The 242,026-nt window shown below is 46.5% G+C and overlaps 1 protein-coding gene across 1 annotated transcript; it reads left to right on the forward strand.

The window, feature by feature from the left end:
* Positions 1-12,934: 12,934 nt before the first annotated feature.
* cep72 (centrosomal protein 72) lies at positions 12,935-229,080 on the forward strand. The gene is made up of 16 exons (XM_038796786.1): positions 12,935-13,115; positions 21,090-21,268; positions 32,447-32,574; positions 57,070-57,262; positions 73,965-74,073; positions 82,158-82,316; positions 97,007-97,185; positions 138,839-138,933; positions 141,792-141,825; positions 180,833-181,036; positions 187,194-187,507; positions 191,412-191,569; positions 193,600-193,801; positions 200,127-200,247; positions 200,987-201,098; positions 228,693-229,080. The coding sequence occupies exons 2-16, from the start codon at positions 21,205-21,207 to the stop codon at positions 228,910-228,912; spliced, it is 2,292 nt and encodes a 763-aa protein (XP_038652714.1). The 5' UTR covers positions 12,935-13,115; positions 21,090-21,204; the 3' UTR covers positions 228,913-229,080.
* Positions 229,081-242,026: the final 12,946 nt, after the last annotated feature.

Genomic DNA, 242,026 nt, shown 5'->3' on the forward strand with positions numbered 1-242,026 from the left:
GTGGGGGTTAGTTTAGTTTAGAGTAGGGGGTTAATGAAGGTGAGACCTGTAAGGAAGGGAGACGTCTTTTTCACTATGTTTATAGATTCATGTACATTGTTTATTTTGTTGTTGTTGTAATATCAAAAATACCTCAATAAAATGTTTATTAAAAAAAAAGAGGGGACAGAAACAAAAGCTAGTAAGGAGAAAAATGGAAGGCAGAGAAACAGATTGAACTGCCTAGTATGGCAGGGGGTGGGAACCAGAGCTGTAGTTCAGCGGGAGAAATAACTGAGGGACAGCTACGGGCAGTAAGATTAAGAGGAAGAGCAGGCAGGGAGTGGTTGGACAGTGCAGCGGAGCTGGTGGGTGGAAGTGCATTAGTCTCAATGCAAGGAGTATTTCAGGTAAAACTGATGAATTTAGAGCTTGGATTAGTGTGTGGATTAATGATGTTGCTTTACAGAAACTTGGTTGAAAGAGGGACAGGATTGGCGACTAAACATTCCAGGATTTAGATGCATCAGGCAGGATAGAGGGGGATGCAAAAGGGGTGGGGGTGTAGCATTATTGGTTTAAGAGAATATCACAGCTGTGCTGAGGGAGGACACCTTGGAGGGTTCAGGCAACGAGGCAATAAGGGTAGAGCTCAGGAATAGGAAAGGTGCTGTCACAATGTTGGGGGTTTACTACAGACCTCCTTAACAGTCAGCGGGAGATAGAGGAGCAGCTATGCAGACAGATCTTGGAAAGATGCATAAACAATAGGGTTGTTGTGGTGAGTGATTTTAACTTTCCCTATATTAACTGGGACACATTTACTGCTAGATACATGGATGGAGCAGAATTGGAAAAGAGCGTGCAGGAGGGTTTCTTGAAACAATATGTAAATAGCCCAACTGGGGAAGGGGCCATATTCGACCTGGTGCTGGGGAATGAGCCTGGCCAGGTGATCCAAGTTTCAGTAGGAGATCATTTTGGGAACAGTGATCATAATTCTGTAAGTTTTAAGCTGCTTATGGATAAGGACAAGAGTGGTCCTGAGGTGAAGGTGTTAGACTGGGGGAAGGCTAATTACAACAGCATTAGGCAGGATTTGGACAGTGTTGACTGGGTGAGGCTGTTTGATGGAAAATCAGCATCCGGCATGTGGGAGGCTTTCAAATGTCAGTGGGTTAGAATTCAGGACCGACATGTACCTGTGAGGATGAAAGATTACCGTGGCAGGTATAGGGAACCCTGGATAACAAGGGATATTATGAATCTTGTCAAAAAGAAAAAGGAAGCACTTGTAAGATCTAAAACTCTTAGGACAGATGAAGCCCTTGAAGAATGTAAAGCAAGTAGTAAGGAACTTAAGGTAAGAGTTAGGAAGGCTAAAATGGGTCGTGAAATGTCATTGGCAAACAGGATTAAGGAAAATCCTAAAGTGTTTTATACATATGTAAAGAGCAAGAGGGTAGCCACAGAAAGGGTTGGTCCATTTAAGGACATTAGAGGGAATCAATGTATGGAACCAGAGGAAATGGGAGAGATACTAAATGAATACTTTGCTCAGTATTCACCAAAGGGAAGGACTCAGTGGATGAGGAGTGTAGGGTAGAGTGTATAGATATTCTGAGTCATGTTGATATTAATAAAGAGGTGTTGGGCATCTTAAAAAGCATTAAAGTAGATAAGTCCCCAGGGCCTGATGGGATCTACCCCAGAATACTGAGGGAGGCAAGGGAGGAAATTGGTGGGCCTTGATAGTAATCTTTGTATCCTCATTGGCTACAGGTGAAGTTCCAGAGGACTGGAGAGTAGCTAATGTTGTTTCATTGTTTAAGAAGGACAGCAAGGATAATCCAGGAAATTATAGGTCGGTGAGCCTTACGTCAGTGGTAGGGAAATTATTGGAAAAGATTCTTAGAGATAGGATTTAGTCACATTAGGAAACAAATGGATTTATTAGTGATGGACAGTATGGTTTTGTGAAGGGGAGGTCGTGTCTCACTAATTTGATCGGGTTTTTTGAGGAAGTGACAAAGGTGATAGAAAGGCAATATGTGTTGTATACATCGACTTCTGTAAAGCCTTTGACAAGGGACCTCATTGCAGACTAGTGCAAAAGGTGAAGTCACATGGGAGCAGAGGAGAGCTGGCAAGTTGGATACAGAACTGGCTTGGGCACAGAAGACAGAGGATAGCAGTAGAAGGGTGCTTTTCTGAATGGAGTGCTGTGACTAGCGGCATTCCATAGGGATCAGTTCTGGGGCCTTTGTTGTTTGTGGTGTATATAAATGATGTGGAAGAAAATGTAGCTGGTCTGATTAGTAAGTTGTTGGTGGAGTTGCGGATAGTGAAGAGGATTGTCAGAGGTTACAGCAGGATATAAATTGGTTGGAGTCTTGGGCGGAGAAATGGTAGATTAAGTTTAATCCGGACAAGTGTGAGGTAATGCACTTTGGAAGGTCCAATGCATGCAGGAATTACACAATAAATGATAGAACTCTTGCAAGTACTGACAGGCAGAGAGATCTGGGCGTGCATGTCCACTGATCACTGAAAGTGGCAACGCATGTGGGTAAGGTGGTCAAGATGGCATACGGCAGGCTGGCCTTCATCGGTTGGGGCATTGAATATAAAAATTGGCAAGTCATGTTGCAGCCGTACAGGACCTTATTCAGGCCTCATTTGGAATATTGTGTACAATTCTGGCCGCCACACTACCAGAAGGATGTGGATGCTTTGGAGAGGGTACAGAAGCGGTTTACTAGGATGTTCCCTGGTATGCAGGGCATTAGCTATGAGGAGAGTCTAGATAAACTTGGTCTGTTCTCACTGGAATGACAGAGGTTGAGAGGCGTCCTGATAGAGATCTACAAGATTATGAGTGGCATGGACAGAGTAGATAGTCAGATGCTCTTTCCTTAGGTCGGAGAGTCAAGTACTAGGGGACGTAAGTTTAAAGTGCGTGGGGAAAAGTTTAGAACTGTTGTGCGAGGCAAGTGTTTTTACACAAGAGGGTGGTGAATATATGGAACGCACTGCCTGGGGAGGCGGTGGGAGCAGGTACGATAGCGGCATTTAATGGGCATCTAGAAAAATAAATGAATAGGGTGGGAATGGAAAGATACGGATTCTGTAAGTGCATACGGCTTTAGTTTAGGCAGGTACCATGATCGGCGCAGGCTTGGAGGGCCGAAGGGCCTGTTCCTGTGCTGTACTGTTCTTTGTATAATTGTTTGAATACACCTTTCCTAAAACCGCACTTGTGAAAATGAAAATCTCTTATTGTCACAAGTAGGCTTCAATGAAGTTACTGTGAAAAGCCCCTAGTCGCCACATTCTGGCGCCTGTTCGGGGAGGCTGTTACGGGGGGGCTGTTACGGCTGTCCTGTACATGCTCCCTGAAATCATCCTGTGGTGTATGGTTGACAAATATGGCATCAATAGGAAAGAAAACTTATTTAGCACCTTGCACAACTTCAGAAAGTCCTAAAGTGCCTCACAGTCAGTGAAGTGCTTTTGGAATGAAAACATCATTGCAGCCTATTCACAAGTATTGTAGTATCACAAACAGCTGTTTGGCGATGTTGCCTGAGATATAAATATTGACCAGGACATTAGGAAGAACGCCCAGATTTTCTGAGAAGCAGGTAGGAATTTGGTTTAACATCCCATTCAAGAGACTGTGTAGCACTCCCTTAGTATTGCAGCATCGGCCTAGATTTTGTGCTCTCGTCTCTGGATTGGGGCCTCAACCCACAATCCTTTACTCAGAGATTAATGTACTACAACTAAGTTGCTGCTAACACTTATAAGAAGTGGGTTCTATAAACAGGAAATAATGTACAATTAGGGGATTAAAGGGTTATCCACGTGCTTTTCTTCAGCAGGGATCTTTCTGCTGAGCGTATTATTTTGTCAGATAAAATAAGTGGTTTCCCACAGCATCTTAAGCTGAAATCACATGTCTGGTTTGGAGCTAGGCAGTTTTGTTTTCAGAGAGGGCACTGAATAACTAGACGATGAGCAACCCGAAGGGAAAGGTGTGGTTTACTGATACTGCATTTAATATTGTGTGACATAAGTAGGCCGAATTTGCAATTGATGAGAATAACAGAATAATTATCTTTACTATTGTCACAAGTAAGACGCTGCAATGAAGTTACTGTGAAAATTCCCTAGTCGCCACATTCCAGTGCCTGCTCGGGTACAAAGAGGGAGAATTCAGGATGCCCAATTCACCTAACAAGCATGTCTTTCGGCACTTGTGGGAGGAAACCGGAACACCCGGAGGAAACCCACGCAGACACGGGGAGACCGAGTAGACTCTACGCAGACAGTGCACATGAGCATTTGCATGATGTCTCGTAAACTCACCTTTGGGATAATATGCAGTGTCAACTGTGCATTTCTAACTGATGGAATGTGTAGCAATAATTATGGATGGGGGTTAGTCAGCATATATGAATTCAGAGAGAATCTTATTGTAGTGGGTACTTTTACCCTAAAGTCACTTTAGGGGTTTTCCCTATGTTCTTTGTGAGAAGAAGAAATGACCTGATATCAGTCCTAAATTTCCTTTACCTAGCGACCCAATTTCCATTCCTGCTATTTAAATTAAAGTAATATGGTGGGTTAGCTCTTTCTACAACCCAACAATCTTATGGAGGGATTGCGGTGCAGTAGGTAAGATTCCTGCCTCTGAGCCAGAAGCTTTTGGTTCAAGTCACACTCCAGGACTTCATGGGGAAGGAAGGTGTGTTCACAATGAGACCAGACTTGCTGGCCATCAACTCGTAAATCCTTCCAACATCCGCCAATGACAAGCGGTAAGTGCGGGAGAGATTTCTGGTCAGCCATGTTGGCAGAAGAAACTGGACCCTCAACCATCACTATCCTTAGCCCAAGGCTCCATTATGCATGTGAAAATGTATGTTGCCACAATAACGTGGACTTCTTGGGGGCGGCAGTTGGCTGGATGGCTGGTGTGGGTCAGATTGGCAACAGCATGATGTTCAATCCCCATTCTGGCTGGGGTGGATTTTGGAATTGCCTCCTTGCTCTACCGATGATGCAGATGCGATGCTATGGGTCATACCTGCCTTCAGGCAGATAATTTCAGAAGAAGAAGAATAATCTTTATTAGTGTCACAAGTAGGCTTACACAAGCAGGCCTACACTGCAATGAAGTCACTGTGAAAATCCCCTCGGGCAATCTTATACATCTATAAGGTCAATTCTACTGACGTTTGGTTGAACAATCTCCTTCAAATAATTTGTTTTAGTTATTCTCTTTATTCCATCGAACGTCATTCGACAGCCTTCTCAGGTTAGGCACTTCTGGAGTCCCAGACTATCAATCTGTGGTCACCTTTGTGTTCACTGATTTATGCTAGTTCGTGATCCTGCAGAGCTTCAATTTTAATATTCTCATTTTCAAAGTCATCCAAGGTCCAACCTTGCCCTCTCTCTGTAACATGCTCCAGTCCTGGAGCTCTCTGAAACTTCCACACTCTTCCAATGCTGGCCTCTTGCGCATCCCAATTTTAAACTTTTAGCTGTTCAATTCCTAAACATTGGAATTGTTTCCTTAAATCTCTATCCCCTCTCCCTCCAAATTTGAGAGTTTCCTTAAGGTGCTCCGGTTTCCTCCCACAAGTCCTGAAGGTCGTGCGAGAAGGTAATTCGGACATTCTGAATTCTCCCTCTGTGTACCCGAAGAGGCGCCGGAATGTGGTGACTAGGGGATTTTCACAGTAACTTCATTGCAGTGTTAATATAAGCCTACTTGTGACGATAAAGATTATTATTATTATAAAACCCACCTCTGCACAAGCTTTTGGTCAGCTGTCCTGATACTTCCTTATGTGTCTTGGTGTCGGTGTTGTTTGATAATTTGCTCCGTGAAATACCTTGGGGTTTTTACTTAAAGGCACTTGTAAATGCAAGTCATTGTTGTTCCCTGGGGTAGTATAATTTTAATATCTAAATGCTGGAAATATTAGATCAAGGTGAGCACCAGCTCTCATGATTTACCAAAGGGAAAATACTACAGATGCTCAAAATCTGAAACAACACTAGAAAATGCTGGAAATATTCAGCAGGTTGTTGGGCAGCATCTGCAGAGGAGAGAGAAACAGAGTTAACATTTCAATTTTGTGACATTTCTTTGGAAAGCAGGTAATTTGGATGGTATGCTTCATGTGTTTTTGAATTTATTACTGGTTATCTAATATACACTCTGAAACAGATAATTACTGTACATGACAAACAGAAAACAAGATGACACAGGGTGACACAGGAGGATGTTGCAACTGTGGAAGGTATGGACAAGGAAGCTCATTTGGTGCTTCCCAGTATTACTTAGATCAGATTCTTCCAGATAGTTATCTTTGCAAGAATCATATAGCATCCATGACTCACATTTAAACTTTAAGATCAAATTCCATCTAATTCATATCGCTAATAGTAGATGTGAACACATTTTGCCGGGAATCTAGGCCGAAACAGGAAATAAATAAAACTGAAGCAACAATAAATAACAAGAAAAGAGAAAGACTTGCAATTATACACACACCTTTTATGACCACAAAACATTCCAAAGCAACTCACAGTGAATTAAGTACTTTTGAAGTCTTGTCATTGCCTCATTTCCTATATCGCAACAGATAATTTGCCCACAGCAAATTCCTGCAATCAGCAATGAGGTAAATGAACATAATACCTGCTTTTTTCCTTTTGATGTTAGTTGAAGGGCAAATATTGGCTAGGATAGCAGGAACACGCCCTCTTCTTCAAATAGCGCAATGGACTCTTTCATGTCCACCTGAGGAGATAGACAGGACCTTGCTTTTATGTCTTTCATAGAAACCCTACAGTCTAGAAGGAAGCCATTTGGCCCATCAAGTCTGCACCACCCATCTGAAAGAGCACCCTACCTAAGCCCACTCGTCTGCCCTATTGCCATAACCCCACCTAACCTCATCAGACACTAAGGGGCAATTTAGCACAGCAATTTAAATCCATCTAACTGCACACTTTTGGACTGTGGGAGGAAACTGGAGCTTCCGGAGGAAACCAACACGGGGAGAATGTGCAGACTCCACACAGTCACCCAAGGCTGGAATCAAACTGGGTCCCTGGCGCTGTGAGCAACAGTGTTTTTTTTTAAATTTAGGTTACCCAATTATTTTTTCCAATTAAGGGGCAATTTAGCGTGGCCAATCCACCTACTCTGCACATTTTTGGGCTGTGGGGGCGAAACCCACGCAAACACGGGGAGAATGTGCGAACTCCACATGGACAGTGACCCAGAGCCGGGATCGAACCTGGGACCTCAGCGCCGTGAGGCAGCTGTGCTAACCACTAGGCCACCGTGCTGCCCGAGTGAGCAGCAGTGTTAACCACTGTGCCACCGTGCCACCCTTACATAAAAATGACACCTCCAGTTACGCAACAAACGCTCCCTCAGTACCGCAACAATGCGTCAGCCTCAATGTGTGTTCAAGTATCCAGAGGAGGGACTGAACTCACTGAGCTTTTGACTCAGTTGTGAGTGCGACTACTAAGGCAGGGCAGACACAGAGAGGCCTACAGCCATATCACCCTCAGGGACTTTAAAGAGAACAAAGAACAATACAGCACAGGAACAGGCAGTTACAGCCTGTACTGGTCATGATATGAAATGAAAATGAAAATCGCTTATTGCCACAAGTAGGCTTCAAATGAAGTTACTGTGAAAAGCCCCTCGTCGTCACATTCCGGCGCCTGTTCAGGGAGGCTGATACGGGAATTGAACCATGCTGCTAGCCTGCTTTCAAAGGCAGCAATTTAGTCCTGTGCTAAACCAGCCTCTTCAACCTTGGATAGCAACCTTTGCCAAAATCCTCAGCACTTGCTTGTGCTGTATCCCTCTATACCCACCCTATTCATGTGCCAGATGTAAATGCCACCATTGAGAGAGAATATCTCGCACCAAACAAAAATAATTATAACATACATTGTGGCAATTACTTACCAATCAACTGATAGACTCAATTCCTGAATTGTCATTTTCTGCAGGGTGAGGGTGGCATTTTCTTTGCGAGAATCTGAGCCCTGCCATGATTGAGATGGTAAGAAGTCTTACAACACCAGGTTAAAGTCCAACAGGTTTGTTTCAAACACGAGCTTTCGGAGCACGGCTCCTTCTTCAGGTGAATGGAAAGGCTTGTTCCAGAAATGTTTATATAGACACAGTCAGAGATGCCCCGGAATGCGAGCACCTGCAGGCAATCAAATCATCAAAGATGCAGAGAGAGAGGTAACTCCAGGTTAAAGAGGTGTGAATTGTCCCAAGCCAGTTCAGTCGGTAGGCCTCTGCAAGTCCAGGCTTGTTGGTGGGGGCCGAATGTAATGCGACATGAATCCCAGATCCCGGTTGAGTCCGCATTCATGCGTGCGCAACTTAGCTATAAGTTTTTGCTCAGCAATTTTGCGTTGTCGCGTCTCCTGAAGGCCTCCTTGTAGAATGCTGACCCGGAGATCAGAGGCTGAATGTCCTTGACTGCTGAAGTGTTCCCCAACTGGAAGGGAACAGTCCTGCCTGTTGATAGTCGCACGATGCCCGTTTATTCGTTGTCGCAGTGTCTGCATGGTCTCGCCAATGTACCACGCTTCGGGACATCCTTTCCTGCAGCGTATGAGGTAGACTACATTGGTCGAGTCGCACGAGTATGCGCCGCGTACCTGGTGGGTGGTGTTTCCACGTGTAATGGTGGTGTCCATGTCGATGATCTGGCATGTCTTGCAGAGATTACCCTGGCAGGGTTTTGTGGTGTTGTGGTTGCTGTTCTGAAGGCTGGGTAATTTGCTGCAAACAATGGTTTGTTTGAGGTTGCGCGGTTGTTTGAAGGCCAGTAGTGGGGGTGTGGGGATGACCTTGGCAAGATGTCCATCCTCGCTGATGATGTGTTGGAGGCTGCGAAGAAGATGTCGTAGTTTCTCCGCCCCAGGAAAGTACTGGACGACGAAGGGTACTCTGTCAGTGGTGTCCCGTGTTTGTCTTCTGAGGAGGTCGGTGCGGTTTTTTGCTGTGGCGCGGTGGAACTGTCGATCAATGAGTCGAGCGCCATATCCCGTTCGTACGAGGGCATCTTTCAGCATCTGTAGGTGTCTGTTGCGCTCCTCCTTGTCTGAGCAGATCCTGTGTATACGGAGGGCTTGTCCATAGGGGATGGCTTCTTTAATGTGTTTCGGGTGAAAGCTGGAGAAGTGGAGCATCGTGAGATTATCTGTGGGCTTGCGGTAAAGCGAGGTGCTGAGGTGACCGTCCTTGATGGAGACGAGTGTGTCCAAGAATGGAACTGAATTTGGAGAATAGTCCATGGTGAGTTTGATGGTGGGATGGAACTTATTGATGTCATCGTGTAGTCGTTTCAGTGATGTCTCGCCGTGGGTCCAAAGGAAAAAAATGTCATCGATGTATCTGGTGTATAGCATCGGTTGAAAGTCATGTGTGGTGAGGAAGTCCTGTTCAAACTTGTGCATGAAGATGTTGGCATATTGAGGTGCAAATTTGGTCCCCATGGCTGTTCCGTGCGTCTGGATGAAGAATTTGTTGTCGAAGGTGAAGACGTTGTGGTCTAGAATGAAACGGATGAGTTGCAGAATTGCGTCTGGAGATTGGCAGTTGTCGGTGTTGAGGACTGAGGCTGTTGCAGCAATGCCGTCGTCATGGGGGATGCTGGTGTAGAGTGCCGAGACATCCATTGTGACGAGGAATGTTCCTGGTTCAACTGGTCCATGGGTGCTGAGTTTCTGTAGGAAGTCCGTCGTGTCGCGACAGAAGCTGGGTGTACCTTGTACGATGGGTTTCAAGATGCCCTCGATGTGGCCAGAGAGGTTCTCACACAGGGTCCCATTGCCTGAAACGATAGGACGGCCTGGTGTGTTGGCCTTGTGTATTTTCGGGAGGCAGTAGAGATCTCCAATGCGGGGATTACGTGGGATGAGAGCACGTAGGGTGTTCTGAAGGTCTGGATCTAAGGTCTTGATCAGTCTGCTGAGTTGGCGGATGTGTTCCTTGGTTGGATCTGCGGGTAACTGCCTGTAGTGTTCCTGGTTGTCGAGTTGTCGGTATACTTCTTTGCAGTAGTCTGTTCTGTTCAGTATGACGGTGGCCCCTCCTTTGTCTGCTGGTTTGATGACGATGTTGCGGTTGGTCTTGAGAGTGCGGATGGTGTTGCGTTGTGCTTGGGTGACGTTTGAGGCTGCCTTGTGATTGCGAGTGATGAATCTGGCATTGACACGACTTCTGACGGCTTGAGCATACATGTCGAGTCTAGGGCAGCGGCCTTCCGGAGGGGTCCAATTTGACTCTTTCCTTTTCGGTTGCTGCACTGCAGATCTCGCGGTCTGCTGTTCCGGTTCATTGGTCGTGTCCCTGGGTTCGCTGTCGGCCTCTTGGGGTCTGTGGAAGAATTCCCGGAGCCTCATTCGCCTGATGAATTCCTCCGTATCTGCCGCGAGACTGATGGGGTCCATTTTGGTGGTGGTGCAGAAATTGAGCCCTCTGCTGAGGACTTCGATTTCGTCTGGTTGAAGGGTGTAGTCTGACAAGTTGACAATGGATTTCCCTGTATTGTTTTCGACTGTTGTACCGGGAGAAGCTTGATTGCTGCTGGTGGTGATGCCAAGTTTCTCAAGCTTCCTGTTCTTGGTGTGCATGTAGGTGGCATAGTATTGCTGTCTCATCTGTTTGGCGGTGTTCCGCAGCTGGTCTGCTGTGTCCTGAGCGCAAGTTGAGAATATGGCCTCTCTCTTGGTTTCCAGGTTGCGTCGACTGCTGTAGAGTTGGTGTACGAGGTGTTTGAGGAGTGTGACAGAGGTGCGGTGGCAGAGTCTTTCAGCGTAGTCTGTGTTGTAAGTCGACTTGAGTGGGTTTTTGATCTGTAGTCCTTTCGGGATCTTGTCTGCTTTTTTGCATCTTTGTAGAAACTGAATGTCAGTGTCTATATGCGCGATCTTCCTGGAGATCCTCTCCACTTTGAGCCGGCAGTTTGCGGTGTCAATGGTAGCCATGATGTGGAGATGCCGGCGTTGGACTGGGGTGAGCACAGTAAGAAGTCTTACAACACCAGGTTAAAGTCCAACAGGTTTGTTTCAAACACGAGCTTTCGGAGCACGGCTCCTTCTTCAGGTGAATGGAAAGGCTTGTTCCAGAAATGTTTATATAGACACAGTCAGAGATGCCCCGGAATGCGAGCACCTGCAGGCAATCAAATCATCAAAGATGCAGAGAGAGAGGTAACTCCAGGTTAAAGAGGTGTGAATTGTCCCAAGCCAGTTCAGTTGGTAGGCCTCTGCAAGTCCAGGCTTGTTGGTGGGGGCCGAATGTAATGCGACATGAATCCCAGATCCCGGTTGAGTCCGCATTCATGCGTGCGCAACTTAGCTATAAGTTTTTGCTCAGCAATTTTGCGTTGTCGCGTCTCCTGAAGGCCTCCTTGTAGAATGCTGACCCGGAGATCAGAGGCTGAATGTCCTTGACTGCTGAAGTGTTCCCCAACTGGAAGGGAACAGTCCTGCCTGTTGATAGTCGCACGATGCCCGTTTATTCGTTGTCGCAGTGTCTGCATGGTCTCGCCAATGTACCACGCTTCGGGACATCCTTTCCTGCAGCGTATGAGGTAGACTACATTGGTCGAGTCGCACGAGTATGCGCCGCGTACCTGGTGGGTGGTGTTTCCACGTGTAATGGTGGTGTCCATGTCGATGATCTGGCATGTCTTGCAGAGATTACCCTGGCAGGTAACTGTGCTCACCCCAGTCCAACGCCGGCATCTCCACATCATGATTGAGATGCAGAGCACAGTCCTTCTATTGCCTTTTCTCTTCCGCCTTCATCATTTTGAATTGCCCTTTCCCTTCATTGATGTGTAACTCTTTACTCTGGTGGGCAGCGCTGATTCGCAAATGAAAATCGGGTGATGAGCTCTTTGAGAAATGCATTAACTGTAAATGTTTTGTCTTCTAGCTGGGTTTCGTTCATTGAGCCAATGATGTATTATCTCAAAGCATTCACCTGATGCCGATTTTAAGCAATATCTGGGGATCAGTCCATTCAAATTGAACACAATCTACTCATAGTAACACCAGACCTGGATCTAACAGCCCATACATTGAGGCAAAATAATATTGCCATGGAAATATGAAATGCTATTAAATTGCCCATGGTATTGCCCACCTCCCGTTGGTGATATTTTTAAAATTAAGGGGCAATTTAGCATGGCCAATCCACCTACCCCGAACATCTTTGGGTTGTGAGGGTGAGAAACACGCAGACACGGGGAGAATGTGCAAACTCCACAGGGACCGTGACCCGGGGCCGGGTCGAACCCCGATCCTCAGCGCCGTGAGGCAACAGTGCTAACCACCGCGTCACCGCACCAGCCCACCGTTGGTGACTATTAAAGGAGAACTAGCCTTTCACATTGTGTCTTTCATGAACACGGGCTTGGGAGATTGCTGTATACAAACTGGCTCATGTGGCAGTGCCTTCAACTGGGGCTGGTTTAGCACAGTGGGCTAAACAGCTGGCTTGTAACGCAGCGCGAGTTCAATTCCTTTACCGGCCTCCCCGAACAGGCGCTGGAATGTGGCGACTAGGGGCTTTTCACAGTAACTTCATTGAAGCCTACTTGTGACAATAAGCGATTTATTATTATTAAATACTTAATTGGCTGAAAATGGCTTTCAGATGTCCCAGGCAATCCCCCCCATCGGTGTGTCCTTTTCCGGTGGTCTGTGCTGCTCCTCTGGGCGCCTTTCCCCTGATGTGGGGCTACGTTTGGGGCGGGAGAGGAGGCCGTGTGCTGGCTTGAAAGCTGGTGGTTTGGTTTTCTTGTCGATAATACATTGGTTTCTGTTTTGGGGGATATTGTTTTTAGTGCATTGCTGATTATTTTGTATTCAGCTGCGCTCTTTTGTATCGTGGAGCTGGTCATAGAGTAAAATATCTGCGGAAGACGCAAGTTTGTTTTCAAATGAAGTGTTTAATCGCCGACATTCCACACGTTTGGAGGAACCTCTCCAAAACCTTGTTCAGAGACCCTGAGGCAGTTGATGCGACAATCGCCAAGGTGTAGGTTCCTTGTTGAGGGGTAGGTTTTATTGACACCGCTCTCCAGCTGGTTTCTGACACGCATTCCCTGTCAGGGCTGCACTTGGTGGCAGCATCTTTCCCGCTGCTCGCAGGCTCCTTTAGCGCCTCAGCCCAGCCGCCAACAATGAACAAACCGCTGCCGGCAGAACCAGCTCGGGTCCCGCGCAGATCCCAGGGCGGGTGGAAGCTCTCTTGGGGCTGGCGATCCACGTTGAGAGCAATGTAAGTACCTCGGTGACGGGGGTGGGTGGGTGGCGAGACACGGCTGCAAAATAAGAAGCATTTGCAGCTTCCCAAACCGATAAGGAATGGCGAGGGAAACGACTTAATTCCGGCACAGGCAGCCACTATTGCAGGCTGAACACGGGGAGGCTGTTTGCAGCCTCAGCGCCCTCTTTGTTATTGGGCTGAACTGCTGACCCGTGTCCTCTTTGTCATTAAGAGTGTCTCCTCTCAACCTCCACAATACTGTCACCAGCCTTACCTCAGAGCCTCTGCTACTGAAAATCTCAGCTATGCTTTTGTTACCTCCAGACTCGGCTATTCCAATGCTCTCCTTTCTTAAAATTAATTTTTTCAGGGGATGTGGGCTTCAGCTGGTTAGGCCAGCATTTGTTGACCATCCCAAATTGCCCTTGGCGGTCGTGAGCTGCCTTCTTGAACCGCTGCGGTCCGTGTGGTGTAGGTACACCCACTGCGCTGTTAGGGAAGGAGTTAAAGCATTTTGACCCAGTGACAGTGAAGGAACGGTGATAAATTTCCAAGTCAGGATGGTGAGTGACTTGGAGGGGTACCTCCAGGGGGTAGGGCATCTATGTATCTGCTGTCCTTGTACTTTGAGACGGTAGTGGTTGTGGGTTTGGAAGGTGCTGCCTAAGGAGACTTGATGAGTTCATGCAGTGCACCTTGTGGATTGTGCACACCAGCTGCTATTGTGCGTCAGTGTTGCAGTAAGTGAATGTTTGTGGAAGGGGGTGCCAATCAAGTGGGCTGCTCTATCCTGGATGTTGTTGAGCTTCTTGAGTGTTGCACTCATCCAGACAAGCGGAAAGTATTCTACTACACTCTTGCCTTGTACCTTGTTACTCACAGATTCCTAGCCTCTGACCTGCTCTTGTAGCCACAGTATTTATATGGCTAGTACAGTTTAGTTTCTGACCTACATTACAAGTTAGCCCTTTTATCATCCAAAAGCATTCTAGCTTCAGGCAGGACAAAACATACGAACATGGTTCGCTCACAGACATCCTCCACCTCCTCAAACAGCTGGCTCAACTTGATTTTGTGAGGTGTGTCCTGTACACTACCTTCAGCTATATCAGCCCCAACCTCACACATGAAATCGAGGCCTTCATCCTCTGCAGCACCTCAGATCATAATCCCTCTTCCAGCACCCTCTCATCACCCCAGCTCTTTCTCCCACTTCGCCTTAGTCCCCTCCATGGACCCCTTATCCTCCTCCAGAATTCTCCCGTAGATCACCGAGACGACCCTGCCTCCTCAATCCCTCTAGCTGACAGCACCGCCTCCAGCAACAAGGAAGCCGGTGCTATCGGGAAGGTAGGGAAAACCTTCCTTACAAAGTCCCACTCCTGCATATACCTAAACTCTCCCCCCTACGCCAACCCATCTCTCCCAACTCCTCTGAACTTGCAAATCGCCCCCAAAGAAATAATTCCTTCATCCTTAATTCCCCTTTCATACCATCCCCCAAATTTCGGTTACATCCTCCCCAACTCAAACCAATGATTCCCCCTAATCGGCATCCCCCGACCCAGCTCCCAGTTTAAGGTGCTGCCTAAACTGCCTCCAAATCTTCACTGTGGCCACCACCACCGGACTCAAGAGTATTTTCCTGGGGCAATCGGGAGCGGAACTGTTGCGAGCGCCCGCAACCCCAACAAGAGCCTGCCTCCATCTGTACCCACAGAGCCCACCCTTCTTCCTCCAACCCCATACCTTCTCCGCATTCTCTGCCCAATAATAACACAGCAAGATTGGGAGGCCTCACCCCCCCCCCCCCCTTCACCTGCCTGTTGTCCCCTCTGCAATATCACCCCCCCCTAATCCTGGCTACCTCCCCACCCCAAATGAACGAGGAGTTCAACTTGTCACCCCCCCCCCTTGAAGAAGGACTTGGGTAAAAAGACGAGCAGACATTGAAATAAAAACAGAAATGGCAGCAAAAATTCATTTAAACCTCCAACAACAGAGGAAGATTGCCCCACCTTGACAAATCGGCCTTCACCTTCCCCACCTACCTAGTGAAATTAAACTTCCAAAGCCCTGCCCAATCTCGGGCCACCTGCAACCACAAATACCTAAACTGTGTGGCCGCCAAGCAGAATGGCAGCCCCCCCCCCCCCCCCCCCCTACTCCTACATCCCTGTGGGGAGACCACTTTTTCCTCGATTCAATTTACACCTGAGAACGTCCCGAATCTCTGGAGCAGCTCTCCACCAATGCGTCGGTTTCTAGATATACAGCAGATCATTGGCATATAGGGACACCCTATGCTCCACCCCCTCTCACTATCCCCTTCCACAACCCGGAGCTCCTTAGCACAATGGCCAAGTGCTCTATAGCCAATGCAAACAGTAGGAGGGACATAGGACACCCCTGCCTCGTGCCCTAGTGGGGTGCGAAATACCCTGAATTTATGCTGTTAGTGCGTACACTCGCCACCGATTCCTTCTGCAGCAGCCGCACCCACGCCACAAACTTTGGCCCAATTCCAAATCTCTTCAGTACCGTCATCAAATAATTCCACTCTACACCTTCAAACGCCTTCTCTGTGTCCAATGCCATCACCACTTCCATCTCCCTTCCCTCCACCGGAGAAAGGACCACATTCAGCAACCTCCTTGTGTTCGAGAACAATTGCCTTCCCTTCACAAACCCCGTCTGGTCCTCCTCAATCACTTCGGGAGACACCCTTCCAACCTTGGCGCCAACACCTTTGCCAGTATCTTGGCATCTACATTCAGCAGAGATATGGGCCAATATGACCCACACTCCACCGGTTCCTTGTCCTTCTTTAGTAGCAACAAGATGGAAGCTTGTCCCATCGTTGCGGCAAGACAGCATTACCCTTCGCATCTTCAAACATTCCCACCATCAAGCGTGCCAACCTGTCGTTAAATATCTTAGAAATTTCAACCGGGAACACACCGGGTCCTGCCGCCTTCCCTGCCTACATCCTCCCAATCGCCTCCTGCTCCCTCACCCGCTCCTCCAATGTTGCTTTATCCTCCTCTCCCAGCCTCGGAAACTCTAGCCCATCCAGAAATTCCCTCTTCCCTCGCTCCTCCTTCGGTGGCTCCCTATACTATCTATAATCGTAGGTCCCTATAAAATTCCTCACTTTATTAATCTGCTCTGGAGCCACCACAAACTTCCCCGTCCTATCCCATACATGAACTATCTCCCTCCCTCTGGAGCTGGCTGGCCAGCATACGGTCCTGCCTTCTCCCCGTACTCGTAGACAGCCTTCCTCGCCCTTCTCAACTGCGCACTGCTTTCACCATGGATAATTGGTTGAACGTCGCCTGCAACTCCTTTCTCTTGGCCAGGAGACCTGGGTTCGGGGCCCCCGCATACCTCCAATCCATCTCCGAAATATCCTCTATCAGTCTTCGACGTTTCTCCCTCTCCTCCCTATCCACCTCAGCCTTGAAAGAGATCACTTCCCCCTTCATTACTGACTTCAGAGCCTCCCAGACCACCGACTGCGAGACCTCCCCTGTGTAAATAAACCCGACATACTCCTTGATCAACTTCCCTCTCTTGTCACAGAAGCCCCAGTCTGCTAACAATCTCCATTCTCTACCCCAGCCTCTGGGCTACCCTTCCTCCAAAACCACATCCATCCAATGCAGAGCATGATCCAAAATCACGATTGCTGAGTACTCCGACCTCCTAACCCCAGCCAATAACGCCTTTCCCACCACAAAAAAAATCAATCCTCAAATGCACCTTGTCTACCCGAGAAAAAAACTAATATTCCCCTTCCCTCGGATGCAAGAACCTCCATGGGTTCACTCCTCCCATCTCCCTGATGAGCCCAGCCAACGCTTTCACCCCCCCTCCCTCACAGAATCCCCCATCCACATCCTCTTGCAAGCACTTCTCCCCGTATTGATCCCATCCCCCCACCTTTCACACCTTCCAGGCCCATCAAAACCTGTTTGACCAGGCTCCAATGACCATGGCCCTGCCCCCACCACACTCCCTTTCACTAGCCAACCTTCACTTGCTAATGCAGAGGCCCCTGCCCAGGACCCCCTCTTCCAAACCCCTCCTCCATAACCCAGTCTCAGAAAAACAAACCAAACCAGTGCAATACTGCACCCCCAGAAAACCGACATAACCCCAAAGCCCAATATAATTGTAATCAACTATAAACAAAGGTCAACTACCCTCCCCCATTCAACCAACCCAAAACCCATACGTTCCACCATCAAATACAAAATGAGAAACAACAAAAAAGAGAGATTAAAAACAAAGCACAGTCCCCAACCCCTCAGTCTAAGTCCCAGTCCCTGCTCTCATTTCAATCCCAATCCTTTGGCCTTCACAAACGCCTCCGCCACCTCCACCGTCTCGAAGTAGAAATCCGTCGAGTTGTGCGTCACTCTCAGCTTCGCCGGGTAGACCATTCCAAACCTCACTCCTTTGCTGTACAGTGCCTCCTTCACCCGTCCGAAGGCCGCCGCCTTCTCGCCAGTTCCACTGTAAAACCTTGGTATAAGCGAATACCAACGCTAGCAAATTGCAACTATCCTTGGTGGCCTGTTTGCTTTTGGCTTTGGTCTGAGTGACTGATGTGCCCTGGGCAGCTCATATCGGGAGTGTCTTCCCCCTTCCCCAACAACTCTGCCAGCATCTTCGCAAAGTACCCGGTTGGCCTCGGGCTCTACACCCCCTCAGGCAGGCCCACGATCCATAGATTTTGCCACCTTTACCCTTCTCCAAGTCCTCCACCTTGGCTCGGAGCCCTTTGTTAGCCTCCACCACCTTCCGCAGCTCCTCACCCATTGAGGTGAACTGGTCACTGTGCTGTGTCAGAGCCTCCTCCACCCCCTATAACGTCTCTCCTTGCTCCTGTACCTCGGCCGATGTCTTCGACACTGGTGCCTTCACCCGGACAATCGCCTCCTCCACCCATTCTTTCACTGCTGCCATCAACCTCCTCCGCAGCACCTCCATGTGTTTGGCGAACTGCCTCTCAAAGTCTCTGGCCATCACCTCGGTCAGAGTTTCCACTGTGAGGGGGTGGCCCCACCCAGCAATCGAACCTCCGCCATCGTTCTTCCCGCCAGACTCACCAACTCACTCAACGGCAGACTTTGGCCCGCCCCCTTCTTTCTAGTGAACTTCTTCTGGGTCTTCGACATCTCCCACCTTCCTTATACCTTCCTGCACCAGTGCATTCAAAGACTGCCCCTGAAACCAGGCATTAAATTCCAAAAACCTGAGCCTCGAGCAGGAACGACCTAACGTGCCGCCTCCACCTACATGCCATCTCCGGAAGTCCTCATTTATCATAAATTTAAGCACAGTGAATGCTTTGTTAATTGCATCTTAACTCACACGAGGATTCACCCATTAACCCTTTGCTCGCTGAAATGCCTCAATTTAATGTCATCCTCATGTTCAAATCCTTTCATGTCCTCATCCCTCCATATCACTGACAACCCTCCAAGTGTTCCTCATACTGTAACCTCTTTTACATGCGCTACTCCCTTTGACACAGCATTGTAAACTACGCATCAATTGCACTAAATCCTAAGCTCGAGAATTGATTTCCTAATCCTCCCTGCAACTTTAATTCTCTCCCCTCACAACCTATCTCTTTGAGCAAAGAGTCAAATCAGATATTAAGTCAGTGGACTGAAAGCTTTGTCTAGACCATACGCAGATTCACAAGAATTATTATTTTCTTCATTTAAACATTGTGAAGACAAAGGCCATTGTCTTCGGCTCCATGCAAATTCTGTCTGATTACATACTTGTTACAGCTGCTATGTAAGTACACATTGTCATTGTTGATACTAGGGTTTAAAGGGTTAAAGTAAGAGGACATCTAAGCTTGGTTTGTAATCCTTGAATTTAGAAGTTTCAGGGTGTTCGAACCGAGGCATATGAAATGATAAAAAGAACTTGCTCTCTGTTCTCTTTCCTCTCTAGCCGCGTTATTGGAATTTTCTCACCCCCTCTCTCAGCATCGCTTTCTCCATCTACAGTATTACTGTTTACTTAGAACTTTGCAGAATTTGGGCATTTAGAAAGAGGCCATTTGGCTCAATTAATCTATGTCCGTGATATAGCCGACAGTTCCCCTCTCCAAATCTATCAACAACATCATTTTCAGCATATCTTTCTACTCCTTTTGCACTCGTGGACTCTTCTAATTTCCCTTTGAAAACTAAGCTTCTTCATCAACCTTCCTCGCCAGCTGCCCTCGCTCTCTCTCCAGCTGCAGTAATACTGTGTTCCCTCTCTCCAGCTACAGTAATTCTTTGTATTCCCACTCTCTCCAGCTGCAGTAATACTCTGTTCCCTCTCTCCAGCTACAGTAATTCTTTGTATTCCCACTCTCTCCAGCTGTAGTAATACTCTGTTCCCTCTCTCCAGCTGCAGTACTAATGTTTCCTTTCTTTCCAAATACATTAATACTATGTTCCCTTTCTCCAGCTATAGTAATTCTCTATGTTCCCTCTCTCCAGCTGCAGTACTACTGTGTTCCCTTTCTTTTCAACTGCATTAATACTCTCTATGTTCCCTCTCTCCAGCGACAGTAATTTTCTGTGTTCTCTCTCTCTAGCTACAGTAATTTTCTGTGTTCTTACTTTATCCAGCTACAGTAATTCTTTGTGTTCTCTCTCTTCAGCTACAGTAATTCTCTGTGTTCCCACTCTCCAGCTACAGGAACTCTGTGTTCCCGCTCTCTTCAGCTACAGTGATTCTCTGTGTTCACTCCCCAGCTACAGTAATAATCTGTGTTCTCTCACTCTCTTTCTCCAGCTACAATAATTCTATGTGATCCCATTATCTCCAACTGCAATAATTCTGTGTTCCCTATCTCCAGCTACGGTAATTTTCTGTGTTCCCACTCTCTCCAGCTACAGTAATTGCTCGTGTTCCATCCCTCTAGCTACAGTAATTCCCTGTGTTCCATCTTTCTCCAGCTACAGTATTTGTGTTCTCTCTCCAGCTAGAGTAATGCCCCATGTTCCCTCTCTCTAGCTACAGTAGAGGGGCTGGTTTAGCACACTGGGCTAAATCGCTGGCTTTTAAAGCAGACCAAGGCAGGCCAACAGCATGGTTCAATTCCCGTACCAGCCTTCCCGAACAGGCGCTGGAATGGGGCTTTTCACAGTAACTTCATTGAAGCCTACTCGTGACAATAAGCGATTTTCATATTTCGTTTTCAGTAATACTGTGTTCCACTCTCTCCAGCTACAGTAATTTTCTGTGTTCCCTCTTTCTCCAGCTACAGTAATTCTGTGTTCCCTCTCTCCAGCTAGCAATTCTCTGTATTCTCTCTCAGCTACAGTAATTCTGTGTGTTCTCTCTCTCCAGCTACAGTAATTTTGTGTTCTCTTTCTCCATGTACAGTAATTCTCTGCATTCTCTATCCAGCTACAGTAATTCCCTGTGTTCTCTCTCTCCAGCTACAATAATTCTGTGTCCTCTCTCTCTCTCTCCAGTTACACTAATTCTGTGTCCTCTCTCTCTCCAGCTACAGTAATTCCATGTGTTTCCACTCTCTCCAGCTATACTCCATGTGTTCCCTCTTTCCAGCTGCAATCATGCTCTCTGTGTTCCCTCCCTCCAGATACAGTAATACTATATTTCCTGTCTCCAGCCACGGCAATTCTGTGTTCCCTCTCTCCAGTTGCAGTAATACTGTGTTCCCTTTCTTTCCAGCCACATTCATGCTCTCTGTGTTCCCTCTCTCCGGCTACAGGAACACGCTTCGCTCTCGCTCTCTCCCGTGGGCGGGGTTTACCGGTCGGGCCCCGCCCCCGGGCTCTGAGTGACAGGGGAGAGGACGCCTGCGCAGTGAGCCCCGGTTTGAAAGGATGGCGCTGCTGGTGACAGAGGAGTGGATCCGGCGGCGAGTGGAGCTGAAGGAGCAGCGGTTGGGTAAGGGAGGGAAGGTAATGTGGAGGGTCTGGCCGTCAGGACCGGGGTAATTCCCAGCCCCCTCCCCAACTCGCCTCTTGTGGCCCTTTCAGCTGGGGGGGGTCACTCCCAGACCCTGCTGAGCTGTTCACAGGAATGACCTGAGGGTCAGGGTCCCTATTGTCAATGCCCTGGTCTCCCCACACGCCCATTCTGCATGCAACATCAAGTAAATATGTCACTCCAAGCTGAACCCTTTCATTTATATAACACCTTTCATGACCACCCGACATCTCGGAAGCTTTGCAACCCAATGAGGTGCAGTCACTGTTGCAATGTAGGGAACATAGTAGCCTATTAGTGCACAGCAAGCTCCCACCAACCGCAGTGCCACACAGCGCCTGGTTTTTGTGATGTTGGCTAGGAGATAAATATTGGGAAGGACTTTGGAGAGAACTCCCAACTCCTCGTCAAATTATTCTTTAAAAAAAAATATTTACAATTAAGGGGTAATTTAGCCTGGCCAATCCACCTAACCTGCACATCTTTGGGTTGTGGGGGTGAGACCCACGCAGACATGGGAAAATATGCAAACTCCATTCGGACAGTGACCTGGGGCCGGGATCGAACCCGGGATGCCATTCTGCAGTGATATTTGGTATCAGTACAGGTAACTAGATACATGCAATCAGGCCGGGAGTACCAGTCTTAACTCAGTGCTCACACTCTTGCATCAGAGTCAAATAGTTGTGGGGTTCAAGTCCCACTCCAGAAACGTGGTCACAAAGGTGTTCTAGGTGCCAACCAAATTGTCAGATGTGCCCTATTTCAGATAAAGTGCTAAATCACAGCCCTGATTGCCTTTACAATTGGACAAAAACAGACCCCAAAGCAACAATATTAGGCGAGTTTTCCTGGCCTTACCCAATTTTGTATTTGTATTTGATTTATTGTCACGTGCACTGAGGTATGGTGAAAAGTATTGTTCTGCGTACAGTCCAGATAAATCGTTCCATACATGAAAAAACATAGGACATACATAAATACACAATGCAAATACAAAGACACAGATAATTTTTGTCCTTCAACAAACATAATCATTATGACCAGACTTCAGATCATTATTACATTGCTGTGAGCCATGTGGGACTTTGCTATGTGCAAATTTGTTGCTGAGTTTATCTATGTAATAATCACAAAGTACTTAATTGGCATAAAACATTTTCGGACATCATAAGGTTGTGAAAGGTACTATATAAATTCAAAGCCTTTTTCAGCATAAATAATGGGAAATACCTGTAATTTCAAAAAATTGTTTCCGTGTTGTGGTTGAGACCACAAAGAGGATAGTTGAATGGTTTGTTTAAAAGAAGGAACTTGTTTATATAAATAAGTAATGAAGTTCAACAATAACAGTAACTCAGCAGAGCAACAATAACCATGAAAACAGGAGCAGTAATAAAACAGGCCTAACTTACAGGCATTCTCTTGCAGACTGAAAACGCCCACCCAAAGCTCGGACATGCTCAGAACTCTCAGCAGACCTCACTAAAACAATTACAAAGGAGAAAAGCAATAAGAACCTTTAATAAGAACAGGGTCACTGTCCGTATGGAGTTTGCACATTCTACCTGTGTCTGTGTAGGTCTTCCCCCCCCCCCCCCCCCCCCCCCCCCCAAAAAACCTAAAACGATGTGCAGGGTAGGTGGATTGGCCATGCTAAATTGTCTCTTGATTGGGAAAAAAATTGGGTGCTCTAAATTTTAAAATAACAATTATGGCAAGAGGAATGAATTGGGAAATTAAATGAACCCCAGGAATGTCTTGCCCTGGGCAGCACGGTGGCGCAGTGGGTTAGCCTTGCTGCCTCACGGCGCCGAGGTCCCAGGTTCGATCCCGGCTCTGGGTCACTGTCCGTGTGGAGTTTGCACATTCTCCCCATGTCTGTGTGGGTTTCGCCCCCACAACCCAAAGATGTGCAGGGTAGGTGGATTGGTCATGCTAAATTGCCCCTTAATTGGAAAAAAATGAATTGGGTACTCTAAAATTAAAAAAAAGGAATGTCTTGCCCTGAATGTGGACAAGGTGTAGCGGTGGTGGGAAGGAGAAGGGGTAGGGTGGGTTAGGATGGAGGAGGAATCTTGTTTGAGGGCTATGGTGACAGCAGCATTGCCAGTGGCTCCGAGTAGGTATTCAGGGAGCCCAGTGGTGCAGTCCATGGTGAATATATGGAATCGGCTGAGGAGGCATTTTAGGGTGGAAGGGATGTCAGTGCTTAGGCTGCTGTGCAAGAATCATGGGTTTGAGCCTGGGGGGGGGGGGGGGGGATGGATAGTGTATACAAGAGGTGGAGGGAAGTGGGGCTGGCCAAGGTGAGGGATTTGTATTTGGAGGAAATGTTCGCCAGTCTGGAGGAGCTCGGGGAGAGGGTAGAACTGCCGAGGGGTAGTGAGTTCAGGTATCTACAGGTTAGGAACTTTGCACAAAAGGTCTGGAAGGGGTTTCCTAGACTTGTATGACTTCCTGCAGTTAGAGAAGATAAAGTATGAGTTAAGGGGCTCAGCAGGGGAGTTTGAGAAAAGGTGGGGGATGTTTGTGACCGTGTTTGAGGAGCTGTTCATCGCAGGAGGGTGGGGGAGTGGGTGATGGAAAGGGGGGGGGGGTGAAAACGGAGAAAAATCTGTACAAACTGTATAGCTGATTGTTGGGAAGTATGTTTCCCGGGGTGTTTATTTGCTGTAACCTACTTTGATACAAGTTTATAATAAAATGCGTTTTTAAAAAAATGAAACGTCTTGCCCTTGGGGCGGCATGTGGCGCAGTGGATAGCACTGGGACTGCGGCACTGAGGATCTGGGTTCGAATCCCGGCCCTGGGTCACTGTCTGTGTGGAGTTTGCACATTCTCCCCGTGTTTGCATGGGTTTCACCCCCACAACCCAAAGTTGTGCAGGATAGGTGGATTGCCCCTTAATTGCATTAAATTGCTCCTTAATTGAAAAAAAAAGAATTGGGTACGTCTGGAGAGTCTGGAAAAGGCGTCCTCGCAGTCAGCGTCGCAGTGAAGCAGCCTGGGAACTGTATTCTCGCAGTCAGCATCGCAGTGAAGCAGTCTGGGAACTGTATTCTCGCAGTCAGCATCGCAGTGAAGCAGTCTGGGAACGGTGTCCACGTAGTCAGTGTTGCAGTGAAGCGGTCTGGGAACGGTGTCCTCGCAGTCCGTGTTGCAGTGAAGCGGTCTGGGAACGGTGTCCTCGTAGTCAGTGTTGCAGTGAAGCAGTCTGGGAACGGTGTCCTCGTAGTCAGTGTTGCAGTGAAGCAGTCTGGGAACGGTGTTCTTGCAGTCAGCATCGCAGAGAGGCATTCTGGTAATGGTGCCCTAGCAGTCGGTGTCACAGTGAAGCGATCTGGGAATGGTGCCCTCGCAGTCGGTGTCACGGTGAAGCAGTCTGGGAACAATGTTCTCGCAGTCAGCGTCACAGTGAAGTGGTTTGGGAACCGTATCCTCGCAGTCGGTGTCGCGGTGAAGCAGTCTGGGAACAATGTTCTCTCAGTCAGCGTCACAGCGAAGTGGTTTGGGAACAGTGTCCTCGCAGTTGGTATTGCAGTGAAGTGGTCTGGAAATTGTTCTTGCAGCCAGTGCCGCAGAGAAGTATTCTGGGACGGTTGCCCTCACAGTTGGCGTCGCAGTGAAGCTGCCTGGGACCGTTGCCCTCACAGTTGGCGTCACAGTGAAGCGGTCTTGGTGCTTTCGCAATCAGCATCACAGAGAAGCAGTCTGTGACTGGTGCCCTCGCAGACGGCATCGCAGTGAAGCAGTCTGGGAACGGTGTCCTCAAAGTTGGCATTGCAGTGAAGTGGTCTGGAAACTGTTCTCAAAGCGCCGCAGAGAAGCTGTCTGGGAACTGTGTCCTTGCAGTTAGCATTGGCGGAAAGTAGTCTGGAAACTGTTCTCGCAGTCAGCGCCGCAGAGAAGCAGCCTGTGACCGGTGCCCTCACAGACGGCATTGTGGTGAAGCAGTGGGTGGGTCTGCTGCACTAGAGGGAGGAGGAAGAACAGCAAAGCTATAGTGGTAGTGGGTTCAATTGGAAGCGGAACAGGCAGGCGTTTCTGCAACCGCATAAGAGACTCCAGGATGATATGTTGCATCCCTCCTGCCAGGGTCAGTGATGTCACTGAACGGCTTCCCGGCGTTCTGAAAGGGGAGGACAAACACAGGTATTGCGGTACACGTTAGTATCAATGATATAGGCAGAAAAAGCGAAGAGGTCCTGCAAGCACAATGTAGAGAGCTAGGAAGTAGATTAAAAAACAGGGCCCAGAAGGTAGTAAAGACATGATGGAGAATGGGGCAGGACTGACAGCTCAGTATTCCAGGATATAGGATCTTCAGATGAGATGGGAGGAGGTAAAAGAGGAAGGGGGTGTCACAGTTTGTTCAGGGAATCAATTACAGCGGTAATGGAGGACGCCCTCTCAAAAGGCTTTTCAAATGAAGTCTTATAGGTTGAACTTTAAAACCAAAAAGGAACAATCACATTGCTGGGAGTGTACGCCACATCAGATAGTTTGAGATGCACTGCTCTAAGCCACCTAACAGTCCGAGAGAAATAGAAGAACAGAGATGTAAGCAAATTTCAGAGAAGTGTAAAAGTAATAGGGTAATGATAATTGGGATCTCAACTTCCCCAACATTAATTGGGGTAGTCATAATGTGAAAGATTTAGAGAGACCAGAATTCTTAAAATGCGCCAGGAGAACTTTTTAAGCCAGTACGTAGAACGTCCTACGTGAGCTTTGGATCCTGAACTTATTCGGTAATGAAGCTGGGCAAGTGGTTGAATTATCAGTGGGGGAGCGGAGCATTTTGCAGACAGCGATCATAACTCCGTTAAATTCATGATTGTTATGGAAAAGGACAAGGATAATAATAATCGCTTATTGTCACAAGTAGGCTTCAATGAAGTTACTGTGAAAAGCCCCTAGTCGCTACACTCCGGCGCCTGTTCGGGGAGGCCGGTACAGGAATTGAACCCGCGCTGCTGCCGTTGTTCTGTGATGGGCCTGAAATCCTAAACTGGGGAAAGACTGATTGTAATAAGATCAGATATGATTTGGCCAGAGTAGACTGGGAGCAGACACTTTTAGGTAAATCTGTGACAACAGTGGAACGCGTTCAAGAAGGAAATAGGGGAGAGTACAGGACCAACATGTACCGATCAAGAAATATGGTGGGACCAACAAATCCAGTGCACTCTTTGATCTGAAGGATATCCAGCATTGGATGAAGAGAAAAAGGGAGGCTTCTGGCAGATATCGAGGGCTCAAAACAGCAGAAGCCCAAGAGGTGTATAGAATGTGCAAAAGAGAACTTGGGAAAAATAAATTAGGAGAGCAAAAAGGGAACAGGGAAGGATGCTGGCAGGTAAAATAATGGAAAATCTTAAGTTGTTTTACAAGTACATTCAGAGTAAAAGGATAACTAGGGAAAGAGTAGGGCTCATTAAGGACCACCTTGGTAATTTGTGTGGAGCCGAAGTTCATAGGTAGGGTTCTAAATGAATGCTTTGTGCTGCTTCACGAGAAGGATGGTGTGGGGATAGAAATCGGGGAGAAGCACTGTGATAAAATTAAAGAAATTAACATAGACTGAGAGGAGGTTCTGAGTGGTCTGGCAGCCTTAAAAGTAGACTAATCTCCAGGGCCAGATGAAATGTATCCCAGGCTGCTGAGTGAGGCAAGGAAGGGGCGCTGGCAATAGTTTTCGTTTCCTCTCTGGCCACAGGAGATGTGCCAGGGGACTGGAGGATAGCGAATGTGGTACCGTTCTTCAAGAAGGGAGGAAGAGATAAACCATTAAAAACAGGCCAGTCAGCCTAACTTCCGTGGTGGGGAAACTTGGAAGCAATTCTGAGGGACAGAATTAAGCTGCATTTGGCGAAGCAGGGATTAATCAAGAACAGTCAGCATGTTTTTGTTAAGGGAGGGCCATGACTGACCAACTTGATTGAATTTTTTGAAAAGGTGATCAGGTGTGCGTATTTGAGGGCAATGCATTTGACGTAATCCACTTTGACTTAAAGACGTTTGATAAGATCCCACATGGGAGACTGATAGCCAAGGTAAGAGCCCTGGGATCCTTAAAATGGAATTCCGAATTGGCTGGGTGGCAGGAAGCAGAGGGTGATGTTCGGCAGATGTTTTTCTGACTGATCAATGTCGGGTCTTTTGCTGTTTGTGGTTTATATAAATGATTTAGACATGAATGTAGGAGAGTTGATCAGTAGGTTTAGAGAGGATGTGAGGATAACCATTTTCACCTAGAGGGTGGTGGGAGTCTGGAACTTACTGTCTGAAAGGGTGGTGGAGATAGAGACCCTCATAACATGTAAGAAGTATTTAGATGTGCACTTGCGATGCCAGGGCATACAAGGCTATGGGCCAAGTGCTGGGAAATGGGATTAGAATAGTTTGGTGGTTGTTTTTGACTGGCGCAGATGCGATGGGTCGAGGAGTCTTTTCTGTGCTGTAGGCCTCTTTGTCTCTATCCTGAATGGTCTTGATGAGGTTGGGATAGAAAGGATGAGTGGGTGAGTCCAGAACTAAAAATTACGGGTTGCTCTTCTAAGACAGAGATAAGGAGAGTTTTGTTTCTCTGAGGGTTGTGTAACTTTGGAACTCTCTGCGTTAGAAGCCGGTGGAACCACTGAATATTTTGAAGGTGGCGATAGATAAATTCTTGTTAGGGGAGGTTATTGGATAGCTGGGAATGCAGAACTTCAAACACAAACTACTGGGGGCTGCACGGTGGCACAATGGTTAGCACTGCTGCCTCACACTGCCAGGGATCCGGGTTCTATTCTGGCCTCGGATGACTGCGTGGAGTTTGTACGTTCTCCCTGTGTCTGCGTGGGTTTTGTCCGGGTGCCCCGGTTTCCTCCCGCTGTCCAAAGATGCGTGGGATAGGTGGATTGGTCTTGCTAAATTGCCCCTTAATGTCCAAAAGGTTAGGCGGGGTTACGTTTTGACAAGAGATGGGGTGGGGGAGTGGGCCTAGTTAGGGTGCTTTTTCAGAGGGTTGGTGCAGCCTCGATGGGCCGAATGGCCTCCTTCTGCACTATAAATTCTGAGATCAGCCATGATCCTGTTGAATGGCAGAACAGATGTGAGGGGCTGTATGCCTACTTCTGCTCCTATTTTGTATGCTCGTATGTACTTCCTTCCCGAAAGGATATTAATGAACTACATGGGTCTTCATGGTAGGGCAGCACAGTAGCACAGTGGTTAGCACAGTTGCTTCACAGCTCCAAGGTCCCAGGTTCGATTCCCAGCCTGGGTCACTGTCTGTGCGCAGTCTGCACGTTCGCCCCGTGTCTGCGTGGGTTTTCTCCGGCTGTTCCGGCTTCCTTCCACAGTCCAAAGATTTGCAGGTTAGGTAGATTGGCCATAATAAATTGCCATTGGTGTCCAAAAAGATTAGTTGGGGTTACTGGGTTACGGGGATAGGGTAGAGGTGTAGGTTTAAGTAGGGTGCTCTTTCCAAGGGCCTGTGCAAACTAGATGGGCCGAATGGCCTCCTTCTGCATGTATATTCTATGATTCATGATAATTGATGCTTTTGACCAACATATCTTTATATTCCAGATGTATTAATTGAATAAGAATTCTACCAGCTGCCATGGTAGGATTTGAACTCGTGTCCCCAGGGCATTAGCCGGGCCTCTGGATTCCTAATGCAGTAGCACTATAACTATACCACCACCTTTCAACATGAAAAATGTATGTTTGGGGTGTTTTGGGAGGGAATGGGCTAAACACGAAAAGGTATGGGCAGTGAGCTGTAGACAAGACGGCCAAAAATAGAGATTGAGTTTTCTGACAGTGGAGGGAAGTTGTAGGGAATGCCACTTTGGGAGTCGTGTCTCTGCAATCACTGTTGGAGCAGAGGCAGAATTGGGATGGACGGGAGCCCAGAGCTGGAGAAAAAAAGTGAGATGAAATATGAGTGGAAGTTGGCATGGGCACTGAATGGGTGGAAGTGTGGGCACAGTTGTGTGGACTGGGTGGGCAGATGTTGCAGCAGTAGGATGGATTGTCACACATGGGCATGTTAGGATATAGCCAGAATAGAATTTATGATGAGTGGGAGATAGAGAGCAGCAGGAAGAACACAGAAAAATGTAAACCTAAAAGTCACAAATGCACTGTCCTCGGCACCAGAGCAGGAGGAACATTGCTGTGGAATTAGGAGGTGCTGATGGGCAGGATGTGGAATTTGAAGCTCATCCTTGGGTTGAATAGGATTCCAAAGTTTTACATTGTGAAAACATGACAACTGTTGAAACTAAGCCATACGTGGCACATACAGGTTTACAAGCTTCAGTCCAGTGGACACTGAGATCTGTTAATGAAAAGGCTTCTTGCAGTGAATGGATAAAAAAAAAGAATGTGAGAAAACATGGAATGTAGCTTTTTTGCTCAAGTGAAAATGAAATGCAGATTTGGAATAAAACCAAATCTGAGTAGGAATGCAGGAGGGAATCAAGTTGGAAAAACCTCAGGGTGATACAGTTAAGAATATGTGAACATCAGAAAATGAAAACTTGCAGATTGTTCCTTTTATGTGCAAAGTTTAAACCAACCATGACCTGTATCCATGTTGTATCAAGAATATCAAACTTCCAACTTGGATGAATACAGGAACATACCAGACTATGTTGAAAGAGTGGTCAGACGAGTAAAGAGAGTGTTAGAAAAAAAGTTTAGAACTTCTGGAAAAAACCTAGTGGTAAGAAGCTCATTCAGTGGTCAAGGTGTTGCCTACAGTGTGGAACTGTTGGCTTCCAAGGATCCCAGGTAATTCAAATAAGTGCAAAGCTTGAACCTATTCCTTTTATTTGCAGAGGACAGGACCTTGCAATTGAATGCATGTTGGCTTTAGCAAGGGTAAGTGAGCCATGATACAAGATCAACTGGTTATCTTAAATTGATTGTTATATAGCGATGAGTACTCTCTGGGTTTTTTTCAGTCAGGGCTGTCCAATGTCAGGATCAGTAGATGTTTGATTTTGAGTTTTGCAAATGTGAAGCAACTCCTCGGATAGACAGAGTCGACTTGTCAGCCCATCAGCAAACTTTTCTCCTGTAGTGTAAATTGTTGTGCTGGTTTGAAATTTGGCATTCTTACGTTTTGTCCTGATGAGTGTAAGATGAAACATTTCAGCAGCATGTCTCTCTTTGCAGCAATATTCAAGTTCTGTATTACAAGTGACTGGCATATTGTCACTCTTCTAATGTCAACTGACTCTGTCCTAATAAATGTCACTGCTGTAGAAGCTCATTCAATCTCTCAGCACTCTGGGATTAGTACCATCATTGTCTGAAGATTTATTTATTTCAAGTCCAAATAGCGTTTCAGCTTATTCATAGAAAAGTCATTGATTGTATTTGAGATATCTTGTTGCACGTCACTCATGACTCGTTACTACTTTTTGCCTATCAGTTTCAAAGCTAATTTACATCTTCTATGTCCTTGCTTTGTCTAACTGGCCTTCTTCTGTGGTACTGAATTATTTTACTATTGCGACTAGCTACAACTATGATGCTTTTCCCCAGCAATTCTTTGCATCTCCGTTCATGTCACTTTTTTAATGTGGTTTTGCAACTTCTTGTATTCATTTCAGTGAGCTGCGTAATTGGAATTAACCAAGTCAAGAGTTACTGGAAAATTAGAGTTTGGTGTTTTATAAACATCCAAATAATTAGAATTACGGGGGGAAAAGTGATATTAGTAGGACAAGGGTGCTGCTGGGTCCAAGAACTGATAGGCAATCCATGACAGATATTACAAAATGCATGAGTCATCAACACATGGCACAGGCCTCTGGGTTGGATGACGGAAATTATCTGAAACAATTTGGTACTGTGATGGGTGGGTCTTTGGTTTGGGAATAAACATTTTGTCACAGTTAAATGGTCTAAAATTACTATAGAGAACTGCCAAAACATTTAGAGCTTTTATTGGCTTATAATTGCAAAATCACTCAGTGTTTCAATCTAGTCGTGCTTCTGTTGCTTGCTGAAAACAAGTCGGCAGTTTCTCGCCTAAGCCTATGCTGCCTTAGCAAGGTGATTTTCATCAGTTGAGAACACAAATGTTCACCCGTACCTAGCTGGGGAACCTCATTCCATCTACAACCCTCTGCACACCTCCAATTCTGACCTCTTGTGCACCCTGATTTTCATTGCTCCATCATTGGCAGCAGACTCCAGCTACCTACAGACTCAGCTCTGGAATTTACGCCCTTAAACATCTGTGTCTTTCTACCTCTTACTCCATTGAGACACTTCTTCAAACCTACTTCTTTAACAAAGCTTTTGGTCACCTATCCTAATGTCTTTTTGATGTGACTCAGCACCACACTATGACAACGTTGCCTGAAAGCACCTCGGAACAATTTACTTCTTTAAAGGTGCTGCATAAATGTCATCGGTGAGTGACCAATGTCCCCCCTTTTTTTTCTGTCGAGTGCACTTTTTCATTTCAATGCCGGTCCCGTTTAAATTTTGTTGTGTGACTACATGCAAAGACAATTGTTCAACTGGGCAACTTATGTGTGACCTGCATGAAACATTCCCATGTTTCTGTGCAGATATGCATCTCAGAGGGAACATTGAGGGTGACCATTCTGACTGCGCTCGGCCACGATTCAGTTCATTGAAAGTGCTTGCCAGCCACGGAGGTTGACTTTTCTTTTGAGCTAGGTCAAAGGGTGTGAGGGCTTTAACAAGCACAAATGTGAACTTTTACTCCTTGGGAAATAAGACCCCAGGTCTCAGTAAGAGGGTGAGGGTGGGGGGGGGAGGGGGGAGGGGGGGGGGGGACAGACTCTTGCTCCCAATAGTTAGCCAGTGAACTGTAACATCTGCAGATATCGAGTGAGAACAAGATGGGGCTCAGCTGTGAGGTCTGCGAATGCGCCTCATCTTCCTGTTCACTGTCAAGAGTAACATGAGGGCTGGGGTGCTGTGGGTGCTGATGGCACGTTCCCTAGCATTTTCAGAAATGAATTGTCCTGTTCCAATTATGCACTAAATAGAAACAGCAAAGTAAAAATCATGAATTATTTATGATGAATTGTTAAATTATGATTGCACTTTGATTACAATAAATGTTAACTTTTTTTGTCTGTCTTTCAGCGGATGTGCGTTCTTTGTTTCTGCCTGGAAGCTATGAAGAAAAGATCACCCATCTTGGAAAGTCCCTTGAGAACTTTACCCGTCTTAAAACACTAGACCTATCTCGTAATTCTTTGGTTACATCAGAGGTCAGTTTCTTACTTGTTTTTGTTAATCTCTAACCCATTTGCCTGTGTATTATAACTGTTAAATATTTTAAATTAGCAGTTGTTATTATCCAACAAATGTTAATTGCCGAGCAAACTAAAGTTCCTGTGGCAAGAAAACAAAAGTCTACAGAATTCAGAAGCCACAAATCCCAATAGCATTTTGGGGATTTTAAACATTAAATTAAAACATTTATTAACAAAAGAAAAGACAACTTAAGCACACAAAATTACAGTTACACAGTTAAAATTAGCTTCATAGAACATCCCTGAAAAGAACTTGACTTGGGTAGACACACAGGTAAACATCATTTAGGCAACACTCCCTTATAGATGTTTAACTACAAAATTTCAATAATTATACCACAATCCGCTGTTTCTGTAGGAAAGGTACACCAAGGACATCATAACCTCACTCTGCTGTGGAAATTCAAGAAACCACAAAAACAAAACCCTACTTTCTGAAAAGCAGACACTTTTCTTTACTCTTCATAGCTTTTCCTCCCCCATAGAAACCCTCTGGAGGTCCCACATAGCCAACACAGCTCAAAATGTCTCCTTTTTAAAAGAAATTAAATAAATTAGAGTACCCAATTCTTTTTTTCCAGTTATGGGCCAATTTAGCATTGCCAGTTCACCTTTCCTGCACATCATTGGGTTGTGGTCACGGGGTTAAATTGCCTACTCCTGCTCTTATTTCTTATACAAACAAACAAACATACAAACCTAGAAGCTCAGAACAGGAACAGGCCATTCAGCCTTTCGAGCCTGCTCCGCCATTCATTATGTTCATGGCTGATCATTCAACTCTATCCCACTTTCCCCCAATACCCTTTGATCCCTTTTGTCCTAGGCACTGTATCGAAGTACTTCTTGAAAACATAAAATGTTTTTGTCTTAACTTCTTCCTCAACGAATTCCACAGGCCTACCAGATTATTAATTACATTTAAATTCCACCAGCTACCATGTTGGGGTATGAACCCGTGCCCCCAGAGCATTCTCCTAGGCCCTTGTGTCCGCGACATTACCATTAAACCGCCATCTGCCCTTTTATGGACTACAGATCACCTCAGCCAAGCATGCTTGAATTTGAATCAATATTGTTCCATTATAAACTGGGATTTTTTCCTCCCTTTCCTTTTCAAGTCATGATTGATTAAAAAACACAATCCAATCGGGGAATTCATGAGGAGAAAGCTGCCCCTCACTCAGGATGCTCTCAATAACAAAAGGGTGCACACTGGGCAAATGCTGGCTGTCAAGTACAGAAACATTTACAGTTACATTTTTCTTATGATAAAATGAGACAGCACAGAAAGGCTGTGGCCCTGTGCCAGCTCTTCGTAAAAGCTATCCAATTAGTTTCACTTCACTACCTTTTCGCCACTGCTCTGAAAATGTTTCCTCTTCAAGCACACAAAATTAAACTTCAAGAAAGAACTATTCTGTCTAATTCCACCTTCCACCTATTGTCCTGTAGCCTTCAGGTAACAGCACCCCACGCACTAATCTGGTGTTCTTGATTAATAATGGAATTTCTTGATTAATATGGGTATCAGAGGTTACGGGGAGAAGGATGAGGAACATACCAGCCATGATTGAATGGCAGAGCAGACATGAGGGCCGAATGGCCTTATTCTGCTCCTATATCTTATGGCTTTAATAGCCCCCAAAAATATTGACAATAATAACATCTGTCATCACATAGTTCATTCATGCAGACTCTTGCTAATTGTCCTTGCATGTCGAACTAATAGCCTTCTATGATAGACTTAAATGCATATGATCAAAGGATGTCCTGTACTAGACTCATAGAGTCATACAGTACGGAAGAGGCCCTTTGGCTCATCGAACCTGCACCGATAAAACTACATCCACTTTCTAGCACTGGCCCATAGCCTTGAATGTTATGACAGTTCAAGTGCTCATCCATGTATTTTTTAAAGGTCGTGCGGTTTCCCGCCTCTACTACCTTTCTCCAGGCAGTGCATTTCAGACTTCCAACACCCAATGGGTGAAAAGCCTCTGGCCCCTCACCTTAAAATTGTTGCCCCCTCATTATTGCCCCTTCAATTAAGGGGAGTAGCTGCTTCCTATCCACCCTGTCCTTACTCCTCATAATTTTATACTCCTCAATCAGGTCCCCCCTCAGCTTTCTCTACTCTAAAGAAAACAACCTGAGTCTATCCAGCCTCTCTTCATAGCTCAAATGCACCATCCAGGCAATATCGTGGTGAATCTCCAATGCAATCGCATCTTTCCTATAGTGAGGCAACCAGAAGTGCACACAGTACTCCAGCTGTGGCCTAACCAAAGTTTTTTGGACAACGCCAACATAACCTCCTTACTTTTGTAATCTACGCCACGACTGATAAAGGCATGTCCTGTGTGCCTTCTTACCTACTCTATTAACCTGCCCTGCTGCCTTCACGGATCTGTGGACAAGCACCCCAAGATCCCTCTGTTCCTCTGCATTCCCTAGTGTTCTATTCATTGTCTTGTTAGTCTTTCTAAAGTGCATTACTTGACATTTTTCAGGGGTAAATTCCATCCACCACTGATCTGCCCATCTACCCAACCTATCGAAATCTTCCTGCCCAAGATCATCTTCCTCACCAATCTTTGTGTGATCTGCAAACTTACTTATCATCCTCCCCACATTCTCATCTATGTTGTTTATATTTATATAATAAACAATAAAGGACCACCAATCCAGTCACACAAACAGCCTTCTATCATCCTCTGTCTCCTACCACTAAGGCAATTTTGGATCCAACTTATCAAGTTACCCTGGATCCCATGTGTTATTCAGTCTCCTACAGTGGGACCATGCCAAAGGCTTTGCTGAAATCCATATGAACTACATCTACTGCAGTACCCTAATCTATACACCCGATCACCTCCTCGAAAAACTAAATCAAATTTGTTAAGCATAGCCCTCCTCTGACAAAGCCATGCTGACTATTCCTGATCAACCTTTCCTTGCTAAATGGAGATTAATTCTCTCCTTCAGAATTTTCTCTAGTAGTTTCCCGACCACTGAGACTCGCTGGTCTGTAATCCCCTGGTTTATCTCCACCACCTTTCATGAAATGTGGAACCACATTAGCTGTCCTCCAATTCTTTGGCACCTCCCCTGTCGCCAAAGAAGAATTAAAAATTTGGGCCTGGGCCCCTGTAATTTCCTCCCTTTCCTCCCATTGGAGCCTGGGATATGTTGGAGGGAAGTAAAGCTTAGAGTCTGTTCTCGACTGCGTGGATTTGTAAAAGTTGCGTTTATTCGGAATTGCTGTGTGCACACACAGGAGAGGCTGTTCTGCTGCTAGCCTTAGCTTGCAAAAGTCAGCTCTGATCATAGAAGCGAGCACTTTTCCAGGAGGCACATCCGGAGTGAGACTCATACAGAGTGAGAGATTTAAACTTGGTAATTTGGTGCAGTGAGGTAAATCAGCAAAGGTAAGTGGAAAATCTAATTCTGCTGTTTTTCAGTTAAAAGTGCAGTGTGGAGCTTAGTGTCTGATTGGTTGAAGCTGCCCCCACCCTAATTGCTGAGAGGCAGTTATCTGTCAATCACCTGAGGCCTGTTGAGGCCTGTTTAGGGGCACATTGTATTATTCTCTTTGAAGGTAAGGTTTTTTTTGAGTCATCGGTTAGCTGAGGTCTGTATAAAAGACAGACAGAGAGCGCACACAGTAAGCAAGCACTTTTCCAGGAGACACATCCGGAGTGAGACTCATACAGAGTGGGAGATTTAAACTTGGTAATTTGGTGCAGTGAGGTAATTCGGTGCAGAGTGTGAGGAGGTGCTTTTTAACCCTGGTAAGTGACTGGTAAGTAGTCTCTCTTTTTCTTTTCATTGTCTAATTTATTTATTTTTATTTTGAAATTCTAGTTGTTTAAGTTTACCAAGGGTTTAAGACATGGCAGGAGATCCCAGACCCGTGTCATGCTCCTCGTGTGCGATGTGGGAGCTCAGGGACACGTCCACTGTCCCTGGCTCCTTCACGTGCAAGAAGTGTGTTCAGTTGCAGCTCTTGTTAGACCGCTTGACGGCTCTGGAGCTGCGGATGGACTCACTTTGGAGCATCCGCGATGCTGAGGAGGTCGTGGATAGCACGTTTAGCGAGTTGGTCACACCGCAGGTGAAGGTTACTGAGGGAGATAGAAAATGGGTGACCAAAAGAAAGAGCAAGAGTAGGAAGGCAGTGCAGGTGTCCCCTGCGGTCATCTCCCTGCAAAACAGATATACCGCTTTGGATACTGTTGAGGGAGATGGCTCACCAGGGGAAGGCAGCAGCAGCCAGGTTCATGGCACCGTGGCTGGCTCTGCTGCACAGCAGGGCAGGAAGAAAAATGGCAGGGCTATAGTGATAGGGGACTCGATCGTAAGGGGAATAGACAGGCGGTTCTGTGGACGCAATCGAGACTCCAGGATGGTATGTTGCCTCCCTGGTGCAAGGGTCAAGGATGTCTCGGAGCGGCTGCAGGACATTCTGGGAGGGGAGGGTGAACAGCCAGCTGTCGTGGTGCACATAGGCACCAACGATATAGGTAAAAAACGGGATGAGGTCCTACAAGCGGAATTCGGGGAGTTAGGAGTTAAACTAAAAAGTAGGACCTCAAAGGTAGTAATCTCAGGATTGCTACCAGTGCCACGAGCTAGTCAGAGTAGGAATGTCAGGATAGATAGGATGAATGCGTGGCTCGAGAGATGGTGCAAGAGGGAGGGATTCAAATTCCTGGGGCATTGGGACCGGTTCTGGGGGAGGTGGGACCAGTACAAACCGGACGGTCTGCACTTGGGCAGGACTGGAACCGATGTCCTAGGGGGGGTGTTTGCTAGAGCTGTTGGGGAGTGTTTAAACTAATGTGGCAGGGGGATGGGAACCAATGCTGGAAGTTGGAAGGTAGTAAAACAGGGACAGAAACAAAAGGAAGCAAGGGGAAAAGTGCAAGGCAGAGAAGACATAGTCAGAAATCCATAAGGGCGACAGTACAAGGTACAGTGACTGAGGGGAGCACAGTGAATAGGCCCAGTAATAACAAAAGGAATAAAACTGGAGATGTTAAGATTCAAAACAGAGGTAAAAAAACCAACATAAGTGTACTTTACCTGAATGCTCGTAGTATTCGGAATAAAGTAAATGAGTTGGTGGCACAAATCATCGTAAATGACTATGATTTAGTGGCCATTACTGAAACATGGTTAAAGGATGGTCACGACTGGGAGTTAAATATCCGAGGGTATCAAACTATTCGGAAGGACAGAGTGGATGGTAAGGGAGGTGGTGTTGCTCTGTTATTTAAGGATGACATCCGGGCAATAGTAAGGGATGACATCGGTGCTATGGAGGATAAGGTTGAATCCATTTGGGTGGAAATCAGGAATAGTAAGGCGAAAAAGTCACTGATAGGAGTAGTCTATCGGCCACCAAATAGTAACGATATGGTGGGGCAGGCAATAAACAAAGAAATAACTGATGCATGTAGAAATGGTACAGCAGTTATCATGGGGGATTTTAATCTACATGTCGATTGGTTTAACCAGGTCGGTCAAGGCAACCGTGAGGAGGAGTTTATAGAATGTATCCGCGATAGTTTCCTAGAACAGTATGTAATGGAACCTACGAGGGAACAAGCGGTCCTAGATCTTGTCCTGTGTAATGAGACAGGATTGATTCATGATCTCATAGTTAGGGATCCTCTCGGAAGGAGCGATCACAATATGGTGGAATTTAAAATACAGATGGAGGGTGAGAAAGTAAAATCAAGTACTAGTGTTTTGTGTTTAAACAAAGGAGATTACAAGGGGATGAGAGAAGAACTAGCTAAGGTAGACTGGGAGCTAAGACTTTATGGTGGAACAGTTGAGGAACAGTGGAGAACCTTCCAAGCGATTTTTCACAGTGCTCAGCAAAGGTTTATACCAACAAAACGGAAGGACGGAAGAAAGAGGGAAAATCGACCGTGGATATCAGTTGTACAAAACTCTAGTACGGCCGCATTTGGAGTATTGCGTACAGTTCTGGTCGCCTCATTATAGGAAGGACGTGGAAGCTTTGGAACGGGTGCAGAGGAGATTTACCAGGATGTTGCCTGGTATGGAGGGAAAATCTTATGAGGAAAGGCTGATGGACTTGAGGTTGTTTTCGTTAGAGAGAAGAAGGTTAAGAGGTGACTTAATAGAGGCATACAAAATGATCAGAGGGTTAGATAGGGTGGACAGCGAGAGCCTTCTCCCGCGGATGGAGGTGGCTAGCACGAGGGGACATAGCCTTAAATTGAGGGGTAATAGATATAGGACAGAGGTCAGAGGTGGGTTTTTTACGCAAAGAGTGGTGAGGCCGTGGAATGCCCTACCTGCAACAGTAGTGAACACGCCAACATTGAGGGCATTTAAAAATTTATTGGATAAGCATATGGATGATAAGGGCATAGTGTAGGTTAGATGGCCTTTAGTTTTTTTTCCATGTCGGTGCAACATCGAGGGCCGAAGGGCCTGTACTGCGCTGTATCGTTCTATGTTCTATGTTCTATGTTCTATGATATCTAAGGAAATAAGGGAGAGTATCAAATTGAAGGAAAAAGCATATAAAGTGGCAAAGATTGCTGGGAGATTAGAGGACTGGGAAATCTTTAGGGGGCAACAGAAAGCTACTAAAAAAGCTATAAAGAAGAGTAAGATAGAGTATGAGAGTAAACTTGCTCAGAATATAAAAACAGACAGTAAAAGTTTTTACAAATATATAAGACAAAAAAGAGTGGCTAAGGTAAATATTGGTCCTTTAGAGGATGAGAAGGGAGTTTTAATAATGGGAAATGAGGAAATGGCTGAGGAACTGAACAGGTTTTTTGGGTCAGTCTTCACAGTGGAAGACACAAATAACATGCCAGCGACTGATAGAAATGAGGCTATGACAGGTGAGGACCTTGAGAGGATTGTTATCACTAAGGAGGGAGTGATGGGCAAGCTAATGGGGCTAAAGGTAGACAAGTCTCCTGGCCCTGATGGAATGCATCCCAGAGTGCTAAAAGAGATGGCTAGGGAAATTGCAGATGCACTAGTGATAATTTACCGAAATTCACTAGACTCTGGGGTGGTCCCGGTGGATTGGAAATTAGCAAACGTGACGCCACTGTTTAAAAAAGGAGGTAGGCAGAAAGCAGGAAATTATAGGCCAGTGAGTTTAACTTCGGTAATAGGGAAGATGCTGGAATCTATCATCAAGGAAGAAATTGCGAGGCATCTGGATAGAAATTGTCCCATTGGGCAGACGCAGCATGGGTTCGTTAAAGGCAGGTCATGCCTAACTAATTTAGTGGAATTTTTTGAGGACATTACCAGTGCAGTAGATAACGGGGAGCCGATGGATGTGGTATATCTGGATTTCCAGAAAGCCTTTGACAAGGTGCCACACAAAAGGTTGCTGCATAAGATAAAGATGCATGGCATTAAGGGTAATGTAGTAGCATGGATAGAGGATTGGTTAATTAATAGAAAGCAAAGAGTTGGGATAAATGGGTGTTTCTCTGGTTGGCAATCAGTAGCTAGTGGTGTCCCTCAGGGATCCGTGTTGGGCCCACAATTGTTCACAATTTACATTGATGATTTGGAGTTGGGGACCAAGGGCAATGTGTCCAAGTTTGCAGATGACACTAAGATGAGTGGTAAAGCGAAAAGTGCAGAGGATACTGGAAGTCTGCAGAGGGATTTGGATAGGTTAAGTGAATGGGCTCGGGTCTGGCAGATGGAATACAATGTTGACAAATGTGAGGTTATCCATTTTGGTAGGAATAACAGCAAACGGGATTATTATTTAAATGATAAAATATTAAAGCATGCCGCTGTTCAGAGAGACTTGGGTGTGCTAGTGCATGAGTCACAGAAGGTTGGTTTACAAGTGCAACAGGTGATTAAGAAGGCAAATGGAATTTTGTCCTTCATTGCTAGAGGGATGGAGTTTAAGACTAGGGAGGTTATGTTGCAATTGTATAAGGTGTTAGTGCGGCCACACCTGGAGTATTGTGTTCAGTTTTGGTCTCCTTACTTGAGAAAGGACGTACTGGCACTGGAGGGTGTGCAGAGGAGATTCACTAGGTTAATCCCAGAGCTGAAGGGGTTGGATTATGAGGAGAGGTTGAGTAGACTGGGACTGTACTCGTTGGAATTTAGAAGGATGAGGGGGGATCTTATAGAAACATTTAAAATTATGAAGGGAATAGATAGGATAGATGCGGGCAGGTTGTTTCCACTGGCGGGTGACAGCAGAACTAGGGGGCATAGCCTCAAAATAAGGGGAAGTAGATTTAGGACTGAGTTTAGGAGGAACTTCTTCACCCAAAGGGTTGTGAATCTATGGCATTCCTTGCCCAGTGAAGCAGTTGAGGCTCCTTCATTACATGTTTTTAAGGTAAAGATAGATAGTTTTTTGAAGAATAAAGGGATTAAGGGTTATGGTGTTCGGGCCGGAAAGTGGAGCTGAGTCCACAAAAGATCAGCCATGATCTAATTGAATGGCGGAGCAGGCTCGAGGGGCCAGATGGCCTACTCCTGCTCCTAGTTCTTATGTTCTTAGACAGAATTATATACATATATATTTAAGATTCTTTCAGATTTACAATTGGGCATTGACGTCATCAATTCAGTCGGAACATTACAAGGTGATCAGTATGCATATTTTCTGGGAAAACGATCAACTAATACAATGCTTGTTTACAATCTCCTGGATTCTGTTCAATATATTTCCTTTACCCTGAACTTCTGGATGGGGTGTTAGTGTGTTTTTATCCCCTGCACTGGGCTAGACAGTGAATCCCTTACACAGGCTGGAGCTATGATTTTTGTGACGTGTGACCCCTTTCTTATCCTCATGCCCTGTGAGATGATTGAATTATCTCCAGTGCAGGTCACTTTTCTTTAAGATCCAACATTATTAACCCCTTGTCTACTGGTTTTCCCCTTTGACTTGTGTTGTTATACTACTTGAGACATCTTTATTATTACATATATCAATTCTGACACACATTTAGCAATTTTTTCCGCTAACAGGATATAACTCAGTGGTATTTGCTAACTTTTAAGTCTGCAAAAGACTCGAATACCACGTCATTCCTTTTGTCAAACTGTTCAAGAAAGTCACAGTTCCTCTGCTCCTTCTCCTGAGGGAAGACAGATGGGAAGTATGCTTTTAACATTTTGACACCCTAACAAAGTCCTCTGACTCCCTTGGTCCCTAATAGGCCCTACTCTCTCCCTGGTTATCCTCTTTCCCCTTAATATACTGATAGAATAGCTCGGGATTTTCCCTGATCTTATCGCCAGTGCTTTTTCATGCCCCTTCCTTGGTATTCCCACAAATGTGGGCTTGTTATTCCCACATTTCACCCTAATGGAAACATGTTGGGCCTGTATGTTCTCCATTTCCTTTTTGAATGTTTTCCACTGCTCTGCTGTAGAGTTTCCCACAAGAAGCTGTACTACCCCCCCCCCCCCCCCCCCCCCCCCTGCCCCACTGCCACCTTGAACTCATGTCTGGCTTCATTCCCAGAATTAGATCCAGCACTGCACCGTCCGTTATTGGACCTACATATTGACAGAAAAAGCTCTCCTGAATACATTTCAAGAAAACCACCCCTTTCCTCTGTGACTATCCCAGGGAGGTTATTCATGAAAGCCCTGCCTTCTCAACCTTAATAATTGACTCCTTAATTAGTAATGCAACGCCACCTCTTCTTTTGCACCCTCCAGTGTCTCGCATGAAGATCCTATAGCCCAGAATGTTGAGTTGCCAGTCCTGCCCCTCCCTCAACCGCGTCTCTAACAACAAGATCTCAATTCCACCTGTTAATCCACGCCCTTAACTCATCAGTCAGACCTATAATGCTCCTATCATTAAAGTGGAGGCCATCCAGCCTCACCTTTCTCTTTTGGAATTCAACATGGTTGTGCACTGTAAATTCTATGATAATTCTATGATAACTCCCCGTGTCTTAGTTCCTTTACTATAGTATGCTGTGTCCCTATTGCACTAACTCCTCCCAACAGCACTAGCAAACTCACCCGCAAGTATGGAGATCCCATTTTGGTTCAGATGCAGACCATTCTGCTTGTACATGTCCCACCATCCCCACAAACGGTCACTGCGATCCAGGAATCTAAAAGCCTCCTTGCTGGAGTCACGCCTGCGGCCACAGAAATGTCTGTCTATTCCCCTAACTAATGAATCCCCGATCACTATCGCTCCTCTTCCTTCTCCCTCCCATCCAGTACACCAGGCTACTTGTGATTCCAGAATCTTTGCTCTGACTGCACTCCCTTTAGGAACCAACTTCCAATATGGAAAACCAATTTGAGTGTGGGACCCCAGCCTACACTACCTTCCAGTTTAGCTCAGTTGGCTGGACAGCTGGTTCGTGATGAATAGCAAGGCCAACAGCGGGGGTTCAATTCTCATACCGGCTGAGGTTATTCAAAATTGCCCCTCTCTGACGTGTGGTGATCCTCAGGTTAAATCACCACTAGTCAGCTCTCCCCCTCAAAGTCCCTCTGGTCCCTCTTGGTCATCAGGCACTATGGTTACTTTACTTTATTGTAATAATAATCTTTATTATTGCCACAAGAAGGCTTATATTAACACTGCAATGATGTTACTGTGAAAAATCCCCTACTATGATTACTTATGTCAAGTAGAAAATTATATTTAAGTTATTTATTTGAAAAAGTTAAAACTCTTACCTTTCCTTAAGTAGCTTTAAATTGGAGAGAAACAAATTACCCATTACTGACCAATCAACCCTTTCCCTTGTAGCCTCTACTCCTGCAGCAGGGCAAGACCACTCTCACCCAGTAAATTTATAGCTTTCCTGTCATGTCACTGCTCACTTCGTTTTCCAACTCCACGCCTTCCTGGACTCTTGCGAGCTCCTGTCTTTGTTCCCGTGCCTGTCTCCCGCAGGTCCGCCTCTCCACTCCTCATTTAGGTGGGTGATGCAGGCCGTGCTCCCCGGGCTGTATTTACCCTCGCTCCGCTCCCGTGAGCATCTCCCTCAGGTCCACCTCTCCGTTCCTCCTCCTGAAGTTGAGTGATGTAGGCCGTGCTCCCCAGGCTGTATCTATGCTCGCTATGCTCCCCTGAGTTTCTACCGCAGGTCCACCGTGCTGCTCCTCCTCCTGAAGGTGAGTGATGATATATATATATATATATATATATATACATGTGTAATATATTTTGTCATGGTGTGCCATTTCTGAATATTTGTTTGTGCTGTTTATTGAACTCCAAACAAGTCTTTTATAAAACCTTGTATTACCAGATTCGCTGTATATTCAATCAGGAGAGTTTCCTGAAACCCAATTTATTTAAATTAACTGCTTGGTTTGCCACGTTGGAGCAACTCTGGTGTTATGAAAATCCCACAGATTCCCTGTAACACAAAATGTGTTTTTTTTGTACAAATTGTCTCGGTGCTGCTCACTGTCACTATGCTGTGGTTACAGCCCCTCTCCCAGCACTGCAAAAATGCATGTCCCCACGCCACGTCCATTCCGCTCTCTCTTTCCCTCTACGTGAGCCCCAGTCATCTGACCACCCAATCTTTCTCTTTTCTCCACAACCCGTACCTCCCTTGTCGACTTTCCTCGTACATCAACCAGGCCTTGTAATCCTCTGCGATGGAGGCCAACGCTGGATGTGAGCAATCAGTTCTGCCTGTGATGCTGTCCTTGGTAGAGCAAGATGCGTAAATTAAAGTTGGGTTGTGCTGGGTATCCCATGACCCAAAAATAATGTCTACTCAGTGGCCTGTGCCTGCCCTGCATCATCGCTCTCGACCCACAGATATTTAGACACATGGAGCAGTACGCCTCGTGAGGTTATGCGATCTGGAGCGGAGGTTTTATTTCCTTTCCTCTGCAGCTGCTCTGCCTCATCATTAAAACTCAAGTGTGATGCAGCTTGTTGGACAAGCTGTCACCATTTTGAACAACTGGTAGCAAGCTCCTCCCTGTCATTAATCCCACTGTTGCCAGGCTTCAAAGAGAGCTTAGTGTCTTTGAAGTGTTTCCCTGCCCTTTCCTGGAAAGATGACCATTTGAGAGTTATGAGACAAGGCAGGAAAGATGGTTTACGTCTTCCCCGTACACAATGTCCAGTCCATCAAAGTTGATTTTGCAGATGTTTTGCCTGAATGCATATTGAGCTGGCAAGAAGGCCATTAGCGTTTTCCCAATGGTCCTTCCATTGAATCCAGAAGACGCAGTGGAAACGTTGTTGGTGGAATTTTTCTAGTTGTCTTATGTGTGGCTGATACATAGTCCAGGTCTCATTGCAGGACATCAATGTTGGGATAGCAACTGATGCGTACGCTAGGACTTTTGTTGACTTGCAAGAGGTTTTTGTTGTCAAATGTTCGCTGTCGTAGTTTGGACAAGGATGTTGGAAGATTTATGGAACTACTTGACAACTTCCTGACACTTTTGGAGTAGGAGGTTCCTTGGGGGGGGGGGGGCTCACCTCTGCTCTCCAGCATGGATGCGATGAGACATCATCGAGCGACCTTTCCTTGTAACCAACAATACAATGTGTCTCAATACTTTGAAATCAGCAGGACAGATATTGTGGGAGGAGGAATAGTTGTAAATTAGTGGAGAATACAGGTGGGCGGCACAGTGGGTCAGCCCTGCTGTCTCACGGCGCCGAGGTCCCAGGTTCGATCACGGCTCTGGGTTACTGTCCGTGTGGAGGTTGCACATTCTCCCCGTGTTTGCGTGGGTTTTGCCCCCACAACCCAAAGATGTGCAGGGTAGGTGGATTGGTCACGCTAAAAAATGAATTGGGTACTCTAAATTTAAAAAAAAAGAGAATACAGGCATGCTCTCTCAAAACCAGCTGTCTGAAAACTGGACTTGTCTGAAAACTGCACATTTAAAAAATGAGCCGTAGCAAGCTCTGGCAAAATCCAAAATCCGGCGCAGCCTCGGTCCTGAGGTTGCTGGTTTTGAGACAGTGTACCTGTATTTACTGGTAGTAAGTTTCAATCCTCATATTTACTCATGTTGCCTTACTTTACATTTCTGCCTGGGCAAAGGCAGCAACTCACTACTTGACCCCAGCAGCTCCTGTAGCTGCTGCCTATTTCCATGTCCCCGTTTCATTTAATTGACAACCATGATTACACAAGTAACAAAAACAGGACAAAAATAATTCCGATTGAAATGGAGCTGGCCTAGGTGCACGCGCACACACACACACGCACAGACACACACCGACTATGTGCTGATCTCAATAGCCAGGCTATTCTAGTTCTCAATTCTGCACAACACCAGCGGCAACTGGTGTATCGCAATTCTGTCACTGTCGCTGGGTCAAAGCCCTGGAGCTCCCTCCCTAACAGCACTGTGGGTGTACCTACACCGCATGGCCTGTAGCAGTTCAAGAAGGCAGCTCACCACCACCACCTTCTCACGGGCAATTAGGACTGGGCAGTGAATGTTGGCCTAGCCAGGAAAGCCTATATTCTGTGAATGAATTAAAAACAAAGTTTGCTACTGAGAGGATTCGGGGAACAAGGACTGAGAGTGGAAGAACCAACTACCCCATTTAATCTTGGTGGGGGAAAGAGAAACAACAACTTGCAGTTTGGTGTGGGAGGCGGGGGGGAACAGAAATATCCACAGTCATTGCACAGGCTCTCAGGCGCAGAGGTGTGAATTTGGGTATGTGCTTCCAGCTTGCTGAATTCAATCGGACCTGAATTTTTTTTAGCTTCAATTTTTAAAAATGCTGGACAATATTTATGGTGGACTCCTTGAAACCGTCTCGCAATTCCCAAAGAGGATACGGACCCTTGCTCAGGACCTACTGCCATATCTCACTGGGGCAGTCACAGTATTTACTTAGACCGAGCAAAAATTGGTCAGTTCGTAGTTACATGAGGCGTGGATTGGAGGCAAAACAATGTTTTGCCGATATAAACTCCAGTAGAGTCTGCACTGTATCAGTGTGACATGTTTATTTCTTTGAATGATACTTCTACCTCTTTTGAGTGAGGCTGCTTTGGTTCTCTTGTCAGAGATTTGTTGCAAGGTATGGTTCACAGCTGACAAAATCCCATCATGTTGTGAATCACATTCTCTAACCGACAGCAGAGATATCTGTGCATGTTTAGGAACCCTCATGTGCAGAGCTTTGCTCCCAGGGCGGCAACCTTTTGCAATATTTTAAGCACGCGAGCAGGAAGGTCACTTTGTCACAACATTTTAAAAATAATATGCAGAAGGAGTCTAGAAGGAGCTGTGGATCTTTGAATAGCCTTCAGACTCTGCTTGCAGCCTCACTGGCTTAACCCTCGACAAGTTGTGAAACTGGGTTCATTTTAGGATATCTTCCCACACACGCATTTTTCCCTCTTTGGGTAATAGTGAGGAAGAGTTGGAAGGATTCGTAGGCTGATTATCAGCCTGTTCGATAGACCATGTCATGAATGCTCCTTCTGTGGCCAACAAGTCCTGGCAAGGATCTTCAACCCGGAGCTTCCGAGATAGGGATGTTACCCCTGATGCCACAAGACCTCCTGTGAAACTCGGTGAATTGTGGGGTATAATAGTTTAGTGGCTATGATACTGGACTAATAATTTGGTGAATAGGAATCCAAATTCTTTTAGTGGCACATTGAGAATTTAAGGTCAGTTTGAAAAGAATTGTAAACTTGAATACCATGACCTTGAATTTGTCCGATATTGTAAAAACCCAACTCATTCACTAATGTCCTTCAGGGAAGAAATCTGCTGTTATCTAATTGGGCTTGTCTCTAAAGTTGACTCTGACCTCTGAAATGGCCCAGCAAGTCACTCAGTTGTATCAAACCATTAAAGCAGTTCAAATCGAAGGCCAGGCCCCCACCAGCTCCTCAGGAAAATTAGTGCAATAAATCCTGCTCATGCCAGTGAGGCCTATATCCAGGGAATGAATTGGAAATAAATTGATTGTCTTCATGCTGCTGTGTTCTAGAATTGGATCAGGAGTTATACTGCCACTTGTCTGGAAAAAGCCATACCTCTATCTATCCAGTGGTGGATGGAGATACCTAAATTAATTCCACTTGGGACAAGTCAGCAGAAAGGAGTTTCCCCTGGAAGTGAGTGGGTAGAAGCAGAATATTTGAATATTTTTAAGGCAAAGTGAGATTTTTGATCAGCTGGTGAGTGGTGGGAGGGCGGCTGTGTGGGGAGGGTGAAAGGTTATCAGGGGTAGGTGGGAATGCGTGGAGTTGAGGTTACAGTCAGATCAGACATGGTTAATTGAGTGGCAGAGCAGGCTTGAGGGGCTGAATGGCCTACTCCGCCTAATTCATATGTTCATAAATTTTGCAGGTCCAATTTTAGAGACTTGGCACAAGATGCGACATAAAACTCCAGCCCAATGCAGTATTGAGGAAATAATATACTGTCTTTTAGATTAGATGTTAAACCGAGACCTATCCACCCCTCAGGTGGACCTAAAAGATCCCATGGCATTGTTCAAAGAATTCTCCCTTGTGCCCAAGCTATGTGATGTTTCCTGAACAGATTGTCACTATTGCATTGCTGTTTGTGGGATCTTGCTGTTTGCAGATTGGCTGCCATTTTTCCTACGGTACAACAGTGAATAACTTCACAAAGTAATTAATTGGCTGTAAAGTGCTTTGGGCCTTCCTGAGGACATAAAAAGTGGCACAAGAATGCAAGTCTTGTTAATGGTGTCTTATGTGAAAAGTCAGCTTCTAGATGCTAATGACAGAATACTTTGTTCCAAGGACGTGGTTAGGTAATAATTGTTTTCTCTTTAATATAAGCTAAAATGGTGAAGGTATCAAATTGCTTGTAATGTGCAAAGTGTTATCATTTGTTAATTTTTACAAATACAGAGCCCAGTTAACTACTTTGTCCAATAGCAAAAATGACCTTGGACAAGGAATTTCTTGATTATCAGGGTATTTAATCACAGTAGGGTGTGTTTCGACAGACAACTTTCAGGCATCTTTTTCAAGTGCCATTCTTTTGTACGTAAGCCTAAGTAGTGAGTTATGGCAGGCTGTATAACCAGAAGGCATCACAGCAATGCTCACTCACTTCCCTCATTATCACATCTACAGCATGCACTGTTTTCAACAGGGGTAGTTGCAATCTCGATGGGAAGCTCCAGCTTTTGTCCCCCGCTTTAACAAGCGTTGGAGCACTGAGGCAAATGATAGCTTCTCCTCTCCCTGCTACTAACTTGACTGAGGCCTAAACAACATCACTTAGGGTCTTTGTAGACATTTGTTCACTGTAAAGTTTCAGGCAAGCGACTACTCGGAAGCGACGGCTGTAGCAAAACCGTTGGTTGTATTCATGTTACTATACACTGCGCCTACTACCCGAAGGGTCGCCCACCTGGCCCTCACCTGGGTCGGGGTATTTGTATCCCAGCAGTCCTTTGAACAGAGAGGTTAGCCCCGCTCCCTCATCTGGGTAGATCATATTCGGGTGAGGCTGCAGGGACTCTGATGTTTGATCTCTCGGGCCTCCTGTAGGGTTTTAACACCCCTCCCTCTCAAGTCCAAAACATCGTCCATGTTTATTGAAGGGGGGAAATCCTTTGCCCTCTTCACTAAAGGTTGATTCCGGCACTGGCCGCTCGGGTTACGGGTATCACTGGGTATCACTGCCAATTGCTCCGGAAGGAGGGACACCACTCGGTTCGGGATCCATGGCCGGTCCTCGGGTATCATAAAATCGTAGAATTTACAGTGCAGAAGGAGGCCATTCAGCCCATCAGGTCTGCACCAGCCCTTGGAAAGAGCACCGTACTGAAGCTCACACCTCCACCCTATCCCCGTAACTCCACCCAACCTTTTGTTTTGGACACGAAGGGCAATTTAGCATGGCCAGTCCACTTAACCTGCACATCTTTGGACTGTGGGAGGAAACCAGAGCACCCGGAGGAAACCTATGCAGACATGGGGAGAATGTGCAGACTCCTCACAGACAGCGACCCAAACCGGGAATCGAACCTGGGACCCTGGAGCTGTGAAGCAACTGTGCTACACTCTACTACCGTGCTGCCCACCGGGCAGATACCAGGTGATACCTGTTCCACCTGGCTCCGGAGATAGTCCACGTATCGATTTCAGTCCTTTTCTTGCATCTGCATTATGTACGTGACTGGCCCAGTGCGTTGAATGACTTTCCCTGAATTCATAATGCCCCATCAGTAAAATTCCGGAAGTAAACGGAGTCGCCAGCAGCGAATACTCTCACGGGGTTTGCTACGCACCGGTCCATTCCTGCTGGTCACGGACCTTATCCCCGATGTCTGGTTAAACAAGACCTCCTGTAGGGTTATAACATTCACTAACTCATCAAGGTGTCCCTCATTACCTTTTAACACTGATTGCTATCACATTTTTGATCTCCATTATGTTGAGTGTGTTACTCCTGTCTTTACTTCAGTACAATCTGTAAAGGATGCATTTATTACTTTTTTGTGCCATGGATTATTTATTTTAAATGTCTATTTATTGGAATTTTCAATATTTTACAAAGATTTGCATGAAACAAGCAAAAGCAAAAAAGACAGCTGCAGGTGTCTTTGTTCAGCAGGAACAGCACCAAAGAACGGTCATTACAAAGTTAGGAACAAAAGTCAGGGAAAAAAATCCCCAACAACTTCCCTCCATGGATAAATGACCTGTCTGCACCCAAACAGGACACAGGCAACAATTCAGACCCACATCTCACCTATAGCTACAAAACAGAATGACAATGACAAAAATAATACCCCGAGAACCCCAGTACTAAGGGGAAATCAACTAACTCTTACAGCGCAATTTAAACTCTTCTCCAGATCCAGACTAGAACAGGCAGCCATCCTATACCTTCAGAAGGCAAAAGACCAAGTCAAAGTCAAAGAGAGGACAGGGCACAACCAGCCCTATATTGTCAGCCAGGGTCTCTCGTAGAAGAAGTAAAAAGAGAGCAAGAATAAGAAACCAAACCTCCATAGACCCATCTCCCAGGTCCAAGGACAAAACATAATCGAAACTCCAGGACCCGAAAGGGATATGGTGGGAGTGAAAGGAATTAAGTCTGGTCATAGTCAAAAAACAGGGAGGAACCCACTCAAGGATGGGAGGGCCATCAGAGCGGCCCCCAAACTGTGGAGCGCCCTGGGAGGGAGGGCCGACCCACCCTTCTCCCGGAACAACGTAACCCCCCTCTCAACCAAGACTGTCCAAAAAGGATTCGGCCACCCAAAAGCCAACATCAATCCGTATCTGTTTGCCCATGCCTCCAAGGCTCGTATTCCAACACCACCACGGTTAGCCCACAAGGGCAGACATAAGAGAAATAATAGCAATGCCCTAAACATCTCTCAAAGTCAGAAAAGAGCGAGAACTGCCAGAGCTAACCCCTTGGATCCACAATATTACGACTAGACGAGAAGCGGCCAATCAACCATCATGTGGGTTCCTTCCCACTCCCAACAGGAATTGACCAAGGATGAACACTGGGCACTACATTCAGACCTACCCCAATTCCTCACCTCTCCAAATATGGGTCACCCACATCAAAACACCCCTACGGCACCCCCAAGGAGCAACAGGGCACTGACTGTGACACCGGGCCAAGCCTAGCCCAACACCATCACAAGAAAAAAAAACAAAGATCAGAGAACTGGCACCGAGGACTACCATACACCCCTCCGAAACTAAGCCAGTCTGGTCCCGTACAAGACATGGCACCCAAGGAAAGCCTCCTGAGGGGACACTCCACTAGACGCACAACCTAGTACCAAAACTAAAGGATATTTAGACCGATTCACTCCTAAAAGCTCTGACAGAAATAGAACAGTCAAAGAGAGAGACCCAAATCAGGAGAAACGATCGACTCTCCCTCTAAAGGGGAGTCCAACAAACTCTAGTCCGCATTGGATAATACACCGTCTACCTGGGCCTGAAGAAGAAAAAGGCCCTTCACAAAAAATATATTTGGTTTTTCTACGGGGGACCTTCCTCAAACATGGCGAGGAGAGAATTAGCCCTACCGCCCACACCCTCTCCACCCTTCACTTCACTCCGCTCTGGTCACCCTCTTTCCCAAGGATATACCAGGATAAAAAATATGTGCAATCCCACAATTGATTTTTGGCTTACCATGATAAAACCGTATTAAATTAGGATAATTAATGGTGCAGGACATCACCCCCGAGATATTTACTTCCCTGCAAGCAGATAAAGTGTCACCATTACTCCCTGATAATCTTGTTGTCTGTTAAAGTCCGGGATAGCAACTGAGGACCAAGGTCGTCAAGGGAATGCAGAATCTCTACAGTGCAGAAGGAGGCCATTCAGCCCTTTCGAGTCTGCATCGACCTTTGGAAAGAGTACCCCACCTAACCTTTTTGACAGTAAGGGGCAATTTAACTTGGCCAATCCACCTAACCTGCACATCTTTGGGCTGTGGTTGGAAACCGGAGCACTCGGAGGAAACCCACGCAGACACGGGGAGAAAGTGCCAACTCCACACAGTCCGTGGCCGGAGTTGAACCTAGGGCCCTGGCGCTGTGAGGAAGCAGTGCTAACCACTGCCACTGTGCCATCAGGATAAAGACCACTCCACCTGCACATGATGAAATTAGATATCAAGGATAAAGCAAGATCTGAAACAGTGAGCGCACATCTGGATTCTGAGGACCGGAGCACGAGCCTCATTACTTCCAACATGATGGCTCGACCCAGCCCAGGTGATCTCCATTAATTTTGTTTTGCATCTGGTTTAGCACAAGGGGCTGGTTTAGCACACTGGGCTAAATCGCAGGCTTTTAAAGCAGACCAAGGCAGGCCAGCAGCACGGTTCAATTCCCGTACCAGCCTCTCCGAACAGGCGCCGGAATGTGGCGACTACGGGCTTTTCACAGTAACTTAATTGAAGTCTACTTGTGACAATAAGCGATTTTCATTTAATTTACATTTCATTTAATTTTAATCGGGTTACAGCCTAAGAGCCCGCTCTAAAGTGATTTATTCAGGATAATGTTGGGAAATAATGAGCTGATTTAGGCAAGGACTCTCATATTTTTAATAATCTTTATTAGTGTCTCAAGTAGGCTTACATGAACACTGCAATGAAGTTACTGTGAAAATCCCCCAGTCGCCACACTCCGGTGCCTGTTCGGGTACACTGAGGGAGAATTGAGAATGTCCAATTCACCCAGCCGCACGTCTTTTGGGACTTGTGGGAGGAAACCGGGACACCCGGAGGAAACCCACGCAGACGCAGGGAGAATGTGCAGACTTCGTACAGACATTGACCCAAGCCGGGAATTGAACCCGAGTCCCTGACGCTGTGAAGAAGCAGTGCTAACTACTATGCTACTGTGCCGCCAATTAAAGCCTCCAGCGTTATTCCAGCAAAAATTGCAGTATTGGCACATTGGGATTGCAGTTTTCCCGTGGACCAAACAGTATTTCCTGTGTATCCAGGATGAGTTTCCAATATTCTTTCTCGGGTGTCTTATAATAATGATCATTGCCAGGAAAAAGTATGGAAACACATTTGATGAAAGTTTCTAAAATAATGAAGGGACTAGATAAGCTGTTAAGTTGTTAGAAAACTGATATATCATCATTGATCCTGACCTCCAGCGATTCCCTGATTTTTCAATATTCCATCGTTGGCTGTTGCACCTTCAGCTGCTTAGGTTTAACAACGTGGAATTCTATCCCTAAACCTCTCCACCTCTCGTTTAAGAAACTCCTTAAGACCTCCTTTCCCCTGTCCTAATATAATATTTTTTTTGGATTGCGCTATTGTGAAGTACCTTGGGATATTTTATTGCATTAAAGGTGCTATACGAATCCATGTTGTTCATATAAGTTGGTTAGTGTGAGCCAGGGGTCATGCTTACAAATAGCTAAAGGGCAGAACTATGTTGGATGTTAGGCGGTTCTGTTCAGAGAGAATGGTGGACCTGTCGAACAGGTTGCTGGCTTATACAGCAAATGCTGATTCTCTGAATTCCTTCAAGCGAGAGCTGGTCCTGTTTATGGTTGGGTCAGAGAACACCCGGTACAAGAGCGAGGTGTCCTGCTATGTAAATCTAAGCCAGTGTGGTCTCCTGAACAAGTTTCAGTTGCTGAAGGTGGCAGAGGGAATTAACCCATTTCAACCCCCCCCCCCCCCCCCTAATTTTGTTTGCCTCTTCCATTTTCGCTGGGTGTGTGGGATGTGTATGGATAAGGAATCACAGCCATGTGAAGTATGCTTGGCCTGCAGTGTCTTTTCCTGCCTGTCAGTTTCACTTATTGCTCAATTGTTTGATGCCTCAGGTAACCAATAGAACAATGGCTGAATTTTCTCAAGCTGTGTCCAACCCACCGGCTAGGAGGTCCCAGGTCTGGCTATTGACTTTTGCGGAGTTAGCTGATCTCATTTTGGGTAGTGATGGTGATCTGACAGTAGGATGAAGTGCTCTTTCACTAGTAGTAATAAAACTAGCCATGGTCTGTCCTGTGGATGGCTATGCATTCTTTCTCCCTGGAAGTGTATTTACTTCATTGAGGAATGATGTGGAGATGCAGGTGTTGGACTGGGGTGAGCACAGTAAGAAGTCTTGCAACACCAGGTTAAAGTCCAACAGGTTTGTTTCAAACACTAGCTTTCAGAGCACTGCGCCTTCCTTTGAGGAAAGCATTGGGCTTGTTGGGTGGCCCACAGTAATTAGGCAGCCGCCCATTATCAATTTGTTACCCGTGTATGGATCAGCAGCCTTGTAGGTGCAAATTGCCCCAAGAATCCCAAAACTGGGTCCAAATCAAAATCTTTCATTTATAGACCACGTTTTCACGACCCCAAGACTTTGTACTTTGCAGCCAATGAAGTAATTTTTGTAGGGTAGTCACTGCAGTAATGTAGGAAGCGCAGTGGCCATTTTGCATGCAAGGTCCTGCAAACAATGTGACCATGACCACATATTGGTTGAAGGTAAAATATTGGCCAGAACACTCTGAGAACCCCCCCCTTCAAAATAATGCCATGGTATCTTTTATGTCCACCTTGGTTTAATGTCTCATCCAAACGATCACATCCGCAACTGTTTAGTACTCCTTCGGTACTATAGTGGAGCGATGGCCTGAGATTTGTGCTTGAATCTCGAGTTGGGCTAGAATCAACGACCTGACTCAGAGGCAAGATAGCTCTCGATTACGTCAAGTTAGATGCCTATTTCTGGACTAACATCAGCATAACCACTAAGAGCCGTGCAGCTGTTCAAGACCAGTGCCTGTCCTCACCATCGCCTTGGAGCAACTTAGTGTGACCAAGAAATGCAATGTTTCTCATGGAACACATGCAGGAAACTATTTATATTTTAAAATGAAGTTCAACCTCTGATCTTGAGAGATGTGGCACACGCTTGCAGATGAAACCATTGATGCTGAACCCAAGAGATTATATGCTTAATATCTGATATTTGGAACCAGCTCCAAGTAGGAGAAACTATATTACAGCGTTAATATTGCTGTGCAGATAAATGCAACAGTTGTTGCACAGTTGTTGACAAATGTGATGTTATCCATTTTGGTAGGAATAACAGCAAACGGGATTATTATTTAAACGATAAAATATTAAAGCATGCTGCTGTGCAGACAGACCTGGGTGTACTAGTGCATGAGTCACAGAAAGTTGGTTTACAGGTGCAACGGGTGATTAAGAAGGCAAATGGAATTTTGTCCTTCATTGCTAGAGGGATGGAGTTTAAGACTAGGGAGGTTATGCTACAATTGTATACGGTGTTAGTGAGGCCACACCTGGAGTATTGTGTTCAGTTTTGGTCTCCTTACTTGAGAAAGGACGTACTGGCACTAGAGGGTGTGCAGAGGAGATTCACGAGGTTAATCCCAGAGCTGAAGGGGTTGGATTACGAGGAGAGGTTGAGTAGACTGGGACTGTACTCGTTGGAATTTAGAAGGATGAGGGGGGATCTTATAGAAACATTTAAAATTATGAAGGGAATAGATAGGATAGATGCGGGCAGGTTGTTTCCACTGGCGGGTGAAAGCAGAACTAAAGGACATAGCCTCAAAATAAGGGGAAGTAGATTTAGGACTGAGTTTAGGAGGAATTTCGTCACCCAAAGGGTTGTGAATCTATAGAATTCCCTGCCCAGTGAAGCAGTTGAGGCGCCTTCATTAAATGTTTTTAAGGTAAAGATAGATAGTTTTTTGAAGAATAAAGGGATTAAGGGTTATGGTGTTCGGGACGGAAAGTGGAGCTGAGTCCACAAAGGATCAGCCATGATCTCATTGAATGGCGGAGCAGGCTCGAGGGGCCAGATGGCCTACTCCTGCTCCTAGTTCTTATGTTCTTATGCACAGTCAATTCCACAAGTGAGATGACCAACAAATATTCCTTCTCTTTCACTTGGGAGCAGGATAAGTGGCCCATGTTGGAGTTTGTCCCAATACAAGTTATCACCTCTATGAGGAGAGAAGGAATGTAAACACATGAGTGGAACAAATAAAGCTTTTGTTTGATAACAGATTTAGTGTTGCACATTAACCATCTTGGTCTAAAAATCCAAGAATAAATCCATAAGTTATCCATTACAAGTGTGGCAAAGTTAGTTCCAGGCCAGAAAAGATAACCCTATCCTTATTATTTCATACACCCTGCAGAGTTCCAGTTTTAAAAAAATCAATTCAGCAGTTAATGAATTGTTAACAAACAGCGCGTTTGCTCTCCCATTTATTTATTTGCAGATTCCCAGCTATTTCTTTTGCTGGCTGTGTGCATTTAAATGTTGCTACAAATTTCTGCATCATTTATTAATATTAGGGTTCAGTATCAGATTCAATAAAGTTTGAATATGATAATGGCTTGGAGTTTACGGTCAGCAACAAAGGAACAGCCCTTGATATTTACCTCATTGACAGTTGCCTCGAGGTGTTTGCGAGGTTTTTGAGTGGAAAATTACTATAATTCAATGCTTAATCCATTGTGGTGCCTTGTACAGGACATCTGGGAGACCTGTCAGAAAGCCAGATTGATAAATTCTCACTCGGGTGTATCGAGTCTAAACTAAGAAGTATAAATTATTTTTAAACCATGTAGGTGAAATAAGAATGAGAAAAGACAGATGGTTTTAAGAGTAAGAGATAAAAGAGGTATGCAGAAAAAGATGGAAAAAGGTTTCATTTTTTAAAGTATCTCTTATACTAATTAATATATGATGGCATTCATCTCCACACTTGTAAAATTAAATTACTAGGGCCAGAAAAAGTTGCTTGGCAGTAGTAATTATTACTCCATTTAAAAAATGGACTTGCTTCTCAATATACCAGTTTCTATGTTTGCTGCCGTGCCCACACAATGCTTCAAAAGGAAGCTGTTTGTTAAAATTTAAAACAATACCACAGATTCAAATGCATTTTAACCTTGTCTATGTTGTGCACACAGGGGATTCAACACTTGATTCATCTGGAAAAGCTCAACCTATATTATAACAAGATTGCAAGTTTGAAAGATATTTTCCTCCTTCGAAATCTGAGCAGCTTGAAAGAACTTGACCTGAGACTCAACCCTGTGTCCAAAAATGAATCAGACTATCGACTTTTTGTTGTCCACATGCTCCCCAACCTTAGAAGCTTGGGTAAGTACCTTGTCGGCTGCAGTCACCAACTTTCCTTTCTCAGCTGTGGTTCACTGGGAGTTCTCGCCACTGTGTCAGAAGCTCACGGATTTGAGTCTCACTCCAGACCCTTGAGTACATATTCAATGCTGGTACTCCCACTGCCAGCACCAACTTGATCTTTTGGTTAAGATGTTCAAACTGAAGCCCTCTGGGTGGACATAAAAGATTCTATTGCACTATTTGACAAAAAGCAGGCGCGTTTTCCTTGCATCCTGACCAATATGTATATGAATCTTTTGGTTAAGACATTAAAACTGAAGCCCTCTGGGGTGGACGTGAAAGATTCTGTTGCACTTATTGACAGAAAGCAGGTGAGTTTTTCCAGATGTTCTGATCAAAATTTATCCCTTAGCTAATATCTGGCTGTTATCACATTGCTGTTTGTGAGACCTCCCTTTATGCAATTTGATTGCAGTGTTTCCGACATTACAAAAGTGTCTGCTGTACTTCAATACGAAACTTAACTGGCTGTAAGGTGATTTACCACAACCTGGGGTTGTGAAAGGAGCAATATGAATGCAAGTTCTTTTACAGATTATGTCAATTCACTTATTTCATTGCTGAAGAATAAAAACACATGCTGTTGCTTCATTTTAATGATCGCGTGATTTTTGCAGTAGCTAAATACTAAGGAGGGGAGGGTTGAGATCGGTGAGAGGTGAAAAAAAAACTAGTCAAATTGCTGATTCAAGTCATAAAGCACATCTTTCGTAAAATACACATGCTTGAAAATGATGTCAGTCATAGCAAAGAGGAAGTTAAAAGTATTTTTGGCAGAGTGTTAATGAATGAAAATGAAATGAAAATCGCTTATTGTCACGAGTAGGCTTCAATGAAGTTACTGTGAAAAGCCCCTAGTCGGCGCCTGTCCGGGGAGGCTGATACGGGAATCGAACCGTGCTGCTGGCCTGCTTGGTCTGCTTTAAAAGCCAGCGATTTAGCCCAGTGAGCTAAATCAACCCCGTAATACACTAATACACTAATGTCTGAAAAAGGGCTACGCTATTATGGGGTAATGTTTTTGGTTTTTTCAGCTTCAAGGGATTGCTATTTCTGACTAACTGCATTTCTATTAATTGAACAGTATTATGAGATGAAATGAAGTTTGAAATGGTAGGAAGGCCAAGCAGAGTGATCGCTTTTGGGAAAAGGAGATGTAATTTTGAGTAAGAAAAACAGAACCAAATTTTAGTAAGGCTTTGAAGCAAGATGTCAGACTTTAAACTTTTCTGAATGAAAGGTGTTTTGTTCATCTGTGGAATGTATCATATGGTATTTACTGCTTAGGAAGACATCATTGGGCCTAACATTACCAATCTGGTGTTGATGTTCCACACAACACTCCTTCCTGTCATTTTCTTCTGCTCCGATTGATGTATCCTATTCTTTTCTCCCATCATTTTTATCTAGCTTCCCCTTGAATGCATCTTTGATGGTCACTTCTTGTGGTCGTGAGTTTCACATTTCAACCTCTCTTCGGATAGAAACGTTTCTCCTGATTTCCATATTGGATTTGCTCGCCCTTGTTAACCTTATTTTTGTGGTCCCTCGTTCTAGCTATCCATGCAAATGGAAGCATCTTCTCTTTGCCTATCCTATAAAACTCAAAAAGATTATCCGGCTCCGCTTTTTTAGAAAAAAGGGCTCCAGGCTGTTTTATCTTTCCTAATAGAATTCTATCAAAATGAATAATAATAAACTTTATTATTGTCACAAGTAGACATACATTAATACTGCAATGAAGTTACTGTGAAAATCCCCTAGTCGCCACACTCGGCTCCTGTTCGGGTACACAGAGGGAGAATTTAGCATGTCCAAATTACCTAATAGCAGGTCTTTCGGGACTTGTGGGACAAAACCGGAGCACCTGGAGGAAACCCACGCAGACACGGGGAGAACATGCAGACTCCGCACAGACAGTGACCCAAGGCGGGAATCGAACCTGGGAACACTGTCGTTGTGAAGCAGCAGTGCTAACTACTGTGCTACTGAGGCCCCTTCTCAATGGCCTCCATATCATTTTTATAATATGAACACCGGAACTGTTTACAGTATGCCCAAGTATGTTCTAACCAAGGTTCAACATAATTTCTCTGTTTTTCAATTCTATTCCTCTAGAAATGCATCCTTGTGCTTTGCTTCCCCTATTTGGATTTATTTAAGGCTTCATAAACCCACATTGCTACTTATTCCAAAATTGCTCTGCTGCTGTATCTCATTTAGACACACTCGGGCGATTTCTACTCGCGTTTCTGGCTTGCGGGATTGACGGCGGGAGCAGGAAATCTCACAGGAGTCCCAAAACGCAATGGAAATCTCGACATTGAATGTTGGGATCCCCATTTGAATACATTTAGGTCTATTTATCAGGTCTTTATGCCTGATAATCGCACCCCCCCCCCCCCCCCCCCCCCCCCCCCCCCATTAGTTTGCCCATTAATGTTAATGTGAGAGCTCTCTGAGGTGGATCACCACAGATCCCCCACGACACCCACGTGGCGGACAAAACTCACCAGAGGCGCGCAGGTGAGTACATCCCCTTGGGGGAAGAGGGTGATGCCTGGACCATGCCCCCTGGAACCGGCCCTGGCACTGGTCCCAGAAATGGTGTTCCGTTTGGGGGGAAGGGGGTGTTGCTTGGAGAGTGGATTCCATTGAGGGATGGGGTTGTTTCTATAATCACTGCTTCACATTGATCTATATTGAAATTAATTTTGTCACAGCAGTCTTCTGTATTGCAGAAGTCTATTGTATTAAACACACAATTTAGACTCGTTGAAAAATTTTGGCACGTCCTTTCAATTCCTGAGTCCACATTGTTTATGTAACTGCTTAACAACAGTGGTTCCAGCACTTGTGGAACAACACTTCTGATCATTTGCCCGTCTGAGATGTGACCCTTATTTTCTGTTTGTTAGCAGCCAGTTTGTTATCCATTCTTCCAGTCCAAAGATGTGTAAGTTAAGTTACAGGGATAGGGCGGGGAGAGTGGGCCTAGGCGGTGTAAGGAACAAAGAACAATACAGCACAGGAACAGGCCCTTCAGCCCTCCGAGACTATACCAGTCATGATACCACCCTTGGCCAAAACCCTCAGCACTTCCTAGTGCCGTATTCCTCTATACCCATCCTATCCATGTATTTGTCTAGAAGACTTTTGAATACCATTACTGTATCTGCTTCCCTCGTAAATCCTTGTCAGTCCCCTTATTTTCCTTTGTAATTTCTGTCCTTTTTGGCTTTTAACTTTTGTATCTGGATGATTACTGAAGCACCCCCAGTACGAGTGCTACATGGTCTAGCTCAAGGAGAGCCCCAGAGCAATGTTCTATTTGGATGGATCCAGTGATGTCACTTTTGATGGACTTGGCCAGCAACCAATCGGCTCCACTGAAATCCCAGGACTTGGCAAGTACTCGATGTGGATAAGTCTGGATTGTTCCAGAAGGTTATGACAAAGAAGGCAGACCCCATTTTTGTTTTCATGCTTCATTTGAACCAGGAGAGGGGAGACTAAGGTTTGCATTCTCCCTGTAATCTTATGCCTGGTAATTAAAGCTAACCAGCCTATGAAAGTTTCACTTCTGATTAATAAGGAAGTCACAGTGCTTATAGATTTCTTCTGCGACTTGTCTCTCTAAAGGTCTTGAAAAAAGTAGCCTTTTCTCTCTCTCTCTCTGCCCTACAGCCAGTTAAAACCTGTAAGAAGACCAAACCAGTGGTTGATAGGGAGAGTGGGTGGAAAACCTCTCAAATAAAATTCTTGGGTAGAGAACTTTAATTTTACCTCAGTGACACCGAGAGCCAATCTGGTGGCGACCAGTCAGGATTGAATCGACCTATGGAGAAATCTTCATTGTGAAGGCCCAGATTGCTAAAAGTGAAAGTGACTCCTGAGAAGAATTCCTACAGCCTGCAAGAGCTGGTTGAAGGCACAAACCAGAAGTTCCGATCAAACTGGTGGGTTTCAACACCTGGCGTTCGGGAAGATAGCCGACTACAAAGACTACCAGCTCAGCAGCAAAGATATTCATCTCATGCCCTTTTAATCCCCATTATTTTGATCCTTTCACCTTCCCACTGTGTCTGCCTTGTGTGGGTAGAGCGTGGGGTGGTGAAGTGGAGTAACTACCGTTGTTCTATTATCACCATTAGATGTTTATCTCTTGTAAATGAACAGCTTTTTTTGTGTTTTACTTACAAATCTGGTGCCTGCATGTCATTGAAGCAGTGGAGGGCCAAAGGTCCCAAAAGACTTTATATGAATTATTGGTTAATTCACTTAGGTTGGAACTCGGCGGCCTGTGGGGCTGGAATTGACCGCTCACTCACCCAGGGTGCCGTTAGAGTGGGATTCCTTTTCAGAGGGTCGGTGCAGAATCAATGGGCTGAATGGCCTCCTTCTGCACTGTCGGCATTCTATGTTCCATGACTCCATGTGCTCTGGCTTCAGTCATGGGTACACACATGGTTCCTTATCACAGAACATTTGAAAATCCAAATAGATTAAATCAACTGCTTTACATTTTACCTACCACTTCTTCTGTTAATTCAAACAATTCAATAATGTTAGTCAACTGTGGCCTTCCCTATTGAAATTTGTGCTGTTTCTGGATGGTTTTTCTATTGCACCTGTGAGTAAGGCTTCTATTTGCTTACTTCTATCTGTACATAGAGGTTTCTTATGGTTCTATACAACAAGACTTGCCATTATGTTGCCGAAAAAAGGATCCCTATACCCACACTTGAGATTGGCCCTGAATGGATACATCTCACTGGATTTATTTTTATTGTTCCAAAGGACCGTCTTCCATATCTGACTTTCCAGAGAGCTTTATGGTTCCTTTTGTGGAGTTCTAGGTGGTTTATGTGATGATGTGTGGCTGACGACTCTGTGATTATTGATGCTTGCGTAGTGGAGTCTTTGAAAGATATTACTGAGGTATTCAAGATTCCTAAGAAAATAAAGGTGGTTTACAGACAATGAAGATCTACCATAGGGCGGCACGGTAGCAGAGTGGTTAGCATTGTTGCTTCACAGCGCCAGCGACCCGGGTTCAATTCCCGGCTTGGGTCACTATCTGTGTGGAGTCTGCACGTTCTCCCTGTGTCTTCATGCGTTTCCTATGAGTGCTCCAGTTTTCTCCCACAGTTCAAAGGTGTGCGGGTTAGGTGGATTGGTCACGCTGAACTGCCCTGTAGTGTCCAAAAGTTAAGTGGGGTTTCTAGGTTACAGGGTTAGGGTAAAGGTGTGGGCTTGGGTAGGGTGCTCTTTCAGGCGCCAGTGTAGACTTGATGGGCCGAATAGCCTCCTTCTGCACTGTAAATTCTATGATTGTATGATTCTAGATGGTGAATGTGTGGTGGTATCAACTGCTGAAAGTAGTTAATGAGGACTGAGTGATTGCGAATCGGTCGGTTAGAGTTTATAACATTTTCCAGCACTGTACTTAGCTATATTATCTTTGGCCCATGCCACTGATTTCATTTCCCACCCCCTCCCCTACTCTTGTTTCAGGTTGAAACAGATCGTTTGTAACATCAGAGTTCTATTTCACACTGAGCTCCCATCCTTTACATTCCAAGCTTTGACTTTTGCGATATTATTTCCGCCCCCCCACTGTTTGCTCGTTGTGATCTCTCTTTAATTGGCTCTGTTTATGGCGGTTAATATGGTTGTCTTCCTTAATTCTAATTGCGTTTGCTCAAGAGTTGCCAGATATCTTTCGATAACGCCGCAAGGTTCAAAACCGAATACTGATCAAAGACTCGATACACCAGTTAGTAAGTTCAAAATCCGTGCTCATTTATTTGCACACACAGTCAAATATACTCATGCACAAAACTCTACCAACTAAACTATCACTACTACTAAAGCCTATACTTAGCTTCAGGTGCCCACTCAGTTAGAGGAACAATGGCCGTTGTCTGGCTCTGAGGCTGCTGGGTTCGAACTGGTACGGAATAGTAGCTAGGAGCGTCTATCTCGTAGCGTGCGTTGACTTTGGACTTACTTGTTCTCGTGCAGCTGCTAGGCAGGTCTCTCCTCGCTGAGAGCCAAGGCCAAGAGAGCGATTCTCTCTTGGGGGCTTCTTCTTATACCCAAAAGGGGCTTTGCGGCTTTTGGGTGGGCCTTGTACTTGGTTCCAATTAATTGGACCGTATCTTGATCGTTGGTATCGATCTCGACCAATAAAGGGGTGGGTGCCCTGATTGCTGGGCGGGTCCTAGGTGGCCGTTGGTCTGCTTTGTTCTAGTCTCCTCTGGCGCCGGGGTGTCAGCTTTAGTATCGTTTATCTAAATGTTACTCTTTTGTCCCTGGAGATGGCTCATTGGTATGCTAATGGCTTTGCAGTATTGGTCTTGTCTGGGAGCTACAGCTCCAATCAACAGACAAACCTTGCACCTGCTTGCTTTCTCAGCATTGTCCATTTTCCCTGCATTCTTTGCAAAGTGTCCATTTTGTAATCGGGACGTGGCCACCCCAGGTGGCTACACCGCCTCTCAGTCCGTTGTTAAAACCCTAATCCGTGCCTTTGTCAACTCTAGCCTTTATTCTGACCTCTTCCGGCTGAACCCTATCATCTCCAGGTTCAGTAACTATAAGCTCAATCCAAAATACTTCTAACCTACACTAAGTCCTGCTCACCCATCGCTTCTGCTGTCCTTTATAGTCTCCTGGTCCCTAAAGTATCCAATCTAAAATTGTCTCTCGGCAGTTAAATCAGTTCCTGGCTCTCCCTTTGTTCTCTCTGTATCCCCCTCGGGGCTTCTGTAATGTTTGTTTTCTTGTGCATCCTTTTGTCTTTTCCTCACCATTGTCATGTTCGCTCCCCCCATATCTTCGTTGCTCACTACCCATTTATGCCTGATTATCGCATACTTTTCTTTATTAAAGGCACTATGTAAATGCAGCTTGTTTTATTCCTGTGTAGGCAGCAGGTTTGTTAATTTACCTTCAGGCAAAATAACTGGCTGTCCAGATACTATTACACAGCAATACACTGCCTTTGTTTATTAAGAAATATGCCACACACGATAGCACAGTGGGTACCGCTGTTGCTTCACAGCTCCAGGGTCCCAGGTTCGATTCCCGGCTTGGGTCACTGTCTGTGGAGTCTGCATGTTCTCCCTGTGTCTGCGTGGGTTTCCTCCCACAAGTCCTGAAAGACGTGCTGTTAAGTAATTTGGACATTCTGAATTCTCCCTCTGTGTACCCGAATAGGTGCCGGAATGTGGCGACGAGGGGCTTTTCACAGTAACTTCATTGCAGTGTTAATATAGGCCTACTTGTGACAATAAAGATTATTATATTGTTATTACTATGTAGAATCATGCAACACAGAAACAAGCCTTGCAAATGGATATACTAAACACATTATCAGATTCTTGCGCCATATGTGCATTTACTGTTTCTTGCATTACAACATACCTATATATAAGCTCCTAATAGCTGGAAGGAAATCAGTTATAGAACATAGACCATTACAGCGTAGTACAGCCCTTCGGCCCTCGATGTTGCGCCATCCTGTGAAACCCCTCTAAAGTTCCTCTACACTATTCCCTTTTCGTCCATATGTCTATCCAATGACCATTTGAATGCGTTTAGGGTTGGCGAGTCCACTACTGTTGCTGGCAGGGCATTCCACGCCCTTACTATCTGAGTAAAGAACCTACCTCTGACATCAGTCCTATATCTATCTCCCCTCAATTTATAGCTATGTCCCCTCGTGCTGGACATCACCATCCGAGGAAAAAGGCTCTCAATGTCCACCCTATCTAATCCTCTGATCATCTTGTATGCCTCAATTAAGTCACCTCTTAACCTTCTTCTCTCTAACGAAAACAGCCTCAAGTCCATCAGCCTCTCCTCATATGACCTTCCCTCCATACCAGGCAACATCCTTGTAAATCTCCTCTGTATCCTTTCCAATGCTTCTACATCCTTCCTATAATGTGGCGACCAGAACTGCACACAATACTCCAAATGCGGCCGCACCAGAGTTTTGTACAACTGCAACATGACCTCATGGCTCCGAAACTCAATTCCTCTACCAATAAAAGCTAACACACCGTACGCCTTCTTAACAACCCTCTCAACCTGGGTGGCAACTTTCAGGGATCTATGGACATGGACACCGAGTTCTCTCTGCTCGTCCACACTACCAAGAATCTTACCATTAGCCCAGTACTCTGCCTTCCTGTTATTCCTTCCAAAATGAATCACCTCACACTTTTCTGCATTAAACTCCATTTGCCACCTCACCTGTCAGCCCAGCTCTGCAGCTTATCTATGTCCCACTGTAACTTGTAACACCCTTCTGCACTGTCCACAACTCCACCGACTTTAGTGTCATCTGCAAATTTACTCACCCATCCTTCTATGCCCTCTTCCAGATCATTTATAAAAATGACAAACAGCAGCGGCCCCAAAACAGATCCTTGTGTTACACCACTAGTAACTGGACACCAGTCAAAACATTTCCCATCAACCACCACCCTTTGTCTTCTATCAGCCAGCCAATTTCTGATCCAAACTGCTAAATCACCCTGAATCCCATGCCTCTGTATTTTCTGCAATAGCCTACAGTGGGGAACCTTATCAAAAGCTTTACTGAAATCCATATACACCACATCAACTGCTTCACCCTCATCCACCTATTTGGTCACCTTCTCGAAGAACTCAATGAGGTTTGTGAGGCACAACCTACCCTTCACAAAACCATGTTGACTATCTCTAATCAAATTATTCCTTTCCAGATGATTAATACATCCTATCTCTTATAAACCTTTCCCACAACAGAAGTAAGGCTCACTGGTCTATAGTTACCGGGGCTATCTCTACTCCCCTTCTTGAACAAGGGGACGACATTTGCTATCCTCCAGTCTTCTGGCACTATTCCCGTAGACAAGGATGACTTAAAGATCAAAGCCAGAGTTCAGCAATCTCCTCCCTAGCTTCCCAGAGAATCCTAGGATAAATCCCATCCGGCTCAGGGGACTTATCTATTTTCACACTTTCCAGAATCGCTAACACCTCCTTATGAACCTCAAGCCCTTCTCGTCTAGTAGCCTGTATCTCAGTATTCTCCTCGACAGCTTTGTCTTTTTCCTGTGTGAATACAGATGGAAAATACTCATTTAGCACCTCTCCTATCTCCTCGGACTCCACTCACAACCTCCCACTACTGTCCTTGACTGGCCCTACTCTTACCTTAGTCATTCTTTTATTCCCGACATATCTATAGAAAGCTTTAGGGTTATCCTTGATCCTACCTGCCAAAGACTTCTCATGTCCTCGCTTGGCTCTTCTTAGCTCTCTCTTTAAAGCCTTCCTAGCTAACTTGTAACTCTCAAGCGTCCTAACTGAACCATCACGTCTCATCTTTACATAAGCCTCCTTCTTCCTCTTGACAAGTGTTTCAACTGCTTTAGTAACCCATGATTCCCTCGCTCGACCACTTCCTTCCTGCCTAACAGGTACATACTTATCAAGGACACGCAGTAGCTATTCCTTGAACATGCTCCACATTTCCATTGTGTCCATCCCCTGCAGTTTTCCTCTCCAGCCGATGCATCCTAAGTCTTGCCTCATCGCATCATAATTGCCTTTCCCCCAGCTATAACTCTTGCCCTGTGGTGTATACCTATCCCTTTCCATCGCTAAAGTAAACGTAATCGAATTGTGGTCACTATCACCAAAGTGCTCACCTACCTCCAAATCTTTTTTTTTAATAAATTTAGATTACCCAATTATTTTTTCCAATTAAGGGGCAATTTAGCGTGGCCAATCCACCTACTCTGCACATTTTTGTGTTGTGGGGGCGAAACCCACGCAGACACGGGGAGAATGTGCAAACTCCACACGGACAGTGACCCAGAGCCGGGATCGAACCTGGGACCTCAGCGCCGTGAGGCGGTTGTGCTAACCACTAGGCCACCATGCTGCCCTGCCTACCTCCAAATCTAACACCTGTCCTGGTTCATTACCCATTACCAAATCCAATACGGCCTCGCCTCTTGTTGGCCTATCTACATACTGCATCAAGAAACCCTCCTGCACACATTGGACAAAAACGGACCCATCTAAAGTACTCGAACTATAGTGTTTCCAGTCAATATTTGGAAAGTTAAAGTCCCCCATAACAACTACCCTGTTACTTTCGCTCCTATCCAGAATCATCTTTGCAATCCTTTCCTCTCCATCTCTGGAACTTTTCGGAGGCCTATAGAAAAGCCCTAACAGGGTGACCTCTCCTTTCCTGTTTCTTAACTCAGCCCATACTACCTCAGTATTCGAGTCCTCATCAAATGTCCTCTCAGCCACCGTCATACTGTCCTTGACTAACAATGCCACTCCTCCCCCTCTCTTACCACCTTCCCTGAGCTTACTGAAATATCTAAACCCCGGAACAACCATTCCTCGCCCTGCTCTATCCATGTCTCTGAAATGGCCACAATATCGAAGTCACAGGTACTAACCCATGCCGCAAGCTCACCCATCTTATTCCGGATGCTCCTGGCATTGAAGTAGACGCACTTTAAACCATCTTCCTTCCTGCCGGTACACTCCTGCAACTTTGAAACCTTACTCAGGACCTCACTACTCTCAGCTTCTTGTATACTGGAGCTACAATTCAGGTTCCCAATCCTCTGCTGAACTAGTTTAAACCCTCCCGAAAGTTAATTTAGCTTCTATTTTGTGTCCTGCTAAAACATGTTAGAATTGTTTTTGCAAACACAGGAAAGATAAATTGAAGCTGTTCTTAACAATATTTTGACATTGTGGCACAAGTCCTCGTTGTAGTTCCAAATGGGGGATAAAGCACCAGTTCCCCCTGATCGATGAAAACTGAGCTTTTCCAGTTACAAAGGTCCTATGGGCCAATATATGCTCAGTTATCGATGAACATCAGCTGCCATGAAATCCTATATTGGCCAGGTGTGGAATGATCTGGCCAGTTGCAATCAATAAGATTTCAAAGCTGTTACACTAGCAAACGCCGTTGGCTAAAATGACCACCAAAGAACATCAGGTTTGGAAACATTGGTGACATTGACGGCATTTGGAAAATATATCTTTTGAAGAAAGAAACCTGGCATCATTGGCTGGTCTGGCCCACATATGACTCCAATCTTACACAAAAGAGATTGACTCCTAACTGCCCTCTGAATTCTGGCAAGACTATCAGTCATGGAAACCGGGCATGGGCAATAGCTGTTGGCCTTTCCTGTCATGCCCCCATCCTATTTTTGTTTTTTTTATAAAAACAGGTATTTTTTCAGAACTATTGGCCAATGAGCTTGCTGAGAAAGGGACAGGCATCTTTTTCTTAAGATGGATGTTACAGGGTTTATGTTTCTCAGTTTTCAGTTGCATTGTACAGCTTGGAACAATTATGTCTGACTTGGCTCTAGCAAAGCACAGTAAGAAGTCTTACAACAACAGGTTAAAGTCCAACAGGTTTGTATGGAATGACTTGCTTTCGGAGCGCAGCTCATTCATCGGGTGAGTGATGAAGGCCCCCTGCCTCTCACCTGATGAAGGAGCTGCGCTCCGAAAGCTGATGATTCCAAACAAACCTGTTGGACATTAACCTGGTTATTGTGCCCACCCCAGCCCAACGCCGGCATCTCGACATCATGGCTACCATCTAATAAAGCAGTAATCCAGATAAAGGATTCCTTCTTCTCTGAGGCACTTGGGATTGTCCTGCGATCAATGCAAAATACAGGAAGTTGGATTGCTCACAAGTGCTGTTGGCAGAAACACTGAAGAACATTCGGGAGATGTATATGTCTGAAAACTAAGAGATTCAAGACTGCTTTTGAAAACTCAATTTGATATTCCGTTTTTCAGAAGGGAATCTTGAACGTTTCAATTTTGAAGACGTTTAATCAAGAATGTAATGGGGTCCTTCAACCCCTCACAATGTTTGGATTAGAAAATGTTTGTCCGGAACAACAGAGTTTTAAAACCTATTGAAGTATCTAAAATATCAACAATCTGTTGCTTTGGGAGCCGTGAATTTCAGCTTTGCATGAGAATGGCTGCCCAGGAGGACTTCAATTTCCCTTTGTGCTTCTTTTGACATCCAACTGCTTGGTTGATTTCTGCTTACTCTCAGTTGCAGCTGATGAAGCTGCCCCGCTTGCAGTATTTATTTTTAGGACAGGGCAGTTAGTTTTTGTAAATTCATCTGCTGTGTCCTGTCAATTTAAGGTGTTATCGGAAACTTCGGACAAATAGCTGTATTCTCTGGGTCAAAACTGGGCCAAGACTTGCTTTCATGCTCCCAAAAATCAGTTACACCTATACCCTTTGGAGCGAGGCAAAGGTTACTTGAGATTCACAGACACTTTCCAGGTCGGGTCACTGGAGAGCAGTCAGGTTCAAAAGTCCTGGCTAGTGTTTCTTCTGTTTTCCAAGGACATTGAATCTGAATTGGTCCTGTGATACTAGTCTTAGAACCTCTGGTCTTTTTGGCTCAGTTTCCCTTACCGATTAAATAATTGGAACTGTTATAATTCAAAATAATTTTAATAATAATTTCAACCATGAAAACTGCAATAAGTACACCGTTTCCATTTGATAGGGGAAAATAAACTAATCACTAGACTTGGGTTTGTACAAAGTAACTAATGCGTGCCATGCAACTCAGCTTGCAGAACATTGTGAATGATTGATAACGATCCAATTGCTTCCACAGTTAAAGGATAAAGGATTTGTTCTGGAGATGGAGTAAATGGACCTGACAAAGCAAGTGCATACAACGGGATTCTCTTTTGTAGATCACCTGAGCATTAAGACCTGTGCCAAAAGTGTAGCCACTGGAGCATCCGCTGAATGTTACGATGACCTCCTCATCTATTGAGCTGCTCAGATCTGCATGAATGGGAAGCCGTTGCTAATCGTGCATAAGTTAGTCCATTTATCCCATCAGAGTGTCGACACTCAATAACTAATGTTCTAGGATGCACTTGAACAAGAAATCAACTTTGTTTCAAACACAAAGCCGATTAAACTGATTTGATATTGAAATGTCTTTATGACATCAGAGCAGTTACTGTGACATGAAGATACAGTGGACATTGAAGTACCAGTTTATACATTTACTGATGCAATTACTTGAATGAAATTGATTTGCATCAAAGGTAGATAACAAGGATGCCTCATTGCCGCGTTCATCTATTCTGTGGCAAAATTACACTGCAGGTCATAATACAATAGCTGCTTTTCTAATTTTTCTTCTGGGTAAGTGAGAGATATTAAGGTGTCTACTGCACAGCAAATTTTAGAAATAATTTTAACTTCATTAAATTTACAGCTCAGTAAATATATGACCAGTGACAACATTTAGAGATGTGAATAAATTATGGGGGGGTTTTCAGCCCGCTTTTAGCGTCGGAGAGAACGGCGAAACGCGATACTCTCCAGAGAGATTACCGTTTCCGATTTTCCCGGTCCCCATCACTTGGTTCACGCCCACAAAGTGCGAGAACCTAATTTTAATGGATTTTAATCAATTTAAATATGATTTCGCCAGTCCCCCCCCCCCCCCAAGATTCCCCTCTCCCCACTGAATATTCAAACCCCACTCACGTGATGTCACATCGGTGAGGTTTGCAACAGCGTTTTAAAATGGGATTTAATCAAGGGGATCCCTCCAATGGCATAAAGGTAAGTATAACCACTAGGAGGAGGGACTTGTGTGGCACTGCCCGGCGCGTGTTGGCACTGCTAAGTAGGCACAGTTTAAAGATGGCGGCCCGTGTCATGTGGACTCAGATACTGGTTCTATCAGGTCCTGCCTCGGCAGAACGATGGCGTAAACCACGCCCACTCATTTATTTTCTCAGAGAGGCTCAAGATCTAGAGAGAAAACTGGCCTGTGCAACTGGAGAGCTCCAGGCTGGGTTTTGGCCTGAGCCTGATGCTGAAAAAATATGGTATTTTTTCTGCTCTACATTTCTACCAAAATAATGTTTTCAAATTTCAAAAGCAAGACAACAAGGTTTGAGCTGTTTGCAATTCTCAATAGCGTTTGTCCACCTTCTAACTTTCTTTGCGACTGACTAAAGTTCACAAGTATTTAATTGGCTGTAGCTTGCGTTCGGATGTTCTGAGGTTGTGAAAGGTGCTCTATAAATACAAGTCTTTCTTTATACTAACAGCAGTGGTCAGTTGGCAGCCGTTCATCCTACTCATGGTAATTGTTCTGCTTGACCTCACTCATCCTATCCACATTTTTCTTTGCTGTGACAGTTTAATTATTTGCTCCACTTTTATATTGGGTTGTTCTTCCTGATTTTACCAGGACTAGGCACATTTACTGTTGTGTGCATTCACCTGGCTCCTGTTTTGGAATCTTACAACACCAGGTTAAAGTCCAACAGGTTTGTTTCAAACACGAGCTTTCGGAGCACGGCTCCTTCTTCAGGTGAGCCGTGCTCCGAAAGCTCGTGTTTGAAACAAACCTGTTGGACTTTAACCTGGTGTTGTAAGACTTCTTACTGTGCTCACCCCAGTCCAACGCCGGCATCTCCACATCATGGCCTGTTTTGGAATGGCATCATTCCAGTTTAATTCTGTCACTCAGCATATTCGCCCAGCTGCCATTTGCAGTATGTTCGATTGCTGAATATTTAAGATTCTCCTAACGCACAGCAAATATTTGTCAATAACAAGAGCATAATACAGTACGTGGAGTGGTGCAACAATGACCATTTTGAAGGAAGTAATATTACTTTATCCTCCATTTGGTAAGACTACAGCTGACGAAGGTACCTGTATGTGTACACACGCTATCCATCCCCTTTATCATCATCTCATCAGCAAACGTCTTCAATTAGGTTCATTCTCTTCGGACATCATTTGTAATTAATGAATTTTAATTTCAGTATGTTAGGGGCTGGTTTAGCACACTGGGCTAAATCGCTGGCTTTTAAAGCAGACCCAGGCAGGCCAGCAGCACGGTTCAATTCACGTACCAGCCTCCCCGAAAAGGCGGCGGAATGTGGCGACTAGGGGCTTTTCATATTAACTTCATTGAAGCCTACTCGTGACAATAAAGCGATTTTCATTTCATTATGCCTGTGCATGTGGTACCTCAATTATCCAAAATATTCTCCTTCCCAGCTCTTCATTTTGGCATCTAAATAGGTTTGCAATGAGAAAATCCATGCAGGAGCACTGTTTCTAGATGTCCATCACGTCATGGTGGTGCGACATTGCTTCCATAACTACAACCTTCAGGGAAAGATTGATATCAGCCAGCATTGCACCGCTACAGCTAACACTACTTTGATTTTAATGATCACAAGTCAACATGAACCATTTTGGAGCATCACCATTTGGAAGGAAAAAGATCGCCTCAGCATTTGAGGGCCAAAACAAAGAGAACTGCAGACAAACTGTTCTGGTGATGTAACAGCAGGATAGAAGTGCCCTCCAGTTCCACAAAATTCTTATTCGTTTCCCTACTCTGTAATAAATGACCGCTGCTAAAGGGGCAAGTGTTGGAGTAGCTATGGGTGACCTCACTCCCACTTCCTCCTGGGAAATGCCTGTTATCACAGGCTCTAGCACTTTGTCAGTGAGTGCGCTTGATGCGTACAAGAGGAATCTGCTATTGATGGCAGGAGGTTTCCTCTCCACATTTGTATCGTTTTCTAGCCTTGTGGCTTCCGTATCTCAAAGGCCACGTAACTATCTTCCTCCACTCTCTGACTGACTTGCTTCTGATAACTTTCTACTTTATCTGACCGTGTCAGGTCAGATTGTGACAATTATGCTACTTGACCGAGCTAAATGAAAGCAAGGGGGCTGTCATGCTGAGAGACGGTCAAGACTGTCATAAATATGCAATACAAATAATTACCAAAGGAAAATTATTGTAGGCAGAGCAAACAAATGGAGCAGAGATTTGAAGAAAAAAGTATCTGATCTTTAAAAAGCCTACAATATGGTGAAGTACCCGAAATATTTCTGAATTGTGATCAGACACTGTATGACTGCAAAGATCTTTCCTCGTGATACCACAACAGTGTTCAAAATCTTGTTCTCCAGCGAAGCTGAGAATCTGTCTGTCAACAATGCTTCCCCCAAGCTTTCCAGGAATGAAAATGCTAGGGCAGCACGGTGGCACAGTGGTTAGCATTGCTGCCTACGGCGCTGAGGACCTGGGTTCGAATCCCGGCCCTGGGTCACTGTCCGTGTGGCGTTTGCACATTCTCCCCGTGTCTGCGTGCGTTTCACCCCCACACCCCAAAGATGTGCAGGGTAGGCGGTTTGGCCACGCTAAATTGCCCCTTAATTGGAAAAAAATAATTGGGTACTCTAAATTTATTTTTAAAAAAGGAATGAAAATGCTTTTTCTACGCTGTTTCATAGTGAGTGTATGCTGTTCTTTGTACCTAACCCTACAATTGTTGATCCCTTTCATAAAACAAATTGCAATGTTTAGTTTGGTGACACAAGCTAAAAATGAAATCTTAATTAAATCAGATGGTGCAACAACTTGGCACATAAACGGCTGACCTACAAGTGTTCGCTGGCTTCTCTACAATTATGAAAGATTAACTGCACCCTGCTTTTTAGATAAGTGTAGTCGGCAACTTTTGTGCTTTCTTTGTTGACGATGGTGTATTCTCTCTTGCAGACGATCGACCAATTAGAGACAGCGAGCGCAAAGCAGCACTGATGCACTTCAGCACAGATCAGGCATGTGAGTTCCATGATTATCCTGCTCAGCAAGTGGAAAATGAAAGGTGAGAGCAAATAATGCCACAAACTAAATAATTTGATTTTTAGGCATGTTAAAACATATTATTTTTATATTTTAGTAGATTTCCCATTATATTGCTTCCAGTAAATTGGAGGTGTTAAATGAACAGAAGTGTAGTGCCAAGTAATATTGCTTGGAGCACTGCATTCTCAAAACAGCTCTCAAATTTACTGGGAATACCGACTGGGTCAATCAGTAGAAAGATGGGCACTTGAAACAGCATTTCAATGGAAGAAGGTTCTATGGAAGAGCCAACACTGGAGGAGGCAGGTCTTGGGATCTAGGATGACTGGTTAGAGGAATCTTGTGTGCAGTGGAATGGAGGTATTCAGGATGTAGGAGTATTTGTGCTATTTTGGTATCAAAAAGTACTGGGAATAGGGTGTGGGGTTTCAGAACTCTCAAAGGATCACAGTATTTGGAAGCCAGGAATGGTTTCCGATGACACTGAGGGAGGGCCGTTGGAGCATAGGCCAGTATAGTCTAATAGGCTTAAGGGTTTCTGAGATCAGGCAATATTGGAAGGAGGAGGATCTAATAGTCCTCTATAGAAGTGATCCAGGATCTTGGGACCCGAAAGGCCATTTGTCCTTGTGAAACATTGATCTTCGAAAAGTGTCATCCCATCGTACAGCAACCAATTAGTCGTGTCTAGAGTCACTTATGGACTTCCAGATCTGGTTAAAATTAACGGATGAAAAATAATTTAATTTCCTCAAGTGTCCTTCCAATGTGTGCCAGGGACACAGGAGAAATGGAAAGTTCAGTACACATTAATAATAATACTAATCTTTATTGTCACAAGTAGACTTACATGTACACTGCAATGAAGTTACTGTGAAAAGCCCCGAGTCGCCACATTCCAGCACCTGTTTGGTTGCACAGAGGGAGAATTCTCTCTCTGTTCACCTGACAGCACGTCTTTCGGGACTTGTGGGGGGAAACCGGAACACCCGGAGGAAAGCCACGTAGACAGCGGGAGAACGTGCAGATGCCGCACAGACAGTGACCCAAGCTGGGAATTGAACCTGTGACCTTGGAGTTGTGAAACAACAGTGTTAACCATTGTACTACTGTGCTGCCCAAATTAAATTGCCTGTTGCACAGTACCAAATATACAAATTTCAATTCTAAAAGGAGAATTTCCTCATAAAAATACTTTAAAATTCCATTTGTTACACTGATTCAAAGTTTTTAATCTTCATCCTACTAAACCTTATATCTGCATGCATTCCCTGTCTGCTGCCTGCCCCCCACAGCGGAAGCGGATTGCCGCGCTCGTCACATTTTGTTGATAATACTTGCAAAGCACCTTGGGATGGTTTATTATGTTAAAAGTGTGATATGTAATGCAGAACAATGCCAGCAGCGCGGGTTCAATTCTCGTACCGGCCTCCCCAAAGAGGCGCAGGAATGTGGCGACTAGGGGCTTTTCATAGTAGCTTAATTGAAGCCGACTTGTGACAAGCAGTTATTATTATTAAATGGAAGTAATTATAAAGTTAACAGGCTGTGCTGATTTCAAGCGGAACTTTAGGAGTTGATACCTGGTTTAGATTGTACAGTGTGAGCATGTGTGGGGTGTTTAATTTGCCAGGATGCCTTCAGCATGACTGACAGCGGCACCAAAAGCTTTCCTTCAGTTTCTGGCAGCTTTTTGGTTTCTTGAAGAAACGCTAGGGGACAAATCAGAGGACGAAGGTTTGCTGTGTGAGCTGAAAATGGGTAACAGCGTCCTGATTACATACCTCCTGGCAGCTTTTCTGTGTTTTGCAAGCTTGAGAAAGCATATGAGCAGAGGAAGCATCTTTTGTCGCACTAATATTGAGTTCAAATTAAAAAGTCTCTGCTTTATCATGCCATATTTCATTGACAGAACATGTAAATATTGCAGTTATTAACACCAGTGAGTGAGGGAAGTGTCTTTTCCTCCATGTAATTTGGCCTCTTTTTGAAAAGCGAATTTTGAACGCATACAAAACCTGCTTGAGGAAAGGGCAGGTAAGAAAAGATAGGAGAGAACGCCTTTAAATATCTGCAAGTACGAGCTTTCCTGAAAAAACAGGTAGTGGCCTTTCCGACGCTGCCGCCACTGAGGATACAGGACAGGGTGGTCTCCGGCACCGGGGAGGGGGAGGTGTCTGATATCTACCAGGAACTAGAGGAGGCGGAGGAAACCCCGGTGGAGGAGCTCAAGGGCAAGTGGGAGGAGTAGCTAGGTGAGGAATTGGAAGCGGGTCTGTGGGCAGAGGTCCTGAGCAGGGTTAATTCCTCCTCATCATGTGCCAGGCTCAGCCTAATTCAATTTAAGGTGGTCCACCTGGCACACATGACGGCAGCGAGAATGAGCACGTTTTGTGGGGTAGAAGACAGTTGTATGAGGTGCAAGGGCAGCCCTGCAAACCATGTCCACATGTTTTGAGCATGCCCGGAGCTTAGAGAGTTCTGGCAAGGGTTCGCGAGGGCAATGTCCAAGGTACTTAACACACGGGTGGTGCCGAGTCAAGAGATAGCGATCTTTGGAGTGTCAGAAGACCCGGGAGTTCAGGGGGTGAAAGAGGCCGACGTCTTGGCCTTTGCCTCCCTAGTAGCCCGGAGACGGATTTTATTAATGTGAGGGACTCGAAGCCCCCGAGTGCAGAGACTTGGATTAATGACATGGCTGGGTTTCTCAGCCTCGAGAAAATAAAGTTTGCTATAAGAGGGTCTACGCTAGGGTTCTCTCGGAGGTGGCAGCCGTTCTTCGACTTTCTCGGGGAAAATTAAAATGTCAGCAGCAGCAGCAGCAGCAGTCTGTGGGGGGTGGGTAGGGTGAGTGCTTCATTGGGATGGTGTGGGAAGACTGGGTCGCGTGGGGTAATGTCTATTTAATTGTTATTGTATATTCTCTTTTTACACTATGCTAATGTTCACTCTAGTTTGTTTTGTTATTATTGTTACTACTGTTTTATTCTGAAAAATTCTGCAAAACCTTAATAAAAATACTTTTTTTTTAAAAAGAAGAAAAGATAGGTGAGGAAGGAAGAGGGTTGAAAATGAGGTGCCTAGCCTTTTGTTACTTTCCATTGTGGGAAATGAGTGGGAGGTGGTTCGAAGGTAAGGAGAGGAGAGAATAAAGGGTTGAAGTTATTTTGAAACCGGAAGAGATAGGGCTGTTGGGTGTGAGAGGGTGGAATTATTTGAAAGATGAAAAGAAAGGGGACCTGATGGGATATGGAAGAAAGGTTTTTGATTGAGAGGATGCGCAAGGAGTAGCTGAGGATTACATTTAATGCTGCTAGGCACTCCCTTCCCAAAATACAGCTGTAGTTGGCTCCTTAACCAAGCCTGCAACTTCACGTTCAAAGTAGAAAAAGATAAATGGAAATGTTTAGCTTCGGGGAGAGACAGGCAGAAGACAAGATGTTAATGCCCCAATATGCAATCTGTAACTATTAGCAACCAGTAATATGCTGATATTCAACCTGTAACTACAGCGGGAATTCCACCACAAACTGCAGCAGAGCCCTCAGTCAATTACAATTTTAATAGCCTGACCGCTGTCCCAGCTGCCTTGAATTTTATCTAAAGTGGGAGCCACATTCAAAGATGTTGGCAACGGGGTGGGGTAGCGCGGGCTGGGACATATCTTGACTTACCGGACCTGCCTCAGTAAATAGAAATGTACCCCTATATGCACAATTTTCAGTCTGGGAGGGTGGGAATAGGGCAGGAGAGGGTGCAGGATGGAGTTGGCCCCACCAGCCATGGAAGCTGAGCAGAGAAACATAGGAGATGGGAGCATGGTGGGGGGGGGAACCATTCGGCTCTTCAAGCCTGCTCTGCCATTCATCATGATCATGGCTGATCGTCCAGCTCAATAGCCTAATCCCGCTTTCTTCCCATAACCCTTGATCCAATTCGCCTCAAGTGCTATATCTAGCCGCCTCTTGAATGTATTCACTGTCTTAGCCTCAACTACCATCGGGAACAGACTCCCTGCATCCACCGTATCTAGTCCTGTTAAATTTTCTAAGTCTGTCTGAGACCCCGCCTCATTCGTCTGAACGCTAGCGAAAACAATCCTAACCTAGTCAATCTCTCCTCATGCATCAGTCATCCGCCATCCGTGGAACCAACCTGGTAAACCTTCGCTGCACACCCTCGGGAGCAAAAGCATCCTGCCTCAGAAAAGTAGACCAAAACTGCAGCCAATATTCTAGGTGTGGCCCCACCAAGGCCCTGTATAATTGCAACAACTCATCTTTGCTCCTGTACTTGAAACCTTTTGCAATGAAAGCCAACATACCATTTGCCTTCTTTACCACCTGCATGCTTACCTTCAGTGACTGATGCACAAGGACTCCCAGATCCCGCTGCACACTCCCCTCTTCCAATTTATAATTCATTCAGGTAGTAATCTGTCTTGTTTTTGCTTCCAAAGTGAATAACGTCACATCTAACCAAATTATGCAGCATCTGCCATTGCTTTGCCCACTAACCAATCCTGCCCAGATCATGCTGAAGGATCTCTGAATCCTCGCCACAATTCACCCTCCCACCTAATTTGGTATCATCTGCAAAATTTGAGATGTTACATTTTGTTCCCTTTTCCAAATTGTGAATAGCTAGGGTCCCAGCACCATCCTTTATTGTATTTTTTTAATTATTTCCTATTTTCTTTTTTTTTGGTTCGTTTGGGTGTGCCCTTGTCTTCTATATATGTGTATATATTCTCTTACCCTGTGTACATAACGGTAAATATACTTTGTTCAAAAACCGAATAAAAAACATTTATAAAAAAAAAAGGACCATTAATTCCAACTCTTTGTTTCCTCTCTGCCAACCAGTTTTCTATCCATCTTGGTACACGTCCCCAATCCCATGCGCTTTAATCTTGCACGATAATCTCTAATGCGGGACTTTGTCGAACACTCTCTGAAAGTCCAAATGTACCACAATGACTGGCTCCCCCCTTGTCAACTCTACTAGTTACATCTTTAAAGAATTCCAATATATTTGTCAAGCATGATTTCCCCTTCATTTATCCATATTGACTCTGCCTGATCCTGCCACTGCTTTCTAAACGCTCCACCATAAAGTCCTTGATAATGGATTCGAGAATTTTCCCCACTACCAACGTTAAGCTTACTGTCTATAATTCCCTGTTTTCTCTTGATCTCCCTTTTTGAATATTGGAGTTATATACCCTCCAATCTGCAGAGACTGCTCCAGAGTCTCTAGAATCCTGGAAGATGACCATCGATGTATCCACTATTTGAAGAGCCACTTCCTTAAGTACTCTCGGATGTAGATTATGAGGCCCTGGGGATTTATCCGCCTTCAGTCCCATCAATTTCCCCAGCACCATTTCTCTACTAATATTGATCTCCCTCAATTCTTCCCTTTCACTAAATCTAGCATTCTCCCACATTTCTGGTATCTGATTTGTGTACTCTTTTGTGAAGACAGAACCTGTTTCTCTCTGTCAGGGACCTACATTCGTCTTCACCAATCTCTTTCTCTTCACGTACTTATACAAACTCTTAGTGTCAGGGCAGCACGGTGGCGCAGTGGGTTAGCCCTGCTGCCTCATGGCGCCGAGGTCCCAGGTTTGATCCTGCCTCTGGGTCACTGTCCGTGTGGAGTTTGCACATTCTCCCCGTGTTTGCGTGGGTTTTGCCTTCACAACTCAAGAATGTGCAGGATTGGTGGATTGGCCATGCTAAATTGCCCCTTAATTGGAAAAAATGAATTGGCTACTCTAAATTAAATAAAAGAAAAAAAAAGAAACTCTTACTGTTAGTCTTTATGTTTCCTGCAAGCTTACTTTTGTACTGTATTTTCCCTTTCTTAATCAATCCCTTGGTCCTTTTAGCCTGCCATGGGCGAGTGGGTGCAAGAGCGAGCTGGTTAGAAGTCCCGCTGTGCTTCTCTGGGGTTTTGCCAGAAGCTGTTAGGCCCTGTAATCCTCACCCACCCTCATACCTGCCATACCACGTTCATAGCCACTCACTCAATATCCATCATGAGCAGACCTCGGGAACCATGTGGAGATGAAATTTTTTTTTTCTAACAATCTAATAAACTCTCGCTCATTAACACTTGAGTGTGAAAATAAACTTCTATTCATAATATCCATTCAATACTTTTAAATCTCCTCAAATGGTTAATCTTTTCTAAAAACAAATCAATCAAGCTGTGAACTCAGAACCTTCTGCTGAGACAATTGTAACTTTTGAAAGTCAGCCAAGCATTCCTAAGGACATACTAACCCTTGGGGGGGGGGGGGGGGGGGGGATGTCAATTGAAGCTGCAGGATCAGATGATAATGTTTTTCTAACTGCATCAGAGATTGCGTGTTAATCAAATAAATCCATCAGAGGATTTTTTGAAATAGAGTTTAAAGAACAGGTGTTATGATGGGAGTTTTTGTTTGGATATTAGTGAGAAGCATTTGAGGAAACGGTGAGAACTTAAACCTCTCTTTCACTAAACAAACATAAAACTATTAAAGTAGAAGAAAGATAATGAACTACTGCAAAAAACAATCTTCTACTTCATCGAGAACAAAGAACAAAGAAAAATTTCAGCACAGGAACAGGCCCTTTGGCCCTCCAAGCCTGCGCCAATCCAGATCCTCTATCTAAAACTCAAATTAACAGTAAACCCGTAGTCCCTCAAAGACTGAAAAACCAAAACCCCTCTGTTTCCTAAACAACACCCATACAGATTGGTCAAATCTAGCCAGTGGCTACCACACCGTGCAGCTTAGATGACCAGGACTTGGGAATGGGCTTTGGTTCAGGAAAAACAACCCTTTTGAGGATCTTAAAAGGCGGAGCAGCATGTTGATATATATAATATAGGTGCCAAACAATGATGCAAATGGTTCATTCAGATTTGAATCATCTGTGACTTTCTTTGTTTTAATTTTACGTTATTTTTAAATTTTCTTTCTTATTTAGAGGCAATTTAGCATTGCCAATTCATCTACACCACATTTTAGTTTTGGGTTGTGGGGGTGAGACCCACACAGACACTGGGAGAATGTGCAAACACCACATGTATAGTGACCCGGGGCCAGGATTGAACCCAGGTCCTCGGCACCGTCAGGCAGCAGTGCTAACCACTGCGCCACCGTGCTGCCCATCTGTGACTTTATTTTTTTTAACTTCAGAATAGAAAAATATTAACTGACAATTATGGGATGCCTCTTTGTGCAGAGAATGGTTTATTGATCCTGGCCAGCAAGCAAGAAATGCCTCCACATATTCTGGCTACCCTCTTGTATTTTGTGAAGTGACCGTTCCTTACATGTATGAGTTGGAGACTATTTGGACACAAAGGGCACCAAAGCTGTACATCACCCTGTCTTTATCTGATATCACCACTTCCTCGATTGTTAGCAAAGGGTTACTGGATTAGAAATCAAGGGTGAGACCTCTGGCTTTTTATCCCTTTCTTGGGCAGTGTTGCTGATTTTGGTTTTATTGTCAATACTGATATCAACTGGCCCATTATGGACTTGTGATCCAAGAGAAAATCTTGTCTTACTGATACTGACTTCGACACAGGCAGTGCCTTTTTTTAAGAAGCCCTAAGACGAGGGTTTTATTCTGCTCCTTTTTGAGGTCAAAATAAAAACAAAGTCAAGTGAGTGACATCAGTCCTGGAAGCATAATTTTGCACTATTAACATCTGCTGTTAGCATCAACCTGTCAAGGGCAGTTTGGAATTCCTTTACTCTGTCCTAATCTAAGCATTTCAGCTTCATAAATGTGCATCTTGCATTTCCTGCAGCAACCACCCTTGTGGGCTTGCCTGAGTGAGCTTGCTAGCTTACGCAGCGTGGACCTGCATTTGCTAAACTGGCTTAAAAATGCTTGGACATTTTTCATACAGGTCCCTTATAGCCCGCAGAGTAGGGTGACTTTTAAATCTGTCACGGTGGCTGGTTTGGAAATCGTGGCCAAAGGGTGAAAGGATGTTCTGCTACTGAATTGATCTAGTCAGTTCATAGTTTGAAGGTTTTAAGTATGGATATTTAATGTAAACATTTGTCCATTTGGGCTACGATTTACGCAGCAGAAGCAACCAAGACCCACGTGCAGCGTCAAATGTTAGAGATGTTGTGGCAGATGAGAACAGAGTTCAGGGAAAAGGGAGGAGGCGCAGTGAGAGACCGAGAGCTGAGAAGGTAGAAGGTCAGATGAGGAGGCGGCCAGGCGCAGGAGATCAAGCTCGGTAAGAGGGGACTGCTTTGTGTTAAATGAATGACTGGTAGGGAAAAGTGAAATTAACATGAAAGAAGGACAAGTCAGGCGGTGGATTCGGCAGGGTGCTCAGGAATGCAGCATTTCTACACCTCACTAACATTGACATTCACGCCACAGTGGTGAAGATTTGGCTCGAAAACACTTTGGGACACCCAGTGACCAAGAATAAATGCAAGTCTTTTTAGATTCTAAACAAAATTCCAAGCATCAAATGATAGATTTTCAGACGATGTATAAAACGGCTCAAACTCTGACTTAAGACCATCGGAGAGTAAGTGTTGTGATCTCCAAATTTTTCAGACACATAGCTGTAAATTGGATAGAGTAGCATGTATTGGAAAGAAAAGTATTCAAATATGCTAAAGAAAATGATATTCATCCTATTGGTTAATAAATCTGCTTGCACAAGCAGAGCCATATCTAGAAAAATGAAAGCGATTAGCAATTGCTGATATTAAAACTTGAATAGTAATTTTCGCAGGGCCTATTAACTATTGATTTATTTATATAGCTCTTTGCTGCAAACCCCCTGAGTGCAGGTTCACAATACAGTTTAACACAAAATGTCCCAATGGATAAATGATTATATGGTGTTTGTGAAGTTAATGATCATTATGAACTTTACTCTTTTGAGCTTGGTATTGCTGTATTAATCACATTTAAAAGTAACTAAATTTCTAACTGGTTCCAAATTAATAAATTTGATTGTTTCACACACTGCCAAACCCATGAGGGCAGTGTCCATTTTGCAAAGTTTACCTTTAATGACACTGATAAAACAGGAAGTAATACGTTTGATAACATTTTTAACATCGAGAAGTGTAAAGTAATAATAATATTAATAATATGCATTTTAGTCAGGAGAATGAAGGGACTAATGTGAACAAAATCTTCAAGGGCATACTGGAACAGCGAGACCTTGGGTGGACATGCACAAAACTTTGAAGGTGACGGGGCAAGTTGAGAAGGCTGTTTTTTATAAAGAGCAAAGGGGATTATTGGCTTTATAAAACGAGGAAACGATGATAAAAGCACAAAATTAATACCAAACCTCAATAAAACCCATGTCAGATCACAGCTGAAGTATTGTGTTCAATTCTGGACACCACACTTCAAGAATGGTGCAAAGGCCTTGGAGAAGTTGCGTAAGAGATTGACTAGAACGGCATCAGGGATGATTGACTTCAATTAGGCTGGGCCTATTAGTGCCACAACACCAAGGCAGCACTTTTTGCACATACACACATTCAGCGTCAGTGTAAGGCTGTTTTAAAGTAAGAGATACCTTTAAGTGCAGCTCTGCTTTCTGTTGCTGTATTATGCATTCTTTTTTGCAAGCTGTTGTCCTATATAACTATCTCGTTTACATCATCAACGTCAGTTAATGTAAAAGAAAATTACAATAATTTGGAGAGCAGTAGGCATTTTGTGGAGAAGGCAGGAGAATGGGGATGAGATACATATCAACCATGATTGAATAGCGGAGCAGACTCGATGGGCCGAAAGACCTTGGGCTGGATTTTCTGTTTTTGGGACTATGCCCCCACGCCATTGTAAAAACTGTGGACTTTGACGCCAGAAAAACTGTAGTGAAAGGGCCAGATATTCCTAGCCCTGCTGGGGGCTAGCAGGGACCCGGTGTAAATCTAGCAGCTTTTGCTGCAGATCCGGCCCCCGCATTTCTGGGTTGGAGGCTGCACATGCACACGGCAGCGGCCTCCAGCGGCCACGCGTGCTCCAAGGAGGACTCAGACCGCAGAGCTGGACAGTAAAAATAGATCCCCCCCCCTGCCCCCTAACCCCCGATTGGCCTCGCGCCCGACCGCCTGCCCAAACATTTCCCAGCCGTGTATAAGGCCCCCCCCCCCCCCCGCCCCGCCCTGCGATCGGCCCGCTGCTGACCAGGACGGCCGCGGACTGAGTCACTAGCCACGCTAGTTTCCCGACCGGCCGGACCACGAGTGGTCCACACCGTCGAGACTTCCACCGGTCGGGGGCGAAGAATTGCGTGGCGGGCCTCCAGCAATGGCCCCAGGTAGGTGCTGCGGAGGGTACGCCACGTTTCGAGGCCCGCAGAATCAGGGAACCGGTGCCGGTCCCGATTCCGTGCGGGGAAATGGATTCTCCGCCCCAGCTCCGATTTCGGAGTCTGGGTGTGGAGAATCCAGCCCCTTATTCTATATCAACAATAAATATTTTTGCCCCAGCAACCAATTAGTTTGAGCGAGAGCCATTCTTGGAAACCAAAACTATATATTCTTAACTGTGGAGTTCCACCATTGGTAAAAAAGATCAATAATTAAAAAATTTTCATTAAATTGTTTAAGAAAACAAATTGTCACTCATTGTCCCTGGGATTAAGAATCCCATTATCTACCAACTGACGTGAAAGGGCCACATATTCTTAGCCCTGCAGGGGGCTAGCAGGGAACCAGTTTGTCTAAGAACTGCCTGCCCAAAGTCTTTTCAACTTGTTCAATTGTTCTGCGATTCTGCACATGGGCCAGTGGCTGCAGTGCAGGCAGAGTTCACAAATGCAATTGTTCCTGACGCCTTTCTGGTCAATGGCAGGAGCTACAGTGGTTCAGTTATATGGAGGGACTGGAAAAGCTGGGTTCTTCCCCTAAGAGCATTATGAGCCGGTTTAGCTTAGTTGGCTGGACCAGTGTTCTTCAAACTTTTTTTCCAGGGACCCATTTTTACCAACCGGCCAACCTTGGGGACCCAGCCCGGCCGACCTTCGCGACCCACCATTTTCTCTTACCTTGTTTGCTGCTGATAAAAATGGAGGAAATGGTTTTGGGTCCCTTTGGCCCTCGTACACGCTCCTCCAATGGAACCTGTTGGATGAAGGTGAAGCCTTCTGGTGTCGGAAAGTATGCAGTCTCCATCTGTCCAAAGTTCTGCATTTTTTTCCTGTAAAATTTTAATCAAATAAACCCCCCCCCCCCTGAACTTGTTTAAATAAAACTGTCCCCCCCCCCACCCACCGAACTTGTAAAACAAAAAGCTGCAACCGTTTTTAAAAAATAGCGGAGAGGGAGGGAGCCGGGCACCAGAATGGACACCCTGGGGGGAGGGCACACACTGGGTGGGGTAGAGGGCACACTGGGGAGGGGGGGGGGGGGTGGAGGGCATACTGGGGGAGGGGGCACACTGGGGGTGGGGGGCACATTGGGTCTGGGTGGAGAGTGCAGGATGGGGGGGCGAGAGGGGGCACACTGGGGCTGGGGGGCACACTGGGGCTGGGGGAGGGGTCCTTAATTCCACCCGGGCTGGGCGGCTGTTCGGGGCAGAGAGGGGGAGTAGCGGGGGAGCAGCGGGGCCGCCTGTTGCTCGGCAGTGCGGCCCCGGGATGAGGCGCCCCCGGGCCCGGGACAAACCCAAAACAATTCAGCACCGAGGCTTCGCTCAATACAAACTTCAGCCAGAGCCCCGGCCCTGCTCCCCAGGCAGCTTCCCCGCTCCAAACCCCGCCTCACATAACCCGCTTCAGGCGCCGGAATGTGGCGACTAGGGGCTTTTCACAGTAACTTCATTTGAAGCCTACTCGTGACAATAAGCGATTTTTCATTTTTTTTTTCAAGTGTGTGGGGAGTAGAGTGACTATATTCCGCTGCAGCTTGTCAGGCTCTCGAGTGCCAATCCCGACCCGGTGAATCACACACCATATTAATTGGAACACCACGTGGCGCCTGTGCTAGCCCAATAGGATACCCTGATTCGCTCTGGAACCAACTCACTAGGTTCTGCCCCGGCGTCAGCATTTACTCTCTGAAATGGAGAATCCAGTGCATTTATTTTTTAATAGTGGATTCTGCTAGTTTAGATTTCTGTGTCTTGATGCCTCGGGGCTGTGACTAATGCCAAGTTCTGTTGAACATATTTCTATCATGCATTTATGATTTTTTTTTGTGGTGCTTTGATTTAGAACTTTCTTCCCTGTTCATTTCCTGAAGCTAATGAATAAGGGGTGTGGTTTTTCAGACACTAATGGCCCTGTAGCATTTTTCTCAAAGTGTCAGTTTTGCATGTTTACTTGTTTAATCTTGGATTGACGTCAAGGTACTGAGCTACCCAGAGCCCATATTTGATCCTGATTATCTCTTCACATATGCTGGGAGGCAGTTACAGACTGAAAGTTACATTCCCGTGCAAGAGCTTTTAGGTCGCGCAGGAAGTCCTCTAGCGACTCTGCGGGGCGCTCGTGGCGGGTAGTGAAAATATGCCGCACGTAAATCAATGCGACCATCAATTCATTCAAGACACGAGTGGAAGTAAACTGTGGCTTTAATCGACTTACAACTGAGCCTGCCTGCGACCAGAAGAACTGAGGGCAGACTCACAAGACCGCAGCACGTTATACTTCCGGCAGTGGGAGGAGCCAAGGGCAGAGCCATGGGCGGGGCCAAGGGTGGAGCTCTGTACAAGCTCCTCGTCTCCCCCTGTGGGCAGAGCCACGCATCGGCTCACAGATGGAGCCCACAGGGACACAGTGATACACAGTGTGAATTATACGCATTATACATTCACCACGTTCACCCCCTGTAAAAAAAAAAAAATCAAGTCCGGCGGGGGTGACGGGTCTACAGATTGAGTCGGTCCGGTGTCCAAATTGTCCGCTGGGATCGGTGGAGCACCGGGGCTGCAGCCGCTTCGGATGACTGTGTGCTGATGTCCGGTGTGGATCTGAGGGTGGACTCCGGGGGTGGTTCGTTCAGAGCTTCGTTCCTGACCGGTGCGACGGGCGAAAGAGGATGCAGGAAACCTGTAGGTGTGGGGGCGCAGGGCGTGGGGGGTCAGGTGGGGTGTACTGTGAGGCGTACCTCGGCGGTGGTGGTGGTGGATCCTGCAGGCGCCAGGTCCTGGAGGGAAACGGTGTTCTGCCGGCCGTCGGGGTGTTTGATAAAGGCGTAGTGGGGGTTTGAGTGTAGTAGTAGTACCCTCTCTACCAGCGGGTCTGTTTTGTGTGTCCAGACGTGCTTCCGGAGGAGAACCGGGCCCAGTGTCCTCAACCAAGATGGAAGCGAGGCCCCCGTGGTAGTGCCCCTAGGGAAAACAAATAATCACTCATGAGGAGTCTGATTAGTAGCTGTACACAGGAGGGACCTAATTGCATGGAGCGCGTCGGGGAGGACCTCCTGCCAGTGGGAGGTCAGGAGAGTCCTGGACCGTAGGGTCAGTAGGACGGTCTACCAGACCGTCGCGTTCTCCCTCTCCACCTGCCCGTTCCCCCCTGGGGTTATAGCTGGTAGGCCTGCTCGAGGCGATGCCCTTGTCGAGCAGGTACTGATGCAGCTCGTCACTCATGAATGACGAACCCCTGTTGCTGTGGACATAGTTAGGGAAACCGAACAGAGTGAAGACACTGTGCAGGGCTCTGATGTCTGTATGGGAGGTCATATCGGGGCACGGGATAGCAAACGGGAAGCGGGAGAATTCGTCTGATGTTGCAGAAGTACACATTACGGTTGGTCGAGGGAATGGGCCCTTTGAAATCGATGCTCAGTTGTTCAAAGGGCCGGGAAGCCTTTACCAGGTGGGCCTTGTCTGGTCTATAGAAGTGCGGTTTGCACTCTGCGCAGATCGGGCAATTCCTGATGATGGCTATTACCTCCTCGGTGGAGAAAGGCAGATTGCGGGCCTTGATGTCGTGGGCGAGCCGGGTGACCCCTGGGTGACAGAGGTCATTGTGGATAGCCTGTAATCGGTCATCTTGCGCGTTGGCGCATGTGCCGCGGGACAGGGCATCTGGGGGCTCGTTGAGCTTCCCCGGCCGATATATGATATCATAATTATAAGTGGAGAGTTCGATCCTCCACCTCAAGATTTTATCGTTTTTTATTTTGCCCCGTTACGAGTTGTCGAACATGAAGGCAACCGATCTCTGGTCGGTGATGAGGGTAAACCTCCTACGTGATGAGGGTAAACCTCCTACCTGCGAGGTAGTGCCTCCAGTGCCGTACGGCTTCCACAATGGCTTGAACTTCTTTTTCGACTGAGGAGTGTTGAAGTTCCGAAGCGGAGAGGTTTCGGGAGAAGAAAGCTACTGGTCTCCTGGTTCAGAGTGGCGGCGAGAGCGACCTCTGAGGCGTCGCTCTCCACCTGAAAGGGGACTGATTCATCCACCGCCCGCATGGCGGCTTTGGCGATGTCCTCCTTGATGCAGTTGAAGGCCTGGCGGGCCTCAGCTGACAGTGGGAAGAGTGTGGTCTTAAATAGTGGGCGGGCTTTGTCCGCATACTGGGGGACCCACTGGGTGTAATAGGAGAAGAATCCAAGGCACCTCTTGAGGGCCCTGGAACAGTGAGGGAGAGGGAGTTATAAGAGGGGGCGTATATGGTCCGGGTCAGGCCCCAGAACCCCGTTTTCCATGACGTAGCCGAGGATGGCTAGCCTGGTTGTGCGGAAAACGCATTTCTCCTTGTTGTATGTGAGGTTGAGTTTCTGGGCGGTTTGGAGAAATCGGTGGAGGTTGGCGTCGTGGTCCTGCTGGTCATGGCCGCAGATGGTGACGTTATCCAAGTACGGAAACGTGGCCCGCAGCCGATACTGGTCCACCATTCGGTCCATTGCTCGTTGGAACACCGAGACCCCATTCGTGACGCCAAAGGGGACCCGGAGGAAATGGAAGAGGTGGCCATCTGCCTCGAACGCCGTGTAGTGGCGGTCCTCCAGGCGGATTGGGAGCTGGTGGTATGCAGACTTCAGATCCACCGTGGCGAAGATGCGGTACTGGGCGATCTGGTTGACCATGTCTGCAATCCGGGGGAGGGGGTACGCATCAAGGTGCGTGAACCGGTTAATGGTCTGGCTGTAATCAACCACCATCCGGAACTTTTCCCCGGTCTTGATGACCACCACCTGAGCTCTCCAGGGGCTATTACTGGCCTCTATGACTCCCTCACATAGGAGCTGCTGGATTTCGGCTCTAATAAATACCCTGTCCTGCAGGCCATACCGCCTGCTGCGAGTGGCTATGAGTTTGCAGTTAGCAGTGAGATTAGCGAAGAGTGGAGGGGGGTCGATTTTTAGAGTCGCTAAGCTGCATATAGTGAGAGGGGGTAGGGGTCCGCCGAAGCTGAGTGTTAGGCTTCTAAGATTGCATTGAAAATCGAGCCCGAGTAGGAGAGGGGCGCAGAGGTCTGGGAATACATATAACTGGAAGTTGGAGTAGTTGGTGCCCTGTATTGTTCATGTCGCAACGGTGCGCCCTTGTATTTGGACCGAGTGCAACCCCGAGGCGAGGGAGATAATTTGCCGTGCTGGAAAGATAGGGAGTGAACAGCATCTTACCAGGTCTGGATGAACGAAGCTCTCGGTGCTCCCGGAGTCGAAGAGGCTTCTATCTGTTGACCTGAACGGACATCATTGAGCTTTTGAGGTGCTTTGGCCGCGACTGGTCCAAAGTGACTGCTTTGACTTGCGGGTAGTCGGTGGCTTGATCAGCGGTGCTGGAGTGGCCCCGTGATGACTGTCCGCGGAGGTCATAGTCGTCGATATGCACATCGTGTGATGGCCAACATGGTGGCCCCCGTTGATCGCACGTGTCGGGCGATGAGGAAGATGGCGCCCAAGATGGCGGCCTCCATGAGTCGCACATGTCGTGCGAGGCGTAGTCGGCAGATACGCTGCAACATTGCGGGGTCTGCGGGCCTGCGAGTTGGAGGGACGATTGCTCTGGATAGCGGTAGAGTTTGAGGTTTTAGTTTTAGACAGGCATACCTTTGCAAAATGTCCTTTTCGACTGCAGCTGCTGCAGGTCACGTTGCGGGCCGGACTGTGCTAACAATAGTGGGTATTGGGGATGACTGCAGAAATGGCACGATGGCGCTCTGTGGTGGGCGGGTGGCCACGCGGCGCAGGCCTGGGACAGTCTCTGGTCGGGAGTCCACGATGGCGTTGCGTGGTCGGCTGGGAATGAGTTCAAACTTTGGAAAGCGACCTCCAGTGAGGTTGCTAGCATTACTGTGTCCTCCAGGTTCTGGGCCCCTTTTTCGAGGAGACGCTGGCGCACGTAGTTGGTCTGGACCCCTGCAACATACACATCACGGACAGCGAGTTCCATATGCTGGGAGGCAGTTACAGCCTGTAAGTTACATTCCCGTGCAAGAGCTTTTGGGCCGCGCAGGTAGTCCTCTAGCGACTCCGCGGGGCGCTGGCGGCGGGTAGTGAAAATATGCCGCTCGTAAACTTCATTTACAGGCCGCACGTATAGGCGGCCGAGTATTGCGAGGGCTTCGGTGTACGAGTCGGTACTATCGAGTTGAGTAGAAATGCGATGGCTCACCCGTGCGTGTAGGAGATTGAGTTTTTGCTCTTCAGTAACAGCGGAGGTAGGCGACGCAGCCAGGTAGGCCTTGAAGCACCGAAGCCAATGTAAAAAGATTTCCTTCGCTCCTGCGACCTGCGGGTCGAGTTCGAGTCAATCAGGTTTGAGGGCTGATTCCTTGGTGGTTTTTTAAGTCGATTAAATTGATGCGACCATCAATTCACTCAAGACACGAGTGGAAGCAAACTGTGGCTTTAATCGACTTATAACTGAGCCTGCCTGCGACCAGAAGAACTGAGGGCAGACTCACAAGACCGCAGCACTTTATACTTCCGGTAGTGGGAGGAGCCATGGGCGGAGCCAAGGGTGGAGATCTGTACAAGCTCCTCGTCTCCCCCTGTGGGCAGAGCCGCACAACGGCTCACAGACAGAGCCCACAGGGACACAGTGATACACAGTGTGAATTATACGCATTATACATTCACCACAATCCAGTCCATTTATTGTTTAATAGTGGATTCTGCTAGTTTAGATTTCTGTGTCTTGATGCCTCGGGGCTGTGACTAATGCTAAGTTCTGTTGAACATATTTCTATCATGCATTTATGTTGTGATTTTTTTTGTGGTGCTTTGATTTAGAAATTTTTTCCCTCTTCATTTCCTGAAGCTAATGAATAAGGGGTGTGGTATTTCAGACACTAATGGCCCTGTAGCATTTTTCTCAAAGTGTCAGTTTTGCATGTTTACTTGTTTAATCTTGGATTGACGTCAAGGTACTGAGCTGCCCAGAGCCCATATTTGATCCTGATTATCTCTTCACATAATGTCCCCCACATGTGCACTCAGCTGCAAGTATCATATGACAGTGAGTCAGAGTTGTCAACTGGCATGGATTATCCATGTACGCTTTCTCTTGTTGCAATACAGAAAAACTGTCCCCGGAAAGACTTTATCTGGTTTCCTTGGAAACAGGGCCCTGTGCTCCCACCCCCCACCACTCGCACTAACAGTGCATGTGTGCCGCATGTGCTGCTAGTGCCCGGGGAGGGGAGGGGGCAGGGGCCACTGCGCAGTGCCATGTCGCCACGGAAACCAATTACGTACCTCGATACCTCATGTGTGAGACCGCGCAAAGGTCAGCATCACCTGACACTGTCAAATGATCCTGACCTTCGTGCGATCTCTGAGGCATCGAGGTGCCTGGAATTTAATGGGAGTAAAAAAATCACGTCGAGGGAGGGTAGATGACAGTAAGTAGACTCAACACTAGCTCTACCACTGATCTTTGTAGATCACTGCTATGTATTTAAAGAAAAGAAAGTGCTGGAAATACTCAGGTCAGGCAGCATCAATGGGGAGAGAGCAATGTTGACATTTCAGAATTATTGAAAGGTCATTGATCTGAAATTTTAACTCTACTCCCCTCTTTCTATACTGATGGAGTGCAGCTGATAATACATTGCACATTATTAAGTTTCAGCAGGACTCTGTTCATAAATCCTTGTTTTCCTTGTGGAAACTGCAATTTTTGCTGTGAGCATGAAACAAAAATGCTGAAACAGTAAACCTGAATCATCATGCATCTATTTAACCATACCTTCTGCTCTCTACTTCTTGTGGCCATTCTTTTCTTTGTGCTCTTTTACCTTTATGATCATAAACCCTAATTTGAACATCAAATCTGTCAGTGTTACTTGAAAATATTTTTTGAAAGAAAGAAATGCACTGGATTCCTGTTGTCCAGATACAGTTTCTTGTAAGAATTCAATTAAGTTAACCAAGCGTTCAGGACAATTTTGAACTTCATGTAAAAAGGTGAATGTTTTGTTCACATTCTTCATTCTTCGATTCACTGAATGTTTGAAACTTAATTTGAAAACACCCACTCATGATGATGTACATGTATGAAGCATTGGATTTGCATTTCCCATTTGTGTTTTAGATTTGTGCAATAAAGGTGTAAAGCTATACTTCAGATTGGTGGGCATTTAAAAAAAAAAAAAAATGATAATCTGGATTTTGCTGCCAAAATGCTGATTTTTGGTATTTGGAATACGGATTTCTGCTGGGGAAGGTTGGCAGCTCTGATGAGTGTGGAGCCAAGCTGATATTTCCCTTTCTCAGCCCTGCAATGTAGATGGGATATGGGCTTCGCTGGAATGAACATAGAACATACAGTGCAGAAGGAGGCCATTCGGCCCATCGAGTCTGCACCGACCCACTTAAGCCCTCACTTCCACCCTACCCCAATAACCCGTCCTAACTTTTTTTGGTCACTAAGGGCAATTTAGCATGGCCAATCCACCTAACCTGCATGTCTTTGGACTGTGGGAGGAAACCGGAGCACCCGGAGGAAACCCACGCAGACACGGGGAGAACGTGCAGACTCCGTGCAGAATGGCCAGCATTTATTGCCTATCCTTATTGCCCTTGAACTAAGCAGCTTGCAGGGGGCAGTTAAGGAACCACCACATTGCTGAGGGTCTGGAGTCACATGGAAGCCAGACCAAGGAGGATGCTGGAATTCCTTCCCTAAAGGGACATTAGTAAACCAGATGGGTTTTTATGACCATCGATAATAGCTGCCATGGTTTCTCCAACTAGTTTCCAGATTTTATTAATTACTTTACATTCCACCAACTCCCATAATGGGATTCGAATCTGCATCCCCAGAGCATTAGCCTGGGCCTCTGGAATCCTAGTCCATTGGCATTATCAGTGCATCAATATTTCCCCATTAAACAACATCAGTAAGAAGATACTTGTTGAAAACAATTCAACACAGGCAAAGAATTGAACCTGAGACTTCTATCGTCTGCCTGATTCAGCTCCACGCTAGAATGAGCTGACTGAATATTATTTCACCTGAAGTGTCAATATTGTATCTTGTTTCATATTCTCCTGTGACATTTGCCACGTCAAATTGTGGCATGAATGTAAACAAGAGATTAACAAATTATAGCATGTAAATATAAAGTTATCCTTGCTGTTACTGTGCTATAAATATCTAGTTCATGATTCATAGCAATATTTTAGGGGTAATTTTTAGTTGCGGATGCTAAAAGTTTAATGGTAGAAAATGGGATCAATGCAACAAAAGCAGCTTCAACATTATTACACTTAAAAGGTTGGGGTCATGTTGACCGAAGGGGTTAACAGCTAGAAAGGTAAGATCATAAATTAGCAGAGGGGCTGGATTATCCGATTCTGCCGCTAACTGCCGATGCCGGTATGGGAACTGGTGTTTTATGACGCCAAAATCGGCAGCGAACCCTCACCGATTCTGGGACCAGTGAGGGGCTAGCAGTGGCGCCGGGTAAAGCTCCCGCACCAAAAACGACTGGAGAATGGCCAGGTCCGTGGCCGTTCATATGCACGGCGACAACCTACAACGGCAGTCATGCCGTACAACATGGCGCCGGCCGTGCGCGTGACCAACCTGCCAAATACGGCCCCACAGGACAACTCCTGGCCACCCCCCACCAGTCCCCCCAGACCGCGCGGAAGCCCCCCTGGACAGCGGTACGGCTACCGGCCGACTGTGGCAGCACGGGAATCAATCTGTGGTCGCCACGCCTGGTTCCCAACCACTCAGACCACATGCCAACCGCGTGATCGTGAACTTGGCCCATCGGGGGTGGGACAGGTGGGGAGGACCTTCCGATGATGCGCCAACGCCGTTCCAATGACAAGCAACGCGATGAAGCTGGTTTTAAGGGCGGGAGACTCGAAATGGAGCCCAGAGAGAGGTGTTTTGGGCGTTAGATCTACAATTTAAGACTAGGGAGGTTATGTTGCAATTGTATAAAGTGTTAGTGAGGCCACACCTGGAGTATTGTGTTCAGCTTTGGTCACCTTACTTGAGAAAGGACGTACTGGCACTGGAGGGTGTGCAGAGGAGATTCACTAGGTTAATCCCAGAGCTGAAGGGGTTGGATTATGAGGAGAGGTTGAGTAGACTGGGACTGTACTCATTGGAATTTAGAAGGATGAGGGGGGATCTTATAGAAACATTTAAAATTATGAAGGGAATAGATAGGATAGATGCGGGCAGGTTGTTTCCACTGGCGGGTGAAAGCAGAACTAGGGGACATAGCCTCAAAATAAGGGGAAGTAGATTTAGGACTGAGTTTAGGAGGAACTTCTTCACCCAAAGGGTTGTGAATTTATGGAATTCCTTGCCCAGTGAAGCAGTTGAGGCTCCTTCATTACATGTTTTTAAGGTAAAGATAGATAGTTTTTTGAAGAATAAAGGGATTAAGGGTTATGGTGTTCGGGCCGGAAAGTGGAGCTGAGTCCACAAAAGATCAGCCATGATCTCATTGAATGGCGGAGCAGGCTCGAGGGGCCAGATGGCCTACTCCTAGTTCTTATGTTCTTATGTTCTTAATTCATTTAGATGCATTTAGTGAGCTCTGGACAGCTATGTCATCATGGAGATGGGTGGAGCTTAAGAAGGTTCGAGGGTATCAAGTTATCTGTGTGTTTCTTGGGGGTGTGACTGTTTGGCAGTTGAGGAAAAGACAAAATCGGTGGTGGTGTTAGCAGGCCCCAGGCAGCAAAAGTGTTGCTGTTACCTGGCTCTGTGTGTTTGGGCCCAGGAGCAATCCTGGAGAGCGGAGAAGGTGGCAGAGATCATTGGCTCCATGCTGGAAAGGTTTAAGGCCTAGAAGACGCGGACAGAAGGCGCGCTGTCAGGTAATTTGGGCATTCTGAATTCTCCCTCTGTGTACCCGAACAGGCACTGGAATATAGCGACTAGGGGCTTTTCACTATAATTTAATTGCAGTGTTAATGTAAGCCTACTTCTGACAAGATTACTATTGGGGGCAGCACGGTAGCATTGTGGATAGCACAATCTCTTCACAGCTCCAGGGTCCCAGGTTCGATTCCGGCTTGGGTCACTGTCTGTGCGGAGTCTGCACATCCTCCCCGTGTGTGCGTGGGTTTCCTCCGGGTTCTCCGGTTTCCTCCCACAGTCCAAAGATGTGCAGGTTAGGTGGATTGGCCATGATAAATTGCCCGTAGTGTCCAAAATTGCCCTTAGTGTTGGGTGGGGTTACTGGGTTATGGGGCTAGGGTGGAGGTGTTAACCTTGGGTAGGGTGCCCTTTCCAGGAGCCGGTGCAGACTCGATGGGCCGAATGGCCTCCTTCTGCACTGTAAATTCTATGTAAAGAAGCCCTAGAAATCATTTATAGCTTGGTCTAGTTGGGGGGGTCGGAGTTTGGCAAAATTCAGGGGCAATACCAACCCAGTGAAGCCAGCTGACTACTAAAGAGCAGAAATTGCACCAGTGAGCAGAGGCTGGAGTGTAGACTTCAAAATCGAGGTGGATGGTGTCTCAGGAGAAAAAAACCTTGGGTGCTGTAATGTCTTTGAGGCAGTCTGAGTTGGAGCATCTTTGAAGGAGGGAATTCATCGGCTTGATCTTCAGAAGTAAATGTTTGGTGTCCCTCATGAGGGAACCAGAAAACGAGGCTGGTCGACCCACGGTGTTTACTGACGTCTGGATGGGTTGCTGAGAAATCTTGCGATCCTATATTGAGAATGTTGTCAAGTAATTTTGGCCATTGAAGGCAATCCTGAATTTCCCTTGACAACTATACATTGCTACATTCCTGCAGAGGTCACTGGATAATACTTATAATAATAATAATCTTTATTATTGCCACAAGTAGGCTTACATTAACACTGCAATGAAGTAACTGTGAAAGTTACTGGGAGCAGCAACTTAGGCTGATTTGTTTTCACCCTGCTCCCCCCCCCCCCAAACCCAAGGCATTGAGTTTATTGACAGGGAGGCAGCGCTGTTGTGGTATTGTCACTGGACTCGTAATTCAAAGGCCCAGGGTGATGCTCTGGGGACCCGGGTTCGACTCCCACCATGGCAGATGGCGAAATTTGAATTCAATAAAAAATCTACTGATGACCATGAAACCGTCCCTACCTGGTCTGGCCTACATGTGACTCCAGAACCACAGCAATGTGTTTGACTCTGAAATAGCCCGTCAAACCAGTCAGTTCAAGGGCAATTAGGGATTGGCAATGAATGCTGGCCTAGCAGTGACACTCACATCCCCATAATAAATGAAAAAAGATGATGTGCCACAATGTCAGAGCAGCCATTTGAATGTGGATGGAGGTCAAACTTTGGACCTTCTGACACACGAGGCCTAATGGTGTACCAGACATATCTTTACCCACATAATTTGAGAGGCCCTAATCACTTTACACCCAAACGCCCTCATTTTTGTTTCAATGGAGGGGAGCTACTAAAGATGTCAACGTCATTGTGTTTCTATCATATTAGCTATATTACAATACTACACAATATATGCTTCTTTGTTAGCTACGTTCTATGTTGCTCATTTCTTTTGAGCTGTAGGCCGAGACATCCAAGGGCAGAATTTGTAAACTCATTGACAAAGAAATGCTCAGGACTTGATGAAGATGATGAAGCTGTTTTGAACCTCATTGCAAAGTGCGGCTGGGATTTGAACAAACCCACTGGTATCTCAGGTTCGGCCAAAAGTGCTCCCGAGGCCAAGCTGCATAACTTGCAAGGTAAGCATGTTGTCAAATTTATTTTCATTGTGATACAAAAAATACCTTTCAGAATTTTTGTTTGAGATATAGCTTGATACCGTCTTTAGTTCTGTAACACTACAGAACGGATAAAAACTAATTTGACTCATTTAAATCATGCTTTGTGATGGTAAGTCAGTCATTTGTGGCTAGTCAATTGATTGACGAGAGCAGAGCAATATAAATGAGTAGATTCTTCTAGAATTGAGAAATTCATGCTGCTGTAAATGTTCTGCAAATAAGAAGCATTGGCCTTGTCCATTATTTATATCTAGAAGAAATGAGAGAAGGAGAAGAGAGAAAAAGGAATGGAAAGATATGGTGTTAGATGGGATGAGGTAAGGTGGGAGAAAGCTGGTGTGATACAAATGTTGGCAGAGACCTGTTGGGCCAAGTGGCCTATTTCTGTGCTGTTTAAAAGTCGATGAACTGGAATTGTTTCTCTGATTAGTATGTGATGAATTGCACCTCCGTAAATACTTTCATTTTGAAGAAACTTGTTTCATTGGAAACTCCAGTCGGGGATGCATTTGAGTGTGCATGTTTCTGAAGTGGGTTTGGGGAGATGTCCCACATTGGGCAAATAGGCCATTTTTCAAATGAAGAAGGGAGGGAACAACGTTTGTTTTTGCTGGGCACCAAAACTGCAAAGGAGAAGTAGCATGGGAGGCCTATCCCTCCCGAGCTTGCAATGCTACCACTGGGCAGCCACGGCTGAGAGAGAGAGGGGATGGGTAAAGGAATCAAACATGGAATGGGTGAGGATGGAGGGGTCCTCCTGCAGGGGAATAACCCTCCGAGCCCTCGCCATGACCGCACTCCCATCCCCACCCCGCAGGCAAAACACTCAATCAGCCCAGTAGCAACATTAAGAACCTGGAACCAGATCAAACAGCACTTCGGTTTAACCGCAATGTCCACCATTGCCCCCATCTGCAGCAACCACAGGTTTCCACCAGCCATGCTAGATGCCACCTTAAGAGGTGGAAACAGGACGGGGAGACATGGCGGTTAGGGACTTCTACACAGGGGACAGACTTGTGACCTTGGAAGAGCTGACGGAGAGACTGGAACTCCTGAACGGACAGGAATTCCGTCATTTACAAATCAAAAACTTTCTCTGCAAGGAAACGATGCGGTTCCGAGGGCCCCGAGATACAATGTTGGAGGAGCTACTGGATGTGGACAGTATGGAAAAAGGAACTGCGGGGACACATATGGACGACTTTTAGAAAGGACACGCTCCCCATTGGACAGAACAAGGGATAAATAGGAAAAAGAATTAGGGACGGAAGCAGAGTGGGGACTCTGGAGCGAAGCACTAACCAGGGCCAACTCCACCTCCTGCGCAAGGCTAAGCCTCATGCAGCTTAAAGTGGTGCATATGGTACACCTGATGAAATCCCACATGAGCAGGTTCTTCCCGGAGTTGGAGGACAAATGTGAATGGTGCCAAGGAGGCCTAGCCATCGACGCCCACATGTTCTGGGCCTGCCCCAGACATGTCGGGTTTTGGACTTCTTTGGGGCGATGTCCAGGGTTGTGGGGGTGAGGGTGGAGTTGTGCCCGAGAGTGTCGTCTTCGGGGTATCAGACTAGCCAGAACTTCATATGGGGAAGAGGGCCCGACACCCTTGCCTTTACTTCCATAATCGCCCGCTAGAGAATCCTGCTCGGCTGGTGATCAGCAGCACCACCCAAAGCTGCAGACTGGCTGGTAGATCTATCGGAATTTCTCCATCTGGAGAAGATCAAATACATCATCTGCGGGTCACACGATGGCTTCCACAAAGCTTGGGGCCAGTCATGAGCCTGTTCCAGGACCTGTTCGAAGCCAACAACTGATAGAAGAGTTGGGAGGAGAGGGGGGGATGCACGGGAACCACCAGGGCCACACAAAACAGACAGGAACGGGGGGAGGGAGGGGGGGGGGCGGGGGCAACGGCGAGAGACCCAAGAGAACCCCAAAAGGGAACCCAGGGAGAGACCGTCACAGGGACCAGAGAGCCTCGCACAAGAATAAAACAAACCACCGACTGTGAACGCAAAGGCCTAGGATAAGACCTGGAGGCAGCAGAAAAGGGGAGGAGGAGGGGGAGTTCCGAAAAGGAACAACATGGAAGTTATAAATTATAGCCATTCCATCCATTTTTTGTACTGTGTAAAAATGCAAACGTTAACAAAAATATTTATGTAAAAAAAAAATGATCTGATAAAGACATAAATGTTTTGGCACCATTAAATCATTGATTAAACAGATTTGATGATCACTAGCTATTCTTCAAGCAACAAAGAGAAGACTTCACCAAGCCTAAATGCAAGGCCACAATCCGAACCAAAAATTAAGTTAATATTTTCAGATGCAACTCACCATATTTTTGGCATGGTTAGAATTTAGTGCAATAGCAGGCTTTATGAATAGGTCACTTTAGAAGACAACAGTTTTCAGCACAATGTTGAGAGACCTATGACAAAATGAGATTTCTATCTTTGACTTGCACAGTTTCAGAACGGATAGTGTTTAAATGGAATTCATCATTTGTTACCAAATTCTAGAATTTAAGTACCGAGTTGTCTGTGTAAGGCGATGCCATGTTAATTGATTTTGGACTTAATTAGGATAACTAGCCAAAAATTGAATTGTACATGGTCAAACTGGAGACAATAACAACAAACCCATCCCTGTCGACCCTGCTAAGTCCTCCTTACTATAATCTTGGGCTTGTACTAAAATTAGGAGAACTGTCACAGACTAGGCAAGCAACAACCTGACACAGCCATACTCACTGAATCATGCCATTCAGTCTACCCAGACACCAGGGGTGAGATTCTCCAATAATGGGGCTATGTCCCCACGACTGCGAAAAAACGCCAGCGAATCACTCCGGACTTTCCTGCAGAAAGTCCGGAGCGATTCACTTACCTGGAGGGGGCTAGCAAGGCACCGGGGTACTCCTAGCAGCTCCGGCTGCCGATACGGGGCCCTGCACTTCCGGTCGGATGTCCGCGCAAGTGCACAGCGGTGGCCAGCGTTGGCCGTCCCGCGCGGCATGCCGGACCCACACCGCGGACTGGCACCAAGAAGATAGGCAACCCCCCCCCCCGAGATTGCGCGTGCCGCGGATTGGTGGCCCCTGATCGGTAGCCTGGCCGCCCTAGTGCCCCCCCCCACCGGCGAAGGATATGCCACACCAGGGCGGCCGTGGACTGAGTCTGCAGCCGCCATGCTGAGTTCCCGACGGTTGGGGCCATGAGAGAACCACGCCGTCGGGAACTCAGCCAGCTGCACTCGGTGAATCGCTGTGGGGGCCTCTTTCAATGGCCCCCAACCGGCACCGTATTGACCGCGCGCACGATTAACGGAGATTCTCCTGGGGCCGGAGAATCGCGGGAGCAGCGTCGAATCCGTTCTCGGGTTTGACACCTATTCTCCGCCCCATGCCAATCGCGATTTCGGCTCGGAAAATCCCACCCCTGCAGTACCATCTCGAGATATGCCTTGTCCGACTGACCGAACAACTTCAGAGCAAGAAACTGCCGGACAGAGGCAGACCCAGTGGGTTAAATCACATGTGACTGTGTGGGTTTCCTCCGGGTGCTCTGGTTTCCTCCCACAAGTCCTGAAAGACGTACTGTTCGGTAAATTGGATATTCTGAATTCTCTCTGTGTACACGAACAGGTGCTAGAATGTGGCAACTAGGGGCTTTTCACAGTAACTTCATTGCAGTGTTAATATAGCCTACTTGTGACAATGATTATTATTATGAAGGAGCCTAGCACATCTATGCAAAAGACAAGGCTGAAGCGTTTGCAATAATCTTCAGCCAGAAGTGCTATGGGGATGATCCATTTCTGTTTCCTCCAGAGGTCCCCAGCATCACAATGCCAGTCTTCAGCTAATTTGATTCACCTCACGTGACATCAAAAGAAGGAAGATGGAACTGGATACTGCATAGGCTATGGGCCCTGACAATATATTTGTGCTCCAGAACTTGCCGCGCACCTGACCAAGCTGTTCCAGTACAGCTACAACATTGGTATTTACCCGGCAATGGAAAATTGCCCAGGTATGTCCTGTACACACACAGCAGGAAGAATCCAACCCGAACAATTACCACTCTATCAGTCTACTTTAAATTATTTTTTAAGTGATGGAAGGGGTCATCAACACCGCTATCAAACAGCACTTACTCTGCAATGACCTGCACACTGACGCTCAGTTTGGGTTCCGCCAGGATCACTCAGCTCCTGATCTCATTACAGCCTTGGTTCAAACATGGACAAAAGAGCTGAATTCCAAAGGTGAGGTGAGAAATGAAATGAAAATGAAAATCATTTATTGTCACGAGTAGGCTTCAAATGAAGTTACTGTGAAAAGCCCCTAGTCGCCACATTCTGGCGCCTGTTCAGGGAGGCTGTTATGGGAATCGAACCGTGCTGCTGGCCTGCTTGGTCTGCTTTCAAAGCCAGCGATTTAGCCCTGTGCTAAACAGCCCCTAACAAAGGAAATCTAGAGAGTGACTGCCCTTGACATCAAGGCAGCATTTGTTTGAGATCGGCATCAAGGAGCTCTAGCAAAACTGGAGTCAACGGGAATCGGGCAAAACCATCCACTGGTTAGAGTCATACCTAGCTAGCACAAAGAAAATATTAATTGGGTACTTTTAAAAATAAATTTAGAGTACTCAAATCTTTTGTTCCTATTAAGGTACAATTTAATGTGGCCAATTGACCTATTGTACATCTTTCTGGGTTGTGGGGTTCAAACCCATGCAGACATGGGGAGAAGGTGCAAACTCCTTACGGACAGTGAGGGGCGGGATCTAACCCAGGTCTTTGGCAGCGTGAGACAGCAGTGCTAACTACTGTGTCGTTGTGCCACCCTGAATTGGGTACTTAGATTTATTTTAAAAATTCACTGTGAGGGTTTAAACCATTGTGCACAATTTAGTGGTAATTAGTGTGCTGCACGATCATATTACTCCTGTTTCTTTCCAGTAATTGGGATGTGATTGAGATTAACTTTACACACTGCTACATTCTTTGTCATAAGTGTGAATTGAAATAAGAGGTTAAAGACAGCCAGTTTAGGCCTGGATTTGACCAAATTTCCGTCACTGGGCAGTCTGATAATTACTCTTGACGGGAACTAATGTTTTGCATGTCATGTTGGTGCGTCATATATAGTGGGAAATCTGCAATATGACTCTTTGGCATTGTTCCCTCACAAAACACCGTTCTTGCTCACATTTTTTTTGAAGTATTCGTTTGTACTTTGCCTTCACTAACTATTTGCTAAGTAAATCCCACAAGAAAGAGGAAATCAGAACTGGCCTTAATCTGTGATCATGTGGCAGAAGCAACCACAAAGACATTTGGGATTATTAAATAATAATTAGTTGGTCTAACCCTTCGATAATTAAAAAAAACACATTTTCATGGCAACCCAGTTTTGTTTCTGATCAGTGATTGAAAGGACTCTCCCTCAGTACCATAAATAATCCTGGTTAGGTGCTGTCTGTTTGATGCACTGTGAAAAAGCACCTGGTCACCCATGGTGGTGGGCCCAACAGTGTGCGGAACAGAAAAAAAACACTCAATGAGATTAGAATTTGTTGCTGCAACCTGGTCTGTTGTCGTACTGTAAGAGAATCAGGAAACATTTATTTTCTTCCAGTTTTCTTCGCTCCCTCTTGTGAATATGAAAAACTGTTGTCCTTTGATAAACCATTCACATGTGAATCTTGAAAGTGAGGAGTTCTTCTTCTCCACAAGGTATACTCCCGCATCAACTTCTTTTGTGGTAGGGAAATCAGTGCTTCCAGGGACAGTAAAGATTGAATATTCTGTGGGGACTGGGCACCGCCCTCCTCGCCAACAAGGCATTCTGCAAGAAAGTGTCACAAGTCATCGAGGGATACGTAACCTGCACCCAGAACGGGGAGGCCTCACAGGCGGTGATAAGAGGAGAGATAATCGCATATAGGGTCAGAAAAGAGAAGGCGACCTGGCAGCAGTTGGCCGACTTCGTACGGGATGTGGATCGATGGTGCTCCATGACCCCGACACGGAGAGTAAATATTACAAATGGAATTTGATCTGCCCTTTTTCTCAAAGGGGCAATGTAGCGTGGTCAATCCACCCACCCTCCGCATCTTTGGGTTGTGGGGATGAGACCCATGCAGGCACTGGGAGAATGTGCAAACACTACACGGACAGTGACACGGGGCAGGGATTGGACCCATGCCCTTGATGCCGTGAGGCAGCAGTGCTAACTCCTGCGTCACCGTGCCACTCCTGATCTGCTCTCCATTGGGAAAGCAGTGTACCAACTCCACCAGACACGGGGGAACTTTTATGAGCATGGAGAAAAGGTCAGCCACCTCCTCCCTCACCAGCTGAGAAAGCAGGCAGCCATGAGAGAAATAGCGACGGTGAAAGATAAAAATGGCAGGCTAGCCAAAGCCCAGACAAGATCAGGAAGGCGTTCGCGACCTACTACCCGGGAGCTGTACAACTCCGAACCCCGGAGGGGGACGGAACGATAAGACAATTCCTCGACGAGGACTGGACATACCAGTCGTGGGGGAAGAAAGAAAATAGGGACCGGAAGCACCACAAGCAGTGGGGGAGATCATGGAGAGTATCAACTGCATGCAGTGAGGAAGGTACCAGGTTTGGATGGATTCCTAGTGGACTTCTATGAAAAATTTGTGGCAGCATTGGCCCCAAACCTGCGGGAGATGTTCACTGACTCGCTCCAGAGAGGGACTCTGCCGCCCAATCTAACCCAGGCCTCAATATCGCTGATCTCCAAAAAGGACAAAGACGCGATGGAATACGGGTCATACAGACCCATCTCATTCCTAAACACCAATGCCAAAGTCCTGGCAAATGCCCTGGCAAGGCGACTGGAAAGTTGCCTGCCAAAGATAGTTGCGGGGGATCCGACGGGCTTTATCAAGGCCAAGCAACTAACAGCGAGCATCAGACGTCTGCTGAACGTGATTATGACCCCACCCGGGGAACAGACACCAGAAGTGATCATCTCCCTGGGTGCATAGAAGCCCTTTGTCAGAGTCAAACGGACGTACTTCCTGGGGGTACTAGAATGGTTTGGGCCTGGATTCATCGCATGCGTAGAACTGCTGTACAGCCTTCCCATGGCCAGCATACGGACAAAAGCCACCAGCTCTGGATGTTCCGCTGCACCGAAGCACAAGGCAGGGATGTCCCTTCTCCCAGCTGCTATCTGCCCTGGCAATTGAGCCACCGCCCTTCGCCCTCAGATTAGCAGAGGGGTGGAGAGGTATCCAGAAGCGAGACAGAGAGCACTGAGTATCACTCGATGCAGATTACCCGCTCTTCTACATCTCAAACCTTCTAGCCAGTATGGGAGGAATAATGGACCTTCTAAAGTTGTTGGGAGCCTTCTGGGGTGACAAGCTCAGTCTGAATAAGAGCAAAAATATTCCCCGTAAAGCCACAGCCTGGGAAGGCGAGGGAGGGGGGGGGGGGGTGTTGGAAACATACTCTCAATTCACATTTTACTCTGTGTACGGTACATTCTCAATGAGTCCCTTCTATTCTTGCCTCATTTGTGTTTAAGTATTGGTGGAACAAATTTTTTTTTATTTTGAGTCCGCAATTTCCCCCCCCCCCCAATTAAGGGGCAATTTAGCACAGCCAATCCACCTGCCTTGCACATCTTTGGGTTGTGGGGATGAGACCCACGGGGAAAATGTGCAAACTCCACACGGACAGTGACACGGAGCCGGGATCGAACTGGGTCCTTGGCGCAGTGAGGCAGCAGTGCGTGCCACTGTGCCGTCCCGGTGTAACAAATCTGGTTACCAATCAAATGTAAATAACCAATAAAAATGTTGTTTTAGAAAAATGATTGTCGCATGCTATGTTGAGGCTCTTTCCATACAATATATAGACTGTCAAGTCATGCCAGTAAGGAAAGGAAAATCTGACATCATTGCACACAACAGCTGTAGATATTCTAATTATATCTAAGGAAATTAATATAGCAGAGTTGTCTGAAAAATGGACACTTAAATATAATGCTCCATGCATCAATTTTAATTGAGTAAAATTTTAAAAAAAAACTTTACTTGAACGAGGCTGGGCCCTGTGTTGGCATGATGTGATACTGGACTCCAAGCGACCCTTGATACCACCCAACCCGATTTGACCAGACTGCAAGCTGCTGGAACCGCCTGACCCTTAATCCAACAATATCTGAGATCCGGTAAGACTGGGTCCCAATGTTGCCAGTTTTGAGATGCTGTAGCTATACCTTTTGACAGCAGAGTATGTGATTCAGCGATAAGTGAGGCTCATAGTTTAGCTTGGCTTATAGACGATATCTGGACTAACTCTGGAGAGCAATATTGGTATTTTGCTGTACTTGCTTGCTGAGTCATTGCTTAGTGGGTTTTATTTATGCCATGCAAAGAAATCGCAGTTCAGAACATCTCAAAGCACTTCCTGATTAATGAAGTACTGAACTGGAATGGCCACCTAACTACTAGTGAGAGTTTGATGACTGAGGGATATTAAGAGTTTATTTTTTAAAAAAAATCTAAAATCTAGTCTTTCTTTTATTTAGTTAATTAACTTAAACGTTGCTGTTTGGTTGAGAAGGTGAATTTTCAATCAGCTTTAAACATAGGTTCTACTTGTAACTACTTGCAGCTGGAGCTGGTTAGTTGGTTAATTGGATTAAGCCAGTTTTCAGAGGCTGGAGTCACAGTATAAAGGTGAGCCAGCTACAGTGCAGACTTTGCACTGAGTGCTGAATTTGGGTGCGTTTGAGTGCTATAGTGAGAGTTTGGTGACTGAGGGAGTGCTGAATTTGGGTGCATTTGAGTGCTATAGTGAGAGTTTGGTGACTGAGGGAGTTAGGTGAGGAGGGAGCAAGGTGCTCCTTGCATTTCATTTCCTCTAAGAGTGAGAAGGGAGCCAGGAGTTTACAGAGAGTACAGCTGACTGGGAGCAGAGTTGGAGGGCGGAGTTCCAGTTGGTCCACAGTGCAGCTGTATTCTGTGAGGTAAGAGGGGATGGAGGCTAGGGCAGTTGCATGCTCCTCCTGTAGGATGTGGGTGGTGAGGGATACCACCGGTGTCCCCGCTGACTATAGCTGCGGGAAGTGCAGCCAGCTCCAGCTCTTCAGAGACCATGTTAGGGAACTGGAGCTGGATGAACTTCGGATCATCCGGGAAGCAGAGGGGGTAATAGAGAAGAGTTACAGGGAGGTAGCCACACCCAGGGTACAGGACAAGAGTACCTGGGTTTCAGTCAGGGGAAAGAAATCGAACAGGCAGACAGTACAGGGACCCCTCGTGGCCATTCCCCTTCAAAACAAGTATACCGTTTAGGATGCTGTTTGGGGGGGGGGGGGGGGGGGGGGGGGGGGGGGGGGGGGGGGGGGGGGGGGGGGGGGGGATGACCTACCGGGGGAAGGCCCGAGCGGCCAGGTCTCTGACACTGAGTCTGGCTCTGAGGCTCAGAAAGGAAGGGGGGGATAATAGAAAAGCAATAGTGATAGGAGACTCAATGGTTAGGGGAATAGATAGGAGATTCTATGGTCGCGAGCGAGACTCCCGGAAGGTATGTTGCCTCCCGGGTGCCAGGGCCAGGGATGTCTCGGATCGTGTCTTCAGGATCCTTAAGGGGGAGGGTGAGCAGCCAGAAGTCGTGGTGCACATTGGTACCAATGACGTAGGTAGGAAAAGGGGTGTGGAGGTAATAAACAAGTTTCGGGAGTTAGGCTGGAAGTTAAAAGCCAGGACAGACAGAGTTGTCATCTCTTGTTTGTTGCCGGTGCCACGTGATAGCGAGGCTAGGAATAGGGAGAAAGTGCAGTTGAACACTTGGCTGCAGGAATAATGTAGGAGGGAGGGCTTCAGGTATTTGGATAATTGGAGCGCATTCTGGGGAAGGTGGGACCTGTACAAGCAGGACGGGTTGCATCTGAACCAATATCCTGGGAGGGAGGTTTTCTAGTACTCTTCGGGAGGGTTTGAACTAATTTGGCAGGGGAATGGGAACCGGACTTGTAGTCCAGCAGCAAAGGTAGCCGATGTTCAGGATGTCAAAGCGTGTAGTGAGGCTGTGGGGAAGGTAACAATGACAAAGGAGAGTACTTGCAGGCACGGAGATGGGTTGAAGTGTGTATACTTCAACGCAAGAAGCATCAGGAATAAGGTGGGTGAACTTAAGGCATGGATTGGTACTTGGCATTACGATGTGGTGGCCATCACGGAAACTTGGATAGAAGAGGGGCAGAAATGGTTGTTGGAGGTTCCTGGTTATTGATGTTTCAATAAGATTAGGGAGGGTGGTAAAAGAGGTGGGGGGTGGGGGGGTGGCATTGTTAATTAGAGATAGCATAACAGCTGCAGAAAGGCAGGTCGAGGAGGATCTGCCTAGTGAGGTAGTATGGATTGAAGTCAGAAATAGGAAAGGAGCAGTCACCTTGTTGGGAGTTTTCTATCGGGGCCCCCAATAACAGCAGAGATGTGGAGGAACAGATTGGGAAACAGATTTTGGAAAGGTGCAGAAGTCACAGGGTAGTAGTCATGGGTGACTTCAACTTCCCAAACATTGAGTGAGTGGAAACTCTTTAGATCAAATAGTTTGGATGGGGTGGTGTTTGTGCAGTGTGTCCAGGAAGCTTTTCTAACACAGTCTGTAGATTGTCCGACCAGAGGGGAGGCCATATTGGATTTGGTACTTGGTAATGAACCAGGGCAAGTGATAGATTTGTTAGTGGGGGAGCATTTGGGAGATAATGACCACAATTCTGTGACTTTCACTTTCGTAATGGAGAGGGATAGGTGCGTGCAACAGGGCAAGGTTTACAATTGGGGGAAGGGTAAATACGATGCTGTCAGACAAGAACTGAAGTACAATGGTTGGCAACATAGGCTGTCAGGGAAGGGCACAATTGAAATGTGGAACTTGTTCAAGGAACAGATAATACGTGTCCTTGCTATGTATGTCCCTGTCAGGCAGGGAAGAGATGGTCAAGTGAGGGTACCATGGTTGACAAGAGAGGTTGAATGTCTTGTTAAGAGGAAGAAGGATACTTATGTAAGGCTGAGGAAACAAGGTTCAGACAGGGCGCTTGAGGGATACAAGATAGCCAGGAGGGAACTGAAGAAAGGGATTAGGAGAGCTAGAGAGGGCATGAAAAATCTTTGGCGGCTAGAATCAAGGAAAACCCCAAGGCCTTTTACGCATATGTGAGAAATATGAGAATGACTAGAGCGAGGGTAGGTCCAATCAAGGACAGTAGCGGGAGATTGTGTATTGAGTCTGAAGACATCGGAGAGGTCTTGAACGAGTACTTTTCTTCAGTATTTACGAATGAGAGGGGCCATATTGTTGGAGAGGACAGTGTGAAATTGACTGGTAAGCTCGAGGAGATACTTGTTAGGAAGGAAGATGTGTTGGGCATTTTGAAAAACTTGAAGATAGACAAGTCCCCCGAGCCTGACAGGATATATCCAAGGATTCTATCGGAAGCAAGAGATTAAATTGCAGAGCCGTTGGCAATGATCTTTTCATCCTTGCTGTCAACATGGGTGGTACCAGGGGATTGGAGAGGGGCGAATGGCGTGCCCCTGTTCAAAAAAGGGAATAGGGATAACCCTGGGAGTTACAGGCCAGTTAGTCTTACTTCGGTGGTAGGCAAAGTAATGGAAAGGGTACTGAGGGTTAGGATTTCTGAGCATCTGGAAAGACACTGCTTGATTAGGGATAGTCAGCACGGATTTGTGGGGGTAGGTCTTGCCTCACAGTCTTATTGAATTCTTTGAGGAGGTGACCAAGCACGTGGATGAAGGTAAAGCAATGGATGTGGTGTACATGGATTTTAGTAAGGCGTTTGATAAGGTTCCCCATGGTAGCTTATGCAGAAAGTAAGGAGGCATGGGATAGTGGGAAATTTGGCCAGTTAGATAACAAACTGGCTGACCGATAGAAGTCAGAGAGTGGTGGTGGATGGCAAATATTCAGCCTGGAGCCCAGTTACCAGTGGCGTACCACAGGGATCAGTTCTGGGTCCTCTGCTGTTTGTGATTTTCATTAATAACTTGGATGAGGGAGTTGAAAGGTAGGTCAGTAAATTTGCAGATGATACAAAGATTGGTAGAGTTGTGGATAGTGAGGAGGGCTGTTGTCGGCTGCAAAGAGACATAGATAGGATGCAAAGCTGGGCTGAGAAGTGGCAGATGGAGTTTAACCCTGACAAGTGTGAGGTTGTCCATTTTGGAAGGACAAATATGATTGCAGAATACAGGATTAACGATAGGGTTCTTGGCAATGTGGAGGAGCAGAGAAATCTTGGGGTCTATGTTCATAGATCTTTGAAAGTTGCCACTCAAGTGGATAGAGCTGTGAAGAAGGCCTGTGGTGTGCTAACGTTCATTAGCAGAGGGATTGAATTGAAGAGCCGTGAGGTGATGCAGTGTACAAAACCTTGGTAAGGCCACATTTGGAGTACTGTGTGCAGTTCTGGTCACCTCATTTTAGGAAGGATGTGGAAGCTTTGGAAAAGATGCAAAGGAGATTTACCAGGATGTTGCCTGGAATGGAGAGTAGGTTTTACGAGGAAAGGTTGAGGGTGCTCGGCCTTTTCTCATTAGAATGGAGAAGGATGAGAGGCGCCTTGATTGAGGTTTATAAGATGGTCAGGGGAATAGATAGAGCAAACAGTCAGAGACTTTTTCCCCGGGTGGACCAAACCATTCCAAGGGGACATACATTTTTTTATTTTTTAAAAATAATTTTTATTGAGAAATTTTGATTTTATACAACATTGACGCACCTTAGTAAAATACCGAAAATAACAATAATATTAACAATCATATACATTCGCCCCATCCCCATGAACAACCCAGTATTTTAACAACGCAAATTAACACACTATAAAGTTACAGAATAAACACTACAATAATGCACCCCCCCCCCCCCCCGGGGTTGCTGCTGCTATTGACCTAGTTACCTATCTCTGAGCCAGGAAGTCCAGAAAAGGCTGCCATCGTTTATAGAACCCTTGTATTGATCCTCTCAGGGCAAATTTGACCTTTTCCAATTTTATAAATCCCGCCATGTCACTGATCCAGGTCTCCACGCTTGGGGGCCTTGCGTCCTTCCATTGTAACAGAATCCTTCGACGGGCTACTAGGGACGCAAAGGCCAGGACACCGGCCTCTTTCACCTCCTGCACTCCCAGCTCTACCGCAACTCCAAAAATCCCGAGTCCCCACCCTGGTTTGACCCTGGATCCAACCACCCTCGACACCGTCCCCGCCACCCCCTTCCAGAATTCTTCCAGTGCTGGGCATGCCCAGCCAAGGGGACATAAATTTAAGGTGAATGGTGGACGATATAGGGGGGATGTCAGAGGTAGGTTCTTTACCCAGAGAGTAGTGGGGGCATGGAATGCACTGCCTGTGGAAGTAGTTTAGTCGGAAACATTAGGGACCTTCAAGCGGCTATTGGATAAGTACAAGGATTACGGTAGAATGAGGGGGTGTAGATTAATTTGTTCTTGATCTAGGACAAAAGTTCGGCACAACATCGTGGCCGAAGGGCCTGTTCTGTGCTTTATTTTTCTATGTTCCATATTCTGTGTACTGTTTATGGCAGCTGCTGTGCTGAAGGGAATGGGGCAGCCACTTTACACACAAGATCCTACATACAGTAACATGATAATGACCAGATAATTGGTTTCAGTGATGGTGGTTGAAGAATAATTATTGACCGAGGCACTGGTGAAACTCATCTTACACTTTAAGTAAGCATTGTTCTGAGTGAGTAGTTGCCAGTTGAAGGATGCACCTATTCGTTATTTGCAGGCTGCTGCTGATTCACAGCTAGCTGGTAGCAGGAGGTCAGGATAAGGATCCAGACTTCAAAAAATTTTCCATAAGGGACCTTCTGGTATTTTTGTGGAGTCTGCTACAAACCCTCTTGTGGAAATTTAACATCTTGTAGCACAGAGTGATTAAAAACAAGCTAAGAAGCCACTTCCTACCAATAAAACTCTAAATGTTGGCTTTATTTATTTGTGATGTGGGGATGCCGGCGTTGGACTGGGGTGGGCACAGCAATAAGTCTCACAACACCAGGTCAAAGTCCAACAGGTTTTGCTTCAGGAGCTGCACTCCGAAAGCTAGTGATTCGAAACAAACCTGTTGGGACTTTAACCTGGTGTTGTAAGACTACTTATTTATTTGTGAATGATATGTGCGTTTGTGACTGACGAGGCTCTGTCCATTGCCCAGTCCGAAAAGGTGGAGCTGAGCTTTTATCATGAATCATTGCAGTCCTCATGTGAGCATGGTTCCTTCCAGAGTGGTTTTAGGCAGGAGAATAACCCAGTGACTACGAAGGAACAGTGATGCATGTTTTTTGTACTGGAGTGGAAGAGAGTTCCCCTGACGTTTCTACTCTTGTCCTCCTCTATGTTGGTGATCATAGTGGAAAGGCGGGTCAAACCCAGGAAATCCTGTTCCTCTCTTGCCTGAGATCATGTTTTAATAATAATACAATAATCACTTATTGTCACAAGTTGGCTTCAATGAAGTTACTATGAAAAGCCCCTAGTTGCCACATTCTGGCACATGAGAGATTGGGAATTCAACTTAGACTCTTCAGCTCCGTGATTCCTTGTTTTAACGTAATAAATAAGCAGTTGTCCTGGCAATAAGTGCCAAAGGGGGTATATTCTGTTATGCCATTTTTAAGCATACTCTCAATCTCTTTGTTAACCTGTGCCAATGTTAAAGGATTAAGTCTGTATGGATGTTGTTTGATTGGAACAGCATTTCCCACATCTACAGCCATTTTTGTACTTCGCAATTTATCTCCACAAGCTTGCCCATGTGAAATCAATAACTCTTTTCAGGTCAGTCTATTTTTCCTCTGGAAGGTAACTCAACGATTTATCCCAATTTTTGAGAACATCCTCGTTTTCCAATTTAATTTGAGGTATGTCAAATTCACAGTCATCTGGATTTGTTTCGTCACTTCGAATTAGAATAATTAAAACCTCCTCCTTTTTCTCTCCTTCCCTTTCAAAGTACCTTTTAAACATATTCACATGACACACTCTGTGAGTCTTCCTTCTATCTGGTGTTTTTACCACATAATTCACCTCCCTTAATTTCCTTTCAATCTGATGAGGTCCACACAACCTTGCTTTTAAAGGTTCACCTACCACTGGTAACAATACTAAAACTTTATCCCCACTGGCAAAACTACAAACTTTGGATTTCTTGTCCACTACCTGTTTCATCATATTTTGTGCAACTTTTAAATGTTGTCTAGCCAATTCACCTGCTCTATTTAATCGTTCCCTGAAATTTGACACGTAATCCAATAATGCAATTTTCGATTTCTCACTCACCAATTTTTCCTCAATCAATTTAAGTGGTGCTCTTACCTCATGACCAAAAATTAGTTCAAAAGGACTACATTGATTGACTCATTAGGTGCATCCTGAATTGCAAACAGTACAAATGGAATTCCTTCAGCCCAATCCTCTGGATAATCTTGACAATAAGCCCTCAACGTTGTCTTTAATGTTTGATGCCACCTTTCTAACGTTCCTGCGATTCTGGATGGTATGCAGTTGATTTAAATTGTTTTATTCCTAAGCTAGCCATAACGTCTTTGAATAACCTTGAGGTAAAATTTGATCCTTGATCCGATTGTATTTCTGTGGGTAGTCCATATCTAGTAAATAATTTAAGTAACTCCTCCACAATCTTTTTAGCTGTAATATTACTTACTGGAATGGCCTCTGGAAACCTAGTAGACATATCCATTATCGTCAAAAGATACTGATTCCCACTTTTTGTTTTTGAAGCGGTCTGTGCTGTACTGTTCTATGTTCTACACAATCAATTAGGACCCTTGTAAATGGTTCCTCAAATGCTGGAATGGGTATTAAGGGTGCTGGTTTATTACTGCTTGAGGTTTCCCTATCAGTCGACATGTGTGACATGATTGACAAAATTGAACTACATCTTTAGTAGTCCAGGCCAATAAAAAAGTTTCTGGATTTTAGCTCGAGTTTTCCTTATTCCCAAATGACCTCCCACTGGTACCTCATGCGCAACTCACAACACCTCTTTTGTATACCCTACCGGCCATACTACTTGATGAACTTCTGCCCACTTTTTATCCACCTGCATATGCAAAGGTCTCCATTTTCTCATCAAGACATCACTTTTACGGTAATAACACTCTGGTATACACTCAGATTCTTTTCTTTTACATCCGTTTTATTTCTATATATTTTTGTTGTAACTCTGCCAATTTTCCTAAACTAAAAATATCCGCCTCATTCTCCACCTGTTCTTGTTCTTTTTCAGCTATCTGATCACAAATCGTTTCTGACAATTGCACTTCAATGTCATCTTCACTCTTTGATTTCTCCTCTTGTCTTAACCTGTGACTTTGCAACCTTGTTACGACACAATCCCAGGATATTCGTCCTTCAACACTTCAGAGAATTTCATAGAATTTACAGTGCAGAAGGAGGCCATTCGGCCCATCGAGTCTGCACCAGCTCTTGTAAAGAGCACCCTACCCAAGGTCAACACCTCCACCCTATCCACATAACCCAGTAACCCCACCCAACACTAAGGGCAATTTTGGACACTAAGGGCAATTTATCATGGCCAATCCACCTAACCTGCACATCTTTGTGACTGTGGGAGGAACCGGAACACCCGGAGGAAACCCACGCACACATGGGGAGGATGTGCAGACTCCACACAGACAGTGACCCAAGCCGGAATCGAACCTGGGACCCTGGAGCTGTGAAGCGATTGTGCTATCCACAATGCTACCGTGATGCCCTTCAAAACTTCAGTTGTCTGATTTTCCACTAGCTTATCCACCACAGTAGGCACCACTCCCACCTGCGATATCATTACCCCCTAATATAAACTGTATTCCTAGACAAGATAGTTTCTTTATTACTCCTACTACCACTTCACCACTCTTCACTGGACTTTCCAACCTTACCTTATAATTGAACACTATTCCTTGCACCCTGAATTACACATATTACCACCTTTTCTGGCAATATTCTTCCCAGACTACATAACTCCTCATCTCTTACCATTAAAGATTGACTCACTCCCGTATCTCTTAAAATTACCTATTCCTCCTGAAACTTTACCCGCACAAGTAAATTCTTTAAAGAGATCTGGCACCTTCTTATCAATCACCTCTTGATCAGGCTGTACAATCTTTTGCACCTCCTTCACTTCACTTCACCACTTTAACAAACCCCACTGTCTTATTCTGTTTTACCACATCAGCCTCCCCAATGCTTTTCTTCAACCACCAACACCGTGACTTTACATGGCCTAGTTTATTGCAGTGAAAACATTTGAAACTTTTCATGTCTCTTCCACACTCTTGGATATCTTTTTTAATCTGAGGTACACTCTCCTTATTGGCTCCCATCAGATCACCTTTACCACTTGAGTATTTCTCATGTCGCCAGTTTCTATCCCTCAGGCTGAAACTGATGTCGGAAACCAAGCTTTGATTTATGAACTAATTCATAATCATCTGCATTTCTGCTGCTAATCTCGCAGTTTTAACCCTCTGTTCTTCCACATGAATTCTCACTACATCAGGAATTGAATTTTTAAACTCCTCCAAAAGTATAATTTCTCTGAGAGCTTCATACGTTTGGTCTATTTTCAAAGCCCTTATCCACCTATCTAAATTACTCTGAACCTTTCAAACTCCATGTATGTTTGACTAAATTATTTCCTTAAATTTCTAAACCTTTGTCTGTAGGCTTCAGGCACTGATTCACATTCACCTAAGATGAATTTTTTCACCTCCTCATACGTCCCAGTTACCTCCTCTGGTAGCATTGCAAACACTTCACTCGCCCTACTGATCAGCTTTGTTTGAATCAGTGATACCCACATGTCCTATGCCATTTCATTTCTTTTGCAACTTTCTCAAATGAAATGAAAAAGGCTTCTACCACATTCTCTTCAAACCTTGGCAATGCTTGGACATACTTAAATTGATCCCAACAAAGCCTTCGACTTTGACGCTCTTTCTCACTATCCTCATCACTATCATCCAACTATACGTTTCCATTTACGCCTGCCAATTTTAACTGACTGTCATGTTTCATAGACATTTTCTGAAGTTCAAACTCTCTCTCTTTATCTTTTTCCCTGATCTGTATCTCCCTTGCTCTTTTTGTTCTGCTAGGGCTATTCTTTCTGTTTTCCATCCGTCTCTCTTTTTCCTCTCTCTCTCTTTCTCTTTCTTTTTCCTCTCTTTCTCTTTCTTTTTCCTCTCTCTTTCGTATTCAAGCTGCTTTAATTCTTTCTCATGTTCCATTTGTTTCATTTGCAACTGAATTTTTGCTTTTTTCAATGAGTCAAACTGTATCTCAGGCAACTTTAAATGCTTAGCCACACCATAATGACCTCACCTTTTCGCATTTTGTCAGGTAATGTTAACTGCAATGTTTTTGCCAAATCTAACAGTCTGCTTTTAGTCCCTGTTCGTAAGGTACTGCGTGTGACCGTCTCCACCCTCAAAAACATCACAGCCTCTGAAAGAGCCATTGTCCACAACACACTCCCCACTTAAACAAATATAAGCAACCCTTTGCTGTCATTCATTAAAAGAAAACATTTAGGTCATTCATTATTAGTTCAAAAAAATCCCAAGTTTGCTTTGGGGGAAAAAATAAACTGCATTTTCGTTTTGACGATTGTTGAAATCCACCAGCATTAGTTTCAAAAAAGTTCAGCAAGATAAAAAATATATAGAACCTTATAATCAACCACAATATGCTCACCCCTCACTGTCTTTAAGTTCACTAAGCCAATCTAATAGATAGACTTTTTTTAAACAATAATTTTTATTCAAAATCTTCATAAAATATCAAGAACAAAAAGTAATTTTTTTTTTACAAAGAACAGAGGAAAGAAACAACAGTACCCCCCGCGCATACACAAAGGAAGAGGTAAATTAACACACGCCATTCGCACAAAACACGCGCCCGCCCCTTCGACAAACCCCCCCCCCGCCGTGTATACGTAGAGAAAGAAAGAAATCAACGCCCGCCATTGGAATAGAGCAACTATGCCCGTCCCTCCGGTCCAAATCAACGAAACAACCTCACCCCCCCGGGCTGCTGCTGCTGCTGGCCTTTTCCTATCGTTCTGCCAGGAAATTCAGAAATGGCTGCCACCTCCTGAAAAACCCCTGCACTGATCCCCTTAGGGCAAATTTCACCTTCTCTAGTTTAAGAAACCCTGCCATATCATTGACCCAGGCCTCCACATTTGGGAGCCTCGCATCCTTCCACTGAAGAAGAATCCTCCGCCAGGCTACCATGGACGCAAAGGCCAGAGTACCGGCCTCTTTTGCCTCCTGCACTCCCGGCTCCACTGCAACCCCAAAAATTGCGAGCCCCCAAACCGGATTGACCCTGGATCCTACCGTCCTCGCTACGCCCTTCCAAAATTCCCCCAGCGCTGGGCATGCCCAGAACATATGGGCATGATTTGCTGGGCTCCCTGAGCACCTGATACACCTGTCCTCACTCCCGAAGAACCGACTCACCCTTGTCCCTCTCATGTGAGCCCTATGCAGCACCTTAAACTGTATGAGGCCAAGCCTCGCACAAGAAGAGGAGGAGTTCACCCTCCCCAGGGCGTCCGCCCTAGTCCCCCCCCTCTATCTCCTCACCCAGCTCCTCCTCCCATTTACACTTCAGCTCCTCGACCGAGGCCTCATCCATCTCCTGCATCACCTGGTACACTGCCGAGATCCACCCCTCCCCAACCCACACCCCCGAGAGCACCCTGTCCTGGATCACACGCGGCGGCAGCAGAGGAAACTCCGCCACCTGCCGCCTGACAAACGCCTGTACCTGCATGTACCTGAAGGCGCTCCCGGGGGGAGCCCGAACTTCCCCTCCAGCGCACCCAGGCTCGCAAACGTCCCGTCTACAAACAGGTCCCTCAACCTCCTGATACCTGCCCTGTGCCAACTCGGGAACCCGCCATCAATTCTCCCTGGGACAAACCGGTGGTTGCCCCGTATTGGGGTCCCCATCGAGGCCCCCACCTCCCCCCTGTGCCGTCTCCATTGCCCCCAAATTTTGAGGGTAGCTGCCACCACCGGGCTCGTGGTATACCTCGTTGGAGGGAGCGGCAGCAGCGCCGTTACCAGCGCCTCTAGGCTCGTGCCCACACAGGACGCCATCTCCATTCTCTTCCATGCTGCCCCCTCCCCCTCCATCACCCATTTACGCACCATCGCTGCATTGGCAGCCCAGTAGTACCCACAGAGGTTGGGCAGCGCCAGCCTCCCCCTGTCCCTGCCCCACTCCAAGAACACCCTTCTCACCCTCTGGGTCCCGTGTGCCCACACAAACCCCGTAACGCTCTTATTAACCCGCCTGAAAAAGGCCTTCGGGATAAGGATGGGGAGGCACTGGAACAGGAACAGAAACCTCAGGAGCACCGTCATTGTGACTGACTGTATCCTACCCGCCAGAGACAACGGCAACATGTCCCACCTCTTAAACTCCTCCTCCATTTGCTCCACCAACCTCGTGAGATTAAGCTTATGCAAGGCCCCCCAACTCCTGGCCACCTGAACCACCAAGTACCTGAAACTCCTCTTCGCCCTTTTCAGTGGAAGCCTGCCAATGCCCACTTCCTGATCCCCTGGGTGTACCTCAAACAGCTCGCTCTTCCCCAAGTTGAGCTTGTATCCTGAGAAATCCCCAAATTCCCGGAGAATCCCCATCACCTCCGGCATTCCCCCCACCGGGTCCGCCACATACAACAATAGGTCATCCACATAGAGCGACACTCGGTGCTCCTCCCTACCCCGGACCAGCCCCCTCCAACTCCTCGACTCCCTCAGTGCCATAGCCAGGGGTTCAATTGCTAGCGCAAAGAGCAGAATGGACAAGGTACACCCCTGCCTCATCCCTCGAAATAGCCGAACAAACTCCGACCTCCTCCTATTCGTGGCCACGCTCGCCATCGGGGCCTCGTACAACAGCCTCACCCAACCAACAAACCCCTCCCCAAACCCGAACCTTTCCAACACCTCCCACAAGTATCCCTACTCAACCCTATCAAAGGCCTTCTCCGCGTCCAGCGCCACCACAATCTCCGCCTCCCCTTCTACTGCCAGCATCATTATAACGTTCAAGAGCCTCCTTACGTTGGTGTTCAGCTGCCTCCCCTTCACAAACCCCGTTTGATCTTCGTGGATAACCTGTGGCACACAGTCCTCTATCCTCACGGCCAAGATCTTTGCCAACAGCTTGGCGTCCACATTCAAAAGTGAGATCGCCCTGTGTGACCCACACTGCAGGGGATCCTTGTCCCGCTTAAGAATCAGGGAGATCAGCGCCCGGGACATCGTCGGGGGCAAAGCCCCCCCTTCTCTTGCCTCGTTAAACGTCCTAACCAACAGGGGACCCAACAGGTCTGCATACTTCTTGTAAAATTCAGCCGGGAACCCATCCGGACCCGGCGCCTTCCCCGACTGCATGTTACCTATCCCTTTGACCAGCTCAACCGGCACCCCCAGTCCCTCCACCTGTCCCTCCTCCACCCTCGGGAATCACAACCTGTCCAAAATGCACCCCCCCCCCCCTCCGCCGGGGGTTCGGACTGATACAGTTTCTCATAAAAGTCCCTGAAGACCCCATTAATGTCTACCCCCCTTCGCACCACATTTCCTCCCCGATTCTTAACTCCACCAATCTCCCTAGCCGCATCCCGCTTACGGAGCTGGTGTGCCAGCATCCTGCTCGCCTTCTCCCCATATTCATACACCGCACCCTGTGCCTTACTCCCCTGAGCTTCCACTTTTCTGGTGGTCAACAAGTCGAACTCAGCCTTGAGGCTGCGCCGCTCCCTCAGCAACCCCTCCTCCGGGGCCTCCGTGTATCTCCTGTCCACCCTCACCATCTCCCCTACCAATCTCTCCCTCTCTCTCTGCTCCCTTCTCTCCCTGTCTGCTCGAATGGAGATCAACTCCCCCCTAACCACTGCCTTCAGCGCCTCCCAGACCGTCCCCACTCGGACCTCCCCATTGTCATTGGCCTCCAGGTACCTCTCAATGCATCCTCGAACCCGTCCCCCCACCTCCTCATCCTCCAGCAGTCTTACCTCCAAGCGCCAAAGCGGGTGCTGGTCTCTCTCCTCCCCCAGCCCGAGGTCCACCCAGTGCGGGGCATGGTCGGAAATGGCTATCGCCGAATACTCAGCATCCTCCACCCTTGCAATCAGCGCCCTACGCATAACGAAGAAGTCGATCCGGGAATAGGCCTTATGCACATGGGAGAAGTATGAAAATTCCCTGACCTTCGGCCTCGCAAACCTCCATGGATCCACCCCTCCCATCTGGTCCATAAACCCCCTCAGCACCTTAGCTGCCGCAGGCCTCCTACCCGTCCTGGAACTAGATCGATCCAGTGGCGGATCCAGCACCGTGTTGAAATCCCCCCCCATTATCAGACCCCACGCCTCCAAATCTGGAATCCGGCCCAACATGCGCCGCATGAAACCTGCATCATCCCAATTCGGGGTTTATACATTAACCAGCACCACCCGCTCCCCCTGCAGCTTGCCACTCACCATCACATACCTCCCGCCACTGTCTGCCACCACATTCAACGCCTCAAACGACACCCTCTTCCCCACTAGAATCGCCCCCCCCCCCCCCCCCGCCCCCCCCCGATTTTTTGCATCCAGCCCCGAATGAAACACTTGGCTCACCCATCCCTTCCTCAATCTAACCTGATCCGCCACCTTCAGGTGCGTCTCCTGAAGCATGGCCACATCCGCCTTCAGCCCCTTCAGGTGCGCAAACACCCGGGCCCGTTTGACCGGCCCATTCAGCCCCTCACATTGCAGGTGATCAGCCGGATCAGGGGACCCCCCCCCCCCCCCCCCCCCCCCCCCCCCGGTCGGCTAGCCATCACCCTTCCGCAATCCGCCACGTGCCCGCTCCCCCCGCTCAGCCCGTTCCCCACAGCGACAGACCCCCATCCCGAACCCCTCTTCATGCTCCAGCTCTGCCTTGGCCATTCCAGCAGCAACCCGGCACCCCCTCCTCTTTCCTCCCCCCCCCCCAAGCTAGGGCCCCCCTAGCTGCGTATCCCCTTCCATTGTACTTCCATAAGTCAGCCGACTCCTGCTGACCCCGGCTGCTCCCGCCACCCCAATGACCCCCCCCCCCCCCCCCCCCCCAGTGCAACACAACCACCTCCCCAGTGCCGGCCCCGCCCACCGCTCCTCTAGCGCGGGAGAAGAGCCCGTGCTTCCATCCCAAGCCCCGCCCCCCCGACCCAAAATGCGGGAAAAGACGGGCACATGACCCAACAGGACCACGAACCCCACCCAAACTCTCAATCAGTGAACAAAATACAGACCCTAAACATGGAGGAACTTCTTCACCCAAAGGGTTGTGAATCTATGGAATTCCTTGCCCAGTGAAGCAGTTGAGGCTCCTTCATTACATGTTTTTAAGGTAAAGATAGATAGTTTTTTGAAGAATAAAGGGATTAAGGGTTATGGTGTTCGGGCCGGAAAGTGGAGCTGAGTCCACAAAAGATCAGCCATGATCTCATTGAATGGCGGAGCAGGCTCGAGGGGCCAGATGGCCTACTCCTGCTCCTAGTTCTTATGTTCTTATGTTCTTATGACAAAACACCCAAATAAAAAGATAACAGTCCCAAACAAGCAGGAAAAAAAAGGCAGAACGGCAAAAACAGACCATCCAACAGAACCGACAAAGCGAAAGAATACCCAGGAGGGCAAAGCCTCCGGGCTGTATGCAGCATTCCCCAGCCCTCAGTCCTCAGTTCAAGTCCAGCTTCTCTGACTGAACAAAAGTCCAGGCTTCCTCCGGGGAGTCAAAATGTAGCTGCCAATCTTTATACGTGACCCACAGGTGTGCCGGCTGTAACAAGCCAAACTTGACCCCCTTGTGAAGCACTGCCTTCGCCCGGTTGAAGCCAGCCCTTCTCTTCGCCACCTCCGCACTCCAGTCCTGGTATATCCTGACCTCCGCATTCTCCCACTTGCTACTCCTCTCCTTCTTCGCCCAACGCAGCACACACTCGCGGTCGACGAAGCGGTGAAAATGGACCAGCACTGCCCGAGGCGGCTCGTCTGGCCTGGGTTTCCTCAGCAGCACCCGATGGGCACCCTCCAGCTCCAAAGGCCCCTGGAACGACCTCGCACCCATTAGCGTGCTCAGCATCATGGCCACATAGGCCCCCAAATCCGAACCTTCCAGCCCCTCTGGGAGGCCCAGGATCCGCAGGTTCTTCCGACGGGCCCGGTTCTCCATCTCCTCCATCCTCGCTGACCACTTCTTATGGAGCGCCTCGTGCGATTCCACCTTCACTGCCAGGCCAAGGAGTTCGTCTTCGCCCTCCGAGGCCTTTTGCTGAAGCTCTCGGATCTCCGCACCCTGAGCCGTCTGGGTCGCCATAAGCTTGTCCAGGGAGGCCTTAAACGGCTCCAGAATCGCTGCCTTCAGCTCCTTGAAGGAGCGCTGAAGCAGCTCCTGCTGCTCTCGCGCCCACTGCTGCCACGCTACTGCTGCTTCCCCGCCCGCCGCCATCTTGCTTCTTCTGCCTCGCACCTTTCTCTGCTCCAAAGCCGATTTTTTTGACTGCTCCGCTCCTAGTCCAGGCCATCCACCGGCGGAGAATCGTAGAGAGTGTGTTCCCACACGGGGAAATGTCCAACCAGCACCGCTAGGGGCCCTTATAAGAGCCCAAAAGACCGAAAAAAGCGGGAGCTACCGAACGTGCGGCTTAGCTCTGCATCACCGCAACCGGAAGTCCCCCAATAGATAGACTTTTAACCCCTTCAAGCCACCAATTTGTTATGGGCCAGGGTTTAGAGAACCCCAAAGTGTATCATGGAGTTCACCTGACCCACAACTATTAATAGATTGTGGTATGGGGAGCACACGACCCACTCTTCAGGTGTGGTACAGCAGAAATGGAAAAGTATTTTTTAAAGCAAAACCATGTTTATTCGATGAATTCAAGTTAACCTTTTTGAAACATACAGTGAGCATCTCTGCAACCATTAATTCAAATACAACCCCCAAAGACTACAACACTAAGTAAATCTTTAAGCTTTCTTTTTTAACATCCATACGACTTAAAAACAAAACCTTTATCAGAAGCACATCAGGTTAAAGTTACTACTGAAAACATATATAATTCTGAATTCACCAAATTATAAGAGATAGTCTTTTGATGGCAGAGAGAACAGCAGTATCCCTGCTTGGTCTGGCTTCAGCTCTAACCCTGAAAACGAAACTAAAACACACCCTGCAGCCTGCTCAAAATGAAAGTAAAAAGCTGACAGACATCCCAGCTCCACCCACTCTCTGACATCACTGCAGTAATAAACACCCACTTCTTAAAGGTACTCTCACTACAGATATTTATATATACACCCATGTATAAACACTCATTTCTTAAAGGTACTCTCACATGACAATTCAATGCAAATGAATTGCTTTCAGCATTTTTTTCTTGCCATCAGTCGTCACCAGAGTTATTCTGTCAAAGGTGATTCAGCTTTCCACTTTGCTCATGAAATCAGGACCGGAATTCTACGTTTGTTCACACCGGTGGGATTCACTGGTCCTGCGGCAGTTCATGGAGCTTTGACTAAGCCCCAAACTCTGTTCTCGCCGGCAGTGGTGGTAGGACGACATGGGATCAGAGAATCCCGGCCCAGATTTTCGCAACACCTTGAGTCTTACTTAATAGCTATGTCTCTTCAATTTAGTACACAATCAATGGCTCTGATGTATAATTTGTTATTGTTAGCCAATAGATATCTGATAGGAAGTTCAATTAAACTGGCTGTTGTTGAAGGCCAGATAAAAACACCTACCACTATCGAGAACAATTTACCCAAGACTATCAGTCTTTGATTTTTGGCCATTGGATCTACCCCAACAAGCAACAATGGTCTTTTCTCTGAGAAACATAAACCTATTGCACAATACAGATGAATTCAAGGCATTGGAGTTGATGCACATTAAAAAAATCTCTCTCCCCGCCCCTCTGTTTTAAAATAAATTACTGCAAAACCTTTTGAAGTGTAACCAATATGGAATGTCAGCGACTACTGAGCCAAGGCTGACATACTTGTTGAGGCACCAAGCTTGAGCTATCTTTCTTTATAACGCCTTCCAACAGGGAGTTCATAATGTGTTTTTGTTACTTGTGTCACTTCCAATGTTGTGAATGTCATGATGTTGGTAAACTCTGAATGGATAATTCTTGATGTAAACATTGGCCCAGAAACCATGTCACTGCTCGAAATTCCAAGTTATATAGCAACATGTAGGGCAGTGGGCCATTAACCCTTCAATAAGATTGTGATTGAACAAGTTGGAGTCTCAACTCCCTGCAACTACTCCCTTGTCTATTAGAAAGCTATCAAACGCTGAATACAAGTTATTTTTTCCGTACGCTTCAATGTTGTGCTATACTCTTAGGGCAAGTTGTTTGCATAACAACAACCAGCACTGACAAGCCCGTAAGCAGAAATATGTGTGTTGTACAGCTTTGCTAGCTGCTTTCCTTGATTTGTGCAGATCTATAGCCCACGATGTTCACACTGAACCTTTCCAAAGTCCTTATGGAGAACCAAGTTACCTGCAGCATGAGAAAGTGAAAATCTCGCCGACCGGCACTATGCCTTGGAGACTGGTGGCAACTCAGTGTAACGTCTTTTCAGAAGCCCACTGGTCAAATAAGATTTGAACCTTAGAAAATTTGCTTCTGGTAATGTGAATATTGAGTGTATTATAGCTCCTTAGCTATTGATTCTACTTTGGAATCGCAAAGATGCTAATTCTGCTGATATAGCGAACATTTTTCATCAGCAAGGATAAATTGCGGTATCTTGAAGTCTGTGTTGCTGCTAGTTTCACAGATACTCATAATTTTTATGACTGCTGCTGTTCAAAGCAATGAGAGATGTGGGTTGATGAATAATTTGGTGCCTATGATTAGGGATAAGCCATCATTAATTGCAGCGGTCATGATGAATAAAGTCATAAATTTACTGATTACAACCAGAATGAACTTTGTGTGCAGACTTTTACCCAATGTGAAAAGATCAACAGCCCCATTTCTGAAATTCCACAGTTACCTATTTTTATTCAGTGAAAAAATGCACTGAATAAGGCACATAGCAAACATAGTATTCAAAGAATGTGCAGTTCAGGCTATAAAGTATTTCGCTGCAAATAACCACATTAAGAATAGCTCCAAAGCTCAACTATATTTGCAGGATCAATTTTGTTATCTGATTATTTCAAATTTGATGACCTCTAACTTGATGACCTTTTAAAACGACAGTATATTTCCAAGCGGCTCTGTATTGCCAGTGGAATTTGGCTGAATGTGGAAGGGAAAATTGGGTGGATGGGGTTGTAATTTCCCCTGCTCCCCAACCAATGTGCACAGATCCTGTTGTGAGGTTTGAACCCGCAACCACTTTAACCTGAATGTTATTGCCGAGGAAACGTTGACACCTTATTGCAAGTTCTAAGAATTGTCTCACTTGACATTGCCCTTTTTACCCTTCATAAAACAGACTCTGGTGGATTGCATTGTGACTTTCTAAATGTCCTGTTATTACTTCTTTAATAATGGATTCTAACAATTTCCCAATTACATACTTTAAACTGGGTTATTAGTTTCATACTTCCTGCCCACCTCCCTTTTTGAATAAGGGTGCTACATTAGCATTTTTCCAATCCATTGGAATCTTTCCCGCATCAAATAATTTTGCAATATTTACAACAATGGATCCACTATCTCTGCTGTTACTTCCTTTAAGACCCTAAAGGTCTTAGGCCATCAGTCCATGGGGACTTGTCTGCCTTCAATCCCAGTAGATTGTTCAGTAATTTTTCCCTCCTGCATAACTGCAAAGTATTATGCAGGGAAATAATCTGACAAATTGCACATCATGACTCCCAAACTGGGATAAAAACTGGATGGGAGCTTATAGTGGGAACAATCTGCTTTGCCAGATTACTTGCTTAGTCAGTGAAAATGTTCACTTGGTGTCCTGTGGCTTTGTGCTATGGGGATATGGAAAGCTTCATGTAACACAGAGGCAAACATGAGAAGAATCATTTATTACTCTATTTTCTTAGAATTTATAGTACAGGGACAGTCCATTCCATGTTTTGTGCTCCATAAAAAACTTCTTCCATTCTACTTACTTCATCCCACCCAATCAACATATTCTTTTACTCCTTTCTCCCTCATGTACTCCCTATTTCATCTATGCCTCTGTTACCTCTATATTATACTATGACAATGCACCCTCAGCTGGCTTTCCATCTTTGACCCTTCTTAAACTTAAGCTCATCCAAGATTCTACTGCCCATATCCTAAATTCACACCAAGTACCATTCTCTCACCAACTTACATTGGCTCTTGAGCAAGCAATGCCTCAATTCCAAAACTCTCATTCTTCTTTTAAATCCCTCCATGACTTTGTTCCTCCATATTTCTGTAACCTCTACCAGCTTTGCAAATCTCCAAGACATCTGCGTACCTCCAATTCTGGCCCTCTCTGCACCCCCAAATTTTGGTTGTTTCATTGTTGGCGATTGTGCCTTCAGATGCTGAGGTCCTAGGCTCTGGAATGTTCTCCCTGAACCTCTCCACCTCTCTGTTTTCTGTTAAGATACTCCTTAAACACTATTTCATTGATCAATATTCAAGCCACCTGCCCTAATATCTCCTCATGTGGCTCAGTGTAAAATTTTGTTTGATAAAACGGTGATATATAAATGGGAGTTAAATGGACCGTTGCAATTTGCATCCACCAATCTACGTGATTGTGAGTTCCTCAATCTCACCACCCTCCCAAGAGAAATGGAACAGCCAGAGCGCGAGAAAACGGAAGTTTGATCTGTAGCAGATGGGAAATTATTTGACAACGTGACATTTTATCACTGGTTGATTTTAGTGGCGTTTGTTAGTTGTGGGAAGAATGTTGAGAAGGACATCAGAACATACTGGGCTTCTCTTAAGGGAGGAGCAAGAAGAACAAAGGGAAGCTCTGAGATAGGGTGGAGGCCAGGGAAGATTAAATTACAAAAGATTTCATTATGCAAGAGCCAAAAGGAGTGGTTGTGGGAATAAGAAACAAAGGTTGTGTCCAAATGAAGCTGGAACGGCTACATTAAAAACCACCTGAATGCAACATGAGGAGCTAAAGAAAGAAAAGCCAAGACCGACCCAGCAAATCAACAAAAAAAGAGACGCAGAACGAGATGAAGGCACAGGCACAATATGTGCTGAGTCCAGAAGGTTGTGGAGTGCTTAGTCGAAAGATAAGATGCTCTTACTCGAACTTATGTTGAGCTTCACTTCAAACACTGTGGCAGGCCGACAAATATCAGCATGAGTGGTGCAGTGGTTAGCACTGCTGTCTCACGGCGACGAGGTCCCAGGTTCGATCCCGGCTCTGGGTCACTGTCCGCGTGGAGTTTGCACATTCTCCCCATGTTTGAGTGGGTTTTGCCCCCACAACCCAAAGATGTGCAGGGTAATTGGATTGGCCATGCTAAATTGCCCCTTAATTTAACTCTAAATTTATTTTTTTTAAAAGATCAGCATGGAAGCAAACTGGAGAATTAAAATGACAAGCAACCGGACGCTTGGGATCATGCAGACTGAATAGAGGTGTTCCACAAAGCGGTCCTCCAATCTACATTTTGCCCCACCGCATGTGGAGCAGACCACAATGTGAACAGTAAATACTGTATACTAAATTGAAGGCTGTACAAATAAATTGCTGCTTCACTTGGAAAAGAGTGTCGGCCTTAGATGGTAAGAAGGGAGGAGGTGAAAGGACAGGCGTTGCTCCTCTTGACTTGCATGGAGGGGTGCTGTAGTGCTGCTCGTTATGCTTTCCCTTAATTTGCTCAGTTTTAATTACCTTTGCTCAAGAGTCGCCAGGTATCTTTCTGATACCACCACAAGGTTCAAACCGAATACTGATCAATGACTCGATACACCAGTTAGTAAGTTTGAAATCAATGCACATTTATTTACACACACGGTCAATTATTACTCATGCATAAACTCTACTCGCTAAACTACAACTACTACTAAAGGCCTATACGTTGCTTCGAGTGCCCACTCAGTCAGAGGAACAATGGCCGTTGTCCGGTTCTGATACTGCTGGCTTCGAACTGGTATGGAATAGTAGCTAGGAGCGCCTATCTCGTTAGACTTACTTAGCCGGTGCTTGGCGGGCCTCTAGTCGCTGAGAGCCAAATGCCAAGGTGAAGATGGAGAAACTAAGAATTCGCAAGAGAGCAAACTGACCTTGGGGACTCTGTTTTATACCCCATGGGGTTTTGCGCCCTTCTGGGCGGACCCTAGACTTGGTCCCAATTAATTGGACCATGTCCCAATCGTTTGTATCGATTCTCTCCAATAACGGGGTCATTCCCTGATCGTTGGGCGGGCTCTAGGTAACCGTTGGCCTGCCTTTGTTTTAGCCTCCATTGGCGCCAGGGAGTCTGTCCTGGTACCGATTGTTTCAATGTTTCTTTTTGTCCCCGGAGATAGCTCATTACTATGCTAATGGCTTGAAGTTTCAGTTCTGTCTGGGTTCTGCAAGTTCCAATCCACAGGAAACCTTGCACCTGCTTGTTTTTCTAGTGCTGTCCATTTTTCCCTGCACTCTTTGCGAGTATCCATTTTGGGATTGGGATGTGGCCACCCCAGGTGGCTACAGTAGGGAAGGGGATGTTGGTGGTGACCGAGGAGTGGACTAGAGTGTTGCGGAGGGAATGGTCCCTTAAGAATGCAGGAATGAGCAGGGGAAGCTGGGTTTGGTACTCATCCTCTGTGACCTCTCTGACAGCATGGCACTGCAGAGTAACCTATATTATGTGCTCAAATTTTGACAAGAGGTTGAAACCACAACCTCCAAACTGGGAAATGATTTGAGAACATGCGCAGTGCAGTACTGAGCTACATCAGTGATCCCATCTTTTTGATGGGACATTCAAACAAGACCCTGTCTGTCAGTTCAAATGGGCATATAAAAGGTACCATGGTACTGCTCTGCCAGTGTTGTGGCCATTCTTCAACCAGTACCTTTAAAAACATTAACTGGCGGTTATCTCATAGTGTGATTTTGCAGTGTTCAAATTGACTGCAGAAAAGACGGCAGTAACTGCAAAACAAATTAATTGGCTGTAAAGACACTTTAGGATGTTTGTGAGAAAGTGACGAGGTCTGTGTGAATACAACTTATTTTCTTTCAATAAAGCTATTTTTAAAAGAAGCAAATAAGGTGGGCAAACAAACTATGGAATGAGGATGAACCCCACTTTAAATCCCTACTCGTGTTGATTTTAAAGTAACTTATCATTCTTGGTGACAGCTGCTTTTATTTTTCCTGCATTCCGAACAGGATGAGAGTTTTACCCATGTCAATTTTTTGGTTATTTTTCTGTCCAATCTCCCTTCCCTATAGGCTGTTATTGATTTTACAAAGCCGAATAAATACTCCAGCATTTCTGGTTGAGGTGTGGCTCAGAATATTGCTCACAAGAACCAGAATTCTACACCACAGCATTGTCTTTGAGAGAGGTCCCGAGAGTGCATAACATTATGTGGTTGCTGACTTTTGTGTGAATTTTTAAAATTGGTGCAGAATGTTGAGGTACGGTTGACAGGATCTCTGGTGTGGTAATTTGGTTAAGAACTTTAGTTAAGACTGGAATCCCTGGTCCCTGGGTGGAGTTTCAGATACTTAGTTTCCCTCTTATTAGATTTGTAAATTTTTAGCCATTTGTTCATTTTTGTTGTTTTACGAAATAATTTCATGAATTAATTTTCACCAAGATCACCACCTGGTTTACTTAGGATGAATGATGCTGTATTTTGAACGTTAGCAGCGATATCTTTGTGCATAAAACCAGAAAAAACTCAGCAGGTCCGGCAGCATTTGTGAAGAGGGGAACAATGTTAAAATTTGGAGTCCGTTTGACTTTCCTTAAGAGCCAATCTGCTCTGAAGGAGAGTCATACAGACGTCAAACGTTTACTCTGTTTCTTTCTACACAGATGCTGCCAAACCTGCTGGGATTTCCCAGCATTTTCTGGTTTTATTTCCAATTTCCAGCAATTGCAGTGTTTTGCTTTTATGTCTTTGGCTGTATCAGTTATTAGATGAAGCAACCAACACAAAAAGTTTTGCGAATATATTATTATATATTTAGGGTAGCATGGTAGCACAAGTGGATAGCACTGTGGCTTCACTGCGCCAGGGTCCCAGGTTCGATTCCCCGCTGGGTCACTGTCTGTGTGGAGTCTGCACGTTCTCCCCGTGTCTGCTTGGGTTTCCTCTGGATGCTCCGGTTTCCTCCCACAGTCCAAAGACATGTAGGTTAGGTGGATTGGCCATGATAAATTGCCCTTAGTGACCAAAAAGGTTAGGAAGGGTTATTGGGTCAGGGGGATAGGGTGGAAGTGAAGGCTTAAGTGGGTCGGTGCAGACTCGATGGGCTGAATGGCCTCTTTCTGCACTGTATGTTCTATGTACAGTTGCAATCAGTATATGCTGGTGTTTGTCAGAGGCCTTGAATTGATTCCAGTCCTTCAAGTCACATCTATTACAGTAAAATTGGGACATCCGTGCACACCCAATACCATAGGGTTACAGATACAAACTGATCTTGAAAATACTACTGTTGTGGTTTCTAAACTGGAAAAAGACAAGCGCATTCCATTCTGAAAAGTTAGCTGACCAAGCAATAGTTAACCTCTTGAATGACCTTGAGCTGTGTTTATTTACAGCAATTACACCTCCTACCTCCTGGAACTAAGTAGACAAACGAGCTTTGGCACAACAATAGCTTGGCAGCAAAACAATTAATTACACCATGCATGGCAAGGTCTAACACACCTGCCATTTATAAGACAGCAACATCGCCCTGTTTGCAATGATCAGAGTTAGCTCCTGAGCAAAGGAAACTTTTAATAGTAACCAAAGCCAATATTCTGCAATTCCCATATAAATATGGATGTAGAATCATAGAATTTACAGTGCAGAAGGAGACCATTCTGGCCTTCGAGTCTGCACCTGCCCTTGGAAAGAGCAACCTACTTAAGTCCACACCTCCACCCTAGTCCATAACCCAGCAACCCCACCTAACCTTTTTGGACACTAAGGCGCAATTTTATCATGGCCAATCCACCTAACCTACACATCTTTGGATAGTGGGAGGAAACCGGAGCACCCAGAGAAAACCCACGCCGACACGGGGAGAAAGTGCAAACTCGACACAGACAGTTACCCGAGGCCGGAATTGAACCCGGGACTCTGGAGCTGTGAAGCAGCAGTGCTACCCACTGTAATACAAATGCAGCTTGATTACTTCAATCAGTGTAAATCACTAGCATGGGCAATATGCTGCATATGACATCTTGGAGCGCACTGCAGGTGTGGCTTTGTGCATGGCCCATTACGACTGCTCCCTGGAGATCCAGATCGTCGTGCATCTGCAGATTTTGGGGTGTCGTGTTAGGTACACTGGTATAACACTGGCTGCAACTGGATGCAGCGTGGATCGAAAAGATACTCCAGACCTTGAAGTTAGTTCAATCAGGTTTATTGAACTAATAGCACAGTTAGCACAGTTCTCTGTGAGTTTGAGTCTCTGCTAACTTAAGTGTGGTTACTCTGTCTGACTGAGCCAGACTAGCTCTTAGCCACGTGGTGGAGGTGGGAGATTGTAACAACACCCTTGACTGACTCTAGATGTTCATCAGTGGAAAGAGGCGGAGTGTGAGTGCCTCGTGTCTTTTATAGTCAGATCCCACCCCAGTGTGTCCTGCCTGCTTATTGGTCATGTCTTATTCTCTGTGCCCATTAGCTGCCTGTATATATTATGTGTGTGTCCCATATCATGACAAGGAGAACTGGCGAACTGCGCTGTGTCGGAGGGGACAAGGCAGTGGCCATGTGCACCAGGTCCAAGTCAAACTACAGAGGCATCAAGGTATCTTCTGCCTCACAAGAGCAAAGCAGCAATCATCATCAGTCTCAAGCTTGTTGAGGTGTTCATTTTTGACCATTAGTGAATAGCAGTATAATTATTGAGCCTCTCCTTCAAATGCAAGCTTTCGTGGTTGTAGCCGTTCTCATTTTTATTTTTCGAGCATGTTTTTTTAAAATGTTGTTGCTCTGGTTTGAATGATGTAGAATTAGCCTTGATTATTGTCAACAAAAAATTGCAAAAAATTCAAACAGTGATGCTGTTATGCAAAATGTTAGAGCTGAAAGTAACAAAGTAAAGGCTGTTTTTACTACAACTTCATACATGGGGGCGCGATGTAACAGCTGCGCCCGCCTCGGAATGCCACGCAGTCGGTAAATCTCACGAGAGGCCTTCCGCAAGATTTACACGATTTGTTACACTTCATGACATCACAATCTTTATCCCGCCCTCAATGGACAAGACCCAGATTTGCATTTTCAATTGAGCAGTTAGCCTCACATGGATATGTCTACGTTGGATCTACCCAGCACCCGGGGTTGAATCTCCTCGCCTTGGAGACCCCGAACCAACGCCATTTACAACTGGTCTCCACAAATGTGGACCTCTGGGCAGGGTGGAACCCTGGCAGTGCCACCTGAGTGTCACCCTGGCACTGCCAGGGTGCCCACGTGGCACTGCCAGGCTGACAGGGTACTCGGGTGGCATCCTGCCCATTCCAGGGATTGGGCTCAGGGGTCTCCAACTCCATGGTTGGTATCTCCAATTCCCAAAAAACCTGGGATCTCGTGTGCAGGTGCGTCAGCCAGGAACGGGCTACACATGCGCGGTTCGAAATCCCAACCATGCATGCGAGGGCAGGAAAGGGCCATGCATGCACGGTTCTGATCGGTTAGGCCCATGTTTATGACCAATTTTAAAAGTTCCGAACCCCAGATGTGCAGCCCATCCCAGTCGGAACACGGGCGGGCAGTCCAAGATTCATCGGGACTTGGAGATGCCAACCACGGAGCTGAAAATGAAGCCAAAAGAAAATATGCTGGAAAATCTCAGCATGTCTGGCAGCATTTGTAGGGACAGAAAAGAGATGACGTTTCGCGCCCAGATGACCCTTTGTCAAAGCTGAAAATGAAGATTGGATTTAGTTAATTACATTAATGTGTAATTATTTTGAACCGTATTTTGGGGCGCACAATCGTTTGGGAACCTCTGATCTACAGTAGTACACTGGTTTAAATCCTCCTGTTTCATACTAGTCATCTGCTGTGACAATGTATTGAATAAGTCCTTTGTTAGGACTACATATTGGAATGGATAATTTTACAGGCACATTGAATGAAAGAAAAACATTTTGGGCTGGATTCTCCGTCCCGCCGCCCCAGATTTCTGTTTCACCCCGCCCACGGGATGCTCTGTTTCGCCGGCTGGTGAACGTGGTTCCTCACTGTGGGGCAGCCCCACGCCGTCTGGAAACCCCAGGCTGCCGGAAAAATGGAGCATCCCGACGGCGGAGAATCCAGCCCTTTGTTTTGACAGTCAAAGAATAATTGAGCTTTTAATTCTCGTGTGTTTATCAAAGTGGATGAAGTAAACATTGGTCATGTTTCTTTTGGTTTTATTAAGTGGCATGAGAACAAATTTGTGATGTGTTGGAATCTATGGCTTCAAAACTTGTAACTTTTAAGACAGACTTTAACTGAAAATGGAGACTGAGAAAGGAAGTTGACCCTTCCAGTTTTTAAGGAAACTCTGACTGAAGCGGAGAGTAGAAACCAAAACTTCTGGGGATACTGAAACCACATTAAAGCCACAGAGCCATCAGGCTTGCTGATGATCCACGTGGTGCTATATAGACAGGCGGAAGAAGACGCAAGCTTCAAGAAAGTGATGGAAGGATTGTTGACGGTGCTATCAACAAACAGCATGTCCTCGGGAATAGCCTGTTCATTGATGCTCAATTTGGCTTCCACCAAGGCCACTTGGTCTGAATATGGACAAAAATACTGACTGTAAGAGATAAGGTGAGGGTGATTGCCCTTGACATCAAGATAGCAGACGACTGAGTGTGGCATCAAGGAGCCCGAGCAAAATTGAAGTCGAGGAGAACCAAGGCAAAACTCTCCACTGGTTGGAGTCATAGTTAATGCAAAGTGGGGTGGTTGGAGGTCAAGCATTTACGTCCTGGGACTCCACTACATAAGTTCACAGTTCCTTAACCATCTTCAGCTGCTCCACCAATGACCTTTACTCCACCATAAGATCAGAAGTAGGGATGTTCGTCTATGATTACACAATGTTCAGTGCTATTTACTGAAGCAGCAAGACCTGGACAGAATTCAGGCTTGGGCTATTAAGTGGCAAGTATCATTCATGCCACACATGTGGCAGGCAATAATAATCTTCAACAAGAGAGAATTGAACCATCTCCGCTTGACATTCAGTGGCATTACCATCGCTGAATCCCCAATTATCAACATATCAGGGTTACCATTCACCAGAAACTGTACTGGGCTAACCATATAAATACTGTAACTACAAGAACAGATCAGAGGCTGGGAATTCTGCGATAGGTAATTCACTTTCTGACTCCCCAAAGCTTGTCCACCATCTACAAGGCACACGTCAGAAGTGTGATGGAATACTCTCACTTGCTCAGATGAGTACAGTACTGTGGGTGTACCTACACCACATGAACTGCAGCGGTTCAAGGCAGCTCACCATCACCTCAAAGGCAATTAGGGATGGACAGTAAAAATGCTGATTTAGCCCACATCCCGTGAAATAATTTTTTAATAAAAGGTCCAGAAGCAGAGAGTAGGCAACTATAGATTTGTTGCATCAGTTTCTGTTACTTGAAGATAACTTTGGTGGATCTATGCCATTCAGACCATTGTACAAAGAGCTGAGGAGTTTTTTTTCACATGTTCTGCCTTTGGTGAAGACCGTGCCCAAGGAGCTCAGTTGTGCACTGCTGTTGGCTGGGAGTCAGCCTAAATCCTAGAAGAAGAGGAGCTAAAATTCTTTGTGAGTAAGAGAGTTTTTAAGTACTTGTGACTGCGGTTGATGGCCGAATGGACTGCTGAGCCAATTCGTAACATCCATCTTAGCTGTATCTGCAGTTTATTTTGTGTAATATATATAGGTGATTATCTAAGATAGTATTTGGTGCTTTGATTGACTCTTGTAAAGTTATAGCTTTTTTGTTTTGAACCGTAGAATTTTGTGGTTTCATTCTCCTGGCTTTATGGGCGGCACGGTAACAGTGGTTAGCACTGTTGCCTCACAGCGCCAGGGTCCCAGGTTCGATTCCCAGCTTGGGTCACTGTCTGTGGGGAGTCTGCACGTTCTCCCCGTGTCTGCGTGGGTTTCCTCCGGGTGCTCCGGTTTCCTCCCACAAGTCCTGAAAGATGTGCTGTTAGGTAATTTGGACATGCTGAATTCTCCCTCTGTACCCGAACAGGCGCCGGAGTGCGGCGGCTCAGGGCTTTTCACAGTAACTTCATTACACCGATTCACCGATACACTTAACTTCATTAAGCCTACTTGCGACAATAAAGATTATTATTATTCTACCAAGATCGTAACAATGATTATAACACAGGCAGATGACTCTTGACTTTACTGAGGTGAGCTTAAAAGCGACCTTTTTTTATAATATATTCCAAAATTTACTTTTATTGGAGGATTTTCACCTATCTTCACTAGCTGGTTGCCCAAGGAACTGGATGTTTTGAATTGAAGCTAATTTTCCAAGCTTTGAGCTCAGCTACAGAAACCAGGGCCAGGATTCTCCCCTACCCGGCAGGACGGGGGGTTCCGGCGTGTCGGAGTGGCGTGAACCACTCCGGCGTCGGGGCGCCCCAAAGGTACGGAATTCTCCGCACCTTTAAGGGTCAAGTCCTCACATTGAGGGGCTAGGCCCGTGCCGGAGTGGTTCCCACTCCGCCGGCTGGCGGGAACGGCCTTTGACGCCACGCCAGCAGGGGCCGAAAGGACTTCGCCGGCCGGCGTAAGTCCGCACATGCGTCGGTGCGTCAGCGGCTGCTGACGTCATCCCGGCGCATGCACAGGGGAGGGGGTCTCTTCTGCCTCCACCATGGTGAAGGCCATGGCGGGGGCGGAAGAAAAAGAGTGCTCCCACAGCACAGGCCCGCCCACCAATCGGTGGGCCCCGATCGCGGGTCAGGCCACCATGGGGGCACCCCCCGGGGTCAGATGGCCCCGCACCCCCTCCAGGATCCTGGAGCCCGTCCGCGCCGCCAATCCCGCCGGTAAGAGAGGTGGTTTAAACCACGCCTGCGGGAAAGGTCTGTCAGCAGTGGGACTTCAGCCCATCGCGGGCCAGAGAATCGCAGCAGTGGACCCGCCGACCGGCGCAGAATAATTCCCGCCTCCGCCGAATCTCGGGGGGCGGGGGGGGGGGGGGGGGGGCGGAGAATTCGGGACATGGCGGGGGCTGGATTCTCTGGTTGCCTACACTAAATCGCATTCGACGATCAGCCATAGAATCAAGAGTTTCCAACCAAATTGGGGGCGACGCCGCTTTCACGATGCTCCGCCCCCTCTTAAGGACATTGCCTGAGGCCCCCCCTCCCGATGCTCCGCTCCTGACAGGCTGGGTTCCTGACGGCGTGAGTCACTCATGGTCTCATCCATCAGGAACTCAGCGTGACGGCTGTGGATTCAGTCCAGCGCTGTCACAGTCAGGGGAGAGCTGATCCGCGGGCAGGGGCGAGTGGGGGGACTTTATTAGGGGCTGGAGCACTGTGGAGGGGGGTGATCCAGGGCGCGCGAGCCGGCCAAAGGAGGGGGGCACTATTTTGCAGGCCGCGTCCGCGAGCGGCCTCCACCATGTCGCACGGCGCTTGCTGGATGGTGAGCATGTTGGTAATAGACACTTACCGTTTTGTTCATGCCTGAAACAGGCTCGTCAAATGTATTCAATTCTATATGAATGCAATTGCACTTTTTGTTCTCTTGTGATAGCTTCAGTGCCACTGGGTCCCCTGTTTAAATCTATTCACAGCACTGGTTTCTACTTCCATCAAGGAGGGAACTGCCAGGCCTGCCAAATTCGAACTGGCGTTGCCCAGTGGTATTAGAAACAGTCCTCCCGTTTACAGCAAACTTTGCAGCCAGCCAACAGTGAGCTGTTTCCAAATGAAAGATTTTGGCCGGAACTTTCTGGCCATTCGTGCCGGCGGGATCTTCCAGTCCTGTTGACGCCGCACCCTCGCCGTGAGTTTCACGGTGGTGAGGGGTGCACCGGATGGAAAGCCCCATTGACAAAGGCAGGACTGGAAGATCCTACTGCCAGCCAATGGCGGGCCTCCTGCACTGCCGCAAAACATATGGCGGGGTTGAGTGGAAAATCCCGTCCCTTGGGCTGGAATTTACATGCCCCAAAGGACATGATTTCAGCAGGGGGCCGGGGAGGGGGGTGGGGGGCTTGCATAATAGGGCTGGTTCCCACCCCACCAACCGCCGTCCACTCCCGAGCTCACCCCGTACCACAGTAGGTGGGCGAGAGCTGAAATTGGCAATCCGCACTCCATGTTGAAATAAATAGCCAAGGCAGCTGTTGGAATCCAGGCTGTTTTCCAGCATTGTGTTTTTCTGTTTATAGCCGAATGGCAGTTTCCATAAGGAGGTCAAGTGCCCTCGCAACTCCAACCACCTCCTCCTCATAGTCATGTAGAGGTAACCATGTTCAGGTTGATATTTAATCTGTTTTGGCAGCACGTGACTGGCTACACAATACACCACATGTCCACCACGTTATCTTCTCGTTTCTCATTGCCGAATGTCGAATTATCAGGCCAGTACAGTTCGGGTTCAATCACTTGACTCGATTTATTTACAAGCGAAATAATTCTAAGTAACCACAGTGCAGTAGTTAAAATCGATGTACGATTAGAATCTGTTCACAATTGTTCTTCAGAACAACAATTTACACTTGCACAGATGGGGTTTTCCAGCCCTGCTGTGACGGGACCCACCGTGGGGTATGTGACAGGCCAACCAAATACTGGCGGAACTGGACGACACTGGCGGTGGATGGGGCCTGAAAGTCCAGCCCGTAAAACATTTCTCTGCACTTTTCTTCATGCAAAATTTGAAGCCCAGCGATTCTAACGTGAGGAAAAGTTGGGTTTTAGAACATAGAACATAGAACAGTACAGCACAGAACAGGCCCTTCAGCCCTCGATGTTGTGCCGAGCAATGATCACCCTACACAAACCCACGTATCCACCGTAACCCAACAACCCCCCCCCTTAACCTTACTTTTTTAGGACACTACGGGCAATTTTAGCATGGCCAATCCACCTAACCCGCACATCTTTGGACTGTGGGAGGAAACCGGAGCACCCGGAGGAAACCCACGCACACACGGGGAGGACGTGCAGACTCCGCACAGACAGTGACCCAGCCGGGAATCGAACCTGGGACCCTGGAGCTGTGAAGCATTGATGCTAACCACCATGCTACCGTGCTGCCCAAAAAGGGTTTTAAAGGGTGTTTTGAAGGAGGAAAGGAAGTCGAAAAGGTTTATGGGAGACAATTCCAGATATTATGACTAGCAGTAAGTAGCAATGGGCCATTTCAGGATCTGGTGGTGTATATAAGCAACACGCGTTTAATTTCCCTCGTGGAGTTTGGATGCACTTTGCTGGAACTGAGACTGAACACTCTTTCAGTGGCCTCTGGGCAATGTTTTTATAATACATCTAATTAAGCTTTACAGTCATGATTTTTTTTGTCCTTTGTTTTGTTGGCTGGTTTGTCATGCAGATGCACAGCCGTAGTTACTTTTTTTAAACTGAGAAGCATTAAAAACAAAGCAAGTCATCCTGCCAGGTGCAAATTAGGCTTCTGATCTTTGTGGCTTGCCAATTGCAGTATACTTAGAGAAATTTCAGACTGAAGAACTGACCTGCGAATAATAAATATGTATCTGAATAAATGGCCACAAAGGCACAAGATTCCCTTTTATGCAGTGAAATCACCAGCGCTTTGAAAATCACTCCCCTCGATCAGCACGAGTGATAATACTTTTAAAGGTTCAAAACCCAAACTGATAGCTTTCAGGTTGCAAGTGTCTTCGTTGATTTGTGCTGCTGTTTTTTTCCGAAAACAACTTCTCGCCAGCCTTTCTGTGTACACCAATATTTTGTGTGCCGATTTTCAAGTTCTAGCATTGACCACCCATGTGCACGGAGGTAATTTATTCTTTATTTAAACTGTCTTTAAAAGGAATTTGATTTTGCCCTCTTCTGGAATTTGCATTAATTCTGTGGAGCAGCTCTCACTGAAAAGTACATGTAGCACAAACTGGAATTGAGTGTTTATCTTGCTATACATTGTTGGTGTAATAATTGTGGTTTCCCATTCTCTTTCATGCCAACCTGTCTCCCCCCCCTCCTTCACATGCTATTCCACCCCATCCTCCCCACCCCCACCCACTGACCACCCCCACTCTTTTGAAGGTATTCGTGAGATTGATGATGCTGCAAGAAGCCAGGAACCTGCAACTAGAAACACCTTACAGTCGACCAGGTCCCTGCCTGTCAACATTCCTAAGGTTTCAAGACTGATCTTTACCATAGACAATAAGTGAAGTGTACTGTTACAGTGCATAACTGATTATCAAATTACTATAACATTCAGAGTCTTTCTTAATGCAATAAGAACATTTTGCAAGTGGGTTTATTGGCAACGCAGTTTTCTCATCTACCCTCCCCAAATTTGCTAATTGGTTTTAAGGCACACTCTGTGAAATTGGCTCCAGGTTAACAAAAAAATGCACCATTTGTGCTCTCTGCTCTGCATTGTCTCCTGTTGACTCTCCTGCTCATTTTATTGTATATCCATGTACTTTAACCCCTGCCTCTCTGACAACACCAAGAAATTGCAGGTCCTTTTTGCTGGTCACTATGTTTCTATTTGTAGACATTATACCGTGTAAAACACCTCCAGATATGCCGTTCCCACTACTTCCTCCATAACTCTGGGTGCACAGTTTGCATCAGAGCAGGTGATGCATTTGCCGCTGAAACACTGGGGGAGCTGTCGTAAGCCCTGAGTTTCTGGACGAGGTTTAATACTGAAAAAGTTACTCTCTACTAAATAAGAACTTCACCTTTAAATCAATATTAAAAATATTTCATAAGTTTTACTTCTGCTTACCATGTCATCCCTTGCTCTCTCCATATAATTACTGTGATTAAGCCTTTAATGCTATCCTATTTAGAAGCACCACAGAATAGAATAACCTAAATTACCCTTTTTAAAAGCAAAAAAGTAATTGAATATATGTTCTGATCATCATGGAGTAGGAACCGATTTGGTTCAAAGTCAGCTTTGGCTTGTACACCGTTATTAGCAGCGGATGTCTGAGTAAATAACAACTTATATTTATATTGCACCTTTAATGAAATGAAATATCCCAGAGGGCTTCACTGGAGCATTTAAAACCAAGCATGACGCTGAACCACATGAGGAGATATCAGGTCAGATGACCAAAAGCTTGATCAAAAAGGTAGATTTTAAGGAGTGGCTTAAAAGGAGGAAAGCAGGAGAGATGTAGGGAGTTTGGGTCTAAGCATCTCAAGGCACAACCATCAGTGGTGAGGCGATTAAAAGCGGGCAGGCACACAAAGCCAGCATTGGGGATGGGTAGATATCCCTGAGGGATGTGGGGCCAGGGTGATTACAGAGAATAGGGAGTGGCGAGGCCATGGAGCGATTTTAAAACCAGGATGCTAAATTTGAAAATTAAGATGTTGCTCATCTGGGACCCAATTTAGGTCAGCAAGCACGGAAATTACAGGGGAACAGGACGTGCTGCAACTTAAGACATGGGCAGCAGAGTTCTCGATGAGTTTACAAGAGGGTAGACTGTGGGAGACCAGGTAGGTATTGGAATAGTTGAGTCTAGAGGTAACTGAATGGGGACAGTAGATTAGCTGAGACGGATGAAATTGCGGGTGCTATGAAGGTGGAAATAGGCAGCCTTCGACGTGGCACAAATATGAGGTTGGGAGTTCATCTTGAGATCAAATGTGACAACAGGGTTGCATACAGACTAGTTTAACCTCAGACTGTTGCCATGAATATGGATGAAAACTAGTTAAGCAACAGATTTTGAAGAGGGGACCAAAAGCAATGGCTTCAGTCTTCCCAATATTCTTGGAGAAAATGTATACTCATCAAATACTGGGTATCCAACCATTTAGCAACAGTGGAGGAGTGGCAAGAGGAATCAGTGAGCTTGAGCTGGGTGTCAACCGTGTGCAGGTTAAAACTATACGCTATGCCTCCAGATGATGTCTGCATGTGGATGAAAAACAGAATGGGGCCAAAGGGAGATCCTTGGAGGGGGGGTCACCAGTGGTGACAGCCCAGGAGCAGGAAGGGAATGGATTGTGGTTAGATTCTCCCACCCGGCGTGAGGAGCGGAGAACTCCGCCCATGTTGTCAAAATTCAGTCACGATTGTAAAGAACAGCTTCTACAGAGAGTCAAGGAAATGACTTAACAATGCCTTATTAATATTATAATTTTCTTATGGTGGTTAAAGAAAGCTGTCACAAAGAGGTAAGATTCTTTCCTTCCTTTTATCGCCCTGATCACCTAACCATCTGATGACCAGCACTTCATTTGGTACAGTTAGAAATGCCTTTCTACTTTAGGCTTAGTGGTTCATCACAAGATAACAATGTACCATTGCCCATGAAGGCATCCCATGTTTCTCCCCCAACCTATAACTGTAGGTAGGTGCCATTGCAGACTTTTGTTTTTTAATTTAGAGTATCCAATTCATTTTTACCAAATTAAGGAGCAATTTAGCATGGCCAATCCACCTAACCTGCACATATTTGGGTTTTGGGGATGAAACCCACGCAGACACGGGGAGAATGTGCAAACTCCATATGGACAGCGACCCAGGGCCCGGACCCGAACCTCAGTGGCGTAGGCAGCAGAGCTAACCACTGTGCCACATGTCGCCGTCATTGCAGACCTTACATAGCAAATTTCACAGCTGAGGATGATGAAATGATTTAATTAGAATGCGTTTTTAAAAAACTGTATTTACTTCACATTTTCAACCATTTGCCAATCTTTTTTTTAAACCGTGTGCGTGCATCACTCTTTACCTGACTTTGAAATGTCAGCGTTGGAATGCAGCAAGTCATGGGTGTGATGTTAGATTGTCGTGTTTGATTATTATTCTACAGCCTTTGCAAGATGGCAAAGGCAGCGTGACATTTGCGAGATTTTTCTTAGACGCTTGCCCAGAAAATTAGTTTTCCCATCACATGTATAAAGTTCTATCAAAAGAAACCAGGCTGGGTATTGGAATGCCCTTTTCTGATTTTTTTTTTGTGAAGTTATTGATTATTTGTTAATAATTTTTTGTTTGCTTCTTCATTCCACTTAGACTATTGTGAATTCGCCAAGGAAAGGTTCTGAAGGTAATTCATTTCCTTTACAATATGTTCAAATACCGTTAAACATTCCTGTAGAATCAAAGCTCACAAAGCAAATGAGCTCACTTCTTCATTATTCTTATAACCGTTAGCCGGATAATTTGTTTCCAACTTTAGTGATGCTAAACATTCCTTCATGACCAACTGTCTGTTCAAAGCCGCCTTCCCACCATTCCCACCCTTGACTCCAGCGTCAAGTGTGTAGAGCTGATGAATTGAAAAGTAAGATCCTCTATACACTTGGTCATGACTCCCACTTCTTCATCTCTTTCCTGCCCTTCACCTCCTTCTCAGTATCCTACACATGGTAGCCCAAGCCCAGTATTGTTCGGAAGTTTTTCTCTTTGCCATCCTTCCTCCTACGTTTTTCTCAGCACATCTCTTGATTGCGACCCACTGTTTGAGGAAACCATGCTGTAGATGGTACACACTGCTGCCACTTATGTGCTGATGATAGAGGGAGTAGAATGTTTAAACATGGGGTGCCAATGTTTGTTAAAATCTTAATATAAATAGTTTCTGTGTTAAGATTAAAGCCAGCAAACACTGACCCAGATTTATCAGTTGTAATAGCAACAACATTGCCAGCATTCACCGTCATTGCCCTGTGAAACTGACAGAACCTTCTGACGTCTGCATATGCACAGTTAAATGTGTAAATCCAAACATTGCTGTCACATATTCCATGCTCTTCACTGGAAACGCTGTTGATGTCTCAGCTGACAGCAGCCTTTAGAAATCACTGATGTGATGGGATCTTTCCCCTGTATGGTGTAATATTGCAGTTGAAGCTATGCCTTGTTAATAATGGTGAAACTAGTTTTGCAACAATGTGTTAAGTTATAGCCACTTTTGAAGAATCTCACCTTGGAAAACAAATAATTAACTTTAAGGTTTGATTAATGTCACACCTGCGTAAAAGTTGTATAGTTTTTGATTCAACAATTGTTTTTAAGATTTAAGATATTTCAGCTTATAAATGTGTATGCCCCAATCTTTATTTGGCTCTCAATGATCAGCCGCTCCACTGCTGATCGCAAAATCTGGGCCATTTACTCATGCTAACTTTTGAACATAAGAAATAGGAGCAGAAGTATACCATACCATCCCTCGGACCCGCGCAGCCATTCAGTGCAATCGTGGTTGATCTTCTGCCTGAATTCCGCTCTCCTGCATGCTCCCCATATCCCTGGATTCCCTGCGAGTTTTGTTTGGCATTGTGTAATATATATATATATATATATATACTCAACAATGGAGCATCCACAGCATTCCCAGGTAGATAATTCCAATTCCCTGTCTGAGTGTAGAAATTTCTCTTCATCCTAGTCTTAAAAATATTCAACCCTTTATCCTGAGCCTAGTGTGCCCCATGTTCTATTTGCCCCAGCTAAGGGAAAGATGCTCTGTGTCTCACCTATCAAGCCTCTTTAGAATCCTTATGAGATCTCACTGTTCTAAACTCCAGCGAGCCTAGGTCAAATTTACTCAGCCTCTCACCGTGGAACAAACCTTTCCTTCCAGCAGCCTTTGCTGTACGACCTCCAATGCATGTATACCCTTCGTAAAGAATTTCCATCCATTCATTTAGCTAAGAATGATAAATAAACAGGAAACTTCAGTTTCACAACATTGCTATATTGTACAATCCAACTAGTGTAATCATCTTAAATGTCACATTGACTTGACCCAGTGTTAACCTTATTTACAGCAGAATGTGTACCATTCATTTCAATTGAATCATCACCTTAGTGTAACATGTCAGCAACCTTTGTCCAGCAAAGAAAGCTAAATAATTTGCAGCAGCGAAAATTACACAAATCCATAATGTGTCTTCCATCCTGCTTGATGTCATTTTGTTTTAAAGTAATTCTTTAGGACCTGTTTCTCCAATTTACATTGCAGGTCATCACTGTTGCCCTCCTCGTTGCACGGGTTATTACAAGTCAGCTCGTTTAACGTTGATCTAACATGGGGTCCTGAGAAGAAAGGTCTTTCTCTGCACTCAATTAGGGAAAAAAACCTGAAGTAAAGTTCTGAAGCAAGAATATTCCGTACCGGCCTCCCCGAACAGGCGCCGGAATGTGGCGACTAGGGGCTTTTCACTGTAACTTCATTGACGCCGTCTTGTGACAATAAGCAATTATTATTATTATCCAAATGAGGGGGTTTTGTTTTTCAAACAATAAGTTGATGACTGGGCTGCTCATTAAAAAGGCCCGTTTCTTGACTCTGCATTCTGTTGTCAGTGTTGGAGTCCCAGGACTGCCTGCTGTGGGTGAGGCACAGAAGTCATTTTCAAACCTGCGAACGAGAGGCATTTGCTATTGTACCCAGGCCACAAGACTGGTTTGGGTGCAAAATACAGGATGCAGAGTACTTATCATTCAGGAGGCTGACTTTGCAAACATCTGATTAACTTTAGATCCCACAAGTAAGATCCTTGTTCTGTAAGTGAGGCAGGTACTGTAAAACCAGCAAATGAGCCATTTACAGCACGTGAGGAAAAGTAGCCATTTGTAAGTCCCTTACTTATCCCTTGCTGCAATCCCTTTGAATAACAGTGCCCAACAAGTAGTGGTAGTGAGCCTACTCCTGCAAAGAAAGCAAGAATACTATCAGGCTAGCAGTGAAATTGGATGTTTCAAAGTCTCTTGAGGCTAGGGAATGAGCAGTCAACAATTGCTGGAGTGCTTGGGACAAGCCGATGAAAATTCCGAAGAACAATCTGTAGTAAATGCTGACAAAATCAAACAAAGTGCGCCATGTGTTACACCTGTAAGTGCTGCCAGAGTGAGCCTGACTAGAAGCAGCATAGTCTTCCAAAGAAATGTCAAAAGCCTGAATGAAGGTTTACAGACTTAAGCTGGGTGAGAATTCTTAGTCAGAAAGTTTCAATCTTAGGCATTGATGGTTTAATCATTTCATCAGGTATTTCTCTCTGAACAACATTGAAGTGTCCAGTGAAGCAGCAAGTGCTGATATGGAAACAGCTGGTGCATTCCCTGCCTAACTGTAGTGAGTCAGTGAAGAAGGCGGCTACTCACCAAAGTTTTTTTAAATGTTGATGAGACGGGAATTCTTTGGAAATATCTGCCACAGAGAACATACATTTTGAAAGAGGAAAAGACAGCGCTAGGATTTACAGCTGCCAAAAGTCACTTAATTCTTCTACTTGATGTAAATGGTGCAGGAGATTTTAAGATTCAGCCCACGGATGTTGAGCGGTTATTGCAATGAATGGCTGTTTGTCATTTGGCATTAAAATAAGATAACAAAGGCACTTTATCAAGAATGGTTCTCTGTGTATGCCATCCTTCCCTGGAGGGCACATTGCGCCAGAGATTATTTAGCCTTCCATATATTGTTCCTTGTGGTTAATTGCCCAGGTCATCCTGTCATCCTTGAATTGTCTAAAAATGTGACGGTGAATTTTCTGGAACCCAAAATGACTTTTGATACGGCCCATGGAACAGGGAACAGTAACAATATTCAAAGCCTACTACCACGCCATGCATTCTCCCAACTCATCAAGGCAACAGATGAGAATGCACCAGTATTCGGGGGATTTTGGTGTGGCTACAACATCCTCAAGGGCATTAACAATATTGTTGATTCATGGCATGAAGTCATAGAGCGCGATTCAGTGGCCTCATTGCTCTCGTGAGAGCATGACGAGGCTGGTGAATAGTGGGAGAGGCCAAAGATGAGGACCGCGCCAAACCGTTCAAGATGCAATCCGCCCACTCCCATAGGCAAAATCGGGATCCTGCCATAGCGTGGTGAGAAACCAATGATCACTAATTAAGCCCGATTTCCATACAATTAACGGGAGCCACCCCATATCCAACGGCCTGCCGTGAACCAGCGGCCTCCCCAGCAAGTGGTCACGCGGGCGCAGATTAGTACTGTATTCCTTTTAAAAAAACATGAACCTGATGGAAGGGCTTCTCTGAGAAGCCGAGGAGGTGAGTAGTCATCTTCACTCACAGGCAAAGAGCCTGGGGGCACTGGGCTTGCTGGCCTCTGTATTTGGAGGGGGATGGGGAGGGTGGTCAGCCTTGGTTGGGATAGGCCACTATGGTGGGGGGACAACTGCACATGGGTGTGCCATGCCAACCCCTGGATTGTGTACACCCGAGGGGCCTCACGGTAGCATGGTGGTTAGCATCAATGCTTCACAGCTCCAGGGTCCCAGGTTCGATTCCCGGCTGGGTCACTGTCTGTGTGGAGTCTGCAAGTCCTCCCCGTGTGTGCGTGGGTTTCCTCCGGGTGCTCCGGTTTCCTCCCACAGTCCAAAGATGTGCGGGTTAGGTGGATTGGCCATGCTAAATTGCCCGTAGTGTAAGGTTAATGGGGGGATTGTTGGGTTACGGGTATATGGGTTACGTGGGTTTGAGTAGGGTGATCATTGCTCGGCACAACATCGAGGGCCGAAGGGCCTGTTCTGTGCTGTACTGTTCTATGTTCTAGGGGCAACCCCAGTCCCTGCCTGTCTGCCTCACCGACCACCCATTACTCCCACTGACCGCAGAGGCCTCTGGCCATGTGGCTGAATGCTAATAGGAATTGGACGTTGTAGATAAGTGAGCACTTCATACACCCACGTGGATTCCCGTGGGTGGGTGTGCTATTTAGCATGTGGGGGTTATTGCCTAGCATTCCAATCAGACCGTGAAGGCTGGACAACGTTAAAGTCTCCTATTATTATTGCCCTCTTGTTCTTCGAAGCAGAAATTTGCTCTTACTCGCTCCCTTTCACAATTTGGGGGTTTCCAGTATACTCCCAGTAGTGTGACTGCCCCTTTTTTATTTCCAAGTTCAACTCAACGCCTTGTTTGTTGACCCATTTAGTATATTATCCCTTCTCACAATTGGATTTGATTCCTTACCATTAGTGTTGCTCCCCCTCCTTTTTCATGTCTCTGTCCTGTCTGAAAACTCTACACATGGATATTGAGCTGCCAGTTCAATATGGGGAGGAGGCAGGAGAATGGGGATGAGAAAAATATCAGCTATGATTGAATGACGGAGTAGACTCGATGGGCCGAGTGGCATAATTCTGCTCCTATGTCTTATGGTCTTATCTTAGTTACAGCACATTATGCCATCCTATTTGCATGATTGACTCCTTTTTATAGCCAGGAGAGAAATGAATTAGTAGGACTGTTTTCTCTCTTCGCCCCTTCATGTCTTTTGGCAGCATAGATTTAGCAGGTATAAGCAATCTGTTTTGCAATTCTGCACCTTTATAACTGGTTGCTCGCGATCTGGCCACAGTTCTTTTAGCTTCAGTTCCCTGCGGTGAAATTCTGTATCCTTCAGCTCAGTGCTTTCTGCTATGATGAACTAATGAAGATTGGGAGCACAGAATTTGGGAATTGTGAGGCAAGAACTCAACTTTCAACATAGCATGGTGTCCAGTGTGATTGGGCGCAATGGGTAATCTTCCCTGTACCACTGTTTATCTAACTCTTTCTTTCTATCTCTTGTCTACGCCAACTGCTGACATACAGGTACTACCAGTATGGGAACAGGCTGATTTTTGCAATACCATGTCCATTCTTGTCTGTGGGCATGAGAATTAACTTTACTTTCAACTGGCAGATCATGGTGCTGGATTGTTCAGGATTGGGTTGTGGTTGGTGTCCAAAATATAAGTTTTACATTTCAACAATGGCTGTGCCTCAGAAGTACTTTTTGACAGTATAACACTTTTTTGGATATTGTGAAATCATGCAAGTTGTTATGCAAATCTAAGCTTTATTTTTCTTTTCTCTTTATCTTTGTTTCTCTCATTTTATTTTAAGACTGTAGTGCAGGTCTTCACAGTGCCCCTCAAAGAAGCATTATGTTGAATTAAACATCCAATATTTAAAAAGATGTCCAAGTATAAAAGAAAAAATATGCAATTTTCAATCAAAGTGTGCTTATTGTACTCATTGAAACACCTGTAGTTAAACCTGAAACAATATCCATAGAATCCCTACTTGCAGAAGGAGGTCCATTGCGTCTTCACCGACCCCCCCCAAAAAAGCACTCTGCCCAGGCCCACTTTCGCTATCCCCATAACCCCGTAACCCCGTAACCAAACCTGCACATCCCTGGACACCAGGGGGCAGTTTAGCATGGACAATGCACCTAACTTGTACATCTTCACTCAGTAAAGGTAAAGTCGCCATAGTCCCAGATGACCATAGGCTGCTTTCCCCTTTGAAGGAGACGGCTGACTGGTGGTGATTTACCCTGAGGATCACCACACCTGAGGGGCAAGGTTGAGAAGGCAGGCATTCATGAATAACCTACTTTAAACAATAACGGCAAGGACAAAAAATGAGCTGGTATGTTCTATTCACTACTTCCATGATCCTTGGATGCAGGGATTGAGGGTGCAAAGAGGTCTAGATTAGCAAACAACCAACAGTAGCTATAAATCAGAGAGGAGGCTGAATCATCCCTGGGTTTTTCTAACAATTGACTGACTCTCTGATACCTGTTTACATTTGCCTGAAAAAGATCTTTGGAATAACAATTGGCTGTAACTCAAAACACTCTAAATCCGGAGTTACCATTGGTGGGCGTATTCAGCTTTGAAGAATGTCCTTTCTCGCAGTTTGACTCCAGTTTTTTTACCCTGAATCCTAATAATGAGTTCAATTTATTTTTCACCAATCCTCTTCCTACCGCTGCCCCCAGAAAGATTCAAAAATAAGCTGCATCAGAAGCACCACACTGCGCTTCGTTCTTTTCTTCAGTTTCACTAAGTATAACTTTAATCCACAGTCCACTCAAGATTTACTCTCCTGAAGTCAGTTTTTCATGGCCTGTTATTGTTCTGTGAACTCTGGATGTCTTTTACTTCCTTTAACCAGCATTGAGCATTGACGAGCTGTTCTCACCTGTTTGGAATCTGGGCAGCGCTGTAAGGTCATCAATGTAAGGTCACAGAGTTGAATTCATTGGAAATGCCTGTTTACTCACCAGAGTGATGCAGCTGGGGAAAGGCTAAAACGTAACAGTGACCAACCATTTTAGTGCTGTGTTATATGGACAGATGTGCTTTGCCAAGTGTTCTCTGCAAATGTGAGCTGCAGTTTTCTGTGGTGGATTCTGCTTTATGGAAAGGTAACTGAAAGGTAGACGTTTGGGTATCTAGCCTCTTCATCTACCTACTTGTGGTTTCATGTTCTCTGGCTGTCTGCAGTCTACGATATTGTGATCTTCTCCTTTCCAATGAAATATTTCTGTGCTTCAGGGTGTGCAGAGCCTCAAATGAGCCAATCTCACAGCCTTTCATCTGTGCCCTTGAATTTATATTTTCGGCTATTTTTTTTCAATCTTGCCATGCAATTGTCAACACGCTCATCTAACTTCTGCCTCAGGCCTTGAAATTCATATCAGTAGATTGGATGATTTGACTGTGGATGGATGTGTACTATTTTTTCACAGAATTTTGACTGGATTGCTGAATTGAGTCCTCACTCAGCTCCTAACTATTCAGCAAATTTATACCATTCTCTTCTGCCCACAGAGGGACGTAGGTGATCCTTTCCTCTTTGCAATTACCTTTTACAAAGCTACTACATGTTAGTCTGCACTTTTGCTTAAACCTCTCAAATGCCTCCACGACATTGTCAACCTCCCAACTCATCATGGGCTGGGGCTGTGTACTTATTGCTGCGGTGCCATTTTGTTCTTGCATGATTCACTCAGACTTTCTCCCTCTCTCTCTCTCTCTCTCTGTGTCACTAATTCGAGTTGATCCTTTCAATCTAATTCAGCAATACATTTGTTTAAAATGTTTGGGTTTTGAACTCAGACACCTGCTGCCACCATGTTATGTCTTCTGGTTCCCATTAGTTAGAAATAATCATACTTTAGACTCAAAATGCTGGGAGTTAATCAAGTGTATTTTCCTCCGCTTCCGTTTGTGGTTGGTGGATTGACACATGGCCGCTCGGCGTATAACTCCAGTACAACTAAAATGTGGCATATGCATTCTCGTGGCAATTATTGTCTAGTTCTTTTTGAATAATATAAGAATCTATCCATCACGTGATTTCATTGGAACTTGCTGGTGCTAGGGGAGCAATTGCATCCTGGGTACGTGGTGGCCCTCTTCTTCATTCTGAGTCAAATGGGAGATTAAAAAGTGATCTGTGATTTTTCTCCTGGTTGCTCGCAGAAGTGGCTGCAAGCTTGATCCTGGATTCCAGGCGTTTCTACTTGTGGGGAGGATCACAGCGCGAGGCCATCAATGTAAGGCAGTCATTCCAACAGGAAGTTCCAAATAAACTCTCTTACCCAAGGAGTGGTGAGAATGTGGAATTGGCTACAACAGCTAAGCGGCTGAAATGATTAGTATTGATTTAAGAGGAGGCTAAATAGGCACGTGAGGGAGAGCGAAATAGACAGTTACTATGGTAGATTTAGATGAGGAAAGGTGGGAGGGTGCTTGAGTGGAGCGTAAACATTAGCATGGACTGTTGGGCTGAATGGCCAGTTTCTGTGTAATTTATCCTATGTCATGCTACGTAAAATCCACGAGCAACAAAGAAAAGAACAGCAATATCATTCACAATGTTTTTCTCTGGCTTTCATGGGGGCGGCACGGTGGCACAGTGGTTAGCACTGCTGCTTCACAGCGGCAGGGACTCAGGTTCAATTCCGGCCTTGGGTGACTATCTGTGTGGAGTTTGCACGTTCTACCCGTGTCTGTGTGGGCTTCCTCTGGGTGCTCCGGTTTCCTCCCACGATTCAAAGACGCACAGGTTAGGTGAATTGGCCCTGGTAAATTGCCCCTTTGTGTCCAGGGATGTGCAGATTAAAAAGTTGCGGGATAGGGTGAGGTAGTGGGCCTAGGAAGGATGCTCTTCCACACGGATGGTGCAGACCCGATGGGCTGAATGGCCTCCTTCTGCACTGTAGGCGTTCTATGGTTCTTTTCGCTTTGTCAGCGATCCAAGATTTTTTTGAAAAGGTTTGTACCATCAATGCTGAAGTCACAAAAAAACAACTTCAAGACTGCTACTGTTAAGAACTGCAGGACTTCCATGGCCCCAGACTTGCCAGGTTCTTCAACCGTTCCCCCCCCCCCCCCCCCCATTAAAACTGGAACCATGCATTTTATTATATTAGAAGATTGCTGGTGGTGGTGTTCATGGTAAGTTGCGTTATTTTGTTTGGGCAGAAGTATAATCCTCCACGGGCTGGAGTCTTCCGCCCGCCACAAGAGCACCACGGGCGAGACGGCGACAATGGGGAGAAAGCCATTGACCTCTGGCGGGATTCCCCGGTCGCCGGACAGACGCGGCCAGAGAATCCCTCCCCAAGTACTTTGCACAGTACAAAGTATTTAAGGAATGTAACAGTGTCACTTCATGGTCTGCGTTAATTGTTACGCTTTGGTAAATAAGAACATTTGTCTTTTGTTTCATACAGATTTGAAATAGCTAAAACTGGCAGCTGCCCTGATGGCAAAACACAAAATATGTCTTGGAGCTGAGTTCACTGTGGAACCAAGTCAAGTTTGTCAGGGTCTCGGATTTTCTACTAATCTAAATTCCAAATGATTATTCTAACATCTCGCATGGGACCTACGGGGTGGGAATGTTTATTTTCCTGTGCTCCTTGCCGAGTACGAGCTCCGTTGCTAGGAGCAGGGTATCTCAATTAACCAAGAAGCAAAACTTCAGCCAGTGAGGCACCAACCGGAATAGGAACTCAGGAGGGATCTACCAGGCAGTGTACTTATCGTTTGTGTAATTAAAACTTTGTTCCTTATTTTACTCCATGTGGACTCCCATGTCCTTTTTAAAATTATGGTATTAAAATGTACAGTTCCCACCCTTTAAATTGGGCTTTTGGCATTGAACTCATTTGTCTGTTATAAGAGTTGGATGGCACAATGGCTGTGTTAAAATCCTGGATTGTCTATCAGTCAGCACTGTAGGTGTAACTTAGACTACACAAGAATGCTTTATTTCAAGAAGGCGGGCTCATCATCACCTTCTCAAGCATATAAGAATGTGAGACATCCGGTGGTGGCTATGAAGGACTAAGTCGCACATTTGGTGGCTCCCGCTAAGGAAGGACTTTTGGACCTTTCCCCTGTTTTTCTACCGGACTTGAATTGTAAAACGGATGTTAGTGGCAATTGAAACTGTTCTATGTTCTATGTTTACTGAATTCCCACTTCGCTGCCTGGAGAGAAGGACTAGACGTGTTGGTAAGGGCAGAAACAAAAAGATAGAGAAGGCTTGGGCTGTAGCTGCAACAGAAGACAGCATGGCAGAGGTTCCGACCTTTGCCTTGTCGACCCAGCAGTCGATGGAGCAGCTGATGCAAGTCATTCAGGAAGGCTTTGCTATGCAGAAACGGAACTGCTTAGACTCGATAAAAGAGTCGATTGAGCGGTTGGAGCATAGATTGGACGCCCAGGATAGGGCGATCCAGAAGGTGGAGAAGGCACTGGCTGAGCAGGAGAAACATCAGACTGCGGAGGAGCTGGAGTTGGGGATGCTGAGGGACCAGCAGAAGAAGCTCCTGGAGAAGATGGAGGACCTAGTAAATAGATCCTGCCGGCAGAACCTAAGAATAGTCGGGCTCCCGGAGGGATCCGAAGGAATGGATGCTGGGGCATAGATCGCAGACATGTTTGTGAAGCTGCTGGGGGATGGGGCATTCTCCCAGCCCTTGGAGGTGGATAGGGCTCACAGAGCACTCGCGAGGAAGCCGCGAATGGGAGACCCCCCCCCCCCCCCCCCGAGGGCAGTAGTGGTGAGATTCCACAGGTTCTCGGGTAAGGAGCGCATTCTAAGTGGGCCAAGCAGACACAGAGCAGTAATTGGGACAATTGCATCCTGTGGGTTTACCAGTGTTGCTCGTTCTGGGTGAGTGTGCTTAACACTCAATTTGGCTCTGTTTCGTTACTTCGCTCTGGAGTCGCCAGGTATCGTTAAGATACCGCCACAAGTTTCAAGGTTAAGTTCAAAGCAATAAAACCATACACCAATTAGTAAGTTCAAACAACTGAGTTTATTATAATACAATTATAATACTACCCATGCACACGCTAAGAGGATTAAACTATTCCTACCACTAAATAAACCAATACTTATCTCAAGGGAACTTCCGGATCAGGGGACAAGGCCTCTTGTTCTGCTCTGGTCTGCAGACTTCAGGTTGGTACGGGTTAAAAAGGGGTGAGGAGTGTCTATCTCTGGTACCGATCGTTGTGAGACTTACTTGCTGGCGGCTGCTGTCTCAAACCTCCTCTCTCTCGTTCAAGGTCTTCTTCGCAAAAGCTGGTCGAGGTGCTGGTCCAGAGAGGAGGGCTGGTCAAGGAGGGAGGAGGGCTGGACAAGAAGAACAAACTAAGTGTGGGACCTGTCTTTTATAGGTCCCAGGGCTCCGTGCCCTTTTGGGCGGACCCTTTTCCTGCTGGGAATCGATTGTGTCTCTTCCCAATCGATATGTTTAAATCCCCCCCAATACTGAGGCTGTTCCTTGGCTACTGGGCGGGCGTTTCAGGTGCTTTGTTTTCGGACCCCGCTGGTGCCGGGATGTCTGTTTTCCCATACACTGTTGCAGTTACTTCCCCGTTTGTGTCCATTGTCCCTGGGATCGTTCCATTACTATGTTAACTATCCCGGAGATTGCCTCATTAGTATGCGGAATGTTCGTTTCGGTGCTGTCTGCTCTCTCAGCAGACAGAATCCACATTTGCTTGGTGCAGCCCGCTGGTGCTGCAAACATTGTCCATTTTAACCTGCAAGCTTTGCGTTCCTCCATTTTGTATTTAGGGACTGGCCAACCTCGGTGGTTACACCAGGACCTGAATGTAGAGGTGGCCAGGAGGAGAGCAGGCTTCAACCAGATCAGGTCGATCATTTTTAAAAAACAGGTGAAGTTTGGACTGTTATACCCAGCCTGTCTCTGGGTCACGCATGAGGATCAGCACTTCTACTTCGAGTCGTCTGAGGACGCGTTGGACTTTGCGAAAAAGAAAGGGCTGGTGATGGATTGAGAACTTTTGAACTTGGCTGCAACGTTTATGGTTTTTTTTTTTTCTTTTTGTTTCTCTGTTGTAAAAAGTTTCCCATTTTGCGTTTCATGGAAGATGTTTGGGATGCCGTTTGCATTGATTTGAAACCAGCGGTAGAGCCTAGTGAGTTAAGGTTTTCATTTGCACACTGTTGGGAGATGGAGGTGTGCTTGTTTTGATCTTGGTGTTTTTCTGTTGGGCAATTGTGTGGGGATTGTTTGATGTTGGGCGCCTGGGATGGGGGACACTAAGCTAGCTGGGCGAACTGGCTCTTGGAAGCGCAGTGGGGGATGTGCATATGTTTGGTTTAGTAAAGGGGTTGGGTTATAGGGTGTTATTACTTGGGGGGGGGGGTGAATGTTCTGATGACGAGGGAGGGATTTGGGCTGAGGGATAGAGAGGAGGTTGGGGGCGGGGGCTGCCTGGGGATGGACTGGTGGAGGTGCGGAGCACGGGCTGGAGGCGAGCCTAAAAAAAGGGGATGGCTGATGGGGGGGGGGGGGGGGGGGGGGGGAGGAATGAGCCCCACAACTAGGCTGACCACCTGGACTGTTTGAGGGTTAAATTGGCCAATCAAAAGGACATGTGTTCACGCTTCTTATGGGATCGAAGGCAGACGTGGTAATGTTGCAGGAGACGCACCTTAAAGTTACGGACCAGGTTAGACGGAGGAAAGGCTGGGTCAGTCAGGTCTTTCACTCGGAACTAGATTCAAAGACTAGAGGGGTCGCGATCCTGATGAATAAGCGGGTGGTGTTTGAGGCGGGTAGAATAGTCTCAGACGTGGGAGGTCGGTGCATTATGGTCCGTGAGAAGCTACAGGGGGTGCAGTTGGTGTTCGTAAATGTGTATGCGCCAAATTGGGATGATGTGGAGTTTATAAAGAGGATGCTGAGTAAGATAGTGGACCTGGACTCTCACAGGCTGGTCGTGGGAAGGGACTTCAACACGGTTATGGACCTTGGCTTGGACCGGTCAAGCTCGAAAACGGGCAGGGTGCCAGCAATGGCAAAGGAACTATGAGGGTTCATAGAACTGATGGGGGGGGGGGGGGGGGGGGGGAGGTGGACCATGGAGATTTGGGTAGCCGAGGGTGAAGGAGTTCTCCTTCTACTCACACGTGCATAAAGTGTATTCCCGGATTGATTTCTTTATTTTGAGCAGGGCCTTGCTGGCTGGGGTGGTGGACACTGGGTACTCGGCGATTACAATCTCAGACCATGCTCTGCGCTGGGTTGACCTGCAGGTTAGTAAAGACAGTAACCAGCGCTCTGGAGGTTGGATGTGGGACTTTTGGTGGATGAAGGGGTGTACGAGCGGCTGAGGAAATGAATTCAGAGCTACCTGCAGCTCAATGACACAGGAGAAATTTCAGCAGCGGTGGTGTGGGAAGCACTGAAGGAGGTGGGCAGTGGGGAGCTGATCTCGATCCGGGCCCATAGGGAGAAGGTGGACAGGGCGGAGACTGACCGACTGGTGAAGGAGATACTACAGATTGATCGGAGGTATGCGGAGACCCCAGAGGCAGGGCTTTTATGGGAATGACGGAGGTTACAGGCAGAGTTTAGCTTGCTGACCACAGAGAGGGCGGTGGAGCAGCTGAGAAAAGCGAGGGGTCGATCTATGAACATGGACAGAAGGCCAGCAGAATGCTTGCACAGCAGCTTAGGAAAAGGAAGGTAGCAAGGGAGATAGGGAAAGTAAAGGACGAAGATGGGAACCTGGTTGGGGATTCAGTAGGGGTGAATAAGGCATTTAGGGATTTCTATAGCGGGCTGTACAGGTCGGAACCCCCTCCGGGGCCGGAGGGGATGAGGCACTACTTGGAGGGGCTGAATTTCCTAAAGGTTGACGGGGGGGGGGGGGGGGGGGGGGGCTGGTCGAAGGGCTGGGGGTTCCAATCGGGCTGGAGGGGATAGTGAAGGGTCTGAAGGCCATGCAGGTGGGTAAGGCCCCGGGGCCGGACTCACAGTGAAGTTTTAAAGAAAGTTCTCGGGGATATTGGGGCCGGATGTTCAGTGAGGCAAGGGAAAGAGCTGCCCCCGACGGGAGATGATTTCGCTGATTCTGAAGCGGGCCAAGAACCCAGAGCTGTGTGGGTCCTATAGGCCGATCTCCCTGTTGAATGTAGATGCCAAGTTGCTGGCCAAAATCTTGTATCCAGGATTGTGTTCCAGACGTTATTGGGGAGGACCTGACTGGGTAGGCAGTTGATGGCCAATGTAAGAAGGCTGTTAAATGTGATCATGATGCCGCCGGAAGATAGGGAGGTGGAGGTAGTGATCGCAATGGATGCAGAAAATGATGTGTTGGGTGCTCTGGATCCGTGAAACACATGCAGGCCACCAACACTTAAAATAGTACAACACTATTTTATTACTCTGTAAACTGCTGAACATACTATTACTGTGGGTTACACAATGTTAAGATTAACTAAAGACCTGTGCCTGTCCTAACCAGTCGAATCACTCCGCACGTGGTGAGAATCTGTGCTGTAAACTATAAGCTCTTGTGCTTCTGAAAGGCTGCATCCCGAATGAGCGGGAAAAGTGATGCCCTCTGTCTTTATAGTGAGTGCGTTCTAACGGGTGATTGGCTGCGGTGTTTGTGCATGTTGATTGGTCCTAGTGTATGTCCATCAGTGTGTGTGTCTGCACCATGATATACTGGTGGATATTATGACATCCCCCCCCCCCCCAAAAAAAATTTGTATGTATGTGCCAATAAATAGTGCGAGTGCGTGGACAATGTGCCTAACTATATGTATGGTGCGAAGACGTATTTACAGGACTATGTACAGGAAAACTAAGCTATATACACAAGAAGGTGCTTGGTGCAGAGAACTAGTATGCAACAAAATGAACGAGAGCAATACTATATACAAACCAAGAAAAAAACGATTAAACAAGGCAGGGAAACAACTCAGAGAGTCCATAAATTTGCAAAGTTCATAAATTCAGTGTCTGAGGTGGGCGACGAATTCTGGTGGACCGAAAGAGCATTTAGCTCTATTGAGGCAGAGGCCATGTTCGTGTATGCGTTTGAAAACGCGCTTGAGGCAATTGATGTGCTCCTGCGGGGTGGTGGACCAGATTATTATGTCATCGGCGTAGACGTGAACACCTTCGATTCCCTCCATCATTTGTTCCATGATTCTGTGAAACACCTCGGACGCCGAGATGATCCCAAATGGCATTCTGTTGTAGCAATATCTTCCAAAGTGGAGTATTTAATGTGCATAGCTTTCTGCTAGATTCATCTATCTGGATTTGCCAGAAGCCTTTAGAGGCGCCGAGCTTTGTGAAGAGCTTGGCGTGAGCCATTTCACATGTCAGTTTTTCACGCTTGGGAATTGGGTAGTGCTCCCTCATGATATTTCGATTAAGATCCTTGGGATCTATACAAATTCTTAATTTGCCGGACGACTTCTTTACACATACCATGGAAGTAACCCAGTCAGTTGGTTCCGTGACCCTGGAGATCACTCCTTGGTCCTGGAGGTCTTGGAGCTGTTGCTTGAGGCGGTCTTTAAGGGGCGCTGGGACCCTGCGAGGTGCGTGTACCACAGGCGTGGCGTTTGGCTTGAGTAGAATCTTGTATGTATACGGGAGCGTGCCCATGCCCTCGAAGATGCCGTGGTACTGTTGGATAATGGCGTCGAGTTGCGCCCTGAAGTCGGTGTCTGGATCGGCAGACGCATCAATAGGAGAGAGTGAGTGAACCCTCTGCACCAGGTTTAGCAGCTTGCATGCCTGCGCACCAAGAAAGGAGGCTTTCGAGGAACCTACGATTTCAAATGACAAGATGGCTCTGTGTGCGCGATGCGTCACCTCCAGTTGGCATGCAGATAGCAGGAAGGCTGGTTTGACACAAAGGCGTTGGAGGTCAGACTGCGCAATGAGATTGGCGGAGGCACTGTGTCCAGGCGGAACCGTATTTGGGAGCGGTTGACCGTGAGGGTGGCACACCATTCAGCATCCGGATCGATGCTGTGTATCGGAATGGGCTTGGTGCTGCGCTTTGGAGACATTCTGTACTTTGTTATGATGCCGACTTGAAAAGGCGCCTTCGGGTCATCGCTGTCAAAACCGGGGGACAGGTCTGGGTCAGGCTCGTTGACTGTGGGCTGAATGGCCCGGACATCCCTGCGAGGCTGGCTGGATCGACGAAAGCTAGCAGGCTGAGTTGATCTGCATAAAGTAGCATAGTGGCCAAGTTTGCCACACTGCAAACATCATCGGGACTTGGCGGGACACTGTCGCTTTAAGTGGGCGGAGCCACAGTTGCCGCACGCCGTTGCGTCAGTGCGTTCGTTGTGCCACGTCAAGCAGCGCGGTGCGATCCGGCGTGATGCGCGCCTGTGCATTACGTTCGTTGACGTCGCCGACCCCTCGTTTGTGGCGTCCCAAGTAGGCCGCAAAAAGCGCGCAAAATGGCCGCCTCCATCCAGGCTGATAACCTGGAGGGATTTGATGACTTGCACCCGTTCTGCCTCGTGGGGAGCCACCTGGATGTGGGAATACGGACTGGTGGCGTGCTCGTGGAGCACACAGGTCTCAATGGCAGTCGCTAGGGTGAGCTGCTTGATCTTAAGAAGCTGCTGGCGAAGAGGGTCTAACTGAACACTGAAAACGATCTGGTCGCGTATCATGGAGTCGGAGGTGGACCCGTAGTTGCAGGACTGCGCAAGGATACGGAGGTGGGTGATAAAGGACTGGAAAGGCTCGTCCTTGCCCTGTAAGCGCCGCTGGAAAATATAGCGCTCGAAGCTTTCCTTCACCTCGATGTTCCAGTGGCTGTCAAACTTTAGGAAGACCGTCTTGTTTTTAGATTTATCTTCCCCATCGGCGAAGGCGAGAGAATTAAAGATGTGGATGGCGTGTTCCCCGGCTGTGGAGAGGAAGTGAGCAATCTTCCTGGCATCTGAGGCAGCTTCCAGGTCCATGGTCTCGAGTTATAGCTGGAAGCGCTGTTTGAAGACCTTCCAGTTGGAGCCCAGGTTGCCGGTAATGCGGAGCGGCGGCAACGGGCAGACGCTGTCCATGTTGCAGGATGGCTGTAGACTGGTGGAAGGCAGATCACTGGCAGGTAGGTCTAAAAAGTTCTAACATCCCTCAACTACTGGTACCATGATGTGTTGGGTGCTCTGGATCCGTGAAACACATACAGGCCACCAACACTTAAAATAGTACAACACTATTTTATTAAACTATAAACTGCTGAACATACTATTACTGTGGGTTACACAATGTTAGATTAACTAAAGACCTGTGCCTGTCCTAACCAGTCGAATAACTCAGCACGTGGTGAGAATCTGTGCTGTAAACTATAAGCTCTTGTGCTTCTGAAAGGCTGCATCCCGAATGAGCGGGAAAAGTGATGCCCTCTGTCTTTATAGTGAGTGTGTTCTAACTGGTGATTGGCTGCGGTGTTTGTGCATGTTGATTGATCCTAGTGTATGTCCATCAGAGTGTGTGTCTGCACCATTATATACTGGTGTATATTATGACAGAAAAGGCTTTTGATCGGGTAGAATGGGACTATCTGTGGGAGATACTGAGACGGTTCGGATTCGGGCGGGGCTTTATTGACTGGGTCAGGTTGCTGTATTAGGCTCCTGTGGCAATTGTACGGACGAATAGGACAACATCGGACTATTTTAGACTGCACTGGGAGACGAGACAGGGATGCCCGCTCTCCCCACTGTTGTTTGCGCTGGATATACAGCCATTGGCAGTTGCTCTGAGAGCCTCGACGGGCTGGAGAGGACTGGTCCGGGGGGGAGGGGGGGGAGGAGGGGGAGGGGGAGGAGAGGGGGGAGGGCTAGAGCACAGTGTTTCACTCTATGCGGATGACCTGCTTCTGTACATTTCGGACCCAATAGAGGGGATGGAAGAAATCATGAGGATTCTGGGGGAATTTGGCCGGTTTTCGGGGTATAAGCTTAATATGAGAAAGAGTGAGATGTTTGTGGTCCAGGCGAAGAAACAGGAGAGGCGACTGGGAGAGCTGCCGTTTAGGTTAGTAAATGGAAGCTTTAGGTACCTAGGTATCGAAGTGGCGTGGCAATGGGACCAGCTGCATAAATTGAATCTGGCCTGGCTGGTGGACCAAATGGAGGACGATTTTTGGAGATGGGATGCGCTTCCGTTGTCTCTGGCTGGGAGGGTGCAAATGGTGAAGATAACGGTCCTCCCGAAATTCCTATTTGTATTTCAGTGTTTCCCCCTCTTTATTCTGCGGTCTTTTTTTAAGCGAGTTCGTCTGGGTGGGCAAGGACCCTGTGAGTAAGGAAAGTAATGCATGAGCGGAGTTGGGAGAGGGCGGGCTGGCGCTGCCAAATTTTACCAACTATTACTGTGCGGCTAATATAGCCATGATCAGGAAGTGGGTGGTGGGGGAGGGGTTGGCATGGGTGCGTATGGAGGCGGCTTCTTGTAAGGGCACCAGTTTGGGGGCGTTGGTAACTGCACCTCTACCGTTACCCCCGGCACGATACTCCACCAGCCCAGTGGTGGTGGCGACCCTGAGAGTTTGGGGCCAGTGGAGGAAACGTGGGAGCAGTGGGAGCATCGGTCTGGGCCCCAAGCTGTGATAATCACTGGTTTGCCTCGGGGAGTATGGACGGGGGGTTCCAGTTATGGCGGAGAGCAGGGATTGAGAGGATGGGGGATATGTTCATAGAGGGGAGCTTTCCGAGTATGAGGGCATTGGAGGAAAAGTTTGGGTTGGCAAGGGGAAACTAATTCGGGTATCTGCAGGTGTGGGACATCCTTCGTAAACAGGTGTCAACCTTCCCACTCCTACTGCTAAGGGGGATTCAGGACAGGGTAGTTTCCAGAGGGTGGGTAGGAGAAGGGAGCGTCTCGGACATTTATAAGGAGCTTATGGGGTCGGAGGAGATGCAGACCGAGGAGCTGAAGCCCAAGTGGGGGGAGGAGCTGGGAGGTGAGATAGAGGATGGTCTATGGGCAGACGCTTTGAGTAGAGTCAACACGTCTGCAACATGCGCCAGGCTCAGCCTGATACAATTTAAGGTTGTTCACCGGGCTCACATAACAGTGGCCTGGATGAGCAGATTCTTTGGGGTGGAGGACAGGTGCGCAAAATGTGCAGGAGGACCGGCGAACCATGCCCACATGTTTTGGGCATGTCCAATGCTAGGGGATTTTGGCAGGGGTTTGCGGACGTCATGTCCACGGTGTTAAAAACAAGGGTGGTGCTGAGTCCAGAGGTGGCGATTTTCAGGGTGTCAGAAGATCCGGGAATCCAGGAGGAGAAAGATGCAGATGTTCTGGCCTTTGCTTCCCTGGTCGCCCGGAGATGGATAGTATTAGCATGGAGGGACTCCAAGCCCCCGAAGTCTGAGACCTGGCTATCGGACATGGCTAGCTTTCTCTGTTTGGAGAAAATCAAGTTCAAGTTCGCCTCGAGAGGGTCACTGTTACGGTTCCCCGGGGGGGGGGGGGGGGGGGGGGGGAGTAGTTTAGATTGGAGTAGGAGGTCAATAAGGGTGGGACCCGTAAGAGAGGTAAATGGCTTTTACACTGTTTATGCTTTCATGTGTATTGTTTATTTTGTTGTCACGATACCAAAAATACCTCAATAAAATGTTTATTAAAACAAAAACGTATAAGAATGAGTAACAAATGCTGACTTGCCAGCAACAGCCATAATCCTTGAACAGAAGGAAATTCAGCAGTGTGTGGGAAAGCTTAACTCCAAATCTTTCATCATTAAAGGTTGCGCAAATCAATACAAGCAATTAAATTGATTTTTAACATCCAGGTTATGAATCACCCCATCATTAAATGCTATTTTTTGAAGCAATTGCACAAACGTGGAGACAGTGGTTCAGAAGCTTTGAAGTTGACCCAGGCAGTGAATTGGCAGCAATTTCTAACTTTTTTAAATTCATGAAATAGGACATGCCATTGCTTTTGATTTATTTAGTTCATTTGCCATTGATATATTCAGGCATGTAGAGGATTTTGAATGCTCTCTGTCAGCAGTGAAGCAAGTTTACTAATTGCCCAAACTAAAAGACACACTTAATACATTAGTGAAGGCTCCTATGAATTCTCTCCAATGAGGATGGAAAATGGCGGACATTAATTGTCCATTATGATCAATCTCTCTTCATAATTGCATATGCTATTAGAATTGTACTCGGAAATCAATTGTTATAATTTTATTCAAAAAAACCCTCCTCTTGCTCCTTTAGTCATGAATGATTAAATACACCTGACTTCAGAGGCCTTGAAATTGTTTACTGGAGAATTCTCCTATAATCTTTAGTTCTGTTCGAGGCTCTGAGCTCCATGAATGAATGGCATTTACAATCTTTCATTTACACATCTTGATGGTCCGCCCAGGAGAAAATAGCCTTTTTTTCAAAAAATCCTGGCACTTGTCTTAAGGGGCTAAAATGTATTCCTTCATTTAAAAACTATAATTATTAGCTTTATTTTCAGATCCCTCTATGGCCTCAGCCCTCCCACCTTTTCCAGCCTTAGAACTATTGGACATCTCAGAACCCTTGCGGTTTAGCCAGCCTGTGCACCCCTGATTTTAATCCCACCATTGAACAAAGAACAAAGAAAAGTACAGTACAGGAACAGGCCATTCGACCATCCAAGCCTGGGCCGACCATGCTGCCCGTCTAAACTAAAACCTACACCTCCGGGATCCGTAGCCCTCTATTCCCATCCTATTCATGTATTTGTCAAGATGCCCCTTTAATCGTCACTATCTTCCCTGCTTCCACCACCTCCTCCGGCAACGAGTTCCAGGCACTCACTGCCCTCTGTGTAAAAAAACTTGCCTCGTACATCTCCTCTAAACCTTGCCCCTCGCACCTTAAACCTATGCCCCCTAGTAATTAACCCCTCTACCCTGGGAAAAAGCCTCTGACTATTCACTCTGTCTATGCCCCTAATAATTTTGTAGACCTCTATCAGCTCACCCCTCAACCTCCGTCGTTCCAGTGAGAACAAACCAAGTTTATTCAAACTCTCCTCATAGCTAATGCCTTCCATACCAGGCAACATCCTGGTAAATCCCTTCTGCACCCCTCTAAAGCCTCCATATCCTTCTGGTAGTGTGGCGACCAGAATTGAACACTGTGCTCCAAGTGTGGCCTGACTAAGATTCTATACAGCTGCAACATGACTTGCCAATTCTTGTATTCAATGCCCCGGCCAATGAAGGCAAGCATGCCGTATGCCTTCTTGACTACCTTCTCCATCTGTGTTGCTCCTTTCAGTGACCTGTGGACCTGTACACCTAGGTCTCTCTGACTGTAAAGACTCTTGAGAATACTCTACCATTCACTGTATATTTCCTACCTGTATTAGACCTTCCAAAATGCATTACCCCACATTTGTCTGGATTAAACTCCATCTGCCATCTCTCCACCCAAGTCTCATAACAATCTAAATCCTGCTGTATCCTCTTAAGTCCTCATCGCTATCCGCAATTCCACCAACCTTTGTGTCGTCCGCAAACTTACGAATCAGACCAGTTACATTTTCCTCCTAATCATTCATATAAGAACATAAGAACATAAGAACTAGGAGCAGGAGTAGGCCATCTGGCCCCTCGAGCCTGCTCCGCCATTCAATTAGATCATGGCTGATCTTTTGTGGACTCAGCTCCACTTTCCGGCCCGAACACCATAACCCTTAATCCCTTTATTCATCAAAAAACTATCTATCTTTACCTTAAAAACATCTAATGAAGGAGCCTCAACTGCTTCACTGGGCAAGGAATTCCATAGATTCACAACCCTTTGGGTGAAGAAGTTCCTCCTAAACTCAGTCCTAAATCTACTTCCCCTTATTTTGAGGCTATGCCCCCTAGTTCTGCTGTCACCCGCCAGTGGAAACAACCTGCCCGCATCTATCCTATCTATTCCCTTCATAATTTTAAATGTTTCTATAAGATCCCCCCTCATCCTTCTAAATTCCAACGAGTACAGTCCCAGTCTACTCAACCTCTCCTCATAATCCAACCCCTTCAGCTCTGGGATTAACCTAGTGAATCTCCTCTGCACACCCTCCAGTGCCAGTACGTCCTTTCTCAAGTAAGGAGACCAAACTGAACACAATACTCCAGGTGTGGCCGCACTAACACCTTATACAATTGCAACATAACCTCCCTAGTCTTAAACTCCATCCCTCTAGCAATGAAGGACAAAATTCCATTTGCCTTCTTAATCACCTGTTGCACTTGTAAACCAACCTTCTGTGACTCATGCACTAGCACACCCAAGTCTCTCTGAACAGCGGCATGCTTTAATATTTTATCGTTTAAATAATAATCCCGTTTGCTGTTATTCCTACCAAAATGGATAACCTCACATTTGTCAACATTGTATTCCATCTGCCAGACCCGAGCCCATTCACTTAACCTATCCAAATCCCTCTGCAGACTTCCAGTATCCTCTGCACTTTTCGCTTTACCACTCATCTTAGTGTCATCTGCAAACTTGGACACATTGCCCTTGGTCCCCAACTCCAAATCATCAATGTAAATTGTGAACAATTGTGGGCCCAACACGGATCCCTGAGGGACACCACTAGCTACTGATTGCCAACCAGAGAAACACCCATTTATCCCAACTCTTTGCTTTCTATTAATTAACCAATCCTCTATCCATGCTACTACTTTACCCTTAATGCCATGCATCTTTATCTTATGCAGCAACCTTTTGTGTGGCACCTTGTCAAAGGCTTTCTGGAAATCCAGATATACCACATCCATCGGCTCCCCGTTATCTACTGCACTGGTAATGTCCTCAAAAAATTCCACTAAATTAGTTAGGCATGACCTGCCTTTAACGAACCCATGCTGCGTCTGCCCAATGGGACAATTTCTATCCAGATGCCTCGCAATTTCTTCCTTGATGATAGATTCCAGCATCTTCCCTATTACCGAAGTTAAACTCACTGGCCTATAATTTCCTGCTTTCTGCCTACCTCCTTTTTTAAACAGTGGCGTCACGTTTGCTAATTTCCAATCCACCGGGACCACCCCAGAGTCTAGTGAATTTCGGTAAATTATCACTAGTGCATCTGCAATTTCCCTAGCCATCTCTTTTAGCACTCTGGGATGCATTCCATCAGGGCCAGGAGACTTGTCTACCTTTAGCCCCATTAGCTTGCCCATCACTCCCTCCTTAGTGATAACAATCCTCTCAAGGTCCTCACCTGTCGTAGCCTCATTTCTATCAGTCGCTGGCATGTTATTTGTGTCTTCCACTGTGAAGACCGACCCAAAAAACCTGTTCAGTTCCTCAGCCATTTCCTCATTTCCCATTATTAAAACTCCCTTCTCATCCTCTAAAGGACCAATATTTACCTTAGCCACTCTTTTTTGTCTTATATATTTGTAAAAACTTTTACTGTCTGTTTTTATATTCTGAGCAAGTTTACTCTCATACTCTATCTTACTCTTCTTTATAGCTTTTTTAGTAGCTTTCTGTTGCCCCCTAAAGATTTCCCAGTCCTCTAATCTCCCAGCACTCTTTGCCACTTTATATGCTTTTTCCTTCAATTTGATACTCTCCCTTATTTCCTTAGACATCCACGGTCGATTTTCCCTCTTTCTTCCGTCCTTCCTTTTTGTTGGTATAAACCTTTGCTGAGCACTGTGAAAAATCGCTTGGAAGGTTCTCCACTGTTCCTCAACTGTTCCACCATAAAGTCTTAGCTCCCAGTCTACCTTAGCTAGTTCTTCTCTCATCCCCTTGTAATCTCCTTTGTTTAAACACAAAACACTAGTATTTGATTTTACTTTCTCACCCTCCATCTGTATTTTAAATTCCACCATATTGTGATCGCTCCTTCCGAGAGGATCCCTAACTATGAGATCATGAATCAATCCTGTCTCATTACACAGGACAAGATCTAGGACCACTTGTTCCCTCGTAGGTTCCATTACATACTGTTCTAGGAAACTATCGCGGATACATTCTATAAACTCCTCCTCACGGTTGCCTTGACCGACCTGGTTAAACCAATCGACATGTAGATTAAAATCCCCCATGATAACTGCTGTACCATTTCTACATGCATCAGTTATTTCTTTGTTTATTGCCTGCCCCACCATCTCGTTACTATTTGGTGGCCGATAGACTACTCCTATCAGTGACTTTTTCGCCTTACTATTCCTGATTTCCACCCAAATGGATTCAACCTTATCCTCCATAGCACCGATGTCATCCCTTACTATTGCCCGGATGTCATCCTTAAATAACAGAGCAACACCACCTCCCTTACCATCCACTCTGTCCTTCCGAATAGTTTGATACCCTCGGATATTTAACTCCCAGTCGTGACCATCCTTTAACCATGTTTCAGTAATGGCCACTAAATCATAGTCATTTACGATGATTTGTGCCACCAACTCATTTACTTTATTCCGAATACTACGAGCATTCAGGTAAAGTACACTTATGTTGGTTTTTTTACCTCTGTTTTGAATCTTAACATCTCCAGTTTTATTCCTTTTGTTATTACTGGGCCTATTCACTGTGCTCCCCTCAGTCACTGTACCTTGTACTGTCGCCCTTATGGATTTCTGACTATGTCTTCTCTGCCTTGCACTTTTCCCCTTACTTCCTTTTGTTTCTGTCCCTGTTTTACTACCTTCCAACTTCCAGCATTGGTTCCCATCCCCCTGCCACATTAGTTTAAACCCTCCCCAACAGCTCTAGCAAACACCCCCCCTAGGACATCGGTTCCAGTCCTGCCCAAGTGCAGACCGTCCGGTTTGTACTGGTCCCACCTCCCCCAGAACCGGTCCCAATGCCCCAGGAATTTGAATCCCTCCCTCTTGCACCATCTCTCGAGCCACACATTCATCCTATCTATCCTGACATTCCTACTCTGACTAGCTCGTGGCACTGGTAGCAATCCTGAGATTACTACCTTTGAGGTCCTACTTTTTAGTTTAACTCCTAACTCCCTGAATTCCGCTTGTAGGACCTCATCCCGTTTTTTACCTATATCGTTGGTGCCTATGTGCACCACAACAGCTGGCAGTTCACCCTCCCCCCCCCCCCCCCCCCCAGAATGTCCAGCAGCCGCTCCGAGACATCCTTGACCCTTGCACCAGGGAGGCAACATACCATCCTGGAGTCTCGATTGCGTCCACAGAACCGCCTGTCTATTCCCCTTACGATCGAGTCCCCTATCACTATAGCCCTGCCATTTTTCTTCCTGCCCTGCTGTGCAGCAGAGCCAGCCACGGTGCCATGAACCTGGCTGCTGCTGCCTTCCCCTGGTAAGCCATCTCCCTCAACAGTATCCAAAGCGGTATATCTGTTTTGCAGGGAGATGACCGCAGGGGACACCTGCACTGCCTTCCTACTCTTGCTCTTTCTTTTGGTCACCCATTTTCTATCTCCCTCAGTAACCTTCACCTGCGGTGTGACCAACTCGCTAAACGTGCTATCCACGACCTCCTCAGCATCGCGGATGCTCCAAAGTGAGTCCATCCGCAGCTCCAGACCCGTCAAGCGGTCTAACAAGAGCTGCAACTGAACACACTTCTTGCACGTGAAGGAGCCAGGGACAGTGGACGTGTCCCTGAGCTCCCACATCGCACACGAGGAGCATGACATGGGTCTGGGATCTCCTGCCATGTCTTAAACCCTTGGTAAACTTAAACAACTACAATTTCAAAATAAAATAGATAAATTAGACAATGAAAAGAAAAAGAGAGACTACTTACCAGTCACTTACCAGGGTTAAAGAGCACCTCCTCACACTCTGCACCGAATTACCTCACTGCACCAAATTACCAAGTTTAAATCTCTCACTCTGTATGAGTCTCACTCCGGATGTGTCTCCTGGAAAAGTGCTCGCTTACTGTGTGCGCTCTCTGTCTGTCTTTTATACATATACTACTATGTATACTACTTTTATATATATATACTACAAACAGCAAAGGACCCAGCACTGATCCCTGCAGAACACCACTAGTCACAGCCCTCCAATCAGAAAAGCAGCCTTCAATTGGGGTTGCACGGTAGCATAGTGGTTAGTTTAGTTGCTTCACAGCTCCAGTGCCCCGGGTTCGATTCCCAGCTGGGTCACTGCCTGTGCAGAGTCTGCATATTGTCCCCGTGTCTGCGTGGGTTTCCTCCGGGTGCTCCGGTTTCCTCCCACAGTCCAAAGATATGCGGGTTAGGTGGATTGGCCATGCTAAATTGCCCTTAATGTCCAAGAAAATGTTACCTGGGGGGTTACTGGGCTACAGGGAGACGGTAGATACGCGGACTTCAGTAGGATGCTCTTTGTAAGGGCCGGTGCAGACTCGATGGGCAGAATGGCCTCCTTCTGCACTGTAAACTGATTCTATGATTGCTACTCTCTGCCTTCTGTAACCTAGCCAGTTCTGTATCCATCTTGCCATCTCACCTCTGATCCCGTGTGACTTCATTGACAGCAGTACCTTTAGCTACCTATATTCAAGATCTCGAATTGCCTCCTGAATACTCTCTGCTTCTTCCCCATTCTTTAACGGTCTTTAAAAAAATGATGTTCTCATCTGTGCTAATATCGCCGTATGTAGTTTAGTGTCAATATTTGTTTGATTAATGCTCCTATGAAGACCCTCTTTGTTCTTTATTTATTTATTCCAATGCCATTGGGCATGATCTAATGAAATAAAAAGTCCGTTCTGGGCGGGATTAGAGGGGTCGCCTGGGAACAGCCCCACAATCGAATGGCATCTTTTTTTCTTTGGGCCAGAGTGGGGAACGTCCTGCCAATGCCACACTCAGTCGCATTCCCTACATTGAGGAGCTCTGCTCGCCAGTGCAGGAAGAGATTGGGGTGTCATTTTGAAATGGTTCACGATCCACCAATGCCACCCTGGACCTCGCCAACTCACCTGGTGAGGGTCCTTGAGCCCCACACCCCATCTCATACGGCATGGCACCCCAGGACCCGATTACCGGCATGAGCAAAATGCCACCTGGGCACCTTGGCAGTGCCCCTGCCAGCCTGGCAGTGGCACTGCCACTGTGGAGATGCCAGCCTGGCAGTGCTCAGGTGGGGTCAGCAAAGCCAGGGTGTCACCCTGCCCAGAGACCAATCACCCGGCGGCCTCTGATCACATGGGAGACTCCCCCAAGTGCCATTCCGCTTGGTCCCAGTTTTTAGGGACCATGCGGGATAGCGCCCGGCTGATGTCTCCTCGGCAAAGTGGTAGGTCCTGGGTGCATGGCTCAGATCAGGTGTCGGCAGAGTTCAGTGAGCTTTTAAGCTCACTGAACTCTGCCAATCTGGGTCACAATCATTGTGGGCGGGATCCAGGTCACCGCGTCTCGTCAAAGGAATCCCGACTCCACAGCAGGTGCCCCCCCAACATTCATGAACTAACTTACCAAGTGCGATTCCCACTGCCTTCAGAAATCCGCACGCCTCCACGTAAATAGCAACCTGAGGGAGAATTGAATTGGAGGAGCCATTTCAGTAGTGAACGTTTCATCACTTTGCACGATCGTCAGACCGTGACTTGCTACATTTCCTGAGTTGTTGAAAATGACAACAGAAATCGGGTGGGTAGTATGGATTTGTGATGCCTCGTGCCTTCCATTCGATTCTGCTCAGCATCGGGAGACAAAGACTCAGCCCTAAGGGTTAAATGGAAGAGAACGATTACGCAAAGTAGGGCTATACTTTCTGGAAGATAGGGAGAAACTATTTCTGCTTTTTGGAGAGTTTGCGGCCAGAGACATAGTTAATATTTGGAGCTGGACATTTCAGGAGAGAAATTTAAAAATATTTCATACACAAAGGGTGATAGAAATTTTTGACTCTCTTCCATAAATGGCAATTCATGCTGGATTGATTGTTAAGTCTGAGACTTTATACCCAAAGGCATTAAGGGATATGGGGCAAAAGCATATATTGGGGGGGGGGGGGGGGGGGGTGATTTTGTGCCCAGATTTGCTGGGAGCATAAATGGTAACCTGTGTACAAAATCACGTGAGAATTAGAAAACAATTTTCCTCGCCGGTGACGTAACAAAGTTCCTGTCCAAAAAGGGCAGGATTGTCACTTCAATAAATTTTAATATGTCAGAAAGCCAGAAATGGCATAGAAAAGAAATCCCCAATCTTTGTGGAGCCAGCACTGCCGACTTTGTTAGGGCCCGTCTTGCTAGCATTAAGTTGTGATAGATGTCTGCAGCAATCTTTTACTCTTGAGTGATGCGTTATCTGGCGAGAAAATTCGGCTGTGCAGTCGGGCAGCTGCACTCAAGTTTTCCTTCCAGAGTCAGCACTTGGGGTAGATATTGGAAAATGTAGCCCATGGAATTAGACCATAGATCAGCCAGTGTCATTGAATGGCAGAGCAAACTTAAGGGACTACATGATCTACTCCTGTTCATTTGTGATATTAGCTCAGACCATGTCTGCTAGCCAGAAATGACACTATAGCTCAAATGTCAATGTTACATTTTTAACAGCCATTTGGCGAATGAGGAGAACAGAAGTCAATCTTAGTTTTGGTTCATTCGCAAAGTGAAACATTATAGGTATATAGCTCCAAACCCTACTCGCCACCCTGTGTCAATAAGCGTTTATTTATATGTATTCAAATACTGAGTATTGTCCATCTGTTTGTCCCCTCGATTTATACAAGTAATAGATTCCCTGTTCCTTCAATAAAGCTTAACAATTACAAATCACAAGAGCATTTCAAAATAAATCAAGAGAGAAAATAAATTATTTTACCTATTTGTATTTAAAGTTTTACATTAAAGCTGTCCCTCTTCTAAGACCCTCAATAACGCCTTGATACAAGCACTTCTTTTATGAAACAATCAGTGCCTTTCCCCACTTCCCAAAAAGCTCAATACCCTATCGCGTGAATATAAATAGCAAATGAAAAGAACTTGATTGCCAAAGCAGAACATAAAGTGGGGGAGGGGTGTAACGTACTTCTGATCAAAAAAGCAGTGGACATTCTTAATTGTTTGTAAGCATTGCTCGTCAGTCTGGATACTTGAGCTCTTTGAAAAACATTGCCTTTTCTTGGACTCTAATTCTCCAGTCCCGTTCCTCCACATTCCATCAAGCTACCTCTTCACCTTGCTTGTTTATTTCACCTTCACCAGTATAGTCCTGTTCCAGTATACCCGCAGCCTAGCCTGTCTCCCTTAACCAGTCTTCCCAGTTTCTCTCAGGAGATGGGGGTGTGGATCCCTCCCTTTGTTAACAGGTGCACACTCAACCAAAGCCCTTGCTGACCTTTTAACACACAAAGTGTGCCAGAAAGTCACACATCAGATATAAGTAACAAATCGTAAATCCAAATGCCAATGCTCTGCAAACTTGCTCAAAGTATGATGAATGCAAGAAATTGATATATTTCGTATTTGTGGCATTAATGTTATTAAATACCTCACTTTAAACTACGTACAGGCAGTATGTCTGCTTAAGCTGTAATTAAGGCGTATTAAAAGTGAGAGATAATAATTCATCCAACCACTTACTTGGTTACGGATAAAGGGCTAATGGAACATTTTAAATATTTTGGATGATTTCCTGGAGTGATAATTTATGAGGTATTGCATTTAGTCCTCGCTAAGCAAGTCATCGGATTTAGTGGAATACAGATGATGTAATTTTGGCACAGAGATGACCACCATCATACCGATGTCAAAGGAGAATCAGGCAACTTGCCACAATGACTACTGTCCGGTGGCCTTGACATCAATTATTATGAAGTACTTTGAGAGATTGGTGATGAGACATATCAACTCCATACCCCCAGAATGCCTTGATCCACTGCAATTAACATACTGCCACAACCGTCCGCAGAAGACACCATCTCTCTGGCCCTACACTCGTCTCTGGAGCAGCTCTGCAATAAGAACTCCTACTTCAGATGCCTATTCATTGCCTACAGTTCCGCCTTCAACATCATAATCCCAGCCAGGCTCATATCAAAGCTCCAAAATGTAGGACTTGGCACCTCTCTCTGCAACTGGATCCTCGACTTTCTGACCCATAGACCACAATGAGTAAGGATAAACAACAATACCTCCTCCACGATAGTTCTTAAAACCGGGGCCCCGTAAGGTTGCATACTTAGCCCCCTCCTGTACTCCCTATACACATACGATTGTGTGGCAAAATTTGTCTCCAACTCCATCCACATGACATGACCGTAGTGGGTCGGATCTTGAACAATGATGAGTCAGAGTACAGGAGGGAGATTGAGTACCTAGTTGAGTAGTGTAACGACAACAATCTCTCCCTCAATGACAGCAAAACTAAAGAGTTGGTCATTGACTTCAGGAAGCAAAGTATCGCACACACCCCTGTCTGCATCAATGATGCGATGCGGAGATGGTTGACAGCTTCAGATTTCTAGGTGTGCACAGCACCAACAATTTGTCCTGGTCCACTCATGTCGACGCTCTGACCAAGAAAGTACAACAGTGCCTATACTTTCTCAAGAAACTAAGGAATTTCGGCATGTCCACATTGACTCATACCAATTTTTACAGATGCATCATAGAAAACATCCTATCTGGCTGCATCACAGCCTGATATGGCAACTGCTTGGCCCAAGACCATAAGAAATTATAGAGAGTCGTGAACACAGTCCAGACCATCACGCAAATCCGCCTTCCATCTATTGACTCTGTCTACATCTCCCACTGCCTTGAGAAAGCAGGCAGCATAATCAAAGACCCCTCTCACCCGGGTTATTCGCTCTTCCAATTTCTTCCTTCAGACAGGAGATACAAAAGTTTGAGAACACACACTAACACATTCAAAAACAGCTTCTTCCCCGCTATTTCCAGACTCCTGAATGACTCTCACATGGACAGATCTGATCTCTTCACACAGCTTCTCTACTGAGTAATACTGAACTCCGTATGCTCACCTGTTGCCTGTGCCTATGTATTTACCTTGTGTATTTATGTATGTCAGTACTTCCCCGAAGCGGTAAAACTACAACAACTTCTTCGCAGCCTTGAACACATCATCAATGAAGACAAACATCTTGCCAAGGCCGTCCCCACACCCCCACTACATGCCTTCAAACAACTGCTCAACCTCAAACAAACCATTGTTTGCAGCAAAGCACCCAGCCTTCAGAACAGCGACCACAACACCACTCAATCCTGACATGGCAACCTCTGTATGGAATGATCTGTCTGGACAGTACGCAGAACAATACTTTTCATTGTCCTTCGGTACACGTAACAATAAAATAAATCTAAATCTGATAATTGGAGGCGCCAGGTCTGTCTGTAGTGCTGCAGTCTATTATAATAGGAGGAGCCAGGGCTGTCTATAGTATTGCAGTGTGTTTAAGATTTTAAGTTGAACAGCAGTTTGCCATAGGATTTGTGTATGACAAGACAGAAGTGTACTGAATCTGCTCTTGTAACGGCATCTCTCTAAAAGTATCTACACAAATAAGCAAGTAACCAGTTCTGTTAACTTTATTCATAAGTGGCATTTGAATTGTATTGGCTTGCTTAATTGAAATTAGTAACATGTAGATGTAGGTTCAAATGTTTCTTTTTATTTAAGAACTGCTTAAATGATAATCGTAACGCTACTTATTTGATAATGTGGTTAATTCTGTACTTAAGTTAAAGTTTGCTTGGGCGTAGTCATCACTCCTGGGGTGAAGCATCTTTCCTCACAGTTTTGCAATTGGAAAAATTGGTTGGAACTCTTGTTCAGTATCCTAACAAAGGGTGGGGTCTGGTCCATTATCCTAACAAACTTGGAGGCTGTTTACTGGAATTAAAATGTGTAATTCCTAGTTTGGTTTTGGATTATTGAATTTAAAGACAGTGAAAAATTGGTGCTTTCTTTCAGGTGTTGATACTCTTGTCAGTCTAAGTAGGGAGTCATGATGTGGAGACACAGGCATTGAACTGGGGTGGGCACAGTAAGAAGTCTTACAACACCAGGTTAAATTCCAACAGCTTTGTTTCAAATCGCTAGCTTTCGGAACGCAGCTCCTTCCTCAGGTGAATGAAGAGGTGGGTTCCAGAAACACACATATAGGCAAAGTCAATGATGCAAGATGATGCTTTGAATGCAAGTCTTTGCAGGTGATTAAGTCTTTACATGTCCAGACGGAGCGACTGGAGAGAGGGATAATCACAGGTTAAAGAGGTGTGAATTGTCTCAAGCCAGGACAGTTGGTAGGATTTCGCAAACCCAGGCCAGATGGTGGGGGGTGAGTATAATGCAATATAAATCCAAGGTCCCGGTTGAGGTTGTACTCGCGTGTGGGGAACTTGGCTATCATTTTCTGCTCGACAATTCCGCATTGTCGCGCGTCCTGAAGGCTGCCTTGGAAAACACTTACCCGAAGATCAGAGGCTGAATGCCCTTGACTGCTGACGTGTTCCCTGACTGGAGGGAACATTCCTGACTGGTGATTGTCGCGCGATGTCCATTCATCCGTTGTCACAGTGTCTGCACGGTCTCGCCAATGTAGCAAGCCTTGGGACATCCTTTCCTGCAGCGTTTGAGGTCGCACGAGTATGTACCACGTACCTGGTGGGTGGTGTTCTCACGTGTAATGGTTGTACCCATGTCGATGATCTGGCATGTCTTGCAGAGGTTGCCATGGCAGGATTGAGTGGTGTTGTGGTCACTGTTCTGAAGGCTGGGTGCTTTGCTGCAAACAATGGTTTGTTTGAGGTTGAGCGGTTGTTTGAAGGCAAGTAATGGGGGTGTGGGAATGACCTTGGCAAGATGTTTGTCTTCATTGATGAAGTGTTCAAGGCTGCGAAGAAGTTGTAGTTTTTCCGCTCCGGGGAAGTACTGGACGACGAAGGGTGTTCTGTCGATTGTGTCCCGTGTTTGTCTTCTGAGGAGGTCGGTGTGGTTTTGTGCTGTGGCGCGTTGGAACTGTTGATCGATGAGTCGAGCGCCATATCCTGTTCGTATGAGGGCATCTTTCAGCGTCTGTAAATGTCTGTTACGTTCCTCCTTGTGTGTGCTGGGGGTTTTATTGGAAGACTCAGACACTTCAAAAAGCAGCAGTTTTAAATGTATAGAGCTGAGGGAGCAGACGTGAAGACAATGAAAGTCTTGCTGGCTTGCATCTTAAATGAACTGTCTGACCTGCTCATCATCTGTTAGGCAGACCAGTTCAAAGTGAGGAGACCACATCAAAGTTTAAACAGGTCAGACAAGGATGATGATTTTAAACAGAAGGCTGCCTGAGATCACCATGCCAAGAGTGATGTTCAGGTTTGCCAGGGCTGCAAGGGCAGTCTCGACACTTGTTAGCCACTTACCCACAGTGCAAGCCCACCCAACCACAAGGACCCCCTCCCTCTGCAGCCTAGCAGCCAGAGGAGCACATGAGCAAAAGGGCTGACCCCATTGACCCTCCACAGGGTCCATCGCACCAGGACTATGCTTGTCAATATTTGCACTAAAGCCCGTCCAGTAGAGTTCCCACTGGCGGGGTTGAGGGGGAATTTGGGCTTCCATCATGTTAATCGCATTCAAAATAATGCATATGAGCTGTTTGCATGTTCCCACCGGCCCGGGATGGGTCTGGAACCGGGGACAGGCCCGACACCGATACCGCTTTTGGGTCCATGCGGATTTTCCACACAATTGGGATTTCCGATCCTAGCAGCGGGGAGTGGATTCCACCCCTTAACTCTGGTGGACATCATGAAAAAGAATGTCAGTTTGGCAACTGTTCACTGCTTTGCTTTAACAATGATGTGGAGATGCCGGCGTTGGACTGGTGCTGTGCTTTCACCCGAAACACATTAAAGAAGCCATCCCCTATGGACAAGCCCTCCGTATACACAGGATCTGCTCAGACAAGGAGGAGCGCAACAGACACCTACAGATGCTGAAAGATGCCCTCGTACGAACGGGATATGGCGCTCGACTCATTGATCGACAGTTCCACCGCGCCACAGCAAAAAACCGCACTGACCTCCTCAGAAGACAAACACGGGACACCACTGACAGAGTACCCTTCGTCGTCCAGTACTTTCCTGGGGCGGAGAAACTACGACATCTTCTTCGCAGCCTCCAACACATCATCAGCGAGGATGGACATCTTGCCAAGGTCATCCCCACACCCCCACTACTGGCCTTCAAACAACCGCGCAACCTCAAACAAACCATTGTTTGCAGCAAATTACCCAGCCTTCAGAACAGCAACCACAACACCACAAAACCCTGCCAGGGTAATCTCTGCAAGACATGCCAGATCATCGACATGGACACCACCATTACACGTGGAAACACCACCCACCAGGTACGCGGCGCATACTCGTGCGACTCGACCAATGTAGTCTACCTCATACGCTGCAGGAAAGGATGTCCCGAAGCGTGGTACATTGGCGAGACCATGCAGACACTGCGACAACGAATAAACGGGCATCGTGCGACTATCAACAGGCAGGACTGTTCCCTTCCAGTTGGGGAACACTTCAGCAGTCAAGGACATTCAGCCTCTGATCTCCGGGTCAGCATTCTACAAGGAGGCCTTCAGGAGACGCGACAACGCAAAATTGCTGAGCAAAAACTTATAGCTAAGTTCCGCACGCATGAATGCGGACTCAACCGGGATCTGGGATTCATGTCGCATTACATTCGGCCCCCACCAACAAGCCTGGACTTGCAGAGGCCTACCGACTGAACTGGCTTGGGACAATTCACACCTCTTTAACCTGGAGTTACCTCTCTCTCTGCATCTTTGATGATTTGATTGCCTGCAGGTGCTCGCATTCCGGGGCATCTCTGACTGTGTCTATATAAACATTTCTGGAACAAGCCTTTCCATTCACCTGAAGAAGGAGCCGTGCTCCGAAAGCTCGTGTTTGAAACAAACCTGTTGGACTTTAACCTGGTGTTGTAAGACTTCTTACGTTGCTTTAACAACGCCTTTTTATTTCCGATTCATTGAATCATACAATACACCCAATTAGTTCCATTCCCCTGCTCTTTCCTCATACCTCTGTGTAATTTGCTTTTTCAAGTACATATCGAATTTACCTTTTAAAGGTTACTGTCAACTACACTTCCTCCAGCCTTTCTGATAGATTGCTTTTCTGGTCACCATGATTAGCTACTTAAAAAAGATCTCTCCTCTTGTTCTTTTGACAATTATCTGAAATCCATGTCCTCTGGTTACCTCCCACCCCCCTTTCCTGTGGAAACATTTCCACTGCATTCACTCTACCAGACCCCACATCATTCCAAACACCTAGTAAATCTCCCTTTGACCTCCTGTGCTCTAAAGAGAGCAATCCCAGCTTCTCTAGCCTCGCCACTGAAACTGCTTTATTTTAATCTAATGCTACCCTTTTTGAAAACCCTCACTTGCTACTGCTTCCCATTCCCTGGACTTATGATTCACTTCCAGCTGCCATCAACTCACACTTTTATTAATGTAGCAAGTCTGGGTTTTCCGATTCTTGGAAACTTAACATTATATTATGCATTTTAGATATCAAAATTGATTCAGAAATCGGTATTTAATGTTTCAGTCCATTTTAATCTTGAAATCTGTTGTAAAGGCACTTGCAGTGTTGACATGCATCATATTCAGTTTCGAGAACCATCGTTCAGGAGGAATATATTGACCTTTGACAGGGTGTGGTGCTGGTTCACCACACTAATACCAGGCTTAGAGGATTAAAGTATGAGAACAGGTTTTTATATTCCTGGCATGTATTTCTTTGAGTATAGAAAATTGTAGGGTGATCTGCTCGATGTGTTTAAAACAGAGAAATTTTCCTATGATGGGGGAAATTCGGAGCAATGGGAGCAACCTGTTAAATTGGTGGCACGGTAACACAGGGCGCGATTCTCCGCTCCCCACGCCGGGTGGGAGAATCGCGGGAGGGCCGGGCGACTCACGACACGCCCCCCCCCTGCCACCCCCCGCTCGGAAGAATCGACGCTCGCCGTTTTTCACAGCGACCGACGATTCTCCGGCCCGGATGGGCCGAGCGGCCTGACGTTCCTGACCGGGTCACGACGGCGGCAACCACACCTGGTTGCTGCCGTCGTGAACATGGCCGCCAAATGCTCATTTGAAGCTTGTGGGGGGCGGAGAGGGGAGTGAGCACCACGGCCGTGCTCGGGAGGGGACTAGCCCGCGATCGGTACCCACCGATCGTCGGGCCGGCGTCTCAAAGCAACTCACTTTTTCTCCTCCGCCGCCCCGCAAGATCAAGCCACCACGTCTTGCAGGGCAGCGGAGGGGAAGACGGCAACCGCGCATGCGCGGGTTGGAGCCGTCAGCTGTCGTGACGTCAGCCGCGCATGCGCGGGTTGGAGCCGGCCAACCTGCGCATGCGCGGCTGACGTCACATAGGCGCCGCCGTCGCGTCATTTATGGAGCGTCGCTCCTAGCCCCCCCCCCCCCCCAGGTGGGGGTGAATTAGGTGCGAGGAGCAGCCTCCGAGTCCGTCGTGAAACTCGGCCGAATTCACGACGCCTTACCGATTTATTGCGGGAGCGGAGAATTCCGCCCACAGTGTTTAGCACTGTTGCTTCACAGCGCCCGGGACCCGGGTTCAATTCCCGGCTTGGGTCACGATCTGGGCGGAGTCTGCACGTTCTCCCCGTGTCTGCGTGGGTTTCCTCCGGGTGCTCCGGTTTCCTCCCACAAGTCCCGAAAGATGTGCTTGTTAGGTGAATGGACATTCTGAATTCTCCCTCGTTGTACCCAAACAGGCGCCGGTGTGTGGACACTAGGGGATTTTCACAGTATCTTCATTGTAGTGTTACTGTAAGCCTACTTGTGACAATAATAAAGATTATTATTAAAATTAGAGCCAGGCCATTTAGGATGGGAATTAGGATGCACCTTATTCACACCAAGAACTGGGATCGAAACCTGGAAGCCTCTCCTTGAAATGCTGGGACAATTGGAGCTTTCAAAGGTTGGGGAAGGGGATCAAGGCATATGGAGAGAAGAGGAGCAAATGGAGTTGAGATACTGATCAGCTATCTGTCTGAATGGCAGCCAGCACCAGGGGGTTAAGTAGCTACTGTTCCTATGTTCATTCCATTGGCCTGAACTGCATCTGAACCCATGCTATTAAATAAATTATTTCAGTCTTTTATTATATAAAGCATTCCAATCGTTTAAACTTCGAATGAAAAGGTTCCCAAAAGAGATTTTGCTGCATTAATGTAACAGCGGGATGATCAAGCATGGTTCATGACTTAGCGGGCATCTAAGTAGCAGTAGATTTATTTGTACTTTTTATAATTAACTTAGACTCTGCTGGCAGTCATAAGTAAATTGCATTTCAGAGGCGGAATTCTCCGAACCCCCGCAGGGTCGGGGAATCGCACGGGGCCAGCGTAAATCCCGCCCCCGCCGTGGCCGGAATTCTCCTCCACCCGGGAATCGGCGGGAGCGGGAATCACACCCTGCCGATCGGCGTGCCCCCCGCGGCGATTCTCCGTCCCACGATGGGCCGAAGTCCCGCCGCTGACAGGCCAATCCCGCCGACGTGGTTTAAACCACCTCTGTGCCGGCAGGATTAGCGGCGTGAGCGGGCCCCCCGGGTCCTGGGGGAGGGGGGGGGGTGCGCGGGGCGATCGGACCCTGGGGGGTGCCCCCACAGTGGCCTGGCCCGCGATCGGGGCCCACCGATCAGTGGGCGGGCCAGTGCCGTGGGGGCACTCTTCTTCTTCCACCGCCGCCACGGCCTCCACCGTGGCGGAGGCGGAAGAGACCCCACCCTACCGCGCATGCGCCGGTGGTGACGTCAGTGGCCGCTGATGCCCCGGCACATGCGCGGACTCACGCCGACCGGCGAAGGCCTTTTGGCCAGCCCCGCGCCGGCCAGCGGGCGCCAAAGGCCGTTGCCGCAGGTTTTGGTGCCAGTCGACGTAGCGGGAGCCATTCCGGCGCGGTCCTAGCCCCTAAAAGTCCAGAGAATTCTGCACCTTTGGGGAGGACCGATGCCAGGACCGCCTGCCCCGCCGGGTAGAGGAGAAGTTCGCCCCAGGTTTCTGAATGTGACTTGGAATTTCTCCTCACGTTTGCGCTCTATGATGAAATCGATTGAATGTTTTAACATCAGTTGTGAATAAAAATTCACTCAAATGTTATTCAGTTGTTGCACAGAGCATAATAATGTCTGCACATCAGCTCATTATTGGTATTAATTTAGGCCAATTAGTACTGATCCCTTATGCTGCATTTACAGACGGAATTACCCCAGAACGTTGTGATTGAGATGTTGCTCAAGCGCCCTCTGGTGTCACTGAAATGCCAAGTTCCTTCACCACTATTTGGAGAACAAGCAATGACAGAGGGAATTAACAAAAGACATATGCACCGTTTTCAGTTCTGAATTTGAGAATAAAGATATAATTTCTTCATATACTATATTACTGCAGCAGCTTGTTTTGTTATCGGCAATGGCTATTCTCATGACATAATAAAATGAAAGCTGCTCTATTTTGGAGTGAAATTAGGAAGCATTTTCATACAAAGGGCAGTGGAAACCTAGAAATTCCTTCCCTGTGGTGCAGTGGTTAGCACTGCTGTCTCATGGCACCGAGGACCCGGGTTCAATCCCGCCCCCGGGTCACTGTCGGTGTGGAGTTTACACATTCTCCCCGTGTCTGCGTGGTTTCATCCCCACAACCCGAAGATGTGCAGGGTAGATGGAGTGGCCAAGCTAAATTGCCCCTTAATTGGAAAAAAGAAATCCTTTGCCCAAATGGCTGGGGCAATTGCAACTTTCAAATCCTGTGACTGATGGATCTTGATTTGACAAGGATGTTGAGGTACGGGCAGGTAAATGGAGTTGAAATACAGACCAACCATGATCTGATTGAGTAGACAAACGTGACTCCTGTACCTTTCCTGGTCAATGAATTCTACAATCAGCACATTTTAACTGAAGATTCTCCTTTTGTTTCTTTTCACCTAGAATATCCAGCACTACCCAGTGCTTCCTCTCCACGATCCCGTGCCATTTCTTGTGGCAAAGAGAGCACCGCACGATGTGGCCGAGTAACATTTGCAGATGATAAACCCCGAGAGTTCCCTCCAGTGGATCCCAACTTGAAATTTCAAGATGAGGCTGAGGCCTATCATAGGGTCACCTCCCGCCCACACTTCACCCCACACCCAGGTACTGTACTATCCTAAAGCCGCAAACTCGGCACAAAATTACAAAAGGCAAGAAACGATGCAAAGAATCCTTCAACCAGTTCACATATTGTCCCCAAGTGAATACAGACCGTTAGTCTGTTGATTTAGTTCATTGTCATTGAGAGATACGTGACTGAAAGAGATGGACCAAGTTATACCATCATAGTAGTACGTTATAAATTATTAGTTGATGAAACATTTAAAAAAAGAGCTGCGTAAAGTTCACACAGTACACTGAAAGACATGTGAAGACTAACGTGATAATCTGTAGTAAACACAGAAAATGCTCGAAAAGCTCAGCAGGTTCGGCAGTATCTGTGGAGAAAGAAACAACAGTTAACGTTACAGGTTAGTGACCTTTCTCCAGAGCCGGATCAAGTTAAGATGGAACAGGTTTTAGGCAGGCACAGAGGGAATAATAACAAAAGGGCCATCTGTGACAGGGTTGAAGACGGAGATTTATTGACAAAAGGAACAATGGCGCACGGTCTTCTTTTACCCTTGCACCATCATTCCTTTTGTCATTAAGCCTCTCAAGTGTCCATGGGAACAACCCACCGGCCCCCATCGTTATGTCTAACCTCCTCCCTCCCCACCTTTCCCTGCCTCTGTAACTGCTTAAAGCCTGTCGCATCTCTAGCCTTTTCCAAATCTGGCTGCAGGCCATTGACTTGAAACATTGATTGTTGTTTCTCTCTCTGCAAATGCTGCCTTCTGACGTCTTCTGCTTTTATTTCAGATGATCAGAGTTCGCATGCATTTTGCTTTGGTCTGCTAATTAGCAAATTGCAAAATCAAAGCTCTCAACAATTTTAGATATAGGTGCAAAGATACGGCTCTTCAAATCAGAGTTTAATAATTGCAAATGCGTTGGACCTTAAAAGGGCAGTGGTGAATTGATTATCGTAATTACTGAGACCAATTTGAACACTGATGTTTACGACGCAAAAGTAAATTGAGCTGATTGTGGCTCTTTGCTCGAGGGACTCCAAACTGATCCCACTCTTTTATTTTCTTCCCATTTTATTTTGTTTATTTTATTTAGGGTTGGAGGAAAGTCACTGTGGTATCCTAATTCTTAGTTCATTGCTGATTATAATGGAACAGCATTCATTTTTTAGGTGATCCTGTCAGAAAAGAATGCCTTGGCAAGAGTGCCACCTGCTGGGCTTTGGTTTGAAGTACACGACCCCCCCCCCCCCCCTCCCCCCCGTGTCTGCATGGGTGTCGCCCCCACAACCCAAAGATGTGCACAGTGGGTGGATTGGCCATGCTAAATTGGCCCTTTAAGTGGTAAAAAAGAATTGGGTTGTGAACCAAGTGAAAGAATCTGCCACTTTTGTCCACTCTCCTAGCGTGTCCAAGTCCTTCTGCAGCCTCCAAGCTTCCTCAACACTGTTTGTCCCTCTGCATATCTTTGTATCATCTGCAAACTTAACAACCATCTTCCAGATCATTAATGTGTATCGTGAACAGTTGTGGCCTTAACACTGACCCTTGCGGAACACCACTAGTCACCGGCTTCCATCCTGAAAAAGACCCCTTTATCCCCACTCTCTGCCTTCTGCCAGTCAGCCAATCCTCTATCCATGCCAGAATCTTACCCTTAACACCATGGGCTCTTAACTTATTTAACAGTCTCCTGTGCGGCACCTTGTCAAAGGCCTTCTGGAAATCTAAATAAATCACGCCCACTGGTTCTCCTTTGTCTAACTTCCTTGTTACTTCCTCAAAGAAAACAAATTTGTCAGACATGACCTCCCCTTGACGAAGCCGTGTTGACTCAGTTCTATTTTATCATGCACTTCCAAGTACTCCGCGATCTCTTCTTTAATAATGGACTCTAAAATCTTACCAATGACCGAAGTCAGGCTAACGGTCTATAATTTTCTGTCTTCTGCCTCCCTCCCTTCTTAAACAGTGGTGTTACATGAGCCACTTTCCAGTCCTCTGGGACCCTTCCTGCCTTCAGTAATTCCTGAAAGATCACCTCCAATGCCTCCACAATCTCCTGGGCTATCTCTTTTAGAACCCTGGGGTGTAGTCCATACGGTCCCGGTGATTTATCCACCTTCAGACCTTCCAGTTTCCCCAGAACCTTCTCCTTAGTAATGGTCATGGCACTCACCTCTCCCCCCTGGTTGTCCCGGAGCTCTGGCATCCCACTGGTGTCTTCCACCGTGAAGACTGATGCAAAGCAATTATTCAGTTCCTCTCCAATCCTCTATCCATGCCACCACCTTGTCCCTAACACCATGGGCCTCTTATCTTATTTAGCAGCCTCCTGTTCGGCACCTTGTTAAAGGCCTCCTGGAAATCCAAACAGATCATGTCCACTTGGCTCTACTTTCTTTAACGTCCTAATTACCTACTCAATCAGGCATGACCTCCGCTTGACGAAGCTGTGCTTACTCAACCCAATTTTACTATGCACTTCCAAATAAGCCACAATCTCATCCTTAATAATGGACTCTAAAATCTTACCAATGACCGAAGTCCGGCTAACTGGCTGTAAATTCCTACCTTCTGCCTCCCTCCCTTATTAAACAAGAGTGTTATATTAGATATTTACCAGTCCTCTGGGACCCGCCCTGATTCCTGAAAGATCACCACCAATGCCTCCACAATCTCCTCGGCTATCTCTTTCAGAATCCCGGGGTGCAGTCCATCCGGTCTGGGTGATTCATCCAATGAGAGACCTTTCAGCTTCCCCAGCACCTTCTCCTCCTTGATTGCCACTACATTCACCTCTGCCCCTGACTCTCTTGAAGTTCTGGTATGCCACTTGTGTGTTCCACAGGGAAGATTGATGCCCAGTCCCTATTCAGTTCAACGGCCATTCCTTTGTTCTCCATTACTACTTCTCCAGCCTCATTTTCCAGTGGTCCAATGTCCATTCTTGCCTCTTTAAGTTGACTTTTAAGTTGATAACACCCAGGTCTACCTCCACCATTTCTCCTGCCCCCTCTACTGCATCTGCTTTACCTGACTGCTTGACTTGGTTGGGCTGTGATTTCCTCTAACGCTAAACTTCTTAAACTTTTGCCACCGATTCCATTGTTGCAGGCTGAACAATTCAGTTCACAACCTTGACATTCTGTTCAGCCTTGAACTAAGTTTCGGATGCATATTAGCTCCATCACAGAGGCAGTTTAATTCCACCTCCATAATACTATTCATGCCTCCTCTACTGCTGAAACCCATATTTATTGCTTTTTCACCTGTAGACGTGACTATACCAGTGTTTCTTGACCAGTTTCCTGTCCTGCACTCTCATAAACTGCAGTTAATCCAAAATCCCATTGCCCAATATCAGTCCAATGGCACACAAAGTTCTACTCGCCCATTACCTCTATCATTGCTGAACTATATTGGATCTTGGTCTAACAACAGTTGAAGTTTCAAATTCTCATTTGTGTGTTTTAAGTTTTTTCCAATCTCTGTGACCTGCTCCAAACAAAGAACAAAGAAAAGTACAGCACAGGAATCGGCCCTTCAGCCCTCCAAGCCTGCGCCAACCATGCTGCCCGTCTAAACTAAAATCTTCTACACTTACGGGATCCGAATCCCTCTATTCCCATCCTATTCATGTATTTGTCAAGATGCCCCTTAAACGTCACTATCATCCCTGCTTCCACCGCCTCCTCCGGCAGCGAGCTGCAGGCCCCATTACCCTCTGTGTAAAAATAATTGCCTCGTTTATCTCCTCTAAACCTTGCCCCTCGCACCTTAAACCTATGCCCCCTAGTAATTGACCCCTCTACCATGTGAAAAAGTCTCTGACTATCCACTTGGTCTATGCCCCTCATAATTTTATAGACCTCTATCAGGTCGCCCCTCAACCTCCTTTTTTCCAGTGAGAACAAACCAAGTTTATTCAAACTCTCCTCATAGCTAATGCCCTCCATACCAGGCAACATCCTGGTAAATTTCTTCTGCACCCTCTCTAAAGCCACTACGTCCTTCTGGTAGTGTGGCGACCAGAATTGAACACTATACTCCAAGTGTGGCCTAACTAAGGTTCTATACAGCTGCAACATGACTTGCCAATTTTTATCCTCAATGCCCCGGCCAATGAAGGCAAGCATGCCATATGCCTTCTTGACTACCTGCTCCACCAGTGTTGTCCCTTTCAGTGACCTGTGTACCTGCACACCTAGATCTCTCTGACTGTAAATACTCTTAAGAATACTCTGACCATTCACTGTATATTTCCTACCTGTATTAGACCTTCCAAAATGCATTACCCCACATTTGTCTGGATTGAACTCCATCTGCCATCTCTCCGCCCAAGTCTCCAAACAATCTAAATCTTGCTGTATCCTCTAACAATCCTCATCGCTATCCGCAATTTCACCAACCTTTGTGTCGTCCGCAAACTTACTAACCAGACCAGTTAAATTTTCCTCCAAATCATTTATGTATACTACCAACATCAAAGGTCCCAGCACTGAACCCTGCGGAACACCACTCGTCACAGCCCTCCAATCAGAAAAGCACCCTTCCATTGCTACTCTCTGCCTTCTACGACCTAGCCATTTCTTATCCATTTTGCCAGCTCACCTCTGATCCCATGTGACTTCACCTTTTTGTACCAGTCTGGCATGAGGGACCTTGTCAAAGGCCTTACTGAAGTCCATATAGACAGCATCCACTGCCCTACCTGCATCAATCACCTTTGTGACCTCCTCGAAAAACTCTGTCAAGTTAATGAGACACGACCTCCCCTTCACAAAACCATGCTGCCTCTCGCTAATATGTCCACTTGCTTCCAAATGGGAGTAGATCCTGTCTTGAAGAATTCTCTCCAGTAATTTCCCTACCACTGACATAAGGCTCACCGGCCTGTAATTGCCTGGATTATCCTTGCTACCCTCTTAAACAAAGGAATTACATTGGCTCCAACCCCACACTTCCCTTCACCCCCTAATTTTCCTTTCACTGACTATGGCCTCCCAACACCCTCTGGCTCCATCGTTAACCCTCATGCCTCTCCATTATACCTCTTCTCCTTAAAACCACCTGTTTGACCAAGTTTCCAGTCATCCCTCCTAATGCCTACTGTGCCGAGATGTTCATATTTATCGGATTGCCCTTCTGCGAAGTGCCTTGGTGCTTACTTTTGCTCCAATATTATGGACTCTATTTTCCTGTGTAAATGAAAGCCATTACTGGTTAAAAGTGGAAGGGCATATTTGCTTATGCAAAACAGGGAGACTTCCCACGCTTTCATCCATTTCTTCGTTTAATGTCATTGTGGGTCCTTTTGGGGCTGGTTTAACACAGTGGGCTAAATAGCTGGCTTGCAATGTAGAACAGTGCCAGCAGCACGGGTTCAATTCCCGTACCGGCCTCCCCGAACATGCGCCAGAATGTGGTGACTAGGGGTTTTTCACAGTAACTTTATTGAAGCCAACTTGTGACAATAAGCGATTATTGTTATTAAAACAAAAATGTGCACACTGCGTATTTTGTGATTTCCTCAACTATCAAGATTGACTTAACGTTAGAGAATACTTTGGGGACCTGAGTGCGCAGTGATATTGATGCCCTCACTTTCATTAATGGGGATCTCTAAGAGAGTGTTCCTCTCTCACACAGTCAAAGAACATCTGTCCGTCACAGAGTGTTGCTGATGGAGGCACAGCATTGACAAAATATATGTAAAAATGACAGACCTTGATTGTTCACATTTCACCTCTACCTCACTGTCTTGGCATGTCATTGTGAATGCACTAGATGATTTCTGCAATATATAGTTTGATTTGAAGACTGTGCTGGTTTGGTTTCCAAATTCGGCTGAGAAAGCAGCCAGAGAGCAATTGATTTAATACCGCAGGGGCAGCACTGTGGCGCAGTGGTTAGCATTGCTGCCTCATGGCACTGAGGTCCCAGGTTCGATCCCGGCTCTGGGGTCACTGTCCGTGTGGAGTTTGCACATTCTCCCCGTGTTTGCGTGGGTTTTGCCCCCACAACCCAAAGATGTGCAGGGTAGGTGGATTGGCCACGCTAAATTGCCCCTTAATTGGAAAAATGAATTGTAATGACTACACTTCAATGACAATCAATTAGGCGGGGATCCCGAAACATCCCCAGTCTCAATGGAAGTTCTTTATAACGTATGGTATTTTCCACAGGCTCCTCATACAATCCTCCCGCGCCAGGGCATCACCTTCCTCGGTCAACGGCATCTTGCACTTTGACTGTTTCCTTGCCAGCCAATGAGGTGAATGGAGAGAAGCTGAAAGCTGGGGATCAGCCTGTCAGGCCAGTACATGGTCAACCTTCAGAAATGCCAAACCTACTGGGTGAGCGTCCCTCAGCAGTCCCGCCTGCTCCAGCCTCCCGCCACACTCATACAGAGGAGCTACATGTCAGAAGGCAGCCTGGGCCTCAGAAACCTGGTGAGGAAGATGGGAAGAGCAACGGTACCAGACCCAGAGACTGTGGGGTGAGTTGCTATGCTCAACACAAGTGATTTGGAAACGGAGAGGGCAGGTGGAGCTTAGACTGGCTGCTTAAAAAATTCACAAAACAAAAGGCTTTAATTGCATCAAAATGAAAGAAAACTGCTGTGGGTATTGGAATCCTGAAATTAAAACAAAAGTGCTGAACATTAATTCTGTTTTTCTCTCCCTCCACAGCTTCTTGACCTCCTGCGTGTTTTTCAGCATTTTCTGTTTTTCCTTTAAATGCATTGATCGACAGAATCGGAGTGCCAAAATCATCAGACATTTCTGGTTGATCATGTCTTGTCCGGATTGCAGATACAACGCTTTCATTTTTGCAGCATTTTGCTTTGTAGTAGAAAGATGCAGCTCGCACATGCAGCTATTTTTCTCTAAGGGATGCAGGGATAAATTGATTCAGAAATTGGCCCTTAATTATTTGGTTGAAAGCTTCCAGTTTTGGGCATTATCATTCAGAGGGCTTGTTTGAAGACGGCTATCTGCTTTCTCCTTTCCGATGCTGGCATTCTAATTGTGGTGATGTGAAAATGCTGCAGTTGAACACCCAGAACCAAATGCTACCTACAAGCAGGCAGTGCGCACAAAGCATTATCATGCCCGTAACTATGGCATTTAAATGGATACTAGTCTCCGTTCAACATATTGCCGCCTTCTGACAACCCTGGCATGTGCATCTTGATCGAGGTCATACAAGTGAAGTATTTCCTTGATTGATTGGATTGGGTTGGATTGGATTTGTCTATTGTCACGTGCACTGAGGTACAGTGAAAAGTATTGTTTTGTGAGCAGCTCAACAGATGATTAAGTCCATGGGAAGAAAAGGGAATAAACGAAAATACATAATAGGGCAACACAAGGCATACAATTTAACTACATAAGCACCGGCATCAGATGAAGCATACAGGGTGTAGTGTTAATGAGGTCAGTCCATAAGAGAGTCATTTAGGAGTGTGGTAACTGCGGGGAAGAAGCTGTTTTTGTGCGTGTTCTCAGACTTCTGTATCTCCTGCCCGATGGAAGAAGTTGGAAGAGTGAGTAAGCCGGGTGGGAGTGGTCTTTGATTATGCTGCCGGCTTTCCCTAGGCAGCGGGAGATGTAGATGGAGTCGATGGATGGGAGGCAGGTTTGTTTGATGGACTGAGCTGCGTTCACAATTCTCTGAAGTTTCTTATGGTCCTGGGCCGAGCAGTTGCCTTACCAGGCTGTGATGCAGCCAGATGGGATGCTTTCTATGGTGCACCTGTAAAAGTTGGTAAGGGTTAATGTGGACATGTTAAATTTCCTTAGTTTCCTGATGAAGTATAGGCGCTGTTGTGCTTTCTTGGTGGTAGCAGCGATGTGGGCGGACCAGGACAGATTTTTGGAGATGTGTACCCCTAGGAATTTGAATCTGCTAACCATCTCCACCTTGGCCCCGTTGATGCTGACAGGGGTGTGTACAGTACTTTGCTTCCTGAAGTCAATGGCCAGCTCTTTAGTTTTGCTGGCATTGAGAGATAGATTGTTGTCGCTGCACCACTGCACTAGGTTCTCTATCTCCCTCCTATATTCTCACTCGTCGTTATTCGCGATCCGGCCCACTATGGTCGTATTGTCAGCAAACTTGTAGATGGAGTTGGAACCAATTTTTGCCAAGCAGTCGTGTGTGTACAGGGAGTAGAGTAGGGGGCTAAGTACGCAACCTTGTGGGGCCCCGGTATTGAGGACTACTGTGGAGGAGGTGTTGTTGTTCATTCTTACTGATTGTTGTCTGTTGGTCAGAAAATCGAGGATCCAGTTGCAGAGTGGAAAGCCAAGTCCTGGGTTCTGGAGCTTTGATATGAGCTTGGCTGCGATTACAGTATTAAAGGCGGAGCTGCAGTCAATAAATAGGAGTCTGATGGAGGAGTCCTTGTTGTCGAGATGCTCTTGGGATAAGTGTAGGGCCAGGGAAATGGCATCTGCTGTGGACCGGTTGTGACGGTATGCAAAGTACAGTGGATCATGGTATTCTGGGAGTATGGAGGTGATGCGTTTCACAATCAACCTCTCGAAGCACTTCATTACAACTGAAGTCAGGGCCACCGGACGGTAGTCATTGAGGCATGTTGCCTGCTTCTTCTTTGGCACCGGTATAATGGTGGTCTTCTTGAAGCAGGTGTGGACCTCGGAGTGGAGTCGGGACAGGTTAAAGATGTCCGCGAATACCTCTGCCAGCTGGTCCGCGCAGGCTCTGACTGCACGACCAGGGATCCCGTCCGGGCCCGTCGCCTTCCGCGGGTTCGCTTTCAGGAAGGCCGATCTGACTTCGGAAGCTGTGATGGTGGGTACGGGTGAGTTATGAGCTGCTGGGGCACTCGACAGCGGATTGTTGGTTACCTGCTCGATCCAAGCATAGAATGCATTGAGTTCATCAGGGAGGGGTGCGCTGCTGCCGGAGATACTGCACGGCTTCGCTTTGTAGCCCGTTATGTTGTTTAGTCCTTGCCACAATCGCCGAATGTCTGTCTGTGACTCTAGCTTGGTTTGATATTCTCTCTTTGCATCTCGGATGGCTTTGCGGTGGTCGTACCTGGATTTCTTGTATAGGTCAGGGTCGTCTGACTTGAACGCCTCAGATCTGTCCTTCAGTAGGGAGTCAATCTCGTGATTGAGCCATGGTTTCCGGTTGGGGAACGTACGTACTGCTTTCTTTGGCACGCAGTTGTCCACACATTTGCTGATGAAGTCTGTGACAGTGGTGGCATACTCTTTTAAGGTGTTCGCTGAGTTCTTAAATATGGACCAGTCCACTGTCTCTAAGCAGTCACATAAGAGCTCTTCTGTTTCCTCGGACCAGCACTGCACGACCTTCTTAGCTGGATTCTCCCGCTCGAGTTTCTGCTTGTATGCCGGGAGAAGGAGCACAGTCTTATGGTCTGATTTTCCAAAGTGATTGAGTCCATAATTGCATGGCAGTGTGGCGATCAGAGTGTGCAACTTGTCTTGTTAACATTGACCATCGTGTGACTGAATGCAATTCATTCTCTGCAGCACAGTTTACCGATTCAAACAGAGAGAGTCAGATCTGTGGGTCAAAGTCAGTGGGCTGGATTCTCCGTTTCAGCGGCTAAGTGCCAGCTCGAACGGAAAATTTGTGGGCACTTTACGACGACAAAACTAGCGCCAAACCCTCACCGATTCCGGGACTGGTGAGGGGCTGGCAGCGGCGCCGGGTGAAACTCCCGCGCCAAAAATGGCTGGAGAATGGCTGGGTCCCTGGTTGCGCATGGCGAGGATCTACAGCGGTCGCGCCGTACAACATGGCGCTGACCGTGTGCGGACCCGACCCGCCATCTGCGACCCCACAAGCCACCCCTCATTAGTCCCTCCACCCCTCGTGGAGTCCCTCCCGGCCAACGACAGGGATCCCGGCGGAGTGTGGTGGTGCTGGACACAGTCTGCAGGCACCATGCCGGGTTCCGAACCGCTGAGACCATACTTTTCTTCCTTAACCTGAACCAGGAGAAAGAGCACTTACACGTGAACATGTTCTGCACGATAATACTAAAGCCATTAAAACATAGAGTGCCGTAAACACTCTCCAGGCCAGGCAACATCTGTGGATAGAGAGAGAGAGGGAAACAGTAATTATAGTAAATCCATCTTTTGCAGAAAAAAAATGAATTTGCTCAGGTGGGAGTGACAACTGGTGATTGAAAATGCTTTTAGGATTATATTTTCTCCCTTTCACAAAAGTAGGCTATTATCATCAGCACCGGACAGTTTATTTCACCAGTTGTTAGCTTATACAAACGCTGTGAAGCACTTGACAGGAGCTGATGTCTAATTTGTGGGTGCTGTGTGAAAACAGTCATTTCTGAATTTTTCACTACCTTTCTCTGCTGTATGATTTCCATTTCACAGACAGTTCCATTGATGTCCAGTGACGTACTGTCTACAGAATGTCCAGCAGTTGATGCAAATTTCTTTAACCCCAACGTCATGAATAGTTTTCTGGATCTAGTTGACAGATACTGGAATGGATTCAAGTCTCTTCATTATAATGAAAACTTTCTGAGTGAGTATTCTGCAGTTTTGTTTCATAGATTTGCAAAGGACAGATGTGTCGTTGTTTCACTGATCAGATGCTTTGGGCTCCATTCCCACTCCAGTCTTGAGCACCAGAACCTGAAGATATGCTGCACTTTCAGATCTGCCATCTTTCACTTGAGGCGTCTTCCCTCCAACGGACATAAAAAATCCAATGGTACTATTTTGAAGGGGAGCAGGGGAGCTTTTCCTGGTGTTTGGGCTGATATTTATTCCTCAATTCAGTGACAGCAGTTCAAACATGCTTCATTATCTGTGAAGCATGTTGGGATGTACAGCGGTCATACGTACTGGGGTAGCACAGTGGTTATCACAGTTGCTTCACAGCTCCAGGATCCCAGGTTCAATTCTGGCTTGGGTCACTGTCTGTGTGGGGTCTGCATATTCTCCCAGTGTCTACGTGGGTTTCCTCCAGGTGCTCCGGTTTTCTCCCACAGTCCAAAGACGTGCAGGTTAGGTGGATTGGCCATGCTAAATGGGCAGCATGGTAGCATGATGGTTAGCATCAATGCTTCACAGCTCCAGGGTCCCAGGTTCGGTTCCCGGCTGGGTCACTGTCTGTGCGGAGTCTGCACATCCTCCCCGTGTGTGCGTGGGTTTCCTCCGGGTGCTCCGGTTTCCTCCCACAGTCCAAAGATGTGCGGGTTAGGTGGATTGGCCATGCTAAATTGCCCGTAGTGTCCTAAAAAGTAAGGTTAAGGGGGGGGGGGGGGGGGGGGGGGGGGGGGGGGTTGTTGGGTTACGGGTATAGGGTGGATACGTGGGTTTGAGTAGGGTGATCATTGCTCGGCACAACATCGAGGGCCGAAGGGCCTGTTCTGTGCTGTACTGTTCTAAATCTAAAATCTAAATTCTTTACTGATTTTCAGCTCTTTGTTGAGTTGCCAGTTTAAGCTTTGCATTGCACTGGGAAGCCCATTCACCAGCACTGATCACTGGTTTGTCATGAATTACATCCATAGTCATAGCTTTCATTTCAGTCACCAGATCGGCAAATTTTAGGGTCAGTCAGTAGTAGCTGATTGCGCAGCAGTCCCCATGTCCAACTTTCTTGGCTTAAGTGCCTTGTAGTAATCAGGTTAGTCCAGAATGATGCCAGTCCACAAGATTCATCATGAAGCTACTTTCTGATGCTTCATCATGTGGCTTTATCAGAGTCTTTGGGAACCCCATTCTCTTCTTTCCTTCTCCCTTCCTCCCACTTCTGTCGTCCCAAGCTGCTCCCCCCATTCCACCCCCAACCCAGCAGTACACAAATTTTAGTATCTTGGCTATCATTTGATGATTCACCCTTGTCACCTAATTCTGCCCTCATCATCTACAATCTGGCTTGCCTCTACAAAATTCTAATAAAAACCATCTTTTTAGAGTCACGTTACTTTAAGCATAAATGGTTCTCACTTCCAGCAAGAAACTTTAGTATGGTAGAGGTTTGAAATTATACTGAAATAAATCATTATTGAAAGTTGTGTTTTTTTTATGCAGCAAAGTAAATTGTGTGTTTACATTATGCTCAATGTTATATGGAAACAGGTAGATTGTCTTAAAGCTGGCAACTTTGGGACTGAGTCAGTGCCAGATTTTGAAACTTGATGGAACCATTTATTCAATTAATACGGGACATGTGGAAACCAAATTATAAGATCACAAAGCACTTTGGGATGTAAAGGGTGGCTCCAACCACTTGGAGAACAATGGGTGCACAAAACCGCATTGATGCAATTTTTCCAAGCTGGGTCCGGTGATGTCAAGGGTCGCTAAGCCACTCAAAATATCAGGCGCACACAGTGCACTGCTTGAGACGCCACCACGCCCACGGAGCAATGCCCCGAACATGCCAGGAGGTTTTTTCCCTCTTTTAAAATTCTTGGCATGGTGCGTTTCAAAAGAAAATGACCTGTTTTCAGACATTGCCAGTTTCTGGATAGCCAGGTTGGAGACACTGTCCCTGTAATGTGCATTGCTGCTGACGTTCCGTTTTATTCTTGTCTAAATAGACCAGGGCAAAAAAAATGATGTGCGCCATGAAGGAGCAAGTGGCACTCGAAAACCAGCCAAAAGAAACCAAGAAGCTTCAAGAAGGAATGAACAATTTAAAAGCGAAGAATGAGTCTTTGGAAACCTGTCTCTGCCAGCAGAAGCAACAGTATACCGAAGAATTCCAAAAGCTGTCCATCCAGCTAACTCAAGCTCAAAGAGACATGGTAAGAACTGGCCACTCATTAATTCAGCCTATATCTATGAAAGTCAGATTGTGTAGAGGGGAATTGTCCCAACCAGATGTACTGTCCCGTCAATATAGTTTTTTTAAAAATTGAAATTAACACCTCGAGCTTTTAGACAAAACTGTTTTTATTAATTGAATTTTATTTCTCTGTTGGGCGGCATGGTGGCGCAGTGGTTAGCACTGCTATCTCACAGCACCGAGGACCCAGTTTTGATCCCGGCCCCGGGTCACTGTCGTTTGCACGTTCTCCCACGTCTACTTGGGTCTCACCAGCACAACCCAAAAGGGCAGGAGGATTAGCCACGTTAAATTGCCCCTTAATTGGAAAAAAATAATTGGGTACTCTAAATTTATAGAAAAAATAATAATTTTATTTCCATTGAGTTGATCTATTTTGCAGGGAGTCATAGGAAGAGGGAGAGGCTATTCCTTCAACCCGTCACACCTATTCTGCCATTCAATTGGATTCTGGCTGATCTATATCCTAAATCCATCTACCCATCTTTCTACACAAATTGATTCTGTAACCGTTAATATCCATGCTTAAAGAAAAGTATTCATCTCAGTTTTACTCTAGCTTGAACTGCTTTTCGGGTAAGAGTGTTCCAAATTTCCGCCATTCTTTGTGTGAAGAAATGCTTCCTGACATAACCCCCCGAACCAACCTAGCTCTGGTTTCAGAAATGCTCCCTGACATAACCCCCCGAACCAACCTAGCTCTGGTTTTAAGGATAAACTTCCTTCTTCTGGACAGATAGTTTCTCTTGGTGAATCCTATCGATTCTTTTAAACATTTCAATCAGATCACTCCGTAACCTTCTATATTTGGGGCAGTTCAAGCTTCGTCTATGCAACCTATCCTTATAATATCATTTTAGCATCTCGCACATGTAACCACTTCAAAGATACTGATTACAGTTGCATTCAGGGGCAGTTGATGAGCCTGAGCAGTTATGCAACTTGTCGTTGATTTGCAAGAACCCGATTTAGAATGAAGTGGCATGTGAATACCCAACTGGTGCTAATCCCTTTTGTGATGCAGGCAATTATACCTACAGCATAGTTCCTGGCAGTCTCTTGATTTATCTGCAGTGAGATATACCTAGGTCCAAAAGAGTTCTGAAATAGTGGGTGACAAGAGGAAGGAAATGATTTAATGACAGTATCCCTCTCAAACTAATCAAGGGCACACTTATCAGCCTCACCGATGACTCCATCCCCGTGCTTGACCATTGTCTGAAGCTGAGCCCGACAGCTCAAAACCTCAGTAACCTATTTGATCCTGCAATGATTTTCCAACCCTGTATTCTCACCATCACAAAGACGATTTGCTTAACATTATCTGCCTCAGCCTTTGTGGCCGCTCTCCCGTATTCCGCCCACAATAAATTTTAACTTCGCCAAACCCCTCTGCAACCTGTACATGACGTGTGCCAAGTCCTCACCCGCGTACTCTCTGACCTACATTGGTGTCCAATCCACCAACATATTGATTTTTTAATTCTCATACTCGTGTTTAAATCTCGAATGGCCTCGGGTCTCCCCATCTCTCAGGCTTTATGCCGCCTGAGCCCTCCAAGAGCTCGGCATCCCTCCAATTCTGGCCTGTAATGCATCCCTACTCCCTCACTCCACCATTGGTGGCTGTGCCTTCAGCTGACTAGACGATCAGATCCAGCATTCCATCCCCAAATCCTTCTGGCTCGCCTACCTTTTTTCCTTTAAGAACCTGCTTTTAAGTTCTTTCCTCTTTAACTAAATTTTCAGCCGCCTGTCCCGATGTCTCCTCCTTTGACTCTTATCTATTTTTCTCTGGTTATGCTTCTATTGAGTGCCTTGAGATGATTCAGTGTTTTTTAAAAAATATATATATATTTTATTCCAAACACAATAATAACATACACATTCAACAACCTAATGTAAACATAATTCAAACAGTTTGTCAATTTCCACCCCCCAGAAACCTCCCACCTTTGTGCATCCCCAGAACACATAAGCGTGGTTTGCCGGCCTCCTCCCATATGTTACGCACACATCCTCCTCCTCCAGGAAAAACCCACTCATAGTCGCCTGAGTCATATGAGCCCAGCACTACCTTGAACTGTAAAAGTCTCTACAGGACGAGGTTGAATCGATCTGTGGATTATTACACTCTTCTCCTCCCCCCCCCCCCCCCCCCCCCCCCCCAACCTAAGCTCAATCCCCAATTGACTTGATTTGATTTGATTTATTATTGTCACATGTATTAATATACAACAAAAAGTATTGTTTCTTGCATGCTGTACAAACAATGCATACCGTACATAGGGAATGGAAGGAGAGACTGCAGAATATAATGTTACAGTTATAGCTAGGTGTAGAGAAAAGATCAACTTAATACCTCCCAATTCTGCTTTTATCTGCCAGGAGCGCCAAATACAACCCCCACCCTCGTGTCTGCGCCCATCCCGTTTCGAATCCCAAGTCATGGGGCAGCACGGTAGCATGGTGGTTAGCATAAATGCTTCACAGCTCCAGGGTCCCAGGTTAGATTCCCGGCTGGGTCACTGTCTATGCGGAGTCTGCACGTCCTCCCCGTGTCTGCGTGGGTTTCCTCCGGGTGCTCCGGTTTCCTCCCACAGTCCAAAGATGTGCGGGTTAGGTGGATTGGCCATGCTAAATTGCCCTTAGTGACCTAAAAAATAAGGTTAATGGGGGGGGGGGGGGGGGGGGGGGGGGGGTGTTGGGTTACTGGTATAGGGTGGATACGTTGGCTTGAGTAGGGTGATCATTGCTCGGCACAACATCGAGGGCCGAAGGGCCTGTTCTGTGCTGTACTGTTCTATGTTCAACATAATGCGACGCATGGTCCGAAATGAGTATCCCTGCATATTCCGCCCTCACGACGCCCAACAGCACCGCCTTCCCCACCACTAAAAAATCGATACGGACCCAATGTACATGGGAGAAGGAGTACTCCCTCTCTCCGGTATGCCTGAACCTCCACGGATTCCCCCCCATCTGATCCATAAGTACCCCCAGTTCCTTTGCCATCCCCAACCTGACCATTGATTTGAGGCCAAATCTTTCCACCCTAGAGTCTTAACACACAATTAAAATCGCGCCACCATAATCAACTGATGGGAATCCAATTCCTGATAGACGCTACTTAGCAAAGTCCGCATTGATCCAATTGGGCGTATATACATTCACCAACACCCCTGTTGCCCCTGCCCAGGACCCCACTCAACATAACAAACCACTTCCCCCACCCCCCAGGACCCGTACCTCCTAGCCATCACAAATGCCACTTTTTTTACAGAATAGGTTTGCAACCCATCGACTTAGAGTCAAAACCCAAATGGAAGGCCTGCCCTACCCAGCCCTGCCTTAACCGCACCTGGTACTTCACCTGTAAATACAATCCTGAAGGAAAACCACATCTACCCTCCGACTTTTAAGGTGAGCGAACAAGGGGGAATGTTTAACCGGACCATTTAAACCTCACACATTCCATGTTACTACTGTATCCTCACTGGGGGTTTCTGACACCCTCTTTTTATTAAGGTGTGGGCCATCTCCACCTAACACAGATCACAGCCAACTATCCAGCACCTCTCTAACCTGGGCCCACCCAAAATGAACACCTCCTCAATCCCCTCCTAAACCCAACCAAAACACCAAATGTGTCACCAGCCTCCTCCCCCATCCAACCTACCCCCCCAACACCCCACCCCGGCCACGCACCCCGCGGCCCCCACCCCAACTCTGCTTCCATTTACTAGCATTCCCTGCTAGCATGGTGACTCTTCCCTGGAATTCCAGATATATTACCCCACCCTAACCGTCCACACTACCCTAACCATCCACACTACCCTAACCCCACTCTGCTTCCGCTGCCTTATTTGGACCTAATGCTTTGTACCATCCCCTCATCGACCGAATCCGATACAAAACCACCATGTGCAAAAATACAACCAAACACACACATATATTACCTACACATATAACTCTAAAAAACCCATACCAAAACCCAACATCTGCAAATAAAACAACATGTCAATTACAAAATTAGCATGTACAAAATAAGTCATGAAACATACAAAAATTCCTATCATTAGCCCTTCCCCAACCATGTTCCTTGACAGACAATCATCCGCATCCTCCGGCGTTGAAAAGGAATGCTTCCTGTCCTTAAAAGTCACCCAAAGTTTGGCCGGGTACAACACCCCAAAGTGAACCTTGCTCCAAACCTTGTCTTGGCTTTGTTAAACCCTGCCCACCGTTTGGCCAGGTCGGCACCAATGTCCTGATAGATCTGGATCCGATTCCTCTTCCAGCTACAGTCTCGAGTTGCTTTTTGCCCACTTCAGAACCTTCTTGTCCTGGTACTTGTGCGCAAGCACAATCTCCGCCTGTGGCGACTCCCCAGCTCGTGGCCTCTGTCTTGGTGACCAATGGGCATGATCCGCCTCCGGAACCTTCTGGAAGACCCCTGCCTCGACCAACTTCCAGAACATCCTCAAAACTTAGTCTGTGGCACTCGATCCCCCCACGCCCTCCAGCAGACCTACGATTTGCAAATTCTGGCACCTGGACCGATTATCCTGGTCACCCAGCCTAGCCCACAGCACCTTGCCGGTCTCATCCAGCATCGCATTTCTGCCACCAGTGACACGATCTGGTCACTTTGATCTGACACCTCCAACTCTTGGAGTGTCACACCTTGCAACTCCAGGCGCTTCTTTACCTGATCCAAAGTCCTGCAAATCATAGCTACTGCTCTCTCAATCACACTGGATCAGACTCCCTGCATATGTTTTCACTATTAAACAAAATCCCCCTTGATAAAGTCCATCAACTGGGCCATAGGCAGTGTGGCAGACGTTTCCCCTTCCCCTCCGCCAATTTCTGTCACTGGTTCTGCACCATGCTTGGGCTCCAACTCCAGAACCAGGGCTCTCACTGACTTTTGCCGGGTGTGATACCACGCTGACATTCCATTCTGGGGGAGGAACCACCACTCACTTCTCACTTTTTCCACAAAAATCACCCATTAACTGGGTGGAATGGGCCAAAACACAACACCACCAAGCGGGAGCCACCTTGGGTGAGATTCTCTGCATTTGTAAAGGCTGCCGTGGGACAGGCCGTGACCCACGGCAGCCTTCACGCCCACTTACGGGGCCGATTCTCCCCCCCGGGCGGGGCTAGGAGCGCGGCCCCGTGTGTCACGGCGGCGTGGCCTTGACGACGGTAGTCAAGGCCGCATGTCAAGCGTCACGCCGGCTGACGCGGCCGATGACGTCGGCTGCGCATGCGCAGTTGCCGTCTTTTCCCTCAGCCGCCCCGCACGACGTGGCGGCTTGATCTTGCAGGGCGGCGGAGAGAAAAGAGTGCGTCCATTACGGACGCATGGCCCGCGATCGGTATGCCCCCCTTGGCACGGCCGTGGTACAGCCGTGCCAATCGGGCACCCAGATGCCCCAAAGGGCATCTGGCACCCGTTTCACGACCACCGCGAGCAGGTACGTTTGCTGCCGTGTTGAAACGGGCGTGAAGGCCTGGCCGCTTGGTCCATCGGCCTCGGAGAATCGCCGCTCGCCGTTTTTGATTCGTGGCGTGGGTCGGGCGTGGCGGGGGGGGGGGGGAGGGAGAATAGCGGGAGGGCGTGAAAAATGTCGGGAGGCCCTCCCGCTATTCTCCCACCCGGCGTGGGGGGCGGAGAATCGCGCCTCTTGTGTGCAACCGAAATGCTCATGACCACCACCGGATGTCATGAGTTAGTATGTTAAAGGCATTATATGATTGTAAGTTGTTGTAAGCAGTCTAACTATTAAAATTGTTCCTCAACAATGATATTATTTTCCTGGGGTAGCTGACATTATCTTTAAGGAGCAACAGCAGGTGGGGAGGGTGTGTAGAAATGCATTGGGTATATTATTGACAGAAGTGTGATAAAACACTTGATAATGTCAAGAATTCTTTGTAGCTTTTTATTTTAACTTATAAGAGAGTGGTGTAGGCCTCAAGACAGCAAACGAGAAATGAAACTAACCTCATTAGTAGTAGCATGATTGGGCAAAATGGTATTGGAAAACAGTTTGAAACTTCTTATGGTTGAGTAATGCACTAGGCTGATGGTGTCATGAATGATGAATAAAGTCTCTGTCTCTACAGTGCAGCCAATCAGCAATTACATACTGGTGAATACAGTACAGTTAAATACTGGGGAGCCATTTTGAAAGTAAATGTTGGTTGTTTTTTATTGCCCCTTTGTAGCAAACTTGATCATCGTTCTGTTTTTTTCTCTGCGTTAACAGGAAACATTGAAGGATTGTTTAAGTCAGACTTTGGATGAGAAAAATCATTTGCAAAACCACCTGATAAAACTAGAACAAAAAGCGCTGAATGCTTCCAGTTCCTCAACCCAACAAGTCGAAGGTGAGTTCCAATAAATGGGCCTTTTATGAATTCAGTACATTAGCATGCTTTCGTTGTGCAGACTTTGTGAAACTGTTTGCACTTTGAAAGAGAAAGCTTGTTTTACGATTTTAAAAACTCACCAGTTTGCGAACTGTGCAGTGTCTAAACCTCGACCCTGCAGCACAAAATAGGTTGGGAAAATTTCTTAACACCAAGCTTCTGAGGGTTAGGTGACTATTACTTCCCGTTGGCACCTTCAGGTGACGTTATTGGAGGTTCTACATCTACCAGAAGAGCCATTTGTAATAGTTTAACTTACCCGATCAAGGGCTGGTTCCAGGGTCAATTGATAACACTCTTGTTTCTGAGTCAATAGGCTTTGGGTTCAAGTGCCACTGCAGGACTTAACCTCATCCAGTGCTGTACCCTGCTCCAGATGTGGCATTAAACCATGCTGTGTAATATTTAGCTATGTAATATTCAAAAATAATTAATTGGCTGTCAAGCTCCTTGGAACTGAGTTCATTGAAAGCGATTTATGAATACAGGTTCATTCCACAGCAGCAACTGCTCAGTTAATGTATTTCTAGAATTAAAAACAAGAAAATGTTGGAAAAACTCAGCAGACCAGGCAGTACCTGGGGAGGGAGGGAGAATTAAAGTTTCAGGTCGTTGACCTTTCATCATGTATTCCTGAGTTCTCTTGTGGCATAGGCTTACTTTTGCAAAGATTGATTTCTTTTTTTTGTATATCTAGAGCTGCAGAGCCAGAACCAGAAGCTGCAGTGTGAGATTGACAATCTGAAGCACCAAGTCCAGTGTTACACCAAAATCCAAGAACTGACTGATATGCTTCAGGAAAGCCACAGGTAGCAGCAATTTGACCAGGGCATCGGTTCTCAAACCCACACATTTTGAATCATATCACTGTACTGAAAAAAAAGTATTTCGTACTATACTTTTGTAGAAATGTTCAACAAGTGAGTAGCAGGTTGCACCCTTTGTAACCAGTTGGAATGGATGGGTATTTACGTTGCCCTAAATCCCGGGGAAAATTGCACAGGAGGATGACTCTCTTTTTTGCGACATCATCCCCCGCATTAATCTTCCCAACCATCCAACCATTGCTTTTTTAAAAAAATGTATTTTATTACAATGTATCAAAATGGGTAACAGCGAATAAACATACTTCCCAACAATCAGCTATAATAACCCCCCCCCCCCCCCCCCCCTGCACGCGACGAACAGCCCCTCAAACACGGTCACAAACATCCCCCACCTTTCCTCAAACCCCCCTGAAGAGCCCCTTGACCCCTACTTCATCTTCTCTAATCGCAGGAAGTTATACAGATCACCCAACCAAGCCGCTATCCCCGGTGGCGATGCCGACTGCCACTCCAGCAAAATTCGCCGCCCTGCAGTCAGAGAGGCGAAGGTCAAGACATCAGCCTTCCTCCTCTCCATGAGCTCCGGCTTCTCTGAAACCCCAAATATCACCACCAAAAGGTCCGGGTCCACCTCCTCCTCCACTATCCTGGTTAAAACTGCGAACACTCCCGCCCAGAAACTTCCCAATTTTTCGCAACCCCAAAACATGTGCGTGTGATTCGCTGGCCCCCGCCCACACCTCTCACACTCACCTGCTGCACACTGAAAGAACGCACTGATTCTCGCCCGAGTCATATGCACCCTGTGCACCACCTTGAACTGCATAAGGCTCATCCTTGCACAAGAGGAGGTCCATTACCCTTCGCATTGCCTCACTCCATACTCTCCAATTGATCTCCATTCCCAACCCCACTTCCCATTTCTCCTTGATCTTCACCACCCGCTCACCTCTCTGCTCCCCCAGCCACTTGTGTACATCCCCAATTCTTCCCTCCCCTTCCATATCCAGAAGCAGCAGTTGCTCCAGCAGGGTGTATCCCGGGAACCTAGGGAACCCCCTCAAGACCTTTTGCGCAAAGTCCCTAACATGCAGATACCTGAACTCACTCCCCCTCGGCAGCTCTACCCTCTCCCCGAGCTCCTCCAGACTGGCGAACCCATTTTCCAAATACAGATCTCTCACTTTGACCAGCCCACTTCCCTCCACCTCCTGTATACACTATCCATCCCCCCGGCTCAAACTCGTGATTCTCGCACAGCGGCGTAAGCACTGACATCCCTTCCAGACTAAAATGCTTCCTCAACTGATTCCATATCTTCACTGTGGACTGCACCACCGGGCTCCTTGAATACCTACTCGGATCCACTGGCAACGCTGCCATCACCATTGCCCTCAAACTAGACCCCTTACAAGATTCCTCCTCCATCTTAACCTACTCTACCCCTTCTCCTTCCCACCACCTTGTCTACATTCGCCGCCCAATAATAATGAAGCAAGTTTGGCAACACCAACCCCCCCTGCTGGCTCTCCCTCTGTAGCAGGGTCCTCCCTACCCTCGGCACCTTCCCTGCCCATACAAAGTCAGAAATGATCGTGTCCACTTTCCGAAAAAAAGGCCTTTGGCGTAAAGATCGGGAGAGCTTGAAAGATAAACAAGAACCTCGGCAGAATATTAATTTTCACCACTTGGACCCTCACTGCCCGTGTATCCCGTCTCTTAAGATCCTCCCTAGCCTCCTCCACAAGCTTTGTTAAGTTCTTCTTATGGAGCCCCGTCCATTCCCTCGCTACCTGAATCCCCAAATACCTAAACCTATCTTCCCAACCATTTGCTGTGCTCTTTAACCTCAGTGCATTCTCCAGGTCTGTATTCCCCTGCAGGGACCATCCTCCCTCCCTCGTGACTTGGTCTGCAGAGGATGCAATCTGGGAGAAAGGTTAGCACTCCTTGTGGAATTGTTTTCATCCGCTTAATGACCATGTACCTCACTCCCACTTGCCACTTCAAGCCTCGGATATATTGGGCATGATTGATCGGCCATGCTGCGCCCGAAAAGCAGCTCGCCGCAGCGCAATGTGACTGATAAGAGTCCGGAAGACGCCGCTCCTGGAATCTGCCCAGCTCTCAAAGCCTCACAAGATCTAACATGATCTCGCAAGATGTTGCGAGTGGGATCACTTTTTGGCAGATCTGCATACTAGAGCGTGACAGCTAATCTCACTCGAATGTGCAGTTACCCGAGGAGTTGGGATCTATCCCCTTCGCCTCGAAGACCACGGGCGAGTGCTGTTCAATACTAGTCTCCACAAACGTGGACCAGACAGTACGACACTCGGCATTCTCCAGGGGATCAGAGGCCCCCCAGGTGCATGCCCTTTGGGCAGGGTGGTATCCTGTCACTGACGGTGCCATCCTGGCACTGCCAAGGTGCCCAGGTGGCACCTCTGGCTGACAGGGGCACTGCCAGGGTGGCACTGCTAAGTTGCCAAGCTAGCATTTTTGCACCCCGGCGGTCGGGCCAGGCATGCCTGCGCGAGTGTTAAAGGGGATACGGGGGTGCGGGTACCCCCTCATAGTTAGTTGGGGCTTGAGTTTGGGGAGCTGGAGGTCACATCGGGGGCTCCAGAGATCTCTCGCTACGGTCAGGTGTTCTGGCAAGTGGAGCTCCTCAGCGCAGAAAACAGGGCTCTCTCCGCTAAGACCTTCTATCTAACCCGAGTGACCTTTGATTGCGTTTTGTTTCTCTGCTGCGAGCGCCTGGAAACAAGCGGCTAAACGTGCTCGCTATGGGACATAGTTGCCATTTAGTTCAATCATGCCCACTATTTTTTCAGGAAATAATTTGTGGCAAAGCAAGATCTAGGGTACGATTCAGCAGCCTCGCGCCCAACTAAGTGTTGGGATGTGTCTGTTGAATCTTGCGCGACTTGCAACGCTCAAAACGCCTCACCAGATTTAGCGGAGCCTCGCTCGTCAGCGCGATGTTGGTCTTGCCCTCACTGGGCTTAATAAAAATCTACATATTTAAATAAACAATAAGGCCATTTAGTACTGGTTTCTACAAACGTGGACCAGTCCTAGTGGTACCTGGGGAGGGGGGGTCTCCCAAGCCAGAGACCCCTGGGGACAGGACAGGGTGGCACCCTGGAATTCCCTCTGGCACCCACCAGGTACCTTGGCACTGGCACCCTGGCAGTGCCACCCTGGTGCTACCATTGTGTCCAGGTGACACTGCCAGGCTGAGGGGGACTACTTGAGGCACTGCCAAGGTGTGACAGGTTGGCAATGCCAGGGATCAGACCCAAGGTGGCCATACCAGATGGCGGGAGGGTGTTCCCAGGCGCCTCCCCGTGGTTGGGAAGTTTGGGGGGGCCGAGGGGGAGAATGATGGGGCACCCTTCCAAAATGGCGCCTCGATCTGCGAGGAGCCTTTCCTGCCTGGCTCACCAGCAGGAGATGACTCAAATACACCCTCAGCTGAGAGACACACCCCAGCAAAGTGCTGTTGAATAGCGCTGCAGCCGGCAAGAAGCACCCTTCTAAAAGGTCCGAACACTGGACATAGATTGTTTTGCGTTGAATCGTGCCCCTAACCTGGTCCATGGGCACAGAGGGATTCCTCCGGTGTTGTAATGTCACAAAACATTTCAACATCTTAAGCAAGGTATGTTGTTCCTCAACTCGGCCCAACCCCCTCAGAAAATGTGGGTCACTGAACTCTCAGAGGATGAGTTGAATGAAGAAGCAGGCTTCCTTTGTGCATTTTGTAGTGTACAGTTGGATCTGGTTACCCAGTGGAGAAATATTTTACTATTCTTTCCAGGAGCGAGCTACCTGTGCTGTGCTATAAGGGCAGAGCTTAACAAAAACTGTTTACAGACAATTTCCTGGTCCTGTCTACTGGAGGATTTAGTGGTGCCGTTGGAATCCTTTGGCTGGCTCACTGCAACCGCCATGGAGTCTCCGGAGAATCCTGCCAAATATTTTTAGGTGGATTGCATCAACATTTGCTAATAGGAACACAAATGGGAAAAAGAGTAGGCCGACAGCCCCTGGAGCCTTCTCCTCCATTCAGCAAGATCACAGATTAACTTCGACATCAGTTCCATTTTCCCTTGGTATCGATTTGTTTTATTCCGAATTATCATTGACACAGAGGCAAGAAAGTTACCAAGGAGCCATGGCTGGCTTCCACCAGCACAGATACACACATCTCGGTGGGAAATATTAATGGTCAGGCGTCTGGGGCACAATCTGGTGAGCACATACTGCTGCTGATGTACATCAGGTGGAGGCAGGAACCCGTAGGCGAGACAGTAATTGGAGTTCTGCTGGATCCCAGGACCCAGCTGGGTCCCAGCCTGATGCTGAGCCTCTGGAAGTGGGTTACCCGGAGCTGATGGTGACGATAGGGAGCAGCCGAGACTTTCAGAGGCCGATGTCAGAGTCACTCCAGCAGATCCATAGCCGCTTGGAGGAGTCTCAGAGGCTACGGGCGCAGGAGATGGCGCAGGCAATGAGTGGCACTGAGGCCAAGACTGCTAGGGTGGCGATCGCAGTGGAGAGCCTGGTGCGCGATATAGGCACCATGAGTGAAGATGTCCAAGGCATCGTGCAGTCAGTGACAGCCATGGCTGAGGTTCACAGCAGAATGTCCGACTCGTTGGGGGGTGTTACCCAGCACCAGGCCGACCATGATGAGGTTCTGAGGGACATGTCCCGCTCTCAGCTGGGCATTGCCGAGGCGCTGCAGAGCATGGCCCAATTACTGAGGAGCATCATTGAGAACGTTGACACGATGGTGTGGATCATGGGGAACCGCCAGGGCTGGCAGATCCAGATGATGCAGGGGCTGCCGGGCCTCAAATCCACTTGGCATGTGTCAAGTGCTCACTTAACCATGATTGCCAATTCCCTATTGGCGATAGCCTTCAGCCGCACGGCCAGAAGCCTCAGCAGTCGTTGCCCCGGTATGGGGTTGGGATTTAAGGGTTGGCATGTGGTGCCGCAAGCGATTGCCACCCTAGCGCCTCACACCCAACCTCTCATGGCAGCCCACCCCTGCTCCCGACTGAAGTCCTTCCACCAGGTCAACGTTCTTAAAAAGGAGTACTAATCGGCACCAGCATGAGCACTTGCTGGGGAATCCGCTGAATGACCAGCGGCCGGAGGATATGGGGTGGCTTTCATTGAATGTATGGAAATGGGCTTCAGGTGGTGATAATTGATGATAATTTGGAGACGGCAACCGCGCACATGCGTCAGCGCGGTGACGGCAACAACGCATATGTGCCGGCGTGGAAACGGCAACCATGCGCCGGATCGGAGATGGCAACCATGCGCCGGAGCGGAGACGGCAACCATGCGCATGCGCCGGCACGGAGATGGCCATCGCGCGCATGCGTGGACCTGCGGCGGCTATGCTGGGCCGCCTTTTGCCGCCGGAGCAGCGTGCAGTACTCCAGCGGCCTGCTAGCCCCCTGAACACCAGTGAATTGCTGGGCCAGAAGGCCCATTGACACCGGCATACAGCACCCCGGTGTTTACGCCGGCATCAACATGTCTTTGAGCCTGCAAGGGGCATGTCATATTAGATTTAATATTGCATAATGTGCAAGATTTAGTTAACAGCCTAACGATGGGTGAGGATTTTTCTCGGACTGGTGCCGCAACACGCTGGACTAGTGCGTGGTCAATTCCATCCCCACTTGACCCGGAGACATAACACAGGTGAAATTAAATTTTATTTAAAATATCTGAGGCTGATCCCAATAGACGGCAGTCACCAAGTTTGTAACTTTAAATCACAAGTTACCTTTATTTTATACAGTGTTATAATTAAATGGATGTGAAATGTAACTGTCTACCCTTCCTAACTTGCTCCACCCTCCATACACACACACACATGCAGACAAACAATATAGAGGGGAAAGGGAAAGAAAATATAAATAAAAAGAAAAGGATAAGGATCTTTGACTGGAAGTTATCCCAGCGCATCAATGTCTTTCTGAAGTTCAGCTTTTTGATTTGGCACATCTTCCTTCTACGCTTGAGATGGTTTTCTTTGGCAGGATTATCCACCTTCTCTGCAGCCTCAGCATCATTTCAGGTTTACGGCAAAGGATGTGCCAGGCACTCGCTGCTTTCAGAGCAATAGATCAGTGTTTTCACTTCAACAAGCAGCAGCAAGAGAGCATTGCTTTAACTTCCAGGTCGAAATCCTTCTGCCCGGTTAAAGCGTCATGCAGGAAGCAATCACTGACCGTTGTCAACAGAATACAGTTCCTGGCCAACCCACTGTCTGCCAGTTAACCAATCGAACTGACTCCCTCCACAACCTGATTCCTTAGATCCATTCAGTGCCGAGGAGTCGGATTTCTCCTTTCAAAAATGCAAAACCGAGGAACCCCAGGCTTGATTCTCCGCCATCGGGGTACTCCATTTTTCCGGAAGCCCAGGGGTTTCACGACGCGTGAGGCTGCCCCACACTGGGAAACCCCATTGACCAGCCAGCGAAACGGAGCATCCCGCCAGCGTGCTGAAACAGAAATCTAGCGAGGCGGGTTGGAGCACAGTGTCCAGGCAAGCAGACTGTTTCACTTTGAGTATTCTGCTTAAAGGCACATCCCGATTATAGATCCATGGAAACAAATGAAATAAACAGGAAGGACTCTTATACTGGATTTAATAAGATGCTTTGGTCCCCACCCCCACACCACCGTCCTCCACAATCCCGGCTAAAAAGTCAGGATGGGGTCAGTTTAGTCTCACCCCTTCCAGATTGTTGCAGATTGGCTGTTCTTCAGTTTGAGGCAGAACATCTGCCCCTCATAGAGCTGCTGGCCAGTCAGAGGTTGGCAGCTCTCCACTTCAGGTAGTGCTCTCCAGTGGAGGGGTGGTGGCCACTGCTGGTACACCAGCAAGACTTGCAGGAAGGCAAGCTGTGCTGTAGCTGGGAACGGAGGAAGGCCTCAGGGTCTTACAGAGTTCTGCAAGGCTGGCCCTGAAGAGGAAGGTGGAGACTGGGGCGGCAAAGCCATGGGGGAGAGGAAACTTGAGGCAGAGGCTGTTCACAGTAAACCGTGATTTGTTGATGTGAAAAATAACAATCAGTGGGAGGTGTTCAAAAACAATTTGATGTGACAGAACCATTATATCCATTAGGGGGCAGAATTGTACTTGCCGAAGAAAGCCATGAATACCTAAAGAGTTAAAGGGTACATGAAACTAACAGAAAAAACATGCAAGCAAACAGAAAAAAACACAGATCTTGGAAAATTGGAGAAATGCATAAGGTACAAATCAGTAAAAGCCAGTAAATGGAAATATGGCCAGAAACTTTCAAGGGACATCAAAATCGTACAAAATTTATTTTACAATTATGTTTGGAAAAAGAAACATAGGAGTGGGATATTTAGCCCCTCGAGCCTGTTCTGTCATTCTGTGAGATCATGGCTGCTCTGCGACTCCTCCATATACTTGACTTTGCCTCATATCCATTAATACCGTTGGTTAATAAAAATCCATCCATCCCAGTTTTAAAACTAATAGTTTATCTATCATTAAGTGCCATTTGTTGGGGTGGCACGGTAGCACAGTGGCTAGCACCACTGCCTAAAGGTACCAAAGACCTGGGTTTGATCCTGGCGCCGTAAGGGATTCTCCCCGTGTCTGCGTGGGTCTCATCCCCACAACCCAAAGATGTACAGGGTAGGTGGATTGACCATGCTAAATTGTCCCTTACTTGGAAACAATTTTTGAAAAGTGCCATTTGCAAAAGAGTTATAAACCTATACCACCCTCTGGCTGAAATTCTTTGTCTGTTCACGGCAGCAGGATTCTCTGGTTCCGCTACTGTGAATGGGAGATTTGGCTAAACACCAAATTCTCTGTCCTCGCTAGCGATGGCGGGGCGGACTCGCAACAAAAAACCCCGGCCTGTGTGTGTTGGAAGTCCCTCTTTATTTCACTTCTGATGGGTCTGGCTCTCATGTTTAGACTACGCATCCTAGTCCTAGACTCCCCAAATGTGCTTGAACAACTCAACTCTGCTTTGCTGGGGACAATTTTACCAGCCTGCCCACGCTGGGTTTCATGAGCAGGGAACCTCGCGGCAGGCAAAAAGATGGAAACCTGCCAACACAAAATGAGTTCCGCAATTCTCCCGATGGCGGGGTCGTGAAGGGTCGGCCATCCCAATGCCGAATGGCATGAATGCAATTTGCATTCATAAACATCTCGTGAATGCTCATTTTTTTGAAAATTGCTCGCCGGAATCTCACAACTTTCGATCTTGCATCGCGGGTAGATCTCAAAAGGTGTACTGGCTGCTGGGAAACCCACTGAGGAGGTTTCTCCTGGCATCTACCAACGGCGCCGCTTTCCCGTTCGGGTGTAACGAGGCCGGTAGATCGTGCCCTGCGACTTTGAGGTGAGTGTAACATACACAGCCTACTTGCCTTAGCACTGTGCGGCTTCTGTTGCGATGCATGCCACACTGCTGGAGCTGTAGTTCTAGCCTGCTCCTGCTCTTTGCCAACACCTGACACCACTCTTCTGTGGTACTTAGGCAGATCTCCACTTGCACAGATGAGCATTGTGGCTGGTTGTGAGGTGTGAGGGGAGGCTGATGAACGCAAGGGGGCAATGGGAGGGAAAACTATGCAAGAGCTGTGAGAGGGGAAATGGGAATGACGGAAGACAGAGGGGCCAAGAGGTGAAGGAGGATGAGGAATAATGGAAGGTTGAAAAGCTGGAGCCCTACAAGGGTACATGAAATGCTGACAAGCAAGGTTTCAAACGTATACCACATTTTTGACTGGAAGGGGATGCGCAACAGACTCCAGAATAGGGAGTGGCAGAGGAGGTTGTTAGTGTGATACATGAGGGATGGGGAAGACGGACAGTCGGAAGGTTAGGTGTTGGTTTGGGAGGGGTCACTGTTGTCCTTAGTCTTAATGGCAATGGGAAATTATGTGAAAGTTAACTCCTTGGTCTGGGGGCTAGCAGTTCGGAGTCACAGAGGAGAAACACACCTGTGACAATGTGGAAAGGAGTCACAGATTGCAGGTCAGAAGTCAGAGTTAGGAGACAGTCCAGGGATGCAGAGGGCATGCAGTAGGAGGAATCTTTGAGAGAAAGGTGTGCTTCAGCTGCACAGAGGGGCAAGGGCTGTGTGCCCCAGAGGAAGCAATCCCAGCTTGGTGTACTCACAAGTCCCTTTCCCTGGGCTTGGCTGTCTCTCTACTGGGCTGCAGATAGAATGGTGATGGCAACAGGAGGCATCTGCAGCCTGTAGATTGGAAACAAATAAATGGAGGGTGGGGGGGGGAGTGGATATGAAGCCCTCCTGGTGAATTTATTTTGGCTGGCGACCGTGCACATGGCCTTGAGATAGTTGGGCAGAGGTCCACATAGGCCATGGCCACGTCACAGGTGATGAACTCAGGGCGGGGAGGGTAGGCATGTCCATCACAATATGGTGAGGAAAAGTGGCTCAAACATGGCTTACAAAAGAAACTAGGGATAATATTAAATTCAAAGATAAGCCAGAAATAGCAGCAAGCCTGAGGATTTGGGAGCACTTTAGAATTCAGCAGAAGAGGACAAAAAATGCAATCAATGGGGGAAAATAGAGCATACTAGTAAAATTGCAGGAAACCTAGAAATTGACGGTAAACGCTTCTATAAATATGTGAAGAAAAAAAGATGAGTAAAGACAGGTATAGGTCCCTTACAGTCAGAAGCAAGGGAAATTAAAATGGAGAATAAAGAAATGGCAGAAGAATTTAACACATACTTTGGTTCTGTCTTCGCAAAAGAGGGCACAAATGCCCTCCCAGAAATGTTAGGGAACCAAGGGTTTAGTGAGAGGGCAGAACTGAAGAAAATCAGTATCAGTAAGAAAATGAATGGGTTGCCAGAGCCTGATAATCTACATCCTAGAATATTAAAGGAAGTGGCCCTGGAACTATTGGATGCGTTGATGGTCCTCTACCAAAATTCTATAAACTCAGGAGCAGTTCCTACAGATTCCGAGTGGTAGGCAGTAACTTGTGGGGTACTGCAGGGATCAGTGCTTGGAACCCAGCTGTTGCCGATAGATACTAATGACCTGGATGAAGCAACCAAATGTAACATTTCCAGTTCACTGACAACGCAAAACTGAACAGAATGATTAATTGTCGAGAGAGTGCAAGGTGATTTTGACAGGTTGAGCGAGTGGGTAAACTCGTGGTAGATGCAGTACCATGTGGCTACGTGTAAAAGTATCAGAAAGGAAGAGTATTATTTATATGGTGATACGTTGGGAAGTGTGGATGTACAAAGTGTTACATCCTGGATAAGTGCGCATCAATTCCAGCTACACTTGTCCCGGAGTGACAACACAAGTGAATTAACAAAAAATTCTTATAAAAATGAGTGGCATGGAGACAGAGTGGATAGTCAGATGCTTTTTCCCAGGGTGGAAGAGTCAATTAATGGGGGGCATAGGCTTAAGGTGTGAGGGGCAAGTTTAGAGGAGATATGCAAGGGAAGTTTTTTTACACAGAGGTTAGTGGGTGCCTGGAACCCTTTGCCGGAGGAGGTGGTGAAAGCAGGTACAATAGTGATGTTTAAGGGGTGTCTTGACAAATACATAAATAGGATGGGAATAGAGGGATACCGATCCCAGAAGTGCAGAAGGTTTTAGGTTAGATAGGCAGCATGGTCAGTGCAGTCTTGAAGGGCCTGTTCCTGTGCTGTACCTTTCTTTATTCTTTGTCTTTGGCCCTGAGCTGCCCAGTAAATAGTCACCAGGTTTGTAAATTGAAACACAATTACTGTTTATTTATAGCAAGAATCATAATGAAATCGTAATTAAAACTGTACAACAAGCAAGATAATCTACTTCCCCATTTTACCATCCCACCCTCTACCCACACAAGACAGACACACACAGAGGGGGGGAAGGGGGAGAATTAATAAGGGTGAAGGTCAAAAAAAAGAGTCTTTGTTTCCAATGGTTGTTCTTTAGCACAGTTTCCACACAGCACACTGGTTGATCAAATTCTGGGTTACAGCTGATAATGGTCTTCTTTTCAGAGTCATTCATTCGGTAACGTACTTACAGGCAGCGGGCCTTCTGGAGAGTGACTTTAGTTCTTACCAAACTGGGCATCAACTCGAGGCTCACACTCAGGCCTACTTTTTTCTTGAGACACTTTATCTCACATCAAACTCTGCTTCCAGCTTGTGGTTTGACTTCAGTCTTGAAAGAATGGCACCCTGTCTTGCTGGAGTGAAAGAGTCCTCACAGTGGCCTACTGAGGAGAGTTTAACTGGATCTTTTGGGGGAGAATTAATTAGGACCCCCATCCAAGCTGCAGAATCAAAAATGAAACCAAAAATCCAACCCTTGAAGGTCTGAAATATTCCAGTGGGATCAGATCCGATCACCACCCGTTACCATGCAGAGCACAGACCTTTGGACCAATTTGTTGACCGCCAGCCAAATCAATCAAATTGAGTCATCGCTGACACTGGCCAATTGGCAATCACCAGTCTAAGTCAGCTTTCTAGATCCTGCTGTTTGAACTTAAGGTTCAGGCCAATTACAGCTTGTTTTGCCTTAAAGTCACTAGTCCATTAAACATCCATGGACCAAAAATGTAACAGCAAAAAAAAAGAAAAGGGAAATAAGGGAATAAACACGAACAACAGACAGGAAGGACCCTTATTTTTTTTTAAAATAATTTTTATTGAAAGAGTTTTTCCATACAGACATTTACCCCTACTAATTTTTAAATTATTTACAACACAATCCCTCTAGGCAAATATCCCTCCCTCGCCCGCCCTCTCGCGCGCACCATTCCTCCCCCCCACACCCCCCCCCCCCCAAGCAACAACTTAACAAACAAGGCAGCCTACAGTTACAGACATGAGCAGCGAGCAGACTTGCCCGTGTTACAGTCGTGCATGTCCCCCCACGACCATTGCTCCTCCCCCCCCCCCCGGGTTGCTGCTGCCACGACCCCGAACGCCTATCTCTGATCTAAAAAGTCAAGGAAAGGTTGCCACCGCCTGGAGAATCCCTGTACCGACCCTCTCAGGGCAAATTTGATCCTTTCTAGCCGAATATAGCTAGCCATATCGTTAATCCAAGTTTCCACGCTTGGAGGCCTCGCGTCCTTCCATTGAATTAGTATCCTTCGTCGAGCCACTAGGGACGCAAAGGCCAGTATTCCGGCCTCCCTAGCCTCCTGTACCCCCGGTTCTACCCCGACCCCAAAGATCGCAAGCCCCCATCCTGGTTTGACCCTGGACCCCACCACCTTCGACACCGTCCTCGCCACCCCCTTCCAGAACCCTTCCAGCACCGGACATGCCCAGAACATATGCACATGGTTCGCTGGGCTTCCCAGACATCTGACACACCTGTCCTCACCCCCAAAGAACCGGCTCATCCTTGTCCCCGTCATGTGAGCTCTATGCAGCACCTTAAATTGAATGAGGCTCAGCCTCGCACACGAGGAGGAAGAATTGACCTTCTCCAGTGCATCCGCCCACGTCCCGTCTTCTATCTGCTCTCCCAGCTCCCCTTCCCACTTGGCTTTCAGCTCCTCCCCTGATGCTTCTTCCGCCTCCTGCATTATCTTGTAGATGTCTGATATCTTCCCCCCTCCGACCCAGACCCCCGAGAGCACCCTATCACTCGCCCCCTTACTGGGGAGGAGGGGGAACCCCTCCACCTGCCGCCTAGCAAATGCCTTCACTTGTAAATATCTGAACATGTTTCCCGGGGGGAGCTCAAACTTCTCCTCCAGCCCTCCCAGGCTCGCAAACCTCCCCTCTATAAACAGGTCCTTCAGCTGCCGTATGCCCACCCTGTACCAGCTCTGAAATCCCCCGTCGATGTTCCCCGGGATGAATCTATGGTTCCCTCTTATTGGCGCCGCCAACAGACCTCCCATTTCCCCCCTGTGTCGCCTCCACTGCCCCCATATCTTGAGGGTGGCCGCCACCACCGGGCTCGTGGTGTACCTCGTGGGGGGGAGCGGCCATGGTGCCGTTACTAGGGCCCCCAGGCTTGTGTTGCCACAGGACGCCCTCTCCTTTCGTTTCCAAGCTGCCCCCTCCCCTTCCATCATCCACTTGCGCACCATTGACACATTTGCCGCCCAGTAATACCCCGAGAGATTGGGTAGTGCCAGCCCTCCACTGTCCCTACTCCGCTCCAAAAAGACCCTCCTCACCCTTGGGGTGCCGTGCGCCCACACGTAGCTCATGATGCTACTCGTCACCTTTTTGAAGAAGGCCCTAGGGAGGAAGATGGGCAAGCACTGAAATAGAAACAAGAACCTTGGGAGGACCGTCATTTTGATTGACTGCACCCTCCCCGCCAGCGACAGCGGTACCATGTCCCACCTCTTAAATTCCTCCTCCATCTGTTCCACCAGCCTGGAAAAGTTCAACTTGTGGAGGGTCCCCCAGTTCCTTGCCACCTGCACCCCTAAGTACCTAAAGCTCTTTCCTGGTCGCTTGAAGGGGAGTCTCCCAATACCCTCTTCCTGGTCCCCCGGGTGTATCACAAAAACCTCGCTTTTGCCCAAATTTAGTTTGTACCCCGAAAAGTCCCCAAACTCTGCTAATAGTTCCATTATCTCCGGCATTCCCCCTTCTGGGTCTGCCACGTACAGCAGTAGATCATCCGCATACAGCGATACCCGATGTTCCTCCCCTCCCCTAGTCAGTCCTCTCCACCCCCCTGAACCCCTCAGTGCCATCGCCAACGGTTCAATCGCCAGTGCGAAAAGTAAGGGGGATAGGGGACATCCCTGCCTGGTCCCTCGGTGGAGCCCGAAATACTCCGACCTTCTCCCGTTTGTCACTACACTCGCCGTCGGGGCCGAGTAGAGCAACTTCACCCACTTAATAAACCCTTCCCCAAACCCAAACCGTTCCAACATCTCCCACAGGTACTCCCACTCCACCCTATCGAATGCCTTCTCCGCGTCCAGCGCTACCACTATCTCAGCCTCCCCCTCCACTGCCGGCATCATAATTACATTCAGCAATCTCCGCACGTTCGTATTGAGCTGCCGCCCCTTCACGAACCCCGTCTGGTCCTCATGGATTACCCCTGGCACACAATCCTCTACTCTAGCTGCCAGGATCTTTGCCAGCAACTTGGCATCCACGTTCAGAAGCGAGATAGGCCTGTAGGACCCGCACTGCACGGGGTCTTTATCCCGCTTCAATATCAGGGAGATCAGAGCCTGCGACATTGTCGGGGGCAGAACCCCCCCCTCTCGCGCCTCATTAAAGGCTCGTACCAGTACCGGTCCCACCAAGTCCACATTTTTCTTATAGAATTCCACCGGGAACCCATCTGGCCCCGGCGCCTTCCCCGCCTGCATCTGACCTATTCCCTTGACTAGCTCCTCTAGCCCTATTGGCGCCCCCAGCCCTTCTACCAGCCCCTCCTGGACCCTTGGGAACCTCAATTTGTTTAGGAAGTCCTCCATTCCCCCTCTCCTTGTCGGCGGCTCAGACCGATACAACTCCTTGTAAAAATCCCTGAAGACCCCGTTCGCTTCTTGCCCCTTCTGCACTACCTTCCCGCCCCTCTCCTTCACTCCCCCAATCTCCCTAGCCGCATCTCGTTTGCGAAGCTGGTGTGCCAGCATCCTGCTCGCCTTTTCCCCATACTCATAGACCGCGCCCTGCGCCCTTCTCCACTGCGTCTCTGCCTTCCTGGTGGTCAGCAGGTCGAACTTGGCCTGCAGGCTGCGTCGTTCTCCCAGCAGCCCCTCCTCTGGTGCCTCCGCATATCTCCTATCCACTTCCAATAGCTCCCCCACCAGCCTCTCCCTCTCCTGCCTCTCCTTTCTTTCTCTATGTGCCCTTATGGAGATCAGCTCTCCCCTGATCACTGCCTTCAGGGCCTCCCAGACCATCCCCACCTGCACCTCACCCGTGTCATTCAAGTCCAGATAGCTCTCAATGCTCTTCCGGACCCTTTTACACACCTCGTCGTCCGCTAACAGCCCCACATCCAGCCGCCACAGCGGGCGCTGGTCCCGCGCCTCCCCCATTTCCACATCCACCCAATGTGGTGCATGATCAGAGATCGCAATGGCCGAGTACTCAGCTTCCCGTACCCTCGGGATCAGCCCCCTGCTCAACACGAAGAAATCGATTCTGGAGTACACTCTATGGACGTGGGAGAAAAAGGAATACTCCCTCGCCCTCGGCCTACCAAACCTCCATGGGTCTACTCCTCCCATCTGCTCCATGTACCCCCTCAGCACTTCTGCCGCTGCCGGCCTCCTATTGGTCCTTGAGCTCGATCTGTCTAGCCCGGGGTCCAGCACTGTGTTAAAGTCCCCCCCCATGATCAAGCCCCCTGCCTCCAGTCCCGGAATGAGGCCCAATAGGCGCCTCATAAAACCCGCGTCATCCCAGTTCGGGGCATATACGTTGACCATCACCACTTTCTCCCCCTGCAGCTTACCCTTCACCATCACATACCTACCCTCCTTATCCGCCACCACCTCCTCCGCCACGAACGACACCCTCTTTCCCACCAGAATCGCCACCCCCCGGTTCTTTGCGTCCAATCCAGAGTGGAACACCTGTCCCACCCACCCCCTTCTCAGGCGAACCTGGTCCACTACCTTCAAATGGGTCTCCTGTAACATTGCTACATCAGCCTTCAGTCCCTTCAGGTGTGAGAATACCCTTGATCTCTTGACCGGCCCATTCAGCCCCCTCACGTTCCAAGTGATCAGCCGGGTCGCGGGACGACCCGCCCCCTTCCCCTGCCGATTAGCCATGTCCTGTTCCCTGCTCGCCCCGGGTCGACCCTCCCCCTCTGACCCGCTCCCCATGGCGATGGCCCCCTCCCCCCACCCCTCCAGTCCTCCACTTCCCGTTTCTGGTCTTTCCAGCAGCAACCCGGTGTCCCTCCCTAACCCCCCTCTCCCCCCCCCCCCCCCCCCCAGGCTAGGACCCCTCCTAGCCGCGATGTACCCTCCATCGTACTCCCATAAGTCAGCTGGTTTACACTGACCCGGCTGCTCCTGCCACACTCCGACTCCTCCCGGCTCGGGGGGGCGGCCTCCCCCCCTTGCCACTCCTCCCTGGCCCCGCTCCAACGCGGGAAAGGTCGCCATTGCTAGCCACGCCCCGCGCTCCTCCCCTCCCCCCTCCTCTGCCCCGCGCGCGGGAAAACAGAGGAAAGCCCGCGCTTTCGCCCTGCCACACCCCACCCCGCCATCTTCAGTTCCACCCCCGTCCCCATCCATGCCTGTAAAGAACCCCCCCTAGGAGCCCATATCCCCGATCTGCTCTCCCCCCCCCCCCCCCCGTCCCGCCTCCCCAACTTAACATTATAAATAACAGATAGATAACAAATAACAATGTACTTAACAGTCGCCCTCTACCAAACAATATAAATAACCATGAATAACCACAATAACAATAACTAAGGGAAGTTGGCAAAGGGGGGAAAAACATCAGAAGAAAAACCAAAGCAAGAGTTCAAGATCCAAACAAAGAAAAAAAAAAAAAAGGGAAACCGTTCCAATAAGGGTTGCCCAGTTCCGACCCAGCCGAAAAAGAACCGCTTGTTCAGCTGAAAGTACCCGAGCGGCTACGGCCGCCAAGTATCCCCTGGGTCTAATTCGAGTCCAGTTTCTCTTCCTGTACAAAGGCCCACGCCTCCTCTGGGGACTCAAAATAGTGGTGTTGGTTCTTGTAGGTGACCCACAAGCGCGCTGGCTGTAGCATTCCGAACCTGATCCGTTTTGCATGCAGCACCGCCTTCGTCCGGTTGTACCGGGCCCGCCGCTTTGCCACCTCCGCACTCCAGTCCTGGTACACCCTCACCGTCGAGTTCTCCCACTTGCTGCTCCTTTCCCTCTTGGCCCACTCTCTCACGATCGCTGAGTCGCTGGAACCGCACCAGCACCGCCCTCGGGGGCTCATTTGCTCTTGGCTTCCTAGCCATGACCCTGTAGGCCTCTTCCAGCTCCAGGGGCGAAGGGACGGCCCCTGCCCCCATCAGGGAGCTCAGCATTTCTGCTACGTATCCCGGGAGGTCTGACCCCTCCAGGCCTTCTGCCAGGCCCAAGATCCTCAGGTTCTTCCGCCTCATTCGGGTATCCAGCTCCTCAAAACGGCTATGCCATTTCAGGTGGAGTGCCTCGTGCACCTCTACCTTTCCCACGAGGACCGTGGCCTCCTCCTCCCTCACAGCCATCTCCTGCTGCAGCTCCCGAATCGACGCCTCTTGGGTCGCCTGGGCTCCCATCAGCCTGGTGGTCGTCGCATTCATTGACTCCAGGAGCTCCACTTTCAGCTCCGTAAAGAAGCGCAGGAGAGCGGCCTGCTGCTCTTCCGCCCATTTCCTCCAGTCCTCGGGTGCGCCACCGGCCGCCATTTTGGTCTTCTTCCCCCGCTTTTTTTGGGGAGCTGCTGTTGCTTTCTTTGCCACCCCACTCCGGGTACCGACCATAAAGTTGGACTGGTTCTCCTCAGGGAGCCTTCCCCCACCGGGATTTGTCCTTCCAGCGCCGTTGGGGCCCTCCAGTCGGCCCGAGAACACCTTTGTAGCAGGAGCCGCCAAACGTGCGACTTAGCTAGTCATAGCCGCAACCGGAAGTCAGGAAGGACCCTTATTAAAGGGATCTGTATGTCCTTGTACACAGTCAATGAAAGTGGAGAGGCAGTTGCAGCAAGCAGTTAGAAAGACAAATGATATGTCGACCTTCTTTGCAAAAGGATTTGAGTTCAGATGCAGGAATACTGGGTTTTACAGGGCCTTGGTGAGATCATATATTGAGTATTGTGTGCAGTTTTGGTCTCCCATCTAAGAAAGGGTATACTTGCCATAAAGGTTTATGCCGCTACACTGCTCTCATTGAGAGTTTCTTTTTCTCCAATGAGAGAAAACTAAGGCACATTACATGTGTTGGCTTGTGAGCGGGACTGGTTTCTATGCATACCTGGCAATTACAGCTTTAATCACCCAGGTGCTGGATATTCAGATACCCAGAATATGCAAGAAATCAACACTATTTCATAAACCAAAGCCAACACTGGGCGCAGCATAATTAGTTTTCTGCACATGCGTGCACAGTGCACACACGCAGAAGGGTATTGGTAGCCATCATGCGTGGCCTTCTTGCGTTGGCCTGGAGATAGTGTTATTAAACACATTATTGAGGCTGGAAGGCTGTAAACTGTTGAATCGCAAGCTGAAGTGCTGTTTGTTGAGCTTGCTTTAAAAGCAGTTCATACGACTCCTAAATGTAGCCACACTAAGATCTTGTATTCCTTGTTATATATTCCCGTACCAGCCTCCCCGGACAGGCGCCGGAATGTGGCGACTAGGGACTTTTCACAGTAACTTCGTTGACGATAAGCGATTTTCATTTCATTTCATTGCACTAACCTAGCACTTGACTCTATCTGCCTTCCCTCTGGCCTCAATTCATTGCTTGTGAACCTTTAGTGTTTTACCCACTATCATCTCCGGTTCCTGTACTGAGGCCCCAGCTGCGTGTTGAGATGAGTATATAAAGTTAATGTGGTATCGTCAAAGGACAGCTCATCTGATGTCCCGGCCACCATTCCTCTCTGTGCTGACACAGCCAATGACAAAGTGCTCATTTATCTCATGTAACTTGGTGGCTGCTTTTGTCAATGTGACTGCACTTCAAAAAGTAATGAAGGGAAAGTGTGCAATGGGTGGACATCTTTAAAATACTAGCTTCGAAAAATTTCATCTAGGTTAATAAAAATCTTCTTACAGCTAATTCTGTGCAATTACATAGTTTCCCTTGCAGTTACCTGTTTGTGTACTGAAAACCTGGGCCAGTCCTTCTCAGTAAAGTCAAATCAATAGTAAATGAATCTTTTGAGATTGGACTTAGCATGGCGAATGGAGAATATAACTGAGCACTTGACCAGTAAATTGGCATTGGCGGGCAGTACATTTGTAAATCTGGCAAAGTGCTGGACACGACAAATTCCCTTTGAATTATCGCACTTGCACAGAGAAGGTGAGGTATTTGTGCGGCCGCGCTCCTGATTGTTCAAAGAAGAACAATGATTTTGAAAAGTGCAGAACTTGGCAAGCCAATGTTCTGAACTCTAAACAAATTGTTTGCAGTATCCAGGGCTTCTATCATAACACTTCTACAAGAGGAATTTCTGTGTGTCTGGGAGAGTTTGATCCAAAGAATGCTGAAATGCATTACAGCGTACAAGCTCAACCATCTATTGCTAATGGTTATAATGCCATTGATGGACAAATTTGAGCCAGCTCACTTATTACCATTTGTGGTCAGCTAATTCTGTACCCTGAAGAGCTTAACTCAGGAGTGGGTAATAAATATGATTGGTAGTAGGAGTCGTTTGTACAACAGTGAACTGATTATGATCATTTGTTGAAACTCTTACCATGAAAACAACCATTTTCTCACTGACCTGTTTTCATCTTCCTAATTCTGTGCCTATAGAACATAGAACATACAGTGCAGAAGGAAGCCATTTGGCCCATCGAGTCTGCACTGATTTTTTTTTTGCTTTAAAGAAACAATAGCAATCATTTCTCTTACACCCACCGCACAACCATCTTTACATTCTTAACGAAAGAGAATGTACAAGCAATCTAATCCTAGCCCACTACTTTGTTCTAGACTAGGAAAACAATCATTTGATAGTACAAACCTTGAATATTGCTGCAAAGAGAGCCGTGTTGCTGAAGTTTTGGTCTTGTACTCAACAGAACAAGCGCAAGAATACCAAATTTAAAATAATCAATAATTTATACCTGATGAGGAATGGGTGCAGATTGGTTTACAATTCTACTCTGATTGGTCAAATTGTTGCCATGGAGAATGCATGAGGAAACTATGGGCTCTCCATTCTCCCAGGTAGCTCAAAAAAGGCAAAGCACATGAACTTATTCCTCTTGTTTGTAGAGAATGGGCCCTTGCATTTGAATGTATGTCAGTTGTAGCAAACAGAAATGAGCCATATTACAAGCTTGACTGATTATTTTAATTTGTTTTTAGCGTAGCTTTTAACACACTCAGGATTGTTAGCAAGCGATGCCCAATCCATGAATCACATTTAAATGAGGACTTTTTGTTTTGGGCTTTGCAACTGCCGGCTCGTTGAGTATGGTTGGCACCATGTCTATTATAAACAAAGGAACTTTTAATTTTAATTTTTAGAGTACCCAATTTTTTTTTTTTCAATTAAGGGGCAATTTAGCGTGGCCAATCCACCTACCTTGCACATCTTTGGGTTGTGGGGTGGAACCCACGCAAACACAGGGAGAATGTGCAAACTCCACACGGATGTGACCCAGAACTGGGATCGAACCTGGGACCTCGGCACCGTGAGGCAGCTGTGCTAACCACTGCAGCACGGTGCTGGCCCACAAACAAAGGAACATGCTATTTACTTCCATAAGGCTGGAAAGTACGGGTCACGCATTTGGCATCTGCACCGCCCCTTACAAAGAGCAACCCACTCAAGCCCACGTATCTACCCTATCCCAGCAACACCCACTTAACCTTTTTGGACACTAAGGGCAATTTAGTATGGCCAATCTACCTAACCTGCACATCTTTGGACTGTGGGAGGAAACCGGAACTCCTGGAGGAAACCCACGCACACACGGGGAGGACGTGCAGACTCTGCACAGACAGTGACCCAGCCGGGAATCGAACCTGGAGCTGTGAAGCAATTGTACTAACCACTATGCTACCATGCTGCCCAAACACAGGGAGAATGTTAGTAGCAGCGTGGAAAGGCTTCCTTAACCTGAGACAGTTTGCCATTCCCGGGTAATTGGAGGTAGACAGGGCAGTTTCAGGTTTGAAAGTGGGAGCCGCACAATATACAGCGAGCAGTGATTTGATCAGGATAACCATTGTCTTGCAGGATAGCTTTATGCTCTATTTTGGCACCAAGCTGGCAGGTGAGAAAATGGTTAGGGATTTATTTACAAGATTGCTAATGAGGCTGAACTTATACCACTTGGAACCATATGAACTGCAACGTGGATATTGACTGGTGACGCTTGCGATCGACAGTAGTGCAAAACCTATCAGCAGATGTCTCAACTGGCATGTCAAGGAAAGCGTGCACATTAGACTGTTTCACCACAAAAGTGAATTTGAGTGGATGATGGAGCCTACTAGTGTGTAATCCTTACATGCAGTTATGGGTTCAAAGGTCATAATGAGGTCTCGTGAGATTTACCAGCCTCGTTGTGCCTCTCTCTCAAGGCATCACGGTCTGGATCATACCCATAGATCCAGATTTGCATATTCAAGTGTGCATTTAGTCTCACTTGAGTATGTCAATGTCGTATCTACCCAGCGACCGGAATCGAACGGCCTCGTCTTGGAGACCCCGAATGGTCACCGTTTAGCATTAGTTTCCACAGACGTACCGGCACTTTTGGTGGGGGGTGTCTATCAGGCAATCGGAGGCCCCCAGCTCGTTGGACTCTGGGCAGGGAGGTACCCTGGCACCCCCATGCCACCCGGGTGCCACCTAGATGCCAAATAGCACCCTTCCCCTACCGTTGATTGGACCCGGGGGTGCCCTGTCCTTATGAGGTGGGGTGCAGAAAACTCACTGACCCCCTAATTGGTGAGTTGGGGGGGGGGGGGGGGGGGGGAGGTTGCACGTGGGGTCTAGAGAAAGGCGCCCTGATCTCTTCCTGTACTGGGCAACGTCCAAAAATGATGCAGCGCCCCATTTAATAGTGAGGTCATTCGCGGCGCTGCTAGTGCCGGGAAACACCCGGCTAAACACACCCGACATGGGACTCTGGTTCATTTACGTTAAATCGTGCCCTATGGTTCATTGCATGTCTCATGGTAAACAACAAAATGTTAGTGGGCACTAGACCTAGAGTGGACCACGTGGCTACACCATCATTAAAACTGAATTCAATTGTGCACGTTGCTAAATTTGCATGTTCAGTGAATTCAGGTTCAGAGTCTTGCCATGGTGTAGCGATGCAGCACTAATGTCAATAGCTTCCTTCAGTGGCAGGTTCGTAAGTAAGTTCAGTTTATCAAACGAGCACATAGGCAGGGCATTGCTATCAGTATGTAGGTCACGTATTGTCTTTGGAAAGGTGTAAGAACCCTTCATTGTGTACAAAAAAATCTAGCCTGACACTGCTCAAGGAGCGCTATATTATCGAGGCGCTAGCTTTCAGATGAGACCAATTTATATCAATGTCACAGACAGTAAGGAGTCAATTTAAATTGACCTGATTTTCCCGCTCTCTACCCACCCGTAAACAGAAAAGTTTTTAAAATTCTGATCTCCCCCTTTATAAACGGTGGCATGTTTTCCTCAACCCTTAAATTTGGAATGTTCCAATCCTCTATTAATAACTTGCAAATCTCAAAGTGAGATGAAATAAAAAGTGTTGGGTTTTTTTACATACACAACGCGCGCAAGAGGCGTTTTGGAATATCTGTCCCTTTTGCACTTGAACAATAATAATTTATTATAATTATTGGTAAAGGAAGAGGGTTCAGGGCACGGCAACAATAAAATACAAGCTGGGGTTTTACATGTGTCCATGGTCCAGAATCCGATGCCAACTGGAATGTCTTTCTGAGGGGAGGTTGGTGGAATGATCTGTCTTTCCAGAGCAAGACTTCCACAACCGGAGAAGGCACGTAGAGTGAATTAGTTTGGAAGGCACAGGTCCCCAGGTTCCAGCAGTTGGCAGTTTGATGAGGGCCAGAGTTCCTACTGCTGTCACCAGTTTGATGGTAGATAGCACAGGCTGCTGTCTGGAGTTCTGTTCACGTTGGAGGTCAACCAGTAACTAACTGAGTTCAGTTCCACCAGACAATATTACACTGCAGCTTGTGGGGAGATCATGCAACTTACCTCCTCGATGTTGGGCACTGTGGAAAATCTAGCATGGGGGAGGGTGGGTCAACTACCATCTGTATTCCATTTACAGGATGCAACTAAGGTTCACGCCAGCCTCTCACAGGTTTACCAAACCGTCGTGGCGGGCACCAATGGAAGATACAGCTGTAAACTCACTCTGGTGTGAAACCAATTTTTGGGCCTCCGGTCATATTCCACCCCCAGCCCCCCCATGCCCACGATCGAATTCGCTGGCAGCGCTTGGGAGAATTCCGCCGATTGTCATTTTAAACCTTGGTTGATGATTTGTTTTCCCCCTCTTCTCCATAGCCCAGAGTTGTTGAAGCATGTTGTATCGTAGCTGTGATCGCTGAACTTGTATCTGGGACTGCACTAATGTGCATGGTGCTGTTTTTACTGACGAGACCATTGCAGGCATTTAGCCAGCCATTAATAGCAACAGGCACAATGTTTGACAAAACATATGTTTCCAAGGTAAATGTAATAAAACTCCTCCATTCATTACTCTCTGTAGAATTTAAGAGTGCAGTTCTTGGAATAGTTAACCTTGCCTTCTCTAAGCAGAAAGGAAGTAATAAAGAACCGTAATGAAATCTTGAGCCAACATTAGGAGCCAAACATCTCCGCAATCAGCGCGATGGCCCGACGCCGGCGTCAAAAACGGCGCGAACCACTCCGGCGTCAGGCTGACCGGAAGTAGCGGAATTCTCCGCACTTCCGGGGTCTGGGTGGACGCCGGAGGAGTTGGAGCCGCGCCAGCCGGCGCTGAAGCGACTGCATGAGTCCGCGCATGTGCCAAAGGGCCGGCGTGATCCCGTGCATGCGGAACCCACAGCCGTATTCTGGCACATGCACAGGGGGGTGACTTCTCCGTGCCGGCCGTGGCAGAGCCCTACAGGGGCCAGCGCGGAAGGAAGTAGTGCCCCCACGGCACAGGCCCGCCCACAGATCGGTGGGCCCCGATCGCGGGCCAGGCCACTATGGGAGCCCTCCTCCGGGGTCGGATCCCCCGTGCACCCCCGAGGACTGCCCTACCTGATTTACCTGCCAGGTCCCGCCGTATGGGACCATGTCCAATCTACGCCGGCGAGACTGGCCAAAAACCGAAAGCCGCTCGGCCCATCGGGGCCCGTAGAATTGCCGGGGGGGCCACTGCCAACGGCCCCTGACCGACGTGGCGTGGACCCCGTTTGAAAACCGGCGCTGCCCCCCGGGGATTCTCCGACCTAGCGGGGGGGTTGGAGAATCCCACCCCTCAGGTCTGTTTTTCCAATGCGATGTTAAAATGTGCCCTTGCAGGTAAATGATCCCATGGCAATTTCAAAGAAGTGAAAGGAAATTCTCCCCAGTGTTCTGGCTAATGCTTATCCTTCAACCCACGTCTCAAATACATTACCTAATTATTATTTCATTGTTGTTTTGGGGAGTTTGCTGTGCATAAATTGGCTGCTCTTTTTTCCCTACATTACAATAATGGCGGCACTACAAAAAGCATTTCATTGCCTGTTTTTTTTGTGGACAGCGATCTTGGCTGATGATTGCAACAACCCATAAACCTCTGTACTAAAGCAAATTTTGGATAGTAACTCTTGTTACCAGCAAGGGAGCGATGAAAAGGAAGTAGAGGGAACCATAATAGACTTGAGAGGAAAGGAGGGAAGTAGGGAATCCACAGCTTTAAAAAGAAGGAATCTGGACCACTTCCTGGCTATTTCCATTGTGGCAAGCAAGGCTACACAAAATAAACCAACAGGTTGGGACCTGTGGTTAGAAGCATGTTCATAGCCTTGAGAGCAGCAAGTCCCGACTCAAATGGGGTGGGGGTAGGACAAAATTCCTACCAAGGCTTCGTGTGAAAAAGGACAATGACGCCTTTTGCGTCACAAGTTCCCTGAAAAGAAATATGTGACTTGGCAGTATTTAGCTCCAGTCAGCCTTGAAACTCAAGCAAATGTCGAATTTAAATGTGGAAAATCACAGCCACTTGTGAAATTCAGACATCCCTTTGTTAAGGAAGCACCGTCAACCGAAAATACAATATCAGCCGACTCGTCTTTCTGCTTCCCCATGGACAACAGCGACATCAAAACCTCAATGGGTGTTAGAAGAATATGAAATGGATCTCATAGACCTTTCATTGTGTTGTGATGGCTACTCATCCCAAATAAAACAACATTGATTGCCTGAAACTTTCAGGATGTGAAAAGTCGCAACACAAGATCTTTACCAGTCTAACACAGCACCTTATTTGAAAAAAAAGGACTTTAGACTGGTAGCTGGTCACACGGTAAAAACATGTTTGCTTTTAAGAACTAACAGCAGAAGCTGTTTCAAGACGCATTCCATTGAAAACGCCATCTAAGGTATTGAAATAGATGCAAGACAACTACTCAGCCAAGGCTGTATCTTGCAAATGGGCAAAGAACGTCCTCCAACCTGTTCCAACTTCAAGTTCACCTGAGAGCCAATCTCCTTGCAATTCTACTGCAAGAAACTTTGCAGCTTACTGAGAATCCCCTGCTTTTATGAGATTTCCACTCCAGCCAAAGCATCAAATCATTAAAGAAACTAGAGGCCCATTATGAAAGAGACTGAAACCATTCGAGATTGTAATTGTAATTCTTTCTTCATCTGCATCTAATCTTTGTGTGTGTGATAGTATGTGAGATGTCGTGTTTTAAACCGCTGAGGCAAGTGTGTGAGAATCAATAATATTCTTTATTAATAAATTCAAAAAATCATGCTGCTGGTATCATTTAAATTGGGACAATCTACTTTGAGGGTAAAAAAAGACACTTACCACACACATTAAAACGCTTTGATCACAGAAAAATTCTGTCTGTGTCATTGAGATTGTTAAAGGCACTGCATAAATGCAAGTCTTTTTGTCCTGCGTCGTCTAGCCACGCCTGGCAGCTTTTGGAGCAGTGTTAATAGCTTAAATATCTGGTCAGGAATAACTGATATGTATTGATCTATTTAAAATAAATTGAAAAAGAATAAAGATACAATAGATTTGAATAAATCCTCAATAGACTGGTGCATACCTGCATTCAGCGCATATACTATGAATGCAATGGTGACAACTGTATTCAGTTTTTGATTGTGTGAATATATATATGTAGATTACTCGACCCACCTCTCATGCCCAAATGGTCTAGAATCTGAAGCATTCTCACACCTCAACTCACTTGTACCATTTTCAGAGTCCCACAAGTCCTAGCCACAACGTTCTTTTTGTCAGGGGCAACAAAAGGAGTCCACACCGAGTTGTAGAGAAAAACAAACATATTTATTTTGCCCATGTACTATTATGTGCAGCTCCAGTAGTCTTCTTGAGTCAGTGTCTGACTGGCTGACTCTATTTATATAAAGCCACACAAACCATCTCCCATCCCCTATAGGTGGAGCTTGTATTCTGCAAGCTCCACGCGGTAGTGGATCATTCCTACCCCAGGAGACCTGTGCGGGTTACAACAGTTCCCAAGCCCCAGTATACCTTCTCCACCCTATTCTACCCGTGTCTCCTTCTATTTGCTCCAACCTAAGGCAGAAATAGCCTACATTCCCTCCCCACACTCCGCGCTGGTTTCCACCCCAGGGTTTCCTTGTGGTCTGCCTATGTTACAACACCCTCAACACCACCTTTTCCTTCCTAATGTGAGCACCTACTTCAAAAATATTTTGGCTCCTTCCTTGAAGCCGTTTGGCTTGAAATTTTGGCGTAGAAATTGAGTACACGAGTTAAGAGGCATGGATGTTGGGAGAGATGTAGAAGGAGAAGGAAATTGGGAATAAGACCCAGCAAGAAAGAGTGGACGAGTCAGAGTAAAAGAGACCACGATGGGAGGTGTATGAGCCATATAGGGAGAGGAAAGAAGTGGATGAGGGGGAAGAAGGCAGAGTGAGAAACAGTTTCAAGTAGAAACGCATATTTTGTTGCCTGCAGATTAACGCGTATATTAGATACTTTTTGTTTACCCTAAATGCTAAGGAATAGTGCTTCATATAATTTTTAAACTAAATTTCACTCGTAAGCTCAGTGTGAATGTTTAAATTAGATTGAATAAGCAGTGAAGTTTGTTATAGGCGATACCATAAATTAGATTTGGTAAAATGAGGTACATTCAGATCTGTATAACAAGAGGGACTGCACTATCATTTACTATGTAAGGAATAAATCAGAGGCTTGGTAACATTTGGATATATCTTTGCGTTGCAAGGAATTTGCTGGTATCAGAATTGCATAGATGTGGGTTCTACAGGATTATAGATTGTTTAGCTGTCTCCAAGCAACCCGACATAATATTAACATGCAATCACTGTAAATGGTAGTGTGAAGTAGTGTCCTAGATATCATTTGTTTAATTCTTCAACAGCCAAGTTTTCAGTTGCAGAGTTATTTTTGAGACTGTGTCCCGTGCTGCAATTGTGGATGTACAATGCTTAAGTACCCTGCTCCTGATCTCTATCTCTCACATCAAAAGAAAAGTGTGGATGGCTATTATAAAAATGGATGCTAAAATAATACTGAGAGGTCTGTAGTGTTTCAAGCATTTGAACAGTTGATTATCAATACTCGGGATTTGTTTATTTTGTATTAAAACAAAGCAAAGGCACCAATTGCTGTCTTAATTCCAGGGCACTGGTATGTACAAACGAACACTTGCTGAGGGAACTAAGTGAAACACGGGCCCGTCACAAAGCAGAAGTGGAGCAGTTGCATTGGAGCTATGTTCAACTCAAGAAAACCCTAGAGCAGCCCCCTCGCAGCACAACCATCACAACATCTGGCAGCACGCTGTTGGGCAGAGAAATTAAAAGCCACGCGGAGTTAGAGCAGAAACCTCCGAAAAGCTGAAAAGCCTTAGAAGAAAGAAATTACAAAGAGCCCTGTGCAAAGTCCTGCTGTTGAATGAAAGCTCTTTCCGCCAATACAAAGTTCAAGAACTCGTAGCCGGAAATGTGTCAAACGTGTGCTCCGTATGTGCACAAAAGATGTGGATTTAACAAAATGTAATTAATTCAACCAGGCTTCTGGTCTAGACTGCTTCAGAATTTTGTTATTTTTCAATTCTTGCACCCTCTGCTCCCATTCACCTGGCTCTAAATGTCCTCAAGTTTCCAAGTTGTCCTCCAGAAGCCGGTTATTTATTAGAATGTACTTTAACTTATCTGTTCCTTGCATAAGCAAGTTCTCAAACTCTCAGTCTGGGCTTCCAATGGTTCGCTGAACATACAAATAGTTTGAAATCATAACAAGAAACATTCTCTGTGTTTGGTTTCACTCTGTATACTTTGTCACATTGCTTTCATCCTGCAAATTGGATCCTAGAGCTCATGTGGTATTAGTAACATAAAACTTTTGTTTGAAAATCCTTTATCTTTTAACAAAAGTGTCAAACCTTTCAACGTAAATAAGCATTAAGAATTTACAACTAATATTGCAGAGTATAGAGTGGACCCTTCTAAGACTTGAAGTGTCTTGAAGATAAAATGATTTTATCTTACAATTCAAAAAATGTTTGTAATGTAACTTAAAGTTGCATGTGGGTTAGGCTGGTTGCTATTTGCCAGAAATGCATTGAAAGCTCCAACCACTGTTTTTATTCACATACAAATGGCAGTGTGCATCATGTTATTATGCAATTATATGGAGATTTTCTCTTTTTTTAAGGCAACAATGAGTTGTGTTAATACAGAGTTAGGGGAACAGGCAATTTGAGAATTCATTGCTGTGCATTTTAACTATAAAGCATGCAAACTGTTCTTGTACCTTGGAAGTGTAGACTGCCTCTTCACAGATTACCTTATTTCCCTCATGATTTCCCTCTTCCATGTGCCATCCAGCCACTGACAACTGGCTCAGCCTCTGTTTCAAGATCTCTATCAAAACCATTCAGAAACCAAACACCAGGGTTTAAACTAGGAAATAAATAGTCCCCATTAACTTTCTACAGCAAGTAGGGCAACTGGGGATGGGCAATAAAAATGCTCACCTCCCCAGCAATGCCCATGTCCCATAAAAGAATAAAAAAATCTTCCCAGCTAATTCATTTAACCTTCCTATATGAGCTAGTTAACTCATTGACTTGCAATAGAAGTTCTCAACCTAACTCATTGTCTTCCTATAGGAACTCTCCAGCTAGCTTTCATTAGCTTTCTACCTAACTCGTATGCACTTCCGAGAGGAGCTTCCAGTTAACTCATGCCTTCCTCTCTTGATTCCTCCATTGTTGTTAAATTATTAGTCTACTTATGTGATATTCAACACTGGATGGGCAAAAGTTTCCTCCAATTAATATTCGAAAGACTGATACCACTGCTTTCAGTCCCCCTTCCAAACTCTTCCCGAGCCATCAACTCCACCTCTCAACTTGGCAAGAGCCTGGGAATAAATCAGTCTGTTTGCAACCATAGTTTCATATTTGACCCAGAGATGGGTTTCTGACCATATCTTCACACCCATCACTAAGACGGCCTGTTTCCATCTCTGTAACATCGCTTGACTGCCCCTGCAATCAACTCATCCGCATGCTTAAACCCTCATTTATGTCACCACTACCTCGAAACTTGAATATTGCAATACACTCCTGGCTGATCTCCCACATTCTACCCTCCATAAACTTGAGGTCATCCAAAACTCTACTGCACTTTGTCTTAAATCACACCAAGTCTTGCAACGCTATCACCCTTGTATTCGCTGATTTACATTGGCTTTCGCTCAAGCAATGTCTTGATTTTAAAATTCTGAACCTTGTTTTCCAATTCTTCCAGTGGCTTCCCCTTCCCTTGCTAGGATCCCAGTTGATGGCATAATTGGACAGGAAGATCCCAGAATGGAACCCTGGCTCAAAAGACCATAATGTTTGTGGGTGTTTTATAAAATGTAGAGGGATAGAGGCACAGGACGGCTAATTAGTTTTAACAACCAGAATTTATTTTATTAAACATAAAAAATTGGATTATGATACAATATGCCTTTACTCCCAGCTTGGTTAACACAGGTTTTTAGATTAACATGGATTATAAAGTACATCTTAATGTACAACGGTCTCATTAACACAAAGTCCCTTTTAAGCACACAAGATGACTGGGAAAATCCACTCTCCATATTGAACCCCAACTGAATTTGTGGATATTTCCTCAGAATCCCTCCACATAATTGGCACCTGAGGGTTTTCATACTCAGCTCCCAAAAACACACTTTCCCTTATGCAGTTTGCACTCTGAACTCCAAGCCAGGTGTTCCAAATGACAGTTTTGAACAAAACTCCTGCTCCACTTTTAACAATGAATCCAGCCCATGATTTTACACCAACCCCATTAGGATATCTTTGTCTTGACTGCTGTGCAGCCTACTCAATTGCTGTAACTCTTGATTCCCAGACTGTATCAATATGACATCAAACGTTTCATCTGTCCCTGAAGTCTGCTTTCCCACTTTAAATCTAGTTACTGCAATTGTCTCTTTAATTCAGAAGACTTGAATTCTTCTGAACAATACCTTGGTCTCTGTTCTCTTAACTTCAGGCTTCTTAAATGTTCTTTCTGTCCCAATTCCCTGGTTATCTGGACTGTAAATAATACTTTAGGAAGCCTGCCTCTTTGAAACTCCCATCCTGTCCAGTCTTTCTTCTGGCAGTATTAAGAGATGTTCATTCCTCATGGTCTTGTCCCTTACTACCCTAGCTTCCAGTTAAAACTAAGAACAAAGGAAATCAATTCTCTCTGGAAAGTGGCCTCTTGTTGCTAAGTAACCACTTCTACTAGTTGTTCTTCATGCCGTAGCCCTCTTTAAGCACAGCAGTGACACAGTTGGCTCTGAACCCAACACAACACATACAAGGACCTAGTTTTGAGCCGGGCGCGATCCACTCGAACTGTGACGTCCGGCACAATCTGAATCCCGCCCTCACTGGGCGTTATCCGGATAATCATATTTAAATGAGCCATGAGACTCATTTAAATATGCGCAACCCATTTCAGACCGTATTCTTCCGGCTCTTGGTATTCACCGGCCAGGCCTAATCGTAGCACGGATTAGTACTGATCTCCACAAACGGAGACCAGCAAGTTGGGGGCTCAGGGGCCAATGGAGCATCCAAACTGCAGTCCCTGGTCCACCTTTTGCACACCCGGAACCATCTGAAGTACACTCTAGTTGATTAAAGGAAAATTGTGTCACAGCACACAAACCCAACCAGTCCATGTTGATGCTCCACAGGAGCAGTGGTCCTACTCCCACATGGCCACCCAGTTCCTGTGTCAACGATATGTTGCATCTATATAACATAGCAACAAATCCAAAACCTTCACAAGGAGCATTATCAAACAATACTTTGTCCTGAACCGCACAATGAGATATCAGGACCTGTGGCCAAATCTGGATCAAAGAGATGGAGTTTTAAAGAGCATCTTTGTAGGAGGAGAGAGGTTTTGGGAAGAAATTCCTGAGCTTGGAGTCTAAAAGTAGCTGAAGGCGCAGCCACCATTCCCCGTATCCCTTTCTTCCTCTTTCCTGTTTGTGTTCGCTTTTAAATGTAGAGAACTTTATTTCCCCAAGATAAAAGTAAGTGTTATCTCTTGCGAAATGTCCCGATTATAATTTCTGTTTATCAGGCATCTGATATCTCGCTATATATTGACTTCCCAAGTTGGACGCTATTGCACTGCAATTGGATGTGGGAGTATAAGCAATCGACTACGTGGACCCACAACAGATATCTCACTTTAAGTTGGATGGGTAGTACTTAATATTGAAAAGATTAATTACTCATTTTAAAGAATAATGGCCAAAATTACATTTAAAGATGTCTAGTTTTTTGATGATGTGGAGATGCTGGCATTGGACTGAAGTTAGCACAGTAAGAAGTCTTACAACATCAGGTTAAAGTCCAACATGCTCGTTTCAAACACTAGCTTTCGGAGCACTGCTTCCTCAGGTGAAATATATAGCGAGACATTCACATGAGGAAGGAGCAGTGCTCCGAAAGCTAGTGCTGAAACAAACATGTTGGACTTTAATCTGGTGTTGTAAGACTTCTTACTGTAGTTTTTTGATGTCCAGCTTATTCCCCATTTCATGCCCCTCTAACCAGCATTCATCCTGACCAAACCACAGGCAGGAAGCTCAAGCCCAAGAATTTCCATTGTTTTTGTTGATGGTAACTTGTGCGACACACATCAGACTGAATGTGAATTATAGTCAAATCATGGGAACAGCAGTAGGCAACTCAGCTTCTAGAGCATGTTCTGTCATCCTGCTCTACTTTATTCATCTGTTTTTACTTCATACCTTTACCCGACGAACATCTATCAAGATACCTCCTCTCCCTTTTGCCCAGCCCTTCCATTTATATGTCATCAAAGCAGTGCCAACAAAACTCGCCCTAGAACGAGAGGTCACAAATATAGGTTGGGAGGTGGTAGATTTAAAACTGTGATGTGGAGGAACTACTCACAGAGGGTGGTAAATTTGTGGAACTCGGTTCCCATAATACGGTGGAGTCTGAATCATTAAATGGTTTCAAGAAGGAGATGGATATATTTCTGGTATAAAACGGGTTAAAGGGATATGGGGAACAGGTGGTGAGGTGGATTTGAGACCAAGAAGAGATGAGCCATGATCTGATTGAATGGCGGAGCAGGCTAGAAGGGCCAAATTGCCTACATCTGCTCCTAATTCCTATGTTCCTAGGCCTGATTCACTATGACAGAATGTCCACATCACAGATTCCATCCAGGCTTTGAAAGCTGTGCCTGTTTAATTGAGTCCAGTGCTTAACTACTCAATGACATCTAAAACGGATACAATAAATTCCCAAAATGCAAACAAGCTGTTGTTATTCCCGTTTTAATCCAGGGCAAGAACATGGAATATTTCAATCTGTCATAGAAGCAGATTTTCTGAGAATCGATATGCGTGTCTGGACTGAGTGACAAAAAACTAGTTACTGTGGCAGATGGATTAAAAATAAAGTCTTGGAGCTGCCTTTGGATTTTCTGTGAAACATCCTGCTCTTGATAATACTGATAAATCACTGCTTGTTGTCTACTCGTTGCAAGCGCTATATGCCTAGGACTGGATTAGGTACAATTTTGGTAAATTAAAAAAGCCCCCAAAGTTTTTTCAAACTTCTTCCACCTGGCCAAAGAACTTTGGAAGGAGCTACTTTAACTTTGTTCATTTATTACATTCTCCATTGGTTGATTTGTCAATAACTAATAATGTTAAGGGTACTTGTGCTGGATCATTTGTGCTGGAGCGAAGGATCTGTGTTGCTTGCTTTTCAATATTATGAAATTAATGTGTGTTTCTGCATGAAGAATCTGTGGGAGAGCAGATTCCGGTTTCCAGGAATTTGCAGTCCAGTAGTTAAAGATCCTCTTTCGTAAGTGTGGAATTTTAATTTGTTGAATCATAATAAGTAGATTAACTGTTTCCATACCAGCGTAAAACTCTAGTGATTTGATTGTTGTCTATCCTGACGCATAGTTCGGAAGTTACGAACAATTATAATATGCAAAATGCCTAAAAAGCAGAACAATTGATAGATCTGTTACTCCTGTTTGAGGCTACTTGACTTGTCTTTACATTCAGCTAGTTGTAGTACTGCATGTAATGTATCATGGGTTATTTTGCTTGAGGGCTATTTGGTTGTGTTAGACACGTGGAAAATAGGAGCAGGAGAAGACTATTGGGTCCTTCAAGCATGCTCCGCCATTTATTATGATCATGGCTGATCATCCAATTCAGTAGCCTAACTCCACATCCCCATATCCTTTGATCCCCTTCACCCCAAGTGCTACATCTAACTGCTTCTTGAAAACATAGTGTTTTGGCCTCCACTGCTTTCTGTGCTAGCGAATTCCGTAAGCTGACCATTTTCTGGTTTGCATTCTCTTTAATTTATCTATTTGGAATGTTACAAAATCAGTTTGAATCAATTTAACCTCCGAAGTGGTCTGCCCTATCATAACCGTCTCAAACCCGATGGAAATAATTAATATGTGCATCGTATTATTGAATTGCAATATCTATTATGTTGCTTTCTTTTCCCTTGTGAAATACTAATGTCACATATAGCCTCATGCTTCTCTATTATAGAATCTTACAGAGCAGACAAAAAATATTCAGCCCATTGTGTGTCTTCTAGCTCTTTGAAAGAGCCAGCCAATTCCCAATTCATAGAATCTCTACAGTGGAGGAGGCCATTTGGCCCATCAAGTTTGCACTTAGGCCCCTGCCCCAGTACCATAACCCTGACTAATCTTTGAACACAATTTATCATGGCTAATCCACTAACCTGCAAATCCTTTAGGCTGTGGGAGGAAACCGAAGCACCCGGAGGAAACCCACGCCGACACAGGGAGAATGTGCAAACTCCACACAGCCACCCAAGTTCGGAATCGAACCCGGGTCCCTGGCATTGTGAGGGAGAAGTACTAACCACTGTTCCACCGTGCTTTAGTCTATAGATTTGAAGTAAGAATTTTAAGCACCGTTTCTATACCAGCAATTCTCAGCCTAATTACTACCGCAAACATTCCAATTCAAAACGCTAGCCAGTTTTAAACCTTTGTAATAAATAAATTGCCTCCACTGATACTGCTAGCTGAGATTTGCTGGAAATTAAAATGATTGTTTCATATCTTTGCACACTTTTTTCTCCCTTTGGGGAATATCAGGTGAGTGTTGGAAGGATTAACAGGCTGATGATCAACTTCATCATGAGCAGTCCTTCCATGGCCAACAAGTCCTGAAGTGGGAGTTGAAACTAGAGATTCTGGATCAGAGGCAGGGAGGGGTATTACCTGTGTCCAAAATGATGACATAAGTATATAACACAAGTGTTGCACCTGTCCTAATTTTATTTAAAAACTGTCATCACGGGAACTGTTTTCTAGAATGTTGCAAAGTGAGGTTCCAGGAATTTGACTTTTTCTCCTTATGTTTTAACTCTCATTTGCAAGAACTTTAGTGCGGCATCTATCCCACCAACAAGACAGTTGTTGCACTAAGAGTTTGTACAAAGCCTCCATTTGGAAAGAACAATGTTGCCAGCCAAAACAAGATTGCCAAACCGTTTTAAACAACTGGACAAAATGATTGGCATTGTCACTGGCACTCTGCCCTCAGCACCAAGGGTGGCAAATTCAGAACACCAGCGCTGTATGCACGCCATGGAAGTGATTGCTGCACTATAAGCATACCATGAACAGCGGTCTTGATCTGGGATACATCAGAACTTCCTGATACTTCTGGTAGCAGATTGACTCATGAGACTGCGACTGTCTGTGTGTTCGTTAAACCTTGTATGTCGCAAGGCCACACCTCTACATACGTGTGTGGAGGGTAAATCTCTGAACTGTTCGCAACTTGTTTCCATTTTTGCAATAAAAGAAGAAAAAAATTGCTGAATATTTATAATTGTAGAAAAAAAAATCAATTTTGTAAGTTTGTTATATATATTTTTTATTGTGATCAAAAGTAAATGTTTTTGTAATCTAAATTAAATGTTCTTATGAAATGATGTTTATGTTATTGAGTGTTCTCAAGTCAACCCAGCTTTAACAGCTTTGAATCAAACCCCAGTGCTGAGATTGAGCTGCTGTGTTGAGGGGAGAGCCGGTTATACATTTTGACTGGCCTAGCAGTAGGTCTGACCAGGTTAGTCCAGTCTCTATCTTGATGTTTTGGTGAAGCTATGAGCCTCTCTTTTCAGGTCTCCTCACTCCATGTACCTAGAAAATCCACTTGTTCTGCGCCTCAGTTGGATGCTGTGATGCCAATGTGCCTGATACTTGGGATGAAAGTATTGACCTCTTGAGGACAAATTGAGCAGACTTGGCCTGCATTCCCTCCTATTTAGTGACTGAGACACAATCCCTTTGAAACAAAGAATTCTTAAGGGGCTTTACAGGGTAGATGCGGATGGGTTTGCCATCGAGGTGAGAAGCACAAGTAAAGAACTCTCCCGATTTGACAGACTCCTCCATTGAAACAAAACCTCACACAGATTTTCCACCCCAGGGTGGAGGTGTGATGGAGACAGGTGGAGGTGGCCATGGGGGTGGGCAAGTGCTGAGATGGGCTGGTTGGAAACCCCTCAATTCTCTCAGACTTCTGCACATTGTATAAAAGGCCCTCTAGCTACACCTCCCCATTCATCTCCAGGCCCCTTCATAGACCTGTGCCACCTTCATAGCCACTCACCCTAGTATCTACAATGGGCCGACCTCAAGAGCCATGTGTAGATTAAAAAATGTTAAAACTTTAACAAGAGCTTCCAACCTTGCAATTGATACAAAAAAATCATTTATGATGCCTCTTCAAAGAGTTTTAATCCCCTCAGTATGTTATATGTAAATCGGTTATAAAATAAAACTTCTATTTACTAACCAGATCAAATATAGGGAGTTTTCAAATAGCATCTTAAAACTAACATTCAAACTGTAAACTCAGTCCCACTGCTGAGGTAAGTGGTTTTGAAGCTTATGAAACTCAGTCAAGCATTAAGCTGTAATAACAGCCCTTGGGAAATGTTGGCGGAAAGACTTTGAAACTGCAAAAACATGGTCACAGTTTTTTTTAATAAGCTACACCGGATGATCTGTCAATCAATGCACTTGAGCAGGTTTTTGCTTTCTTAATTCCAACTGACAGCTGCAGCCTTTGTTTCATTTTTAAAGGGCTGAAGATTTAAATAACCTAAAAACATGACATTCAAACAGACATCATCCACTCTTCAAGAATATTTGTACCTCCTCCAAATGTTTGTGACTCTGAAGTTGAAGGTTAAGGCATTTGGAAGCAACAAAATATAGCCTGTTTAAACTCAGCACTAATTTCAAATGGCTGAGTTCAGGTTAACCTCCTGTGAGATTCATGCCCCACCCTCTTGCCCCACCAGAAAATATGAGACCTGACGGAAATGATGGGCCACATCCGGTCATGCCTCCCATTTTAAAGAATCTGTGAAAATCCAGTCCACATTTTGAGAATAAGGGTCGATATTTTAGGAATGAGATGAGAAGAAATTTCTTCACTCGTTGGGTTGTGAATCTTTGGAAATCTCTAAAAACAGAGCTATGGATATTTAGTCATTAAGTATATTCAAGGCAGAGACCAATAGGTTTTTGGACAGTAGGGCAGTCAATAAATATGTGGATTGTGTGGGAAGGTACAACTGAGGTAAAAGAACAACCATAAACGTAATAAATGGCAGAGCAGGCTTGAGTGGTCAAATGGCCGAATCTAGCACATATTTCTCATGTTCTTACCTTCTGAAATTGAAGTGGTGTGGCAATGAGAGCTTTTGTTTGACGCCTCCCCACACTTTGATCCCGGAAGTTCGGCACTATGCAGGAATGCAAGTGTGAGACCCATTTGCTCAGCATCTACTTGCATTTAGATAGTATCTCTAAAGCTGAAGGAGTTTCACTGCAGCGCTATCAGGCAAAATGTACAAAGCTATATGCAACATTCGGACAGGTGATCTAAAGCTTGGTCAAAGAAGTAGGTTGAGGGAAACGTAACAGAGGAGGGAGAGTTTAGGGGAAGGAACTGGACAGCTCAAGACCCCGACAGCTGAAGGCAAGGCTGCCCATGGAGGGACAAAGCTAATTAGAATTCCATAAGAAGCTGTAATTGGAAAAACAAAGTTCTCAGAAAAAAACTGGAAACCAAGTTAACCACATTAATGCGAAAACTTCCCCGGCACTTAAAAAAAAGGTTTCTTCACATGCTGCATCTCATTTGTCAAAAACTTCAATCAAAATCGATGATGGAAGATACGACAAAAGATGACTTCCAATAAAAGTTATCTTCTAATTGTTTTGGAATGCTAAATGGTTGCAAATTAGGATCTTGTAACTTTAAAACAATAAACCTTTCTTGTGAGTGGAGTAATAACAATGTTGTCTATAAACCAGAGTGCTGTCTAATAGTAATTCTGGGAGCAAACTAGTTGGGTTAGGGGACACATGCCCAAGTCTAATCACTGATTAATGCTGCAATATTTATGGCGCATTCTGTCACTCCTTAGCCTAGTTTACAGGCCGTTTGGGTTAGTTTCTGACCTGTGCTAATGGGTTTATAAGTCTCACTGATGATTGAAGAGGACCTTTGTTCACTATGTTCCATGGAAGAAAATAAAAATTGACTAGAAATTACTTTGACTTTTTTTGAGCTACCTTTTGCAAAAGTATTAAAAGCAAACTTGCACTATTTAGACATTTGAAGCCTAGTAATTGGAGGACTCAAAGATAAGTATAGCAGTGAAGGAGGTGGCTAACTGTTAGATCAATGGCACATATTAACATTTGCTTACAAGATGGGACACGGGGTCAGTACGTTGCCCCCGGGTCGCACGTGCAGAAACGGGAGAATTTCCAGCTCCGCGAACCCAAACCTTTAAAAATGGCCACCCGGACTTTGGAATTTTGGACGTTGGCCAGAGTAGACGTTGGGGCAGGTTATGTCAGATAGTGGCTGGAGGTGAGCCTGACTTGGGCTGGGCAACTCAGGTGCAGATAAAAAGTAGGCCTTCTGAAAAGCCCATTTGAGAGGTAGGTCGTAAGCGGTGAAGCCTCTGTGTCTCAGAGGAGACATAATTTCTTTGTCTGGTAAGTGTCATCGCCAGGTTGGCCAACCCTCCAGGATTGGCCTAGAGTTTTGAGGGATTGAAGAGACATCTCCAGGACACTGCTGTGTGCAACCCTGGAGGAAGGTAGTCAGGAAATTAAAAAAGTTGCTTTCCAATTGGCGTATGAAGACACTACATCACAAGGATGGATGTGTTGGCCGAGTAATATGACAGGGGAATGGGGGAAAGTCACGCGATGAACTCCAGGAATACAGGTAATCGCAGTTGGCAACCCTAGTCAAAGGTGTAACTGTCCAACTGTTTGCGGACTGGTTCAGGTAGATCATCATGGTCTTTCCCTATGGGGGATTCGTCACTGTTGCTGCCTAATCAAGGGTTGTCTATGTCTCGGAATGTATGGTGAGGATTCTCAAGACACACCATGGAGGTGGCATCATCTTGCCACCATTACCTGGTACAGATATTATGCAATCATGCAGCTAGCTGCCAAGACCCAGTGAGTGGATGAATGTAGAGCAGTGCCATGTTCGTTATTCAAACAAAGAACAATACAGCACAGGAACAGGCCGTCCGGCCTTCCAAGCCTGCGCCGACCATGGTACCTGCCTCAACTAAAACCGTCTGCACTTACGGAGTCCTTATCCTTCCAGTCCCACCCTATTCATATATTTGTCTAGATGTCCCTTAAGTCCCTTAAATGCCACCATTGTACCTTTTCCCACCACCTCCTCTGGCAGTGCGTTCCATATATTTACCACCCTCTGTGCAAAAACCTGCCTCGTACATCAGTTCTGAACTTTTCCCCGCACACTTTAAACCTCTGTCCCCTAGTACTTTACTCTCCTACCCTAGAAAAGAGCATCTGAATATCCACTCTGTCCATGCCACTCAATCTTGTAGACCTCTATCATGTCGCCTCTCAACCTCCATTGTTCCAGTGAGAACAGACCGAGTTTATCTAACCTCTCTTCATAGCTAATACCCTCCATACCAGGCAACATCCTAGTAAATCGTTTCTGTACCCTCTCCAAAGCATCCACATCCTTCTGGTAGTGTGCCAACCAGAATTGTACACAATATTCTAAATGAGGCTTAACTAAGGTCCTGTGCAGCTGCAACACGACATGCCTATTTTTATATTCAATGCCTCGACCAATGAAGGCCAGCATGCCGTATGCCTTCTTGACCACCTTATCCACATGCGTTGCCACTTTCAGTGATCGGTGCATATGCATGCCCAGATCTCTCTGCCTATCTGTGCTCTGAAGAGTTCTACCATTGTGTAGTTTCCAAATGCATTGGACTTTCCAAAGTGCATCCAAATTCCACCCAATTGCCCTCTTGCCACTCGTCTATCAGGACGCACCCACACTGTTGACCATTGACGAGGTCCCACACAGCTGCACATTGTCATGGCCTAACAGTGTGACAAAGAATGCGGAAACCAGTTGGGTTGTTACTGGTCCCAAAGCACACCATACTGTTTTGGAGTGGCACCATTCATGGCAGCAAGCATTTGTACAGAGACAGTGGGCTGGATTCCCTGTTTTTGGGACTATGTCCCCATGCCTTCATAAAAACTGTGGCCTTTCACGCCAAAAAAACTCACGTGAAAAGGCCCCATATTCATAGCCCTGCAGGGGGCTAGCAGGGACCCGTCGTGAATCTGGCAGCTTTAGCTGCAGATACGGGCTCCCGCACTTCTGGGTCAGAGGCCGCGCATGCGCACGGTGACGGCTCTAGCAGTCGCGCGGTGCTCCATGGTGGACTCAGACCGTGGGGGTGGATGGACCTCCCAAATAGTGCCCCCAATCGACCGTATGCCCGACCCAGACCACACGCCCAAAATTTGCCGATCCCGCATGAGGCCCCTCGATCCTCCGATCAGCCAGTCCCCCCCGACCATGGCGGCCGCGGACTCAAGTATCCCGAATGGCAGGGTCCACGCCGTTGGAACTTCGGACAGTCGGGGGCGCAGAATAGCGGGGCGGGCGTCCAGCATTGACCGCAGGTAGGGGACACGTGGCTTTTCAGGACCCGGAGAATTGGGGAACCGGCTTCGGTACCGATTCCGTGCGCGGAAATGGATTCTCCGTCCCGGCACCGAACGCGATTTCGGAGTCGGGGTGTGGAGAATCCAGCCCAGTTTCTCTACCAAACTGTAGCGGTAATCATTGATGATGTGGTGAAAGTGACTAGTTCAGTTAAGCACATAAAAATGAATGAGAGCATTGTAACCTGAATGACTTTTTCACCTTATGGGCGCTATTCTCCCAAAAAATGACTATGGGCAAGATTCTCCAATTGTGAGATCTACCACCGGAGGAGAATTGCTACCTTCCCCCTGGGAGCACAATTCGGGAA

This window comes from Scyliorhinus canicula, chromosome 5 (genome assembly GCF_902713615.1).
Source record: "Scyliorhinus canicula chromosome 5, sScyCan1.1, whole genome shotgun sequence".
NCBI lineage: Eukaryota > Metazoa > Chordata > Chondrichthyes > Carcharhiniformes > Scyliorhinidae > Scyliorhinus > Scyliorhinus canicula.

Excerpts from the sequence above, each read along its gene's own strand:
- cep72 (XM_038796786.1), top strand. The coding sequence starts at position 21,205 with ATGGCGCTGCTGGTGACAGAGGAGTGGATCCGGCGGCGAGTGGAGCTG. Across the intron at positions 32,575-57,069 it reads ATTCTTTGGTTACATCAGAG|GGGATTCAACACTTGATTCA; the intron begins GTCAGTTTCTTA and ends TTGTGCACACAG. Across the intron at positions 138,934-141,791 it reads TGCCTGTCAACATTCCTAAG|ACTATTGTGAATTCGCCAAG; the intron begins GTTTCAAGACTG and ends CATTCCACTTAG.